Below are 232,833 nucleotides of genomic sequence, written 5' to 3' on the forward strand. Positions count from 1 at the left end.
CATAAATGCCGCGGACACAGGCTGGCTCGAGATAGTGTAGAGATGGCAGACTAGCTAGACTTAAGAACAGTAACTGACTGAGCGATATGCCTCGATTAGATCTATTTCCAATCTGTATTACTTGCCATACACCCTAAAGCAGTGCGATTTAAACCCGCAACCGCCTGATGTCATTAGTCAACACAGTTTGTTTTCATGGTGATTCGTAAGCAAAAGGAAATCAGCGTGACTCACAGAGATACGCTGTTAAGTTCCCGTTGTAGGACAAATTCCAGAGAAAGGACTTCGTGAGTATTTAAAAAGTTTCAGGGGCCCTTGAACTTATATTGTCAATATCAAGCATATTTAAGAATTTCTAGGGGTTGTGTGAATCCTGTATTTAGCACGAGAGCAAACTGCTTGTTTTGAGCACCAGCACAGGCAAAAGAAAAAACATTCACATAACCATGTGTTCTTCGAAGAATGCCTCGTTGCGTAAGGCCGTCAGAGCAAGAATTGTCTTCGTTGTTTGCATAGACTGGACGTGAAATTTGCTTCCCTGTAAAAGAGTAATACCCGATACCATAGTGACATCAGTTGTATATGAAGTCGCTTCACACAAACAACTCTCTCACAAAATCGCTCGCTTACGTATAGCTGTATGCACACTAGATGCGCAAGTTAAGGTCAGTGCTGGCAACGCCTTATACATTGGGGGCCATAAGGGACAATCTCACATTTGAGCTCACTTAGTCACTGCAGCACTCAATAAGGTCCAAAGTATTTGCTGAGTAGCTTTTCGGATAGTCCTTGTCTTCGTACAGGCGTCCGGACCCATACTTTACACCAGTTTCATTGGTTGCAGGTCTATGACAAAAGTTCCAATGACCTGCGTCGTGCTGTTGATGTTGCTCTATTCGCACATGTGCGAGCTGCCTGGTTTCTTCTAAGTGTTGAGTAAACGCGTCGGCAGCCATTGCAATATTATCGCATTTGTGTGGCAGCATCGCATCCAATATCGCTCTGACTTCTCATCCATAAACAGGGTGAAATGGGGTCATATATATTGTTTCTTGTTTGGCAGTATTGTAAGCAAATGTTTTATATAAAGTAGAATAAGAGACCACCAGCCACTTTAGAAAACCAGAACTGTACCTTTGGGCTGTTGATCAAAATAAAGTAGCGGCAGCGTACTATTCTGCAACACCACGAGGTGAGATGGCGCTGCTAGTATTATCAGCATTATTAAACACACATTTTTTTGCTTCTGGTTGGGTGGCCCACTGCTCGTTCGAGCTGCTCACTCCCTGTGGGATTTTGTTTTTTTCTCATTGCTAAATTGCGGTACGCGGATCTAATTTTCTTCAGGTGACCAAACTGGCCTCGACTGCCAAAAACAATGTCAATCAAGTAAGGTTTGCATCGTTTATTGCGAGTGCCCAAGCCGGTAAAACCGATGTCAGGTCCAAACAAAACAAGTCACTCATACATATCCAAAGCTTTAAACCCATGTGTAAAAACTCTTGAAAGCTAACAAACATATGCATATAACTGAACGTCGCTCTCATTAAGTTGCGGTGTTCGAGTTTAAGGGGGCAGACTGGTCTTAGACATGTTTTCGATTATTTCTTCAGTGATCTTTATCAATCTGCACAGGATTATACAGTTTTTTCTTCCGATTTCAAATATTTGATTTTCCTGAAACTCATCGTATTCCTGAAATAACTTTACTTCACCTCGTATTGTTTAAGGCCGCCATACGACCGCCATACTTTTTACTGTGTTATGTTTTTTTTTATTTAAGGCCGCCATACTTATTTATTAGGTTTATGATAACCCCGTTCGCGTACAAAGTATTACACTTAGGTACACACTTTCCTTCAGATCGGCCTCCCGGTATTATAAGCACTTGAAGCTTACATAAAAGAAGCAGAGTAAGCGCGAAAGCATGCGGTTTAAACAATACGAGCTTTTCAAAAAACATTATTTATTTTCTTCCGCAACACTGACATGACAAAACTGAGTCGTCGCCGATACAAATGTTGTGACAACATTAGTTATACTCGCGTTTCTTATGAAACAGTCGAGCGCATGTGGGCTCATATGAGGAACAGTGCTCTGGATATCGTAGACATTGCCGACATAGCGAGCGTATGGTTTATTCGCATTATTGATACTCTCCTCTCTTTGTAGTTCCCCAGTAGCCACTAGTGATGTCGCGCAGCTCAAAGGGCTGCTTGAGTAAGAAGCTAGGCGGATCCGCCCAAATTACGACTTAACGTGTTCTTTTTTTTTTTTTTTTTTTGCTTGGTAGGTTTTTGTAGCAGTGAATGTTTTGACCCAATTTCGGCATCCCTGCGTATTTATTCGTTCACCATGGCGCGTAGCAGGTGTGCATACACTTGTGAAGGCTCAGAAACGCATTAGCGTCTAAACGAGCAATTACACGCTTTCGCGCACGCGCTCCCAATGCAGACGCTCCTGAGATCTTCAAAGCTATGAAACTACAGCGCCGCCGCTACTGTCACCTGCCGGAGAATCAGCCGAGATACGGCGCGGCCGCCTCGTTCACTCCACTGCCCCCTTCTAGTACACTGTAACAAAAGTGACGTCACTCAAAGAAATGTTACCTATAGGCTACAGCTATTTCAATGTAGAATTTGTTAATGTATATAGCGTTAAACCTAAAACAATTTTACTAAGCAGGTGTTTAACGCGTCAATGAGCCTACTTGTGTTAATTAAACACATACAACGAGTGTTTTAAATACAGGGGGCGCCATAGGCGCTGCGGCTGCGAAAGGTGCCGGCGTGTGTGTGTGTGGTGAAAATTCCACCAGACTCCACTGTGAAAACTCCGACAAAATCGTGGCCATGGCCTACGCCGCCCCCAAGGAGGACCGGAGACCCCGCGTCGTCACTGCTTCATGTGATTTCTGGATGCCCAGTTGACCCTGTAGGTTGGAGCCAGCACGGCCGTCCACCACGCCACAGCTTCATCCGTCACTGCTTCATGTGATTGCTGGATGCCTAGTTGAACCTGGAGGTTGGAGCCAGCACGGCCGTCCACCGCGCCACAGCTTCATCCGAGTGTGTGCGCCATAAGTTTCTCAGTATGAAGTGCGGATTATTGTTGGTGGACGTACTGCATTTTCGAGATTGCAATGCCAAGCGTGGTTGCCAAATGTGAAAGTGTACTTGCTGCCAAGTTTTGCTTGTCGCGAAGAACAAGGTCGACGATGAAATAAATGCTTTTGCACAGTTCACGTGTGACTGACCGGAAGCACATGCATGAAACCCCAGTGCGTCTGCGAAGTGTTCTTACGATGGATGGAAACAACTTTATTGTAGTGTTCTTACGAAGCCTGTGATCTCCGAAGGCCAAAGCTACAGCATGGTCCACTGTTTTGTCAAGTGCGAACACGTACCGCCGTTCTCATCCGTTGCTACTTAAATGCTCCCATGCTGTCACAGGCCATGCGTGTTATTGAGCAAAGCAGACAAGCTGTTTTGTAGTTAGATGGGCTAACGCCGTCGGCACTTGCCCTTGGACATCGTTTACAAGTGCTGATTGTTTAGATCATTGCGGTGGCACGTCATTATTTTGAAGCGCCCTGCCGGTTACCTCATCAGGTGAAGGTACACTGATTGATATGTGGGGTTTAACGTCCCAAAACCACCATATGATTATGAGAGACGCCGTAGTGGAGGGCTCCGGAAATTTAGACCACCTGGGGTTCTTTAACGTGCACCTAAATCGGAGCACACGGGCGTATACAACCTTTCCGCCTCCAACGGAAATGCAGCCGCCGCAGCCGGGATTCAATCCCGCGACCTGCGGATCAGCAGTCGAGAAAACAATACATGCACGAACAAAAAAAAAAGCAAACGCGACAAGGACTGCAATAGGGCTGGAACTACCGACCTCAGCAGTTCTTGATATGCCACTCTAACCGATTACACCAAAACTGACAATCGATTCGGAACGATTAACAAGCCGGTATTGTATTGTTGTCACGCTAGACCTAACTAACATTTCCTTTTCTAGTTTGACGTTTTGACGTAATATTTACGGCTTCTATCGTTACGTCTAGACGTGCCACTATACACTCCGACTATTCAAACGAAGCGCCTAACCGGAAAAGTGCATGACGTCACTTCTGTGCTGCGCAGCAGTCTCTGCAAAAAAAAAAAAAAAAAAAAAACACAGGGCGAGCGGGTGGAGGGGTACTTATCTCAAGCCGTGTGCTAGTTCTAGGTGGTGTTGGTACAGTACATTATTAGTTTCCGCGGACGCTTTGACCACCCAATTAGCGTTCGTCAAATAGCGATTACAGTGGCTGGGATCGATCACGCATCAGAACACCGTGCCACCGCTCTACGTATGTTGAATGTATGTTTATTGCTTCCACAAAAGTGCAGCCTTCTTTTTTTTTTTTTTTTGGTACTGTGTTTGAATATGTTTCACAAGATTCATGGCGGCAACGTGCTGGCATATCGTTTGAAAAAACGACGAACCCAGCCTTGAAGGACGCGCACACACAACAGAATATAACACGCAAGCTTGGATGTCAGTATTTTCAATGAAGCAACACGGTTCAAAAGGAAAACCAAAACGCGCATGTGCTACACGTGATGCAGCTAGTACAGACGAAAACACGTGACATCAGACAATCACATAATTAATAACCAACACGTGCTCATGTGCCGTAAAAACTATTAAGATTTAACGCAGAGCACGATACACTCTAAATTACATATCTATAAAACGATGATCAGCGTCTTTTTGTGATAACGCTATAAAGTACACAACGAGGACCATGTTTTTTTCTTTGCATTTTATATACTTGAGTCAGTTCCCTATCGCATATCTTGGCATTTGATATATGCTCCCATCGTTTCCCTCTCACATTTATTTCATTGCTTGGTATCGTTAAAAACTGAGCAACCGCACACTCTGCCGTAGAGCAGGCGAGTCTCCTCCGCTGACGTAACGGACATTTCAGGTTCTTTGAGCATCCTGCCTGACCTATGCACACTCTACCGCAATACAGGGAATGGCTAACATCTCTGTCCTTCCTTTCCTTTTTCCTCCTACAACAAGGAAACGGTATGCGATACGTACGACATCTAACAAAATAATCAGCCCATAAATGTACATTCATTTCCTCACATTTGCCAGTAATTCGGTTAATCTATTACATGGTATGTAGTGCCTGCACCTTGATTTCCGGTTTTTAATCATCTCAGAAAATCGCCAAAGCAACATATGGCGCTTATGATTCGGCAACTCTTTTGACGCTATGAGAAATCGTGTACTACCACTCACCTACTGTACCCACTTTCACGCGTACCTGAAGTTCCGTCTGTTTCTTTTTTAACATCGTTCTCGTTTCAACTAAACCCTGCGGCCTTACAACGGGTGACTTAAACACTGCAGCTTTTCAACGAAGGCTCTCCAAGTGCCGCCTAATTCCCTCCGTGATTGCAGGTATGCCTGACCCTCTAAAAATGCACATTCTTTCTACTAAAAGTCCTTCGGAGCGAAAAAAAAAAGGGGGGGGGGCAGGGGGTTACAAAACAGTACTTTACATTGTCAGTGTCAGAAGAGATTTTCCAGCTTTTTTTTTAAAGTGGAGTAACTATAGAATCACACTCATGTACTTGTCCACGGAACACGGTGTTTGGACAGTCCGGCCCCGAGTAACCGAGAAAACGGTGACCCCTTTCTTCCTCCTCCTAATACACAGAACAGGTGGCCGGAGGGCTGTGGGCTTGCTGATGGCCGTCCAAATATGTGCTCCCGACCCGGGAAGTGGGGCGCTATGCAGCCCGACGAGGCACGCCCGGTGTTCGACGAAAACTACTGCAATGGTTCTAGGCCACAACGGCTTGAGGAGAGCGGTGTCACAGTGGATGACAACAATCCCCGATAATTGAGCGTGGCGAGCGGAGGTCCTTTTCTTGATCCATTGCACGAGCGTAAGACCTTTGCCCCAGCCATTCTCACATGAAGAAAGGGACACGTTAAACTGTGGTGGCAATGCCTAGTAAAAAACGTCGACCTGCAGGCGGGCGAGGGCTCAGTGGAGACATCTTCGTCCGGTTTCACGATATGCCTATCACGTGGCAAAATGCTTGTCCTGTAATTATTATAAATAAACGTCAAATTTCCTTCAACAGAAGGAAATTTAGTATCTTCAAGCTGCCTCGACCCCGTCTTTGAGAATCTCCTGTGCGAGAAGGATCTGACACAACACTTCACGAACCTCTAGAACCGCCGATATATCTCTGCAGAGTTTAGTGCAATTTCGGAACCTGTCATATAGAGCGTTTTTTTATTCGGCAGTTTTGTTAATTATTTCGTTACTCGCATGGCGATAATCTATGGTAAAACACTATGCACAATTCAAATTATCTTTCTGAATATATCATACAACATGCTGAAAGGAGGTCGATCGACCCGTACAGTTTGTGGATGAATGGTGAAACATATCACGTCGTGTGTTGATCAAGTCAATTCATATATGCGCATGATGGAAAGTTATCAGGAGAAGAGGAAGTGTGTGAGGAGAATTGTTACGTCACTTACATGACGATAAAAGTGATATTCTTTAGCGAACTATACTCCATAACGAACCATCAAAACGCACGAAAACAGCGAAGGAACCAGAGAGGACAAGTGCTGGACTAACGACTAAATATTCATTAAAGAAAGCCCCCACACGCATGAGCCATCACCGCATGCGTAAACGGGCTATCTGAGCCTAGTATGTTGCACATTTAACAATACAAAGCCAAGAAATACGAATGTAAAGGTGTCGCAAACAGCGCATTTCCACAAAGCTAAATATTAACGTCACGTGCGCCCGTTGACTAAAAACTAAGGGTTCGTATCACATTTGTCACGTTGCCCTTCTTTATTATATTGACAGGCTTCGCAACTTTCAATGTAAAATTCTCAATTCCTTTTTCATGGCACCCTGATTTGAAATCAGGGACGCGCAGCTACAGCCTTTGCAGCGCAGACGTACGTGAGTTTCGAAATTCCTTGTGATGTGGCCGTGTCTACAAAGGTCAGAAGAACCGATCAGCTTCAATCATAGACGCTCCTGAGATCTTCAGCACCGTGCCACTACAGCGCCGCCGCTGCTGTCACCCGCCGGAGAATCAGCCGAGATGCGACGCGGCCAGAGAAGCATAAAGTTAATATGCAGAGAACACCTACCACTTTCATCTGCCGTTGCCTATCCTTGCAAAAGGGCATTTTTGACGGGCCGTAAATGGAAGCAAAGTCATATATTGCAACAAGTTTTTATTGATTGTGAATGCTGATGTGCAGTAAATTAAGTGGGGAAAGTATAAAACAAATATCAAAAATGATTTTTTAATCGTCGTCAGAAGTTTCCCTTGCATTCTATTCTCTTGAATATAGCACGATTATACCTTTTTATTTAAAAGTGATATTATTATAACCTTGGCAGTTTTATAAATAAGCGTGCTGGGAAAGTGATGCTGAATTTTCACACCTCTGCTATGCACCCTTTGTGAAATAAAGGCCTGCAAACTAGGCAGAAAAATATTTTATGTTAAATTTGAGATTTTTTATAACAAAATCTACATTTCGCAGACAATCGAAATAACATTGAGCGTAAGGACCAGTATGCGTATATGTACCCAAATAAATTTGAGGTACCTGGTAAATAATATATTTTGTGTAATTAATTCATCGGCAAATTCGGAAAACGCAGCAGAGCAGATAAACATGACACTCCACATCTCCGTCATTATTGATTTACTGTGCTTCGAAGAAAATTTTTACGGCAACACAAATTGCGGATCTCTTCTTTACACAGATCAGACAACAATATATAAAATTTTGAATGAAATTCAAGAGGTCGACCAGCCATGCTTTGTTCGATCTTTCGTGGAATCACCTAGCCGACGCCAGCTGCGTCGAGCCAACGAATGTATAGACGAAAGATGTTGGGGCCTGCAGGAATCCAATTAACCCCATCGTTCTGCGTTGCAACCAAGTATTCTGCCGCAGAGCCGCCGTCCACGCCGGCACAAGCGCTACATACCAGCTTCCCGCTTTTGGTGTTGTTAATATCTATGTCGCTGTTGGCATCGTTACGCAATAGTAAACGTTTGACTGCTTAACATGTCTGCGTGCATTTTGTACATATCTTTAGCGAGACAAAAAAAATACAACACTACTAGCTTTCATTAACACCGGTACTCAAGGCACGTGTGACTATCCTGTGCGCAAGTACGTTGCTCTAAGAGCGCCATATCACGTACAATATCCCACAACAGCCACGGATCGCATTACCTTGAGGATTACATAACGCCGTTCCAATTGTATCATTAATGCTTCATTCCTTGGGCCAGGGACATCACGCCAAAGAGATACAAACTCTATGGCAGGATGCGGCGAGCGCAAAGAGACTGTGTGTTTAGAAAAAGTGGTTAACGATTTATAGCACTAGGTGCTCTACTATGGGAGAGCTGTGTGCCATCCCTGCCTCTTACAAAATGCCAAGTTTTGATTTTTATTTAAACAACGACCAGTTTAAGAGAATTTTATTTCCGGATATATCTTACACAGCTTATGTGTAACTAACTGTGTGTTTGTGTTTCGAAAAAGTGGGTAACGATTTAGAGTACTACGTACTCTACTATGGGAGAGCTTAAAGCCGTCCCGTAGGCCTGTTTGTCAAGGCCCTACTTCCTAACTACCGCGCAAAGCTGCCGAATGCTGCTGAACCGTCACCAAATGCAGCTTGAATCAATTTGGTAACCATCCAAGTCTACAAATGTGGTGCGGGTTAATCTTGCAAAACTGACACATTCAGACAAATTTTGTCTGCTACTGTGACATCCATTCTTAAAGCGCAATAATGCCTTGGTTATAAAACGCAAACCTTCATTTACAAGTATACCTAATATTTATTATCAGCGTGAAACAAGTCATGTAACTGTCTGTGCTTTTAAACCCCTGATGAGCAACGCCCATTCTTTTCTCACAGAATCTATCAGGGTAGTTTGGGTCTGGGGAAGCTTTGAGGGTTGTGTGGTAAAAAAACAACTGATAAGCTAAAAGACATTAACGCTAAATGTATATATTTCTGTTCACTTTTTTTTATCGTAATAAATTTGGCAGCATCTCCTGCGCCGCGCGGCGCAGCAGCCAGACCCACACAGAAGTGGCTCCTGCGCCACACGAAACTGACGTCACTTTAAAAATTCTTATCTAAAGCTATTTAAATTTATAAATTATCAATGTGTAATGCGCTAAACCTACAAACATTTTACTAGGAAGGTTTTTGGCAAGTAAATCAATCTATATTTGTTAATTAAACCAACGCCTCCTCTATTTAGATGCCTGCCGCGTGAGAAGAAAAACAACTGCCACGCCCTTTCCCTCCTTTATTTTAGAATGTTGTTGGTCGCTAGCATCACTTGTGGCAGACGGTGCAACAACGCAACACTTTGCGTAGCCTCCGAAATAGTGGTGTACAATTGCAGGTCTTGACCAACTCTCGACTGACGCGCCTCTATGGGCCGCAGGTGAAAAACGCTTAGCTGGTACCGCCCGCCGCCGTGATGATAGTGTCGGTCGCTAGCGTCACCGTGCTACGCTTGCTCAAAATTGAAGGCAGGCCAACTCCGCTGGGAGCGTGTTACAGCTTGGGCTAGTTGGTATGGCATGACGATAGTTATAGCGTGAGAACAAAACGACAACACAGAGACAAGGAGGAGACGAAGGACATGAGCGCTAACTTCCAACTGAGTTTATTGCGCAGAGCGCGAAAATATAGAGAGGAGACAGTAACCATGTGACAAAACGCATATGGCACAAAGAGCAAAACATGAGTAAAGAAAAAAAAACAGAAAAGTACAGGTAATATAACTACTTGCACGCACCAAAACCTTCGAGGAACCTTAATTCCTTCTCGGACAGAGACATGGGATCGAGGGCATGCTAATGCAGGACACCTATTCGCATGCCATCTGCGCGGCCTCGATTATGACACGGGTGCGCTCATCCTTGCGCTTGTGCAGCGTTGCTGTGTCCTTGAAAAGGGGCACACAGTTTCACTCAGTGCAGTGCTGAGCGACAAAACCACCATTCCCGTTTCTAACATTGTTAGCGTGATCTCTCAGTCGATCGTTCAGACACCTTTCGGTCGTTCCGGCATCACAAGCACCGCATGAAAGGGGGGTACAATAGACAACTTCCAGGGAGCATGCCGCATACCTGTTTCTATGCTGAACTCTGCATTCCGTTGATGACTGCGTTTTCGGGGGATTTGTAGATTTAGTGAGGCTGATTAATTTTAACGGTGCAGAGAACAGGACACGAACTTTAACGCGTTTTCCGATTTTCCTGAGCCTGTGTGATATCGGGTGTTTGTAAGGAATCATGGTTATCCTTTCACGCTCTGTATCCATGTTGCTTGGATTCTGTCACTGCCTCTGCTCTGCCCTATTAGTCCGCAGGATAGTCTCATCAACAGAAGCGATAAACGCCTCCGGAAAACCTGAAGCCTTAAGCCGGGAAACTTGAGCTTTGAAGCTCGGAGAGATGTTGTGGACGCGCGACCTATTTAAAGCATTCTCAAGACAGGTTCATGCTATGCCTCGCTTAACTAGCTTGCTGTGAGTGGAAGAAAAAGGAAGTAAAGGTTTCTGCGCACGTGGTTCAAAACACCAACAGATGTGCTGTAAGCTAAAAAAACAGTCTTAAATCCAAAAAGCGTAATTTGTCATTCTCGGGCATTTCATGTGTCAACACAAGAGGCTTTAAACAATCTTCAAACACACCTATCATTTGAGCCGCAATTGAGTGAAGGGTTACAATTTAGAAGAACCAAGAAATCATCCATGTATCTGAATACTTTGACGACATGCGAGCCCTCTATCTTTTTCTGCATTTTATTGCCCATTTTTGCCAATAGAAGATCACTGAGTAGAGGTGCTATGCATGAGCCAATTGAAACACCTTTTTTCTGCAGATAAATGCAATCATTCCATTGAACAAAAGTAGAGGTAAGGTACAGCAAAACCAGGTCAAGAAAATCTCGCGCACTGATGCCAGTTTTTAACTGGAAGTTCAATTCCCCGAAGACTTCTATGTTATCCCTTATACATTCTAATACCTCATTGTGAGGCAGTGAGTAGTATAGGTCCTTTATGTCAATTGAAAAACCGAAAACATTAGGTTGATTTGGCTGTTTGAAAAATTCTATCACTGCCTGCTAGTTTTTGATGAGAAATGGGTCATCAATCTGTATACACTTTAGATGGGTCTGAATAAACAAGCAGAGTTGCTTTTCCCCCGTTCCACTTTCTGTCACAATGACACGGAAGTGCATGTCGACTTTATGTGTTTTGGCAGAAAAAAAAACATGCTGAGCCCATTATTGTCAATTTTGATAATATGCTGTGCTAACTGTTTCAACTCTAGTTTACGACACATTTCCTTGGCTTGCGTTTTTACTCTATCTAGACGAATGTCGGTACAACATTTGAAAACATAGTCAATAGCTGTGACCACCTTTTCTAGGTACAAGCAATTAGGAAGAACTGCGAAACCACCCTCCTTATCTGACAGCACGACACAAAGTTCATTGTCTCTCAGAAATTTGGTCGTCTTCCACAACGGAAGGCTGGTGCTGGTAGGCTTACCCGTAGGAGCACGTCAACGCCTTCTGAGATGCATTTGTCCCAATCCTCTGGTGAGGCGCGGCCAGCAACAGAGCGCACCATTGAAAGAAGCTCGGGTGAGGCGCTCTCTTGGTCAACGGCGAACTTTGGACCTAGGGCGAGGGATTTGTGGACGTAGTCTGGGAGGACAATATCACTGCAGGAGTGGACCACACCTGATTGCCGGGAATTCGTTGGGCACTGCGCACGAAGGCTAGTGAGCTCACGTGACCACAAGCTGTTTGCAGTGTGTTCGATTCGGTCGCACTATACTCTCGCCATCTTCTTTTCTTCACTCCCGGTGTAAAATCTGTTTGTTGAAGCTGGACATATTGGGCATCACGGTACGTGCGCTCTTGTCCGTGCCATTCAGACCAAAGAATTTTGCACACCCGTATGCCATGGCCAATAGAGGGATGGCAACCTCTAAACAAAGCTTTAACGTCCAAAGGCAGGTGCTTGGTGCGATAAGAAGGTAAAGGTGCGTGCACGACAAATGGAGACTACGATGAGGGTTATGAGGACTGAATGATGAAGAGAAACACACGAAAAAGACCCCGAATAACTAGAAATGTAACTTAGAAGTGTGGCAGCTTGGGCTAGTTGGTATGGCATGACGATAGTTATAGCGCGAGAACAAAACGACGACACAGAGACAATTAAGACGGAGACGAAGGACACTGCCTTTTTCTCGGGCAGCTCTGTCCCCCGTCCCCCCGCGGCGCACTTCCGGTTTGCGTTCGTTTTTCTCGGGTTGGACGGCGCTGGCGACCCGCGGGGAGCCTGAGGGTCGCCAGACGCTTCCAGGACAATCTTGTCGTGGAAGCTTTTTGGAAGGTTTTGGGCAGGTTTCGGGCTAGCAGACGCCGAAAAGGTACGATGCGCGCTCGGTGCCATCTTTGTGATGACTCGATGGATTGCAATGTGGGCGCTTGAAGACTCCTTCGCTTGTCAAGACGCGTGGCGTTATCTTCTAAAGCATGTTCCGCCTTGCTGGATGAGGCGATTACGAGTGGCGGCGAGTGTTTGAAGCTACTGTTCATCGCTTTTGTTATGTTTCTCGTGAAGCTTCCTCCTGTGAACAACGCGGTGAACTGTTGCCTGTTGACTGCGTCGTGCTCATTCATGTTATGTACGTACTACACGTACGTACGCACGCATGGATACAATTTTGGAGTTCTTGTTTTTTTCGTTGTAGTCGCTTGTGGAGCTGTGCCTGATTTATGTGCACTTAGCGAAGACGATTGGGATCGAACTAGCTCGCTTCGTCGTGTGTTTGCGTACGTGAACCTGTTAGAACCTCTGCCCTGACTACTCGATTGATCTTCGATGGTGATAGAAAGCCCTAGATCACGACTTTTGGTGATCCTCGCTGGTCGCGAACAGCATGCGAACCCATTTCTATCTAGGATCCAGCATATGAGGTATGATATTGTTACATGGGTGAGAGAAAATACGATACGGCGCGAGAAAAAAAACGGAGAATGGATTGAGAAACTTATACATCCTTTCATTGCTTATTTCACGTTGGCTTTCTCTTTTTTCACCTCTTCGTAATAATGCCGCGCTGTATGTACTATGACTTAGTAGGTCAAATCAAAGCTGATATACATGACATTCGTTATGCCACTTAGGACTGGAAAACAGGGCAAGGTAAGTTATAAAATGGGTCGAGAACGTGTTTTGATTGATTTGTGGGGTTTAACGTCCCAAAACCACCATATGATTATGAGAGACGCCGTAGTGGAGGGCTCCGGAAATTTCGACCACCTGGGGTTCTTTAACGTGCACCCAAATCTGAGCACACGGGCCTACAACATTTCCGCCTCCATCGGAAATGCAGCCGCCGCAGCCGGGAATCGAACCCGCGACCTGCGGGTCAGCAGCCGAGTACCTTAGCCACTAGACCACCGCGGCGGGGCTCGAGAACGTGTCATGCAAATGTTTATATTACATACGGCGCGCACTCGTGGTGTTGATACCTGCGCATATCATAAACTTTAGACAAAAACGTAAGTTGGTCAATGTGTGTTTGCGAGGTATTATACGCGATAGCTGAGCACAACGTTACTAGAGACCTGGTTCTAGTAACGTTGGCTGAGCAGGTATATATCCTCGAGCTCTTTTGGGGACACGATCACTTTCGCGTGACTTCGCGTCGTGTTGTGCAGTAACTGATACATGTACTAAAGAGACCTGAGCTTATTAAGCCGTCAGCGTCACGGCAGCTCACCTTGCATCGTTCTCGAGGCGGCGTGCGCCAGCTGGCTGTTTCGTTCGCGCACGCGGCGAGTGATCGTGCGAGCGTACGAATTCGTAACCCAAATGCGCACGCTCGAGGACACTATTTCAGCTTTTTAACGAGCTTACCTACGTATTTCCAAGCGAACAATGCAGAAAAAAAACAACATATACGCGCCGCATTGTTTCGTTTGCTGCTATGACGGTAGAGCATAGAGGAAGGAAAACTGAGGTAGGGTGGCTAGAGCCACCCTAACCACAGAACACCTAATCACTACCACTGCCCTAACTGAGGAGAGGCCCTCGCTATCCAAGCGGCAGAGAAAAAAGTGTGGCCGAAGTCACGTGCTCTTTTGCAATGGTTGCTATGGCAATATGGGCGCGCCGTTGATGCCCCGTCATGGCCCGTCGTCTCGCGTCGTCGGCAAATCACACATTTGATCGGCTTGTTTGTGAATCTGCATTTTTATGAGGTTGCTGTGTTCACGGATGACGTAAGGTTTTAAAAGTTCATCCTACAGTGAGTATGTCGTCATGGTTGCGTGCGCAGCATTCAGCGTGCCATTGCGACGGGTTTTCGAAGTCCGCGCCAGCTTCTCCGAGAAGTCTTCGCACCGCAACTTCGCTGTTTGCCTTCGACACCGTGATGCTTCACTCCTCCGCGATGAATGGATACATTTCCGAGAATAGAACAACACCTCCGGCGGCTCTTAATGTTGGAGACAGTGGTGACCCGTTTCCGTGCGCGACGGTGACGATTGGAAAGCATTGGACCGGTGCACTCACTGAAGGCTGCATTGTCAAGAGCAGAAAGACGTGCCTAACCCAATTATGTGACACAAGAAGGCGATTTGCGAAGCTGCTTGATGTCTTCAGATTCCATTGAGGTGTGTGCGAGGTAGTTTTACACGGGCCGAAGTTCTCTTCGAAGCGGTCGTACCCGAACGACCGCCCCGCCCTACTGTAGCTTGACTGAATTGCCGCCACGTTGGTGCGATTGTATGAAACTCTATGGTGCGAACGTTATGACACACAGATGCAAGGGATAATCTGAATGTGCAACATGCTTCTATGGAAGAAGGCCAATGCAGATGACACTGCTAAATTATGTTACGTACCCTTAACTTACCGGTTCACTTAAAAAAAAAAGTCCATGGCGATTACCCTGCCGAGTTGCACAGTTTCTTCCTTGCATTCTGTTCAATAGACTTGAAGCGCTTAACTGGAAGTTTATTCGAAAAACTCAATAGCAACGCTTGCAAACACTAAAATTTACTTCCATTTCCTGTACACTCGCCTGGGCAATATGCCCCGCCACGGTGGTCTAGTGGCTAAGGTACTCGGCTGCTGAGCCGCAGGTCGCGGGTTCGAATCCCGGCTGCGGCGGCTGCATTTCCGGTGGAGGCGGAAATGTTGTAGGCCCGTGTGCTCAGATTTGGGTGCACGTTAAAGAACCCCAAGTGGTCGAAATTTCCGAGCCCTCCACTACGGCGTCTGTCATAATGATATGGTGATTTTGGGACGTTAAACCCCACAAATCATTCAATCGCTTGGGCAATATACCGACGTATCAGCGTGAAGCAAATTTACATATCTCTCCAATAAAGGTTGGGCATTTAAATCTGCAGCGCGCGTCGTTGCGGTATCTCACGGCAGAAGGAACGGCATCCTCGCGAAGGCGAACTGCCACTGGCGCCACCCGGTTGAAATGCTTAAATGGGAAGTGTTTTGAGCACTGTCGTGCCACAGACATGTTCCTCGTTCGGGAGCACGTCCCACGAGATTGAGTGCTGTTCTGACAAACTGTCTCCCCCCCCCCCTCCCAGCGCCGCCTTCCGTGCAGAAGAACCGTGCAGTTCCGGGGATAACGTCGCTTGCTCCGCCGAACCACCTTGCAGTTCCGGGTATGGCTGCGTCTCCTCAGCCGAGCCACTGTGCCGTTCCGGGGAACTGGTCTCGCAGAAGAGTCCCAAAGCGCTATTTAAGGCCGTGCCGGCCCCATGTTAGAGGATTTTGCCCCAGCCGACGTTGTCGTGCTGGCCGGCTCTGTACAAACGACAACCTGCTACAGTAAACGCTACTTTTGTTGCTGTTTCCAAACGGATTGCCTCCCTGTTTCGCCTGCGGGCTAAGATTTCAGCGAAGTCCGCTCGACGGCTCGCCGCTCTTCGCCACCGCTACCATCGCGACAGAGCAAATTCATAACAGTGGTGGCAGCAGTGGGATACAATATCCTACATTTGGCACGCCGGATCAGACCCCTGGAAGCTCGAGCACGACCGACCTGATATCAGCGTTTGGATACGCTGGTATACGCTACCCTGTTCTCATCGTTCGGCAAGCTGGGATGAGCAACCCCGGATCTCAACACTGGCAAGTTGGACCGGATCCCTGAAGGCCTGATACTGTTCGACGGCAGCCACGAGTTGGACCATCGTCGGCTACTTTGGTTGGGTGAGTGCCCAACGTTTACTGTTCATTTCGCCAGACCTCTCTAGCACAGGCAGATGTTAGGAGAGCGTTTTGTGTTTTGTTGGTTGTAATTTATTATTCACGTGCTCTAGACCATGAGATTAGCTTTAGAGTACGGTGAATATCAATAGCAGTGCATCACGAGAAACGAGATCGCGATGGAGCAGTACCTTGTGGAGGACCTCCTCGAAATTTGTCGAGCCATGGGGATTTCCACCGGGTCCGCTAAAGCAAGGGAAGCGATTCTCGAGGTGATGCGGGCAGAGAATGTGACGGCCGAGGAAGCTGACGAGTTTTGGGAGCTCATCTGTGAGGAAAAGCAGAAGGCCGAAGAGCGAGAGGACAGAAGCCACGAACAATGGAAGGCCGAGAAAAGCCGCGAAGAGCTCGAAGCTCAAAGGCACGAACAGCAGAAGGCCGAAGAGCGAGCGGCTAGAAGTCACGAACAGTGGCAAGCCGAGGAGAGCAGAAGGACAGAGCATGCTCTCAAAATGAGAGCTTGATCTTAAAATTCAAGCCCTTAAGTGGGAGCGAGCGAAACACCAGCTCCACAACTTACAGACAAGCGAGAGCATCGCGCATTTTCTTGATGATTTTGAAGTTGTCTGCTGTAATGTTGGTGTTAGCCGCGACCTTTGGGGGGAGAAGCTCGCCACGCTGTTGCCGCGCAAGATAGCGCATGTTTTGAATTGCTTACCCTTCGAGGAAGCAGGAGACTTCAGTCATGTTAGATATGCCTTGATAAGATATTTTTTTCTTTCGAGTCATGCTGACGAGGAAAGTCGGAGCGATGAAGACAAGGCTGAAGCGCCACGAAGGGCGCTAAAGGATGACGCCCGGCGAAAAGAGCGTGAGGATGAGGCGCGCCGTAAAGTGATGGAGGCTGAGGTCCGTCGTGTAGCGCTTGATGATGACGCTCGCCGGAAAGTGTTAGATCATGAGGACAGAAGAAAAGCGCAAGAGGCGGAGGCCCATCGCAAAGCGCGGGACGCCGATGTGCGTCAATGAGAGCGAGATGAGGCGCGGCGTAAGGTGATCGAGGTGGAAGCGCGTGAAAATGAGGCTCACCGAAGAGCGCTAGAAGTAGAAGCGCGTCGAGAAGCGCGTAAAAGATAAGGCATGCCGAAAAGCTATGGAAGCTGAGGCCCATCGCGAAGCACAAGCCGCAGAAGTGTGCCAGAGGGAGCGGGGCGCTGAGGAAAGTCGAAAGGTATGTGATGTTGAGGCCCGTCACAAGGTGCAGGATGCCGAAGTGTGTCTGACAGAGCCAGACGTTGAGGTGCAGCGCGAGGAGTTAGGGGCCGAGGTCCATCGTATAGCTAAGGACGCCAAGGTGCATGATAAAGCGCTAGAGATGGAGCCGCTGCGCAGCGCACGCGATCAGGATGAATCGCGTCAAAGCGAGCATGAGGCCGACTACGAAGGCCTGGGAACAAGGGCTATCTTGAAAAGGGAGAGACCCTTACAAACTGAAAAGAAACCTTCGGGCGAGATAGTTAGCTTAAAAGGCATCGGGACTCCCGTTCTGTCACAGGAAGAGACAGCTTGCAACGGGCCCGAGGAAAACCTAGCTAACCAGTCTAGAGTTTCAGCAGTACTATTTAGAGGCAGCACACTTGTGAGTAAGTGTGTCGAGACTGCCAGTATTGCGAGAAGTTCGCACAGAAAGAGGCGTCGGCGTATGCGTAACGCGGTGAAGACGACTGATGACAAGCGCGCTAAAGCCACTGTTAAGTGCCGTGGCGTTATCAGTCGAGACGCCAGGCTTAAGGCTAGGCGTAGGATCGCGAAAGGGTCCTCAGCGAAATGTTCGCATCTCAGACCATCACTGAGATTGAGATCAGGCGGGAAGTCCGTCAAGAAAAACCGAGTTTCAGAGAAATTCGGATGCCGAGATCATCGCCTGGTCTCATCTTTTTCGATGCCGCGTAGAGTCAATCACTTGGAGGAGCATCGCGTACGCCTGAGCTGTAACAAAGGCTGTCATTCCCCACCGTGGCGAGAGGGTCACTGGTCGAACCGGAGGGGTAAACGACGCAGTGCAGATGCCCCTTTCTTTGAGTTAAGTGGGTGTACGTCAAAAGTCGGTGCTACTAAGTTCGGCGAACAAGTTGGTTCGTCGTCCCACTGTCCAGACAGCAACCCTCGAAAGCTGTGGAGTTCGCGACTCCCCAGAGTTCGTCTGGGAGAGTGCTGCCTTGCCAATACCAAGAGTGTACTTTGTGTTTAGTTTTGAGAATAACTTTTTCTAGTTTTGTCGTCTGCCGATGAGCAAGGAATGGTTCTAAATTTTTTGTAAGCTTTACTTGCCTTGTCATCGCAGAAGCTCACATTAATATGTTTGTTCGATTAAATTTGTTTTCATAATATTTCAAAGGTAACAGTTAGTGTGCTTTATTTTAACAGAGAAGGCATAGTAAAAGCCCCTGTTTAAGATACCTTCTGTGTTTAGCATTAAGTGTTATTTTGCACGTCGGTGTAGGTTAACTTTTAACTTTGTTCTGTCTAATGCGCGCAAGTTTGATTTTCATTATTTACTAACTTTTCAAGCGCGTTTTATCTTGTTGTGATGATCATTGGTGGCGCTTATTGAAGTGAGAGCTTGTAGGAGGACGAACATTGTCAAGTTTGACAATCTTATGCTTGCAAGCGACACCAATGTGCGTGATTCAGAATTGTTTGGAATTCTAAATTGTAGTTTCGGGGCCAAATTGAGTTAACCTCAGCAGCTTCGATCGTCCATAATCTGCCTAAATCACAATTGAGAATCGCTCAAAAAAAATTCTCTTTGGTTCAACAGTGTGATGCACTGACACTTGGCTAAAGGTGTGTCCACATTATGTATTGCTCCTCAGGTACGTTGCTCGTGATGCTATTTTTTTAGCTCAGCTTAATTTCGAGGAAATATTTTCGTTTCTGCTGGTCTGGCGATTTGATCAGCATTTGGAGGGTGCTTGCTTTGGCCAGAGTGCTTCGGCTTTGCGTTCGACTCCGTCGTTCCAGTGAACCTCCGCAGGCCTATGGAAGTCTTAACGGGCGGAGAGAGCGGAACGGCTACCGACGGTCAACCAACATCTTTCCTTCCGAGCCGCGCTGACCGCTCAAAACTCCGGATGCATTGTCTGGCGGCGGGGGTGCTGTTGTGCCACAGACATGTTCCTCGTTCGGGAGCACGTCCCACGAGATCGAGCGCTGTTCTGACGAACTGTCTCCCCCTCCCCCCGCCCTCCCAGCGCCGCCTTCCGTGCAGAAGAACCATGCAGTTCCGGGGATAACGTCACTTCCTCCGCCGAACCACCTTGCAGTTCCGGGTATGGCTGCGTCTCCTCAGCCGATCCACTGTGCCGTTCCGGGGAACTGGTCTCGCAGAAGAGTCCCAAAGCGCTATTCAAGGCCGTGCCGGCCCCATGTTAGGAGATTTTTTGCCCCAGCCGACGTTGTCGTGCTGGCCGGCTCTGTACAAACGACAACCTGCTACAGTAAACGCTACTTTTGCTGTTTTCAAAACGGATTGCCTCCCTGTTTCGCCTGCGGGCTAAGGCTTCAGCGAAGTCCGCTCGACGGCTCGCCGCTCTTCGCCACCGCTACCATCGCGACAGAGCAAATTCATAACAGCACACAAAAGACCAATTCGTTGGTTCCCAGTCACGTTGGTTGGATTCATAGCCTCTTTCGACGGGGACCTTTGGGAAACCTGCACGAAAGCAATTATAAATGTACGCGAATTCGCTAACACTGACTCACGGACAAATATTAAGAGTAAATTGAAACACAGTGACATCACGACGCGGACAAAGCGAACGAAAAAAAAAAAAAAACTCCGGCGCTAGCTGCCCCGTGTCGTCAGCGTTGTGGTTAATTGCACTGCATTTTATTGCGTTCAAGAACTGTCACCAAGAGCCGTAAATATACCTCAGGAACACTACGCAGACACATGAAGTATTGTGCATTATGTTCTGCGATGATACTCTCGATCATACCGAACGTAGAACATAAAGTTCAATACACTCACCTGTGGAAGCTGACACCTGGTTCCCATTTTATCGAGGGCATCGCAGCTCCTTAGTCGATGCAACAGATGTATCGCTTGCCGGCTCGGTCAGCTGGCGATGTCCCTGCGCTCTGGCCAGCGCAACGCAATATCGTCTCCTAGCAACCAGATCAGCGTGCCCACAAGTGCGAGGAGGAGCGCTCCTACTCTTCCCTACTTCCGGCTTCACAAAATGTGACGTCACGGCCTCTTCACATAGACTCCCCTGCTGACGGGTCCACTCTCCTGACTGGTGTGGGCTGCTACCACCCAGGTGCGGAGCGGTACAGCTGCAAATTAAGTCCACCAGAAATTACTGGGCAAGGGAGCGGCAAGTCCGTGCAGCCTCAATCGGGACCTCCGAAGTAGACGGCCGATTCCCAGGCCTATCACGCCGACACCCTTCAGAACCGGGCAGCTCCGCTGCTCCCGTCGCTGGTTTCCCACGTCTTCACAACTCGGAGCCCCAGCGCACAGTAGCTCATCCTCTGGGATTTTTCTTCACGGCTCGGGTCACCTCCGACCCATATTCTGTGTCGGTAAGGTTCCTTTTGGCGTCGCATAAGTGGTTGCTAGACTGGAAGGGTCAGTGTTGCCAAATTGCCGCTAAACTTGACTGCAAAAGTTTTTTCTGTACTTGTGGCTGCTTTGTGAGAATTTGGTGCCATCCGCGTTGCATTTCGTGAACGAGCGACGCTGGCTGTTTTAATTAACGGAATGAACCGCGCCGAGCAGTAGTCGAGCGTGGCGCTGCTGTGCAATTAAGAGGCCAATTTAATTAACGGAATGAACCGCGCCTAGCAGAAGTCGAGGCGCGTTGTCTTGCTATGTGCGCAGCTGTGCGAATAAGATATCGCGTCTCAGTATTGGGAATGACGGGAAAAACTGAATAGAGTCGCAGGAGGTGATGCGCTGCCCCCCTCCCCCCTTACTTTTTTTTTTCTCAGCTGATCGTGTCGCGTCGACCGCGCGCTACGACGGGGGACGCTACCGGATGGCACCAAACTCTTACGGAGAAGCCAACTCTACAGAAAAAAATTGCTTAGCCAAATTTAGCGGCAGTCTGGCAACAACCACCCCAAAGTCTGGCAACTGACTTATGCAACGCCAAAAGGAACCTTGCCTTCTCTGTCTACGTGACTGGAGAACGTGCTCTCGGGGAACTTTTTTTTTTTTTTTTCATCTCGTGCACCGTTGCCGCGTTTGCGTCTCCTTTACTCATTACAAGTTTTCCTCACGAGATAACGTCACTAGACCCTGCCTTTATCCCCTCGAGGTTTAGTCCCTTGTGTCAATACCCACTGGTCGTTCAAAGGTTTTTCACAGCTGCGTTCAGGTGTTTTCCAGCGCACAGGCGACCGTAAAGGACCATTCTGAACTGGTAGTAAAATAATTATCCTATGTTGTTAACTTCTGCTTATTTATTTCGTTGTATCCGAGAGCTGGAACTCTGAAGTGATCTTGAATGGCATGTGTGAAAATAAAGTTCAAGCAAGTCAAGATAGAAGCTGTCCGAATGCAACATCTCGGGGGAGGACCACTGCATAGGGGTCCCTCCCCTCAATCTAAAAACGCGGGATCAGGACCCCCTGTGATTTCTGGCCTGCAAACACCAGCTTATCAACATTTGCAAATTGCTGTCGCACGACACGATTTTCAGAATGGCGCAATTGCCAGCCCAACAAATCTTGCACAATAGCAGTCTCAGGAGACTAATGTTTTGCTTATTTATGGAGCATATGCATTCCTTCGGCGATTTATGTTACATAAGCGGTTTATGGAGTAATAGAAAGGTATTCCGGCCAGCACTGCACAAGCGTGCATGTTTTCCTCAATCTACACATTCTCACAGCCACGACAGCGTGGTGCATGCATGTCAGAACAGACACGTGCTAGGGCGTTTCAACCTCGAGAGGTTTCGAAATATGAAAAGACCACATTTGGTGCAGAATAGTATAAATGTTGCAGGATGTAGCAGTATTGGTCTTCAAGCACAGCTTCGTAGCTATCACATACCACTGAAACAGAGTAGTGATGTTGAGACCATAAAAATTAAAATGCTTGTCATTGTAGATGTAATAATAACATATTTATTTCCCTGGTCAGAACATGCCGTCGTGAATGCCAATGGGCACCAAGAGTAGGCCAAAGACGACCACGTTGCGCACCAGATACTTCCAGTCAGCTGGTACAGCTAGCGGCATGAGGCATCCTGTCAGCACGTGCACCTCGTGTGCCACACACACGAGCACCAGAGAAGTGACCATGACATTTAGCACAGGGTAGCCAGGCACCAGGACCAGTACGCCGTGTGTGTCGGCTGCCAGCCAGATGTGGTACTGCGCAATAAACAGCTGCACCCACCAATCATCATTATCATCCGGAAATGTGCTCATAATGTCAATGCAATTAGCATTGACAAAAGTATATTCAGGCATGTTCTTCACTTGCACACTTGGAGGATATAATAAAAACTCGTTAAAGCAGAAGCCACCCATACCTAACCATAGGGCATAGTGAAGCTAAAGATGGCCATCTTGTGGTGTGCAGGCAGGCGGCCGCGTAGCACATATGCGCTTCTACGGCCGTTTATTTCCCGCAAATGATGGCCACTAGAGAAATGTGCTCACATTCACAGCAATACACATGCAGCACTTAAAGACACTGCAGAACTGTTGTTTTTTCATATGTTAAAATTTTATTAATGCAAATTCCTCTGGCTTTAGCTAGGATGAACGCTGCGGCCAATTTGTTGGAATGACCCGAAAAATGATGCCTGGCGTAGTCAGCTGCTTGGCGGGCTGAGTTACGAGATCGAATCGGAACACGGGCAAACCAAAACGTTGGCGCAGCCTTAGGGAAGACAAGACTTGCATCTCCCCTTCTGCCCGGTCGCAGCTAAAATCGCATCCTGCACATACCAGTCACTGTCCACGCGAACAGAACGGAAATGAGTCTTCCATGCGAGAGCATAATAATAAAAGAAAAGACACGACGCATTGCTGATTTCGCCTGCGTGGTTCTCGCGAACTCGCTTCGATGCGTTGCAGCGCCGCCTACACATGCATAAATGCCGCGGACACAGGCTAGCTTGAGATAGTGTAGAGATGGCAGACTAGCTAGACTTAAGAACCGTAACTGACTGAGCGATATGCCTGGATTAGATCTATTTCCAATCTGTATTACTTGCCATACACCGTACAGCAGTGCGATTTAAACCCGACCAGCAGTCCGATTTAAACTGCCTGATGTCATTAGTCAACACAGCTTGTTTTCATAGTGATTCGTAAACGAAAGGAAATCAGCGTGACTCACAGAGATACGCTGTTAAGATCCCGTTGTGGGACAAATTCCACAGAAAGGACTTCATGAGTATTTAAAAAGTTTCAAGGGCCCTTGAACTTATATTGTCAATATCAAGCATATTTAAGGATTTCTAGGGGTTGTGTGAATCCTGTATTTAGCACAAGAGCAAACTGATTGTTTTGAGCACCAGCACAGGCAAGAGAAAAAACATTCACATAAACATGTCTTCTTCGAAGAATGCCTCGTTGCACAAGGCCGTCAGAGCACGAATTGTCTTCGTTGTTTGCATAGACTGGACGCGAAATTTGCTTCCCTGTAAAAAAGTAATGCCGGATACCATAGTGACATCAGTTGTATATGAAGTCGCTTTGCACAAACAACTCTCTCACAAAATCACTCGCTTACGTATAGCTTTATGCACACTAGATGCGCAAGTTAAGGTCAGTGCTGGCAACGCCTTATACAGTGGGGGCCATAAGGGACAATGTCACATTCGAGCTCACTTAGTCATGGCAGCACTCAATAAGGTCCAAAGTATTTGCTGAGTAGCTTTTCCGATAGTCCTTGTCTTCGTACAGGCATCCGGACCCATACTTTACACCAGTTAGATTGGTTGCAGGTCTATGACAAAAGTTCCAATGACCTGCGTCGTGCTGTTGATGTTGCTCTATTCGCACATGTGCGAGCTGCCTGGTTTCTTCTAAGTGTTGAGTAAACGCGTCGGCAGCCATTGCAACATTATCGCATTTGTGTGGCAGCATCGCATCCAACATCGCTCTGACTTCTCATCCATAAACAGGGTGAAATGGGGTCATATATATTGTTTCTTGTTTGGCAGTATTGTAAGCGAATGTTTTATATAAGGTAGAATAAGAGACCACCAGCCACTTTAGAAAACCAGAACTGTACCTTTGGGCTGTTGATCAAAATAAAGTAGCGGCAGCGTACTAACCTGCAATACCACAAGGGGAGATGGCGCTGCTAGAATTATCAGCATCATTAAACACACATTTTTTTGCTTCTGGTTGGGTGGCCCACTGCTCGTTCGAGCTGCTCACTCCCTGTGGGATTTTGTTTTTTTCTCATTGCTAAATTGCAGTACGTGGATCTAATTTTCTCCAGGTGACCAAACTGGCCTCGACTGGCAAAACATTGTCAATCAAGTAAGGTTTGCATCGTTTATTACAAGTGCCCAAGCTGGTACAACCGATGTCAGGTCCAAACAAAACAAGTCACTCATACATATCCAAAGCTTTAAACCCATGTGTAAAAACTCTTGAAAGCTAACAAACATATGCATATAACTGAACGTCACTCTCGTTAAGTTGCGGTGTTCGAGTTTAAGGGGGCAGACTGGTCTTAGACATGTTTTCGTTTATTTCTTCAGTGATCTTTATCAATCTGCACAGGATTATACAGTTTTTTCTTGCGATTTCAAATATTTGGTTTTCCTGTAACTCATCTTACTCCTGAGATAGTAACTTTAGTTCACCTCGTATTGTTTAAGGTCACCATAGGAAAAAAAGTGCTGAATTAAAAGTGATATTTAAGCATGCCAACATAGACTAATGAATATAGATTGAAAGTAGACAAGAGTTTTTTTTTTTGTTTTTAGGCCTTTCTTGGTGACTTTACAGCAAAATAAACTATCTATTTTCAAAATCAGTTGGACTTGTGTTACAATTTTGATGAGTAATTAATTAAAAAGGCTTGTGCTCTAAATTCTGCTCCCATACTTGCATACTACACACATACAGGTTTCCATTGCAAAAAGAATTACTGTTGTACCTGTCCTAGCTGCAGAGATACTGAGGCCTCAAAATTGAACAGCCGTCAATTTACTTTTTTGAGAAAAATAGAAAAACTGAAAACACACATCTCCTTCAAAAAGCAACAATCAAGATGCGAATGTTTTTTAATCCTCATAAAGGTGCTCATAAATTCGTAGCAGAGCTTCTAACAAAGGTGCTGGCCAATCATAAAGAAGCCTCGAGGCCGGTTTCCCGTTATTTTACAGGTTTTGCATGTTAATAGCACCAAGAATCTGGGCAGTTAGAATGACATTAAAAAAAATTACTGCTTCCTGGTGTGTGAAAATTTCCAGAGATAGAAAAATACTTGCAGAAACCAAATATGTCCATTTTAAAAAATGAATTTTTTTGTCACTTTCTGGTTCCAAAGACCAGTCTGCCCCCTTAATAGCGTGGCTTCAGGACAAGGGTCTGATTCTGCTGTCAACTAAGCACGTAGTATTGCCAAGTAGTGGTAATCTTGAAGTGAAGTGAATGCATGCCTTGGAATCTTGAATGAAACTTCACATGCCGACAGATATTTCGCGCAGTGAGATGTATCTTTGCTAAATTTTATATAGACAATCGTGAATGCGTTCAGTTCTGAATCTTTCTCACTGTGCGATGTTATCTTGAGTACTTTACAATTGGGTAATGTTGCCATGTGTCAACAGGATAGGCACAAGTTTTTAATTCTTGGCCGTGAGCCAATACATCCTGCCTAGGTTTAGTTGTTCCTCCCCTACCAGTCTAGCTGTTATGGCTTTAGAGTAACTAAACGATCTTACGGTTCACTACACCGAGTCTGTGTTGTGTCAACATTTCGTGTTCATTGTTGACGTCCTCAACAAGCTCCTATATCGTCATGGGCTACTTCCGCCCAACGAGCCGCTTGTCTTCATTGCCCATACCCCAGTCATCTTCGGCCTGGACAGTAGACCTCACCCATAATCGGTCTGTGCTGCCTTACCAAACTGAAACTGATGACAGGGCACCCCAAAGACTGTGGTGTGGACCACTGCCATCCTGAAGAGATGAGAAACAGCTGTGATGAGGTTCAAGACGTCCAGGGAGCCTCACTTGGTGTTTCCTGAGGTCCACGGCTACTTCCCGGACCTCTCGTGCTGCAGCCTCCAGAGCCAGGCGGAGAACCTGCTGCTTTCACCGAGAGCACGACGCTGACTTCCTTGATTTTCTCAGTCTAGTTCTCCACAGAACAGTGCTCTCTTCCGTTCCGAGGCCTTCACCTCCAGGCTTGAGACACGTGGCACAAGCCTTTCAATGTCCAATCACGCGTGCGTATGTGTCAGGGGCGCACACCATCGGGTAACTTTCAATATTTCACACACCGTCGCCCCTCTCCAGCATTCACCGTCAGGGGCAGTACCAGGACTTCTTTACTGGGGGGGGGGCACCCATGACAAGAGAGTTAAGGGAGGCTAGTAACTGATGCCTTGTGTCGTTTTCACTGTGCTTGTGTGCTTGCTTTCGAGGGGAGGGGGCAAGAGGGAGGCAAGCAGAAACTTTGGGGGGCTAAAGCCTTTCATACCCCCTCACTGGTGCTGCCCCTGCAGCACGTGGCTTGCATGTCTTTCACTCACCACAATCTACTGGTTTGTGGAAGGTATAACCAGCGCCTCCTCTATTTTTTCAGTGCCCGGGCAAAGGAGTGGATTTCAATGGGAAGCGGCCGTCGGTGCTAGTAGGGTGTTTCGCCGCCAGGCGCTGGTACTAGAGTAGAGATGCCGCCGCATTGTCTCTCGCACAAACTAATGCTGCGGATGCATTCGAAGTTGCCATACGGCTCAGTTATTGGCTATTATTGCATTGTTTAAAGTGTAATGAAAACTTGTTAATGACAATCGTGAAGCACTTGTTATTTTGGACACCTAGCTCATTTCAAAGGCATGTGTCATTCGCGACTTCTTGGTCGAAGCGCTCGCGCGTCATCTGCAGCCCGATACAAGATAGCTGATGCCAGTAATCCGCAGAAGATTGTTTTGTCACCGTGGCGTTCGCTTGACTTGACTGGGAGTTGCTTTTTTGACTAACTGAAAGTCGATTTTTGAGAGAAGCCTTTGCCAGGAGCTAACATTAAAAGTTTGGGTGCCTAATGTTCCGCAATGCTTGCTACTCTCTATAGTGGCGTAGCACATTATGCGCAAGCTTCGAGTTCATGCACTGAGAAGCGCAAAATCTCACTAGACTGCTTCCGGGGATAAAGGTCATCATCCGTTTCCTTCACAAAACATAACATGTGTTGCCACCGAGAAAAACTAAGTGTCAGAAAATGAGGAACTATGGCAGGTGATTTCACCATCTGAGAGCTTAAACAATGAAATAATCATGAAATAAACAAGAACAGCTCCATATGCGGTGGATTTCGGCGATCATTGCCTATGTTTTAAACAGGCGCTGTGAAAAGTCTGAAGTCTAATGCCGACTCTCAACTTGAGCCAAGATGACAGGCATGAAAAATACGGCCTGTGGTCTGTTGCTTGGCCTTGTTTATGTATTCGTGGATGGATTCTTGTAGCCTTAATATCCGGCTGCTCAGCTCTGTTTCTTTCTTTTTCCCTCTGACCTCTTCATTCGGTAGTGAGCAAAGTATAGGTTAAATGACTGTGTGATGCCCATGGGCTCCCATTCAACTTCGGGGCGTAATGTTAGGATTGCACACGGCAGTGATCGCGAGGCAGCGTTGCTACTAATAGACTCATTTGTTGAATGTTAGGATGCAGCGCATTCCCGTTTAGTGATACCAATTGCCATGTTGCCAACGTGATGGGTAGACTTCAGCCATTACTATTCATAATCTATAAAATACTCGGGTTGTAAATGATGGTTACATATTATAGTGTAGTACGAAAATTTATTAGGAGGCCAATTGGTCTGCCTGATTACTGCAAGCATGCTCTCCCTGAACACCAGTGGAGTGAGTGAGTAAAAACATTATTGAACATGTCCGGCGTCATTGAGCGGGTTGGGGCTACAAGCACCCCGGTTTAGGTGACGGCCTCGAGTCCTTGGACCCGGGCGGCATTCTGGGCTTGCCGGACGGCCCACAGTTGATCGGCAAGGTCGTGGCTGAGCAGAGCCGCCTCCCATCGCGCCTCGCGGTTCGAGACTGCCATGTCTACCGGGTTCGTAGGGGACTGCTGCGCGTTACCAGTACACTTCCACAGCATGTGCTGCAGCGTCGCTCTGGCTCCGCACGCCTTACACGCGCCGGACGTATAAATGCCTGGGTAGCAGAGGCGAAGGATCACCGGATTCGGGTACGTGTGTGTCTGTAGTTGTCTCCAGGCAACCTGCTGTTTCTTGTTTAGTTTGGCGTGGGGTGGTGAATATTTGCATCTGTTCAGTCTGTAGTGTTGCGTGATGTCTCTGAAAGTGGTCATGCGATCCCCCCACGTCCATTTCCGCATCGCTGTCGAAGTGTGCGAGACATCGGGACTGTCAGCAGGCGTCGCAGCTTGGCGTGTAAGTCCTCGAGCCGCGGCGTGGGCAGTCGCGTTGCCCGCAAGCGGAGGGTCCGTGTGGGCGGGGGTCCATACGAGGAAACTGTCGTTTTTGCGGCAGATGTTGCGTTCGTGAATTTGGAGAATGCGGGCCGCTTCGCGGGAGATCCGGCCGCTGGCGTAGTTGCGTATCGCCACCTGCGAGTCGCCTATTATCACCTCGGCGTCCGTGGTGGCTATCGCGAGGGCTATGGCAGCTTCTTCGGCCGCCTCCGTCTCTTCCGTGCCTATCGTCGCACTCGTGACGCAGGTTCCTACATGATCCGTGATCGCGACCGCGAAGCGGCGGTGGCAGTCGTAACGGGCCGCGTCCACGTAAACTGTGTCTTTGCTATTGCCGAATTTCTTTTCAAGGTCTTGGGCGCGCCTGTTGCGCCGACCGATGTGATGTGTCGGGTGCATGTTCCTAGGCAATGGCAGAACGACGATGTGCTCGCGAATACGTCTGGGTATCCCGACCTTTTCGCCACGCTGCGTATGGTAGTTGATACCCAGTGTCTCGAGGATGTGTCGACCAGTTCTGGTCTTCGCCAGACGTTCGTACTGGGCGATGTTGTGTGCTTCGATTATCTCATCTAGAGTATTGTGCAACCCCAGCTCGAGAAATTTTTCCGTGCTGGTATTGGCCGGTAATCCCATTGCGCGTTTGTACGCCTTGCGGATGAGACAATCTAGTTTGGTGCGTTCAGTCGCCTGCCACCAGTGGAAGCTGCAATTTCATGGAGCTACAGCCATACAGTGCAATTAAGGTGATAGCTTTAAATGCCTCATAAAAAGTGAAAATTGATCGCCGGCGGCGTCCGGCGTTCTCTCGCGTCAGAACTGTCGTAGCTCCCTGGGAAGGCCAACGAAAGTCGCAGTGACGTCGCATCACATCTGTAATGAGCGTAGGCGTGCGCAGGTTTCTCCTCCAGGGGGAACAAAGGTTCATTGCACGACACTGCCTTGCCTATCATGTCAATGTATGCACCTGACTTTGCACACCCTCTCTAAGTCGCAACGCCCCCTTTCTATTATGTCAATGTGTAAGGCTGTGTTTGTACAACCCCCTCGTACGTTGCTATAGGAGTGGCCTCCCACTTACCCCCATCCCGTCTGCCCGCCTATTGTAGTGAGGGGAGTGACCTCAGGAGACCTCTGCCACATACGTACCGGCAAAGCATCGCAGCTGCTACACATTTGTTTTGCAGGTGCTTGTGCTAAACGTGTGTTCGAGAAAGCCAGTGAGAACAGACAATCCGCCGAACGAGTGCCGCAGCCTTGTGCCACGCGTGACCGAGCTACGCTGCAACATCCCAGCCCAATTCTGCACCCAGAAACCAAAACTTAAAATGGTCCACATCAAAAAGGGGATATTAATTTATTTAGTGAGAATAAATAAATCTTGGTGTGTGTACCATGCTTCCATGAGCTATAAAAACGCTTGCAGAAAAGAAGAGGCAAGCGACAAAAATGTTGGCGCCACCTCATTAAGTCTTCCGCAAAAATAAATTTCACCTGATATTCAGCGTTTTGTCTTGTGTGTAATTTGTTCTTTGATGACATCACTGTTTTTACCATGCTGTTTCAAGATTCAAGATGTGCAACCAACTTGCCAATTGAATAGCTGTCTTTGACATAGATCATCACGCATACTGGATTCGCCTTTTGACTGGGCATGTGCACTTAAGTTTTTGTTTCTACTTTCTTTTTCGTCACTGTTTTTCTTTCTTGGTTGTCGGTTGGCATTTGTGGTGTCTTGGCTTCTCTCTTATGTCTGTGCTTGCGTGCTTGGTATCTAAAATGAATACCTACCAACTAACTCATTCTAAGCTTTCATTCTGAAGCCAATATCGGAAGGATATGCAATGTATAAATACAAAACAGCTGCATTACTTGCCACATAAATATTTTAAGAAACAAACTTATCTGCCCAGTGTGAACAGGGTCCGGTGACATAAAAACCATCAGGCACCACTCAACCAATGTAGCTGACTCCAGTCAAGCTTATGGCTGCTGACGAGTGTGTGCTTTTTCTTTTCTTTGGCACCTTTGAAATACATACAACAAAAACTTCGCAAACACTTGTTCAGTCTCATAGCCTTACTGGCTAGTAGCAGGAGCAATGGTGTGACATGCCTACAAAACTGCACAAGTGGTTACAACAATGAAAAAGGACAGCAAATTTAATACAAATATTTAAAGAAACACATTATTCAATTATACAGAGAATAACTGCATACAAAATAACCACTTCTGTAATTGTAATACTTAAAAACAGCTCATGAAGCGATTCATTGCCGTAGAAAAATTATTCGCCTGTTTTGTGTTCGAGTTCCACAACTTGTCAACCGCTAGCGTGAAGTGTAACCTGACCATCGAATTCAATGAGCTAGCATGCAAACTTTGCAGACGTTGAACTTAGCCACTGTACAGTAAGACAGATGGATTTTTAAGAGTTTTTGAGAATAATGAAGTTTTTGAAATAATATAGCTGCATACAGCCAACTAGCTGGAGTTGACAAGATCCTAAGAATTGGCTGGCACAGCCTTAACCCTTTCACTATACTAAAAAAAAATCACGGCAAAATTAATCAAAAATTTTTTCGCTCAATTTGTCATACTTTTTTTTTTTTACTAAAACAGTACCATCATTTCAATCCCATGAAATTCCTTTCAATCATAAATAACGTAAATAAACTTGAAGGTGATTGCATTGCATGACAATGCAATGAAAAATGGCAATTAAATGAAAGCTGGAGCCAGAAAAAAAAACATCCATGAAAAGAAAGAGCAAACATTTGCACAGGTTTGTGGATATGTATCTTTCGCCTGTTCCCAATGCAGGTGACAGGTGAATTACAACAGTTCCAATTTTATTGAAATAAAGATTTTTTTGGTACCTTTAGGAATGTAATCCTTGGATATCTCGTGCAGACTGTCAACATTTTTTTAAGCTAGATGATGAGCAAAATGTCAAAATTAAAGTTTTTACAAGCAACTCATATTGCCGCCCTACTACCTCACCACAGGCCACACTGCTATGAATAATTTCCCCTGACATAGTGCAACCCTTTTGGAATATATGAATGCAGCCTACCTCAAGAGAAATCTTTCCAAACCAGGCAAAGAAAGTGCTGTAACGGGTGCGCAGCAGGCCACTGATATTTCGCAGGATAATGTAGCTCAAGATCTGCAACAGATCAGCGTCAGATACAGCACAAACAGAGCGCACTCAAGCTTGCTTGCTTACCGGAACAAAGGAGACATACGCATGCACCTCGTTGCAGTCAGGCTTGGAGCGACACACGAATGCGAATGTAGTGTAGAACTGCAAAGACACCATGCAGCAGGCATTGTCAAAAACATCCAAGAACATCACCACTCATACAAATTGTTGGCATGAAAGCCATGCACCAAACACAAACGCTGAGCAAGTTAAAGCAACAAAAACCCCAACTGACAACTGAAAATAGGCTAGACTCATCTTCTCAATCTAGTACGCAATGCTGGTCTACATCAGTGATAGCTGTTCAGGCACTTGATTTTTCCTTTACACAAGTTAATCCATGATTGACTCATGCATGTGCTACCACCATATGCGACGTTTTGTCAAGCCACTGCTGCACACGTTTTTCAGTTCATAGTCAGTTTTGACTTCTCTCCAGCCCCACCCTGCCTCTTTAACATCAAACACAAGGTCCTTTGCTTGGTTCTGCATGGCATCGAAACCTTGATACAAGAATGGGCAGGAGAATGCCAAAGTTGCACTCTGCTGGTCAGCAGCCAACCAGACAGCTTGTCCATCAAGTAGGTGCACTTAGGCTCACTTCAGGAGTCTCAGACCTATCCTTCCCTTTTTCCTCTTCCATGAACTTTTCCTGTAGAACTTTCATTTTGTTTACCATAGGATGACGATGCAATGATATGCCATGGTGCAAGGTCTATGTGTGGCCCAAGAGTTTCACGTCTTCTAATGCAGTGTTAGGGGTGCCATGGTTTGAGAATGCTTGTCAAACTTCTTCAACTCTTATCTTTCCAGTCATTTTACTCTCATGGTTCGGCTCAATGGTTACTACCTATCCTAAGTAGACATTATTGCAAAGCGCTCTTCTCTGCCCAGACTTTAGAAGAGTAGAGGTCTGGGCCAGTTGGTGATGCATAATTGGTGAAATTAAGTGTAACAAATGGGACAACAAAGGGAGAGACTCAGAAGACTAAGACAGTTGTACATTACTTTCAGTTTTATGCACCATAATTTTGAGACCTAGTATTCAGTAATCACGAGTTTCAATTCCTCCCATAAGTTACTCATCAGTGAATTGCAGTGACAGCCTACCACTATCTTTATCTCTGCTTATGTCTGCTTATGACAGGTAGTAACCACTGAGCCAAACCACGCACGAGATTGAAGTAACTAGAAGAATAAGAATGGGGTGGAGCACATTCGGCAAGCACTCTCAAATTATGACAGGTATATTGCCACTATCCCTCAAGAGGAAGGTATATAACAGCTGTATCTTGCCGGTACTTAGCTACGGAGCAGAAACCTGGAGACTTACAAAGAGGGTTCAGCTTAAATTGAGGACGACAAAGCGAACGATGGAAAGGAAAATGATAGGTGTATCCTTAAGAGACAGGAAGAGAGCAGAGTGGGTAAGGGAACATACAGGGGTTAACGATGTCATAGCTGAAATCAAGAAAAAGAAATGTACATGCACCAGGCACGTAGCACATAGGCAGGATAACCGCTGGTCATTAATGGTAACTGAGTGGCTCGCAAGAAAAGACAAATATCTGAGGGAAAGTCAGAAAATTAGGGGGACAGATGAGATTTAAAGGTCCGCAGGTATATAACGTGGCAGCACAAAGCACAGTAGTACCAGGTTGATAGGTGGAACATAGGAGGACTTTGCCCTGCAGTGGTTCTAGTCAGGCTGATGATGATGATAAGCGATAGCCAACAATTTACAATTAAATGGTGTCACATGAATGTAAAGTAACCTAAAATTGCTGGCTAATAATAAATATATTAATAATTGGTAGGGTTTAGCACCTAAAATCAAGGTATTGTCATGGGGTCGTGATGCTGTCGAAGGCAGAGACGGCTTGTACAAAATTAAACCGTTTATTTGGTTGAACTTGCAACTGGTGAACGGGAAGTCACTATACAACGATAGACACTGGCACTGTTAGAGGTGAACAGAAAGTCTGCCGTTGATCAACTGATAAGCGGTGACACCAGTTGGCTTTTATACATGTGCCGTTGAAAATTCCAGTGTTTTTATTAGCAGCCATGTAAGCTCCATGAAAATCTGTAATGTTCGCGTTAGGTGCATAATCTTGACAAAACAATCTACTACAATGGTGAAGCTTCTAGAACAACGAGTCTCGGTTTGTGCTGACAGTTGCTGACAGTCTCTGTGGGTGTAAACCAAATACAGCAAGAGCGAAAATAAACGCTCGTGGCAATGCCCCGCTTGTGAAAAAGCATTGTCCCAATGATTAAAGCAAAATAAGGAGAAAAATGCATGCAAAACTAAATAATATTAAAGCAAGAAAGTACAATAAACTATAAGTGTGAGCAATAAAATACAATAACAAAAAATACAGTCCTTCTAGTCACTAATGCGCATGATAAGTCTTGAAATGTATGACATGAATGACTTCAGGTCGTGCACGGCGTCGTTGAGAGTTCGTTATGCTATCAGCGACAACCTTATAGTCAATTGATTTAAGATGTCAAGCTAACTCTGTACAGTCCAAAATACGGTCGCAGAAGTTTTTTCACTGAGTCTGCGTCGGCGTATCAGTGTCCATACCCAAACACAGTCACTGAGCTGGACGAAGCTTTGTCGAAGATTGCAACGGCGGTTGTCGATCGTCTGCTGATTCTTGATGCTCAAGCGGGTGAGTTGACAAGCTTCTTTAGCGCACTGAAAGTAGACGGTGACATTGAGGTTTTCTTTATCAGCGACATTTGGAAACATAGCGTCAAGCGTCATTGCCAGGCTCCTACCATAGACCTAATTGTATGGCATCATTCGCATCGTTTCATCATCTGGTCGTGTTGTACGCGAAGGTCATGCACGGAAGGGCTGCATCCCATGTCTTGTGCTCAGCGTCGATATATATGGCCAGCATATCGACAATGGTCTTAAGATGGTAGGTGGTGTTCCGATGGTGATTTGTTTGACTGTACCTCAGGATTGCCAGAGTTAGGTTCGTCGTAAAGGCTGTACCTCTGTCGATAATAAGGGCCTCTCGAGCTCTGTGACGCAAGACGACGTTCTCGATGAAGAACTTTGCTACCTTGGTGGCACTGCCTATGAACAGAGCCCTTGTCTCAGCGGAGCAGGTGAGGTAGCCGGTAGCTATGAATATTCATTTGTTTCTGGAATTGGATGTCAGAAACGGCCCCAGTAAGTACATGCCGATTTCCTGGAATGGCCAGCGAGGTGGCTCGATAGACTGGAGAAGTCCGGCTGGCCTAGCCGACAGTGTCGTTCGTCGCTGACAGTCTCAGCATGTCCTGACATAACGAGTAACGTTGACGGCGAGTCGTGGCCAGCAATACTTTTCTTGTATTCTTGCGAACGTACAGAAAACACCAATGTGTCCAACCATAGGGTCGTGGTGTAGAGCATTTAAAACTTCTGGATATAAGGCTGACCATACTATGAGGAGGTAGTCGGCCCAAAGTAACGAAAAGTTTTCTTTAGAAGAATGCCGTCCCGCAAGAAAAACGACTTGACTCCTTGTTTGAATACTTTTGGAACAACAGTGGCCTTGCCCTTGAGGTATTCTACAGAGCCCTTGAGTTACGGATCAGCTCACTGTCATTCGGGGAAGTCATTGACGCTTAAGGTTCCCAAGAAATAGTCACTGTCCTCGTCGTCCTGAGGCAGTGCTTTAGCGGAGGCACGGAACAGGCAGTCCGCATTGGAGTGTTTTCGCCCGGACTTGTACACGACAGAAACATCAAATGCTTGAAGTCTTAGACTCCCTTATGCGAGACGACATAAAGGGTCCTTCAAGTTAGCTAGCCAGCACAAGGCGTGGTGGTCACTCATAACTTTGAAGGGACTTGAAGAGAGATAGGGTTGAAACTTTGACATAGCTCACGACGATGGCAAGGCACTCTTTTTTGATTGTGGTATAGCTGCCTTCTGCCTCCGATAGGGACTGACTAGTATAACTGATAACCCTTTCTTCTCCCTCAGTCTTTTGCGCTATAATGGCATCAGGTCCTACGAGACTTGCGTCAGTGTCGATTTCCATATCGACGTATTCATCGAAGTGTGCAAGTATCGGTCTGCAGTCGTCGTTTCAGTTTCTCAAATGCTTGAACTTGCGCTGTTTACTCTCTGAATTCGACGTCAGCCATCGTGAGCTGGGTTAGTGGCTCGGCGATTTATGAAAAGTACTTGACGAAGCGTCTGTAATAGGTGCACAAGCCGAGGAATCAGCTCACCAATAATAATAATAATAATAATAATATCTGAGGTTCAATGTCCCAAAACCACCATATGATTATGAGAGATGCTGTAGTGGAGGGCTCCAGAAATTTCGACCACCTGGCGTTCTTTAACGTGCACCTAAATCTATGTACACAGGCCTTAGACATTTTCGCCTTTATTGAAAATGCAGCCACCACAGCCGAGATTCGACCCCGCGAACTGCTGGTAAGCAGCCGAGTGCCTCAGCCACTAGACCACCATGGCGGGGTAAGGAATCAGCTCATGCTTCGTGCTGGTGGGTGGCGAGAAGGTGGCGATGGCAGCTGTTCACTCCGGACTTGCTAATCATGTGACCCATAAAGAGGAGCTCCTTGTACGCGAAAGGCCACTTTTCTGGCTTCAGGGTGAGCCCAAAACTCTTAATGGCTTAAATTACGAATTCAAAGCACTGCAGGTGTTCCTCGAAGTTCGAGTAAAACATGACGACATTATCCAAGCAAGCGAGGTAAGTCTGGGGAGGCTACACTTGATGGGCAACTTCTTTATTTATGTATAGATCTGAATGAAAGTTTCACAATATGTGTATTAAGATGTGCAGATTCTAAAAATATAATTACTTTTTTTATAGGTCAAGTAGTTTCCAAGGTACTCCACAACAAATGTATAGCCTCGGCGCTTTGTTTGGGGTCTAATTAGCATTTAAGCAGGAAGCACCAAAACAGTGGCGACAGTGTAGAAACAATGCTGGATGTTTAAGAAGGTCAATATGCTAGAAATCATATTTTTAGGCCAATTTAAACAAGAGTTTGAGGACATCAACGTTCACATAAAAAAAAACGCCTTCACCTGTCATGCATATGACCCAATTTAGAAAATTTTTTTTTAGTATGTTGCCTTCAAAATAGGCATATTGCATACTGCATGCATTGATCTTTCTGTCAAAAAAAGAATTATGCTGATCGCTCGAATGGAACAGAAGTTATTTTCTCTCCAATTTGGCAAATGTGCCAAGATTGCTGTTTTGAGAAAATGAGGAAACCGTTTCAAAGCACATTTACTAAAAAAATAGCAATAAAATCCTAAGAAATGCACCAGGGACATAATCTGAATGCATTCCATCCTTATGCGTCTTTTTAAACAGCTTATTCAGACTCTGTAATGCTTCTCTATTTTTATTTGAGCTTGCACTCTGACGACAGTCCTTCTCCCTAGCCCTTGGGATGTGCTGCTGGATATGGTGATGTCCAGCTGCACTAGAATTGCAGCAGATACATTGAGATTACCTGTGTTTAAGCGCAGCACAGCTTTTGAATCAGCAGCTTGCACAACAAAAAGAGAAGCATGCTGCTGCTTTGATACCAAACTGCCAATCATAAATTGGAGGCTTTCGTTTGAATTGTAAGTCTTGCCTTGCTGGCACCTTGCCTCGCTGTCGCACCACTTGACTCCGAAAAGCACTCAATCTTTGGCGCTGTTGCCAACACCGATGAAAAACTCTCAAGCATCGTAGCTGTCTCGCGGGCACGCACGTCGTGAACTTCACTGGCACCAATCACATTAGCATTTACCCTCAAGCACATGGCCGGAATCGACATCGCGCGCGCCGTCAGGGATGCACATGTCTATCTACACACACTTCACCGTTGCCGATAGCATCGGCGCGGTCATAATCCACAGAGCATTTGCTATCTGGGGAAGCCGTCTCGCACACTCCTCCATTGATAACATCTTCAGTACACGTGCGGTCGGCGTCCACGCCGCGCACGCACGAGGAATTGTCTTTCGTTACGACGGTGTTATCAAGCAACCTTGGCGCTGGCTCCCGCGACACAGTAGCAGCACCACTTGGCTTTCTGCCTCTGCCTTTTTTTTCATGAACAGCCAAAATGATGCTGGGACCGGAACTTTTTCGCACTGCCCGGCATAGCAAGACGCACAAGCACATTAGGGTTGCGACATCTTCACAAGAGCGATACCCTTTCAAAATGGTGGTGGACACTTCCAGCGAGTTTTCCTGGCCAAACGGGAAGTGCTATTTTGGTCACGTGCACCCAGCAACCAATGGAATCACGCACTGCGGGTAATTTTGTCTTCCCTTCTTTTGCTTTTGCGAGGGGCACATAGCTGTCTACTGGAAAAGAAAAAAAAAACTAGAAACGCGACCTTTCAAACAAGACCAAAATGGCACTGGTGGAGTGCGTAATTCGCGGGCCGTCAGCGGTTGAAGTACGGCTAGTTTACACTTCAATTTGAAGGTCTGCTTGTGCAAAGTTGGTCACTTTGTGGGTTATAACTTAAGAAATACGTGGAATTTCAAAGCCAAAATTTGCTGATAGGTACAGAAGGGCATCGGGAACGTGAAAATGATGAGAGAGAAAATGAGATTTTTGGGTCGATTTTCGACTTCGAAGTGCCGCATCTCCCCTTAAGCCAGCGAATACTGTATTCACGACTCGCTGATAAGTCGCCGGTGCTGAGCAAAGACTAAAGGGCATGACCTTGAACTCGAACAGGCCATCCGGTGTTTTGAAGGGAGTCTTTTCTGAGTCTCTTTCGTCGACTTTGATTTGCCATTAGCCGTTCTTGAGGTCTATCGAAGAAAAGTACCTCGCATTGTGAAGTCTATCCAGAGTGTCATCTATCCAGGGGAGAGGGTGCATGTCTTCTTTCATGATCTTGTTCAGGCAGCGATAGTTAATGCAGAAGCGTAGGGTTCCGTACTTTTGCTTTACTAACACAATAGGTGAAGCCCATGAAATCTCCAGCTGTTCATGCCGTCGACTCCACAGAACGAAAAGTCAGATTACAGTAACAGACGCTAGCACTGTTAGTGGCGAACAAAGTGTCAGCCATCGATCAACTGACAAGAGGTGATGCGCGTTGGCTTTTACACATGTGCTGTTGAATATTCCAGCGTTATCACTAGCGGCCACGTATATTCCAGAAGAATCTGTAATGTTTGCCTTGGGCATTATATTGACAAAACCATCTACTACAATGAGGAAGCTTCTAGAACACTGAGTCGCGGTTTGCGCTGACAATCACTGACAGTCTTTGTGGGCGAAAAAGAATAAAGCAAGAGCAAAAGTATGAACACTTGTGGCAATATAATTGTGAGAGATGCCGTACATAATGCAGCCGCCGTGGCTAGAATTCTATACCGCAACTTTCGGGTCAACAATCAAGCACCTTAACCACTCGACCACCGTGGTGGGTCTAAAATGACTTGCTTTATAGTAGAGTAAAAAATTATATAACATAACAATATGGTAGTGACACGTCAAGTGATGCATGACTGTTCAAATGTATGTCAAGCGATTGAGATTTCAACATCTGAGAAAATGTAATTAGCACGAATGCCTCCTCAAGGCCTCTGAGTTGTGAAGCAGCTGGTGCTTTTTTTAGTACCACTGGAGCAGCAACCTTTGACAGGCTGCATTATCGTTCATGTCAGTATACAGCATGAACATCGACAGGGGGCATGCAAAAGGGGTACTTTCCCCCTCCCGTTCCGCAGTCGTGAAGCTACACAGCAGCGAAGCTACACCTAACTTCTACGCCTCCCCAAGACAATATCTTGCAGATGCCCATGGAATACAGCACTAAAACTATTTACATCTTTCAAAAACTCAGAATGACTCACTAAAGAGGTTCCCTGCTTAGGAACTGTAAATGAAGGAGTAGCATTTATTACAGGTAATATTTTATTTTAATAAAAACTGCTCTTCTCTGTTAGTGTCTATTTATGTGCATTAAAGCAGGACATGAAGCGCAGTAAGAGGCTAGTCACATTTACCTTACAAGGGTAAATCACCACTAGCAAAAAAAAGGTATCAGTGTGTGCCATGTGTGTGTCCTGTGGTGATAGTGCTTATGCGCGTTAAGTTTCCACGATATCAGGCGCTATCGCCCAGAATTGTAAAGTGTTGCTCGTACGTGATGTCAAGAGCACATGAGTATCTGCTATATATTGTCACGACACAGACACAGCAGAAGTCCGATATAGAAGAGCTCACTTCAATTAAAATGAAAGGCACTCGTAAAGAGGACCGGGCAAGGACTTTGTCTTTCTTTCTTGCTGCGCGAGCTCTTCTCTGCAGGTTGAATGCTGCATTTGCCTCCCTCCAGGAAGAGCATCATCCCGATGCTCTGCTACAAAATACGCAGTGTATGTAGTTGACATATTATGCAACTGGCTCACTGAAATATGGCTTCATCCGCACAACGTGTTGGATTTCTGATTTTTGCTGGCAAGTTCGCGAGGAACTGTCAGGGATGACCTCATGATTCTTGTCACTTAGGCGCCGTGCAATATTGTAGGGGCCAAAGTACTTCTTCGGTAACTTTTCAGAAAGGCCGCGTCGACGAATAGGGCTCCAGACCCACACTTTCTCACCTGGTTGATAAGTGACGTATCGGTGTGACAGGTTATAACATTGTGCTTCGTAACTCTGCTGCCGGGCAATTTGCGGCTGCCACGCCTCTTCACCTCGTTTGGTAAAGGCTTGAACATCCGTGTTTGTATCGTCGCAGTCGTGCAGCAGCATGGCATCAAGCATTGTCGTCACTTCATGGCCATAAAGAAGACTAAATGGCGTGCTTCGGGTAGTTTCCTGCTGCGCCGTATTATAGGCAAACTTCACGTATGGTAGAACGTCGTCCCAATTTTTATGATCCACGTCGATGTACATACTCAGCATATCGGCAATTGTCTTGTTGAGACGTTCTGTTAAGCCGTTGGTTTGTGGGTGGTAAGAGGTAGTTTTTTTCGATGCGCTGTTCCACTCAGCTCAAGCACTGACTTTAGGAGCATGGCCGTGAAAGCGGTACCTCTGTCCGTTATTATAATTCTAGGAGCACCATGCCTCAGAATGATATTTTGAATTAAAAATCGTGCCGCTTTTACTGCGGTTCCGGTTCATAAAGCCTTTCTTTCTACGTAGCGAGTAAGATAGTCGGTAGCGACAATCACCCACTTGTTTAGAGTGTGCGAAGTTGGAAATGGTACAAAGAGGTCTATTTCGATTTGTGCAAAAGGCATGGTGGGAACTTGAACTGGCTGCAACAATCCGGCTGGTTTTAAAGGTGGTGATTTTCATCGCTGATAACCGAGGCACGTGCGGACGTAATGCTTTACAGTGCCTGGAAGCTTCGGCCAGTAGTACTTCTGTTGAATTCTGGCCAATGTGCGCGTGCATCCGAGGTGGCCGGAGGTAGGCTCATCGTGGCAAGCGCTCAAGATGTCATTGCGAATGGATGTGGGGACGACAAGTAAGTGGGCATTTCCGCTGGAGGAAAAGTTCTTCTTAAATAGGACGCCACTGCGCAAGCAGAATGATGGCAGGGTCCTTAATAATATTTTGGGAATGCTTGTAGACTGGCCGTTAAGAAAATTAATAAGAGGAGGCAACTCGCTGTCTTCTTTCTGCTTCGACGAAATGGTGGCCGTGTCGACCACTCCACTACAACAATTCCGCCTCCATCGGAAATGCAGCCGCCACAGCCGGGATTCGATACCGCGACCTGCGGGTCAGCAGCCGAGTACCTTATCCACTAGACCACCGCGGCGGGGCACCTAAATGAGTGAAGTGAAGAAGCGCAAGTCCAAACTTTGCTCTACACAATGGGCAGGCAAGCGAGAGAGATCTTTCTGACCTTCGCAACATCTGAAGAACAGCAGAAGCAGTATGAAGTCATCAGAAAAAAGTTCGGCGATCATTTGTGGCTGCACGGAACCTTGTTTACGAGAACACGTTTTCACCGACACATACAACAACCTGGAGAGTAAGTCGACCAATTCATCACCGCGTTGCACACACTAACGGACTGGTGTGACTACAAAGAAAAGGAACGCATGATCTGCGTCCGGTTTGTAGTCGGCCTTAGTGATGCCAAGCTCTCGGAGTCTCTGCAAATGGATGCAAATTTGACACTTGCCAGCACTTTGGCAAAAGCTCGCTTGAAGGAGACCGTCCAACAACAGCAGCAACAGCTGCAAAAAACTAGCAACGAACCTTCGGCAGCGCCAGCCAGCAACCTGGACGCGGTCAACAAACAACGGCATGGTGGCCAGGGTCGAGTTGTCAGCTGAAAGGTTTGGTTACCGATTGCCGCGTATGTGCTGAGCACAGACACCAACAGTCAGAAACAATGATCCCGACAACCATTCCACAGCGTCCTTGGCAAAAACTAGGTGCTAATCTTTGCCATATTCAAGGAAGATGGTATTTGGTAGTCATGGATTATTTTTATAGGTACCCAGAGATTGCTTTGTTATCACCTACAACGTGTGCCACTGTCATTGCGCACCTTAAAAGTTTATTTGCAAGACATGGCATACCAGAAGTTGTGATGTCTGATAACAGAGCGCAATTTATGACGCAGGAATACAAGTTGTTTGCTCGCAACTATGGTTTTCGCGCTGTGACGTCTAGCCCCAGATACCCCCAGGCAAATGGTGAAGTAGAGAGTATGGTCCAGATAACTAAAGGTCTCATTAAAAAAGCGAGAGACCCATATCTTTCACTCTTAGCGTACAGGGACACTCCTGGGCTACTTGGGAAAAGCCCTGCAGAACTTCTAATGGGCAGGAGACTACGCACATTGGTGCCTGTCCATCCCACGAGCCTTCTGCCTCAAGACGGTGAACCTGAGGAAGTTCAGAAGCCATGATACGACCGCCCAACAGCGGCAGCGTAGGAACTTCAACCGTCGTCATAAGGCTACTTTGTTGCGAGCACTTGAACCAGGCACGGAAGTTTGGGTGACGGACTGCAAAGCAAAAGCGCGAGTCTTGCGACTTGCTGAGTAGCCGAGGTCGTACGTGGTTAGAACTTTCACTGGTGTAGTTCTAGTAAGAAACAGAAAATCCTTGGTTCGCTTTGTTTCACAGGCAAAGGAAGGTGAGGATGACGGAGGTAGCTATGATTTTCCTCAGGCAAATGATAGTCGGGTAGAAACGCAACAGAAATCTAATCGCATTACAGACAGCATGGCACCGTACGATCTATCTAGCACTTGCTTGCTGGGAACTGACCTTCCTGAATACTGAACGGGATCTGGTCGTCTTGTTCGACAGCCGGACCGCTACGGGTTCAGCAATATACTGTATTGTTTTTTGCGCATTGTTGTTTCTGTAAAGAGTTCTTTCGCTGGCAGTGCTGCTAAGTTGGTTGCAACTGTCAGCATATTAATAAAGAAGGGGATATGTGGTGATAGGGCTTATGCGCGTCAAGTGTCCGCGATATCAGGCGCTATGGCCCACAATTGTGAAGTTTTGCTTGTACGTGACGTCAAGGGTCACATAAGTGTCTGCTATATATGTATGCTGGTTGCATGGAATAAAGGTTGGTTGATGTTATCTCGCCCACATCGGAAGCGGCTCTGCCCCTTTCCTCTGCTTCTGCCGCTGGCCGGGATGGGCATGGCCTTTCGCTAGGCCGCAACGCGACATGTCCAATCCGAAGTTTTCAAAGTGTCATTAGAGGAAACCAGAAAAAAGCAAACGACAAAAACAAAACACACTCACAAGGACTGGTTTCGTTTTCATTGTTTGTGCTTCCCCTGATGATGAACTAACTTGCCTAAACTCAGGTATTGTCAAAGCATTGGTTATGAACAGCATGTCTTTGATATTTTCGGCTCATTATCGAGATGCAGCTTGGTAACGCGTAGTTTATTTTGTGCTTTCCTATCTCATATGGGCTGCCAATAAACCCCGAACTTCTTTCTTGTCTTTAGCTCAGTTACAGAAACAACCGTAGATGAGAGGCAGCAACTAAGTAGACATAACAACAATAGTTGGAGTTTCACATCCCAAAACCACCATATGATTATGAGAGACGCCGTAATGAAGGGCTCTGAAAATTTCAACCACCTGGGGTTCTTTAACGTGAACCCAAATCTGAGCACACTGGCCAGCATTTCGGCCTTCATCGAAAATGCGGCCGCCGCGGCCAGGACTTGATCCTGCGACTTCCAGGTCAGCATCCGAGTGCCTTAGCCACTAGACCAAACTGAGTAGACGAATCTGGCTACATAGTCCTGCAAGCACATTCCCTTGAATCTCCCCGTACTTGGCACTCAGCAGGTCACAACATCCTGCTCAGATGCATAAGTTCTGCACAAGATTCAATACAGCAATATTATTACATCACCATGTGCGATGCTGATGGCAGTGCTACAAACGGCACCTTGGCACAATATGGGGGATTTGGCTTTTGTTTCCTGCTGGGCTTTGGCTAGAACAGCTGCATTTTCATTATATAGTTCACTAGCATAGCACGGCACTCCTCGATTGCTACCTGTATTTTCGTTAGTGTTGGCTCTACAGATAAGCTACCCCCATTGCTGAAAGTCAAAAAACTTTACGAGAAATTCTCCGGAAGCCAGTGAAGGTGTACTCGCACATTTATCAGCTTCTATACTGATGCAGTATGCCGCACAGATTTCACAAGCTTGATGAACAGCAAAAATGTGAAGACTTGAGCGAATATTTGAATGCTTTGAATATTCGAAAGAATAATGCAGCATTTGAATCCACTTTGAGTCGAATTTGAAATATTGAAAATTTTGAATTATTCGAAACAAACAAAAAAAGCACAATAATACGTATGTGTTACCTTGTAAAGATGGTTTCACTGCAGTGTAGCAGTGAGAAACCGTGAAAACACGCATCCAGTTAAAACCCGCATTGCCGCGAAGCCCCACTTCAAGTTTAAATGAGGATATTGCCCTCACATTGATTCATCTTTTAAGTTTAAAAGCTTGGTATACCTACTTATAAGCTCTAAATAGAGGAAACTTTAAAAAGTAACATATTTTACAGGCTCATGCTTGCATTCTAACGAAAGTCAAAATATGCTACTAATCAAAGTTGTCGTTTTCTTTGATGCAAAGAAATAGTATTTTCACAGGCCTTGTCTCAATTTTAAAAAAATAATGTGCAGGTTTGTTAGGTCATGACAAATGTGCCATTTTTTATAATATGTGGTATATATGGTATTCGTATTTGATTCGTAATTATTTGATTAAAATCACTATTCGCTTTGAACCTGAAATTCACTATTCGCACAAGCCTAAAAATTTGCAATATATGGGTGCCCTTAAAGCCGCGCTTGTCCTGTTTGCGTCTGTTTTCTTTGTGTTTGTTTCATTGCGAAGATGCATAAGTTCAACACACACAAGCCAAAATTTATTTGTTGAATAAAAATTAAAAACTGAAAATGCGAAAGTTCCACTTTATGGACAATGGCAGCATAACATTCAGTTTCCATCTGTTCCTGAGACAACTGCTGTTACTCCCTTGCTCACCCGTGGTCCTTGGGGAGCACGTATGAAATAATTATTGAGCAGGCTCTGCCTATTAGCCCAGCACCATGGGTTTCAACAGCATTTTGTCTTGGGGGGTGCTAACCCATGTTGCATTGTGGGTGGGGGAGGGGAACATCACTGGTGTAGCTTGGTTGAGGGGGAAAGTGCTAGTAGCGAAAAGACTGGTTGCTCAGATGTGACAGAAAAATGTCACATCTAGAGGCGAACTGCTGCACCGCCCACTCTTCTTCGACAAAGTGTGGCACGCCCCAAGTTATTTCGTTATTGCTTCACAACACCCTCCCAGGGGGGCCAAGATAAATCCCACGCATCATGGGTGAAGCTTGACCTATAGTAATGTGGTCGTAAGAGTCTTATAATGTAGTGGGTTCGCTGGCATTGTTCCCGCTGTTCAGTTGCAAGGTTTTCGCTATGACAAACCTAGTGTAGCAATACAAGCGGGTTCAGGAGCCTCAAGGCGGAAGCAGGGTGTGGTATACTAGCAATGTGTGCTGACTTCCCTGTAAAAAAATGGGACACAGGATCAAATGCTTGAGCTCGTCGGGACCGCTCTTGTGACGTCTTCGTAGCGTAATGTCCAGAGCTGTGGTAGAGGGACAATTCAGGCGGTTCGCAAGTGATCTGAGTGCGGAGCCAAGCTTAGAGGCCTCTAGCGGAACCATAGATGTGTGCTCTCCACCGGATGGCGTACGATCAACGTGAGGCAAGTAGTCCAGATAATTGCCCTCCACCAAGTTGTTGTCCTTTTCGTAGACGTCCTCATCAAATTATCTGCTATGTCCTCGCATTCCTTCTGTGTTCTACGGTCGAAATGCTCTTGAATGAGTTTTCACACTTGGCAAACAGCTTGTGACTTCTTGCACGCGGCTGCACTTGCTTCTGGCTGCGCCTGTGCACCGTCGTCTTGGATTTGCAACCTTCCTGTCCTTGGAGCCAACGCTTATGAGGCGCACCTTGTTCTTGGTGTACTTGAGGGCGACATGCTCAGTGTGAATCTTGAGGACGCGATCCTGGTAGTGGAAGTCATGCAAAAAGACGCCGGTCTGAGACAAATACTGCAAGCCCAGTGTGATTACCATGCCGTCGCTGATGACGACGACATGCACAGCCATGACAAGCGTTGACTCGCTCGACCAGCATCTCAACCCCTTCCAAATTGCTGCCACCGGCGAAAGCTTCATCAACTTGATGATGCTTACCGTAATTATTCGAATCTAGGCCAACAGCTTTTTTCCAATTTCAATTTTAAAACGCGCCATTTTTCATGAAGAAAAGTGGTGCACAACTAGCACCACCTCAACGGTATTATAGGCATTAGTAGTCAAGTCAACACATGGCCGCCAGTTTCATCTTTGTGGCGAGTGTTTAGGCAAGCTGTTTGTCATTTCGAGCCGAGCTTCGAGTAATCTATGTGGTGTAGTTCAATGGTGCCTAACAGGCAGTGCCGCTTATAGAAAGAAAGTTGTCCTAGCCACGTAGTGATCGTACAATGTTCAAACTGGATGGGACTTTGGAGCAGATGAAAAAAATGTGTGCCACTGGAGGGGCTGCAGCGTGGTACAACCCTAAAATTTTGATTGTGCACTCTTTTGAAAAGTGTGGCATATCCAATCCGCTGGATGGCAGCGATGATTGCACACTGTTTGAAGACAGCGACAAAGCAGTCAGCTATGAGGGAAGCAGCGATGATAACTCAGAATGAGTGCAGCATCAGACTAGAATAAGTGCGAAAAAAGCGACATCAAAGAAACAAACGCAACAGGACTAGAGGCTGTATGTTTCTCGAGTTATTTGCATCAGGAACTGACTGCTTTGTTTTATCTTCCCGTTTATTAAATGCTTTCTCTTTGTGAACGCTGTCTTCGCTGTTTTATTTGGCATACATTTGAGGTAAGTTTTCTTTTTTTTTTCTGGTCATCGGATTTTAGGGGGTCGGCCTAGATCAGAGTAAATATAGCACTTCCCTTAGAGATGCCTAGCTCCAATACAGATGGATGATGCTTAACCAACGTTCCTGAATGCGTTCCATCGATCCAGATGGCATCAAGACACAACGTTGAACTTACCCGATGTCCGTAGCGGACCCATGACTTGAGGCAAACAGCGCGCTAGATGGGGAGCACATGTCGAACTTATTATGGCCTAGCACCATCCATCCAAAAGTAGTTTCGATCGCTGTTATACTTCTGCTGATGTAATCGATTTTCCCAGTGGCAACTTTCCAATAGGTGTCTGATCCGATGAGGACAATGATCTCTTCTGGTCATCATGTATTCGGATAAAAGCGACCAGCTACGTTGTACTCCCATTCATCGAGCAGGTGCAAAATGTAGGGGTCGGGTGGGGAGCTTGTGACAGTGCATATTTCAGAAATTGTAAGTGCTTTCAAAGTTATTGCTGCGTTGCCGAACTGGCAGCGGAGTCGGACATCGACACGCTCGGTGCAGATCAGTCTTCGCGTGACTTACTGTATTTGCTTGCATAATAGGTGCACTTTTTCTCTAGAAAATTCGGCTCTAAGTTCTCGGTGCATCTATTACGCGAGGTGAAATTTCCGAAAATTTTATTTCCAGCCATAGCATAGACCGCTGATGACATATTGATTGATTGATATGTGGGGTTTAACGTCCCAAAACCACCCTATGATTATGAGAGACGCCGTAGTGGAGGGCTCCGGAAATTTCGACCACCTGAGGTTCTTTAACGTGCACCCAAATGTGAGCATACGGGCCTAAAACATTTCTGCCTCCATCGGAAATGCAGCCGCTGCAGCCGGCACTCAATCCCGCGACCTGCGGGTCAGCAGCCGAGTACCTTAGCCACTAGACCACCACGGCGGGGCTCGCTGATGACATAGTACGTCGCTGAAGTCACGAACATCAGTACTACAGCCAAAAGAGCCTTGTTCATAAGCTACACTAGTGAAAAACGTGCTGATAAAATTTCCGAAAATTTTATTTCCAGCCATACCATAGACCACTGATGACATCGCCGAAGTCACGAACATCAGTACTACAGCCAAAAAAGCCTTTTTCATAGGCTATACTAGTGCAAAACGTGCTGATAAAATTTCCACAAATTTTATTTCCAGCCATAGCATAGACCGCTGATGACATATCTGTCGCTGAAGTCACGAACATCAGTACTACAGCCAAAAGAGCCTTGTTCATAGACTACACTAGTGCAAAACGTGCTGAGCATGCAGTCTTGCATCCGAGAATCGAGGCATGTGATGCGGTGTGCATTAAATTTCAAAAAAGCTAACACCGAAAGACCCTCATCGACAACGAAATGAACAAGACAAAAAAAACTTTGAAAGGAAAACGCCAGCGTGGAAATTCGCCGATTAGGTTTCAGGCCACCTAGATTATGCGCATTATCACTCAGCAGCACCAATAGTTCGATTTCACAAGCTCGTACCTCATATCTAAGACATTGCAATTGAATCGCAAACCACCATTCATTCGAGTGTTACAAGCGCCACTCAAGGGGAGACGCGGGTCGAAAAGTCGCGTTTTTTTTCCAAATTTCACCTTTTCTGTTTTTTGTTGCTTTATCATCTTTATACATTATATTTTGACATCTGAAAATATCACAGCGAAATAAGCATCAGAAGTCAGTGAAAAACGCGTCTGAGTGAGCGGCAGTGACGCGCGGCATCACGAAATTTACACAAAACGGGCTGCTGTTCGCGTGCTCGCGGGGCCGCGAAGAGAGCTGTCCGCCATATTGCGGCCGCTGGCTCGTGTAGAGTTGTCCTTACTCTCCACGATCCCGGTTCTTGAAGTCTCGTACGTTCACGAAAAATCTAAAAAAAAAGCAACAAAAACAGTCTTTTCCCGCCGTTTCAAACCGCGCGCCACTAACGCAGGGCCGCCATTGGCTGACAGCACCCGTGTTTTCTTGCCGTAGTTCGCTTCACTGTTTTCCGGAGTTATTTTTCGCTGTTTTCGTGCGATGGCAAGCCCGAAAAAGGCCGTTGCCGACCATCGGAAATACAGAAGTAAGAACAAGTTCAGAGGGAAGCGGCGGAGGACGTTCAAGAAAGCCACCGCCAACGAAAATGTCCGCGACGGGTCAGCGGCCGGTAGGCCTAACATCGACCACGGCAACGTCGACCATGGCAACTGCGACGACGAGATCAACGCTGCAGTGAATTTTGTGAGTGCATCGCAGAAAAAGATCGCGTTATTCGAAAACGACGTCAGGCCGAATGCCGATCGTGCCGAAAGCGTAGTGCTGTGCGAGTTGGGTGCATTGACGGCCGTCGTCGCAGGCGCGGCATGCCCCGTTTGTCACGAGAGTAAACTCGCAGTTCGGGCACCGAATAAAAAGCGGAAAGGCCTTTCGGCGTTTCTGGAGCTACACTGCGAGAATGCGGAGTGCTCGGAGAGCATCCTTTCGTCCGCGTACTCGTCGAAGCGGGTCGCGTCAGATGGCGGCCGCGGTGCAAGCAGAAGCTACGACAGCGGGAGTTCGCGTGACGCCTTTGCCGTGAACCTGAAAGTGGTGCTTGCAGCGCGTGCCGTCGGTATCGGGCATGAGCAACTTTCACGATTTTGTGCAGTAGTTGGATTGCCAAACCCTATGCACCATAAGACCTTCCATGCTATCGGCAAAAAGATTCACAGTGCGGCAGTGAAGGCTGTCTGTGAAAACATGCAAAGGGCACGCAGCGTCACCAAAGAGGTGGCTGGTAACAGTGACGTGCCAGTCATGTTTGACGGCACATGGCAAAAAAGAGGCCACAAAAGCCACAATGGTGTGGGAACTGTAGTGTCCTTGGACACTGGTTTGTGCCTGGACTATGAAGTGCTTTCCAACTTCTGCCTGGCGTGCAGTTTGCATAACGACATGGGAGGCGATGAAGAAACATGGCAGGCGTTTCATCATCCCGTTTGTGAGAAGAATTGCGACTGTTCTTCGCATGCCATGGAGGCCGAAGCTGCAGTGCGCATTTGGCAGAGGACTGTGGACTATGAGACACCCCTGCGGTTCACCATCTTCCTAAGCGATGGAGACAGCAAGGCCTACAACGGGGTCTGTGATGCCAACGTGTACCCTGACACTCCAATTGAAAAAGAGGAGTGCACCAACCACGTGGCGAAACGTCTGGGCACCGGCCTGCGGAAGCTGCCAACGCCACTTCCACGAGGGGAGAAGCTGAAGGAGACCACCATCCAGAAGCTTCAAACTTACTTTCAGGTGGCCATTGTGAACAATCGGGGAAATGTCCACAAGATGTACACTGCCATATGGGCCTCATGTTTGCACTCGTGCTCAACAGACGGTGCTGGAAGTCACAAGTTCTGTCCTGCAGGCCCAGACTCGTGGTGCAAGCACCGACGTGCTGAGGCGCAGGGCCAGCCTGCACCGTGCCACACCCCCCTCCTGACCAAGGCCCAGGGTTTGGCAGTCCTCCCAATCTACAAGCGTCTCACAGATGCGAAGCTGCTTGCCCGGTGCCTCCACGGCAAGACACAGAACGCGGCCGAGTCCCTGAACAGCAAAATATGGCTGCTGTGTCCAAAGACCCGGTTTGCTTCCCGGACTGCTGTGGAAACAGCCACAGCCATTGCAGTCCTGTGGTTCAACCGGGGCCACGCGAGCTTTGAAAAGGTGCTGGAAGAGCTTGGGGTGCTTCCTTCGGAGGCCCTGGTTACCCTCAGCGACCGCCGAGACAGCATGCGCATGCACAAGATGAATGTGCGTCAAACCGCTGAGGCGAGGGCACACCGTCGCAGTGCAGCCAAGAGGGCCCGGGTGGAGGAGTCCTGCCGCACCAGCCGGGAAGGGAAAACCTACGGTGCTGGAGAGTTTTAGACAACTGATATTCCCTCTGGACATGTGTGTATGTGTTCAGCACAAGTTTCGTGCTACTGCGTTTTTCATTTTTGTAAATACAGACTTTCAAACTTTCAAACGCGTTTTTCTCATTTCGCAATTTTGGCCAATTTGCATTTTTTGCGGGAAGTGTTTCGGGCACTTAGAATGGTCATACGACGACGAAATTTGGCACACACATTGAGGAGAGTGCGTAGGGTGCCGATATCTACTTGAATCAGCACAACCTATCAGCTGTAAATATCTATTAATAAATTTAATGGTGGTCGAGTGGAAAAAAAAGGGTAGTTTGCTACACAGATGTTTTTTTCATAGTTTCAAAGTTGGAGCACAATTTCTAGCTAGATATCGGCACTCTATGGCTAATAGGGAGCAAAAGGAGCCATTGAACAACTCTCTGCATGAACATTTAGTATGCGCGAAAGTTCCCGGAAAACTTATCAAGTTTCACCATTACTTGAAACACAACTCCCAAACTATTGCACTTATGTAAAAACTGATTACAGATTTGGAATCAGGAGGAAAAACTGCATCAGTGGTCCAATTTCTGAAGCTCTAAGTTGAATAACAAAAAAAAAGTGCTTTCGAGGAGCGTCTCCCCTCAAATCCCCTTTGCTTCAAGTAGAGCCACCGCAAGGAATTACGTTGATTCTGTACAAAACCACAACTTTTATCATCCGCGAACGCCACCGATAAGCAACCAACACTAAGCCTAGCGAATAGTTCAGCATGTCGTAGTGGGAAGTTTATGCAAGATAACATAAAGATTGAGCGTTGAAAAGATCGCACTCAAGCCCTGATCCAAGATGAGATGAGATGTTTAGGTTCGCGTCCTGGAAATCAAAGGCGACAGAAATCCGCCGAGCTTGTGCAAGTTCGCGTAATGGCAGCAAAGGCGAAATCGGAAAGCCAAATAGCTTTTAAATTTGCCAACGAGGTGGCAAACGCAATTACGACGACTCTTTTCCTGACAGTAAACTAAAAGCACAGTTGATGAAGATGCGATCGAATGTTCCATGCAGAGCGCGCATGGCTGGCTAGCGGCCGGAGCCACGCCGGCACTGTTGCAATGGTTACACAACTGTTACTCTGACACCCAGGCAACTGCCCTTCTTTCTCACTCAATGAGCCTGCACAGTGCTGTCGGGTTATTTCTTTTTTTTCCTCGCTTCAGTCAACATAAACTATGACAATAAATACGGTACAGTTACTGATGGTAAACAAATACGGTACAATTACTTATCACGGCCAAGTTGGGGGTGTGCCTATTATGCGTGGAAATAAAAGAATCTGACTTCTAGTGAACTGGGGGTGTGCCTATTACACGAGTAAATGCAGTCTTCGAATGTGAAGAGGGAGCACTCTACTTTTTCCCACAATTCAGCACTGTTTGCCACGTCTGCACGGATGTATGGTGCGCTGACTTGCGCTGTCCAACAGTATCCGCATGAGGAGTCGTTAACCTCCGGACTCCGCCCACGTACAGCCTGTCTGCAATAATACAGGAGTTGCTTTAACATGACTATTCTCGGCGGCGTGATGGTTTGCATGATAAGTGGCACAATCTCATGAGACACGGGAGACACAGCAGCTGGCTGTGGATTTTCGGCTGGCCTGGATAATTCGCAGCAAATTGTCAAGTGGCGCCATTGGCAGCTACCACACTTGAGGTCAATAGATTTTCTGCACAATTTTGCGATGTGATTGAGTGTAATACAGCAAAAACAGCAATTGGCGTACTGCGGCATTGCCCGCTTCTCCTCAGCCGATAGGTTGCCATTGCATGATGATGTGTGGCGCTTTGTGGCGCAAGGGCCAATTGATGGCCAAAGAGCACCATTTCGATGAGTAGAGATGCGGACAATGATATGTTGCGTGGCTGTATAGGGGCCTTGAAATTCCTCACGATAATGCAGGTAAAAACATAAGTATTAAGATCATGACAGTGGCGTGATATTCATAGTAAAAAAGGGTGACAAAGGTTTTGATAATAAAAACATGTAAAAATATTTGGCACTAGCACAAGTGCCTCATCAGCGCCCTTGTGTCCAAGGGCTGCGAGGCAAGTGCTTTTAAATGTAGTCACTGCAGCAGCAACCTTTCTTAAGAGGTCGCGCTACGCATTGCCTGGGTATATGACATGATAAAAGCGAACATCTCTTAAAAAAGCTAGCACCAATTTATGAGTGAACAGTGGTTCCCTACCGACGAACATTGCAGGGTGTAAAGGTATATGTTGTCGGTAAGGTAATGAAAAGTGTTGTTTTCTTAGAGTGTCTAGTTGTTTGCACTGGAATAAAATGTGAAGAACTGTTAGTGCTTCACCACATCTGTCACACAATGGTAGATCACCACCGGACAAAAGATGTGAGTGTGTCGTGTATGTGTGTCCTATCCTGAGCCTCGTTAGTGTTACCTCTGTGTGACGTGATTTTGATAGTGGCGGCCAATGGCCAAGGTGTGGCTTAATAACGTGTAGTTTGTTTTGTGTGTGTCTATCCCAGTTGCTCTACCAGTAGTCCCTGAGCTTTCGTTTGAGAAACGGCTTAAGATCAAGGGCTGGGATTGATATGGGTGTAGTGGCAGTGCTTTCGTGGACGGATGCAGCAAGCTGATCCCCCTTCACGTTGCCTTGGATCTCACGGTGCCCTGGCACCCAGCACACTACAACATGTTGTTTGAGTGTGTAGAGTGTGCATAAAGTGGAGTAAAGTGAGACGAGGACAGGGTTTTTTTTGTTTTTTAAGATTGTGCAGAGCCATTACCACACTGAGGGAGTCCATATAAATTACTGCTTTTTGTATTTGTAGTTGTTTGATGTGTTTAGCAGCCACAAGTATCGCGTAAGCTTCCGCTGTGAAGATACTTGTGCTTGGATGTAGAGGGCCAGCATCCGAAAAGGATGGGCCGACAGCAGCGTAGGACACAGAGGAGTTAGACTTAGAAGCATCTGTAAAGAACTCAGGACGTGTCTATTTGTGTTGAAGTTCCAGGAAGTACGTTCGGATATGGGTAATAGGCGCATGTTTTGTAACTTCTAGGAAAGACACATCGCAGTCTATAGTCTGCCACTGCCACGGTGGCGGGTATGCTACTGGAGCCATTAAACTGTGTTCAAGTGACACTCCAGTTTCTTCAGCTAGACCCTTCAGGCGTACTGAAAAGGGCTGCCTCATCGAAGGACTGTTTTGAAACAGAATGGAGCTCGACAAATCATTAATAGTAGAGCATGAGGGGTGCTTCTTGTCTGCTTTCACCTTAAGAAAATATACAAAGGACATGCAAGTTCTTTGTAGATGAAGCGACCATTCATTCGACTCAACGTAAAGGCTTTCTACAGGGCCGGTGCGAAAAGCACCCGTAGAAAGGCGGATGCCCAAATGGTGCACGGGATCCAGCATCTTCAAAGCACTTTGAGTCGCAGACTGATAAACAACGGTCCCATAATCTAAGCGGATGTGAATGAGGCTTCTATACATGTTCATGAGACATTGCCTGTCACTACCCCACGTAGTACGTGACAACACTTTTATAACATTCATAGTTTTTAAACATTTTGTTTTTAAGTACTTCATGTGTGGTACGAAGGTCAACATGTTGTCCAAGATTAAGCTCCAGAATTTATGGTCGGCTTTGACCGACAGACGTTGCCCGTTCAGTCGAATGTCAGGTTCCGAGTGCATGCCTCTCTTTCGAGAGAACAAGACACACGTGCTTTTTTGTGGGTTAAGTCGAAATCTGTTTTCATCTGCCCATTTGTAGACCTTGTTTAAACCCAGCTGAACCTGCCGCTCACATATTGCCAAGTTGCATGACTTGAAGCCAAGCTGAACGTCATCGACATATGTACAATAGAATATATTGCGGGGGATGGACAGGTGCAAGGAATTCATTTTGATAATAAAAAGTGTACAACTAAGTACACCACCTTGCGGTACTCCCGTGTCCTGGACAAATGTTTGGGAGAGAACACTGCCTACACGGACAAGAAATGTTCGATTGGACAAGTAACTCTGGATTATGGAAAACATTCTACCTCGCACACCCAGGTGAGACAAGTCTCTTAATATGCCAAAACGCCATGTTGTGTCGTAAGCCTTCTCGATATCGAGGAACACAGAGAGGAAGTATTGTTTGTAGGCGAAAGCGTCTCAGATCTGTGTCTCGATACGCACCAGATGGTCGGTGGTGGATCTACCCTCTCGAAATCCACACTGGAATCGGTCGAGCAGACTGTGCGTTTCAAGGAGATGTAAAAGTCGGCGGTTTATGATCTTTTCAAAAAGTTTACAAAGGCAGCTTGTAAGAGCAATGGGCCTATAACTTGAAACTGAGGAAGCGTCCTTGCCCTCTTTTAAAATGGGAATAATTATAGCCTCTTTCCAGGAAGCGGGAATGACACCAGAAAACCAGATAGCGTTGTATAGGGAGAGTAATGTTTTTCGCGTTTTGAGCGGCAGGTTTTTCAACAATTCATACACAACACGATCGTGGCCTGAGGCAGAATTACTGCAGGAGTTTAGTCACGTTTGTAGCTCAGCTAAGTTGAAAGGCTGGTTGTATGCCTCGTAGTTTGTACACTTGTGTTCTAGTTTCTGCTTTTCTATCCTTGCTTTATATCTTTGAAAAGCTTGAGTATAGTGTGATGACCTAGACACCTGCTCGTAGTGGGCACCAAGGAAATTTGCCTGATCTTCCAGGCTGTCACCCTGTGTGTTAAGGAGTGGGAGTGTATGTACTTGTCTTCCTGCTACCCTACGAACCATGTTCCAGACTTAAGCCTCTTGTGTATATGAATTGATCCATGATAAGAACTTGTGCCAGCTTTCTCTTCTGGCCTACCTGCGCGTTCTCCTGCCTTGAGATTTTATTTTCTTAAAGCTGGCAAGATTTTCCGCTGTAGGCGAATTCCGAAACAACCTTCATGCCTTGTTCTGCTCCTTCCGCGCATTACGACACTCGGTGTTCCACCATGGGATGCGTCGCTTGCCAGGCAGTCCAGATGTTTGCAGGATTCACTTGGCTGCTGCGTCAATAAGGAAAGCTGTGAATCCACAGCTTCATCTATGCTTAACCCACATATGTCTGTCCAACATAAAAGAGTAGTGTTATAAAACTGTTCTTAGTCGGCCTTGTATGTCAGCTATTTGGGAACTTGTGAATAACATTGGTATGATGTTGGTGTACTCAGAATGACAGGAAAATGGTCACTTCCATAAGGATTATTTATAATTTTCCATTGGAGTAGGGGTAGAAGTGAAGGAGATGCAATACTGAGGTCTATGGAGGAGTAAGTATTGTTTGCAAGGTTATAATATGTTGCCTCTTTCCTATTCAACAGGCAAGCACCTGATGAAAAGAGAAACTGTTCGATGAGACGACCTCGTGCATCACATCGACAGTCACCCCATAAACCGCTGTGCGCATTCAGGTCCCCTAGAAACAGATAAAGTTCTGGTAACTCATCTATTAAATACTGGAAATCATGTTTTTCCAGGCGGTGTTGCGGCGGTATGTATAGAGAGCAGATGGTGACGAGCTTATTCAATAGAAGTGCTCGAACAGCCACTGCCTGTTATGTTAGTAGTGTCTCCATTATGGGAGTAAAAAAGTGCTGTGTGTACGAAATGAGTGTGGCTGGTGTCTAAAGAGAGAAGTGACTTATCTTACAGAGCCTTTAGAAGGCCCTGTAATTACCGTTTTGTCTTTTTTAGAGCGGTCGAGGGAACCTGCCGCTCCTTTGGCGCAGTCTGCGCCGGTGCAGTTGATGTGTCCATCGCCTCAGGAGAGGCGACAGACAATGTTGTTTTCGTTGTAGGCTTCGTCGTGACAGACGGAGCCTTCGATCCCACCGGGCTTGAGGTCGACGGGACCTCTTTAGTTTGTCTGGTGCCCTGGCTGCTGCAAGGGTTCACAGGGGCCTTCGGTGAGGCTGTATTCAAGGAGGGTGGGGCAGCCGAGGCTGCTCCCCCCATGAAGGCTTGAGGCGTTTGCCTCGGCACGCTGGGCATGGTCCAAGGCATTGCCGAAAACCGAAGTGGTGCTGACCCCCCTCGCAGCACTTCGGCATACGATGTGTTCTCAGCAAAATGCGGGGAAACGCGCTGCCGCGCTTCACTGAAGCTTATGTTCAATTTAAACTTTGTAATTATAATTTCTTTTTCCCTTTTCCAGGCCACGCATGACCTGGAATATGCAGGATGGTCACCCTCACAGTTTGCGCAGTGGACTTGTAGCTGACAGTCATCGTCAGCGGTATGACCTTTGGTGCCGCATTTCGCCCAGGTAAGCTGTCTTCGGCAGCTCTGGGAGCCGTGCCTGAACCTCTGACACTTAAAGCAGCGCCGCGGGTTGGGTGTGCATGGTCTGACTGGCAGTTTAAGATATCCTGTTGCTATTTCAGTGGGGAGAGTGCTAGATGCGAAATTGAGTATGATGTGTTTCGTTGGGATTTCTTTATTTTCTCTTCTTATTCTGATACGCTGCACCTGAATGACATTTTCTTCTTTCCAGCTTGTTAGAAGTTCATCATCAGAGAGGTCCATCAGGTCTCCATCTGATACAACACCCTTCACGGTGTTCATGATTCGATGCGGTGTGATTGTGATAGGCTGATCCCCAAATGATGTAAGTTTATGCAGTCTCTGGTACTGTGCGTGGTCTTTTATTTCGAGTAACAGGTCACCACTGGCGGTCTTTGTGGCTTTGTAGCCTGCGCCTAGCGTTTCTATAAGGCATCTGGACACAAGGAAAGGTGAAATGCTTCTAGCTTTCTTTTCTGTACTTTCACAGTGGATCATGTGGTATTTCGGGAAGTTATCTTTCTTGTTTGGAAGAAATTCGAAAATTGCATCGGTGCGCCACTTCTTGGAGGGGCGATTAGTTGTGAGAGGGCTAGGAGTTCCCATAAATTTGGTAGCTTATTCGGCGGCAATGCCAGCCACCCATCACCGAGCCCAACAAGGGGCGCTGCGAGATGCGAAGGAGACGCAGGCGCCAGCCGTACATGGCCGCTATAACCTAATATATCTATCCAAGGTTGGATATCTACACCAGGTTAACCCTTGCCGTCGGGAATTGTGGAAGTAAAAAGAAGTGAGGAGAGGACAGGAAAGATCAAAAGTAGTAGAAAAGACGAAGATAGAGAGCTAGAAGGAGACAGGAAAAGGCGATTGCCGATTTCCCTTGGGTGGGTCAGCCCAGGGGTGCCATCTACATGAAGCCGGGGCCAAAGGGGTGTGTTGCCTCTGCCGGGGGGCCTTAAAGGTCCAATCACCCAGCGTCAGCTCAACCCCAAGATTCCCTTTTCCCCAGACACGGCAAAGCCACGTACGGCTAGGCGTGGGAGGGAGTCAAAACTCCCCCGTTAGCTCAGGTCCGTGGTGTCGCTACACACCAAACGCCTACTTGCGCAGGCGCCCCTGCGGGGTAGGTTGCCATTGCAGACAGCTATAGAATTATCATTGGTTTGACATAGTGGGCATGGTGGTCTAATAGACACTGTAGATCCAGTTAGCGCTGACGCTGATGGCATGCATTCCACAGCATACATTTCTTCAGACATGTGGGTCCTTTGTTCATCTTGCAGTACATGACGCCACAACAGCCGGACCTCCTCCCGGATTTCTACTTGTACGCGGAGGAAGGTTAAAATTTCCTTGGCTAGCTGTGTTCTGTCGTCAGGAGTTTTGATGATGCTGGATATGCTAGATGTTCGTTTCATTAGTCCTCTGTTTGTACATGATGGTGAGATCCTCTGGCAGACATAACATCAGGACACTGTTTAACACCACGGTGTACTGGTCTGGTGAAACCCCAAAGCCTTCTAAGGCGCTGACGTGAAACTGGACGATGTCGTGCAACAGACGAAGCTTCGGGACCTCTGATGAGCTATTCACTAGGCTTAGTGCGAGAAGATAATTGACATGTTCGTTCACAAACAGATCCCAGTATCTGAAGTGGTCTGCGTAACAATTTCAAAGTGGTAGTTTTGATAGGCTAAGCAGATACCTACGATAACCCACTTCGCAGTGCGGATTAATTAGGCGAGCAGGTTCTTTTCAGCTTTTCGATGCGAAGCGTGATTGTGGCCTCGAAACGATCACAAAAAGACTGCCATTCATGGTGGTTACCATCGAAAGTTGGTACCTGTAGCTTCAGTAGTTGAACTGAACGCTGACGGCGCTCTGCCACCTGGCTTGCTGCGTCACTGAAGTTCAGAGATCCGAGGTAGCTAAGCCTAGGTTCAGTTGCTCAAGCCGGCGTTCTGGCAGCCCTCTCAAATTCTTGAAGCCAGAACTTGGCGTGGTACACAACCTAGGCAATCTTCTCACTGCATCCCTGCTTCGTTCCTACTTCCTGGTCGAGGTATTCTTCATCTGTGGTCACAAGGATGATGTCATCGAGCTTCAACAGCGCTGCCTCCTTGTCTTTGGGGTAATCCATGTGGTCGTTAATTTGAGAGACATCAGGATCCCATTGCTGCAGCAGGTCCATTAGAAACCTAAGTGCTCTCGTGATGCCAGCCCTGACTGAGCCGCACTTCATCCGAAGGTGGTCAGAGTTCACGTACAAGAAAATCTCTGGAGGGGCACTTTCCAGTTTCACGGCACCAACAACGTAGCGAAAGGACTGGTTGCCCACACGTAAAGGAAAGACATCCGTTTATTGAATCATATGGGCAAACTGCTGCACAGCCCACGTGCGCGTGCCCTCGACGCCACCTTAGTTTCTTCTTCAACGCACTCTCCAAGTAACTTCGTTCTTATTTTGCAACAGTGCGTGGCTTGAGGAGGGCAAGTGCCCTTTTTGCATCTCATTATTGACGCTCAGCCAGTGGTGTAAGCAGCCAAGAGAACAAAGGCTGTGATTGAGTGACAGTCAAGATGGGTGTGCATGCACCCCAAAAATTTCTCGCATGAACAATATATGCCAACCGGCTGAATGTCCGGGGGAGTCCAATCAGCAACTGAGACGCACCACACTGACAGTGTCACAAAGTGCTGCCAATGCAGTTAAGCATAAGCATTTATATTAATATTATAGTATTAAAAAATACACTCAAGGCTACATTTACCACAAATCCTAGCCTCATAGGTTATGTGGGGCTTCACCGCCCTGTCTGTGGAGGCTTCACAAGATACCTTTAGGGAGGCTTCATAAAAAAAAATTGAACCAAATGCGAGACAAAAACGCCACACCTAGTGGCAGAAATGTCATTTTGCACATGTTTTTCGGTGCTGCTCGAATGGTTTAACCATTAGTTACTGCTAACACAAATGGTGTCATGAATGTGCGTGGCAACATGAAAAGTTCAAATGATTCCAGTAGCCAATAAAGTCTTCTGAAAGCATGAAGCAGAAGGTGAACCTGACCCCAAGACCCAGCAGGGCTCCAAAGGCAACTGTGAGGGATAGGCCCCTGGAGAACAGGTTCCCATGGTGGTTGTCCCCAATGACTCGGTACTGCCGCAGCAGGTAGTGGGCAAAGCCAAACAGCATGCCGCTCGCCACACTCTGAAATCAACAAGTGCATCGGTATTAATAAGTGGCAGAACGGCACAATCTTTGGAAGACTATGTGCCCGAGTAATCAGTCAACATATCAACTTCACTACATCAAAACTTTAAAAAATAGAAATTGAACCTTTCATATAAAGCGCAGCAGCCAGATATTTTTTTCTTTACATGACAAGTGCCGGAATGATGTTTACATATAACGGCAGTATGAGCAGCTTCTTCAATAACGAGAAAAAAAATTTGTGAACTCGAGATCAGGCAACTGCAACTAGATGCTGCACTCGCCAAGTGCTTTTTACAACAGCAAAATGTCAAGCATAAACCCAAAAGAAATGCTGGTCGAATGCACAGTGGGATAAGCGAAGCTACTGCTGTTGCAGTTTGTCATCAAAACCTCAGGTGTTGCATAAAGAGATGCAAAGTTGACGCTATCATGTTCAGTGAACTAAAGCACTCGCAGCATGCAAATCAAGAACCATCACACAATCCAAGAAGCAAGGTGCCAACCTGAATTCGGGCACTCCCATTTTTAATAATAATAATTTTATTTCCGCCAATCAAATTTGATGGAGCAGGGGATGAAAATAAAAGTGACCATCCGCTTGACTAGATTCTCACTCCTCAGTATACGTGAGGGAGACGTGGCGGTGGCAACAGACCACAATATCTGGTGAAGACACGCAACATTAACCACAACAGGAGCTGCACAAGTTTCATACACATTGCCACTGCAGTGTTGGCAAAAAAATGCCACCACATATGTTAAAGGAGCTTGCTCAGATGATTGGGTAACCCACTAATCCTCTATACACATCTACAGTCACATATAAACATGACAATATTGTTATATATCCCAGGCTGTCACCAAAAGGTCTTGGCGATGAGCCCGAGCTGCTTCTGCGTTTCGAGCCTGCTGCACGAAGAGAAAGAAAGCGCACATACCGAGAGTGGTATGCACTGCCTTGAGGAGCGGCGCGTCATCTAGTGAGCATTCTTGAAATCACAGAAAAGCCGACGCCTTGAACGCCGGCACGTCACCTAATGAGCATTTATTTATTTATTTATTTATTGCACCCTCAGGGTCCGAAGGCATTACTGAGGGGAGTGGGGATACATAAGAATACAGAAAAAACATCAAAGCATAAAGGAAAAAAAAACTACAAAGTGGATGGTAAAAACTCACATCAAGACAAATAAAAAGAAGTGGCTGCAGCGGGAGTACAAGAGAACAACTTTGATAATGAGGAAAAAAATTATACAAACAGTAACAAATATTAATATATTCACAAAATAGCAATTGTTTTATGGAATAAATTAATATCAGTTATGTCAGCGATGTTGAGGGGAAGGCCATTCCAATTGACACAAGTTCTGGGTAAGAATGAGTCATAAAAGCATTTAGTATGATATAATAGAATTCCAACTTTATTATAGTGATCAATGCGAGCTGATATATACGAGGGTTTTGTGAGTAACTTGTTTTTCAGATAATTATTTTAGTAAATTTTGTGAAAAAGACATAATAAAGATACAGACCTGCGATGAGAGAGAGAGAAGGGAGGGATAAACTTCATTTCATAGCAGTTACACTACTTGTTTGGTGATAGTTAGATAGTATTAAACGACAGGCACGGTTTTGCACAGCTTTCAGATCATAAATGAGTGAATGAATGCCAGGGCTCCAGACATACGCAGAACATTCTAAATGCAGGATATTCTAATTTTGAGCGAACCAGTGTTTTATAAAGCAGTAATTTTATTGAACTGGGTGAATGAGAAAAGTTTCTGCGAAGATACTCAAGCATGCGTTTGGCGCTATTTATAATATGATCAATATGAGTTTTCTAGGACAGGTTAGAAGAAATGTGAATGTCGAGGTACTTATAAGAGAACACAGTTTCAAAAGCAACATTGTTAATGTGGTAATTAGGAGGTTCGTTGGAATTTCGAGAAATGTACATGTGCTTGCACTTATTAGTGTTTAGGTTCATACTCCAAGTGTTACACCAATCCAAAACTCTGCTAATGTCTGATTGAAAGTAAGAGACGTTGTTATTGTCATTAATTTTGTAGTAAATAACACAATCATCAGCATAGGGATTTATTGAAGAAGAAATGTTAGTCGGCAAGTCATTTATGTATATGAGAAAAGGAGGCACCCGAGAACGGACCCCTAAGGCACGCCAGAACGAACAGGTAAGGGATGTGAATCAAAATAATTGGATGCTACAAATTGGGAACGATTTGAAAGAAAGCAAATCAATCATGCTAGTACATTATAGTCAATGTTAAGATGACATAATTTAAGAAACAGCAGCCCATGCGAGACTTTGTCCAACACTTTTGAAAAATCTAACTATATGCATTCTGCCTGAAATCCGCGATCGAGGATGCAGTGAAGGTCATGTGTGAAACATATGAGCTGAGTTTCGCATGAGAATGACTTACGGAATCTGTGCTGGCCTGTGCTGAAAAACGAATTAGATTCTAAAAAAGAGACGAGATGAGAGTACATGACGTGCTCCATGATTTTACACGGTATACTGGGAAATGAGGCGAATGTTGTCAGGGCAATGTTTATTTTCAGACTTGTGCAGAAGAATCACCCTCCCAACTTTCCAATCACTTGGAATACAACCTTTTTTAGTAAGAATTATGGAACGATATGACTTGGTGTTGATCAAAAATTTGGAGTTAATGTAGTCAATGCCACAGGAAGAGGAAAGTTTAAGATTTCGTATAATGCTCTGAATGCCTGGTGCCTCAAAAACAACTGGGTCCGTGAGAGGAGCATCAAAAACAGGGTAGTCGCAATTATCACGAAACATCGTTGGAAAAAGCCGCTGTAAAGACATTGTTTAGAACAGAAGCACATTCGTCTGATGGAAATGAAACGTCATCAGGCGATGTAAGTAGCAATGCGGTGGTGTCCTTCTTATTAATTACGTTCCAGAATTGTTTTGGATTGTTAATCAGCATAACAGGCAAAGTGTGGTTAAGGAATGTATTTTTCGCGTTTTTCAATGGAGCTTTGTACTCAGCAACCGCAAAAAAGTAGGAATCCCAGTGCACCTTAGAATTTAATTTCTTTGCAGAGCGAAACAAACATTTTTTCTTATTAGACAGTCTTTTCAAAAATTTATTGAACCAAGGCGATTCACTGTCACACCTCAAAGACTTAAGCGGCACAAAAGCATTACTAAGTTCAACAGTGTTCTTAAACAATTCCCAATTAGTGTCGAGAGAACGTAGTGAAAACTCCGGCAAATATTAATCCAGAAAAATACCTAGTTGACGGTAAATGGCATTGAAGTCTGCCCGATTGTAGTCCCTAATGTACTTTACCTGATTGGTGAGCTTGTATACAGGAACCTCAACATCAAAATAAAGCAAGGAAAGGAATGATCACTGAGGCCAGGTGAATGCAAGACTGAAGAAATAAGATGTGGTACGTTTGTTAGAATGAGATCTAAAATACTGGATGTGGTTGAAGTAGTTCAAGTAGGTTTAGTGACAAGCTGTGCCAGGTTGAAATCCAAGCAAGTTATTAACAACTTGCTACATTCAGTTGAGAAAGGGCTAGATAAGGCGTCGTACTATTCCACACAATTGTGGGGTAGTTCAAGTCCCCCAGAAAAAAGAATAGGAATGTTGAGAAAGCGTACAGTGATCAGGTTAAGCATGTCATGCGATTTGTCAGCAAAAGTTGAACCCGAAGGTGGAGAGCAGTAACATATGCCCAAAATAAACTTCGTGAAACATACACAGAGTTCAACAAAGAATACTTCCAGGTTACTTAGGAAATTAATGGGCGATGCAACAAAATTATCCAAAACAGCTATTAAAACACCACCACCACATCTTTGGCCTCTATACAAGCGAAGTACGTTACACCTCTTTCTGCAGTTAAACAGTTCCGTATTCATTACCTTCAAAGAAAGCCATGCTTCAGTTAGTAAAACATCGGCATCACAAGAATCAATTGCAGCATCAAGTTAATATCGCTAAGTTAATATACTTCTTATATTGGTAAAAAGAAAAGAAACAGAGTTTGCTCTAACAGGCACTCAACCACTGCCCCTCGCACATCCCTATGACGTAGGAGCGGTAGAGCGTTGATATCCCGGGCTAACTGCTGATTGTGAACCAGCGCGCAAGCGGAGCGATCAGCGTGCACAGTATGTGACGAGTCACAGATATTAGGGTCAACGTTATCATCAAGTGGTGCCTGTTGCAAAGAACTATTATCCACAAAACGCGGTCATGAGCAGCGCTGTAGCTGTAACACTGACTGTTATTGCACAGTTTGTTGACATCAGCTTGCGCTGCGAGCCCTAATTCTTGGCAAATTGAAGCAGCTTTTTCCTGGCTTGTTTTTCTTGATTATTGGAATCAACAGAGAACCGAGGCCTAGTAGATTAGGGAGCAGAATTGTGGCTCAAATAAAACTCGCCTCTCGGGCCCCCATTCGCCAAGCGCGCTCACGTGCACAAAAAGTGTCCTTGAGGGAAAGCCAACTGAACGGCTGCACAGATGCTGGCGATCGTGCCACTGGCGCCACCACCACGCTGCACAAGCCGTCCGTTGAGGCCGAATGTCCTTTGTTGATGTTGTGGTTTTGTTTATGTCTTGCGTTCATTTTTTGCAGTGAACATCACTGTTAGTGGTGCCTGTGGGGTGCAGCATCATGACTCAGTGCTGCGAAGTCGACACATACGACTGCAGGCCGAATGTGTTGGTACTTCTACATAACTCACTAATTATTCCAGCATTACAGTACATTCCAGAATGCCCATCATCATAGACGTCACACCTGACTGACATATTATAATAGAGTGTAGTTATAAATCTCATGGTAATATTCTTGCGACTAGAGTACATAATAACAAACACGGTATGTATTGTTTTGCGTGCACTCATTGAAATACATCGAATGGGATGGAATGATAGAATCATGCATGAGTGAATATTTAAATATACACCTTACAGGTCTACCAAAACAGTATAATTCAGCCCAGGCACTGTGCGGCACTGCATCCGAAGCCTCACTGGATGTTTACTTTATGCCACACCTACGTAGAAATACCCAACATTCTCATTTGCTTGCGTTATTTGTGAAACACTGAGTGATAGTTCAAGCAATTGTTTTATTTAGCCCCTGCTTAATTGTTTAAAGTACTGCACCAAAAGGTATATGAAATTTGTCAGAAATCATTTACATGGTTCTCACCAACTTAAGTCAATTTAAAGCAAAAATATTACTACCTGTGGTGACTACTATCAAACAAGCTATAGCTGTAGTATTATGTAAAGCCATTATTTGTTCGTTTTTTTTTTTCTTCGAAGCGAAAGTCATTGTACCAGCGATGGGTTATGAACGAGCGAGAAAGCGCGTGGGGCCACTTGGACACTTTGGCTCCTACATTCGGAAGGAGTGGCTTTCCTGCACGACGTGAACACCACAGCGAGCAAGACGGCGGATCTATGCACAACTCTGCTACATAAAGATAGCATATACAGTAACTTAAAGATCGACTCTCTGTGAGCACCATCTATCGCATTAAAAGGAAACAGCCGAGGCAGCGAACACAATCTGGACACTGCACTGGGTGCAGTGTCATCATCAAACTTATTCTTACACCATGATCACAAACCATCCTATGTCCCGTAGCACCTTTTGCCATTGTCGTAATATACCTGGTCAGACCACTTCCCGTAAAGCCGGCAGGCCATCGCTAGATCGTCACAGCCATCTGCCATTTCACACGATATGCGGAGGATGCTCCTCTACGCACTACTTTTGCGTCACACGTTGTCGCCTTCTTTTTGAAAGCCATTGTGTTGTGTCATGGTGCCTGTAGTGTGTTGTTGAGTGACCAGGGCAAGGCTTTTTTGTCAACGATACTTGAAAAAGTACTTGTGGCACCGTTCATAAGACATCAGACTACCACCCACAATAATGACCTAAAGATTCCATCGAACTCTAAGTGGCATAATATTGATATACATAGGACCAACCCACGATAACTGGGACAAAATCTTGCCGTTCGTGACATTCGAGCACAAGGCCACTGTTCAACAATTTACTGGATATTCACCTTTCACCCTCATCATTGGCCATGAGCCAACATTAACCATCGATACCTCTTTTTTCAATGTAATGACAAAAACCTCGACAACTACGCCAGAACATTTCATATCCAGGCTTGATGACTATCGATGATGTGCTCAGCTCAACACGGAGGCTGGTCAACAAGACCGCAAGCAATATTACGACAGCGTCTGTTGACACATCACCTTCCATCTTGAAGATGAAGTACTCCCAAAATGAGTGAGAAGTTTCTATCAAACTTTTTTAGATATTACATTGTTTGTGAACGAGCATACCCAGTGAACTACCTTGTCACTCCTGTGGAGGGTTCCTTGGATGGTCATTACTGTGCTTCTACAATGTTTCACGTCTGAAACTATTTGTTCCCCTTACCTTTCCCACCTAAGTCTCGGCCGAGCTGCCTGCACCAGTGTGAGGGGAAAGTTAGTGAGAGCATTAGTTATTCACTTGATCTTCTCATCTGTACATACTCATAATCACCGCTTCAGTTTGGGTTGTGAGATATATACTCAAGACAATAAAGAAGTCCTGGGTGTCGTCTTACAATATATATATACATCACCGGCATTAATCTACATTCTCATAAAAGAAGATTGTGAAATGTGCACTTTTGTCTCACCAAACACAGATGCTCTACCCACATGGCATGGGCAATGAAGCAGTACCTCGATTCAGATTTCTTTTGTCTATGTTATTAAAAACAATGTGTAGAACATAGAACATTTATTATTGTTCATGCGGTTCTTTGGTCATTTGTGAATATTTTGTTTTGAACTTGCAGTAATGTTACCGATTAGAGCAATTTCAGGTCCCGTGGTTGTGATAGTGAGAAGGCTGCAGTAAGACTGAGGAAATTCGTAACTTCTTATTTAAGGCGAAAATTTGCCCAGAAAATGAACAGTCAAGGTAAAAGCAATTTGCACTGTCGGCCATCAGGTAATCTCATCATTGGTGGAACATTTTATACATCAGTCATTAAGCATTTCAGCTGGTGCTCAAGTTCAATAAGCTTGACTATTCAGATCCTTTTTGTAACCTTGTAATCTCAAACAATCATTGAAGCTCCATGAAGCTTTCCAGACAATGCAGAGAAACCTGCGCCAAATACTTTTTAAACAGGCGAGCACAACAAAAAAAGAGTAAACACGCATGGCAATATTTTCATTCTGGAGCTTTTTAGAGCAGAAAAATTTATAATTTTGGACCACCCTGGAGCAGCTAACTTTCATATTCTACAGTACACTTGAGACGTAAATTGCATTTATATTGTTGCATTCATGTTCAGACACCTGAATAATTATTATGGGGTTCTTATGAAGAGCTATATAAATATCTTGATTTGCTGCAAATCACGAGGAGAAAATGTTTTTTAAAGCATTCATTATTTTTTCACTCGATTATGAAAAAATAAGGGCACCATACAGGTGGATGTCATAGAATAACCACTTCAGTTATTTTTTTACTCATGCAAGTAAACAGCGTACTTGATCAACAACAACAATAACAAGAACAACAATTATTATTATTATTATTATTATTATTATTATTATTATTATTATTATTATTATTATTATTATTATTATTATTATTATTATTATTGTGGTTCAACATCCCAAAACCATGATATGATTATGAAACACCATAGCGGAGGGCTCCAAAAACTTCAACCACCTAGCATGCACCCAAATCTAAGCACACGGGCCTCAAGCATTTTCACCTCCATCAAAAGTATGGCAGCCACGGCCTCATATCATGACCTGCTGGTCCACAGTTGCACATACATAATATTATTGTCACACATGCTCCTTTCTTTATTTTCATATTACCACCCCATTGCAATGCAAATGTAGCCTGGCACAAAGCACAAGAAAATGACTGGGAACTGTTCAGATAATGTTAGAACCTTTCGAAAAAGTTACGAGCACAATGCGAACATCTGAGTTATATATATTTCTGGAACTTACGTGACCACTAGCAATAACACTGGGATCTTCGATTATACATGCATAAAAGCCGACGCATTGGCTTCTTGTCAGTTTTTCAATGGCCGATGCTCTGTTTGCTGATGTCAGTGTACAGTGCGCATTGCTTGCGGTACACTCTAAGAAAAAAGCAGAGTATTTGCGAAGTAGTTCTGCTACACAACAATATTCGTCATCTGACTTGCCGGCATCTCCTTTTTTAAAAACCCGGCGCTGGCCACTATCTTGTCGCGAATGCCACATCACACTGATAATGTGCTCGCCGTTCACGACCACGAACTACCGAAACCGTTGTGATAACGCAAGGAAAGTACTCGAAGTAGATGACAATTATTGTTGTGTAGCAGAAACACTAACCAAATACTCTTTTTTTTTTTAGAGTGTAGTTTGATTTTTCATTTTCCTGGCCGAATCTTGGAAAGTCTCGGAAGGTCCTTGTGTAATGAGTGACATAAGCAGTGAGGCATGGCCAATAGGAATTATCTTTCTTCCTTGAAAGTGTGCCGATAAATCCAAGGTGTCCAGCCGTTGGGTCGTCATGCAAAGTTTCCAAAATTTCTGCATTTAATGCGGAATGTATAATGAGTGGCAAGAAGTTCTTATTTAGGAGAACTTTGTTTTGCAAGAATAACGATGTCAGTACTCACTTTTACCTTTGGGATAATAGTGGTTTTTGACCTTTGAGGTATATTCCACAAGGCTCCTGAGTTCTGGGTTGGCTCACTGTCATTCAGCAAAGTCATAGGAACCTATTGTTCCTACGCTTTCTTCAGATCAGTGCTTTCTTCAGATCATTGCAGCTGTTGGAGATGACATACAGCACCTAGACAATGAGGTACGAGATGTGCAGCTCAAAGCCATTGGAATCTTTTCAAGGCTACCAACACAACCAGTGGAGAATCTAAACGTAGCAATTCAAGAAGTTCGGAAAGACCAAACAATAACCAATCTTCCAGCTGACAAAGGTGCGTCAACCATGGTACTCGAAAATCCTATAGAGACAAGGTAAAAAGCCTTCTGGACAGCCCCGAATAAATGAAGCTCACAAAAGACCCCATCCATAACCAGAATACAATGAGAGCTAAACGAGCTATTATGAGATGTTTTGAAAGGCACCCAGAGTCATGACCCCTCTACTTATGCCTCATATGCAGCAATAGTTCTGCACCGAAACTCGATGGCCTTCCAAATACCCACAAGCTAGGGACACCACTATGCCCTACAGTCGACTTCAGAGCATCCCCAGTTCTCATGGTGCCAGAACATCTGTAGAGGATTCTATCACTACAAGTGGGAAAGACAATCACCTATGCGAGAAACGCCACCCAGTTTTTTGAGTGAAGTAACAAGAGCAATTTACAAGAGCCTTGTGTCCTTCGATGCCATTTTGCTGTTCACAAGTGTACCCATGCCCCTAGTGGTCTTAGCTGCTCTAGACACCCTGGAGAAAAATAAGAAACTCAGTGCAATGACCAACTTGCCTACGGAAGAGCTGTGCCGACTGAAGGAGCTTTAACACGATAACGTTAAAGAGTTCATTTCCCGGAAATTCTGGCCTCGTGGGTTGTGAGCGAAAAATTGTCATCTTGTGTGTGACCGAAAAATCGAGAAAGACGCAAATAAAATAAATCACAAACATTTCAGGTCCGAGCGAGGATTGATGGATAATTGCAATGACTTTTACGACCCCCGGGTGATTGAAAAGTAGGGTAACCACACCAGATGATAATACTTGTAACTTGGCATATACATACGACACCTGGAAACATGAAACGCTTGAGCATGTATGTATGCCGCCTCCGAAACTAATGATGAAGACAATGCATTGATAAGAGCAGTGGGGAGAACGATGATGGAAAGGGAGACAGCCACTTAAAAGATACTCACCTCCTGAAGAAGAGGGTGAATGGGTCTCAAAAAGAAAGGCCATAGTTAAATATTAAGGGTTAGTCCCACCTCAGCAAATTCCTATGAGTGGGAAGATAGAATAACCACACATTTAATAAAATTACAGCACACCATAGATTGCAGAGGCTTTAATTCCCACCACCTCACCCAAAATTAAGAAAAGCAAGAATAGCCTGTCAAGTGGCAGCAGTTCCAAACCCATTCCTACCAGAGTCTAGCCATCATACATGTAATACAGCCAAATTTATACACGACAAACATTGGGATTACAAAGCCACATTAGAACACATGCTATGGAAATGCCCAGGCATAACAAACAATAGCCATGATGCATCTTTGAACAGCGACAGCCTCTGCATGCCCGGGGTGTGTGCGTAGCTGAGCTCAAACCTGGAGCACCAACTCAGGGACGTCCAGTGGGTCAAGGAAGCTACCAGCAACCCTTGGCCAAAGCCTAGGTGGGATCCAGACTCATCCCACCAGGTTTATCAGATCTGATCTGAAACCAAAATTTGCTAGAGAGCCTTCCCAACATTGTGCATGGTGATGTTTATATCTATAATCTGCTTTATCTTCGAAGCAATGATCTGTTTGTGGCGGTAACATTGTGACCCTCAAGTAATCTGCTTCATCTTCGAAGCAATGATCTGTTTGTGGCGGTAACATTGTGACCCTCAAGACAGTGCTGCACGTGTCTTGTCGTGCTGGCAGTGCAATTGCCAATGACATACACCATCAAACTTGAAACTCTAGACCAGTTTGTTACAATTTATTTGGATTTTATCAAGATGATACAGTAAATCTAATTCGGCCCAATTTCACACAGCAGTGAAATCACTGGGAAATAGGTGCATGGTAATAACGTGACGAAGATGAGGGGAGAGGGTGAAGCATAGCCTCATATTTAAGAAATTTACTTTTCTGAAATCGCCAGTACTTCAAAATTTCCAGTTTAATTTTACATTATTCTTGGTACTACAACATTTCAGACGATGATATTTCAAGTTTATATCTTGACATGAAAACATTAGAATCTACAAAGGGTATTTTAGTTGACCGGAAGGTTCAAAACATTAAAACATAAAGACACAAGCAGAAACACGAATACAAAACACGTCCATTTATGAGTGTTATAGGAATAAAGATTGTTGTAATAGATACAAGCAAACTATATGAGCTCTGTACACTTGATGCATGGCCTACAAAACTGTACGCCAGCAGAGAAGCTTGCTGGAGCACTATCTCAGAGGCGATGCTTAATGTCTATTATGACCAAGTGCTAACAGGGCATTTAAGTCCTTTGTTAAGTGCACAATGGCTGGGTTCTCCGAGACACTGCAGACGTGAGGTAAAATTGGCCAAATTGCCCAATATATCAAGGACTGCTTAAAACATGCTCCGAAAAACACCAAGAATTACATGGGCTCAAAACAAACACAATACTTTCAAGCGAAAATTTCCACAAGTGATAAGATAAAAAACAGGTGTCACTCACATAGCGATCAATCTTCCAGCGAAACCACCACTCCTTGATAGAGTCATCAGTGGTTACAAACAGAGCCTTCCAAGGTCGTGTGACGAATATCTTTTCAAAGAACACCTGCACAAAAGCCAAGCCAAGTATAAAATTGAAAAAACAATTTTCTTCTGATGCAGTATGCAGGATTGAAAAAAGCCAGATTACTTTAGGAGCACTTTAGAACCAAAAGATTTAAAGCAGAGAAGTTTCGCACTGCTGTTTTCAAGATTGCATTTTGAAGCATCCAGTAAAAGAAAACAAGAGAGCCCTTTTAGTCATGGAATAGCACAGTAATAAAGCACTGTTAGGGAACTACTTTTGGAGATAGATAAAGCAAATAATATTCCAGAGGGTCCTTCCCGTGGTAAGGTTGCAAGCTGAAAGAAAAAACTGAATGAGAAGTGGAATTATGGGGAAAATTTTTTTTAAAAATAAATTTTTATGGATATTTCATCGTGACATGACTGCCATCACTGTTTCTGCCCTTTATTAAAGAGCAGAAAAGTAGAATATTCTTTTTTTTTTTTATTATGCGGATCACAAGTCCAATATATGAGAGACGCTGTAGTGGGGCTCTGAAAATTTTTGAGCATCTGGTGTTCTTAAACTTGCACAGACATCGCACAGTGCATGGGCCTCTACCATTTCACCTACACCAAAATGTGGCTGCCGGGATGCGACCTTTGGGTCACCAGCCGAGCGGACAGCAGAAAAATAGAGGTCGGACTGCCAACAGTGCCTTCTATATTCAATATATGAAACTACAAGGAAAGAAAACTGGTGACTGCAGCTGGACAAAATACTATCTGCACTTGGCAGACCAACTTGAACAGTTTTCTTTTAAAGGGCCACTCACCAGGTTTGGCAATTTTGAGCTGACAAGCGCAATGCGTAGACGATGCGTTCATGATCACGTCTGCCAAACTTTGCAACGCTACGTGCCGCGGAAATGGGTCAAATTTCAAGATGAAAGCTGCTCCCCCTCCCCTCTGCCGGCGCACGCGTAGAGAATGAGGGCATGACGTAGGCGTAGGAATGGCCCTACGTACATGGCAATGCAGTGACGTTGGTCCTCTATGTAGACCAGCCTGCTCTGACGTTGTCAACAGTATACCACGTGACACAGCAAAAATTATTTAATACAACATGCGTAGTTTATGTATTTGTTGCTTTAAGAGATGAATAAAACTTGAAATAGATAATGAGACGCAATAAAAAATTGTGCGCATTTTTCTTATATTTTTTTCCCGTGAAATGCTACGAGATGCGGGGCTAATGTGCCAGCGTTGCGCATGAGTTCGTGTCCCCGCGATCAGCGCATTGAGCAGACCGCCGTGGAACGCTCCTACGCGTTCACGCACTCAGTGTGCTCATGTAGTCTACCGCATCTACGGACCAATGCCATCAATACTATGTTGAGTGCATATTGTATTTATCATTGAAGCCTTAACCTAACGTTTCTGGCATAGTGCTGTTTGGCACGGAGATCTTTTTTTGTGCTCTTCACTTCGCGTGCTGTTTTCGTGGATTGCTTCAAACGAAAGAAAACTGTCAGGAATGCATCGCAGGACGTTTGCGAGAAAATTCTTTCTTGGCTCCAGAAATTAAGTGACTGCTCCCGTTGTTAGGTTTTAGTTGAGCCGCTACATGTATTAAAATTCACTGCATGAGTGAGACTTTGTGAAAAGTGCAGCTATGCTCAGTATCATTGTCTGTGCCATTCGCAAATTGCTTGAATCTCGAATGAGTGCAATAAGAGAAGTGGTGAATCTAGAAAAATTTTTGCTAGCTAAAGCTAGGACGTAATCTTTGAGTGAACACTTTTGCCTTGGCAACGGCTTGCATGACACCTAAAATTGCTTTGTTTTTGCTGCGGCAACTGCTTGTGGCTGTTTTTGCCGGAAGAGCGATGTAAAGCGTGCAAGAGAAAATTAGTGCGAAGGTGGGAAAGAAAACGTAGCCAACATTTTTTTTTTCTCTTTCAGTTTATGTGGAGTCAAGTGCTGAGGCAACTACTGCCGTGTCGCGTTGTGCACTGTATGTGCCGTTGTGTGCGTTATTTAGTTTCATTCTGCTACAGTTCTTGTTATATTGTTGCTTATATGTTTATTTTTTGTGTGTAATTTATAATCATGATATGGCAGCTGTATTTTTGCGTCTCACAGTGCAATGAACCCTTCTTTGTGCCTGCATTTATCAAACATTAACAAAGTGGACATGTGCTTACCAAGAATATCACTTGAAAATAAAAGTTTTTGCTTCTCCAATAATTCTCATGTATTAATTAAATTTTGTACATCGACACACATTTGCATCGTGTGCTTGCCGCTCTAGCGGTGCAGCTTACACGAAGCTCATCAATGTATGCAAACGACGTGCTAAAAAAAATTAAAGTATGGCCTCAGAGATGAGCACGCACAAAGGGGTCTCAGAGGCTGTACAATGATCTTAGTCCCTACAAAATGGCCTTCGAGACAGTCTTTTCTGCGGTCTGCCATCTCTGAGGCTGCAAAGTTTCACCACACTCGTTTGGTGCGCTGCGAAACCAAATCAGCCGCAGGGGCCTATGGAAGTGTCCTCTCTTGGCCTTTTATATTACACTATAAGTCAACTGCTTGCCAGTTTAACTTCGTGCCTATGCAGATGACTGCGTTCTATATTCTGCAATTTCCATGTGTGCTGACCAGTTCCTATTTACCTGGAGTGGTTCCTGGCAACTATCTACCAACCTAACGAAGACAGTCGCCATTACCTTCTCCAAAAAGGTTAAGCCGCTATGCTTTTATTTTGGTTACAGTGTAACTAACATTACACATGAAGATGAGTTTAAATATCTTGGGTTGACTTTCACACATAATTTGAAATGGCAGAAACACATACACTGCATTCACTCGAAAGCCCTTCGTAAATTATTCTACCTAAATTGTACATTGCGGGATTCTACTTAAGGCTGCATATCGATTGCGTATAAAACCCTAATCAGGCCAATCTTGGAGTACGCGTCGGTTGTCTGGTCCCCATTTTTCTCTTGTGACGTGGCCAAGTTCGAATTTTTGCAAAGAAAAGCCATAAGATTCATATACAGCAGATACGATTGCCACTTCTCTCCTTAATCGCACACACATAATTTATCGCTTGAAACACTAGCACATCCACGTACATGCAAATGGCTTATCACTCTACATAAGATTGTACATGAATCATCCGTAATCGCGGCGCCAGTCTCATTTGTGAAACGTCCTACTCGTGCTACTCGTAGCTATCACCCCCTTAATCCTGTCTCATTCTGTCCACGTTTAGGTAGTTTTAAATACTCATTTTTTCCATCCACAGTCAAAATCTGGAATGATTTAGACGGCTCACTTTGCCAGTTACCTCTTGCATAATTTACAGAAAGCATTCATCAGCATGTGCCTCTCGATTTCTAAATGAGTACTGTGCTTTATGTATATTAAACCCTTTTCTACTATCTAACAAGTGTTCATGATTCAATATTTATTTATTATATGTGTATTCGTATAACTTTCCCTTATATGCTTATTAATTCATGCACTTTGGCATTCATTTTGGATGCTAATTTGTGTCATGTTATGCCTGATTTCAAAACAAATTTTGTATCCACCCTTGTAATGTCTCTGTGCGCAGCATGTGTGCACAGTATATGTAAATAAAAAAAAAAGTTTTTTTTCCTTTCCTATTATTTTAATTCACTGTTTTTATTGATGCTCATTTGTGGCATTTCTCTTGATGGGAAATAACAACAAAAGCCTCTAACCGAGGTTTTTGTTGTTACTTCCATAAATACCCCATATGTAAGCATTTTTTGTGTTCACTTGCACCCACTTCTGCCTAAGGGGTGAAGATCAGACCAGCAGTATTGTATTGAATAAATGAATAAAATAAATGAGAAGGAAAATGGCAAAGTATATTGTCACGTGCTTGCTCAAGAAAGACGATGGCAGTTGTGCATGTGCCACGAAGGACTACGAAATGGACGAAGAAGAAGAACTCACTTGCGCGTTCTAATTAAAAAGATCGAGCTGCTTCTGGTGTCTCAATCTCTGCGGCAAGACCTCTGTTATGACGTCGTGACACTGGTGGAGGTGCTGGAGCCTACAACCGGATGCAGGACAGTCTTGCTCGGACCCGTTCACCTAGTCCAGAGACCCAGCCCCTCGTCACGACTCCGGTGCACCGATTTAGTCGGCGCCTACTAGGTCTAAGTCCGCAGTCCGCACCTGTTCCGCCTCTAACCACCATGGCAGCTCTTACCACATCCATGGCTACCCTTCCATCGCAGACCACTCTTCCCTCGCAGGTGACTCTTGAACATCCTCGCGTTCCTGAAGTTTTCCATAGGGAAGAGTAAGAGGATGTCGAGGACTGGCTCGAACAGTTCGCACGGGTCGCTGTATCTAACCACTGGAACGAACAGCACAAACTTGGCCGTGCATATTTCGCCCTGGAAGATAGCGCTTGCACGTGGTACGAGAACCACGAGGCTACTTTCCAATCTTGGGAAGATTTCCGTTGAAAGCTCCTCGCCACATTTTTGAACACGGACCGACGGGATCGTGCACAGCAACTGATTGAGGCTCGTGTGCAAAAACCCAACAAAACAGCCGCCATGTACACAGAGAGTACAATCCGTCTATTTCTACGAGCTGATCCTAAGATGCCCGAGATGAAAAAGATGTGTCACCTAATGCAGGGTGTTAAGGAACCAGTGTTTGTGAGTCTCGTATGAAATACACCTACAGCAGTAGATGAATTTATAAGAGAGGTGACTGTCATCGAGCGCGCACTGCAAAAACGATGCAGACGCTTTGACCGCCTGCCGAACCACACGGCAGTAAGTGCTGCAGCTCAGAACACTGCCGTGTGTGAAAGTTCCCTGCGACAAATGATTAGGGAAAAACTGCGTGAGGAACTTCGGGCCCTCTGCGTCCCTCCTACCCAACCGCCCGTCGCATCTGTTGCCGAAATCGTCCGCCAGGAGTTGAGGCAAGCCGTTACACCACCCACGCCAAGTCCTGAGCCACATCCAGCGAGCTACGCTGATGCGGTCCGTCGTCCTCCTCCGTCATTTGAGGCGACACCCTTCCAGCCACGACCCGCAGCCGTACCTTGGTGGCAACGGGATTCCATGAGACAACCACCAGTCTACCGAACTGACTTGTGGCGCATGGCTGACCGTCGACCTATTTGCTTCCGCTGCAGAGAACCAGGTCACATTGCCCGCTACTGCCGTCATAGCGATTCTGGCTTCGGGAACTTTTCTCATCCCGCTTCTTTCCGCTCTGAAGATCGTCATGCCCACGATGCCGATCAACTGTCGACTGGCCAAGCAACTACACCGCGTTGCTGGCGATCTCCATCTCCTGCGCGTCACCGTGACTTCCCTCAGAGCTACGCGGACGTCACCAGAGGCCGTTCGCCTAGCCCGCGCCGGGGAAACTAACTGCTGCGACCTCCAGGGTCAAGGTTGCCAATCGTCGAGACACCGAAAAGTTCCCCCTATCATCGCTAGAAGATATGACGACAACCACGACGAATACGACGACGAATACGACGACGAATACGACGACGAATACGACGACGAATACGACGACGAATACGATGACGAATACTAATGCCGGTGAAGTTGTACGTGCTGATCTTGGCGTTTTCAATGACGAACATCACGTTACAGCACTAGTCGACACTGGCACCGACTTCTCAATCATGCGACAAGAACTCGCCGACCACCTTAGAAAGGTCAAGACACCGTGGACAGGGCCGCACATAAGGAGTGCTGGTGGTCAGCTGATAACTCCCACGGGTAAATGCACCACTCAACTTCGCATTGGTGATTCTAGCTTCGTGGCCACTTTCGTCCTGTTGCCAGACTGCTGTAAAGAGCTAATTTCGGGCATGGATTTTCTTCGAGATCAAGGCACTGTTATCAACATCCCTCAACGTATGGTGACTTTTTGCGCACATCCGTATGTCAATGACAGTACCGACGAACTACGCGGCCGTTTGCGACTAGCCGACGATGTGACGCTCCCACCGATTGATTGATATGTAGAGTTTAACGTCCCAAAACCACTATATGATTATGAGAGACGCCGTAGTGGAGGGCTCCGGAAATTTAGACCACCTGGGGTTCTTTAACGTGCACCCAAATCTGAGCACACGGGCCTACAACATTTCCGCCTCCATCGGAAATGCAGCCGCCGCAGCCGGGATTCGAACCCGCGCCCTGCGGGTCAGCAGCCGAGTACCTTAGCCACGACGCTCCCACCGAGATCCTGCTGCCTTGTGTCTGTGTCCAGTGGGTGGCCTTCCTATAACTTCCTATCTTGGAGCCTAGCCTTCCTATCTTGGAGCCACACAGTTGGCAGAACCGCTACCGTGTGGCTCCAATAGAACGCGACCAGATTCAAAAGCAAGTACAGAAGATGCTTGTGGATGACGTCATACAACCTTCGAAAAGTCCTTGGGCGTCCCCCGTGGTTTTGGTGAAGAAAAAAGACGGCAGCTTGCGTTTCTGTATTGATTATCGCAAGTTGAACCAAGTCACGAAGAATAACGTCTATCCACTGCCTCGCATAGACGATTCACTCAATCGGATGCGTCATGCACGCTATTTCTCTTCAATGAACCTCCGAAGTGGCTACTGGCAGATAGAAGTCGACGAGAGAGATCATGAAAAAACGGCTTTTGTGACGCCTGATGGCCTTTACGAATTTAAGGTGCTTCCTTTTGGGTTGTGCTCGGCGCCAGCCACTTTTCAGCGTCTCAAGGACACCGTACTATCGGTCCTGAAGTGGCAAGCATGCTTGGTCTATCTGGACGATGTTGTTGTATTCTCAGCATCATTCGAGGAACATATCAGCCATCTATTCACCGTACTCCAAGCCATACGCTCAGCCGGCCTGACTTTAAAACCAGAAAAATGTGATTTTGGTTTCAACGAACTCAGCTTCCTAGGCCACGTCGTCAGTCACGAGGGTGTTTAACCTGACCCGGCCAAAATAGACGCCGTAGCGCAATTTCCTGCACCTTGTGACAAAAAGGCTGTGAGACGCCTCTTAGGGTTGTGCGCCTATTATCGACAATTCATCGAGGACTTTTCGTCTATTGCAGCGCCATTGACACGACTCACACGTGAGGACGTCCCCTTCTTTTGGGGTGAACAGGAGCAAATGGCATTCAATGAACTACGACAACGCCTGCAAACACCTCCAGTCCTTGCGCACTTCGACCAGGACGCCCCTACAGTACTTTACACTGACACCAGCAATGTAGGTCTAGGTGCCGTTCTGGTGCAGTGGCAAGACGGCTGTGAAAGAGTAATAGCCTACGCCAGCAGAACTCTCTCTCGCACAGAGAACTACTCGACCACCGAGAAGTAGTGTCTCGCTGTGGTGTGGGCAGTCATCAAATTTTGTCCGTATTTATACGGCCGCTCCCTCAAGGTTGTTAGCGACCATCACTCTTTGTGCTGGCTCACCAACCTTAAAAATCCATCTGGTCGTTTGGTGCGCAGGTGCCTAAGACTTCAAGAGTATGACATGACCGTCGTCTACAAATCTGCGAAGAGGCACACCGACGCCGACTGTCTCTCACGGTCGCCAGTGGAAACTGTCGCTCCTGATGACGAAAACATCGACGCGGCATTCTTGGGAGTTGTCAACACAGCCACTATTGCACGAGAGCAGCGCAGTGACCCTGAGCTGTTACCACTCATTGAATATTTAGAAGGACGACATAAAGACGTGCCGCGATTATTTGCTAGAGGACTGCCATCTTTTTGCTTGCGAAACGATGTTCTCTATAAGAAAAACTTCTCACCAACCGGTAACTCGCACTTGCTCGTCCTGCCTGCCTCTCTTCGAAAAGAAATTATAGAAGCGTGCCATGATGAAGCAACTTCTGGTAATCTAGGCTACACCCGAACATTGTGTCGACTACGATGCAAGTACTACTGGCCAAAGTTACCTGCTGCTGTTAACCATCACGTGCAAACTTGCACCGACTGCCAAAGACGCAAAGCGGCTCCCAGCAAACCAGCCTGTCTTTTACATCCAGTCGAAGCACCAGAAAAGCCGTTCACCCACATTGGAATGGAGTTCCTGGGTCCCTTTCCAACTTCCACAACAGGGAACAGATGGATTATTGTGGTCACTGATTACCTGTCCCGTTATGCGGAGACTAAAGCTATGCAGCGCAGCACAGCAGCAGAAGCCGCTCTGTTCTTTATCGAAAACATCGTCCTTCGGCATGGCGCTCCGACAACAGTGATCACAGACAGAGGACCTGCCTTCACCGCAGAGCTTTTGGAGTCGGTTGTCAGACTCAGTGGTACAGCTCACCGGAGAACAACTGCATACCATCCGCAGAGAAACGGACTGACGGAGCGCCTCAATAGGACCCTCACAGACATGATCAGCTTGTACGTTGACACAGAACATAAAAACTGGGATCAGATATTGCCGTACGTGACCTTTGCTTATAACACTGCTTGACAAGAAACCACTGGAATGACACCGTTCAGTCTGATCTATGATCGCGAAGTTACAACAACATTGGACGCATGTTGCCGCATGAGTGTGACGACATCCATGTAGACGCCGAAGAATTCACTCAGAGTGCCGAAGAAGCCAGACAGCTCGCGCGTGTGCGCATCTGTCATCAGCAGCATCAAGATGCACAACGCTACGACACCCGACACAAGTTTATTAGCTACTCACCAGGCCACAAAGTGTGGGTCTGGATTCCGATACGTCGACGTGGACTGTCTGAGAAACTGCTAAGACGGTACTTTGGTCCGTACAGCGTCACGCGATGCTTGAACGATGTGAACTCCGAAGTCGTTCCCGACACTGATTGTAGTTCTAAGCGCCAAAAGCATTTGCCCGAAGTCGTGCACGTCGTGCGTATGAAACCGTATTTATCGAGTTAATTAACTCCCGGTTACCGTTTTCGTACGACCACTTCATACGCCTGGTAGAGCACCTAAGTTGCGCATCGGGACGATGGTTCTTTCGGAGGGAGGCAAATGTCACGTGCTTGCTCAAGAAAGACGATGGCAGTTGTGCATGTGCGACAAAGGACTACGAAATGGACGAAGAAGAAGAACTCGCTTGCGCGTTCTAATTAAGAAGATCGACCTGCTTCTGGTGTCTCAATGTCTGCGGCAAGACCTCTGTTTTGATCACGTGACAATATGTGCAACAAATGAATCCCGGTGGTTTCCAGTACATGGTTCGCCGGTGAAAACCATTGTGCTAAGTCTCCATTTTTTGCATGTTTTTGAATGGCCTCTTAGCTAGAAAAAAACATTAGAAAATTTTGTGCTACCCTAAAAATACTCGGGTCCTTGTAAACATCTGAGGGGGTCACAGTTGTAGTTATAAGCCAATTAGTCACGTTCGATGAACCGTGATTCTAGCCGTTTTCTTTTTTTTATTTTCCCCACGTTTGCTGCCGAGTAAGCATCGTCACATAGTTCAAATCAAACGTGCGTCCTGTCATTCGTCAGTGTTCGACGAGCTCCATTTTAGAATGCATGGCATGGGTGGCTTTTGAGACGCTTCCTGTGTGTTCTTTGAGCATTGTTGATCTTTTCCTGCCTATTTTGCATATTTTGCTATAAGTAGCAACGCCACACCGTATTGTACTTTGTACACCACTCCGTAGTGATCATTCGCAGGTGTGCGATCTTTGAGCTTAGCGAACATGTGTGCTGTGGACCACTTATCACAAAAAATTAGCTTGCAACAAAAAACACATACTGGTATTCACAAGAACATATGTGACTAGTAGTGAAATGGGTGACCTTCACTCATTTGGTGTCAGCGTGTACTGAAAACATCACACGTGTAGGTATCAAAACGTCTATGTACTTTTGTTAATATACTATTATGTTAAGTCAGAGTAAATCTTTTTAGAATAATGAACTTGACCGGCTTTTGGAACATTTTTGCATTTATTAGAGTTCTGCACAGAAGTATTCAACTAGGCACAGTGAGGGGGTACATGAACCAGACTAAAAAACTCATGCAGCTGGAATGTCATATGCGTTTCAACAACTAGTGCCTGAACAACAATGCGGTACCCAGAAGCCTTTACTGCAAGACCCTTATGGATTCCCCGTAAGTCGCAAGCTCCCACATGACTTCAGCCACAACTGCCTGAAAACCTGAATCCAGAACATTAAGTAACAATTATCGCAAGTAATATGTTTCACGCACACAGTATAAAGCTGTCAGCACTGAAAGCTTTGTCCCAATGACTTCCATGACATTATGAAAATGCACAAACAAGCTCAATATTGAAGATTTGGACAGGGCCAAATGCACCGAAGTCCATGTCCATAAACTTGCCCGATTTGCACCATCAGCAGCAAAAACGTGACAGTTTCAAAACAGTGCATGACCTCCTCCTCAAGACATCATTCGGGACAACCATATCAGTCAAAAAGGCCTGACTTTCACGATAGCTCCACAAAGCATGCTCAAGGGGTATATCATCGCGGAGATCGAGTAGAAGTTGGAGCACATTCATGACACAACTGGAGGGAACTTATACTGTAGCCAAACTGTGAGTGTCCTGGTGAATGCTAAAAGATCGTACGAATATTCCTGTTGGCAAATGCGCTGTTAAGGACTTCAAGCCGGATGGTTCCATCATCATCCTTTCTGCTAACAAAGGCAAAGGCACAATGATGCTAGACCAAAAAAACATTTTGAGGTGAAAACATACATAATGAACAATCCAATGCATTTTGCGAAGCTCACCCATGATACGTCAGCCAAGTCAGAACACCAGCTGATTGAATAATTGAGTGTACTGCGTAACTAAGGAAGCATCGACCAGATGTTGTACCCCCGACTCTTTTCTTTGGACACGGCCACTCCAACGACCTATGGGCTGCCAAAGGTGCAAAAAGGGGGTTGTCCTTTTCGTGCTACCATGTGATTCATTGGGTTACCAGCTTAGAACTTGTCGAAGTTTTTGGTTGGATTGCTGAGGCCTTTAACCAAAGGATAATAGTAGGTACGTTAAAAACGTTCAAGAATTTGCCATAGACATGTAAATGCAACACTTTGACGACAATGATGTGATGGAGTCCTTTGATGTTATTTCCTTATTCACCAATGTTGCTGGCCATTGAGGTGGCCATTTGAAAGAGCGAAGTTTAGAAAATCACATTTCCATATTAGTGGAGAAAATAGTAATTTTGTTACAGTTTTCCTTGAACCCAACTTAGTTTAGTTTTGCCAAAATGGTTTACATTGTTTTAAGTCGGAGTAAATCTTCTACAATCATGAAATCACCCAGCTTTGGGAACTTTTTGCACGGGTGTTTATAGCTTTCGTTCCACAATATCCATAGACTGTCTCATTCGATACAAAGGGCCACGAAGAGGATTGGCAGACAATAGGGTGGAATGGCCAAACTTTTATGTGGTCAGTGAGGCCCCTTCTGACAATTGCCGTGCAGGCAGAAGGGCTCTTGCTTTTCTTCCCGCGCTCACGATGGTCTAGAGTCATCATATCTAGCATATGTGCCCAGGATCTCAGAGCCCTAGCAAAGCTGTCAGCAAAAAAAGACGCCACCTTTTACAGCACAATTGTTGACCTCTAGGTCTGCTGGGTATCATAGATACCTAGATAAACTATCAGCACCATTAACCGACACACACTCAATGACCAACCAAGTGTTCCGTACACATGGTTAACTATAAAAGGTGAAACAGTAGTGGGATTTCCCCAATGTCTGTGGCACAAGCATGCCAGAAAAGGTTTTCAGCAAGCCTGTTATGCTCAAGGTTTGCCATGTATTTTAGATGAAAAATTATTATAATCATGCCCCTGCGGGTGCTAAATGACCCTCCAAGCATTTTGTCACACGGCTAGATGACATGTGCAACATGTCACCTAGCCGTGTGACAAAATGCAATCTTTTTTTTTTAGTTGAATATAGCAACAATGCTTACAATCCGAGGTGAATACATGTTATAGGCAAGCCCATCGCAGTCTATCCGGAACGTGCCCATACTAATACATTCCAACAATCATTTTTCATACGCACATCCCGAGACTGGAATCAACTACCTGCTGAAGTTGCTACCATCATGGAACAATCTCGTTTCAAGCACGCCATTGTAGTGCCCCCATAATTAATGTACCCATTCTGTTGCTGTCGCTACGATATTGTAACCCTCCTTTCTAGTATTGTGCCGCACCCCTTATATAGAAGTGCCGCCATAACTTCTGTACATAGTCTGTTGCCGTTACCATGTTGTTACCCTTCTTTCAAGTGCCGTGTCATGCCCACCCCTCATGTAATGTCCCTATGGGACCTTTGAGGAATCAATAAATAAATAAAATTGTGGCGACAAACTCTGCACAAATTCCTGTGCAGCCCCTGGCTCACTAGGAACAACCCTTTCTAAATCAAATCATGTTAGTGTTATGCTTTGTTTGTTATAATAATTAGTTTGTGTTCACTTTTACCTGCGTTATAGATAGTTTTGTTACTCATTCCTAATAAGAAGTCCTGTGTACAGCCTGTTGACTTTGGGACCTTTTTTATTATCTCTGTAATCCCCAATTGTAACTACCATTTTTATGCAAAAGAAATTATTGATTGATAACGACTACCTTTCAGCTCAGCATGAGATCGGTGGCAAGGCTACACGCTGCATTGCTTTTCAATAAACTACAGCGCCATTGCAGCATCACCAGAAATGGGTGCTAAAAACAGGCTGACAAGATTGCAAAAGTCTTCCTTCGCTATCCAGTTGGGTGTAGCGTGGGCATGCCGGCCCACTGCTGCTACTAAGCAAATAAACAGCCGTTATGTTTTCATGTTGGGATTAGTCTATTCATCAGACAATGAATAGTAACGCCCCGCCATGGACGAGCAGCAAGAGGCTCTACAACAACAGCTGGAACTATTACAGAGGCAGCTCTGCACCGAGCAGGAGCTCTTTCAGAAAGAAGGGCAACAGCTTTAGGAATAGCCGTGCCAACGCATAAATTTCATGAGGCAACATCCTGACGATGAATCCTAAACCCTGATCGTGCCTGCCGGTTTCGCTGATGACGTCCGAACCCCCCCAAGAGGCATGTTGCACGTTGCTCCACACAGCATCTGGCATGTCGCTGTCAAGCTTCCTACATTGAGCAGACTCACCTGAAGTATGGTTCACCCAAATCAAGCCTAAATTCTTCCTGGCACACATGACACAGGACTGAACCCGGTCCAACTATGCCGTCGCCTACCTGGACACCCGCTAGGCCAACGAGGTCCTGGATATCCTCACCAACCCACCAATGACCAACCCTTATGGACACTTCAAGACCGAACTTATTCGTAACTTGTCACTCCCACATGACCTGAGGGTGCGACAACTTCAGTCAGCAGAACTTGCCGAGCGCAAGCCTTTGCAGTTCCTTTGTAACATGCGTGCTCTCGCAGGGAAACATGTCCAGGATTCTTTCCTACAAGCTCTGGCGATTCTGCAGGCACGGATTACGCTACCTTTAGATCAACCTGCTGAGATCACTGATCGCATTATTGAAGTATCTTTGCCACAGCCGTTGCCCACTGTCCAGGCTGTTGCCACTGCACTGAAAACTCGATGACCATGGTCTACTCATCAACGTACAAAAGAGCATCCTGGACACTTTTGTCATCCACTTCCTTGGCCATCCCCTTGCCTGAACGCCATCTCAGACCTGCAAAATCACCCTCAACCCACCACCGTTTGCTGAACATGCTGAACTTTTACAGGCATTTCTTACCGCACCCCACCGAGTATCAGGCTCCCCTCCGTGATGAGTTGGCTGGCGTACGAGGAAACCAACCCATCACGTGAACACAAACATTAGTGCAAATTTTCGAAGAATGCAAAGCTGCTCTCTGCACCAACACCCTGCTCAGCCACCCCGTGCCAAATGCTTTCTGGAACTCTTCACAGAAGCAATGCATGGACAACACCTGGCATTCCTAGACGTTCTCCAAGAAACCCGCCGCTCAGAAAATGAACCTTTCAACTGCCAGTTCCACTGATGGAACCACGATTATTGCCCCGACAAGTTCACCAGCCTACTACAGAGAGCTTGTGGCAATATACGGAGTAATACAATGATTCCACCCCATTCTCGAAGCACAGACAACACTGCACTATCTACACTGCCCACAAGCCTCTCACCTATGCCCACTTTGAACTTCACGACAAACTCCCCCCTGTACAGCTAAACCAGCTCTCGTTCATAGCACAATTACAACACGTCATTGGAAAGACAACATGGTCGCCGACGCAATTTCACATCTCCGCAGGTAACAGCTGACGTCCTGGATGCTGAAGCTCACACTACGGACACGGAAATGCGGGAACTTCTCAAGGCCGGTGTTGGAGAAAGGACGAGCTGCTGTCCCCCATAGCGAAGCCTACCGGTTACCTCTTCTTTATTACAACACAGATCCCCTCATGATAATGATGATGATGATCACGTTTGGTGCTTTGGCCATCAAACGGCGCAACAGCCGTTAGATGGCCAAAGAGCCCCAGTTCATGGGACAGGAGATGTAGATAATGATTGTGATTAGCAGGTGTATAAGGGCCCTAAAATTCCTCGCGCTAAGGTGGGTAAAAACATAGAAGTAATAAAATCATGACCACGTCGTGAAATGTGTGTATACTGTCAATGAATGATGAAAGTGTATGATAATAAAAACCATGATGGACATGTATAGCATTACAACAAGTGCCTCGATCATTCACACCCTTGCGACCAAGGGTCGTGAGACGAGTGCTTTGTTCAGTTTAGCCACCGCAGCGGCGAGCTCTCTGGAGAGGTCGTGCTATGGAATGCCCGGGTATATCACATGAAAGGTACGGACTTCTCTCAAAAAAGCCAACAATGATTTATGGGTGAAAAGTGGTTGCCTACCAACGAACATTGCAGGATGAAGTGGTATCTGTTGTCGGTAGGGTAATGAAAAGTGTTGTCTTCTCAGTGTGTCTAATTGTTTACACTGAACTAAAATGTGAAGTTCGATGAGTGCTTCTCCACATCTATCACACAAAGGTGGATCACCATCAGACAAAAGAAATGAATGTGTAAGTGCATGTTCAGTTCTTAACCTTGTAAGTATTACTTCTGTGTGGCATGATATTGATACTGGCAGCCAATGACCAAGTTGCTGCTTGAAAACATGCACCTGTGAGTGTCAACGTGCTCTGCCAATAACCCCCGAGTTTTCGTTTTAGAAAAGGTTTCAAGACGAGTGCAAGAATTGGTATCGATGTATTGGTAGCCGTTTTGTTGGCGGATCCAGCTAGCTGGTCGACCACAACGTTGCCTTGCATTTCGCGGTGTCCTGGCACCCAGCAGACTACATGCTGCTTGGATGAGTAGACTGTGCATAAGAGTGAATAAAGCAAGACAAAGACAGGGTTTTTGTGCTTTTTAAGAGTTTTCAGAGCTTTTACTATGCTTAGGGAATCTGTATATATTATTGCCTTCTGTAGTTTACCCCGCCACGGTGGTCTAGTGGCTAAGATACTCGGCTGCTGACCCGCAGGTCGCGGGATCAAATCTCGGCTGTGGCGGCTGCATTTCCGATGGAGGCGGAAATGTTGTAGGCCCGTGTACGCAGATTTGGGTGCACGTTAAAGAACCCCAGGTGGTCGAAATTTCCGGAGCCCTCCACTACGGCGTCTCTCATAATCATATGGTGGTTTTGGGACATTAAACCCCACAAATCAATCAATCAATCAATCAGGTAGTTTTATTCGTTTAATGCGTTTAACAGCCGCAAGTATTGTATAAGCTTTGCCGGTGAAAATGCTTGAATCAGAGAGCAGAACGCTGGCTTTAGAAAAAAGGATGGATCGACGGCTGTGTACGAGACAGAAGTGTTGGACTGTGAAGCATCCGTAAAAAACTCGGGACATGTGTGTTTCAGTTGTAGTTCTAGGAAGTATGTCTGAATATGTGCAATGGTGCATGCTTCGTAACCTCCAAGAAAGACACGTTGCAATCTATCGCCTGCCACTGCCACGGTGGCAGGCATACTGCGGGAGCCATCAAACCGTGTTCAAGTGGCACACCGGTTTGCTTCGCTAGGCCCCTCACACGGAGTGAGTAGGGCTGTCTCATAGAAGGCAGTTTCTCAAACGCAGCAAAGCTTGACATGTCATTAATTATAGAATGTGAAGAATGTTGCTTGTCTGAGTTAACTTTAAGATATTCAAAAGACGTGTAACATCTCTGTAAGTGGAGCGACCATTCGTTCGATTTCAGGTACAGGCTTTCCACGGGGCTAGTGCGAAAAGCACCCGTAGAGAGACGGATGCCTAGATGATGAATAGGGTCAAGCATTTTAAGGGCAGTAGGTGTCGCAGGCTGATATGCTATTGCGTCATAGTCTAGGTGGGTACGTATGAGGCTTTTATACAAATTCATTAAACACTTCTTGTCATTTCCCCACGTAGTGCGTGACAACAGGTTTAGAATAGTCATGGCTTTTATGCACTTGTTTTTTAGATACTTGATGTGTGGTATGAAGGTTAGCTTGGTGTCCAAGATTAAGCCTAAGAATTTTTGTTTAGTATTAACAGAAAGACGTTGCCCATGCAGTCGAATACTGGGTTTGCAATGGAAGTCTATTTTCCTGGACAACAAAACACACTTGCTTTTCCGTGCATTCAGTCGAAACCATTCTGATCAGAGACTTTGTTCAAACCAAGCTGAACCTGCCACTCACACATGGCCAAATTACACGACTTAAAACCAAGCTGGACGTCGTCCATATATGTGCAGTAAAGCATATTTCGAGGGAAGGACAAGCGCAAAGAATTCATTTTGATAATAAAAAACGTGCAGCTAAGTACACCACCTTGCAGCACTTCTGTTTATTGGACAAACATTCGGGAAAGAACGCTGCCCACTCGGACACAATGTCCGATTTTACAAGTAAGTTTCAATGTAACTTTCGGTAAACATTCTGTCACACACGCCAAGGTGGGACAGGTCTCTTAATATTCCAAACCACCATGTTGTATCGTAAGGCTTTGCGATATCGAGGAATACAGAGAGAAAATATTGTTTGTGGACGAAAGCGTCTCTGATCTGTGCCTTGATACGAACAAGGTGGTCAGTGGTGCATCTACCCTCTCGAAACCCGCACTAAAATGGGTCGAGCCACTTTTGTAAATTGAAAACACAGCACAAAGGAGATGTAACACAAGCGAATGAACACATGGGATGAGTGCTCACTAGCAACCAAAGAGACAACGCCTGCATAAGCAAACCATTCTTATGTAACACTAAGCAAAGAAGAGTTTAATTATCTCGTATGTGTCAAATGCATTCACACATCATAATCACCCAGTTGTGATCTTTCAATTGACTGCTTCAGCCCATTGCGTCGGGATGAAGACTTGAAATTTCGTGTGCCATTATATTAGATGCGGAGCATCTCTTGGTCGAGTCTATGTCCCGCGGCGTCGGCATCGGCACTCACACTACACATGCGCACTTCCTTCCCTCTCTCCAACAGCTGCATGTTACTCTCTCACCTCACAACACTACCGCAGGGAGCTTCTGCTAACCTACGCTCGCTCCCCTTCTCTCCTCTAGGCATTCCTCCCTGCAGTGTTTACACCCCATTGCACATACACAGTCTCTCCCCTTTCCTCTCCTACGCTCCCCCTCTCTCACCTCGGAACGTCGATACAGGCAGCATCTGCTAGCGAGTTTCTTGTTTGAAAAAACCGACTGCCCACACCGCACAACTGGCCCCCTTGTATATATAGGCACTGGATCTCGACCTTCAACGTAGTACCGGTCGGAGATTTCTCCTGTGCGTTGTTGAACAATAAAAATTCGCAGCGTGCGAGTTAACTAAAAGTGTATTGTGGGTCTTCGTGTCCAGTCGAAGTCTTCTGTCTCCCATTGTCCATTAGTAGCAATTGGCACGTTCCAGTAGGAAACACCGATCCATCACTGCGAGCTCTGCAACTCCCCAGGTTTCTCTCCTGCGCAATGTCGCGATAAGCGCCAGCATCAACATTACCGCCAGTGTAAGCGATAGCGCCTGCTGCTTCACATCTACACATGGTTCCCTTTAACAAAAGATGGTGTAATTTTCTTCCACCAACTTTCCTTCACATAGTGTTTAAGCAATAAAGCTTTCAATTGATAGTCAGTGCTAAGCCTGCATGTTACTTCGCTTGTCTTATGTCTTCTTCACACAGTTTTTCCCATTTATAAACTACATATGCCATGTCATTTGTTTAAAGGGTGCCTAAAAAATTTTCTTACATTTCATTTTTTATTAGACCACTACTAGAGCAAATTATTGGCGCCATAATTCAATCAAAGCACCCATTATTAACAGAGCTACGAGTACTAAATAGGTACCCTCCTCCTCCGCTCCACCTTTCACCCTCAAACAGCTCAACTCTTCCTTCGAGCTTTCGGGGCTAAGCTCCGCCTTCACGGGGCCTATGCAGCGTAATCCACAGCCAATCAGAACAGCATGCCATGTCAAGTGTGCAGAGCATGCCGCTTCGTGAATAGGCGGTTGAAAACGTGTCTGGCCCAATCACGGTGATTTGCAGCTTTAAAGCATTGTAATAAGTTACACAGTTTACGCAGAGAACTCAAATTGGTTTGTAAATGACCCTTGGGACTTGGTATACTGGCCCAATGTGTTTGTACAAAATTGACAAAACCATTTCAGGGTCCTTTTAAGTGCGTGAGAATTGGCAACCACAGACTGGGCAAGACTCTCACCTCGGACATGTACAGCACAGTGAGGATCGAGAAGAGTCCCACAAACTTGAGCACCACATAGAGGTGGTGAAGTGGATTGGCCTCGGCCGTGGCAGCTGATATGCGTGGCAGACTGCCCAGGGTGGCGGCCACAACGAGAAACCAGAAGGAGACAAGAGGCACAAAGTAGTAGAACTGGTACGGTCGGTTCATGCACAGGCACAGCAGCACTACCAGGAGGTTGGTGCGGAAGAGCACCCGCGCCAGCCGTAGCAGCCCAAAGTCCGCCTGGTGCCAGAAGTACGAGAAGTGGCCGTAGCCTGCCAGAAAGAGGTAGGCCGACACGAGCGCCCGCACATGCACATACACAGGCAGCACCTGGCTGGCGCCGGTCATGTGGTACACCAGCAACACCAGCTGCATCCAGCCCTTCCACTCGTCCGTTTGGTCCCGGTGCAACACCTGCGTCTGCTGCGTCTCCTCAGTGAAGAACAGTCCCAGGGCAAACACGTACGCCACTGGTAGGAAAAAGTTCAGGTGCGTGTAGTACTTGTTCTCGCGCATAAAGAAGTTGGTCCGGTCACACACAAAGAAGTAGGCCATAATGAGGCCTAGCCGTGACAACTGCTGCAGTGCACTCTGCAATGGTGACTCACTCATGGGCCACAGCCGTTTACGCACTGCCAGGCCCAGGCTTAGTAGCAGGCTGCAAATACACACACACATCTTTGCATGACTTCACTTGAGCCTGACTGGAGATTCAAAACACTCATGCTGACTACCGACAAAAGCAGGGAGAACAGGAGTCATTTCGTGAGTGCCTACAGTAAAATTCTAAAGGATGGCTGGATAAGCTAGTTGTTATCGCATCCTGAAAGGTTACAGCACACACAGATGGGTATGAAGAAAGAACACACAAGTCATAGCACTGAACAGCAACTGACACTTAATTTCTGAAGGAGCAAACTGATCTGGGCTCAACAAGACAATAATAACACTCTTAAAAACTAAGCAACAACAAAAATGAGATAAGAATACCACACTCGTCATTTTGCAATCCGCATTAAAAAATTCTATCTCTTTTTTTTTAATAGCTTGATAGTGTCACAGGAGTGCTTACATAATTTTCATTGTCATGATCAATTTTTTGTCAGCTTCAGTTACTTCTCGGGTCATGTAGGTCATGACTTTCATGACCTGCTAAACAAGATCTAGATTTCTAGAAACTGACATTTTTCTGAAATGCACACACTTGAAATACCAGTAACCAAGATTTGTGTTACACATGTGAGAATTATTGGTGTCGCCCCCTAGCATGCAAATGATAAAAAATAAAGCACACTAGGGCAGTGGCAGGCCCTGGGCAGTTCACCACCAGCAAGCACAGGTGTGCGTTTAATTTCTTGACACATGTGCACCAAGAACATAACATTGGCAGAAAGATAAAAATTCTACCAATTGTAACATGCCAAAGTACAGCTCACATGAACCGTTCAATATAGTGGTCCATAGCAAGAATACCTTGAACAAATGCAGGAATTCTTCGTAGCAAATGACATGCTGGATGACAAGCTACACGCAATGTTCCTCGGCAGCTGCGAGTTGTGCACTTAATTCTGTCCAGCCTTCTTGCAACCAACGAGCTGACTGAAACTACTCTTGACAACTGCTTAAAGATGCTGAGCAACCAATTTTTATCACACCCATCGATAGTGATGAGCCATTTCAAGTTTAATAGTCGTGTTCAAGAAGAAAGTGGATTGATCAGCAACTTCTCTGCCACCCTCAAGAAACTCTCGGAAGATTGCAAGTTCGGCACCTTCTTGAAGGACCTGCTATGAGACCTTATTTTATGTGACATAAGGGACCCCCAAATGCAAACTTGGCTGCTTGAAGAGCCTAAGCTCAAACTTAGAACTGTGGTATCGACTGCTCTTGCCATGAAGTCCGCCAAGCGTGATGCGTCTGAACTCTGTATCATGAAAGGGGCCATTTCTGCAAACATAAATGCACTCATGGCGTACGATACAAAGCACCTGAGTTGCTACGAATGCAGCGATGCCCACTACAGCACGGAGTGTCGGCACGCTAGCAAAGCCTGCAAGAAGTTGGGTCAGCTAGCAAAGGTGTGCCAGTCTAGAGGTGCCGACAGCAGCAACCACTGCACTTCCACGCACCAGTTGACAACGAAGTAAATTCCTGTTTTGTCTGTTTATTCCTGTCCATGCTGTTGAGTTCCCCATGTCACAATCAGTACAGCAAAGTGCATCTTCCTGATCCAACAACAACAAAAACATGTGGAAGTTGGTCCTAAGGTATAGTGTGTCTGCACCAAAGCCTGTTGCAGTACAGCTTGAAGTACAGGGCACCCATTTTGAATGGAACTTGACACTAGAGTGAGTTTTCCCATAATTAAAAAAGTAATTGAGTGCCGTCAGTTTTCATCACTAGCTCGTGAGCAATGCAACGTCCAGCTCAGAAGCTACTGTAGTGAAGTCAAGCCCTTGATTCGTAAAGTGACTATCTGCAAGTACACCACATTCAGGTACATCCCTTCTTATTGCTGAAGGGAATACTCCATCATCACTGGGAAGAAACTGAGTTTAGCTACTAGACACACCTGTTTACAACACAGGCGATGTCTGCTCATTGAGCCACATCCAACAAACAACAGACCGTCCCAACATGTTGTTTTCCAAAGACCCAGAAAAATTTTGTGTATCTGTTAAGCTGGCAATTCAAGAAAGAGCAAAGCCTTGCTCCTTCGAGGTCCATACAGTTCCTTCTGCATTTGTGGACAAGGTATGTGAAGAACAAGGTGTCTACACAGGCTAGTTGGCATTTCATTGCAATATTGGGTGTAGCACCGCACACATAATTGTAAGAGAGTGAGTGAGTGAGAACTTTATTTTGGTCCAAAGGCGGCAGAGACTGGACGGGACAGGAGGCCCCGAAGAAGCAGTTAACAGAAAAGAGGCGCCTCTTTTCTTCCAACTACTTTTTACAATTTTGTACATGGCACTACACAAAATATTGCTATGTAAAGACCTTTTGAGGCTCCAGCGAGAAGACATTAAAGAGCCAGTCACACCATCCAAATTGGGAGCACCAATTTTCGTGGTGTTATAAAAAATTACACTATCTCCTACTAAAAGGAACCATATGTCAATGCGAAGCAGCGGGCACTAACGATTACACTGGCGATGCCGTTGACACTGGTGCTTATTGCGGCGTTGCAAAATAGTGTTTCCTACTGTAACATGCCAATCACTGCTAATGGGCAATGAGAGACAGAAGACTCCGACTGGACACAGACCCCCCGTCTGCATATAGTTAACACACAGGCTACGAACTTTCACAGGAGAACCCTCCCACTGGAACTACCTTGAAGGCCAAGATTCAGTGCCTATATACACGGGGTGGCCAGTGAACGGTTGGGCAGCAGGAGCTGCCATTTAGTATTTACTTATTTTTTTTTCAATCAAGAAACTCTCTAGCAGACACTGCCTGCATTGGCGTTACGAGGCAAGAGTGGGGTCAGCAAAGGACAGGAGAGTGAGGAGGCGCGCATGCGCAATGAAGGTGTTAATACCGCAGGGAGAGATGCCTAGAGGAGAGCAGAGCGAGCGTGGACTAGCAGATGCTGCCCGAGTCGGCATTGCGAGGTGAGAAAAGGGGGAGCGTAGGAGAGGAGGGAGAGGGGGAATGCATGCCCAATGGGGGTCAAATGACGCGAGGAGGGATGCCTAGTGGAGAGCGAGCGGGGAGCGAGGGCAGACTAGCAGACGCTGTCTGCGTCGGCGTTGCGAGGCGAGAAGGGGAAGAGATGTGCATGCGCAGTAAGGGTGGTCACGCCGCACATTGGATTGAGCTCAACCCTAAGACGCTTCGCATATAAAAAACATGGTAGCCTGCTCATTCGTGGAAACTCAAGGTTACAGGCAGTCAACGAGTACTGAAGAGCTGTGGGCCAGGCTTTCGCGTGGAGTCAAGTTCACCAAACTTGACCTCAAAGATGCTTACAAGCAATTAGTCTTGGAGACCTCCTTAAAAAAGCTAACTACAATCAGCAGACTGAAAGGCTTACTCCAGTGAAACAGGCTACCTTTTGGGATTTCGACAAGATCTTCAAGTTTTCAGTGAGAGGTTGAGACTCTTCTGCAGGGCCTATGTCACGTAGTGGTGAACTAGTTCGATGAAATCCTGGTGACTGGAACGGATTACAAGAATCACCTCAGCAACCTTGACAACTTTTTCCAGCAATATGGAAGAAAGAAGACTCAAGCTGAAGCACAGCAAATATAGACTTAAGATGAATAGGGTGAAGTACCTTGGTCACATCATTGATGACGCTGATTACATCCAGCATAACACAAAGTCGAAGCAGTCATTAATGCTCTTCTGCCTAGCATAGTCAAATAGTGGCAAAGATTGCTAGGGTTGATTAAATACTACAGGAGGTTTGTGGTGCCATGCCAGATTTGGCCTACTGGCCGTGTCGAAAAAGAAGTGAGTCGCGTGGCTCGTGAAGCGCAAGCCACGAGGTATTGCAGAACAGCCTAGCTTCAGAACCTGGCTTAACGCTGCGGCGGTGACTTCGCCTACGCCTGCGTCCCGAATAAAGCCTTGAACTCGGCACGGGCTCGTCGCGAACGTCTCGCCTCTCCTTCCTTGACATATGGTGACCCGGAGAATGCGCCCTTCGACGAGCCATCGGCTGTCATGTTCCGGCGACTCCGTCGGCCAATGCCGCCGTTCCAATCGACGTACCCCAAGGTATAGTTTATGTAGCTCGATGCCGTTCTTGCGGTGAATGGCGTCACGGACCAGCCGCTGATGCACGCCATTCTTCACGACGCCCTTCCGGTAGAGTTGCGTCATCTCTCTGCCACCTCAACCTCCAGCCAGCAGCCTGACGATGACCTCTGTTCTGCGGTGCTGGCCTCCTATGGCCTCATCTACCACCCGCTTCCGTTCACCCGTGACTTCCCGCTTTCCCGTGAGTCACAGCAAGCGGTGCCAACCGGCCATCATCCCAGCCTTGACCAAGCCTTCGATTGTCCGGCTACGTCTCCCTCAACCTCTCGTCCGGCCACTACCGACTCAATTCCCGCACCCGACTGACCACCCGAAGAGGTTCAGGACGTTCGTGCAGCACTGGACAAGTCAGCCACGAGGACCGTCTTTGGTCCGGCCACTAGCGCAGCAATTCTCACGCCTGGTCAAATAACCGACGAGGTTCTTCCAGACGTTCCTGCTGCCGACGACCAGTCCGCCACGAGGTGTGTTTTTTCAAAGTCCTCGGCCGATGGTCCTTCAGGCACGCTCGCCACCTGCACGTTCTGCCCCACTCTCATGACCCACAACCCCTGTGACAATCTAGTCCCCATGACCACTGCATCGCCGCACGCCCTGCAGTTTGCCACGACCACGGACCTCGTCACGCCCGCTATGCGGCCCCAGATCGCGAAGGCTTCACTGTCGACGATGTCTGAAAGTGACTCCCTAGCCACATCAGTGCTCTGTGTGTCCTGCCAGCAGCCACTAGGATCTCCGTCAATGTACCCTGAGGTGGAAGCTCGTGACCCCCGCCAGACACGACCGAACAAGCGGGATGTTGCCACCATGACCAACGTGCCAATGTACGACGTGCCCGCTCCGCTTATGGCAAAGCACATCACTCACTTTGTGCCTGCCACAGAGGCAGTCATCTGCCACGTTGACCTGTGCACGAGCCCTCGTGCACCGACTACCGAAGGGGCTTTTACGACTCCTGGGACGCCGACAGACTCTTCTCCAGAATTCGCGTTTTTTCTGTCACATGACACTCGTCCTGTCATGATATTGACAAGGGACGCGAACCAGCAAGCGTGTAACTGGAATGCAAGCATTCCCATTGACACGACTCAAGCCTCGTTCACCTCGGCCCGATGTGCTGACCGATCACGTGCCCTCCTTCACATGGTCTTTTGAGCACGGTGTTTTCGCGTCAGTCAACATGAGCCCCACCGACCAGCTGCCAATGTTAGCGGCCAAACTGTCACTTCTACGGGCACCTTTCACAGCCACGCCCGCTCGCGCTACCTGGACAACTCACGAACGCATTCACCAAGCCATCGTGGGCCCCGCTTGTCTATAAACACGCCCCAGTGGCTTCTTTCTCGTCCACTACGTTTCTCCCAGTGCCAACCACCCGAAAAATCATCACGACCCTGTGTCCTTTCACGTTGACAACCTGGACTTCCCAAGCAGACATCTTACGGATTGTCTTTCATGTACCTAGTACATGTACATAGTATCTGTTCCTCTATTTCTTTTGGACATATGTTTTCGATGGCGCAAAGCGCTAGTGGGGGAGCCTATGTAGCGCCCCGCTAGATTTGGCCTACTGACCACGCCGAAAAAGAAATGAGCCGCGTGGCTCGTGAAGCGCGAGCCACGACAAATTCCAGAACGGCCTAGCTTCAGAACCTGGCTTGATGCTACAGCGGTGACTCCGCCTACGCCTGCGTCCCGAATAAAGCCTTGACCTCGGCACGAGCTTGTCGCGACCGTCTTGCATCTCCTTCCTCCACAGGTTCATACCCAACCTTCCTGCTGTTCTCCGAAAATTGCATAAATTGCTATCAGCTGGCATATCATGGAGTTGGCAAAAAGAAGAGGATGATGCAGTTGCTGAAGCCAAGGGACATCTCGCTTCAGCACCAGCCCTAAGCAGCCGTCTCACTTTAGCATTACAATCCTAAGCAGAGAACTTGTACCTGCTTGCAATGCCTCCCCTTTAGGGCTTGGAACTATATTGTCCCAGCATGATGCTCGTGGCAGAGATCGTTCCATTGCATTTGTATCCAGGAGCCTACAGCCCGCCAAAAAAAGACTATTGTCAACTGGACTGCAAGACACTCGCACTGATTTTCGGGGTCACAAGACATTTTGAAGCTGTCACTGGCCACAAGCCTTTGCTCGCACTCTTTAGCCTTGACACAGACATACCAGACTGCATCCCCATGAGACATACGATGGGCTCTTCTGTTGCCTGCTTTCGAATACACCCAGGTCTCACTCCCAGGACAGATCATTAACCATGCAGATGGACTGAGCTGGTTGCCGCTAAACACATAAAAACCAACTGCAATGAAATGAAGCACGGCTAAAAAATCCCACTTATAGGCGGTCTAGCTAGAGATAATGCTACCTGACAAATTTCCCCATCGAAATGCAAGTGGTTACCTAAAAAAAATGACCAACACTGCATTTTTGATACTGAGACTAGAAAAAACGATGTCATTAGAGCTGACCAGAAGTGACGTAAACAGCAGCTCGGCAGAACGACCGACGTAGGGAAAACGTCTGCTCTGCACCTGGAAGTATATGCTTCATGGCTGCACTGCAGAATTTTCTATTTAAGTGGCAACAAAAAACTATGTAAACATGCATCAGGAAGGAAATATGGATACACGGTCATAAGAGTTTGTTGAAGCGTTTGTCTAAATAGCTACTGCCCACTTTGCGCCTACTTTCTCGTCCTGCCACCTTGGAGAACTCGCTGGTTTGGTGCTGCTCTACGATTCGGGTATTCTTGCTTCCTCGATAGAGTACGGATTGTAAGACTGCATTGTTTTCGATACTGCTGCTTAGTTTGGCACACTCCCATGTGTACCAAAACGTCCCTGCATTCGTGTAAACTGCGTTTATGCAGTGATGCTACTGGCTTAGGCTGCTTTGGAGCAGCTTTTGGAGGACACAAAAATGCATTTTGGAGCAAAAAAAAAACTGGCTTTCGGAGCAGATATTGCTAGAGTCAATTTTAAGATGCCTATTGTGTTTACGAAAAAATCCATAAACAGGTGTTGTGCTTTAGCCTACGTTTCGACAAGCGGTCTTGTTTTCCTCAGAACAAAACTGTTCAGTTCTAGCCTTGAGAAAGGCAAGTCCGCTTGTCGAAACGTCGGCCCAACACAACCCCTGTTTACAGATTTTTCCATTCACCGCTTGCTGCCGTTTTTTGAATACTGTATTCATGAGCCACGAATAATAAAATTACAATGCGCTGCACGCTGTTCAAGCATAAGTGGGTAAAAAAGAAAATTACATCACCGACAAATAACCTGACCATATTTAATAGGCAAAGCCAATGATAAAATTTAAAACTATAGCACTTCATTATAACGTGACGAAAGATCAGTTGAGAGCAGATTTTTCAGACATGCTTGCGAATTCGGACGATTTCACGACAGCATCATAAGCCCTATCGACGCCTATGGATAAGAACATGTAAAATTTTCGGTGCTAAAACTCTTTGGCGCCCGATTTTTTGGGCTTTGTGCAGACATTCCAGGTAAGAAACAGCATTACTTAAAGTCCCTAGCTTTGCTAAGTATATGACCTTGTAGGCTTAAAGGAGCACTTTTAAGCATCGTTCACCGTCACAGTAATGTTATGGGGTGAAGCAGATAAAGAAGTCACACTTTCGCCGCAAGGGCTAAGCAATAAATGCGATAGCAACAACTTGGGATGTAACGCTGAGAATGGCAAGCAGATCGAAACGTGCAATGCGCTCCTCACGCACAAATGACGCATGAAAACAACATACACAGGATGAGAGCGAACTAACGATGTTTACCGCTCATTGAGAAACTGTTTTATTACGTTCTGAAAAGTGGACTTCTTTGGGCTGTTTGTGAACAAATCGAGCAGTGTGCGGAAACAAAGTTTATCAATTTTAGCTGTTTAATCGTTGACTTTTTTGTTGAACTTTTATCATGTTGCATACCAAATACGGTGATTTCCTTCGATGGTTTGTTTTCTGGGCAAAGGGAAGGGATATGTATAAGCTCTAATGTGGCTCCAGTTCTTTGTCAGATCTTTTTATCAAGCTTTGACAATGCAGTTAGCAGCAATTTACAGGATGACAAGACAGTGAAAATTTTTCGTTATGTCGATCTTTTTTTAGTATTCTTATAATACTAATGAAGGCAACAACATAGAATCTCTTGCTAGAAAAGTTTCAACAACCTTTGCCACGTGTTCTCAAGACTTATTCAAAATTTGCAAAGATGACACAATTCACTTTTTTTGACTTAGTGGTAGACTTTAAAGAGGATGATCATGCCTGTTGGTGTTACGCAGTGAGGACAAAAAAAGCCTTACTCCTGTTCAAATCATACCACTCAAAGCTTGTAAAGAGAGGTATTGCCTCTTTGTGCCTTTTGAACTCTTTAAAAAGGAGTTGTGTGCATTCTATGCACCTAGGTCTCCAGAAGCATGACCGACGTAGGCAGGCGTCGCTGGTGGTGCCACACTGTGAAAAAAAGCAGTTTAGAAGCGCATATACCTCACTTTTTCACCACAGTGTGCCACTACAAGCGCTATTGGGCTGGCATGGCCTCATGGGCCGCCTAAAGGCCCAAAGAGTGGGGCAACGTTCTAGTGAAGCAAGCCAGGGGATGTAGTACACAGTGTGATAAAATACCAGCAACCTTTTACCTGGCAGTCAGCCAGCCTGGCACTGGAAAAAAGACTAGGAAGCATTCGCTTGTTTCGGCAACGCCGACCATGTGATGCAGTAAAGCAAGCCTCCGCAAAGAGCAGAGCGAAAGGGCAAATGATGCTGGGATATGCTGCCGGAAGCCAATAATTAGCAGTTTTTAGATTGTTTTGATTCGCGCAAAAGCACAAACGAATATTTGATAGCATTTTTTTTCTTGAAAAAATGCTTCGATATATCCGCTGAGCAGGATTTATATACTTTGCTAAAACTATACTTAAAAGGCCCTAAAAATGCACGAATTAGAACAAGAAATTAATATCACTTCATTTTAACCCCTATTTCGCTGTAAGTGGGTTCGCTCTAAATGGGCTACACTGTACTTTAGTTTTATTCATATTAATTTTAAGACCTACTCTTCTTCTTTCAGTGTCCAGTTCAGTAACTATGAGCGGTAATTCATCCCCTAAGTTACTCATCAAGGCAATGTCATCAGCTCTTATCTCTAACTCTTCCTCATTTAGGACCTTGAAAACCTCCTGTAAACAAGCGGTGAATAGCATTGGACAGATCGTGTTTCCTTACCTTACAACCTTGTTTATTAGATTTCATCCACTTTCTTTATGGAGAACTATGGTGGCTGTAGATCTGCTGCAGATTTGTTCCAGTATGTTTATATAGGGTTCGTCGATGCCCTGATTCTATAGTGCCTGTAGCACTGCTGATGTCTTGACTGAGTCAAATGCCTTCTCGTAATCTATGAAGGCTATGTAAAGGGGTTGGTTATATTCCGCGCATTTCTCTATTACCTGATTGATAGTATGACTATGGTCTATAGTGGAGTAGCCTGTACAAAATCATACTTGGTTCTTGGGTTAATTGAACTCTAATGTCGCCTGAATTCTATGAGCTATTATTTTTGCAAATAGTTTGTAGAGAACGGACAGTAAGCTGATCAACCTGTAATTTTTCAAGTCCTTGACGTCTCCTTTATTATGGATTAAGATGATGTTAGTGTTCTTCCAAGATTCTGGTATCCTTCCTATCAAGAGACTCTTCGTGTATAAGGTGACCAATTCTTCAAACATAATTTCTCTGCCATCTTTCAGCAGGTCTGTTGTTACCTTAACCTCACCAGCGGCTTTCCCTCTTTGCATTCCTTCTAGGGCTTTCATTACTTCCCCTGTCGTTACTGGTAGGATGTCAAATTCCTCTGCGCTTGCGATATCATTCTGGTTGTTTCAGCTTCTGTACAGCTCTCTGTAGAACTCCTCTACCACCTCAGCTATCCTATGCATATTGGTTGTGACATTGGCTTCCTTGCCCTTAATGCATACATCAGATTTTTGCATATGCACAAGTTTGCCGTCACCGCTTTTAGGCTTCTTCCACTTTTTACAACATGCTTGATTATCTGCAGGTTATGCCTTCATATGTTGGCTACCTTACGTTTATTGATTAACTTTGTCGGTTGCATTTGAGGCTTTCATGGTCTTCCATCTCTTAACGAGATTTTTCGTCTCCTGGGATAGTGTTGTAATGTGATTTTAGTTTCAGTTTCGTTCTGTTCTTTGTACCCGAGAGGGGGCATTGTGTATGTGTCTCTGTCCTGTATATATGTAGGTGTCCTGAGTAATAAAGTTTCTTCGAGTCCATGTTTTGGACTGTTCATGGTCGCTCTGTGGACATTACAATGGCGACGAGGTAAACTGCAAGTAATGCTGCTTCGCAACCGTTTCCGGGCTCCGCTTCGCAGATCTATTTTTTCGCCAGTGTGTGTGACCAGGGTCCATCTACCATGAGCTGTTCTGGGTTGACCCCGCCACTGTCATTCCTGCTCAGCCCCGGCCGTCCAGCAGTGCCATGGGAGCAGTGGCACCGCATGTTCGAGACGTACCTGCTTGCTTCTGGAGCTACTGAATTTTCGCCAGAGTGACGCAGGGCCACCCTCATTCACTGTCTTGGAACGGAGGGACAGCGCATTTTCAACACGCTACCAGCCGACGCAGCTACAACGCCAACCGCGCCTGCCGACAAGCCCGACGCAGCTGAAAAGCCTCAAAACTTGCCAAAGTTCCTCAGAGTAGTCAGTTTCATCTTCCTGAGTGTTCCAGTGAGCTGCTGCCACTTCCTTGCGAGTGTGCTGTGCCGTGCTATCATTCTGTGCCTACTTCTCCTACAACGGTGCAACCACATCAGTCTCCCGTTCTGCCAGCTTCTCCTGCCGGGTTGCCCACACCGCAGCCTTCTGCTGCGCAAGCTGTTGCGGTGCCAGTGACACGACCTACTAGTGTGCAACCAACCTCATCTGGTCCTGTGCAGTCTCAGCCTGTACCGGCGCAGACTGCTGCCACCCAAGCAACAGGGCGGCCGCAGCGAGAACGACAACCTCCTGCATGGGTGAAGGGCTATGTGTTGAAGTAGTGCGGGTGTACATTGTGTATACTATAAGTGTTCTCTATTTGTTCTAACCCCTACTAACACCATTAACCTCTTTAAATAAGGAAGGAAATATGTTGCAATGTGATTTTAGTTTCAGTTTCGTTCTGTTCTTTGTACCCGAGGGGGGGCGTTGTGTTTGTGTCTCTGTCCCTTGTATATGTAGGTGTCCTGAGTAATAAAGTTTCTTCGAGTCCATGTTTCGGACTGTTCATGGTCGCTCTGCAGACATTACAGATAGTTTGCCAGTGTGTTGTCTAGTGACTGTACCTCAGACTTCCATTACACACTCTTTCATGATACTAAAGTAGCACTATCATTCATTGTGTTAACGCTAACACTGGTTACCTCGTTTCGAGCCACGAATCTATTCTGAAGCGAAACTCTGAATTTCTCTATTTTGCCTCTCACCGCTAGCTCTTCCACATCAGTTTATTGCTTCGCTTTTTTAAATCTAGGTGAATACGAGCTCTTACCATTCTATGGTCACTGCATCAAATCAAGCCAACTATTTTTACATCCTGTACAACGCCTGGGTGTGCCCACAGAACGAAGTATATATCCTATTTAGTTTCACCAATAGGACTCGGTCACACTCACTTACGGTTAGCCCGTTTTCAGAAGAAGGTATTCAAGATCCGTAAATTATTACCTTCTGCGAACTTTGCTAATAACTCCCCTCTTGTATTTCTAGAACTGATGCCCTATTCCCTCCCACCCCTGCATGATCTCCGGCTTGTTTCCTGCCTACATTGGCAGTGAAGTTACCCATCAGTATAGTATACTGTGTTTTTACTTTATTAAATGTTCACTCTACATTTTCGTAAAAGTGTTCAACGTAATAATCACCATGGCTCGATGTCGGTGCGTAGGCCTGTACCAACTTCACCTTGTTCCTTTTGTTAAACTCAAACACAATGCTTGTCACCCTCTCAATGATGCTATAGTATTCCTCTATGTTGTCAGCGATATTCTTGTGTATAAGAAACCGCACCCCCAGTTCTCTTCTGTCAACTAATCCACGGTAGCATAGGATGTGTCCATTCTTCAGCACTGTATAAGCCAATCGTGTTCTCCCAACTTAGCCGAGCTTTATTACATACCATTTCACACCCTCTATCTAATTCATAAAATAGCACAGCTAGACTAGCCTCACTAGATAGCGTTCTAGCCTTAAATGTAGCCAAGTTCAGATTCTAATGGCGGCCTGTCAGGGCCCAGAGATTTTTAGCACCCTTCGCTTCAGATTTTGCAGTCTGCCATGCGTAGGAGGAATCATGAACAATTGGTACATAAAATAGGACATCGCCATCATGAAGCTCTAGCACGAGGGCATGATATTATATATCAATGGCTGCCTGGACATATCGGTATTACCGGAAATCAATTAGCCGATGATGCAGCCCGCTCAGCCCATGAAGAAACTCGTGTAGTCCCGATTCCTCTATCAAGGAATGATGCAGCAAGACAACTTTACCTGCTGGCTCGAGATCTCACACGCACGTTCTGGTCATCTACCAGCTTCCAAAGGTGTCAATTTTATGAACTGGATCCTTCGCTCAAGCTAAAGCTACCATCACAACCTTCCCGCTCCGATGCGACACTGTTATGCCGCCTTTGGTTGGGTGTTGCATTCACAAAAGTGTACTCCTTTCGCATTGGTATGGCAGACACCTCTACATGCGACTACTGTGGAGCTGAAAAGACCACTGAACACGTCCTGTGCAGCTGCGCTTGCTACGACCCACATCGATGCCAGCTCCGGATGGTTTTGAATCAACTCGACTCCAGACCATTTTGTGTGCAGAAGATTCTAGGACCTTGGGCATCTGCCTCCGTTGCGCAGAAAGCAACTAAAGCACTCCTACTTTACTTAAAGTCAACAAACCTGAGTGACCGCCTGTAGACTGAGTGTGCTCGTGATTGTGTGTACCTTCTTATCTCTCTGCAACCTTTTTTCTCCCCTTCATCCCTTCCTTAGTGCAGGGTAGCAATCCGGATGTGCGTCTGGTTAACCTCCCTGCCTTTCCTTGAATCTTTATCTCTCTCTCTCTCCTCTGCATCTAAGGTCTGACCACCGCCTTAAACAGTTGTTTCGCAGCTGCTGAAAACTGAAGGTCGAAGGTCAACTTTTGAGTTCATAAGTTACCATCAGCTAAACAAGACCACTCGTAAAGACGTCTACCCGCTGCCTCACATAGATGGCGCACTCGACTGCTTGCAAGGTGCGGAATACTTATCTTTAGATCTTTGCTCTGGCTGTTGGCAAGTGCCAATGGCTGAAAAGGACTGTGAGAAGAGAGCTTTTGTAATGTCTGGTGGCTTAGATGAATTTACAGTCATGCCTTTAGGGCTCTGCAACGCACCTGCTACTCTCGAGGGCATGATGGACACCATCCTTAGTATCGTATTTACTCGCATAATGAACCCACCTTTCTTTCAAAAAAGTTGATGCCAATATGGGGGGAGGGCTCATTATGTGGGAGAAAAAGGTCATTGAAAAATTCTAACAGCAAAAATTTAGCATGACAGGTTTGCTTGTCCTGGCCCGCGAAATGCGCGACGAATCGTTCTGTAGCCCGAAGCTCTCGTTTTTTCCCATAACGAAGGCCCACGTATCAATGCCGAAGTGTCGTCCAGCCGCTCGGTTTCCATGCTCCAGGGCATGCTCGACCAACTTTAAGTTTAAAATCAGCCGTGTAGCTAGCATAGCAGCTGAACGCGCTTTGCGAAGCAGGCGTCCTCAACTAAGTTCCTTATGACAACCCCTCGACAACGAAAACACAACATCAAATGGCGGCGCACAAACGTCGTGGGCGATGCCCTGCCGGTGCGGAGGGCACTTTGCACGACCTCGAAGAAGACGGGTGCGTGCGTTTGTTTTTTGCTTTGTTCTCACGCTGCTGTGCTTGCTTGGCGCTGTAAGCAAAAAGGTTTCTCCTGTATTCGACAGATGGCGCATTGCCGCGAAAGGTGCAACTTTTAAATTCGATTGACATTGTCTGCGTTCATGCTGCTTCGCAACTGTTTAGCATGATTGCGAAAGTATGCTTTGACTTTTATTGCATTGTTCTTTTGTGGTATAATGGCTTAATTTATTATTCTTTCGATTGTCAGCGGCCCTGGATAGCACAACGAATAAAATTATTAGATACATTAAAGAAACTTTTTTTTTCTTGTTCCAAAGACTAAGGTGAGGGAGGGGGGGTTCATTATGCAAGTGAATACGGTAACTACAAGTGCAAAACACATCTTATACTATCATGATCCCAACGTTGTGTTTTCATGAGATTTTCTAACACAACTCACTTGCTTATGTGAGATCCTGACTTCACTCACCTGTGCCAGCCTCCAGCTCAACATCAAAAAATGCCGTTTTGCTGCAGCAAGATAACAAAATATTGGGTTATTTTGAATCGAAGGATGGTGTGCTTTTTAACCCAGCCAAGCTTCGTGCTGTCACCAAGCTTTTCAAGCTCACTACCCTTAAAGTGGGACAATGATCTTAAAAAAAAAACTTTATTATTCTACTGCCATGAAAATTACCATGCATGTGTACTATTCAATGACAAATTCCCACATTATAATTAAATAATTGCTTATGGGTCTTCATGGTAACTCGTAATAAAAATGTTAGTTTTCAAAACTACATGTTTCCTCTAAAAGGTTCATTCCACAGGCTAAAGCAAACTAGATGTCAAAACGGTTATTTCTTTGATCAGAAACAATTTTTAAACTTGGAAGGTAAAAATGAGCTTCCAGTAATTAGCTGAGATTTATCATATAATTACAATTTTATCAAGGTTGAGAGAAAAATAAAAGCTCTAGCCTGTAGTTCAGGTGCTGCAGAAAAAAATGGTACCAAGTTTGTTTAGATATCTTCACAGACACTTGCTCAAACTTCTGTAAGACACATTGACTTCATAAAAATAACAATGCCAAGAAAATTATGTTTTAAGTTTTAAAAACATTTGTATTTCACGTATTAAGCTTTTAACAAAAATAAATGGTATTTTGCCACAATATAAAATTTTTCCAAAACATGGTTTTGACTATAAGTACCTCAAATTGCAATTTTTGAAAGTCAGCACTTTTTACAATTTTGTGCTATTTTAAGACCCTCATCCCCCTTAAGGCACTCTGCAGCTAACTTTGGAAGCCTCTGCTCATACTTCCGTCACTTTGTGTGCTATTTTACAGCCATCATAGCACCATGGACAAATTTGCTTAAAGCTAGCAATGGAATCCTCGCTTTGTCAATCTTGAGCAAAGAAGCCATCAAGCAACTACATCATCTGCTTACTTCATCACCTATCCTGCAACATTATGATCCCACGGCACCTACCGAGTTCCATACGGAGACTAGTGGCATTAGATCTCGGTGCAGTCCTAGCTCAACAAAAGGACGGCTACAACTAGTATGCTAGTATGCCATTGCGTATGCCAGTCGCACTTTGAAGGAGGCAGAACCCAACTGTTCCGTGACAGAACAGGAGTGTTTGGCCATAGTTTTGGCTCTCTGCCAATTTCATCCCTACCTACTGTACTTACTCGCGTAATCCTTGCATTTGCATAATTCTCGGATCACCTTAATTGCCATACAAATTTTTTTTTCCATGAGTAATAATTGCACTAAAAAAATTGCATTAGTAATGTCTTCTGCTTCTTCCAACCACTGATGATGACAATGCACGACAGCCTAGCGCCATCTCAAGCATCATGCATACTATCAACGCACAGAGCTCCAATTCAAGCCATCTCAAAGTTGCAATTACTATTGGCATCAAATGAAACGCGAACAGCGGAGCGCGTGGCACAAGCCTTATCAGTGGCATAGTGCGTGTCGTCGAGCAGTCATTGGCACAGACAGGCCCACACATCCGGTGTGGCAGCACTGCGCGATCCCCCTGTAGTGCACTATTTCTGCTTGTGTTCCAGGTATGGTATTTGAAGGAACAAAAAACAGACGTTAAACTACTGCAGCCGAAGGCGAGTATTGTAGCACGGTTTGTCAACACGGAGTCCATTATCATGAAATTCCAGGCTAATTCTATTTATAGTGGACAAAAGACAGTTGATAATGGTGGCAATTTCACGCTGTTTCACTTCGTGCCGGTAAAGCAAAACAATTTGCGCTCTTTCTTCCGAAGAAACGCTCAGAATTTCCAGTTAAAGTGACGCGTTTTCGGGTCGGTCTCTGAAAGAAGGGTGCAGGTGAAGCAGCGCTGACAAATGAGATGCGACGATCATTTGAAGATCAACCACAAATAGATTATATTTTTCTTTTCGTTTAATTGCACCGAGTCACCGATTGTACTGCGACGCTGAAGTAAAAGCAAGAAATTGCGAGTGATACGATCAAAAGCGTTTGGCACGCCCACGATGGCCGCCATTCCCACCGTATGAAAACTGATTGATTGATATGTGGGGTTTAACGTCCCAAAACCACTGTATGATTATGAGAGACACCGTAGTGGAGGGCTCCGGAAATTTAGACCACCTGGGGTTCTTTAACGTGCACCCAAATCTGAGCACACAGGCCTACAACATTTCCGCCTCCATCGGAAATGCAGCCGCCGCAGCCGGGATTCGAACCCGCGCCCTGCGAGTCAGCAGCCGAGTACCTTAGCCACTAGACCACCGCGGCGGGGCCACCGTATGAAACATAGAGCAGAAACGGAGATAACGCACTGTAGGGAGATTGCGCAGTGCTGCCAAACCGGATGTGCACGCCTGTCAATGATGATGACTGGACGGCCAACACTATACTGTTTCTAATGCTTGGAACACGTGCTCCATTGTTCGGGTTTCATTTGACGCTGATAGTACACATTGCGGCATGTTAGTGTTAGTCCATGCAGCGTACGTTATTGTGTTTATTCTGTGATTACCCAATGAGTCGATAAGGAAGCTACACAGCAGCTCTCAAGTTGAAAGAGATTAAACATGCACAAAACAACAGCAACAAGTCTGGCAGCAGGCACTTTGGAGTCAACGAGTTTTGTGTTCGCTACTGGGGACGGCAGCACGAGAAGCTCAAATCTACCAACAAGACGCGTTGGGTCCTTCGTAAGCCTAAGAATGGGAAAAAAACCACAGGTTCTGGCGGTACTTCTTTATTATGTCAAGGGTCTCCACGCAAGGATCTTGAAACAGTGGCTTTAGTTTCTGCAAATAAATATAGCTTTGTGTTGAGTTTGTGGTTTTATTGTTAAGGTAAGTATCGATCAGTACATCTCAAAGCTTGTAGTTAGTTGCTGACATGAGAATCCCGTTGCGGCCACTTCGTTCTTTTTTTTGCACTTTTTGCAGTAAATTTTCCTCCCACAATTCACGTACCTCGTTACTTTTCATCAGTTTTCCATGAAAGAAAGTGCAAGAATTATGTAAGTAAAGACGGTATATCTCTGTACCTTCAATGCTGTTACCGACCATCACCCTCTTTGCTGGCTTTCTGTGTTGAAAGATCCATCAGTTCAACTCAGCAGACATGCACTTCGCTTGGAAAAATATGACACACATGTTGTCTAATAATCAGGTAGGCAGCACGAAGACGCTGACGCACTTTCTTGATCACCAATACCTTCCAACGTAGCCACCACATCAACACTCTTCGCATCTATGTCACCCATCGATGTCACTAACATGCCATTCGAACAATGCAAGGACCCCCTGCTTTCAAATATGCTGAAGTTCTTGCAGGATCCATCTGCCACACCTTCTTCTAGGGCACTTTGTCGCCAAACCATCCAATTTACTGAGCACAACAACATTCTTTACTGTATGAATCACAGAATAATCTCGAAGACACGATTACAGTTTATGCGAATTTTGCAATGATACGAATTGTAAGGTTGTTTATATGAACTACATTTTATAAAATATGCCGTTATTCGGTGCTATACGAATGGTTTGTCCCGTCACCGCAGATGAAACGAATTTGCGATTGACCGCTGCACGCAAGCGGCGTAATGAGGCTTGTTTGTCGGAGGAAGGCCCGTTCACTCTTGGCCTCTAAGAGAGTGAATGCGGACAAACTACGTGGAATTTTTCTCGCTTTAGTGGCTGGAAAAAAATGCTGCGAGGCATACGCGAAAAGAATCAGTGTGAGGCCGATTTTCTCGCGATAGCAGATCGCTTTTAGCTTTGGCTACACCAGCTGATCTAGCTCTCAAACTATGTGATATAAACAGCCAGCCGCAAATTCAACATGGCGGCAAAGGTGTCGGCGGCGAATCGCGTAAGCGCTATCGCAAACTACCCGTGCCGCACATCAAAGCTGACGGCTTTGATGAGGACACTTTCATAGAGAGCCTGCTATGGATTACGGTCACTAAGAACACTGTAAGTAGAAGGTGCACAGGCAGCGAATTGGCATGTACTAACATGTCTCACTTTTGCACTGCCAGCTGAATTCGTCGCCGGCGCTGCATCCACTCGTGTTGTTTCTGCTGGCATATCTTTGAGACAACGTTTGTAAATGTGTAAACTGTTTGTTTTCTGTGCTTTGCATGCATAACTAGACTCGGTACGAACTTTAATGCTCAGCAAATGGGCAAAATGGAATGAATTTTCAAGCGTAAACATCAGTGGCAGTGGTGGCATGTAAGAGGGACAAAACGAATATGAATGTTTTTAACGGGCGTGGACGTGTTTTCCGGCCGCTCTGGTGTTTTCGCTTGAATTTCCAAGTCTGATTTTTTTTGTGTCAAGTTCTCAGCGCAGTTCTACGGCCACTTAAGCGCAGCAAAGTGAGTGAATTTTCAATAAGTTTGGCTGCTTTTGCTCCCTTAATGTTAAGTGTGAACGCACCGCGCCAGCAGCATGCGTAAGTGAGAAAACCGCGACAGTTTATAGAGAAGAAGGCGAAGGCAGGAAAGTTAGAAGAAACATCATTGACTTCTTCAGCAAGAAGTAGTAGCCAGTAATGTTCTTATTAATCTTCAAAATCAGTTTTAACTTGTTTTTGATTCAGACGAACTTGGGATGATACGAATATTTTGCATGCTCCTTTTGAATTCGTATTTATGTATTTATTTGAGCATACTGTTAACCCATATTTATGGGTCGTTACAAGGACGGAGTACATAGAAGTAATAATTGGTATATAAAAACACTCAAGTAATGTCAACTATCAACAATAATAACAAAAAAGAAAAGAAAATCATCAGAATCAGCATGAAAGAAAGAAAGCAATACCTCACACACCCTCTAACGATTTTTAGATAACATAGTTGTCAAGCAAATGTTCAAAAGCCTCTGCTTCCGTGCACTCAGCAATATGTGCAGGTAGTGTATTCCAGTTTTCAATGGCATTGGGAAAAAACGAATACCAAAAGATGTTTGTGCTGGTGGCATATGTTCTAATGACTGCACTGTGGTTTATTCTTCTGTTAATTCTACCAGGTTCTCGGATATAGATATTTTTATCAATATTTATTCGACCCTGAAGAATCTAAAATAATAATTTTCTTCTGTTTTTCTTTCGCCTAATCTCAAGCAGTTCCAAAGTACAATAGTTTAGCATCTCGGTAACCGTGTCTGTTTTTTTGTATCTTGAACATATGAACGTGGCTGCAAGTTTTGGATTCTTTCCAGCTCATTTATAGGCCTTTTTGGTGGGGACTCCAAACTACGGCAGCACACTCCAGAACAGGCCAAATAAAAGTTTTATAGGCCATCAGTTTGACGCCCTTAATTGATCGAGATTCTACTTTATATGCTCGATGGTCCTGCTCATGATACCATGGCATATGGGTTCCGACACCTGAACTTACTTCCATGCTGCTCCTCACCATTGTCATGCTGGCGTTCTGAAAACATATACTTGTCTATGGCAACATTTCTACTGGCATGAAATGTACCACTGTCTGCCAGTATACTCGCACTAGCACAATGTGCCAGTGATATAAGGTTAACCAGGTTCTGGCGAGTTACAGCCACATCCCTTTGATTGCATCAGTATAGACCTATACATTGCACTTCCGTGCAGTTCCTTGAGGCACCAATGAACAATTGTCAGCATGACTCATTTGATGGGCTACGCCAAGACTGCAGCACTCTCAGCTGCCACCTCTCATGAGGCTGCATCATTCATTCTGCATCTTCGACATACGGCACCCCGCGAACAACTAAGCGACAAAGGGCATGTGTTCCTGTCCGACATAATACAAGCCCTTCTCACTGCATGCAGCATCGATCTACCACATAATGCTCGCAAACAAACAGCTCGACAGAGAGGTTCAACTGCACACTCAGTGACATAACTATGTACATTGCATTGGATCACAGTAACTAGTACACTGTTTTACCATTTCTATCCTACACTTACGATACTACTACACAAGCCACCACTGGCCTTTCACCATTTTTCTTGTTGTATGAACGAGAGCTTTCTCATACAATGAACACAATGCTTTCATAGCAACCCTACCGGCCATACGACCAATACGATCAGGCAGCTCATGCACAAACTTACCACAGCCGCACAAAGCCACAAAAAATAGTGGCAGGACGACGCGCCAACGCTGCATTTCCTGACTGGTTCTCTTGTTTGGCTCCGGATCCCGCCTCACAACTCTAGACCTACGAACAAGTTTCCGCATGCTACGATGGCCCCTACCACATCAAAGGCCATATGTCTCCTGTCAACTACATTGTCAAACCCATGACGCCATCCCATGACCTCAGACATCGCAGTCGACTTAAGCCCCTTCATACTGCCTATTCTTTAAGGCACTAGGATGGCTCATCTTCTCTTTTGGAGGCAACCGTAATAAAGAGGCATGCAATGCTCAGGCGTCTGTTTTTGTGCCCTTGAACAGCCTTCATGTGGGACTAGCGCTACATCAACTGCACATGTTGCCAGGGATTCACAATAAACCGTCATACGACAATAGAAAAAAAGTTGGGTAAAACACGATCTGTTTACAAGCTGGCCAGCTTATACTAAGATCACTTTCTACGCAATACCAGCTGGCAGTAAAAGAGTCCTCCACACTCGCCACTTTGGCTGTGATAAGCCTTGACTAATGATCCACTCACACTAGCGGCAAGACTGCTGCAAGAGCAGTGCCATAGAATGTCGGACGCTGCTGCCCATGCAAGAGCAGACGAAAGTGCACGGCGAGCTTTTCCAGTGAGGTATTCGCGCCCCTGAAAAACAGAGCTGCACTACCAAAAGCAGTTGTCATCCACTTCGAATCTATCAAGCGGCTGCTGTACACTCTGTAGTTTGTCAGCTCCCAACTGATTCTTCCATTCGCTTTAGATTCCTGTCATTAAGCTTCGACAACACAGCATTCGAATCAACTCGGCACTGCTTTCAAGGCCCAACTGCATACACACGATATTTTAGAGACTGCAACGAGCAACAGGATTCGCTATCACGGAAGCCCATCCATCACCGCGGCTTATCGCGTGGCGCGTTTCTGGAAAACTAAAAAAGATCGCTTCTCGCCCGGAAGCCAGTGTGGCAATTTCCAGCAACATGGCTGCACCACTGGTCGTCCTTTCAGTCACAATTCACTCTTGATGCTTGTTATCCGCGCGTACTTCAAAGAATGCAAGGTATCGACCACCTTTTTTACATTCGCATCTCGCGCGTAAAGTGAGACAGTGGCCATATTTTGCTGTAAATCTCGTTGTCAAAGGTTTGGTTTGATGTTTCGACAGTAGGTCGTGACAATTATGGTCGCTCGCTGTAACGTGAAATCGTCATGCGAAGTACATCGTAGCCATTGTAGCGTATGCTTCTGGGCACCCTGTCGCAGTGATACCAAAGATTGCGAAAAAACAAGGTTGTGAAATGCTTTTGTGGCTTCCTTATGCCACACAAGACAGTAGTAAATTTGGCATGTTGACATCGACCAACTTTTAAACTTCTGTTTGCAATTTATGGGTATGCACATTATAGGAGTAGTAAACAACATTATTAGGGCAGCTGACGGTTTTCTAAGTGGCGAGAGCTGTTAGGCCATACCTGGTCGCGACCTCATCAGCGCGTTTGATGGCCCGGAGTTTGGCGTCCAGGCTTGTGGTGGTGACGATTCTCTCCCAGGCCTCACTTGAATAGTTTTCATTCAAGCAACAATGAAACTTTGTCACCGACATGCGGTTGCAGCCGTCTCAACGCGACAGTGTGACGGAGCAAGTTGTTGCCGCTTATCGCTGTCACTAAAAAATCAGGTGCATGCGGTTAAGTCTTTTCTTTTTTTGCTGATAGCATTTTTTTTCCAATATGCGAATACTTTTATTCAGTACAATACCGTGCAAATAAAAAGTTGATATAATACAGAAGGAGGTCCCAAAGTAAAAACTGTCAGGGGGACCTCCTGTGAATTCATTTATAAAAATATAGAACAAAAATTGGCAACTAAGGAAAAAACAGCAAGCGAATAAAACAAAACGAACGTAATGAAAATTATTATTGAAACTTATGGTAGTTCAAAATATTTACATGTAAGTGATAAAACAGGAGATAACTAATTGGATTAAATGACTATAACATAACACATACATATCACTAACTAATACAGTGTCACTTCAGAACCTATACACGTACACATAAATGCATATAACCGTATTTAAACACCTATATACATACACATACATATATAATCAAGTGTCGCATGTTGTTAGTAACAACTGTTTTAGATGCCGCCGGAAACAATGTAATGAGGGGCTTGATTTTAATAATTGATGATAGTGAGTTCCAGAAAGAAATTGCAGAAAACAAGGCTGTCATTTTGCCGTAGTTAGTGCTTACTTTTGGAAGCAGAAGGTTACTATTTTTAGGAAACTACGTGTTATTTAAATGTGAAGATGTGTGAGGGGAAGTATGTCAGTGGGAATGTCACCGACTCTACTTCTGAATAATAAAATTCCATGTTTGAGTTGAAAGGTGGAAATGAACGGTAGAATTTCGAGAGTGCTAAAGAGGGGTGCTGCTGATGCTGTGTAGGAACTATGTGCGATAATTCAGACTGCTCTTTTCTAAAGGTGAATGAGAGATGTTAGGTGTGTGGCGTAGGTATTGGCCCAGGATGAAATGCAGTAGGTTAGGCGACTGTTAATGAAAGCATAGTAAAGTGATTTTAATATGTGTTGCTGAAAACAATTCCTTGTGCAAATGAGTATGCGGATGCCAAAAGCAGTCTTCTTGATGACAGAATTCACGTGAATGTTATATTTGAGTTGAGGGTCTAATGTGACACCTAGAAAAATAGTGAACATTGATGGGGTGATGACGCAGTTATCAATGTATATTTCGGGTGAAATCGTAATGCTTTTTTGGGACGAGTGAAATAACATAAAAGTTGTTTTAACAGGGTTGATTTTCAATAAGTTATTTTTGCACCATGAAACAAGTTTCGCAACATCAGTGTTTAATTTTGCTAGTAGATTGTTAAGATCTTTGTCACTAGAAAATATTGCAATATTGTATGCAGTCAGATGAGTTAAGTGATGATGGTAAGTCGTTAATGTAGATAAGAAACATGAGAGGTCCCAGAATTGAGCCTTGTGGGACTCCCTGGTTAGTTATTATTGGTGAGGATAAAACACTGCCATAATTGACAACCTGGGTTCTGTTAGCGAGGTAGCTTTGTAAAAGGGCTAAAGTAGGCACACAGATTCCCAAGGAATTAAGTTTAGCAGACAAAATAGAGTGCTTTATAGTGTCGAAGGCTTTAGTTAAATCTATAAATAACGCCCCTGCCCAGAGCCCCTTATCGATGGACTGTTTTATGCTATCTGTTCGTTTAATCAGTGCTAATTCGGTAGAAAACTTAGCACGAAAACCAAACTGCTTATGTGACAAAAGGTTAAATGTTGTTAGGTAGTCCAATAGGCGATTCACAATGAGCTTCTCAATTACCTTACTAAAGAATGAGAGGATCGTTATAGGGTAATAATTAGAAAAAACTTTTCGGTCTCCCTTTTTGAATACAGGTATTACTTTTCCTTGTTTGCGGATTGTAGGAAAAATGCCTGAACAAAATGTGGTATTAATAAGCTCTGAGAGCACAGAAGATAACTCACGAGCAACAAGTTTGATTTTAGCTGGATAAATTGAATCGAGGCCACATCCTGTCGTCTTCAAACTTGTTATAGTGCAAAGAACGTCAGCAGGTGACGTGGGTTTTAAGAAAAAAGAGTGAGGCAAGCGAGACAATGAAGGCAAGTTAGTGACAATCGATACTGAGTTGCTAAAGAATGATTCATTAAAAGAATTAGTGATAGTGACAGGGCAAGTTAGAACGCTTGTGCCATCCGAAAATTCGGTCTCAAGCGCATCTGGTTGATCAAGATGCAAAAATTCCTTAATTACGTTCCAATTTTTTCTACAGTCATTCCCATTTTCGAGCACTTTATTTTGATAGTAGGTTCGTTTGGCTTTTCTGAGTAGGACAGTAAGAGTTTGTGAATAGAGTTTAAAACGGGTCCTGAGGGACAAGTTGGACAAGTTGAAGTGAAGTTTTACTTTTTTGTAAAGGTTATCTTTTTTATTTATGCTACGCAGCAGTCCTCTAGTAATCCACGGGTTTCTAGGGGCTGAGTACCAACGCGATATGGTGGATACAGATGTACACGAGTTTATGATACCTGTTAGTTTCTCAGTCAAGGTACTAAACGCTTTATTAACACAAAGTTCTTGCGCTAGTTTCCCCCAGTCAAAGCGGGATACCAAATCAACGAATTTCACAGAATCGAAACGACACCCATTGACCAATTTATTTTTACAATTAGTTTGTGTTTTTAATAACAGAAAAATTGGATAATGATCTGTTAGATAAAAATTGACCACACCGGCCTCCTGAACTGGCATAATGTTACTGAGTATATGGTCAATAAGCGTGTTCCGGCCAGAAATGCCATACTCAAATAATCAATGTTGCAAGCCTTGCGAGTGGTGATGGGTGCTTCCCAAACCTCAGAGGGCATGAATTACGTGTTTGTTAGCTGTTTCTGATCCTGAATAGCTGGCACCACTTGTCCTGGTGCAAGCTTGGGGCATGTTCTTTGGCTTTACCCCGTGCTTTTTTTTCATACCAGCCAGACTACAATGTTCTGTTAACTTCTGTACCCAAGCCTGAGAATGGCATAGATGACATCCACACTCCTAGCGCAAGAACCACAGAGCATGAAGCAAGCAGCCCAAAGCATCCCACAGCAGACACAGACTACGCAAAAGTCCGAAAGAAGACGACGCGGCTCAACCATGTAGCTCCTCTGTCGGTGATTGGCCAGCTCCTCTGTCGGTGATTGGCCATTTGACTCTCCAGCAGCCAATGAACAGTGCGAAAGTGGGTCTCAGCTCTATTCTCTAAATGGCAATAAATGGCAGGGGTGCATGAATGAAAACACCCGCACATGGCATTGTTCGCACATGGCAGCCTAAGAATGGCAAACATCAAGCCAATGTGCCGCTTGTGTGCAGAGGCCCTAACACTCTCAAGTTAAAACACGCAGATATAACCAATGAAGTGGATGCTGTAGATGAACTGGTAGATCATCAGACTTGATCCAAAAGTTGCACAGTCAGTCACCGCTGGCAGCAAGTTGCCTCTTCGTCTGCTATAATTTCTTCACACTTATACACTAATTACTATAACTGTCATTTCCAACCTTTTCTTTGGCATTACTGTCTGTCGTTCATCATTGTGTATAATAAAAAAAAGCAGCTCTTAAAATTTTCTGTTCTTGTATTACATGTGCTAGCGAGGATAGTGTTGCACAAAAGAAGAGGACACTCACACTATGAAGAACGACGCAAAGGTGATCGTCTGCAGCCAGGTAACTGGCTCCGGGCTGCTACAGCAGGTGCCATCGTTATAATTCATGTGGTCATTGCAGTACATGTTGGTCAAGATCTGGATAGCCTGCATCATGCAAGAACCACCATTTTCATCCTCAGAAATCCATCCAGAAATCAGCACGGCACTCTAACACAGACTAAGGCACAACACTGCTTAAATCGGGCAGCTGAGAATCATAAGCACTGCAATTCACTGCATATTGAGAAGCCATTCAAGTTAGGTGCAGCAAGGAATGACAAAAAACAAACTTAGCAAGAACAGATGTTTGGTTGTGCTGGTGTGACATATCCATAGTTCCCAATGCAGCATACGTGCTAACTTACAACAAATTTGTTGAGTGTAAGTGCTTGTGTCTGCATTGAGAACTAGGAATAAGAGGAAAAGTGCCTTAGTACTCCAAGTTATTACCAAACAAACTTGAAATGAAAGGGGGCCTGCAACATTTTTCAAGCACCCATTTCTCAATTGTACATTGTGGGCACTTAAGAATGGACAGACACAAAAAAATATGGCAGCAATAGTCCTACACAGTCTCAACTTATTGAGCATAAAAGACTACTAATACCGGCCCTCAATTTTATTTTTGCGGGATCACATAGGCCCCATTTCTTTTATAATGTGACCCCAAACCACGAGAAAAAGAATTCCACAGAAATGCCCCAAAGTCAGAAACTTCTGACAACACTCAAGTGTACAGCACATATAATTAATACCAGTGTCACACGGTGCACTGCCACTCGCGATAAAGCTTGATTAGAATTAGATTTCTCAGCAGTGATAGGCTCACTTTCGCCACTTGTGTAAGGAGCCGAGTAATCATGATCAAATAATTCGATCCAGTTCAGCCCTGATCATGATCAAAAGTGTCTGTGTGACAGTCGTATAAGTTGGAGAATGCTTGAGCTTCACCTTAAAGGGCTAGTAAACAGGCTCAGACTTTTTTGTACACTCCCCCAAACAAGTTCACCAATTCGTACAGTAGGCCACATTTTTTTAATATTACAGTGCTTCATGCCATGCAGACCCTCCATTTTGAAAAACAATTCCTGTGCCTCTCTTTTTTTGACTGATCCCCCTTGTACGCGCAATGACGCAAGCTTGTCCATAGGCAACTTGACTTGCCCTACACGATGGCGTCTTGGTGATGCAGTTTCGGCCGCGCAGTCCGCATTTTCATTTTCCTGTGCTGCCTTCTGCCATTTTGTAGAGCCCAAGAGTACCGAGAAAACTGCCAAAACGAAAGCCTCCGAGAGGCGTCTCGCCACTTTCAGGATCCTCGCATCACGCTTCCTCCCTGTGCCACTATCACACGTGCTCATGTGTTGGTCGCTGATGACGTTATGTCACTGACATCATGTCACATTGATGACATGGGCAGAGTCACAACTGCGGGCTACGCCTTCCCCCTCTCTAAGGGTGGCGTACCAGCAGAAACGGGTGGTCTAACCACTTTAACTTTCGTATTATAGCACGTATTCGCGCAAAATTTTTGTAGCAGTATGTTCACATAACAAAAGAGTACATATTTCTTTTCACAACTATTTTTGGACCTCAGGGCAGGTCACTAGCCCTTTAAAGAGCAGAACGCAAAAGTGCGATTGGCCGTGTTCACATAGCCTTTTCATTCAATAACCAGGCGTCCCTTCTCAGTAAGTGCTCGAACTAAGCCATGAGCACTGTGTACTTAATATTTGTCATTTTTAAATGTCCCAGATTTCCCACTGCTGTTAAGCTGCTCGGTACGCCATCATTAAACAAATTAGCCAAGCACCCATTTACGTGTCCCTAAGGCAATAATGGCTGCAGATTTTTTTAATGCTTTTGACAATGATAATTATTAATTATGCCTCGACAGGATCTAATGAAAAAAACTTAAAATCGTGCACTTCTTACACAATTCCCATTGTGTGATGCTTGTTGCAATTCTACGCTTCTGTCACGCAGCATTTTGTGCGTTAAGAAAAATGCTTATACTAAATAAGGTCTGTATATCATCAGAACATTAAAGATCGCTAAATGGAGGCTCACCTTCTAATCTATCTTTACATAGTCAAGGGTGTAAGTGCATGACAAAAATTGATGAATGCAGTTTTGTAAAGGAATGAAGTGCATCATATGACTCAGGGCTGGCATATTGATGATGATAGCAGCAGTGCATGCCTCAGTCAAGCATCGATAAAATAACATAAAGAAAAAATTCTTAACAGTCAACTTTCACTTCGACCACCACACATGTCAGGCCGATAGTTATAGCTTAATGCATGTACATGTGCAGATACATTTTTGCACCTTCCTTCTTTTCTGCAATTGTGTGCCTTACAGCTTTTAGCATTTGTGGTGTCTCGACTTTCTTCTTGTGTCTGAATTTGCACGGCCTATCTTTCCGCATGAACACTTAACGACTAGCTCAGCTCAGAGTCATTCTAAGCTGGCTAGTGTCTTTATCTGATAGTCACAAGCACTGGCGTGGCTCTGTGGTCATACACTTGCTTGCAACGTACAAAACTTGGGTTAGATTCTAACTTGTAACCATATGTCATCATCATCATAATCAGCCTGACTATGCTACGCTGCAACAGAAAGGCCTCCTGCATGTTTCGGCAGTCAACTCGGCCCTGTGCTTGCTGCTGCCACTTATACCTGCAAGCTTCCTAATCTCAGTTGCCCACCTAACTTTCTCTCTCTCCTTCACCCACTTTGCCTTCTCTTAGAATCCAGTCTGTGATCCTTCGTGACCAGCCGTTATCCTGCCTTTCATGCTATGCGCCCTGCCCATGACCATTTCTTCTTCTTGATTTGGAGTATGATGTCCTTAACACCTGTTTGTTCCCTCATATACTCTGCTTTCTTCTTGCCCCTTACGGTTACACCAATCATTTTCCTTTTCATTGCTCGCTGCGTCGTCCTCAACTTCAGGTGAACCCTCTTTATAATCCTTTAGGTTTCTGCTCCGTAGGTAAGTACTGGTAAGATGCAGCTGTTATATACCTTCCTCTTGAGGGATAGTGGCAATCTACTATTCATGATTTGAGAATGCCTGCCGAATGTGCTCAACACCATTCTTATTCTTCTAGTTACAATAATCTCATGGTTCGGCTCCGCAGTTACTACTCGTCCTAAGCAGATGTACTCTTTTAAAACTTCAAGTGCACTGCTGCTTATCTAACTGTTCTCTTTCGTATTATTGTACATTACTTTTGTTTTCTGCAGATTAATTTTAAGACCTACCTTTTTGCTCTCCTTTTCTAATTCAGAAATCATGAATTCCAAGTGGTTCCCTGAGTTACTCAGCAATGCAATGTCATTGGCAAAGCACATTAGTATGGACTGCTTATAATGTAGTCTCGAGTCGCGAATATTTGCACTATACATAGTACCACGGTACAAACAAAATTTTTTTTCAAGGGCCGCAATTGTGCAAAACGTGTTGAGCAAGCAGCCTCACGTGTTCTATAATCGAAGGATGCCATGCGTGGTGCTGACAACCTTTTAAATTTCCAAATGTTTAAAAAATTAACGTTCAAAGACACACGTTGCCAACAAAATGAACACGAAAAGGTGGGGGGAGGGCTACTATCACAGAAATTTGCCGACTGCTTCTCAGACCACCAAGATTACACGCCTAACACAGAAATTACGTCGAACCACGTCTGAAATTTTGTGCGATGAAAGAAGCAAATCGTTCAAATTTATTACAGGTGCACAACGGATTTGAAGACGTCACAATCAAATCGCGAACCACTAATCGAGCGCTACACATGCCACCCTTGTTTTCGTTAACGATATGTATCCCTTCCCTTCAAGGAGTGCAGCCACCGCAAAGAGTTTCGTTGATTCCATACAAAACCCCAACTTAGATTGCATGCGACCGCTACTGAAACGCAACTATTAGGCCTAGCTTGCCGTTCAGTATGTTGTCGCAAAAAGTTTTTCTAAGACATGGAGATCCAGTGTCGAAAAGACCGCACTCAAGCACTGAACCAAGAACAGCTAGTGTGATACAAAGTTCGCGTTCGCGGACGGGAGATCAACAACGACAAAAATCCGACAAGCTTACGCAAGACTGCGCACTGACAGCATAGGCAAAAGTTCGCATCATAAAGCCGTTAAAGGTTTTAAATTAACGGACGAGGTACCAAACGCGATATCTGTAGTGTAGAGAGTGCCATGCACCATGCGCTCTATATATGATGTGGTTGAATAAAGCTAGAGGCATTCGTTCGGTCAACCTGCCTCAAACTCACTGATGTAGACGCGCCCAGCGTCGGTCTGCATGCTGCAGCGTACATGGTGTCGCATCGTACAGGGTGTCAAAATATGCAACTACGGCTCTGCGTACATTGAGAATAGACTCGTTCGAGAACGATTCATCGTAGGCTTGTTGGACAGCAGATTATCGAACAACTCTGCCGCACTTCTGAATTGACGCTGGAAAAAGCGCTCCTGCATGCACGGCTACACGAGGACGCCGAAAGAGAAAAACAGGAACGCGAAAACCAGTCATATGGGCCTGTCACTGTGGATGCAGTGAAGCAGACGCCAGCGCAATGAAAGTCACGTAAACGAGCATCAGCATCAAAAGAGACCTTCTTCGTCAACGCGACACATGGATCGTGTCGATTCTGCAGAGGAGAGGCACCATCAACGAGAATTCTTTCCTGCCAAGAAAATGCTTTGCAGTTTATGCAAAAAGAAAGGACATTTCAAAGCAGTTTGCTTAGCCAAACAACATTCATTCAGCCGACAGTCACATGCCATCGAGATGCATGCTGTCAGGACCAGTCGTGAAGCAAGCGCCAAGTTAGTAAGGGTTAACATGAATGGCACCCTGCTCAAGTTCGAGGTCGACTCAGGAGCGGAAGTTATCGTCGTTCCGAGCACTTTCTCGGGTGTACCATCTCGACTCGACAAACGGAGGGTCATCTCACACGTCCAGGAAGTTATCCTTTGAATGTGTCAGGCCGATTCAAAGCTACGTTGCAGTGGAAGAGCCGCACCTGCATACAACCAGTGTATGTCATCTGCGACATACAATCAGTGTGCCATACAAGACTACGACATACAATCGGTGTATGTCGCAGTCTATACCTTTACTAGGCTACCCTGCTATCCTCGCATTGGGAGTCATAAAATTTGTCGACGCCGCACAGCAACCTGACCAGCCAGCTGACTCTGCAAGCGACGCCACCCTTGGCCAGGATATCTCCGATGGACTCAGCACCGTAGGCGAGGAGTACACTATTTGTCTCAAGCCAAACGCCAAGCCATTTTCTCTCAGTGAACCTCGAAGAATTCCAATTCCTCTGTACGACTAAGTGAAGCAAAAGCTGGACGAGATGGAAAAACAAGGGGTCATTAGGCGCATTATGAAACCGACGTTGTGGTGCGCCGGTCTCGTCACTACCGAAAGCATCAGACGGCATCCGAATACGTGTGGACTTAACAAAGCTCAACAAAGAAGTTCTCTGTGAAATACACGTCCTTCCAACAGTTGAATGGTTTCTTGGGCAACTTGGCTACACAAAGGTGTTCTCAAAACTGGACACGACAGCAGGATTTCACCAAATGCGATTATCCCAAAACCGCCAGGCATACAACACATTCATTACGCCATTTGGACGCTACTGCTACTGTCATCTACGTTTCGTCCTAACCTCGGCTTCTTGTTCGCTTCTTACCCAATGTTCGCTTCTTACCCGATTGTTCGCTTCTTACCCAGTCTTTCGCAGACAACCGCCCCTATCCGTGCCTTGCTAGGCGAGCAGAATACATGAGAATGGGGACCGCTTCAAGAGATCGTTTTTAATCAGATCAAGGTGATGCTCACATCAGATCGTTGCGAAGTATCACCCCGGTCGCAATACCATTGTATCATGTGACGCAAGCTCATGTGGGTTGGAAACTGTTTTTCAGCAGGAACAACCATCAGGGGAGCGACGCACAGTAGCATTTGCATGATGGTCACTAACTGATGCAGAGGAACACTACAACCAAACAGAGAAGGAAGCGTTGGCAGTAACATGGGCAGTGCACTGTTTTTACCAGTGCGTGCGGGGCCTCAAATTCACGGTGGAAACAGATCACTAGCCGCTGGTGACATTACTTGGAAACGCTGACCTGGACACAATGCCTCCACGAATTCAAAGGTTCCACATCAAACTCGTGTGCTACCAAATCAATGTGGTCTACATTCCACGCAAAGAGCTGGCCACCGCTAATATTCTTTCAAGCGCTCTGGATGAGAAGCCATCGATTAGTCCGGTTGATGTGGTAGAGGTGTTCGTGGAATTGCAAGTTGCAGCGGTCACTGACGCGAAGCTGGTTAGTGGAGAGAATACCCGCAGGCAACTAAGGACTGGACGAGGAATGCATCCAGCTCATCAAGTATTGTACACAGGGCTGGCCTCATCAAGACAAGCTTCCTGATCACATTAAGAAGTTCTGGAACCATCGAGGAGATTTCTCTTTGTGTAATGGCATCCAGCTCAAGGGTAACTGCTTTGTAATCCAGGTTTCACTGCAAACAGATACGCTCGAACTTATCCATGAAGGCCACCAAGGTATCAACCGATGCTGGTTGAGAGCAGAAGACTCCGCGTGGTGGTACGGTCTTTCACAGCAAATGCGAGACAAAGTCAGTCGCTGTAGGCTGTGCGCAGCCACAGGAGCACAACGAAGTGAGCCATTGATTGTGACGGAAACTCCAACGCAACCATGGCAAGAAGTCGGAATGAACTTAATCACTCAAAGGGGACACAACTACCTTCTAGCGGTAGATTATCGTTCTCGCTATCCTGAAGTCATCTACATGCGAAGCACAAACTCTGAGGCGGTCATCAATGCTGTCAAGAGCATTTTTGTGCGTTTTTGCATTCCCGAAGTTGTACGAAGCAATAATGGACCGCAGTTCACTTCACGTGCATTTGCTACTTTTGCGAAGCCCTATGGCTTCCAACACATCACCTCAAGTCCAAACTACCCGCAGTCAAACGGGGAAGTTGAGAGGATGGTGCACACGGTCAAGGAGTTGTTTGAGAAAGCAGATTCTTTTCTGGCACTTCTGTCTTGCAGAGACACTGCGGGCATTACAGGGTTTAGCCCAGTGCAGCTCCTCATGGGCCGCAAGCCTGCAAACTAGACTTCCTAAGCCGGCAGATCAACTCGAACCGCACTGGCCTGAGCCTGAAGTTGTAGGGTGCCAAGACGAGCAATAAGAAGACAACAGAAGAAAGACTTCGAGTGTCGTCGTGCAGAAACTGTCTTTCCTCCGCTAGAGCTGGGAGACACAATGTGAATTCGAGACGGCAAAAAAACGGCGTGCGTTCAGAGCCCAGGCTCCAAGCCTCGCTCGCACGTCGTGGAAACACCTACCGCAGTGCTCGTGCATAATAGAATGCATCTAGTGCCCTATTCAAACCCAACAACGAGCTAAGTCAACGAGTCAGGTTCCGGAGAGAACAATGAAAGACACGAAGAGCAAGCCCCTGTTACAGATGCTACAGGAACAGGGACATCACAAGTCTCCAATGAAGGCGGAGTTGAGTTATCAGCTTCGGTCGCCGAATTAATACTACGTAAGGACTTGACTTGTGATGTGATGTGTTTTTGTTGCGTGCTTATTTCGGGGAAGGGTGTAGAAGGTGCCATGTGCCATGGGCTCTATATATGGTGTGGTTGAACAAGGCTAGGGAGATTCGTTCGGTCAACCTACCTCGGAGTCATTGATATAGACACACCTAGCATCGGTCTGCATGTTGCATCGTACATGGTGTCGCATCGTATATGTAAGAAACCGGATAAAGCCGACGCTCTTACCGACAGGAAACTGTTAAGCACAGCTGATAAGGATGGGATCCCATGTGCCATGTTGCAGTGTGCGCGGCCGGAGCAACGTTAGCAACGCTAGTCCGTCGGCACCGATGCAAAGTTATCCCTTTCCAAAGCAGAACCTACAAGTAGTTACTTCGTAACTACGGAAGCGAAAAAACAAGGACAGAAAAGAGCGCTGACTTTCAACAAAGGTTTAATACCGGAGGGAAGTACATATATAGGCGAAAAATGAGAAAAATGGGCATGCGTAGAAGGGTGCAGGAACAACAACTGCGATACACTGTCAGCAAAACTGTTGTCTCTTGTTGAAAGGGCTGAGAAAACAACTGCATATGCAACTTAAAAAAGATCGAGATACGCAATCTCCTTTTTCAACAATGCAACCGATGGGCAGCTTACTCATTTACCGTCAAACTTGTTTATTTGGTAAGCTTCAATTATCTCACGCGTGGCCTGCGAGTTGTGCTTGCTTAATACGCGTGAGATAATTGAAGCTTACCAAATAAACAAGTTTGACGGTAAATGTGTAAGCTGCCCATCGGTTGCATTGTTGAAAAAGGAGATTGCGTATCTCGATCTTTTTTAAGTTGCATACGCAGTTGTTTTCTCAGCCCTTTCAACAAGAGACAACAGTTTTGCTGACAGTGTATCGCAGTTGTTGTTCCTGCACCCTTCTACGCATGCCCATTTTTCTCATTTTTCGCCTATATATGTACATCCCTCCGGTATTAAACCTTTGTTGAAAGTCAGCGCTCTTTTCTGTCCTTGTTTTTTCGCTTCCGTAGTTACGAAGTAACTACTTGCAGGTTGCGCTGTTCCTGAATTCAGTTATGTCCTACCAACTTGCCCAAGCTTCCACGCTTCATAACTTCATTTCCAAAGCAACTGCCCTCCTACTCAGCGAGCCCGCACAGCATGCCGCGGTCTTTTTTTCCTTTCTTTTTCTTCCCTCCGCCCTACACTCGTTCACTTCGCATCCCTTCCACCTTCATAATAACCTTGTCACTGGCTCCCCAGCGGGTCACCCAGCACACCTCTTTTTACATGCGCACTCGCTAATGCAATTGTCACAACGATTTTTTGGCCACCACATTATAACCGGTCTCTCATCTTGGGGGACTGCACAATAAGCGGTATGCATAAACATGGTGTTCTATGGGAGGGTGAACGGGAGTCGAAAAAGACCGCGTTGTAACCGGTTCTGCACTACAGGCACTTACGTTATAAGTGGTCTACACTGTACTAAGGTACTCTCCATTCACTCATATCCCTAACTCTTCCCATTCTAGGCCTCTGAAAACCTCCTGTAAGCCTGCGGTAAATAGCATTCTGGAGATCATATCCCCTTCTCTTAAACCCTTCTTTATTGGTATTCTGTCGCTTTCGTTATGGAGAACTATGGCGGTAGTTGATCCGCTGTAGATTTCTTCTAGGATGTTTATATATGCTTCGTCAACGCCCCGATTCCGCAGTGTCTGCGTGACTGCTGATATTTCTACTGAATTAAATGCCTTCTCGTAATATATGATGCCTGTGTATAATGGGTTGGCTATATTCTGGACATTTTCTATCACTTGATTGATAGTATGAATGTGGTTGATTGTTGAGTAGCCTGTATGAAACCATGCTTGATCATTTGGTTGATTAAATTCCAATGTTGTCTAAATTCTGTTAGCAATAACCTTTGTAAATAGCTTGTATACGATGGAGAGCAAGCTGATCGGCCAGTAATTCTTTAAGTCCTTGTTGTCCCTTTTCTTATGAATTTAAATGATGTTAGCATTCCTTCAAGATTCTGGTACCCTCCCCGTCAGAACACACTTCGTAAACATGGTGGCCAGTTTTTATAACACAATTTGTCCTCCGTCTTTCAGGAGATCTGATGTTACCCAAATCTCACCAGCAGCTCTGCCTCTTTGCATCCTCTTTAGTCTATCCTCACATCTTCTGTCATTACTGGTAGGATGTCATCTGGGTACCGCTAGTTCTTACATTATAGCTGTGGTTGTTGCGGCTACTGTACAGTTCTCTGTGAAACTCCTCCACTATGTCAACTATCCTATCCACATTAGTAGTTACTTTGCCTTCATGTCTATTAGTGTATACATCTGGTTTTTGCCTATCCCAAGTTTTTTTTTATGGCTTTGACGCTTCCTTTGTTCTTTAGAGCATGTTAAATTCTCTCCATCTTATACCTTCTTACATCGGATACCTTACGCTTATTCATCAACTTTGAAAGCTCTGCCAGTTTAGTTTTGTCTGTTGTGTTTAAGGCTTTCATGCTTTGGCGTTTCTTAATGAGGTTCTTCATCTCCTGAGACAGCTTGCTAGTGTCCTGTCTGACTACCGCACCTCCAACTTCCACTGCACACTCCGTAGTCATACTCGTCAGATTATCATTCATTGTGTCAACGCAAAGGCCAGTTTCCTCGATAAGAGCCAAGTATCTGTTTTGAAGCGAGATTCTGAATTCCTGTACTTTCTCTCGCAGTGCTAGCTCATCGATTGGCTTGTTGCATATACGCTTTTGTCGTTCCTTCTTCAAGACTAGGCAAAATCGAGACCTTACCATTCTATGGTCACTGCATCATACCTTGCCAAGCACTTCCACATCTTGCACGATGCCTGAGTGTGTACTCGGCATAAAGTTTATTTCGTTTTTACTTTCGCTATTAGGGCTCCTCTATGTCCACTTGCAGTACCCTCGTTTTCGGTAGAAGGTATTCAAGTTCTGTAAATTATTGCACTCTGCAAATTCTGCTAATAACTCCGCTCTGGCAATTCTTGTACCAATGCCATAATCTCCTACTGCCTGGTCTCTAGCCTGCTTCTTCCCTACCTTGGCATTAAAGTCGCTCATCAGTATAGTATACTCTGTTTTTACCTTACTCATTGCCGATTCCACATCTTCATAGAATCTTTCAACTAACTTCTCATCATGGCTGGATGTAGGCGTGTAAGCCTGCACCACCTTCATCTTGTATCTCTTATTGAGTTTAATTACGATACCTATCACCTTTTCATTAATACTATAGTATTCCTCTATGTTACCAGCTAAACTTCTGTGGATAAAGAACCCCACGCCCAGTACTATTCTGTCAGCCAGGCCACGATAGCGAAGGACGTGCCAATTTTGTAGCACTGTATAGGCCTCATCTGTCCTCCTAACCTCAGCCCTCTAACATTCCATTTAACACTTTCTAGCTCCTCGAATAGTACAGCTAGACTTGCCTCCAACGTTCAACGTTGCCAAGTTCAGGTTTCAATGGCCGCCTGTCCGGACTCGGAGATTTTTAGCACTTTGCTGCATTGCAAATCTGACTGCCACCAGGGTCAGTTGCTTTGCAGCCGCTGGGGACCGAGGGCTGAGGGTTAATTGGCGTATTCATGTGAGAGATAGTGGCCAGATACTCCACCAGGGTGGCCAATCCTTGTCTGGTGAGGGAGTGCATTACCGTCAGTGGCCACCCGTGAGGCCGCACCCCAGGCCTCTTTTAATGCAATTCCATGATCACGCGGCTAACCCTTTTTTCTAATTTCCGGCGGAGGACTGCGTGGCACTGGGATGCAAACCACGGATCTTCTGCATGTGAGACTGCTATTCTAACCACTATGCCATCGCTGCTATCTCAATCATGTGTATTTCCATCAATAGTGATTTTTCACTCAAGGAAAACACCAATTTTTCACTCAGAACTAACAAGACCACCACTAAAGTCAACAAGAAAATTTCTGTGAAACGAGCTCTTCAACGCACTGACATGAGGCTGCTCACAAAAGTGCAGGAAGAGGAGCTTTTGCAGGGCTCGAAAGCATCCACAGCCCGACCATGCTGCGTGCCACGTTCCGACACCACATTTGTCTGGGTTAGCATAAATAACAGTGACAGAGAGCTGAGCTAGCCGTCTCATTAACATAACATGGAGCCATGCCTGTGATTTCCATGAGCTCGGTTTAAACCCACCAAAACAGTCAGTAATGCTGTGCGCAGATCATACCTCAATGTTCAAGAAGCTTCATGACTGTAGTAGATCCTTTTGGTTTGCACGCAAGACACGAACACTCAAGCTTACTCCAGAGCTTGTGCGACCACCAGTGATAAAGCTGGAAAATTCGGCACATTATGTGTGAAAGACGGTGCGACTCAGTTGTGATCAGATGATCGACAGGAGACGCTCTGTTCACCTTTATCAGTGCCAGTGTTGCCATTTACTGGCCACACATTTGGCCATATAAGTAGTTTCATCTTGGACATCTCAACTTTTGTCTTTTCAGCGTCACAACCACGTGACATCTAGTGGAGATGCTTCCAGGTCCACATGCCCAATACCCCCTCCAGCCATGAGGCAAGCCCCCAACTGTGAAGAAGACATTGATGCCAACTTCAACCAGCGAGCTAGCCGCAAACAACGAGGGCTACTTCCAGAGTCGGGGCCTCTACTCTATCAGACTCTGAAGACCAAAGACATGGCCACCACTGCAGAGACAATGACCTCCCCTGTGCAGCCTACAACGATCATTCTACAGTAACCTAAACAGCTCTCAACTTTTCGCGGATCATTATTTGAGGACCTGGAGAACTCGCTCGAATCATACAACTGCGACAAGCTACGGCACGTCTGTTTCATTTAGGAAAATGCCGCTCGAACCTGGTTCGAGAACCAAGAGCAAAGCCTGACAACGTGGAACACTTTTCACACCAAATTTCTGGCCACATTCATAAGTGTCCTCCACAAGGAGAGGGCCTCCACAAGGAGAAGCTCTGCCGGATACACATGTGCAGCTGCCAAATAAAAATATGGTGCTCTTCACGGAAGAGATGACAAGACTGTTCCAGCATGCAGACTCCATCATGGCAGAGGAGAAGCAGCTCTGGTTCCTGATGTGGATCATGCATATGGGTATAGCGCACCACGACAACGACACAAAAGAGAGACACACACAGCGCTAACTTGCAAATAATGTTTTATTTGCGATCACACATGCTATTTCTACATCAACAGTATATCGATAAAATTTAGAAAACATCATGTAAAGGTACAGCACAGCTCATGCGCGTGTCATCACCGATTGCGACAATCAGCACTCTCCGATGTTAAAGCAAAGATTGCAGATACCTTTTTTTTTTTTTAGCTGACAAAGCTAAGGAAGCCACACTCACACATTTTTCTTTCATTCTGTCAGTTTCATAGGCTTCAATGATTTCACGAATAGTTGACTGTCATGGGCCCTATAGAGAACACGGGTGTTTTGAAACACAGGGACGCAACCACACCTCTGACAGTGAATGCCCAAATGACCAGATAGAGCTTTCTCTACGTTGTACTGCTGTTCCCCAAGTCTTTGGTTCACACACCTTCCAGTTTGGCCTATGTACACACAATCACAAGTCAAAGCAGTGCAATAGACAACACCTCGACTAAAATTCACAAATTTTTCCCGGTTCTTGATTATACAATCCAGTTTCCCGCTACTGTCTGCATTTACTGTCTGCATTAAAAGAGGGTTCAGCCTAAACTGAGAATGATGCAGCAAGCGATAGAAAGGAAAATGATAGGTGTAACCTTAGGAGACAAGAGAGAAGAGTGGGTCAGGGAACAAACTGGGGTTAAGGATATCATAGTTGAAATTAAGAAAAAGAAATGGACATGGGCTGAACACGTAGCACATAGGCAGGATAACCGGTAGTCATTAAGGGTAACTGACCAGATTCCCAGAGAAGGCAAACGCACGAAGGGTAGACAGCAAGTTAGGTGGGCCGACAAGATTAAAACGCTTGCGGGTATAACGTGGCAGTCAAAAGAACAAGACCGGGTTGATTGGCATTGGCGAATCATAGGAGAGGCCTTTGCCCTTTAGTGGGCATAGTCAGGCTGCTGCTGATGATGATGTAATTGTGTACGTAGGCCAAACTGGAAGGTGTGTCGTCAGAGGCGTGGTTGCATCTATGTGTCTCAAAACACCCATGTTCTCTATAGAGTCCATGACAGAACTATGCGTGAAATCATTGAAACCTATGAAACTGAAAAAAATGAAAGAAAAATGTGCGAGTGTGGCTTCCTTAGCTTTATCAGCTAAAGAAAAAAGGTATCTACAATCTTTGCTTTGATGTTGGAGAATGCAGATTGTCCCAATCGGTTTGCTGTATCTTTACATGTTTTCTAGGTTTTATCGATCTACTGTTATTGTACAAATAGCAGCTATGATTGCAAATAAAGCATTAGTTGCAAGTTAGCGCCGTGCATGTTTCTCTTTTGTGTCTTTGTTGTGGTGCGCTACGCCCATATGAATAATGAACCCCAGCCAACTAGCCCGGCAACATGTCTTAGCAAATTGCTGATGTCAAATGTCAAGCTAGAGCTGTCTGGAATACTTGTCCGCAACCAGCTCAAGACTGTCAATGAATTTCCTAAAGAGGCCACAACAATCGAGAAGGCACTTCAGATGTGAACAAGGAAGTACAACTGCTGCTCTTCAACAGCCAACTACACTGGAGCTCATGCCCTCAGCTCTGACGACCTGCACAAAATCATCCAAGTGATCGTTTGGAAGGAGCTGCACAAGCTGTTACCTTCACCGAAGCTTCAAGTGGATTCGATCGGCAACATTGTTCGTGAGAAAGTTTAGCAATCGCTCTGAAATCCCAAGGCACCTCCGCCTCAGCTGAAAGCTATGAGCTATGTCGCTGTAGTCTGTCGCAACGCCTCTCCAAACCCGCATCAGGACGCTGCACCTCAGCTTTCCATTGCCAGACACCGCCGCAATCAATGCTGTATGACTCCCTGTTGGCCAGGGCTACACAGCAATGAACATTGACATTTGGCACACCCATGACAACCGCCTGCTCTGCTACCACTGCAGGGAGGCCAGCCAAACCTACTGCCACTGCCAGTACTGACAGATGGTGCTGCATGGTTTTGTCGTCAATGCGCCACATCTGCAGCCAGGTGAGTGAACTTGTGACATCGACAACTACATTACCGGAGCACAGTCACAATGGTGACGACCATATTATTCGCTATAGTCCAACTACCACATCTTGCCGCACCGTCAACCATACATGGGCTCAACCCAGGGCCGGTCACCTAGCCCTTACCTATAAAACTAAGGACAGCAATCGATAGAGATGTGTTTGCTGTGCGGCGAAATGCCAAAGATCCTTCGATGACGACAACGCCGCTGCAACGAAACCTGCAGAACAAAGCAAACAGAGCCCGGACGACGAAACCTCAGAGACCGAGGAAGACCTGATGACACAACATGAAAGCAGTGACACAAACCGACACAGTCGAGACCTGATGACCTGAGCCAACTGCAACACGAGACAACAAACTAGCGACCTCGACATTCTTATTGACATAGCATGACAGTTCGCATTGACACCAGAGCAGACTATTTTGTCATCAGTGGATCGTTCGCCACAAAGTTGAAAAAAAGTGAAGCATGCCTTGGAAAGCCGTAAAATCAGAACACCTAAAGGCCACTTTGTAACACCGGAGGGAACCTGGATAGCGAGAGCATGGCCTCCGAGATTGCCTGCCAGCAGGTTTCTTTCCAACTGTCCCAACAGCACAGAGAGTTTGCAGAGGACAATGGTAACCACAGTGCTGCAGCAGAATTCAGCATGAACCAAGCCTGCATCATTAGGCAGAGGAAGCAGCGGGACCAGAGTCTCAAGGATGCTGCGGCTCACAAGAAATTCACGGGACCGTGCAAGGGCTGACACCCTGAACTCAAAGAGAAAGTTTGCGAGTTTGTTTACAGTGAAAGGAACAGGGGCTTCGCTGTCACTGCCGATGCTATCCAGATGAAGACAATGGAGACCGCTAGGAAAATGAAGATTCCCCATGCGGTGTTCTGGGCTAGCTGTGGCTGGGTGGAGCGCATAATGTGAAGGAATGAAATTTCTTTCGAGACGCCGGACCACAATATGCCACAAGCTGCCAAGCGATTTTGATGACAAACTCGTTGCTCCTCAGCCACATGTGCTGGATCTCCTCAGACTAAACAGCTATGATTTCGGCCAGATTGGCAACGTCGATGAGACGCCAATTTTTTTTCGACATGAGAGCAAGCACCGTTAACGAGGTAGGAAGCTGAGAAGTGAGGGTGAAGACGACAGGGTACGAGAGGCAACGTGTCACAGTGATGCCGTGCATGACACAGGGGTGGGACGGCGGAGACTGAATTAGGAGCAGTTTTTGAAGCAGCAAAATTTCAATTTAGGAGCAGACACACTTTGCTTTGTAGCAGTCAGTGGCATTTAATATGTCATCCTGGGAGCTTGAAAAAGCAAATTTTTAGCAACGTCGGGGCACAAGTGCCTATTTTAATTTACTAATAATACACATTACACTGAAACAGATTTTGAAGAAAGTTTTAAACTGATTACCGACAGGTATGAACTGCACTACCTTTTTACATACCGCGCGGCCTATCCAGCTCTTGTAACAAACGTGAAATAATAATTTCAAAAAGGTTTTAAAAACTAGGTTCACCGGAAAGACTTGATTGAAAAGAGAAACGCATCACATACATAAAGAATTTTAAAAATTGCGATTGCACAAGAATCATAGTTAGGTAAAGGTGGGCCAAGTGTACTGCAAACTTTTAACCGACAACAAAAGCACGATGCACCACCGTTAACAGCCAACTCGTGAAGGACCACTTTCAAGAGTGCGGCGCGAATGCCAAGAAACCTCGCAGCATCAACTATCTCATAAAGCGCGTGCCTATGGCATTAGGTCATAAGTGGATGGTACTAGGTGATAACGCCTCTCGACGCACACGACCATACGTTATTAGTACTGCCCATGTTAACCTGTTCTATTTTCTTTTATCGATAGCCATCAATTTGCAATTGACACCCGCACCACCTCGCGGTCCACACAAACAAACCGCCGAACGAACAGAGGCCAGATTTAGTGAGAAAAAAATAAATAAATATGCCAGTCACACTGCGAAACGGCCGCCAACCAAAACACCGGTCGAACGTAAAGCTATGCCTAAAACTCATGTAGCCCTGAGCCGGAACGCAGCCATGCCTCCTAAGTGTTCGTTGCAAGTTTCGATTACAATACGAAGCGGTATTGCAAATCACCGTTCATGAAAACTGTGCTACATGATCGCCGATGCGTCATGAGTCACGAAAAAAGCACTGAGGTGTCCGTTTGAGCTGGTTTGAACACCATGGGTTCTATGCACCACGGGTTCTGTGCACCACGGGTTCACAAATCGTGCAAGTTCCATACCGTGCACTGTAGACGAGTATTTAGTGCTGCTACTAAGTGGGTCTTTCGCTACCTGTAGACACCAATGTGGAGAACGCGTGCGTGTAGATGACCGCACGCAGCAGTGTCCACATAAAAACCGCAATAACCCGAGGAACGTGTTACGCACAACAAAGAGCCTGAGAGTCAGAATCCCACTACACATGCCACTCAGTTAGGATGACTAACTCGGTGGTTTTCGTGAAGTGACTGTGGTGCCAGAACACACAGTCAAGCTACAGAAGCAGCACGCTCGATGCACGGCCACACATTTTTGCGGGGTCATGCATATTTACAACAGCCACCGGCGGTTATGGTGGCACCATGTGAGCCTTCATGACAAGAAGGTGTCAAGTAAAGAACATGCTAGGGCACGTTCTTATCTTGGTATTCCTGGCGCTGCTTGGAAAATCATGTAGTCAACTCAGCCTTTTTTCCCCACTAAAGCTAAGGTTGGCATCAAAATTCTTGCTTGTTTCAGAGCCCTTCGGCGCAGTTCTTCGCAATTTTTGTCTTTTTGGAGCAGCTTGCCGCAAGAAAACGGAAACGTATAAAAATTCGCAATAGGCACAGCTGTCTCACCCCTAATTACAGCAATCTTCCGCCCTACACAATTCTGAAAAAGAAAAGCATGCCCAACAATAAGTGTTCTTCAAAGAACACCATCGACTGAGTCCGGGAGGAAGGATTGATGACAGCCGAGCTAATGGAATATTGGATCAAGGATGAGCAGCAGCAGTGCCTGGGGGCACTGAGTGGAGGAGTTTAAGGTACGTGGTCCATGCTTGCCTTAGATGCTTTTAGTGGCCATCTCACTCCAGATGTGAAGACGAAGCTTCTAAAACGCAGCTGCGTCCATGTCATAATTCCAGGAGACATAACACCAGTGCTCCAACCCCTGGACATTTCTGTGAACAAGCCGTTCAAGGCCCACTTTCGACAGGAGTACAAAGAGTGGATCCGGTACCTTGACCGCAAAAAAAAAAAAAAAAGGCGACGGGGAAGTCACAGAAAATGTCCCCGTCTGCTACGGCAACATGGATTTTGGACGCGTGGAAACGAATGAAAGTCCCCATTGTCGCGAAGTCGTTCAAAAAGTCTTGCATCACGAACAACTTGAATGGCACCGAGGACGAGCTGCTATGGGACACCAAGAGTGATGACTCAAATGATGCGACAGACTCGAGCGACAGTGATAGTGACGGACCTGATACAGAAGTGGTGGGTTCAGAGTGTGCACCTGTTTTTTTCTTTTCATTGTTTTCTAATCAAAATACACTTTATTGTATCAACCTCGTTAATATGTTATCACAAAATGGGGTTGGGCTGTGCAATTTTTAGATTTTTCTAATCTAAGCACCCCCCTTAACTTTTAATATTGTAATTGTGAAACAAATGGGGTGCTTAAAATCTAATAAATACAGTATTATCCTTCCACACATTGGATACACATGTGCTGCCACTGCAGCAAGATTTTAAAGGCCATGGCCTAAGAAAGAGACATAACAAGGTTCATTCGTCTTGTTGCCTGCACTGCTCTAACGAAAAATAGAATGTAAACATTGATGAAAAAAGCGGACCCTGTGACGACTGTTGGACCTTCCTGCTAATCCAGCTGATGTCGATGCTTACACAGGTCAGTACGACATACTACTTCAAGTTAAAAAAAAAAAACAAAGCTTGTTTCAAGCATTTGCCCAAATTTCCATGATAAGTTGTGGTCGTAGTGATGGGCACTTTTCTCAGAATGTTTTTTTCTTTGGATTATCAGGCCCTCAAAAGCCAATAGCATGTTTTAACACCAAGTGCTTACGTAGTTCACAGCCAGCGGACCCGTGTGCAAGCCGTCGGGCGAGTCACCTGGGTAGCCCTCTGAGATGAGCCGAATGGAGCTCCAGACCTCCACGCTGCTGTGCCGCCTGCAGTGAGGGTACCAGCATAGAAACCAACAATATACTACCACCGAATAAGCACCCTCTCCCATTTTATTCCCCCATTTTTCTCCACTACAGAATCCTGCAGCAATGTTTCCCAGGAACCCAAGTTCTGAGAAACTTTCGATATGTCGATAGTGTCTTGGTACTTTTACAGTGCAGCGCCTCAGGGTTGCGTTCTGCGTAATCACAAGTGGTCCAAACATTTGAAAAATGGATTTCTCCCCTAGTCATAAAGCATGAAATTTTGCATGAGGATTCCCCCTGATTTAGTAAAATCTCTATATGTGTTCGTATTCAGTACAGGATCTCATTAAAAGTACAGGTGTGCATTTTTTATTCTTAGCGGGTCTTCTGCCACAATCTTGAAGCTTGGTCCATGACTAAGCAAAGCCCCAACACATCTTATCTGACAATATTTAACCATAGGGGAGGCACTTGTTGAGATATGATGGTAATGCACACTTCCATTACAATCCGCAGTGCTACGTTTAGCTAGCCGCGACCCAGCAGGGCTGCCAAAGGATAGAACTTGAACCTCGCCCTAGTGACCACATAGATTGGCTAGATATGGGGTTAGCCACAAAATGACACACTTTCAGCCATGGTGAAATGAGAAAAAAAATGCGCACAAACCTCTTGCAAGTAAGAAACACCTCCCCTAGCACAGAGCTTTACTACAACTGTGCACCAGTAATGCATGATAGCAGCTACTGTGTCAGACCATTCGATCGCTGACAACACTATCATGACTCAGTGAACTGCTCGGTAGTGCATGTGGCATGGCATGCCTTAGTACACCTTTCTTTTCAGAGTGCCACCACCGAGTGCTCATGGGAAAAGTGTGTACATGGCATCAGCCTCATGTTGCTGTCTGCGCCTCTTCTCAGATCACGAGGTGCGACATATCACTGCACTATCGAATCATGAACTATGCAACAGCCTCTCGTATGACTTCCATCTGTCGACCGGTTACGCATGCCACTGTTGGACCAGCTGACCAGTTCCGAAGGGCTAGTATGCCCAATGGAATAATTTAAATAAAAGAATTTAAGGTCAAGTCCAAGAACCATCAATGCATTTAGTGTAACCGCACCAAATCAATGTGCACAAGAACTGTCGATGAGCACAAGGTGAGATTCCGAGACTTAAATATTACGCACAGGCAGCATTTAGTAAAATTAGATACATAGATTAGACCAGGGGTTTCGAACTCCCAGGTGCATGGAGCCTGTGAGTCCGCACATAACTGTCTCTTTTTATATTTTCTTAGTAAGTATGTGTTTGGGCTATGTGACTGGCCTCGAGCACTTTTTTCCATTATTAAAACATGCCAATGGAACACAATCTCTTTCATTGGTTTGTATGAATAGTGAATTTCAAGTTCGAAGTGAATTCGTAGCGAATATTGCTTTTGGTAGAATTATTTCAAGTTGAATTCAAATAGTATATATCACACATTATAAATAAAATGGGCTTCTTTGTCATGCACTAACTAATCTATATTGACCTAAGCAACCATACAAGCTAATAAACATTATTTTTTGAACGAAACAAGGCCTGAGCGAATGCCATATTTGGTTGAAGGAAAGTGGAAACAACTTTAAATAGTAGCAGGATTTAAATTTTAGTAAAATGCTAGCAATAAACCTGTAAAATATGTTACGTTTTAAAAGTTGCTATACTTAGAGTATATAAGCCAGTATAACAAGCTTTTTAACTAGTAGTGTACACGTATCCCGAAGGAGCACGGCCACTAGCGTGGGTCCGGTCTTAGCGAGCCGCAGGGCACGCATTAACCGTCGCCGTGGCGAGAACACAATACTGCTTAGGGTCGCAACACTTTATTGTCTGTGGCAACACCAAATACAGTACAGCCCGTTGCAAAGGCGCAGCAGGAAAGCAAATGGGCTTATCCACGCCACAAGCATAAAAGTACTACACAGGGTGCCACGAGCACGTCTCCGTGGTAAAGATGATTCACGGAGACACCGGGACCAAGGCCCGGTTGCTCGAGTGAGGGCAATGGCACCCGCGTTGGCTTCGGAGGGAGACGGGTCGGCGTAGCTTGGCCACGCACTAGGACACCGTACCACCTTTCGGCCGAGCGTACGCAGAGGGGCAACAAAAAGTGAGCATTCACTTCGAGCGCGAGGCGCCGTCAGCGAAGTCCGACGAGTTCCGAGTGACGGGAGTCGGCGGACAGAAAAGACTGCGTGGCTCACCGTCAGCTGTCCTGGAGAGTATCTGATCCGCTCCAGACGCACGCGCGCGAAACCTATCAGGAGACTCCATGCGCAGCGCCACAGTCGACATCCGCTACCGGGTGAGAGGGGTAAAACGTCATTCCTCGCTTTCTCAGCGCAGCAGACAGCGGAAGAGGGGAGTCATGTCGGGACGTGAGAACGGCAGAAAAGGCGGCAAAGCCCGCGCGATGGCAGCGGGCTAGCCTGAATTCCCACAAACTTAAAAAATGGTGAATCGACGCAAGGGTAATATGTTCACTTACCCTGAAGTGGGGCTCTGCAAGTGTGAATTTCCCATGGATAGGTGTTTTGAGAGCTTAGCGCCCCTTCACTTCAATGAAACCACCTTTACGAAAGGCGACATATGCGGCCTAACAGTATGGTGACACAATGTTACTGGAATAAACTCAGTTTCAATGTTCCGCATTTCAACCAGCGGAGGAGGGTGGGACAAACGGCGGACGCGAGATCTAGCAGCGCTGCAGTCAGATCTTGCACTACTCTCGGCGCATCATTTGCTGCGACGACGAACTACGCCAGTCCACCGTGCTGTTTCTCGCGGCGACTTTCTTGTTATACTGTTATCAAACTTAAACATTCACCCTAATTCCAGTCGACATTCTCATGTTGCATTCGTGGGCTGCTTATGTGGATACGCACAAGGTCGCCTGTATACAGTGGCCCGGATGCACTGATCATTGAAAATTGGCTAATAATCAATTCCCTGCCTATATTTGAGCTGTCTGTATTACGTTTAACCTCTAAGCACAGGAGGTGCTAAGTGAATGAGCATTTTCAGTGTAGTTTCTATGATGACTGCTACCATTTTAACCACAGGCGTCTTACCTAGACGAAAAACGACCCAAAACATCTGTAAAAGCCTCAAACAAGTTGACTTACTGGAATACAAAAACGCTCTAGAAAAACAGTACTTGTGTGTTTTCAACTCGTAGCAAAAAAGACATTCTCTAGAAAACAGTACCCATGCTTTACACTGTCCACCAGACAAGTCTTTGCCACTGCCATCCATTGAAAGGAGGGTGCAAAATGTTACAGCAACTTCACCTTTTTTCTACCATTTTCCACCTTTTTCAGAAAGCTCCTGATTGGTTTTCTTGGAAAGAAAGGACATTCCCATCACAATGTGAAACATCACTACTCTAGCCATCACGTTCTGATCATGGGTGATATGTAGTGGCAACCACTCCAAATTTTCAAGCACAATCCAAAAGAGGTCACGAACTATGGGGTTTTCATTTAATGCCTCTAGCCAGCTTTCTCGATTGCTATTAATATAGAAAGAAAGCCTCGTAAGGAATCATGTAAGCAGCCTTCTTGAAAACGCCTCATCGAAGTAAGTGCATTTTTATGTGGTTTTGGCACGGCTGCCCCATTGGTACTTGCAAGAGATGCTAGAGGGCATCTTTGCGTGCTGTCACTTATTAAGATTTTCTGCAAACATTCCCACAGATGTAGTAGTACACTCAAGGTGTGTTACTTCCTGGTGCACTAAGGGGCACAGGGAAGAAGTGACACTGACATGAGCCACACCCCGTTACATGTTCTAACGTTCAGAAATGAGAACACCGAGATCGAGAAAAATATTTACTGCTGTAATATGGAGGAAATCTAACAAAACCTGGTCAGTCGTAAAACATGACCACTTATTACAGTTGTGCTGGTTCATAAGGAAAATGCATCCACTGCAAAGAAATCCACTGCTTTGAAGGCAGCATGACAGTGGACAATTAATAGAATGTCAATGTGGTGCAACAATGTGATGCAACTGTCAATGTGTATCGACAGAGTTGTTCATCGCGTGCCTTTCATCTTTCTGTTCTCTTTCTCATGGCTCTTTCAAACTGGGCCCTGGACATTCGAAGGACGCCATGAGTTTTGGGGAGGATTGGCACCTTGGTTATGAATATTTTGGCTTCGATATATGGGGTGGAATTGGTGGGAACAAGTAAAGGAGGGTACTGGGCACGAGCTCCCACTCTTCACGTGAAATCAAAACTATTTGTTCAGCAAAATATGACGGTAGTGTGTTACCATGTCGTCATTCTCAAAGTGAACGTCATACTTGGCTGAGAGCTTTCAATCTTTGGGATGCAAAGCCTGCTCCCACCTTTTGAATTGCGTCGGATTTCTTTAGAGGCCTGTCACAGTGAACATCTATTGGTTTAATCCTCAATCAAGGACAAATTATGGGATGCAAATGATTCAGTTCAGAATGGCAGATTTTAAACCTCAACTACAGTAATATGGTCTCAACTCGTTTTGCTCGTCCGATCACTCTCCTGGGCTATTTTTGTTGGAGATTACAATTACCTTTCAGTGGGTGGCTTGATCATGATCTCCATTTATGTTGTCATAAAAATGAATGTCTCTTCACCTATACTTATATTTATGCACTGTATATTATTTGAACGCGATAGCATTAAAAAGCTTGTTCGGCAAAAATTCTGATGTTGGCGCCAATGCCGGCGTCTCGGGTTGTGAACGAAAAAACATCATTTCATCGGTGACCGCAAAATCAGGAAAGCTGCCAATGAAATAAATAAAAAACTTCAGTACCAGTGAAAACCGAACCCAGGCTGTCTGCGTGGCAATCAAATGTTCTACGACAGAGACACGCCAATGGCAAAAACTGATTTGAAAAAAAAAAAAAAAAATGAATGTCATGTAGTAGAAGTTCTCATTTAAAACGAAGTGTTATGTTTACACTTCTTTCCTTCATTTAGTAGAATGAATCTCATTAACGCACGCTAGAAGCATAGAATCGTGCCAGACATTAAAACATGTGACATATGCTACGAGTGGGTGTTTGAAAGGCCCACCTATTACAGAGCGCTCAAAAATATCATAAAATAATTAGTGCAACCTTGACTCTGGCAAACACTCACTCATCCACCCGAGTAACACACACGACACTCAGCGCTCTGTGTTTGTGGGAGTCAAGGTTGCGCTAATTATCTTACAATATGACAAATAACCAACTAGTCCAACAACAATTTTTATTAAGCTCAAACCCATGTTCGCATGTTGCCTTACGCACGCATAGTGGGACCCCTCGCCGATTCGCAAAAGGAACAATTATGGCGTAGTTGGCACTCAAAAATTGAACTTGCAGTAGACATTCAACAATAGCGCCACGTTTCTTCCTCAAGTTTTCTTATCACCCCATTACACTGTATGCAATTCTCAGCGCGAATCGCGTCTGCACTGTTCCGAGATGCTTCTGGCCTGTAGCACATCATCTCAATAAGATTACGCCCACTTCAAGAACATTATCAATTATTATGAAACCTATGTGGCCGGTAGCGATAACGCTAGAATATTCGACGATACGTGTATAAATGCCGACCTGCATCACCACTTGTCAGTTGTTCGATTGACGGCCGACACTTTGCCCGCCGCTATCAGTGCCTTGCTGTAATCTGACTTTCTTTTTACGAGGCCACAGTTTCGGCCAAATAAAAGTTTATTCTGAATGTTCAGTGTGCTCTCTTCGTCCACATCACGACCCCGTGACAATAGTTTGAAACAGCCAGTGCTGCACGGTTCTCTCACGTCACGGTTGAGGCATGCACTGAGATGTCAAACAGAGCTCGAGATTCACACAGAGCCCACCTATGCTATTACGTTTCACTCTTGAAAGCGAAGCTCAAGCACCCTCCAAATTCTGTCATTGTGTTTGCTACTCTTGTGTAATTGTCACACAATATATATATATATATATATATATATATATATATATATATATATATATATATATATATATGTGTGTGCGTGTACTCAGTGGTGCCACCTACGCAATATCCACCAAATGCTGCGCATGTTATAATAATAATAATGAAATGGAATGATAATATTTATTTGCACGATAATAAGACCTCTCGGGTAATGTGCAAGGCTTGACAGGAAATTCACGATCGTCTGTCTACTAGCCAGTCACCACAAAGCAAACGACACCGGGGGCTGTAAATATGAGCTGCTCAAGCTGCTTATGGTAGCTTTTACCTTGGCCTCTGCAACTGTGTAACCATGTTTACAAAGTAAATAAATTAACAAACAAACAGGTAGCATGAAGCAGAGCCGTCACTGCGGTCGCCATTGCTGGAGCTCCTCCTGGTGATTTCTACCTTTTTAAAAGTCTATCTACTTCACCTTCACTGTCCCCAAACCCCAATGCTTTGAAAAAATCCGCGCCATTATCTTGGACTGTAGGGTGGAGCCCTTTACCAGAACATTATCAAATGTCCAGCCGTTTTCTCCTCCTCTCCACACGAACTACATAACATGTCTGTGCCTTCGTATTTCACTCGGTAAGTCTTGGTCCGCAACACTTCCGTTCCGACTTAAACAGCAGAAAACTAGCCTGAGAATTATCGCAGGTGTTCTTTTTTTTTTTTTTGTAATTTCCGGCTTGAAAGTTCAGTAGGTGTCCAGTGATGATTTTGTAAGCATTCCAATTTTCCACATGTACCTCTCCGTTTCCTTCACTTTCTTCGTAATTGATGTTTCGTTTTGGCTTGGTATTCTGCTGTTGTCCAAATACTTGCCTGACGATTTTCGAGTTCGCTTCCTCCATTAAGTATCAACATTCTTCATGTACAAGTAGCTGAAAACATTTCTAGCCCCAATGCTCCTTTCCCATTATTCTCAATAGCTCCTCACATTCTATCTTGCTGCTAGTTTCCCTGCACTCAAACGATGTCCATCCCATGTCTCCCTGTACCCCCTGATTTGGGGTATTCCCGTGTGCTCCCAAAGCAAGTCTACCTATGCCACGTTGTTTAATTTCCAATCTTGCTTGAACTTCTGATTTTATGCACAAGACCGCATTGCCGAACGTCGAACCCGGGACCATGACACCGAATCCCTCTCTCAACGTCATACCTATTTTAGTTTCACAGTGCCCTATTTTTCATTACAGCTGCATTCCTGTTATCCTTAGTCATTGCGTATCTTTTGTGCTCCCTTAGGTACTCAGCCTTGTTTTTTATCCATACGGCCAAATATTTGTATTTATCCACTACTTCTAGCATGACTTCTTGTATCTTATGCTAACTGCCTTCGTTATCATTAAAAATCATGATTGCCAATTTTTCCCTACTGAACTTTGGATTTAGATCTTTCTCTCTCATTACTCTAAATGTCTATTATTACCTGCAGATCTTCCTTATTATCAGCTATTAATACTATATCATCTGCATACATAAATGCTGGTAATGACTGTTCAATGTGTTTTCGTTGCTTGGCAAAAGAGAGGCTGAATCCGACTCGACTCCTCTATAATTTGGCTTCTAGTCTCTGTAGATACGGCATAAATAACAAAGGTAACAAGGGACAGAAGCCCGTGTTGTATATCTACAGGTTCGGACACCTGTAATTACTTGTTACTTTTATAGATATCCTTTAGAAGATTAGTTGTTCCATCTTCCACATCTAGTGTGTCCAGTATTCCCCACAAGTCTTCTTGAATTGCACAATCTTAAGCCCCCTCAATATCTAGAAATGCCAGCCACAGGTGCCCGTGTTCTTTTTCTGCTGTTTCAATACACTGCATCAACGAGAACACATTGTCCTCCAACATTTTACGTTTACACGACGTGGCGTAAGGACGCCACCTGGCAGTGTGTTAAGGCATTGACCAAATTGCGCTTCTTTTAATGGAAACGTGCCATGTGAGATGTACACTTAGAAACGCCACGTTGAAGCAACTAATCGTGGATGCCACACCCATGATGCAAACTGCACATTAACAAAAACACTGAGAGAACAGTAGTAGATATAAAAGCCCTATTTTTTAAAGCATACGGCATTTTAAAGAAGTATGTGGCCATGGCACAGTGGATAGCGTCTCAGCATCTGTTGTCGCAGACCCAGAGGTCATGGGTTAGACTCCCGTAGACAAACTATTTCTGTGTCTTCTGATCATGCATATTTTTTCAATGTCAACTCCATGACCGCAATATGCCACTGCAGTTTTGCTAGACCCCGGCATAAAACACTTTCATGTTAATATACAAGATGGAACACTGACGTTATGTTCTAACCACAGTAGTGGCTAAATGCAGCTGCTAAATGTAAGTGTTCAGGACACAAAGGCCTATAATCACAAAGAAGCTTTATCCTCATTCCTGATAGAAAGCTTTGAAAGGACACTAAACCAAATATTAAGTTTATGTGAATTGCTGAAATAGCGGTTCAGAAACCTCATAGTGCTAATTTTGTGCCAAGGAAGTGCTTATTTTTTAAATAAAATCTCACTTTAGTGATCCTCATCTCGTTAGCACACTTTAAATTACCCGCCTCACGGTAGAAACTTTCACGTCACTGTTGCTGTGCACAACGCTGCCTAGCTTACTGCGTGGCCGCCGACTCTAGTAGCAGCAGAGCGAAAGCAGCGGGAGCCAACAACAGCAACAATGGCCATTGAACAATTTCTTTCCATGACCGCCGAGATGGCAGGTGTTCTTGGTTCAACTGGACCCCGCTAGATGACATGGCCTGTCTTGTTTAGCAAGGCAAAAATTGAACTTCTGAACAATTAGTGTCATTCTACTAATATCTGGCGGTTATTTTTCCGACGAATCAAACAGAAATGAACAAGCAGCATTTTATTACATCTCTTGATGGAAATCTGTTAGATGAAACTACTGCTTAAACGAATTGATTGATTGATTGATTGATATGTGGTGTTTAACATCCCAAAACCATAATATGATTATGACAGACACCGTAGTGGAGGGCTCTGAAAATTTCGACCACCTGCGGTTCTTTACCGTGCACCCAAATCTGAGCAGACGGGCCTACAGCAGTTTCGCCTCCATCGCATATGCAGCCGCCACAGCCGGGATTCCATTCCGCGACCTCCGGGTCAGTAGCCGAGTACCTTAGCCGCTAGACCACCAGAAAAACGGAACAAATGCCTCTGCTATGTTTTGTTTTGGGCTTGTATTTTGCACCCTTGCTCATCTCTCAGTAAACAGAATTCTTGTTGAATAGAACGTGTTTTCCCAGTTCCTTCAGGTTATTGAGAGTCTACTGTATTGTCATTTTAGACGTCATTTTTTCAGAGCTTTCACTTCGACATAAATTCTGATTTGCCTTTAGTGTCCCTTTAATGCAGGTACATGCTGTGCTTCATAAAAATAGCATCAATACAGGACACAGAAAGAAGCAACATGACTAAGCACTGACAAACAACAAGGAGGTTCATTTTGTTGATTGATCGATATGTGGGGTTTAACGTCCCAAAACAACCATATGATTATGAGAGACGCCGTAGCGGAGGGCTCTGGAAATTTCGACCACCTGGGGTTCTTTAACGTGTACAGAAATCTGAGCACATGGGCCTACAACATTTCCGCCTCCATCGGAAGTGCAGCAACCGCAGCCGGGATTCGATCCCGCGACCTGCGGGTCAGCAGCCGAGTACCTTAGCCACTAGACCACCGCGGTGGGGCAGTTTCATTTTGCTGCAGCGGAAGATGTACTCTCGTAAAAAAAAAAGAATAAAAGCTCTATGAAGATAAGAACTCTGAAGAGCACACATGCGCATTGAAGAAATTTACATTAGATAACTAAAAAGCCTATCAATGACCACCTCAGATTCCTTGACCTGGAGTGGACCCTGAGCACACCGCTGCTGGAAGTTACTCGCAATACTCAAAAATAAATTTATTGCCATTTTAGTCTACCCATTCAAAGGTCATCAAAAGGGGCATTGCAATGTCAGTGCTCAGAAATTCCCTCAGCTGATCCTGCTGTTATGAAATAGGGGCTCATTTTTCTGTGCAGGTGGGATTTCCCAGAGCCATGCCGTTCAGTATGTGTGAAGCGCTCCTGGAAGGAATTTGTGCGTGAAAACCTGCGGACAAATATGATGCCATTCAATGAAAGAATGGCAGTCATCCTATGCATTCATTGTAAAACGCTCCTTCCATCATTTTTCTTGTGATGCAAGGCTTATCGCATTTAAAACATTCGTCCTACCTATTCTAGAGTACACTAATATTGATTGGGACCCCTTTACCCAATCTAACATCAATAAGCTAGAAAGGGTTCGAAACGAATCCGCAAGATTTATTTTTAATCGTTACGACAGGGTCTCGGTCTGAGACTTAGTGGCTAAGGCTAATCAAAAACACACTTCGGCAAGGAATAAAATCGCTCGATTACGTTATATGCTTAATACAGTTAAAAGTCACCTCAATCGCAGTATATCCAATTATGTACATTTTTCAGCTGGTTACAGCACTAGAATGTGACAATGTTTTTCAATCACTCCATATCAAAACGGCTAATAGTGTTTTTTAGTATTCTTCTTTTCCACGAATGGTCGCTGAGCGGAATGCCCTAGATGCACCTACCGTTTAAACCAACAGTATATAATTGTTCCACTCATTACTTACCAGCTGATTATGTGAACTTCCTTTCTTATGCATTAAATGCATTTCACTTTATATTTCAGCTTGAACGGGTTGTCTGTTGAACGGGTGGTCATTATACATTGTGCTCCTCTTTTGCTTTACAAATTGTGTTGGTTCCTTCGTTTATATTGTCTCCATTTCTGCTCTCTACTGTTCTCTCTAAAAAGCTCTATGCGTCATTCTAGATTGTAAACCCACTCTGCAACAACTCGGGAGTTAGCAGAATTGTCAAATAAATAAGTCCCATCGACTCAAAAAAGCTCCAGGTTGAGCCAGGGTCTCAATCATTTTCAGTGTGCCAAACAAAACGAGTGGATTGTTAGGCGAAGTGTATGTGCAAGAAGCTGCTGCAAATTCCTGTTCCAAATAGCACGCATGACACTTTGTTGAATGCTAATCAGGAGTAGTGTATGACATACCACTATCTTGTCAGACTGGACGAACAGATCGCTGTCTAAATGATCGACTGCGAGAACATGCATGCGCCATGAAGCATGGGACGGCCACAAAATACAAGAACGAATCCTTGAGAGATTTTCCAAGTTATTCAAAAGCACCCTGCTTAAGAAGGAGCCTGAGAATCTTGATCATAGAATAATTTTTTGGAGGGCCCTCACCAGCTTTGACAATTTAGAGTTGACGAACGCAATGCATACATTGGGTGTTCACTATCACGTCTGCTAAAATTTGTAATGCAACGCACCGCGAAAATGGTTCAAATTTTAAGCTGAACACTGCTTGCACTTCCTCTCGTGAGCTCGCGCCCAGCGAATGCGGGGGCAACGTACACGATGGAATGGTCCTGCGTAGACAGTAGTGCTGTGACGCCTATGTAGATGATGTCACCAACAGTAGCATGTGACACTGCAATAATTATTTGACAAGATGTGTCATTTGTCTAGCTTGTTACTTGGATAAATGAATAAAACTCGAGAGCAACAATAAAACACACAAATGAAATGTATTAGTGTTCTTTTTCTGCAAATCACAGTGAAATGAAAGACTAATCTACCTCAGCTTCGCATGTATTCGTGTTCTCGTGCTTTGCGTAATGTGCAGACATCCCTCACCACGAAACTAATTTTCTGCTGCGTTCCAGCATTCATTTATCCTCCTGCGTCTAACAATTTTCACGCAGCACAATTCCTAGTCTCGCGTCCGTACAAATATTGCAGCTTTCATGATCAGCAATAGGTTGAAAGCCAAATGATTGGCGAGGGCACATTCGGCACAGCTTGCAAGCTTGCAGAGACTGAGTGCAGAGAACGCCACCAGAACACCACTCGCGTCTCGGGGGCTCAGGCTGGTCTGGGCACGTCATGCACTCATGGCATTGTGTGTGCATTACGAGTTCATGCATACGCATCATGTGATCCTCTCGCATGCTGCCGAGGGCCGGGAATGGATTTGGCTGGCAAAGGGGGCAAACAGTGAGGGTCTCAAGTTTGCCTTCCAGCGTCACAGTTTTACGCCACCCCAAAACACAAGTTTTCTTAACTTCGAATGGACCACACAGCAGTAAAATGGCAACTTGGGCAAGTTGGCATCAATTCATATTTAAATGTAAGAGTGCACAATCAAACAAGTGGACTGAAAGGTGTGCATCATTTCTTCTTTCAGTCCACTTGTTTTATTGTGTGCTGTGACAGTGAAATATGAATAGATAAAAAAAACTCTTTTGACATAATGTTCTTTATTGCGCACACAAAAAGTCCCAGTGTCTAACTCAAATTCATTGTGCCACCACGTAAGGGCCCCTTTAAAGGTGCTTGTCTTCATATCAATTACAGTCTGATGCCGCTATAACGAAGTCCGCTATCACAAAATTTCCGCCAGAACGAATAATTTTCTATTCCTAGTGAGCCACCTATAGAAAACAATGTGAATAGTGTCTCATCACAACGAATACTTTACCTGGATATTGCCGTTTCAACCATGTTTTCGCGAGTACTACCTGATAAGGAAAAAGAACTCGCTGAGGATTGCCACAAAATTCCGTTATCAACTCGGCCATTTCTCCACGACTCGTGGTATGTAGAGCGCACTGCCGCATTGCAACCACCATGTCTTCATTGGAGGCACGGTTTCTACCACCACACGCACATTTATCGCCATTGAGGTGCTCGGCGACAGCTCGCCCATCCACCATGATGCTGGCGGTTGGTTTGATGCACGTGCGGGCCGCGGCAGAATCGCGATCTTCAAGAACTTCCAACATATATATACTACGTGTTTTTGATGCTGCGCTCAAAACAAAACTACAGCTCGTCGTCACTAGGCCTAGGATCGTGAATGACAACCACGGCACGGCGTCATGAAGGCGCACACGCGAGTAGCGCGCACCTAGGTCCAGCGTAACTGCATTTTGCCGAAATCGCTGCGAACGCAAATGCAGTCGTGTCGAACGCGGTAATGGGCATGCGCAGTCAATGCACACTGACTCAACCCAATATTTCTTGCCGTAACGACGCAAACAAAGGTAGGAACGACGCAGTTCTTGAGTCATGCGCACAGCCAGGGCAGCACCCACAGAGTGAAGATGTAACTACTGTTTCCCGCAACTACTGCGCAGGAAACCGCGGTTGCTATCACCGCATTCATCGATAGCAAATAAGATCCGAAAGTGTGCAGCTAACATAGCCATGAATTAAAGGTAATAAAGCCATAAAACGACATGAAGCATTACTGCTTTACAGTCGTTCACTCTTGGCCACGGTAGTGCGAAGCTTCGGCACTTTCAGTTGTAGGTTTCAGTTGGCTTCAAGCGAAGCTTTGGCATGCTCGTTCACAACGCTGAGCACTCACCACGCCCCAAGGTCGTCTGAATATCGTATTTTTTTTCTGTATAAACTACCTCTGCATATAACAGGCACCCCCAACTGCAAACCGCGGTAGGAAGGAAAAAAGGTACCCAAGTATCACGCAAGACCGCCTTTTTGCATTGCCCTAAAGCCGCGCCGTGAAACCAACTTGCACACCAAAATTCACGTATAACTTGCACTCCAACTTCAGCTCCAAATTTTCTGTATATTTTGATTGCATTATATGCGAGAAAATACGTTCACTCAGTGTGCGGCCAGGTACATTAGAGTTTGCGATAGTTCAATGCATGCGCTTGCTGGAATTGATGGACGAGTCATAATAATCAGATCTTACCCAATTTTGTGGTCTATAGATGAAATTTGCTACAACGAAATTCCATAACGAATTTTTTCACCCGTCCCGTCAATTTCGTTGTTGCGGGATTCGCCTGCATGTTCTTTATATCCCAAGAGAATATACTCTGCTGCAGCGAAATAAAACTCGTTGTTAGCCAGTGCCTGATCTTGTCACTTCTTTCTACAGCTGTTTTTCCAAATTCCTCATCCCCCATTTTTTAAATCATTTTTGCGTCCTTAACATCATTAACAAATACAAAACCAGTATTCACAAATGAACTTTAGTTGACCTGGTTACTGTTCCTATGCACTTAGCACACATTTACACTTTTGTCACCATGCCTATTCCCATCAATAGTATGCTATTGATGACTTAAACATGTCGTGGTATTATCATGTTGATTACGCCTCAAATACAGTCAGCAAAGTAACTGGTGCAGTAGGCCATTTATGCAACCTTCTTTCCACATATATTAAACACTTACTATATATTTCACTTTTTCAATGACATCTAAATTATTGTCAAGGGGTAACACAACACACACCAATCTAGAATGTATTTTTCTGTTACAAAATATCTCCACGACGCATACAACGCTTCTTACACTGCATCAACAATAATTTGCTTTCAGAATTCTGGCGTGATCCCCGCACATAATCTGTACAGATTTCATTCAAGTCATATATACAAACAAAATAAATCAAAACGTTAACAACCTACGCAATCTTGCAAAAATTGAAAGAAAAGCTCCAAATTACGGACAGTACCAGACACTTCGAAATTGATTTAGTAACAATACAACATTTAAATTACGGAAAACAAATGCTTCACTACATAATAGCTACACAGGGTGTCTACCAATTTGATATTTCTGAATTCCCCGACTTTTCCAGGTTTTCCATGATGATTAAAAGCAATTTCCGTGACCGCCACATCTGCTTGAAAAACTCTGAGCATTGGAAACAAACCCTGGAGTGGTGAACAAAAATCAGGCGCTCCATATTAGTAAACATATTTACCAGACACACTCAGAATGTTCAGAGCGAGTGTGGTAAATGTAAAAATATATGTATAGTTGGCTAAAATAAAACCCCTGAGCCAGGCAGTGAGCCAGTCAGCTGTTTGATGTTGGGAGAACCAGCAAGCAAACACACAATTTAAAAGTAACCGAAAATGAAAATTCGAAACAGCCTGCGATAATCCAACATCGCTGTCAAAGTTGCTATGAAACCTAGAAGTGGTACCATCTCACGGCATCCTTGTAAAATGAGGACAGGGGAGGCTGGCCAGTTCTGCCACTGGAGTATATTCTAGTTTAGTATAGTGGCTGTAGTTCACGTTGCTTAGGATGCGGATTGGATTGAATTAGATCGACCTGAACTTCTGCATTTACTGACTGAACTATTTAGGATGCGAATTGGATTAGATCTGGTTTGACCTGGATTGCAGTATTTACTACTGAATTGCATCCCCGCCTAATTTGCGCACCTATAAAATATACTTTCAACAAAACAAAATGAATAACTATTACTCGTGTATACTGCGTACCTTGCTTTGACAACGAGTAACGACAACATTGCAAGAACAGATGCGTACTGAAAGACAGCTGAACACGGATATATCGAACTCGAAGAAGATCGCGAATAAGTTCGATATATAAAAAAATCGACATAAATAACAGAGGCTGAGAGCTTACCTATAATGGATCATCACCTACAATAGGTACATTCAAGAATGACAACTAATTCCGCACACGCGCCGCAACAGAACGATTTATTTGCGTGAAAAAAAATCGCTAACCCTGGCCTGCTTTTTCGTTTTTGAAATGTTGAAGACACTTGTCTCGATCTTATCATAGCTCGCAAAACGCACCATCTATGCGCTCGTCGTCGTCTTCACCGATTTCTGCAAGTTCCACTGTCTTGAAACCTGCCTTACGAAAACAGTTGACCACTGTGTCCGTCTTCACGTCTTGCCAGGCATTGAAGATCTCCGCAGGAAAAAACTTCATGGAGATTTCCGACCCCTCCTTTGTCATCCACTGCTGGGTATCCTGGCTACTGACAGCTTTGCTTTTGCCAGAAATGGTATTGCAAACGATGTTGTAGTGCTGCTTAAATCAGTGAAGCCACCCGCTGTTGTCAGCAAAGCTGTTTTACAGAGTACAGCGGCAAACCATTTGGCCTTGGCGATCAGTATCGAGCCACCCACTGGAATGTTCTTTGCACGCACTTCTAAAATTTTCTAAATTCCCGTGGGCAGAAGCGCACACATGACAGGCTCCCGAGATTTGCTGCTCTGCTGCCTTTGCCTTGATATCTGCCTTGTTCTTGAACAAGGTACTCAGACTGCTCTGTGGTATCCCGAAGTCGTCCGCCACGGTCAAACATTTCTTGCCCGTCTCAGCACGCTGAATAGCCTTCAATTTCGTCGCAAAGCCAAGGGTCTTGCGCTCCTTGACACCGGCTACCCCACTCCGCTCCTTGACTTGTTGGCCACCCCACTCCCTCATTGCAGCAAATAAATAATCATATATTTCTTAGGTTCAGGCGCGGCCCTTCTTTATCACTAAGCAGTATTCATTCGGCCCTCATCTAGCTGCTTTAGCTGAAATCCGCCTATTTGGAAACGAATTTCTGGCTGTTTAGCATGCCGAGGTAGCTGATGACGCTCCTTCACTAATCCCAAAGCAACAGCAGCGCCGCCGCCGCGGGATTCTGAAGGGTGCCGCTCCTCGCCGCTGCGACCGCGCGCGCTTACCCAACTAACTGACAGTATCTAGAAACATTGGCTTCGCCCCTAAAATGTGAAGACAGCACCTGCAAATTAGACGGTTAGATTAGATATAGGGGTAATAAACTATAATGGAATATATTGGAGCACTACATTTCCGTCCCATTCCTAGTTGCAGGCATGCTTAGGCAGGTTTTCATTTTAACCTGCTAACTCCGCTATTAGCTAACAGGTGCACATGCACCAATAACATTCAAACCTGTTTTAAGTCAGCTTAGATATAACTATGTATATGCAAATTAGGTTTTGTATAGCTGTAGGCAGGCAATCATGTGGTCTTATTGGCACAATAGATCATTTTCAAGCAATCTCAGAGCCCTACGCGGGTGCGTGAAACACGATGGAGAAGTCTGTACGTTGAGTGAGCTGGCTGTTTTGTCGCCCTCTCCTGGTTGGTGCCGTGGAATCCAATGAAAAAAAAAACATAAAATAAAAAAATGGCACCGCTTTTAGATACAATTAAATCCTAAATACTACAAACGTCAGAACGCACTTGCATCTATCTCTATGCATGAAATGCCAAAGAAATCACTGTATATTAGAGCATATTACTGAGTGTGTATATATATTACTGAGGGAAAGTATACGGCATGTAACAGTTAAGTGGCATGCAAGTTATTGCGGGCCGGTAAATGCAGTTAAAATGTACTATCAGGAGCAATGTGAGCATGAAAACTGAATTTTCCAGTGATAGAGACATCTCGGAGTGAATTTTTGCACGAGTGTTGAAGATTGGGCGAGTTGGTTCGTCGTACTTGAACTGGTATAGCGCATTACGGGGAAGAAGAAACGGCCGAGCAGACCGACACAAAAGGACAGAGCGCTAACTTCCAACTGAGCTTTATTGTCAAATTGCATCAAATAAGTAGACCGGCGCAAGCATACAAAACCACCCTAACGCAACGACAAGATAACACTTGATGCAATTTGACAATAAAGCTCAGTTGGAAGTTAGCGCTCTGTCCTCTTGTGTCGGTCTGCTCGGCCGTTTCTTCTTCCCCGTAATGCGCTATACCAGTTCAAGAATTGTTGCAGTTACTTATAGACGCACTTTCATGGATTAAACAAAACAAAAGGACATGTTCACGACAGCGAAAGAACTAATACCAAGCACACCCGAAACGAACACCGAATTTATGAGAACGGTCCAAGTGCCATGAAACCACTTAAGGTTACAGTTCGCTCAATGTTCGGTTATGTTAAGGTGCAACAAGTGTGCGCACAAATGCAAAATCAAAACCATGCGCATAACTTGTAATGGTCTAATCTGTGACTGTGCTACTAGTAATATACACAACATTTGGGAAATTGTGCCTCAGGTATCCGACGTAGCAAAGGAAAGGTGATAGAAAAACAGCAACAAAGCTTGCGATATTAACGCTGCATACATGAAAGGCATTCGTTGGCTGCCACTTATCACTTTTCATTGTCACTGTAAATAAAAGCTTTCTTTTAGGATCACTTGGGAAATAAAACATCTTCCATCCATTTCTAGAATGGTTCATGCCCTGTGTGGCATGCAGCATGCAGTCATCTTGCAGGATTTGTGACAAATCAGATGGCCGACAAGGCAGCAGGCGCCGCGTACATGTTTAAACAAGCACAGCGTGGACCAAACATGGCAGATGCGGATGTCGAGATGGCGTCGACCCTTTCAAAGAATGACCGTACTCTGAACTAGAGCGCGCGCATCGAGGCACTTTCAAGCGAATCTCAAGCGAATGCCCTTGCTACTCCCGAGCATGACAAGGTAAGTCGCTGTAGTTGCTGTAGGTGACGCAAATCTCAGCAGCTGTGACAAGCAATCGATAATGCGCAGAAAAGGTAGCGAAATGTTGCACACCGAGATTCTACTTATGCTGGGGAAGCCCTGCATGCTTACCTCAAACACCGACTTCGCCGACACTTTGGTAAATGGAGCAGAGGGAGCTCCACAAATGGCTGCGTGCCTGTACTACACACTTCCGTTGGTTTCACAGCAAAAAAAGCTGTCATTTTTAGTTTATTGTGAGTGAGCACAGTTGAAAAACGTGACCTGAAGAGTTCGGCGCAGCTCAGCTGGACGACATCGGCTTGAAAAGTTCTGCCTTCGAACTCTTTCATGTTACCAAAGGGCACTTCGATGACTCTCAAACTCCAATACACCCCAAACTTATGGCATTGCCTGTACACAACACATTATGCAGGGTGGATGTGCCACCACACCAGGCACAGAGAGCTCTTGACAACCTCATTGCCCTTGGTTATGAAAAAGAGATAAATGATTTTTCTGATACTAGTAAATTACTTTTTCACAATACCAAAATCTCGACACCTACTACACACATGGTAAACGAGAAGACATGTTAAAGGAAATCTGGGTGCCAATACCAGGTTCCTGCAACCAAACACCGGCTATAAAATTCAAGGAGTCCGCAGTGGCTTTGTACACCACATATGCAAAAGAGAAATGCTGCACATGCAGTGTTACGTAGGAGACGTGACAGCTCAAGAGCAATAAAGTGTGGAGCAACAAAGCGCTTGCTACCTGCGAGGGCAATAGCAAAAGGTGCGAGCTGTGGTTGGGTGATCAAGCCTCGCAAAACAGAAATAATAAATAAAAGAAAACGCAAAAGGAGGAGGACATCGGCTCCTTCGTTCCTGCTCTTCAAGCAGACGCGTACGCGGAGAAAGCATAAAAGAGAGAAAGAGAAACGAAAAAAAAAAAAAACCGTTCCACAAGTTGGAGATTGCGCAGTCCGAGCCCAGTCTGAGCCCTCTCGCCTTTGCCTTTTTTTGAGCCTTTCGGGTTTTGGCGAAGGCGTGGTGCTGCGCGGGCAAAGGTCACTGGGCACTGCTGCCAGTGCCAAAAGCGCGCCTTCCAACTCACGCGCGGAGCCAAGCTGCCGCATTGATCGGGGGGGGGGGCAAGTGTCGAAGCGCACTTTTTAGCTCGCACGACGTTTGATATATCTGAAGGCGGGTAAAAATACCATTCAATATAAACATGCGAACTTCTATATTTTTACAAAGGAATTCCAAGGGGATAACTTGAGAGTCTGATAAACCCAAAAATTTTATATATGTGGATTCGATATAACCGTGTTCAACTATATTTCATTTATTTCTTTCTTTTTTTTTCCAACGAGCACATGCATGTTTGTATTTCATGTCTCTGGGCTCCGACACTTGAAGTGCAACAAATATTCTCGGACGGCTGCAACGAAAGCTGGGGACAGCGTTTAAAATGCTGACGTTTGAATGTGGTGGCAAGAAGAAATCTGTCAAGGTGCAACAGCTACCTTGATTCCACAGATGAATCACAAATGTCGGCCCTTCACCTTGATTTACGTACTCTTCTGTGGACGAGACGCTAAAAAATTGTCGCAGATATATTTACACAATCTGACGAAACTGAAATGAGAAATTTAGCTGAAGTTACTCAAGTGCTACCCTTGGAACATGAGCTACCAGGAATAAGTATGTAGCTGAGGATGTTTGCTGTTGCATCACCTATAATAATAATAATAATAATAATAATAATAATAATAATAATAATAATAATAATAATAATAATAATAATAATAATAATAGTAAAAGACATAAGTAGCCCAGCAAGCTCCTGCTGACGACACTTCTAGTCTAGACAAACAACCTATACAAACCAGACGGTCTTCAAGCCGAGCCGTAATCAAGTTGCGCAAAGCAGTGCCCATACGCTTTTGGACATGATTAATGCAGTCCTCTTTTTCCACTGGAATATACCGATAAACCTTATCTTCTTGTAGCACAAGGTAACTGCGGCTGTCCCTGTCGCAAAGCACCGTGGTGTAGCGCAGGTTGTGCCGCTCAAGTGACCTCCTGAAGAGAATGAGGGCAGCCTCAACCTCCATTTCCTCAGCCTTCTTGTCACTGTTTTTCTGACACTGGCAATGTTCCTTCTACGCTGCATATGAAGGGTAACCTTCCTTTGGGCCCGACTCACATCCAGAACAAAAGTTGCTCAAAACAACGAAGTCAAGCACCAGCCCGCTGAAAAATTCTATGATGGTGCCGAGACCGATATGCGAGGAATGACCGCGAGTCATCCATGACCCATCAAACTACACTGCAATGTTTCCCATGTGGCCTATATTAAGTTCAGCGTAAAGTTTACGAACCGACCGCGCGCAGTCGCTCATCAAATTGCATGCAGCGCGATCGGCCCAGGTGCCAACTTCGTCTTTACGTAGTGTTGCCACGTTTTTGTGTGAAGACCCCGACAGCTGATGCCCATCAACGAGAACACATCATTCAGTGCGGTCTGTCTGTTCCCCGTTGCCTGCATGGCATGCGCGGCCAAAACGTTCACAGCAAAAGGTTTCTTGCGTTCATCGCTACGTACGCCGGCGAGCTCCACAACGACGCAGTCTCCCCACAGGTCGAATACACAAAACGCAACTTCACGGCAAGTCCGAATTCTCGGTCGTCGCGGACATTCTGCAGTTTTCTGTTGCATGCCTTGCACTTTGCAAATGCCAATAAAGCGCTGTTCACTGTGTCCAAATCTATAATTGTGAACGTGGTTCCATTAGGCGGCCTAGCTGCTTCGTCGGCACAGTCAACCACGAATGCGCGTGTCCGCTCCGTCGCTGCAGCGGACGACAGCTCCGATAACTTATCTTTGGCTTTAACTAGCTACTCTTCCAAGTCATATTCCTGCCAATAGATAGTGCACGCAACCACTGCTCGAAGGCTCCGCGGCTGACGGACTTTGCACAGGCTCCGTGATAACTGATGAGGTAGCTAGGCCTTCCATAGTAGCGTCGGCAACTTTGTCATGGGACGCGGAGAGTGTAGCGTCTCGGGGGTTTTGCTGTATCACGGAGCACTTCTTGAAATTCCCTACTAGCGTCCCTCGCACCTTTTTCGCACCAAACTTGTGCCCCGTGCGAAATTTGCGCTCAGGATTTGACATCGTGAAACTTCTCCGCTGACACTGAGACAAAATGGCGCGCATGGACGCGCGCTCAGTACCCGAAGCAGACGAAGCCAGGAGCCTCTACCAATAGGGAGGCAAGCTCAAGTCACGTGCGCGAAGTAGCCAATAGGGAGGCGCTCTGATACTTCTTTTTGCCGCTCATTTTACAAGCTGCCAATGGTTGAATTGGATCTATTCTGGCGGGGATTTGAAGGGAAAGACAGCTCTCTGAAATGAGACCAAGCGGGCCGCGCTGGGACACCGCGCTGGGCAGGGGCGCGTCACAGAAAATGTGCGATTTCAACGTCAATCTCGACTCAGATTAGCTAGAAAGCGCCGTATAAAGGGTCTTAGCGACTAAAACAATGATATTATAGGCATGAAATTCACGATATAAGTGCACTAGTAGCTGTAGATTTCAAAAATGCTATAAAAAAACGAAAAACGAGCTTTTTTGCAATTTTTCGGTATCCACAACCCATGTCCCCCCTTAAAAAAAGCTTGCATCATGCCTGCACCTGGAATCTAGATATAGACGACTATATACTCTGAACAGAAGTGATGGGACGCTTCGGACAATGTACTCTCGCTGCTTACATGACGTACTTAGGCATACTTAAGTACGCCGTGCCTTTATTATGGCTTTTATTGTGAACAAGGCTCCTTCCCATATGTTCACGTCAGTAAACATTGTGCTCCAAGAGTGTGTGTGTCCTTTCGCGTATACACTAAAGAACAACAGTTATGCACCATATTTTTTTTTTTCATGCCTCTTTTAGCAGCTCACTGTAGTTGCAGTAGTTAAAAGGGCAACTTTTTAAGCTTTGTTCAATGGTAATGCTTATTTTATTGACGGTCGCACAGAAGTGCTGTCCATGACCTGAACAGGTTTTTCGGAAGTTTCGAATTTTCCATGACCTTTCCAGAAGGGTACAAATTCCCTGACTTTTCCAGGTTTTCCAGGTTGATAGACGCCCTGCTACACTATTAAATAACTAGAAATTGGTACAACTTGACCTTTTTATGGCCACAAATGGTCTGGGGGAGTACACTCGCTCCATTCTTTCACAGCCTGAACAGCCGCCGCGAGTACAATGGAGCCGTTTTTATAGCGACTATCCGGGTGAGGACGCTGTGAGCTAACTCTTCAAAGTGCGTTTCACCATATTGTATGTATTGTAAAGCAGCTGTTTACAGCCACTTTCTCTATAATTACTTCTGCCGCATGTAGAAAGGGGTGAGAGTAGCGCGTGGCAGGGCTCCAGAAATTTTGACCACCTGGGGTTCTTTAACATGTATCTAAATCTAAGCCCAAGGGCCTCAAGAATTTTTGCCTCTATCGAAAATACGGCCGTTTCTGATAGTTTTGCATCCCTGAGACGGACACTGCAGGGCAAAACTCATGTTTTTCCAATCAACCTTACCCTTTCAATTTTCATGCAATTCTTTTCCTGCATAGAATTAACCAAGGAGCGCCTGAAGACGTCCTGGATCATTCGCGTTGCAATGGCGCCCTTACAGTGCATGCACGGCTGCCTGGTTGTAGGCGTCAATGAGCTCGTTGGAGATGGCACGGCGGCTGGGGCTGAGCCGATCAGCCTGGACGGGGTCCTGTAGCATCCAGAGGACACGCGAGCCATTGGCCAGCCGATCGAGCAGCGGGACCAACCGGCTCACGTTGGCTGCATACTCGGCCAGCATGTCCTGGCTTCCATTGCTCTGCTTTATAGCCCAGGTGCCACTACCCAGCACTACGAGGGCCGGCCGCTGCCGCAGCCAGTGAGCTCCCGCTGAACGCAGGGAGGCATCGACCAGAGGATGCCAGAGGAACTCCTGCAATGCATTTGCAAGTTATGTCCGGCCCAAGAAAGAATAAAAAACAACTGAATTGAATTTATTAACATGCCACAATTTACACATGAACAACAAAATGCATCTGAATGTCTTACCTAAAACTAGTTGAGATTCATTAAAGAATAATAATGAAAAATAGCATGTCATATCAAAACAAGTATACGAACAAAAATATTTTATTATATTGTAATACTTGGAAAGTTAATTTAAGTACTATAGTAGAAAACCACACAATACAATGGAGACAAGAAAGACCAAAGAAGACTAGTGCTGACTACCAAAAGGTGAATTTATTTCAGCAGACAAAAGTCAGACAAATATTTTACTGCATTGTAGTCAATGCTGGTATTGCTGGGTCTTCATTGTCTCCATTGCACAGTGCTGTTCCCCACTATGATTATATATTATATAGCTCAAGTTCATACACATTCAATTTCAACATAATGTACGCACCAAGCTTAGCAATTGATCACACATATGGGCAACAAAAATGAGGAAATTTGTCACAGGACTATATCTAAACAATGAGTGCACATACAAAAATAATTCACTCACATTAGGCCACTTTGAATCATCAGGCTCTGTTCACATTGACTCATCATTCACTGCTCATGCCGCAAGGACAGAAACAATTGAAACTCTCCTACAGTGTACGCCTAGCGCAAAAGCAGCAGTAAAGTACCTACTACACCATATTTCATCATACTGTGAATCATTCAAGTACCTGAGCTTGTTGATGCTGCTAGGCCATCAAACCAGCCACTTGTTGCACAATTCACACGATTTGGCGCCTTCTGCGATTCTGCCACACAATATTAGATGCCCTAACGGAACTCTTTGCAAAGTTAACCAGCACAGCCAGAACCAGTGCTGCACTGGTCTTGTGCATGAGTACTGGTTAACATTGCAGATGCAGCCCCAACTTGCCAAAACACTCCTCAACAGGTCTCCTCTCGCACGTCTTGGTTGGTGTGGGACTACTTTGCCTTCAGAGCTCTTACAACTCTGCTTACTAGACAGCAGAGTTGATAACATTATTGAACCATAGCTCCAAGAGCTGTTCAAGAGAATACTAAACAAGAAGAGAAGCCTACGCAGTGGGCTTGGGGTCGCTTCGACCAGAGTTTCTTCCTACAATATGTTCTAGAGGGAAGTCTGGCACTACAATCGTTCAGCCACTATGGGAATGATGGGCAGTGCACAGATTTGTCTTTGTGCTGGCGGCCTTATTTATTGTCGAGTTTTGGCTCCTGTTTTGAATAAAAGAATGAATTATTGTGAATTTCATGAGCCAATTTGGATTGGTGAACCTAAAAGAGTCAGGTGGAAATGGAACTGCTGAGAATTTTCGGCACTTCATCTTGTGAGACAGTGACTATAGGACACACAGATCCAAATAGAGCTGAAAGAATGAAGCTTAGACAAATCAGTCTCATCATTTTCATGCTGGTTGAAGGCCCATGCATTACTGCTTTCATAGACACCAGCACCCGATTTCCAAACCCTAGTGCATTGTCAGGACACACATACCGGGTGGCGCATACCGGCGGTTGAAGGAAGTGTCGTCCAATCTTTTTATCCCAACTGGAGAGCATATGCACCTTGTGTACTTGTAAGTGCGGAGCATTTCAAACATCTGGCGTGTCATCCATCCATCTCATGTCGCGTGATCAGGCTCATCATAAAGCGCCCACTACCGGCGATGACAGGGTTAGAAGCACTCTAAACTGGCTTGAAATGAACGAACATGGTCTGATGTGATATTATTAGGAAAATGAGTAATACTCGCAATAGTCAATTTAAAATCTCTAAAAACACTTTCGTACACATGGGGGCTCACTCCGACAGGGTGCAACAGAGGGCGACACCGCCTCCCTCAAGCTAGAGTGCCTCAATGCGCTCTTTCACCTCCGCTCTGTTCAGAGTGAAGATAAGTGCGCCGTTTGCTACAGTGGTCGGCATTATTTGGCCCACTCCTCAATGCGTGCACTGCAAGCGCGCGGCTTCGTGGCCTTTTTCTCTCGAGGAAAGACACTTTGTGCTGAAATTGCTGTCACAAACGCAAAATCGTTCACAAATATTGCTAGTTATAAGTTTGTAAGCACGCATCTCAACAGGTAAACAAATATTTGGCACCTGAAAGTGTTGCAGAACGTATCGATCCTGACTGGCACCGTGGCCCCTCGGCTGCTGGCTGCGGCTGAGTGGGGCACAGCTGCCGACATCACTATTCACTTTTATAGCTTGCAGGTGAATATGTTTGTGTGTGTGTGTTTTTGTTTTTAGACACAACAGGTTAGCTTTATTAGGGCAAGTTGGAGGTGCGAAACACTGTGTATTAGAAAAGAATAATGGAAAAGTATGATTTCCTGTACTGTCCAAAGAAAAGCGGTGCAATAATGCACCTACCATTAAGGCACAGAATATATGCTTTTATGTAGGTCTGACGTTATTTCACCTCGAATTCTCCAAGTTCGACAAACAGTATTAAGATGCGCACTATAAATGTACCCGTCTTTCTTTATACGAGCGCGCAACTTACTAGTGAAGGATATGAATTAGCGAAACATAAAAAATCACAGCATATCCTCGGAGTGAATGCTGATGAGGGGGGCGAATCGTCCGTCCATCTATCAGTTCGTCCATCCATGCATGTCCGTCTCTTTGTCCGTTCAAGCGTCCGCACGTCCGTCCATGCATCTGTCTGTGCGTCTTGTCTGTCTATATGCTGTGCTGGCTACACTGGAGGGATGCTGGACTGCCCTAGACCATAAAGAGCTTCGCCCAACATTTTTAGTTACTGTCAGTCAAAAAAACGCGCTCCAGAGGCGGCACCAACTCGTATCCCCTCCGAGGGGCAACGATGGCGTAGCGTTAAAATTGAGCTGCCGCCGCCGGCTTCCGCGGCAGCGTTGATTTTTTTTTTTTTTTTTTTTTAGTTTTCTTGCTCAGACCACAGCGGTGGGAGCTTGAAGCTTCGATTTCGGTCATCGCAAACAGTATTTAACATGTTACACGACAATGAAGTATGTTTGAGTGAATTAGCAGTTTAACATAGTGAACATGCCGACCTGCCGCACACCGGGCTGTTGAAGTGACTATGCCTCTGAGGAAAACGCGATGAACGGCACTTCTTCAAATCCCCAAATTATCCTGCAGTTCTCAAGGCCTGAACAGCTGCTATTCCACGAAAAGCCTTTCAGGTGACAGTCAAGACATACATTTCTGACTTAAAATTTCGAATCCGAGGACCTAACGACTCGCTATGAGCACATCGTAAGGGGAACATGAAAATTTCATGTCGTAAGGGGAACGTGAAAATTCCATGTCACAAGTGGACACCTAATCCCAGTGCTGTTCCTCCAATTTTCCCGAATGTCCCTGCATACTTATCCAGACCAGCAGCATCAAAGCGGAGAAGGACGTCACTGAAACTTAGAGAACCCGCGAATTTCGAGGGCCATGTGTCGGCAAGCGGCGGCGTTGTGTCGAAGGTAAACATGAAGAACGGCGTTGTTGACGAAGCTACTGGCGTCCCCTCCGATCCTGAGTTGTGTCCAGAGGCAGAAAACTGGTTCCCTGCATTAAAAGACCAAACAATGTTCTAATCCTGGAATGCGGAGCTTATCCAGAAAGACGCTTTTTTTGTTGTTGTTTTTCAATTCGCTCTTTGTGCTGCGCTGAAAGCTTCAAAGCGAAGTCCGCAAGAGGGTAGTGCTATGAAACTGAATGGCTGACTACTTGCCTGCTCCTTAAAATATCGATGCCCTTCTGCTGCTTATAGGATGTCAAAGGTTAACATACTGCCTCTGCCGAAATCATCACGCTTTAAATAAATTATCAAGAGAATGCCTTGTGAATTTGGGTTTAAAAAGGTTTCGCTCAGCAGCATCGGTTTTTGTGCTGGAGGAAGAGCGGTCGTTAGATAGTTCACTTGACTGGTAGAACCTTTTGAAAGCTGTGTTTTCATTTTCCGAATGTCGTTCTTCACTTTTTCTAAAAAAACTGTGACCCTAATAACGGTTTTTCTTCGTTTTTTAGTAATTGAGCGAATTTTTTGGTGAACCTTTGTTAGTTTGGTAGATTTTTTTTTTTCCTCTACTGAGCTCGCCGATTCTTTTTTGTGCTCTTGCACGATGGGCACGAGTCTTTCTGTAACAGCCCGAAAGTGCTCCTCCATACATCCCGAATCTTCAGGGCCGATGTTGCGGTAGAAATTGAAGGTAATGAGCTGCTATGACAGCCTACACATATCTTCAGGTGATCAACATAACTGAGAAAGGTTGATACCATCTGCAAGCTCGTGAGTTTCAGCTGGCTTTGCGAACCTTGTTTGCTGTATGCGCACGAGGAAAAAAGCTTCCCTCTACAACTGAAGACAAAGGTGAAGTCTTTTGTTACCACTCCTGCCTGGCTGATTTCAACAATACCTTTGTTTTGAACAACTTTGAAAAAAAAAAAAAAAACTTTTTCCTGGACAAGCTCGACATTCCTGGAATGGAACTTTATTCGGTCTTCTACTGCAGGCAACCAAATTGCTACCTCTGGACATAACTCTGGATGGAAGGGAACACTGGTAGTGTCGTCAACATCGCTGTACTCCATGTTAACGTGAGGCACATTGCCACCACCGATTGCCAACACATGACCCTGAAAATTCGCGGTGTCTTCTAGTTTCAGGGGTTTCCTCTCCCGCTTTAATGCCACTGATTTAGACAAGTGTGCAGGAATATTCGGAAAAATTTGAGGAACAGCACGGGGCTTAAGTGCCAACGTACCGTTTGAGTTTTGACAACGTTTGCACCTACCATCTGCTCGCAGCAAGGCATTAGGTCCTCGGATTCGAAATGTAGGTCTTGACTGTCACCTGGAAGGCTCCTCGTGAAAAAGCAGCTGTCCAGGCCTTGAGAACCGCAAGATTATTTAGAGTTTGAAGAAGTGCCGCTGATCGCAAGTGTTTTCCTGGGAGGCATAGCTACTTCGACAGCCCGGTGCACTACAGGTCAGCATGTTTACTATCTTACTGCTAATTCACTAAAGCGTGCTTGATCGTCATGTCACGTGTGAAATACAAATTGAGAAAGAGCTTTTCCAAATAAAAGTTATTTAAATAGTGGCTGTATGTCATCTACTGCACTGCATTCTATTTGTCTTAAATTATTCTTCCATCACTTTGGAAGCCCTTCTCCTAACTTCTCAGATAATTTCAGCTACATTCCAAGAAATTTGTGTATGAAATGCATCTTCACATAAATATCATACCATTTATGTCAGCTGTGCCAGCTGTGAGGCTTGCAAGCTCATCGTTATAAAGCACAGCAAGATTGAGGCGCTAATTTGCGCAAGACTGCCTTGTGTGACCTGTCTATTTTTCTTTAGCTGTTCATAAAGAAGCACATCCATTTATAAATATATTCTTACATGAAATTTATATGATGTGTAACTGTAATACAAGACGATCGCTCGTTTAGAATAGTCCACAACATGAAGGCGCAGATGAACCCTATTCACTGCAGAGGCACAAGAAGAATTTTTTTCAGGGGGTAAGGGCACCACCTTGATCTTAAGAGGGTGCTGGACAGGCAAGTTTGGTCGAGTGTCACTTTTTGCTCTGAAAACAATAGCGGAAATATTTCTTTTGGGGGGGGGGGGGGGGGGGAGAGAACGGCACAGGGCCAGTGTGCCACTCGCTGCACTTGTTGGCCACCCCACTCCCTCATTGCAGCAAATAAATAATCATATATTTCTTAGGTTCAGGCGCGGCCCTTATTTATCACTAAGCAGTATTCATTCGGCCCTCATCTAGCTGCTTTAGCTGAAATCCGCCTATTTGGAAATGAATTTCTGGCTGTTTAGCATGCCGAGGTAGCTGATGACGCTCCTTCACTAATCCCAAAGCAACAGCAGCGCCGCCGCCGCGGGATTCTGAAGGGTGCCGCTCCTCGCCGCTGCGACCGCGCGCGCTTACCCAACTAACTGACAGTATCTAGAAACATTGGCTTCGCCCCTAAAATGTGAAGACAGCGCCTGCAAATTAGACGGTTAGATTAGATATAGGGGTAATAAACTATAATGGAATATATTGGAGCACGACATTTCCGTCCCATTCCTAGTTGCAGGCATGCTTAGGCAGGTTTTCATTTTAACCTGCTAACTCCGCTATTAGCTAACAGGTGCACATGCACCAATAACATTCAAACCTGTTTTAAGTCAGCTTAGATATAACTATGTATATGCAAATTAGGTTTTGTATAGCTGTAGGCAGGCAATCATGTGGTCTTATTGGCACAATAGATCATTTTCAAGCAATCTCAGAGCCCTACGCGGGTGCGTGAAACACGATGGAGAAGTCTGTACGTTGAGTGAGCTGGCTGTTTTGTCGCCCTCTCCTGGTTGGTGCCGTGGAATCCAATGAAAAAAAAAACATAAAATAAAAAAATGGCACCGCTTTTAGATACAATTAAATCCTAAATACTACAAACGTCAGAACGCACTTGCATCTATCTCTATGCATGAAATGCCAAAGAAATCACTGTATATTAGAGCATATTACTGAGTGTGTATATATATTACTGAGGGAAAGTATACGGCATGTAACAGTTAAGTGGCATGCAAGTTATTGCGGGCCGGTAAATGCAGTTAAAATGTACTATCAGGAGCAATGTGAGCATGAAAACTGAATTTTCCAGTGATAGAGACATCTCGGAGTGAATTTTTGCACGAGTGTTGAAGATTGGGCGAGTTGGTTCGTCGTACTTGAACTGGTATAGCGCATTACGGGGAAGAAGAAACGGCCGAGCAGACCGACACAAGAGGACAGAGCGCTAACTTCCAACTGAGCTTTATTGTCAAATTGCATCAAATAAGTAGACCGGCGCAAGCATACAAAACCACCCTAACGCAACGACAAGATAACACTTGATGCAATTTGACAATAAAGCTCAGTTGGAAGTTAGCGCTCTGTCCTCTTGTGTCGGTCTGCTCGGCCGTTTCTTCTTCCCCGTAATGCGCTATACCAGTTCAAGAATTGTTGCAGTTACTTATAGACGCACTTTCATGGATTAAACAAAACAAAAGGACATGTTCACGACAGCGAAAGAACTAATACCAAGCACACCCGAAACGAACACCGAATTTATGAGAACGGTCCAAGTGCCATGAAACCACTTAAGGTTACAGTTCGCTCAATGTTCGGTTATGTTAAGGTGCAACAAGTGTGCGCACAAATTCAAAATCAAAACCATGCGCATAACTTGTAATGGTCTAATCTGTGACTGTGCTACTAGTAATATACACAACATTTGGGAAATTGTGCCTCAGGTATCCGACGTAGCAAAGGAAAGGTGATAGGAAACAGCAACAAAGCTTGCGATATTAACGCTGCATACATGAAAGGCATTCGTTGGCTGCCACTTATCACTTTTCATTGTCACTGTAAATAAAAGCTTTCTTTTAGGATCACTTGGGAAATAAAACATCTTCCATCCATTTCTAGAATGGTTCATGCCCTGTGTGGCATGCAGCATGCAGTCATCTTGCAGGATTTGTGACAAATCAGATGGCCGACAAGGCAGCAGGCGCCGCGTACATGTTTAAACAAGCACAGCGTGGACCAAACATGGCAGATGCGGATGTCGAGATGGCGTCGACCCTTTCAAAGAATGACCGTACTCTGAACTAGAGCACGCGCATCGAGGCACTTTCAAGCGAATCTCAAGCGAATGCCCTTGCTACTCCCGAGCATGACAAGGTAAGTCGCTGTAGTTGCTGTAGGTGACGCAAATCTCAGCAGCTGTGACAAGCAATCGATAATGCGCAGAAAAGGTAGCGAAATGTTGCACACCGAGATTCTACTTATGCTGGGGAAGCCCTGCATGCTTACCTCAAACACCGACTTCGCCGACACTTTGGTAAATGGAGCAGAGGGAGCTCCACAAATGGCTGCGTGCCCGTACTACACACTTCCGTTGGTTTCACAGCAAAAAAAGCTGTCATTTTTAGTTTATTGTGAGTGAGCACAGTTGAAAAACGTGACCTGAAGAGTTCGGCGCAGCTCAGCCGGACGACATCGGCTTGAAAAGTTCTGCCTTCGAACTCTTTCATGTTACCAAAGGGCACTTCGATGACTCTCAAACTCCAATACACCCCAAACTTATGGCATTGCCTGTACACAACACATTATGCAGGGTGGATGTGCCACCACACCAGGCACAGAGAGCTCTTGACAACCTCATTGCCCTTGGTTATGAAAAAGAGATAAACGATTTTTCTGATACTAGTAAATTACTTTTTCACAATACCAAAATCTCGACACCTACTACACACATGGTAAACGAGAAGACATGTTAAAGGAAATCTGGGTGCCAATACCAGGTTCCTGCAACCAAACAGCATGACATCATTACCTTTGACATCTACTGTACTCCGTTTCTAATTCTAAGCACACAAACAGACCAGGACAAAAAAAAACACGTAATGTACACAAGCACCGACTTTCAACACTTGATGGAAGCCAAGGGCACATAATATACAAGAGAACCGTTGACTATTGCCACTAGAAATAACTCATGAAATGCCATCAAATGAGAATATAACATTTCTTAATATCATACTTTTATTTAGTGATAAACAGGTGTACTGGAAATTACGAGCCTAATGCTAACAAACCAATGTTTACTTATGACTCGACTCATTCAAAACTAGTTAAGAGGGGCATCGTCAAGTCTTTTATAAAGCGTGAAATAAATGATGTTCGGAACTAATAGACGTCAGTTTTCATGAACAAACCCGCTGGCTATCTGATTCCGATTACCCCACTGAGTAACTAGCGAGTGTCGCTGAAGGCATGCTGCAAAAGAGTTGGTCAAAACAGGCTGATGTGTTGCAGGGTGCTAATCACCTGCAGAAGTTTGCTGTCATTCTGTATATTCATAACGTTGTTTAAAATGATAGGGAGAAGGCCAATATACAAGTGGTTTTTTTCTGCTCCTAAGAAACTTGAGAAATTGTGCCAAATGACAAATCCCCTGTTCCCCTCACAATCTAGGTTGCAAGAAGAGAAGCTCATCGAATGTGCATGCATCGAATGTACAGTTTGCCTATTTCATGTAGCAAAACCTACGTAGGACACAGCGAGAGGTGTGTCTAAAACATTCACCTCGAGAAACATTGTCAAAATGTTACGGAGAAATGCGGAGGGTAAGTTCACTGCAGAAAGTGTGATGGTTGTGACGGTCATGGTGTTTCCAGTACTGACCGCAATGTAGACCACTGTGTGGAAAAGAAGTAGTTACCCATGTTTTTAATAAATGCACCATTTAACAAGAAGCAAAAGTAAATTCACAGGGAAATAATAGAGGCGAAAAAGATAGTTTAAGACATAAATGTGTTGCCAGGACATCAATCGCTCTACCTTTCACAGAATCATGTTACCTGCGACGTCATTGATCATGTCTTATTTCATGCCTCCTGCACAGGGGTCATGTAAAGTCACGTGCGCCCTTGGTCCCCCAGCTTCGATGGAGTGTTGAAAGTTAGCACATGTGCATCATGCGCATTTTGTTGTCCTCGCCTGTTAGTGCTCCTAAAATTTATTTTATAACTTCACGCGTCTCGTGGTCAGTTTTCGTTGTCATAATGCTCACACGAACCGAGCAAGAATCTGCGAGACACACCTCACGACAGGCTTCAAGTGAAGTCGAAAGCGAACAAAAACTCCCAAGCATTTCCCCGAGGGTGAACATGGTTAAGTGTGAATACACGGGGTGATGCTATGAGGGGTATTTATTAATTCGCACTATTATATTTATTAATCACACTATGGTGCCTTTATGGTGTAATGGTTCCTGGGAATCGCAATTTGATCACACGGGGGAGTTTACGATAACTCACTGGCGAATGCCGACGGATTTTAACTTTACTCCCCCTCACGACTTGCTCTCGACGGGAGACTGAGAGAGAAGGCGGGCGCGCGAGAGAGAAGGGTGCGTGCGCAGCTGCAGCGAGCGAGGAGAGCGGAGGAGCGAGCGAAAGGGGAGGGGGTATAAGGCGCGTTACTGACACCGATATCAGCGTCGCGTCCGTGGCTTATTCGGTAGAGCGTCGCGCTGCGGCCCGCCAAGTCCTCTTTCTTTTAAAGATAGAGAGAAGACTGCGGATGCCGCCGACGGCGGTGGATGGTTTGGGGTCGCTTATAAAGTGTATTCACTCTTAAACACAAAGTGTTTCAGCAACGTAATATCTTACTCATAATGGCATTTGTTTCTTCATAAGGCACGGAACACCTTCAATTACTACTTACCATAAAAATTAAAGTAAGAATGTTGTACTATTTCTTAATGTGAACGCATTTGCTGTAAGAAGTGCCCTCAAAGCGTTGCAGCTGATATGTGAAACGAAGTATAGGTCATACACAGTTCATAGTCAGTAATAATGAAGTACATTGTTGCCTGAAGGAGCCATAGACTTAGCATACCAAGTTTCAAGAAATTTCATTGAAGCTGTGGTGGTCATCTTACCGACCACTGCCGAAGGTGTACAGCCCAGTTTCACTGCACACGTGTGCATAGGCAGTTGTGTGGGCAAGAAAATTTTCAGAGCTTTGCATAAGAAAAGTAGTGCTCCGCCGATGGTTCTAAGCAGTAAAGAATGCACATACCTCGAAAGAAATCGTCACACTAAAACATTTGGTTCAACTGTACAGGTATGTGAAGTATAATGTTTATGGGGGTATTTTTTGTGCTATCTTGCGTGTTGCACAGCATGTGAATTTATGTTTATTCTGTGAATAAATGCTCAGTATTAGTTTAACGCTCCATCCAGTCTGTGGTCTTCAGCTTGTCCTTTGGCTTTTTCGGGCTAACTACACACCAACTTGCCCAAGTCTCTTTTCTAACAATGTTGCCAAAGTACAAAAAAGACTCTTGGAAAAGTGTCACACTTGAAAGTGACCTTCGTTTTCTCCTCCATTATTGAGAGACACTACACTTCTCAGAGTGCAATCTCATTGTGTCTAAAGCAAGGGAAGTGAGAGTTGCCATACAAGCTGCACATTTGGAATGCTATTGCCCATGAATGCCACTAAAGGGCAAGCTGTTTTGCATTTCTAACAGCTTCCACGCTAGGTACAACTGTTCTTCTCCCGATACCAGTGATGTTCAAATTAGTATAATATACATTGTCTGATGCGAATTTTAAACTGCTAGATTTATTTCACCTTAGTATTAACCAAAACACCCATTTGATTTAAAGAATCATATACATCATTAAAAGGGTCCTGTAACACTTGTTCAGCATGCTCAGAAGACGCTGCTGATTGGTAGCCTAGGCTACTAGAGAGAATTTGCAAGCCAAACATTATGGCACAGCACACAATCTGCAATGTCTCTGCGGAGTACCTTAGTACAGCATTCTCTTCGAAACCCCCTGTGGCAGTGGACGGGCTGTTATGATCGGCCTCCCTCGCTCGGCACTACTTATATGCGGGAGACGATTGTGGCCGTTTGTTCCAGCACCCAGAAGCTTCCATTGAGAGCTTCCCTGATGCTACTACCATCATGTAGTATCCCGCCACCCTCAGTATTTAAATACTGTAAATAAACACTCCCATCATCAGCTCCGGCTACTCTGCTCGACTTCTCCCCGAGACTTGGCTGGCTTCGGTCCTATGGGCTCCAGACACCCGACTACATCACCCTGCAGTGGGTGTAGTGAGGCTGATGATGATGGCAGCAGTGGTGCTACCTGGCAGCATGCAAACTGTTTCCATGTGTAGCAATGGTGAGAAGCGCCTCTGTTTAACCAAACATGCACTCGATCTCATGCTACTCGTTGTCCGGCCGCCTCAGATCAATGGTTCTCAAATAGGGTTCTGCAGAACCCAAAGAGACCCACAGAGAGCCATTTAAATAAAAGTGACGCACTTCACGCTGTGTTGGCTTTATTCGACTCACTGCAAGGGGTCCCTCATCTATTGCACCCTTCCTCAAAAATTGATGGCTGCGAAACACTGCCTTGAATAGTGGCAGCCATGCAGCACATGCCCAGCTGCTCTGGTGCATCTTTTTAAATACGCCATTAATTCCATTCCTTTTTCACTGCCATTATTTTCAAGTCTTTTAAAGAGTCGCAAAGCACTATAGATATGAAACTTTTTCAAAAGAAGGCTCGAACTATGACAGCTACTAGGTGAAGCTGCATGGTACCTTTTATCAACTACATGCTACAATAACTGAAAGAATTTTTTCTGTTACGACAAGTTGGACTTGTTCTAAATTTACATGCATGTTTGCAATGCATTTTATGACACTACCATTAGACTTGGAGCACACTAAGCTAAATATAGGTGGTTACCAACAATTCACACAAGTGGGTGAGACGTCTGTCAGGCAATCCCCGCACTACCCATCTACTGGGATGTAAATAGTTTACATTGTCCTCAGCATCTGTGCTGTGTAAAACTACACTGTCGTCCTTTATCAAAGGGAACAGGCAAGCGCGAACCTGCCGTGGTGGTCTAGTGGCTAAGGCACTCAGCTGCTGGCCTGCAGGTCGCGGGATCGAATCCCGGCTGTAGCGGCTGCATTTTCGATGAAGGCGAAAATGTGTGAGGCCCTTGTGCTTAGATTTAAGTGCACGTTAAAGAAACCCAAGAGTTCAAAATATCTGGAGCCCTCTACTACGGCATCTATCAATCATATGGTAGTTTTGGGATGTTAAACCCCAGCAATTATTACTAACACGAGAGCGCGTAACCTACACTTTGCACCAGCGGCCTACAGCACCATCAACTGCAGTGGGAGTGTTATCTAGCAGCAGGCAACAGCATGGCTTATTTTGTTTGCCAACAGATGACGCCAAATACCAAGGTGCTTTCTTTGGCTGTCAGCTGAGCATGCTGTAGGCAGTCGCTGCAGAGTGCAGGCCACACGCACGCGCGTTACCTTACATACAACAACCATGAAGACGTGTCACGCACTGTGTGTCTCATAAGAAACACAGTGTGCACATTTGTACAGAGTTCCCGAGCTCACTTAGCTTCATTGCTCTGTGTATTGCTGTAAAGGATCACTTTGCTGCAAACATATTCGACGATCGTTTGATGCACGAATACAACAAAAGGAAACAAATCGGCATGCATTTCGGGCACAATGTTTGATAACTTCAATGCAAGAAGTCAATTGACACACAACAACGCGTTCTCTCTTTCATGCTGCGAACTGGGCTACGCAAATGTGCGAAAGAGGAGTACCACTGTGAGGTGCAGGTCCTTCTCCTCGTAGAGCAAATCTCGGTGGCCCTGCTGGGGTGCTGGCGAGGGCGACGGCTGCACCTGCTGCACGAAAGCCCCGTACAGTTGACGGATGCGGGAGTCCCCAGCGAACACAATGTGGTTCTTGCCCCCCCAGTAGGCGATGTAGCGCAGGCACATGCGAGACTCCCTGAAACACACACACGCGCGGCTGCAGACATTCTCTGCACTATCACTTGAACACTCGAGAGTCTTACGCATTGGTGTAGGTGTGCAGCATACAGCCGTACGGTTGCCACACATGATAGCCTTGAAATCGCCCATCACTCAGCAGCCACTTGCACGTGTCGATTCCTGAAATGAAAACGGAGCTGAACTCAAGCGCACGTGAGCGCGCCAGCACGACCACGCACCGTACGTTAAGTGAATGACGCCGTGGTAGACAACGAAACCGACGACCACAAAGCAGGCAACTAGTTTGCAATTTTTCGCATTAATGCGGTGAATGAATTCAGAACTGGCGGTGATGTGCCGGCCCTCCTCGACCATATCGAGCACAAAACACTGCAAATTTTCAGGCTGCCAGAGCAGCGCAACACGAAAGCATGGCTGCACCACAAAGCACCCAGAAAACATCCATCGGCCGCCAAACTTGTCAGCAACGCCCGCCCACTTGATAGGTAGAGGTGTGCGCCGAGGCGGTTTCGACCACCGGCGGCGTGGGGCTAGTTTTGAGTCGTCGGTGGCGGCGTCGTCGGCGCACGCCGGGTAAAACCATCGGCAGCGGCGCATGGCCACTTTCCGTCGGCGGTGGCGGCGTGGAAACCGAAACGATAAGCTCAAAAACGTTCTTTACTGCGTCTTTTCTTTTTGCTTGATTAGTTCAAATTCGGAGCTTTTAGCACTAACTGCAGAAAATGACATATAAGATTACTAAAACATTATTGGCAAAGGTTTTGTAAATGCTTTGTGTTTAAGAATGCATACTGAAAATGTGAAAAACAAAATGGCGCAAGGGGGGGGGGGGGGTACTTATCTCAAGTCATGTACCGTACATTAGTCATTTCGGGCAAGTTTTGACCTAACGTTTAGCTCTCGTCAAATAGCGATTACCGCGGATGGGATCAAACAGGCATCAGAACACTGTGCCCCCGCAGTACGTATGTTGTATATATGTTTCTTGCTTCCACAAATCTGCATAATTCTTTTTTTTTTATACCATGTTTGCATATGTTTCACAAGATTTATGGTGGTAACCTGCTGGCATATCATTTGAAAGAACGACGAACGCAGCCTTGAAGGACGCGCGCACACAACAGGATTGAACACGCGAGACATGACGCTAAATATAGCGCGAGAACAGAACGACGACAAAAAGACAACAAGGAGACGGTGACGCAGCGATCGGCCCAGAGCACGGTGTAAGAATAGTTTGCCCAGAGTTACTGTAAATGCTACCTTTAGGTATACCTAAAGGTATCATATACAGTAACTCTAGATCGGCCCAGCCGTCAGCGCTACGGTGTCGATTCCGTGAAGCGTCGAGGCGGCCAACGAGCCATTTCTACCGTTCATGGCATGAATTTGTTGCGGGATGGATGGATAAATGGATTAATGTGGCTGTACGGTAGGTGTTCTGTGGCTGTACTTTAGATCAGGCGGCGGCTATTGCCACCTAGCCGTAATACTTAACAAGCTACCAACTAGATTTATCTTTTTTTTTCTTTAAATAGTGAAGTATAGGACTGGTACTTTGCAGTAGTTTAATTTTCACTCGTGCCTTGACTTTAGCCACCAATCAGATAACCTCCTTCTAGTTAATTCTACCCGCTTAAAGTATATTTTGCCCTCCCTGTCTCTGAACTCCAGTGCTTTGAAAAACTACGCGCCATCATCCTGAACTATAGGGTGAAGCCCTTTACAGAACATTATTAGGTGTTCGGCAGTTTCCTCCTCCTCTCCACCCGCACTGCATACCGTGTGTACCCCTTCGAATTTGGCCCGATATGTCTTGATTTGCAATACTCCCATCCTGGCCTCAAACAGTAGAGAACTACCCCGAGTATTATCATAGATCTTTTCCTTGGCGATTTCCCGCTTAAAAGTTCGATAGATCTATAGTGCAGACTTTTAATTCATGCCAATTCCCATATGCCAGTCTCCGTTTCTTTGACCTTCTTCTTAACTGATAGTTCTTTTTGGTTTGGCCCTCTGCTGTTTTGTAAGTATTTACCCGTCAATTTTCTGGTTCGCTTCCTCCATTTTGTATCGACATTCTTCATGTGCAAGTAGCTGGAAACCCTCCTAGCCCAACGCTCCTCCCCCATTTCTCTCAATCACTTCTCAAATTTTATCTTCCTGCTAGCTTCTCTGCCCTCAAATGATGTCCATCCCATATCACCTTGTACTCCCTGATTTGGTGTACTCCCGTGAGCTCCTAAAGCAAGCTTACCTATTCCCCGTTGCTTTATTTCTAATCTTGCTTGAACTTCTGATCTCACGCACAAGACCGCATTGCCGAACGTCAGACCAGGAAGCATGACCCCTTTCCATATTCCTTTCACAACATCATACCTATTGTAATTACACAGTGCGATGGCATTTGCGATGGCAAATGCGATGGCATTTTATCTTTAGGCGAGCTTGTTGCTGTCTATGTTTACGGGGTTAGCGCGCGAGGTTTGTTGATGTTTCTGGCGGACGGTGCGGTGCGTACATGATCTGCCGACGAGATGTGTAGCCCTGCATGCCGTTCCGTCACTTCAGTTGCACAGTGGGCTGTTGGGGGTCGAATGCCGCGTACATTATGCATTCCCACCACTGACAAACATACGTCCTCAACATGAACGAAAGCAGCCTTGCTACTAAAAACAATATTTCTTCTCCGTGAAGATGTATTTTTTGTCACTGTATTCTTGTAACCAGCACGTGCCACCACTAATTCCGCAGCGTGTTCACCTGTAAACACACATCCCGGAGTCCAGAACGGAAGCTTGCATCGTTCGGATCCGTTACTTATTTCAAGTGCATACCCACATGCAAAGAGTTCGCCTACGCGATTGCGAGGCCCTTCAAATAAAGCAAGGAAGCAACTAGCAATTGGTGGTCGTAAAAGCCGGAACAGACGGAGAGCGACAGCGTGACAGGAGTACACGATTATTCACACCTCGCCATCATACTTCACGGACAACACACTTTCCTGGGATAAACAACTTAACACGTGTTCCTAAATAGTAATCATTACAGAGCAAGCGAGGCGAAAACTTCCCCAGATCTAAATCACCCGAATAGATTCTATGAGAAAACAAACGCTCGTCTTGTGTTACAGAGGTAAAAAAAAGGAGTACTGCTCTGCACAATATTTTTACTTGTCACCGCTAAAATAAAGGTTAGAATGGAAACGTAATTTCATTTTTTAAACTGCTTCAAAGGCACAGATCACTAATTAGTCAGTTTGGCTGGATATGTAAATTCTTAAACATGTCTTGGGGAAACCACGGAGGCTTATGAAGAAGAGATACGTCTGTTTTCGCTTGTGGACACCAAGTCAATCTAGTCAATCTGCTGCCATCTAGTGGTAGTCGCTTTTGTACGGGACGGTTATAACCGTCCCATAGTAGAGTATCTAGTACTCTAAATTGTTACCCACTTTATCTAAACACACATAGAGCTGCCGTACCTGCAGGTTGCCCAAGGGACATCTCTATGCTCTCCCATAGTAGAGTACCTCGTACTCTAAATCGTTAACAACTTTTTCTAAACACACCAAGCCTTCCTCGGGACGGCTCTTGTATAGTTTAGTACCTGGTGCTCCCAATCGCTGCACACTCTTACTAAACACACAAATAAGAGGTCAAGACCTGTGTATGGACACTCGCCCTCCTCGACGGAGGCCCACGTCGTGCAGGTCTGCACTCGCAGTGTACTTGCCTTTCGAGGACCTGCTGGACACCCTTACTAAACACTCCAATTAGAGGTCAAGACCTGTGGATGGGCGCTCGCCCGCCTCGACGGGAGCCCACGTTGTCGTGCAGCGGCCGTATAACGTACTTCTATTCCCTATTCTGCTTTCCATGTGATGTCACGCTTCGAATCGCTTTGCATAGGCTTTCTAAAGACACCAGCATAGGTAGATTTCCCCTTCCGCCAGGTTCCCCCCGGTGGCAATGTTTGCCTATGCAGATGACCTCTCTATTGTCGTACCGGACGAGGAAACTGTTTGCACCGTCTTGGACGGTATGGAGGGGTACTGCTCGGCGAGCGGTGCCAGAATAAATAAGTCGAAGAGCGCAGTCATGTATCTGAACTGCGCTCCCTCCAGTCCGCGTCCTGTACATGGCCTCCCCATACAGAAGCACCTACGTATATTAGGTTTCCATTTCGAGCCAGATGGCCTGACTACCGAAAACTGATGGTTAGCAAGGCAAAAGCTGACAGACAGGATTAAGGAACTCGGTGCCTTGTCTTGTCCGCTTACAGCTAGGGCCACGATAATTCGATCACTGTTGTTTAGTTTCCTTACGTACATAGGTTCGGTTATGCAAGTTAAAGCCCACACCAAAGTTATCTTGGAAAAGAAAGTTTTCGATTTCTTTTGGGGTCGCGCCTCCCATTTTGTGTCGCGCCCCGTGTTGAAGTTGCGTAGGGACGAAGGAGGACTAGGTATTCCGGACCTTAGCGTTGTGACCACGGCATTACATGTTAAATGGACACGGGTAGCTCTTGATTCAGGTATGCTCCTTACTAGAAGCTTCGCGTCGTATTTACTGAGCACCAGGCTGAGGTTGTTCTCGCCTAGGGCGTTTTCGAATTCCGTGCCTCAGGCGGGAACGCCTTCTGCCTTCTATGCAGGGGCCGCTTCTACTTTGGCCCGTCTCCAAGAGGTCGACCCCGAGATAGATTTAGTTTCGATCGAACTCCGCGAGTTAGTCGATAGACTCGCTCCGGAGTTACCTGAACGCTGTAGAGAACATGACCTGTCCCAACACAGTCCTAACTGGCGGTTAATTACTGCCAGTTTCCTGGACGCCAAGCGCGCTACATTCATGTATCGCTTGGCCAGAGGGTGCCTACCTCTAAAGTTCAGGCCCTTCACGAGAATTCCTCAACGAGGAGCGTGCCCGTTTTGTGGCACTATGGAGGACCTGGTTCATATGTTCTCACAGTGCGCACTACCAGCTGCCCTCCATCGAAGGATAGCTAGCTTGTTTGGCCACCCAGGTGTTCCTTTCAACACCGTTCGTTTTCTTCATCCCCTGTCGGGACAAGCGGCTAAGCAATACGTGCTTCTGCTTGTTGAGTGCTCCTACCAAGTGTGGGTGACACGGTGCTGTGCCGTCTTTGACGGCAAGCGACCCGGGCTTCACGAAGTGCTTGCAAAAGTACGGAAAGAGGTCTGGTTCGTTCTCCACCGAGAGTGGCAGCGCCTAGGTGCCAAGAAGTTTTATGAGATGTGGCACCGTCCGGCAGTGATTTTCAGTGAGACAGGAGGGCAGATAACCATCAACTTTTAATGATGGCTTTCTCTAAGGCTCCACGACTAGGCCTAGTGAGCCAGTCGCCCCCGAGTTTGGTCCGTATGGTCTTTCACCCGAGCTTTGCATGTGCTAAGGTGATCCTGTCGCCTTGTCGGGCTTTCCCCGCAAGGTCTGTGTTGGCCCCTTCTGCAGGCTCGGTGACTCTACTCGTCGAGGCGGAAGGTGGCTCCCTTCCTCGAGAAGAACTAAGCCGGCTTTCGGTCGTGCCGGTTTCCGTGGGTACGTTTGGTTTGCGTGCAGCGGCACTGGCCTCTGCACCAAATAGTAGTCCCGTAGACCCCACAGGACGGATTGTGTCGCACTGCGCCCTTGTGGTGAGGGGACGGGCCGTGACCGCATAGCGCCTCGCGCCGAGCGATAGCCCATCCGTCCTGAGGGGGTGTCGTCGCAGGCGCTCAGCCGCGCGACAGTGTGAGGGCACGGGCACTTTGGTTGTGGTGACTGAAGTTACCGCGACCGAGGGCAGTCCCGCTGCCACCCTTTTGGGTACGTCCGCTTTGCGTGCGGTGTCGAGAGCCACCGTGCGGAAGTGTAGCCCCTGTGTCAAGTCTCGCTGGGCCCTAGCAGTCAGAAGACGGGCCATGACCGCAGCGCACCCCACGCGCTGCGATAGCCCACCTTGCCAGGGTACGTTTACTTTGTGCGTTGCGACCGAAGTTGCTTCGCCGAAGGGTAGTCCCTTTGTCGGGCCTCCCTGGCTTTACGCCGGGAGGCAGGCCGCGTCTGTTTGGCGCCGAACGGTGGCCCCCTTGCCAGGGCATGGCCGTCTGCCCGAAAGAAAACATCCTCCCCCCCACACGACCCTGGGGGGGGGGGAGGCAGTGCCGGGACAGACGTAGGATGATGATGGGTTGATGAGTTAAGTGGGACTCTGGGACAAAGCGCTTCGGCGCTGCGTCTCCTTCCTATCTGACAACGGCACCATGCCTGGCTGCTACGCCTTCGGGTGCAGCAACCGAACGGAGTCTGGAAAGGCATTTGTTTGCATTCCGACCGAAAAAAAAAAGACCAGCAACGACGTTCGGCATGGCTGCACAGAATCGGCCGCAAGAACTTCGTGTCTTCGAAGAACACCCGCTTGTGCGAGGTAAGTTGGTGAAGTCTCCAAGTGCAATAAAAGTAGCGTTACAAGTTGGACGAGTTGGTGATAATTAATTTTGCTCTCCTGATTAGAATAGCAGATAGGTGAGATAAATGGACCAACAGCTCATGTGTGTTCGCTTGTTCAATTGCGTCTTAGCAGTGTTGTATGAGAGATGCGGTGGTTTGCTGGGCACGCTCTAATGCGGTTGAAATATTTACCCGTTCTGTTTGCGCGGCTTGTTCGAGCAATTGCGTGCTACGCTCATACGAACAGATTTATTGTGTGAAGTGTTTAACCAGTCGGCATTGACGGCACGACAAGCCTCCGATTAACGGGACAGAAACACAACTGAGAGTGCGCATGAAAAAGGATTGATTTGCGATTTACGCGATCGTATTGCGGGTATTTATTCCATAACTTTGTGACGATGGTTAGCCGGCCGAGAATGGCGAAAAAGTGCCACTAATATTAGTGTGTCTGCAGAATGCGTTTCGGGAAAGTTGGTTTAGTTGTACATACAAAGTTTGAACGAAAAGGTGCCAGTGGTTTCTTCCTTTTTCATCAACACGTTTTCCCCTTTATATTCCAACTTATAAAGCTGAATAAGTGTGGACAGCCGTTTGCATAAATTTATTTTAAATGAAGTTGCCTAGTCCTTTTTTATAGTGTTGCTTCAACTGTGCTCTTGTTTCTTTCACTGTTGTACTACACAACTCGGGGCCCCCCTTTTCCATGCCTGCCTTTTCATCTGATATAGCACCCTCTTATACTGTTTTCGATTCGAAACTAGGAAATAGTGAGCAAAAACCATACATGAAAACGCCTCTGATAATTAAGGAACGTGGTTGTGGCCCCAGCAACGAAAAGTGATATTTTCAAGATGTTGGCCGCAAATATAATCTCTATTCAATGATTTCTCACGACTTTTTTTGAAACAATAGGCCAAAGTAACGTCAATGACATTTTTTTTTTCTGACGAATAATCAACAGGACCACTTCCTTCCGGATGATTTTTAGAAACCAAGAGTGGATGACAAAAAGAAGTTGAAGTGGATCACAGTGTCAATCATTTTCCAGCATAGACCACAGAAAAAAAACCAGAAAGCCTCCATTTTCTCGTCCGGTCTCACAACCAGGATGCCAGCAGCCAATGCCACATAACCCAAGCAACCCGCCACTTGAAGCGCCAAAATTTCAAATAAATGAAAATTTCTGTGAGTTTACGCATCAAAATTATGATGTCCTTATGAGGCAGGGCTCGGTGGGAGACTTCAGAATATTTGAGGATATCTTGGTGTTCTTTAAAGTTAACCTAATGTAGGTACACGGGTGTTCCCGGTTTTCGCCTTCATCGAATAGTGGCCGTCATAACCGAGAGTCGAACTTATACGCCCTGGAGGGCGGAAGTGTGACCCTCTAATTCGTAGTGAAAGACACTGCAGCGGGTATTCATAATTTCTGTCTTTTAAAATTTGAACAAACAAATATTAGAATTACATGCATCTCCTCTTGCTCTATGAGTAACTAACTGCGAAGTCAATTAGGCAAAATTATCAACAGAAGATGGTAAACTCTGAGGAGAGCGGTTTTCTTGAGGCCATATTTTGTTGCGGCTTGCACACTACAACAGCCAACATGTAGATTGCACGTAAGATCAGGTTAAATGAACTTTATTTGGTCCTGAATGACCCCGATCAGACATCCCAAAAAATGAGGAGTGGGGGGTTCACTGCAGTTGCTGGCTGCGCCCACGCCGGTACTGAAAGACCATGACCTTCCGCCAGTTCGCAGGCCTCTGGACTTCGGAGAGCTGAACTGAGAGATCGTAGTTTCTAAGGGCCTTCTCCAAGTCCTCTGTTTTGTGCTGAACTTGGCGCTACGAAACACCGGACACTATCAGAGCATTTGAGGGAGTGTGCCATTATCCGCGAAACATGATCTTAGAATTATTTATGCCTTCAGTATTGCCATTGCGGGTTCAAATCCCGGCTGCGGCGGCTGCACTTCCGATGGAGGCGGAAATGTTGTAGGCCCGTGTACTCAGATTTGGGTGCACGTTAAAGAACCCCAGGTGGTCGAAATTTCCGGAGCCCTCCACTACGGCGTCTCTCATAATGAAATAGTGGTTTTGGGACGTTAAACCGCACATATCTATCTATCAGTATTTTCATTAAACGTGCTTAATACAGGAATGAAACTGCTCAGGGAATGGAAAGTGTGAAAAAATACTTGCTTTACCTTACTTTTCACAAAACTGATACCTAGTCATTTATATATCTATCGTCACACACTATCACTATACATTGCTGTTTTAATATATTGAGGCATTAGAGCATATATACTTTCATATTATAATTATTTACAAAATTAGAAAAAAGGAGAAAGAATTTCTCTACGTGATGGCTAAGGCTGCGCGAGGCAAAGACGACGAAGGTCGACTAATCACGTGGGGCACGAGGCTCGAGGCCACGTTGCGCCTGTCAGAAGGTGTCTGGGGAGCCAATCAAAAAACGAGTCGTCAGCTCTGACTGCCGCGACGAAGCCAGGCTGCTCCAGGAGCTCACAGTTGTCATCCATCACTTCGAAGAAGACGGCAGCGAGAGTACTTCAGGCAAGATGGAGTGCTGGATGACGAGTACGCGATGGCGGAGCAGACCTAATAAGACGCCGCGAGAGGGCGAGAGGGCGAACGGGTGCAGCAAGGCTTGGCAGGCTATGGCCACGCCGGTTCCGACACGGCGGCCCCCGAACAGACAAACATCTGCGACAACATCCAGGACAACATCGCAGGAGCCAATGCGATGTCGACGTCTCGCGCAAGATGCCCCTGTGAAGCAGGTTAGCCCCGTTATCGATCTTATTAACGTGAATCACTCACATATGACGCGCTTTTGCCAACTTTAGAATCAGTGAGCCTTAAGAAAGCAGACATGCTTCGATTCGATGCTTGAGCCATGCATAAGTAACGTTCATTCAAGCTTCGCTGCTGCTTTGGACCGCAGCACTCAGTACTGCATGTCACATCTTTTTTTCCCCAAAACTTCGTCGCCGTCGCTTTTGCATATATTCTGGTGGCGTTGACGATGTATAAATATACCTTCCTAACACAATGCAGGAAGTCGTGAAAAGAGTGACTACATCTTGTTCAGCAAGCGCTGTGCTCCAGTGTCCTACCAAGTGTTCGCCTGCGCGTACATCGAGCCAAAACAATCCACAGCATGCAGCAGCCGCAACCGCCGAAGGAAGACTTGGTAGGAGGGAGTAGTTCCAGTGAACTCACTTTCACCGCCTCAGCAGAGATGTCGTCAACACAAGAAATCTGCGCCTGATAGGGAATCCTATGCGTCGCCGAACGGTCTACCAAGTACGCGTTTTATAGCCTGTTCGCCAGTGATCTTGTGTGTTGAACGATTTGTATCACCACTGAATAGAAACTACCAGCCTCTAATGTTTTTGAATATTGTTAATAAAGGTTTATTGAAGCGTCAGTTTTGTTCACGATATTGAAGCTTCAATAAAACTTCGTTTGGGCTTTGTTCGGGTGTAACTTTCAAGGGGAAGAGCAGTGCGATTCAGGGTGGACAACAAAGAGATGACACCGTGCCAGTGCTTGTCTGATCTGTTTGCACTCCGTTCTTATTTTGTGCCAAAGTCTACACATAAGCAGTGTTGACGCGAAGTTTCCTGTTCACATCTTAATGATAGGTCGCTTGAGCACGGTGTATTTGGTGGTTGTGGTAGTGACTTATTCTCACATTGTGCTGTGTTCGAATAAGGCCAGACAATTTTCTCTGTTACTGAGCTGCAACTAAAACAGCACCAGAAATACAAGAAACGTGAAAAATGTAGGGGACCCTCTATATGCAGGTTCACATTTAGGAGTTGAACGCGATATCGGTCTTCTGTCCCTATACCCCGCGACAACTTTCTGTGGTAGCACAGCCAATTAAGGCTACGGAGCCGAAGCACGCTTGTCTTACTGCGCCACAGCATGTAGTCCCTCAACGAAAACGTTTGTATACTGTTCTGGGTAACTAAGATTTTACCATTCGTCACTTACATTTTTCGCGGATTTATTTTTTAATCAGTGAATAAAAACGTTGCGCAGTAGAAAAAATTTCGTTTCACGCTCTCTCAGGTTTTTTGGGGGTTTTTTGGCTTCCGTCGCCTTTTTACCTCACCGCATTCCTCACTTTCAAAGATGGCGTCCGCCGGTTACAGCTCGTCAACGTCGCTTACGGAGGAAACACCGCCGCGTGCCGCGAGTCCACCAGCTGCGCAGCCGTACCAGGCGTTGTCAAATCAAAAGCTGTCCGTACAGGCCAAGAAGGTGGCGTACAACGTTTACGCGCAAGTAAGGAAAAGTGACCCGCAGCTGTCTGTGAGAGCCGCATGTCGGAAAGTCAGCGAACTCACTGGTGTTAGCGAGCGCAGTGTCTTCCGGATTAAGCTCGACGTTAACAGTGGAACCCTAAAGTCACCGAAGCGCAAGCGCCTGCGCCTCCCCGCCATGGATGACCGTGCGAAAACCGGGAAGACAAGACTGGAGTTTCACGACAGCTTCTCTCTCGCAGCTCTACGAAGAAAAGTGCATCAATACTTTCTGAGGAATGAACTCCCAACAGCTGCAAAACTGGCTCAAGATGTAACCAGGGACAGTGACATGAACATGCCTAAAATGAGCGTGCGAACGATGCAAAGGCTGCTTAACGATATCGGCTTTTCCTTTCGCAAACGGAAGAGAAACTGTGAGCTTTTGGAAAGAGACGACATCATCACGTGGCGACGGCGGTACCTGCGTACCATCTGACAACTTCGCGCTCAAAAACGGTACGTGCATGATGAGTTCTGTAACCATTACATGAATAATTGAATGTATCATTCACCCAGCAACCTGGGTCCACGCGTCAGTAAATCTCGTCACAATAGTATTAAAAATTGCTCTCGAGTTCCCAAAGATGCGACTCGCGTTTCCTGCAGCGAAACGCGAGCAAACGCGAGCAATGTTTAATAATGGTGACACGAGCCGAGTTTCACTGCATTCGCCGCGCTTCGCTGCAGATGACATGCTTCATTTTTGTTGCTTATTCTTCCAGACCCATATACTACCTTGACGAAACCTGGGTCAACGCCGGACACACAAAGGATAAAGTATGGGAAGACGCAAACATCACGACACGGGAGGAGGCCTTTCGGCAAGGCCTGACCACAGGGCGTCGCGCACCAAGCGGCAAAGGTGGCAGGCTCATCCTTTTGCACGCCGGCAGTGAGGACGGGTTTCTGAATTCTGCATGCCTTCTCTTCCGAGCTGCAAAACGATCTGGGGACTACCACACCGAAATGGACGGGCCGCGCTTTGAGAAGTGGTTCGGTGAACAACTTTTGCCCAATATCAAGCCGTGCAGTGTCATTGTAATGGACAACGCACCGTACCACAGCGTCCGCCTCGAGAGAGTTCCAACATCGTCATCTCGAAAGGCTGACATTCAGTCGTGGCTGACAGAAAAGAACATCGCGTTTTCACAAGACCAATTGAAAGCTGAGCTGTTGGATTTGGTGAACGACCACAAGAAGATGTTTTCCGCCTATCGCGTGGATGTTTTGGCGAAGGCTGCCGGTCACGACGTCGTGAGGCTTCCTCCGTATCATTGCGAATTTAACCCGATCGAACTGATATGGAGCCAGGTGAAAGGTTACGTCGCTGCTAACAACACAACATTCACCCTTGCCGGCGTTGAAAAACTGGTGCGTGAAAGCATCGATCGCGTAACGCCAGACAGCTGGCTCCAGGCATGTGCTCATGTGAAAAAAATCGAAGAGGACTTGTGGCAACGTGACGGCCTCATCGGCTCAAAGCTCGACCAGCTTATAATTCCACTCGGGTCAGAGTCCAGCACCGAGAGTGACGGTAGTGACAGTAATATGAGCGAACTGGAATACCTCACATGAATGCAACCACAGTCGTGAATGTAAACACAGTGAATGTAAACCATAATATTGTGTTCTGTACCTGTGCACATGTCGTTTTAAAGGGACCGACAACTGGCCAGAATATACCGAATACCAACCGAATACCTGCTTTTAACCTCATAAAAAATTCTCATAAAAAATGTTCCACGGCGTTTTCCCCGTTTCCATTGCATGATTGGGCACTGTCACAGATATTTCCGTTGAAATAAAGAAAACGGGCACCTTAAAAATTGTTTCATCATCATCATCAGCCTGTTTAAGTCCACTGCAGGACGAAGGCCTCTCCCAACGATTTGCAATCCACCCTATCCTGAGCTTATCGGTCCCTTTAATGTTTTTCCCACAATAAAAGTGCGCCGACATTCGTTACAAATAGAGTCTGTTCTCGTAGAGGGCTTTACGCTTTGCTATATTCTTTCGCAGTAAAAGATCGCATTACAAGTCGTCGCGCTGCGTTTAGACACAGCCTGTGTCTTTTGCGGACGAGATGAACATCAAATTGAGTACTTATTGCCGAATCCATAAATTTTTTTCAAATACTGCTGCAAATAAAATAAATTTTATGAACAGTTATATCACTGTTGCAAATTAGATAGATATACATGTGTATATGCCTTCGATGAACGCCATTCACGCGTGATTAAGCTCGATGGTGCTTGCGCGCAGATCGTAATTCACCGCATTTTCACATGGCACCGTTGTGGGAATGCGCTGACGCGGACTGCGCTGGTGAAATCGAAACCGAAACACCCGTCGAAGCGGTCGGACTACTTGGCGCAGTAGCACATGTGCATAGGCTCCGCCCACGTAGCCTTGGCCGTGCTGCCACAGAAAGTTGTCGCCGGGTATAGAAGATGTAGATGTAGATCCTAAACTCCAGGTTCACACCCACTCTGGGGATCGGCGAAGAATCTGGTAGCTTACCAAAAAAAAATGAATGTATATAAATAATACTAGCGAAATCAAAGTTAACAGAAATATTGTTTTTTGTAAATTATTTTTGAGAAAAATTTTTTATAAATTAGTTCCTACTGACTGAGCAATAATTGATGGATGTCGATGACAACTTTTCAATAGCCTACATGAGTTAACTGAGAACCTATTGGTATTGAGGTCATTAAATAAGTCTCTTAGACTGTACAATGAAATCTTGCACGGCCGTGCACACTTTCGCGTTGCTGTGCCCTAGGGCGTGTGCACCTAAGGATAGTAAATTTGACGTTGTCAAAGCTAAACCAAGGATTCGTTATGGTATTTCTAGTGACACCTTTCTTAATGTTGAAATCTTTCTACAAGAGATGAAAAAGTGCTCCACAGTTTCCTCTTCTCCAAAAAAAGAACAAAGAGGAGAGTCAAGCCTGCTCTAAACAAATAAAAATTTAATGGAGGAATACGACAGTGAAATTGAGTGATTAAAACTTCCAGCCATCGGTTATGACATGAGGAAGTTTTCCGGGGTGTCATTAGGTGGTTGAAATCCAGAGAATTTTTAAAAGATGGTGTAGAGAATTCTCGCATTATCATTTGCCTCCGAAATCTAGAAGCTACTATAAAGACTGTCATAGGGGTCATATTGATAGCTGGTCCGTCTAACGCCACTTTCGCTAGTGCATCAGCTGTTTCATTTAAAGTTATGCCGCTATGCCCCGGCACCCATACTAATCGCACCTGGGTTAAGTGATTCTGTACTAGGGAGTTGAATTCGCCTAATGCTTTCGAGGTTGCCATGAGCGCAATGCAGACCGACGAGGAGTATCTTACTATTACGGCGGATTTCATTGATGTTGGCAGTTTTCGAAGGGCCAATTCTACGGCTAAAAATTCTGCAATAAAGATAGGTGTACTTCAAAAACTTATAGGGCATGACACCTTTTTGAATTTGTTGTGCACCCACTACGTCGCCTTAAAGGGACAGGCGCAGTAGCCCGTGTGTGCCATTTGTAGTGGGTAACTGGCTTTAAAACACGAACTCATTATGATAATCACATGTCCTCTGGCATGACTGCAGTGAATGCTTGTACCATAGAGTTTCCTAAAATTAACTAGAATGGACTCTGGCGCTGTGATCTTTGAGCGAACAAGGCGATGATGGGTACTACAAGGATTCGCCTCGTACTTGTGGGTGGCGAACCGCGCTTGTGGCTTCGTTGAAACCGGGCATCTATTTTCCTTCAGCAATGACCCATGTATGAGCTATGAGAGCTGTGTTCTATCGAGCGGCTATACATTTTTCACATCCTGTTCAATTTCAACCTTCAACCATCTTCGGTTTGGCAGCCTTTGTGGGACTGAATTTCGTAACTACGGATTGTACTACACTCTTTCACGTCCAAGCATTTGAACGAAAAGGGTAGCGCTTGTGAACACGGACAGCCAGAAGACTCTCGGACACGCAGGCGGAAGTGTTGCAATTGCTTTAGGTCGCTTCACCAGAACCCCCGCTAAGCTGTCTGGTGAAATTCACGGAACATTCTTTCATAGATCAGAACGGACTCCTAAACAGCCTCTGAATATACGAAAAACGAGCACGTCACTCTCCTGGCGTTTCGGCGCTCTTTATGAGAAGAGAAGTGGTATTCACTTGACGTATATGCGGTAAAAACTGTCAATTAGTCCATATAGGATGAATGGCAGATGCAGATTATCTCCTCGTTTCTTTACCGCCCAATCACCGAGACGTTCTTCCTTGTCTCGCATCAACGTCGCAGTAGAAATTCACACACGACAGGCGATGCAGTAGAAACACAACAACCTGATTCCATACACTGCTGGTTGCAACTGCCACGGGTTATCGGTGTCGCTCGAAGAAGCACCTCCGCGAATAAAGCACTTAAGGAGAACGCTTGCGTAACAGACGACATGGCGATGCGTGTCGTTCGATGCCAAGTGCGATATGCGCGCGGCGGTCTCGCATTGAGTAACCTTAAAACGATTTTCAATCCTGGTTCGATCCAGCCAGTAATACTAAATACTGAAGCTCTACGCACACTGGGCGTCGATTACGCTGCATTTTGGGAGTTTCACATTAACCATTTATTTATACACGCCAAGTAAATGACATTTTTGCAAAAAAAACTACAAAGTAAGTTTTAGTATTTTATATGTTCTGTTAATAAAATTCACTGATGCTTTTGTTTGCTTCTTCTTGTACCTACAGAACAGGGCTGGTTAAAACGAGTTAAGGTAGCAGCATAGCTGTACAGTCATAAATGGTCGTTGTCTTCAGGTTTTAAAGCTCCTTGGTAGCCTACCGAAAGTGTTGATAGGAGCAATGGAGGTGTGTAGGAAATAAGGTGCGCCGCTTTAGATTTCAAGGACGAGCTTTGAAGAATGTCTTTGGAATTATTTATTGGGCCTATTGTTCACATTTCAAATCAAACCCAAGATTGAGCACAGACTGTGCGACACAGATTACAAACTATGCCATGTCTGGCTGTTAACTGAAGGGCTATTGACCTTCCAGTCCGAGTGAATTAGCTACTCTATGTTGCAACTGAACTTAAGGAAAGTGATGCTGGGAGGAACACGACGCGAAGTTGTCGAGCCGACGTGTGTTTAACACGCAAAAAAAAACGAATTATTTCAATATGTAGTTAAATTTGATATCAAACTTTTAAAGAACTAACCACATTTTTGGACGCGAATTTCCTTGAGCATGTTGGCTTCACAGCAGTGCTTAGCCTATTATTACCCCGGGTATTTTTCTTTATTTTTGAAATTTTACCGTAGCTAACGTTTGGGGGTGCGGTTTATACGCTGGAGTGTGTTATACACTTGAATATACGGTATCGATGTAAACAGGCCTCAGCTTCCTAATGCGTAGCTCCGCGTACTCCTCCAGCACCGGATCTTCTATAGCAGGTCGCAGCCTAAGTATGGATACAAGATACACCCACAAAGTTGTATATTATAGCCGCTGCTGCCACTGTTGTTCGTAACCACAATGTCACAAAATGAAAAAAAAAATGCCCAGGATGGAATGGCGCTTGAACCTGGGGCGTCTCGATTGCATCCCAGTACTCTACCACAGATCCATGATGGTGTTCGAAACTTCTTTGCAAAAAGACCCTAGAAAAGCTTCATGTCGGCGAATATCTACTTTAACATGTAATTTAGCGTGGTAAAGGAGTACAGATAAAAGCCTAAGGTCGCACAATGCGAATGGCGTAACAAGTGGGTCAATGAATTGTTTCAAGTTCACACGCAACAAAAGAGGCCATGCCGTAAGTTTTCATTGTCATCAATCTTACTATGAACAACGTAAAATGCACGTAATGGCTTGCAAACGGGTACCTCCCTTCTCCGCAGAAAAAGCGAATAAAGGCTTACTGGGTGCTTCGCTTCTAGACAAAATTTTATTCTGTCCTAATGAGAACTTTTCAAGTGTATTTCGTACTTCCAAAAGAGTTTACAACGGATTCTAGATTATTTCGCTATTCAAACTTTCGCTGCGACTGCGCTGCGCTCCTTGTCGGCTTGCGTTTTTTTTTTCTTCGTGCCATGTTTCTTTCTGCGAAAACTATTCATCTCCTACTTTTGATTGCGCGCGCCTACACGTCGCTCTCACCAGTCTTCATTCGACGCAGTTGAAGCCTGTGTTTGGGCCGCTTTTGGAGCATAGCGAAATGACAGGTGCTCGAAGTGTTCAGTGCGCACCATAATTTCGTCAACGACAAGTTGCGACTCGTCATGTTTACCTTGTATGGCTTGGATGCGTAAAAAATATATCTTGAGGTGGTCACCACACTCACAGATTTGTGTGTGTGTGCGTGTGTGCGTGTGTGTATGCGTTCGTGCGTGCGTGTGTGTGTGTGTGTGAGTGTGTGTGTGTGTGTCAAGTACTTGCTTTAAAAGACGGAAGCGCACAAATAATAACGCTGTACGTAAATAAAGAAGGAACGAGAAATTGTGAAGAAATGGTCGAGCGGAACACAAAGAAAAAGAATGAACGAGTGTCATAATCATCAAGCAAACGTGCTATAGACAAAATAAAGGAAAACAAACAAATGAACAAAGCAGTACGAATGAAAGAACGAACCGTATAGTCTTTCAGAAAATACGCAGCATATGGTGGGACCTCAAGGTCAGGCTCTAAAAACATTAACATATATGTTTACTTTTACCGAACAAATGTTTGTGAAGTTTTCTGAAACGATTACGCTTCTTAAAGGCGAACGCTGCGTGGAGGAAAAACGACGAAGACCGCGCGACACGAGCGCGGGGCCACGCTGGGAGCAGGATATGACATCGCGCCTCGTTCGAACGTGCCGGGAGGGCCAATCAGGAGACGCGTCGTCATCCCCGGCTGCAATGCTGGAGCTGGGCCACTGGCTACACTGAGAGTGTACGACTTTTCCTGAAGAAGCAGTGCTCGTAGCGGAATTGCTTCCAGACAAGGTGCTCTACTGCACGGCGACTCGTGTGGCGGAGGAAGCCGATCCCACAGCGAGACATCAGCCTGCACTGGCGGAGCGAAGCTTGATTGACCGAGGCTACGCGATTTCCTGCACGGCGGCCGCCACACTGCGGAAGATCGACGGCAACATCAGAGGAGCGAATGCGATGTGGATGCTTCATGCAAGAAACCTCTGTGAAAAGGGTGAGTTCCTTTATGAATGTAATCAACGAAATGCAGCAACCAGTGGAGCAACAATTTGAACTCTTGAAATGATGTATTTGAAGAACTGAGCTAGAGAAGCATTGTCAGCTGATACATTGTTCTGAATTAGGCGCCAGATGAATAGCATGTCTTTTCCACACACGGCTGTTCACGCCTGCATGGCAAGCGCACTTACTTTGCAAGCGCGTCTTTTTCAAGTGTCCACCTCCATCTCTTGCGCACTGTATTGATGTCACTAGTGACGAAAAGAAGTTTTCAATACCTCGCATCATTTTGTCCAGGTAGTCCACAACCTTTGGTCAAGCAAGTCTCTTGCTCCTGTGCCCAACCACGCTCTTTCTTCCGTCTGCATCGAGCCTACCAAACAGGATGCAACATGATGTACCATCATGTCTGTTCCAGGAAAGCTGCTGATAGTTTGTTTGAAGAGTTGCGCGGCATGCAATCAAGCGATTTTCACTAATTACTGCACGCGTGCCACTACAATGTCTCTCACGTCTATGCCTGGAAATCGCGATCTAATTTTCCATGCTTCGCGTCCGCAGAAGAACACGTAAATGGTGGGAACACGTTGACACTTTTCCTCTAATATGCCTTATCCATGGTTCATCATAAAGAAGAGCTATTTCGCAATGCCTTCCACTAGCACATCCACGTTGAGGACACGGTAGAGGGTTTTTGGAGTTTCGACAGAACGCCCTGGCCACATAAAAAAGATTTCTGAAAAAAAATGAAGTTTGTTAAATTGTATAGTTCCAGCACAGAGATGAGTGCCGGAGGAGGTTGGCTTTCTGAGACTAGCTGAATGACGTCATATTACGTCCAGCAGTCTAATCAGTCGTGAAGAGACCCTTTTTGTATTTTTGAAGTCATCTTAAGGAAATGTACTATGAGAGTTTCTTGTGTTTCACTACCGTATCTGCTGATATCCACCTAAATGCATTAATGATTCTATATTGTTATTTCATAAAGTACAGTTTTATTCAAGCAGCATTTTGTTTATTTGCTACGGAAACAATCACTGAACAAGTTTTTCCAGAAGGCTGAACCAAAATAGAGTGCTTTCAAGATGATTGCAATTGAATGAATCTTATTATTTCTAGCTCTTCACAAGAGCCTGAGAATTATTTTTCATGTCCTTGAATGTAAATGCAACTTACTTTTCCTGCAGAATCTGAAGTTTGATGCTCCAGATTGCTCCAAAATATAAAATTTTGCAGCTCCAAAATTTGCTTTCGGGATCGGAAGAAGTCGATGGCGTCAATGCCCAACCTTTCCAGCTGTTTTTTTTTTTTGCCTGAAGCAAAAGTTCGGAATAAGGCAGTGCGATATCGAGGGGGAATTTATATATCTACAGCTATAGTTCATGTCTGTGGTCAATAGATTCCTGGTCTCATATGTGCGGTTAAATTTTTGTGAAGAGCTAGCATGACATTCAAACTGTAGCTTTGAAAACCCTTGTGATGATCCTACAGCCCACCAACTAGTTTGATTGTAAGGAAACCTTTCAGAGATAAGGAAACCTTTTAGAGCACATTTATGGACATTCTTGGGGGCATTTTAGTTGTTGTTCCCTATTTACAACACGTCGCTCCTTATTCATGTGTACTTGAGCGTTGTACATTTTATAGTGCTCAATGAAAAGTTGCCATCATGGGTCAGCAAATTTGCTCACTCTGGGATTGGGCTACGAGTCAGTCCGAGTGAGCCCTAAGAGCTATGTTTGAGTGAGCTAAACTTTTTGCCTACCTATAATTGTCATTACTGTTGGGAATTTCTTTATGCTACTTCAAATGTTGCTTGTTCTGTGCCTGAGCTGCCACTAAGTGGGGATCTTCTTTTGGCTTTAGGGGGTAAATATGTACCTCGTGCAATCCTCGTGGACTTAGAGCTGGGCACAATAGACTCTGTGTGGTCTAGTCCTTTTGGACAGCTCTACCGACCTGACAACTTTGTGTTCGGTGAGTACATACCTATCAATTGGGTCTACAAGACTGGAGCCTTAGCACCTCATAATGTGGAATGGGCTTCAGATGACTTTGTGATTAGTACTACAAAATTGAAAGCCTGGAACGCAATTCTCGTAGTGTCTGTGTTTCTTCATGGGGAAACCCATTAATACAGCCCTATTTCTGCAAGTTTCATCCCTGCCTATTATCTGTGTATGTTCGTTGCTCGTGTATTGGGCACCCTGGTTCTATTTGCAGTTCAGAGAGCTTCTTAACAACGTGCGTCGGCTAATGCCTTGTGAAGGCAATTGCATTGCCTGTCGTGGAAGTCTCATTCCTTTTGTTCACCTACATTTTTCAGGCCAAAGTGGCGCTGGTAACAACTGGGTAAAAGGCCACTATACTGAAGGAGCTGAACTAGTGGACTCTGTTCTTGATGTTGTTCGCAAGGAAGCAGAAGGCTGCGATTGCTTGCAAGGATTCTGGCTAACTCACTCTCTGGTGGTGGCACAGGCTCCTGCATGGGGACACTTCTGATCTCAAAATTAGGGAAGAGTATCCCGATCGCATCATGAACACGTTCAGTGTTGTTCCCTCTCGAAAGGTTTGTGATTTTTAACTTGCCCCACCAAAAAAAAACTCTCCATGCCCTTCAGTTATTTCAATCCCCAGTTTTAATTTCTGAATGTTAAGCTCGTGGTGCATTACCCATTCTTCCTGCAGGTTTTGAACACAGTTGTTGAGCCCTATAATGCCACCCTTTCAGTGCATCAGCTGGTAGAGAACACTGATGAAACTTACTACATGGACAATGAGGCTCTCGACGACATTTGCTTCAGAACTCTCAAGCTAACTACTTCTACCTATGGTGATCTGAACCACCTAGTTTCAGTAACTATGTCTGGTGTTACAACTTGTCTGAGGTATGCTTGCTACTTCTGCATTTCCATACAGCTTTTTGCCACATATAGCTGCTTTTACTGCTGCTGTAGTAAAATGCTCAAACATCTGCATTGTATTGTAATGCTGTTCTTAATTCTTGTTCCCAGGTTCCTTGGCCAGCTCAATGCAGACTTGCGCAAGCTAGCTGTCAGCACGGCGCCCTTCCCACGTCTTTACTTCCTCATGCCAGGCTTCGCACCACTGACATCCCGAGGCAGCCTGCAGTGCTGACTGTATCAGAACTGGCCAAGCAAATGTTAGATGCGGAGAACATGATGGTTGCCTGTGATCCGCACCAGGGCCGTTACCTCACAGTTGCTGCGGTATTCCGGGGTCACATGAGCGGACGGGACGTCGACGAGCAGATGCTCAATGTGCAGAACAAGAATTCCAGCCACTTTGTTCAGTGGATCCCCAACAACGTGAAAACTGCAGTCTGCGACATTTCACCCAGATGCCTCAAGATGTCTGCAACATTCATCAGTAACAGCCCCGCCATCCAGCAGCTCTTCAAGCGTATCTTTGAGCAATTCACTGGTAAGTCTCCCTTTCCTTTCAACTAAAAATATTTGCCACCCAGTCAGCCTTACAACGCCAATGATTATGGTCTCAAATGTGTACTACATGACAATTCCTGGCAGCCATCGCTCCAGTTACTCAATGCAGTCCAAAGAGCAGCAATTTGATGTACTGACTTTAAGATGTTAGGATTTTCCGATGAAGGCGGAGATGCTATAGACCCATGTACTCAGATTTGGGCGCACGTTAAAACAACCCGAGGTGGTCGAAATTTCCGGAGCTTTCCACTGCGACGTCTCTCACAATCATATGGTGATTTTGGCACGTTAAATTCCACATATCAATCAATCAAGAAGTTAGGATTAACCACATCAGCTTCGACCTCCAGTCATCACTTTGCTGCTCTGTGTGCTAACTCCTTTTGCATAATGCACTTTTTTTCGTTTTTCAGCCATGTTCAGGCGCAAGGCCTTTCTTCACGGGTACACTGAAGAAGGCATGGATGAAATGGAGTCCACAGAGGCGGAGTCAAACATGAATGATCTGGTTTCAAAGTATCAGCAGTACCGAGAATCTACAGCTGATTAAGAAGGAGAATTCGAAGACGAAAAGGAGGCCCAAGCAGAAGCCTAGGGATCCATATTTTTTTCAGAATCGCAGTTTTTTTTATAGAACAATAAAATTTTCTTTATTTAACATTGTTATTTACACCTTGTGCAGCTGTGTGAACGCTGCTTGAAATAGCTGCATTGAATCCACCTCTTGCAGAGAGCAAATTATGATTGGCATTGTCTATAACATCACGACATCATTATTAGTACTGCATTGGGCGTACCACTAATCCTTATTGAGTAAACTTTGGCCGCATAAAGATGGAGCGCACATTGCTTTAATGTCCTGCATACTGCTAAGAAAGAAATGTTTTGGTAATGCATATTTATTCAACATATTATGTCCAGCCTAACTGGTTTGCTTAATAATTTTCAACATAAAAAAGCATAAGCTCACTAGACATCCCAGTTTTAAATATTGGCATTGAGTTCATTTCATATTTTTTTATGCATTTCCCCCCTCTCCCCCTTCTTCTGTAATCTTCTAATTTAAGTCCTATATGAAGTACTATGCTGGGAAAAAATCTTGTGCTCCCAATAAAAAGCGTCTCCTAGTGTTTCGATGTTCCGACATGCCCTGTAGTAGTCAGTGAGTACTGAACGTTTTACCACCTACCACGCCAACTTCAGTTTCTCCTATTGGTCTCTAACATGACCTGGCCTGTAAGAGACTATTTCAATTAGTCTGCAAAGTTCAAAATTTCTTCGCTCCAATCCATCCAACTGCAGCATTTTCTTGGGCTGCAGCATGTTACAGGTGTTTGTGGCGAAGCACTTTGAACAAATTGGGAATTAGAAAAATTAACTGACACTATCCCGAGGTAGACTACTCAACATGAAGTGAGCATTGTTAAGGGCTTTAACACGTTGGAGAGCTCCCTTATGTAGCGTGGTCAGTGCACATTGCAGTTTTTTTTCTCCAAGCATCTATGTAACTATCTTGACTGCTATGTGGTAATTGTTATAGAATATGAAAGTACAACATATTCTGCATGAGACCTGTGGTGTAGTGCTTGACAAAAAAGAAATCTGCCCTGTTATACCTGGGTGTGCTGGTCAGGATGAGAGTGCAAAGGTAATGCATGTGTCATGTATTTTTCAGTTATTGCAGCAAAACACACTCAACTGCAAGGAATGTAGCATAAGTGTGCAGAAACCCCTAAGTACCACTTGACCTAACGGCTACATATTGGTGATACTTTACTTTGAAAATGAGTACGCGTAGTCACTTCCTTGAATATTAAAGTTTGTTGAAATATTGGCATCTTCAAAGATACGTTTCGCCATGACCGAATGTTCAGGAAAATCTTAATCTTCATTTTTCGTCGTGAGGGTTCTTTGAAAAAAGAAAAATAAAAGTTTAATTTTTATTCTAAACCCAATATATGCACACAATTACTTTTCATCATTGCTTTAAAACAGCAGTTCCTTTGTAAATAGTTGCAGTTTGCAATATATTCTGTTGCTATAGACCTGGAGCATAAGCTTAAGGAATACTATGCCTATGTGAACTTGCAATCCTTCTGTATTGCCGCATTATGGTGTGTGTGCTGTCCATATGGCATTCTTGCTTGAGACCATGCTTGTGAGTGAAATTTATCAACAGGTACCCTTCTCTTTCTGCTTATTCTACTTCTCATACCAGCAGTGTAGCGTAGCTAACCTAACTTTTCTCTGGTTAACCTAGAGGGTAGAATTACAATAGGTATGATGTTGTAAGAGGAATATGGAAAGGGGCCATGGTTCCTGGGCTGACGTTCGGCAATGCGGTCTTGTGCATGAGATCAGAAGTTCAAGCAAGATTAGAAATTAAGCAACGTGGAATAGTTAGGCTTGCTTCAGGAGCTCACGGGAATACGACAAATCGGGGAGTACGAAGTGCCATGGAATGGACATCATTTGAGGGCAGGGAAGCTAGCAGCAAGGTAAAATTTGAGAAGCGATTGAGAAAAATGGGGGAGGAACGTTGGGCTAGGAAGGTATTCAGTTACTTGTACATGAAGAATGTCGATACAAAATGGAGGAAGCGAACCAGAAAATTGACGCGGAAATACTTAGAAAACAGCAGGGGGGCAAACCAAAAAGAACTATCGGTTAAGGAGAAGGTGAAGGAAACGGAGACCGATATGTAAGAATTGGCATGATTAAGAAGTCCGCACTAGGGATCTATCGAACTTTTAAGCAGGAAATTGCCAAGGAAAGGATCTATGATAATACTCGGGGTAGTTCTCTACTGTTTGAGGCCAGGACAAGAGTATTGCGAACGAAGACATATCGGGCCAAATACGAAGGGGTAGACATGGTATGCAGTGCATGCGAAGAGGAGGAGGAAACTGACTAACACTTGATAATGTTCTGTAAAGGGCTTCATCCTATAGTTCAGGATGAGACGCAGAGTTTTTCAAAACACTGGGGTTTAGGGACAGGGAGGGCAAAATGGATTTTAAGCGGGTATAATTAACAGTAGAAGGAGGTTTTCTGATTGGTGGCTGAAGTCAAGGCACGAGTGAAAATTCAATCCTTCACTGCAAAGTACCAGTCCTCAACTTCATTATTAAAAAAAAAAAGCTAAATCTAGTTTTTGGTTCACTAAGCATTACGGCTAGGTGGCACTAGCCGCCGCCCGACTTAAAGGGTACAGCTATATATATCAATCTATCTATCCTAAAGGTTTTATTTATGTATTTATATGGCACCACTACGTGAAGCAGCGTTCGCATCGGGGTGCGCTGAAGAAAATAGTTCTCATTTAATCGCGTTCATATCCTGAAGTTTCACACTTATACTTACGCACAAAAAAGTATTCATGTTGAAAGCTTGTTTCGCAGATAAAACGATAATCTCACAGCACCTTTTTTTTTTCGCAAGAAAGGTGCCACACTTACGCGTGAGAATACGTACGACTGGAACTGACTCTGCTGCAATCAGTGCCAGCATAAATACCCTTTCCCCGACGTTGCACTGCCAGGCATGTCGTTGTTTTGCATTGCGGTTTTACGAGGAATAAAAACATCGATGCCTATTTTCGAACACCGACGCTTGAAAAGGGACACGCACTGCACGACAACGACCATGTATATAGTGTTAATGAAGTGGACACCGACATCGCAGCGAAGTGCTTGTCACAGCAAAGCAAGCATGCTTACGACGTTGAATTCCACTTAAGCGCACAAATACGACCGTATACGTTTCTCGATCAGCTGTCACTTGTAGTTTTATTACTCGAAAACCTCGAAAGCTGTTGAGCAGGAGCTGTCGACCACCTCTCCGGAAGGTAACCAGGATGATTCTGGATGGTGCTTTTTCGCTGTTCTCGAAATACCTCTAGCATATCCCGGTATTCTCGTTAGGCTTCCAAGATGATAGGTCACCGGCGCTGAAACATTGAATTGAGAGCAATCAGCTGACACTCAATAACGCGAAAAGAAAACGTGTGCAAGTGTGCGCGAGCGAAACACAAATATCCGAATACGCGACGAGTGATGAAGCAATCAGCTGACAATAACAGAAAAACAAAACGTGTGCGCGAGAGAAGCGGTAATTTGGCGAATACTCCACGAGTTACTTCAGCCTTATTTCGGTCGTACTAAGCGCGAGAAAGCTTTGGCATTAATGAGACCGTTCCAGCAGTATAGTCATCGTCCTGGTGCACGAAGGAGTGGCAAGGAACGTTGACAAATCAATGCGCGGGAAAATGCGCCATGCGTCCAAGCTCTTACGATGTTAGGTTTCACGAGTGACAGATACTGTGCGTGTTTTACCAGAAGCTTGTGAGCAGTTATAACGTTACCGTGCGTTGCACGAACGCTTCCCGATATTGTTCTTGCTCTGATGTCGGTTTAAAAAATTCCCAAGGGCGACACTTACTTGACGCGCCGAACAGCGATGATCCACTTCTGCCGCCGAGTTGCTTCCCACGATCTCGATGGGAAGTGATACATGAAGCCGACGTCCCCTTTGTTGTGGTATCTGCGTTTGTTCTCTTTTTCACCTCTGACAACGTAGTTGTGAACAGGCTGCGGTAAATCCATGAAAAACGAAGTGCTGCTGTGCTGTTCCACCTGTTCGCAATGCGCGCAACGGTGAAATGCCGCGAAGGGCCACCCCGTGGGTTTTAATCGCCACTGCTAGGCTGTGCGACGTGTACAATCGAACTGCATTTCCATGTAGAGGAGACAGTAAACCATCTGACGAAAACCATGTGACACGTACGAAGGGCAATGCATGAATAAGGTAAAAACACATAAGCAATGAAAAAGGCAAAAAGAAGGCTATAAAGAAACGAGTCAGAAAAGTAAAAGTATTATAACTAGTTGCACGCACCTTCGAGAAACCTTAGTTCCTTGTCGGACAGAGACACGGAGGACTTGCTAATGCATGACACCTGTTCGCGTGCCATCTGCGCGGCCTCGACGATAACTCAGGTGCGCTCCTCTCTGTGGTTATACAGCGTCACTGTGTCCTTGAAAAGGGGTACACAGTTGCACTCAGTGCAGTGCTGAGAAAGAAAACCATCTTTCCCGTTTCTAACATTGTTAGTGTGTTCCCTCAGTCGATCGTTGAGACACCTTCCGGTCGTTCCGACATAACAGGTGCCACAGGAAAGGGGGGTCCTATAAACAACTCCCAGAGAACATGCCACATACTTGTTTCTATGCTTAACTTTACATTTCATTGATGACTGCTTTTTCAAGGGATTTTTAGGTTTGGTGAGACTGATTAATTCGGACGGTGCAGATAAGAGCAGATAAACGCCCGCACGTTTCCCATTTTTTTAAGCCTGCGCGACTTCGCGGTTCCCGTCTAAAGCTTTGCGGCCAGACTCATCTTCCAGCGATACTATTGCCGACTTTTTGAAATATTTGACCGCCTTGGAGCAGCATGCAGGTGGAGCCGGAGGTTTTATCAGCAAGTCAACAGCCACAGGTTTGCTGGTGACGCTGTCGAGCATGTAGTAGCCAACGTATGACGCGCCGTACTGACGTCACAGGCTACGTTATGTACCTGTACTTATATTGGCATGCGAGCCGCTTGCTTATCACATTAAACCTTCGCCACCAACTGAGTCCAGCGTCGCCTTGCTCGCCGGCTACAACAGATGGCGACGAGGATGGGATAGACTGCACCGAACGATGGGGGCGGATCCTGTGAGCAACGACAGCTGGAAGGCGAAAGGCAAGGTATGGCGAAGATGTGGGAATTTGACGCCTTCATAGAAGAAGGAGACGAAGATTTCGCATCGTATGTAGAACGGTTTGGGCACTATTGCAAAGTAGCCGGCGTACAAGACGAAGAAGTTGAAAAGTCAGCCTTCATCTCTGCCATAGGGAAGAAAGCGTACAAGACGCTCAAGGACCTTCTTCTACCTGATTGATTGATTTGTGGGGTTTAACGTCCCAAAACCACCATTTGATTATGAGAGACGCCGTAGTGGAGGGCTCCGGAAATTTTGACCACCTGGGGTTCTTTAACGTGCACCCAAATCTGAGTACACGGGCCTACAACATTTCCGCCTCCATCGGAAATGCAGCCGCCGCAGCCGGGAATCGAACCCGCGACCTGCGGGTCAGCAGCCGAGTACCTTAGCCACTAGACCACCGCGGCGGGGCGACCTTCTTCTACCTGCAAAACCTGAAGAGAAGACGTTCGAGGACTTGGTGAAAGTGCTGAGTGGCCACTACGAGCCTTCAAGTCAAGTCATTGCGGAGCGTTTCAAATTCAACAGGAGGTACCAAGGAGAAGGGGAGTCCGTCGCGGCATTTGCAGTCACGCTGAAGCACATGGCAGCCAAGTGCAACTACGGTACGTTTCTCGACGACGCTTTACGGGACCGGTTCGTCGCTGGGTTACGGAATTCCACCATTCAGACGGGTTTACTGAAGAGGAAGGAACTGACGTTCGAATCGGCCTGCGTTTTTGCTAAGAGCGTTGAGCTAGCGGAGCGGGAGTCGAGGGGATTCCGACCAACTGCGAATACGGAGGCCGACATTCACGCTCTAAAGAAGACTGGGAATGAACCGGAGTTTGCCAGCAAGCCGAAGAACAGTTCAATGCAAAGCTGCTATCGATGCGGTCAAGAGCATGACGCCCGTTGCTGCCGTTATCGTAAATTCAAATGCCATCTTTGCAAGTGCGTGGGACATTTGGCGCGCATGTGCAGATGCAAAGCAACCGGCGCCTGGCACCGTCCACAACGTGAGTGACGAAGCCAGCGGAAGCACAGGGCTGCTGCTGCACGGTGTGTATCTGGTGGGCACGGAACAACCATATGAAGTTGAAGTACAGATAGCCGGCCAGCTTGTGAAGATGCAAGTAGATACGGGCGCAGCCGTATCACTCGTTCCGGAATGCGTTTACCGGCAGCTAAAGCAGCCGCCGCAGCTTGCGAAGTGCGAGATGAAGCTCAAGACTTCCGGCGGAGCGACGCTACAAGTGAAAGGCCAAGCGGAGGTTTTGGTCGATTATAAGAGACAGCGGAAACTCCTGCCAATCATCGCGGTACCAGGAGAGAAGCCAGCACTCCTAGGCCGCGACTGGATTGCGAACCTCGGAATGGACCTAAACAGCATTCACGAGGTGCACGCACAACCGTCTGTCGACAGCATCCTGTCAAGGTATGCCAGCATTTTTTCACCTGGTTTAGGGTTGATAAAGGGTTACCAAGCAAAACTGGTGCTTTAGGAAGGAAGCATGCCAGTCTTTTGCAAGGCGCGGTCTGTGCCGTATGCCATTCGTGAACCTGTCGAGCATGAACTAGGCAACTTGCAAAAAGAGAGCGTACTGGTGCCCGTAACCCGCAGCGACTGGGCCACGCCGCTGGTAGCTGTTCACAAGCCAGACGGCACAGTACGATTGTGTGGAGACTATAAATTGACGGTGAATCCATGTGTGAAGACCGACCATTACCCACTGCCCGCGGTGGAGGATTTGTTCACGACGCTGGCTGGGGGCAAGGTTTTCACCGTTCTGGACCTTTCGACGGCATATCAGCAAATCGAGGTGCACCCTGACTCGCGACCCTTGCTGACTATAAACTCTCGCATGGGGTTGTTCCAGTATGTTCGAATGCCGTACGGAATCTCAAGTGCACCTGCAGTTTTCCAGGCAATCATGAATGAGCTGTTGAAAGGACTACCGGGAGTGGTATGCTACCTCGACGACGTCCTCATCACGGGAGCATCGCATACCGAATGCCTGGCCCGGGTTGAAGCAGTCCTGCAGGTTTTCAGGGACCACGGCGTAAAAGTGAGAAAGGAAGAATGCAAGTTTTTCTTGAATTCTGTCAAATATCTTGGGCATATCATTGACGAAAATGGTGTGCACCCGTGCGTCGAGAAGGTTGAAGCCATAAGGGAAGCACCCACACCTAAGAACATCAGTGAGCTTAAAGCGTACCTCGGCATGATAACTTTTTACTCCAAGTTCATGCCAAACATGTATTCGAGGCTAAAGCCTTTGTATGCACTGCTTCAGAAGGATAAGAAGTGGGTCTGGTCCGCAAAAGAAGAAAAAGCCTTCGCGGAGAGTCAGAGCCTCCTTACGCAAGCGAGCGTGCTAACATTCTATGACCCAAAGAAGCCTCTTGGATTAGTCTGCGACGCCTCTCCTTACGGGGTTGGCGCAGTGTTGTTTCATGCCGTGAACGGGGAAGAAAGGCCGATAGCTTATGCGTCACGCACTTTGAGCAAGGCCGAAAGTGGCTACGCACACATAGAAAAGGAAGCGTTGGCTGTGATTTTCGGAATCAAACGGTTTCACAAGTATCTTTACGGCCGTGAATTCACCATTTATTCCGATCACCTTCCCCTGGAGGGACTGCTGGGGCAAACAAAGCCAATTCAGCAAATGGCAGCAGCACGCATGCAGCGCTGGATGCTAGTGCTAGCTGCATATCGCTACAAATGGGTGTACAGAAAGGGAGCCCAAGTAGCAAACGCGGACGCGTTATCGCGATTACCGCTTCCGAACAACACCGACGAAAGCGACTACGTTCACTTCTTGCCCCGCCGCGGTGGTCTAGTGGCTAAGGTACTCGGCTGCTGACCCGCACGTCGCGGGTTCGAATCCCGGCTGCGGCGGCTGCATTTCCGATGGAGGCGGAAATGTTGTAGGCCCGTGTGCTCAGATTTGGGTGCACGTTAAAGAACCCCAGGTGGTCGAAATTTCCGGAGCCCTCCAATACGGCGTCTCTCATAATCATATAGTGGTTTTGGGACGTTAAACCCCACATATCAACGTTCACTTCTTTTCAGCAGTAGAAGCCGTACCACTATCTGCGAAAAGGATCAGTGACGAAACCCAAAAAGACCCAGTTTTGTCTAAGGTGCTGATGTATGTTTTGAATGGATGGCCATCGTACCAGGGGCGGCGCCAGGGGAGGGGCAAGGGGGGGGGGGGGGCAAGGGTGGGCTGGAGCCCCCCCAAAATTCTCGCCTGCCCCCCTATGCCCACCCAAGTGCCCGGAAGCATATATTGAAAACCTAGTAGGAGCAGAGCTAGCAACCGACGGTGAGAGCTGATTGGCTACTTGCGCCGAGGGACGCTCTGACGTCACACCATAGCAACGGTGACGGTGCCACTCTGGACCTTGGCCGCGCGGGCTTTTCCGTCGAGAAGCTGGGCTGCACGACCATATAGAATCAAGCCATACGCAATTCGATGTGGCAATTCGATATGGAGGCTGCTTGCTCGCTCGTTTCAGCGATCGCTTGACTACAGTAGGCAGTGGAACCCAGAGCGCACCAGCGGCACGGCCTTGTTTAAGCTTCAACCGCGTAGGCCGCTGCACAAAAGCACGCAGAAATGTGGTTTGGTGTGAAAAGGAGAAAGATTCGTTCTGCCAGCCTCAAGGACCCCACAACCCGCGAAAGACTTAAAAAATGCTGGCCGTGGACTGCGGGAAGGAAAAGCGCACGTGGCCGTTCGGAGCAAAAAAAGTTAACCTCTGAAACAAAATTGTCATGCAAAACAAGAAAACGAACAAACCTATCAACTACATTTTAGAGAAACAATACTTCCAATTGTTCATCTCCTCTTGCTCAAGTTCGCGGATATTTATTTGTAAGATAGAAATGTGGTGTTTGAAGGGTCACAGCTTATGTACAACGCTGTATACCAGTTTCCTTTATTTCACGAGTTACACGTGGCATGATTGGGTCGCAAATCGGCCAAAGTGCGTGTATGTAGGCTCTGCGCAGTTCCGATTAAAGTTGATATAGGTGACATAAAGGCACGTGCTGGCTCCGGAGACTGCGCCGTGCGCATTATTGCAAAACTGTGCGCGATGGGAAACGCCTGCAATGCATTGTAAGCTTTCATTAATACGCATTATTTTATTATTATTTGCTGTTTCGATAAAATAACTTAACGGGCGCTTTAGAGCATGTGGACCAAACTAGGTGATATAATAAAGGCACATGCTGGCTCCAGATACTGCGCGTACTTAACAAAGCAGCTCTCCGCGCGATGGGAGGCACCTTCAATGCACTATGAGCTACATCGGCCAGACAAGGCGCTGCCTCAATGACCGACTCGGGGAACACGAAAGAAATCTTAACAATAACGAGAGAAGTCATCTTGTTGACCACTGCGCGGCGTGCTCGAATTGTGAACCACGGTTCCGCTGCGCAAAAATTCTTGGCAGAAGTAGGCAAAAAACGGCCCGTGAAACCTTAGAAGCGTTTTTCATTATAAAAGCAGGTGAGGATTGTGTCAGCGACACTTCTATTGCGCTGTACAAAGCCGAAATTCAATTTCTGACGCGCCTTGTTTGAACGTTTTTTTCTGTTTCCTGTTTCCGGTATATATACTTGTTGATCTTTCCGGTATATATACTTGTTGATCTGCGTTCAATAAATCAGTTGTTAGTTTGCGCCTGTGCTCGTCTCCTCTTCCCTTGTGTTGTGTGGTAGCGCTTTTACGATGTATTCCATGGCTTTAATTACAGCCCGTTATTTCGGTACCGAATGTTGCTGATAGGTTTTTTTTAATACAATTCAAAGAAGTTTGTGAACGGCGCAGCAATTTTTCGGCGCAAAATTGCGTAATGCTCTGGGAAAAGCTAGGAATACATTCCCAATTAAGGCAACTTTATTCACTAAACAACGCGCGTCGGACGCGATAGGAGATAGCTTCAACGCGCTATGAGCTTTAAGTACAGCCAGTGTATTCCGATGCGTAATTTTGGCGATTACATAAAGTTTCTTAATAGAGTTCAAATAACTCCATGAACGGCGCAGCATTTTATTGTTTTTTGCAATGCCCTGGAGAAGTGTAGGAATGCATTCCTAATTAAGGCAACTTTATTCACTAAATAACGGAGCGCGTAGCGCTCATGGTTTGGCAAGGTTCTCCAGTAGTCATCGGCGGCCCAGCGCAAAACCAGAAGCGCCGCGAGAGAGAGAGCGGTTCGGGCGGCCAAACGCGCGCAGCGTGAAAGCCAAAACCGCGTACGAAGCAGCGGTAACGGTGGCGCGGCCAAAGCGGCCAAGATCCGAAGCGGCGCCGTCGCCGTTGCTATGGCGTGACATCACAGCATCCCTCGGCTCAAGTAGCCAATCAGCTCTCGCCGCCAGTTGCTAGCTCTGCTCCTACTAGGTTTTCAATATATGCTGCCCGGAAAGCTTACCCAAGGGATGCGGTATCAAAATAAAGTATTAAATTATTGGAAATTTCTGATCACAGGCTATTACCCTCTCGCCTGTGATAAAAAGGCACTTGAAATACAGTGCGAACAGGCACGATAAGAAAAGAAATGGCTCTGACTGATAGTAGATTGAAACAAGAAAGTCCACAGTTTGTAGTTTGCTCTGCTTGTGTGAAGCAAGAAGCTCGTGCGAGATCCTCTTTTCGAGGCGCGCCTTCCCCTCACACACCACCACCGCAGAGAATAAGCTTCGCCCTGCTGGGGCAACGAGCGCTGGGGAACCTTAGACAGGGTGCACGTGCAGTGGCGTAGCCAGGGGGTGGCACATTAGGCCTGTGACCCCCCTCCCTCCAAAAATGCCATCGCATACAGGGCACAAAACAAAACGACGCTTGACCACGTCTGCCTGGCCGGCCCCAACTTCGGATCCAGGTAGTATCCCCCCCCCCCTCACCTTAAACAAATTTCTGCCTGCGTGCCTGTGCACGTGTTGCCATAAGCAGGCTAGAACACAGGAGCAGCAAGCAGCGTGGGCTCAAAACCGTAGACGTTCATATACGGAGCCGGTTTCGATACCTTTTCATGTGAAGTTTAACCTTGGACATAGGGAGATCCCAGCCGCCCACGTACGTTTCTTTGCATATTCTGCAGGTGCAGTTGGGAGTACAATGGAACGCCAGAGCGTGCGTACGCCGGCGGCTGAGGGTCCATGGCACTAAATCTAGAACACACAACACGCGGATATGCGTGTCGTCTTTAGGCGATGCCAAAGCGGCACGTAAAAAAAAAAAAGTGGACAAACTGCCGTGGTATTCCATTCGTTTGCTAGCTCTCGCGGTGTAAGACACACACTTTTTTCTTATTTTCTTACACTGTCCTCGCTCCCAAGCAGTGTTCGTGTCACGCATAGGCGTACGCAGGGTTCCCCTTCAGGAGGGGCGAAGGTTCGTCGCAGTGCCACCCCTCCCTCTTATGTCAATGCATGGGGCTGACTTGGCGCTCCCCCCCCAGTCGCAGCCTCTATTATATCGATGTGCAGACCTGACTGCGCCCCCCCCCCCCTGCTCCCCGTCGTGAGAGAGAAGACCCGAGAAGTTTGTCCGCCGACGTCAACGCTTCCCTGCCGGAAAAAGCGTACAGCCTCCGCTCCCTTTGGTTCCCGCGTATACTTGTGAAGCGCGCGCTGCACGTGAAACAGCCCTCGTTCCGCCATGTCAACGCGACAAAGAGGGGGGAATCATAGCTGTGTCGTCAACTGTGACAATGGCCATGTAAACACGAAGGGGTCGACTTCAACATTCCCAAACAGAAAAAGCAGGCGACAAGCATGGATCGCAACAGTGCGCCGAGACAAGTAAATTTTTTTATAAAAATGAGCACGTGCACGATGCATTTAACCTGACAGGAGTTTATTCCTGCGTCACCACTCCTCTAAGCTTTCGAATTACATGGAGATACATATCTGCATCTTAAAAGCGCAAATTGCCATATTACTTTCAACTTCCGTCTTTTCAGCACTGTCAAAAAATTGCGAAGACATGTTTATGCTGCTACTGTTATTCGATATTGTAGTAGTTGAAGTTGTGTACACATGTGGTATTTGTGATGTGTGATTATATATCTTTTATATCTAAGCAGCGCCGATAGAAGAATGTGGTTGCCAAAAGCTTCGACAATGATTTGTAGCAGCCATTTTGCGGAAAACTGCAAAGTGACTCAAGCGAGCACACTTCTCATGTACTGACGATAGTTCCAGCCGCTTACAGGAAACGGGCATCTCACGCAGGAACGGCGCAGAGGTATGATAAGCAGCGAAGCGCATAACTGACTATGCATTTTAAAGCATTCTCTTTAGACAGTTGATTCCAAAATTTACGCTCAGCGAAAATTTGTTCCGTGCATGTGCAATTATCAAGTAAAGCTAGAATAAAAGGGTATATATATTTATCATAAACGTGACCCCTTCATACCGCCACGTTTTAAGGGTAAGATTGGAACGCGGTTAGTAACAAGGACATTTGTCTATGCAACAAGCGCGCCCGCCCTGTCTATGTGTTTTCTTCATTTGCAGTATGGTCGTGATTTTGGCGCGAAATTGACTGTTTAACTGAGACATCTACCAACTAGCCTAACAACGAGTACAACAAGCGCATTGCTCTTTGGATACCTTTCATTAAATGTAATAATGATTCAAGCAACGGACTACGCACAATGTTTGATAAATAAATTTCCATACATAGCTATCTCCGTGCAGTTCTCGTATGCCATATTTCTGTGCACACCAGATGGTCGCAATCGCTAGTTTTTTTTTTAATTAGGCATTTTGCCATCGCACATGTTTTTATAGAGTTTGATTATGGCGTTGTCAGCTACCACTTGCTCCGCATCTGCTACATGGCTGAGGAGATCGCTGACCTTTCACCAAATTGCTGCCACGAAAAAAATCTTAAATTGCGGCGATCTTAAACGCGACAAAAGCGTGTACATCCTAACCGCGCGCGAGGCGAAACTCTCAAAAACACGTGCAGAACGCGTGTAGCGTGGGAGCAAAGGAACAGGTTTTTTTAAAGACAGGTTGAAGGGAACATCGGAGAGGTCAACATTCTTGTAACGAGTTTTGCCCCCCCCCCCCATTCAACGATGATGATGATGATCTGATGATGATCTCTGTGGTCTTCCCCTTCATACCGGGGGGGGGGGGGGCACCTTTTAGTGTCCTGACCGGAACGAGAAAAAAAAAGGAAAAAAAAGCACACCAGGTCCATGAACATCACAATTGTTCACTGTCTCCTTGACCACCACTGTAGAAGCCTTGCTTTGGTTATTGCTGTCGCTGCCAGGGGGTGCACGTTGGTATCGCGGCTAGGGTGCCTGAATGGTTTCCCTCGCCCGCCGCTCCTTGCAGGGTGGGGACATTGTTTGACGGGGTGCTCGCCGCCGCGACCGGTTTTTCCTGACGGCCGCCGCCATTGCAGATCTCACTTCGCATAGCGACGGGAGCAAAGAAGGAGCTGTGGCCGCTCTGTCATATACTTTTTTAGGGAAATGACTGGGTGCTGCGTGCCCATGTGCACGAACAACTCCAGAAATGGTTGGAAACTCTACCATTTTCCGACAGAGCCCAAAAGAAGGCTGCTATGGATGGTGAAGATTAAGCGAGACAAGTGGCAGCCTACGAAGTCCTCGTGTGTATGCAGTGTGAGTATCCCGACATGTGTTCTTTTCTCGTCGAGAACTTTGAAACTTGTTTTTTTAAATGTGTATACGTGTCTGTGGGTCACTTTGTCGGTGCTGTAAACGCTTCACGTCTAAGTTGCAGTTTTTCTCTCTTTTTTTGCGATCTCTAAAAGTGCAGCTATGGAAACGTGTGGCGCAGCCGCAGTATTTGAAGTTTGTACCAGTTTTTAGTCACTATATGTATAAACAAAATAGGCTGCTTGTTATTAAATTGCGTATTTACAGAAAAGTGTTTTTCATTCGTTTATTGCAAATCACGAAATTCAATAAAAGTTGTGTGGTATACTGTGTCTTTCTAGTAATTCTGTCTAGGCTAAGCTAAGCTAAAATTCATGGTTCATAACGGACTTACAGGCACATTTTGAAGCAAGCCATTTCGAGCAGCACCGAGCTGACCAGTGGATAAAACTGAAGCCGAACGCTGTGCCAACGGTGTTCCCTTTCAGGGGTAAGTTACTGTTTCACTGTGCGTCAAAGATTCTGTATGAACCTAACAGGTGGCAACAGTACAAGGCTAAAATGATTTAGTTTCAAAAATTAGGATGATCCGTGGAATTCCTCGTTTGAGGATATTAAGAAAGTCGGGGTACGTGCCTGCGACCTGAGAAAAGGCATATGTCTGCAACCTATAATACTGCTAAAATCCAGTACAGGCCTGTGATTAGAGCTGGCTACCTTGTAATACTTGCAGCTTGTGACTGTCCTTTTTTGCACTGCAGGCTTGCCTCCACAAAGGAAGGCGCCAAAGGACAGGGCAGGACCTGCTGTGTTGCCTGATGCATGCCAAGAAACACGCGGTGACAACTCTACGGCCATTAATTGTACGCCACTCACAAGTGCACAGGCGAATTTAAATTCACGCACAGACAGTCTTGGCGCACAGCAACCGCAAAGCTGCAATTCTCAGACGCCTGATTCAGTACCGCACATTATGGAAAGGGAAGAAGTTGTGATCTCGGCCGATGCACCTGACGGGGCACGTGAAAACAAGCAGTTAAATAAGCAGCTCTCTGATATGGGCAGAAAATACACTCAGCTACATCAAGTCCATCGGAAAGCCACCTCAACCATTCAAGCACTAAAAAAACAGGTGAAAAAATTGGAAACCAAAATGGAATTATTCGGACAGCGTTTGAAATTCCTCAATGATGACCAGCTGCAGGCTCTTGGGCGCCAGAGTAATAAGGGAAGCACTTGGTCTGCAGAAACAATCAAGCAGGCGCTTCAGATTAAGTTTTCCTGTGGAAAAACTGGTTACCAGACACTAAGAAATCTGGGCTACCCCTTGCCATCCGGAAAAACCCTTGCACGTCGCCTTCAGGGCCTCAAGTTTCTTCCCGGAATTTTGACGGAAGTCATCGATGTTCTCAAAATCAAAGCAGAGAACATGCAAGACATTGAAAAAGACTGTGCTTTGTTCTTGGATGAAATGGAGATTGCTCGCGGGTACGAGCTCGATCGCGCTGAGGATGTGGTGTTGGGGGGGCAAACTATGCCAGAAAATCCAGACGAACCTGCACATCACGCACTAGTGTTCATGGTAGGAGGCCTGAATACGAGATGGAAGCAAGTGATTGCCTACCACTTCACCGGAAGTCATGTAGAGGGTAGTATCCTCAAGGACTACGTCATGAAGATAGTGCAGCTCTGCGCGGAAATCTCTTTAAGAATCCGTGTCGTCACTTGCGACATGGGGGCTTCTAATCGGGCTATGTGGCGCGAGCTCGGATTCTCCAGCCACAGGAATTCCATTACTGTATGTTCAGTGCCTCACCCCTGTCTGGAAGACAAAGAATTGTTTTTCACAGCAGATGCTGCACACGTGCTGAAGAATGTCAAGTCACAGTTGCTTTCATCGGAAGTATTCTTTCTGAGTGATGCAACAGTATGCCAGCACAATCTGCCATCAAAAGAAGTGAACGTGGACCATGTGCGCAGTGTAATTAAGTATGATGCTGAACGAGAGCTGAAAGTCGCCCCGAGGCTCTCAGAGTTACACATTTCGCGAGGCCATTTCACAAAAATGAAAGTGGGAGTTGCTGTCCGCTTCTTCAGGGAAGCTCCTGCAGCGATTCGGTACCTAATTAAAGAGGACGCGATAGAGCCGGAGGCAGAGACAACAGCTTGGTTTCTAGAATTAGTATTCAACTGGTACACGCTAATGTCTTCCCGCCACCCATCAGTTGCTCTCAGCCTTCGAGACATGCGGAGGTACCACGAATCAATTGAGCTACTGAACTCGGCCCTCGAAGTTTTTCAAGGAATGAAGATGGGAAGCAAGGCACAGTGGAAGCCTTCGCAAGCAGGTTTACTAATAACAACAAAAGTCGTTCTTCGTCTCCAAGACATTCTCTTGCGCAGTGAAGGATACGAATTCTTCCTCACGAGCAGAATCTTGCAAGACTGCCTCGAAAATTTGTTTTCGGTGGTGCGCATCAGGAAGCCTGTTCCTAACGCATATGACTTAAAGTGTGCCCTGAAGCTTGTGTGCGTGAGTCAGTTCCTTCATGCACCCGGAACGTCAAGCTACGAAGTCGACGATGCTAAGTACCTCGCCGACATGCTTGCAAAAGGCAAACAAGAGCACGGGGAGGTGGAAGCTGATGTCATTGATGACTCGGAAATTTTGTTCATTGAAGAACTTCAAGAAAACGAATGCAACATCCTTTTCTACATCGGCGGCTTCCTTTTAAAAGGTATGCTGAGTGTTGTAGCGGGATGCGGGCATTGTAATTCTGCCTTGTTAGGCTCAACTGAAAGCGAGCACGCAACTCTGACTATTCTGAAGGAGTACAGGAGTGAAGGTGGCAACCTCACATATCCCAGCAAGGATGTTTTGCTGACACTCAAGTCGTGTGAAGAGCATTTCAGGGGCATCATAAGTTGGAGTGAGGGCTTGCTGCGCTTAAGGTCCCCGTTGAAGGCCGTGACCGATTATTTGAACGAGATGGTGCGCCCTTGCGTAAAGACTTGCTCCGAGCACAGTGACGCCGTAGCAAAACTCCTTATTGCGAATTATGCAAGACTGAGGCTTCGCGTGCATTTGCGCCACGTTAGTTCAAACGGCGTCAATGAACACGGAAGCAAGACGTGCGCTGGGGTAAGCCTTCCGTGACCAGCCGAACTGGACCAGTCACTTATAAATTTTATTATTTTTTCTTTCAGAACACTTATTGTTTGATTAAAATATTTTGAGTTCATTGTGAACTGGCTAACCTCCCTGTCCTTTCTTCATCCTCCTCCTTAAGTTCATAGACATTTTTCTTATTTGTTATACAATATCACATTCTTAGATAAAAACAGCGTTGTGATCTTTAAGCTGACTAAGGTTGTGATCTTTGGAGAATGTTTATGGTAAGTTAATATTATTGCGGTCGAAGCAATACCGACACAGCGTCACAGAGGCAGAATACGAGAGTGATACTTCTCGGATAATTAGATTGCTCGCTTACATATATCTATGGAAAGTAGAAAAACTGAACAGGTATAGGGCATCAAAATCGTTATTACTGCATTTCATCTTGTATTTTCCAATAACTTAGTAAGATTTTTTTCTCAGTGGTCACATAAAAACGAGAGATTCAATTGATGTTTACGCTGTTTCACTATCTCAACCAGCTATAACAGAAAAATAGCTGTGTAACAAATCTGAATCTCATTCCCGCAAGATTATTCAGAGCTGCGAGGGCACGCAAGGCGGGGGAAAAAGCAGGATGAAGTAAGTTCAACGCGTACAATGCGAGCACTACTGAGTGGCTGGCACGCTGCACAGCCACTGAGGAGTGCGGTGAGTTTAGGTAACAGGAAAAGGCGTGCGCTTCATGAATTAATGTAGATTTATCCTGCAAACAGTCTCCAATGACAGACGCACATATTCAGACTGCTTTTTTATAGCGCGAAATACCATTTCTCGCACTAAACTCTTCTCAAACTCTCCTCATACGCGCGCGCAGGCAGTGTGTTTCGTTGGGGTGAGATATGTAATGGCGGACGCTCTAGCAGACGACGCGGTTGTCCCCACCCTGTACGGAGCGGCGGGCGAGGGAAACCATTCAGGCACCCTAATCGCGGCTGTCGCCTCCCGGTGCGCCGCAGTCTTTCACAAAGCCGAGTGCCTCCGGTAGTGTGGCGCCATCTGTCTGACGGGGACACAGGCATTCACAGTGAAGCACCAGGTGTTCAATGTTCTCCTCGTCTTTCCCGCATGTCCTGCACTGCACAGTGCCGTCGGCCAACGACGGGTCGAAGTGACGGCGATACACCTGAGTACGGAGCGCTCCAGCACGGGCCTCAAACAGAAGCGCACTGCCGACATTATTGTCGTATAATCGTTCGGCGGAGATGGTGGTCTTGTGAGCTCTATATAGGGCCAGGCTGGGTTTCTTCTCCATAGCCGCCTGCCACATCGACGTCTCAGCTTCCTGCACTCTATTCCGTACTCCTACTGCCCATTTCTTCTCACTGTCCTCCTGGACAGGGTCAGTAAAAAGGGAGTACTTGCGGCACACATTGTGGAGACGCCTGCGCCATGGTGTGTTCATGCCCTTGATAGCTGTGTATCTAAATACACGACGGGCCCACCGCTGGTCGTTCATGAGGCGAAGACGTCCTTCGTAGGCCACCTTGCTCCTTGCCTCGCGTGCCTCGTAACTTGACCATCCGAGGTCGCCCTGTATAGCTTCGACAGCCACACGTCAATGACACGCCAGCGCCAGTCGCCCGACCTCACGTTGACCTCTTTCCAACCACTGGCGTGTTGCTGCAGACAGGCAGATGACGGCGTTGGCGAATGTCAGCACTGGCACATGTACTGCCTTCCACAGTTCGCGCACCAGTACAAACCGGTTGCACCCCCACAGACTCCACCGTCGCAGCACGTTGGCGGCCCTCACAGAAGCCTGTCGAACGTGCTCCTCTTGCTTGTCATAGATATCTACGGAGGTGCAAAGGTTGACACCGAGATACCGGTACTGGTTTGATACCGGAATGCTTCCTCCGTCGGGAAGCTGCACATCAATGGTCTCCACGCCTGAAAACTGCAATATGGCCGATTTTTTGGCATTGAAGTGAAGGCCCAGACTCTTCAGGTGGTCGGCCGCCAGTGTTACCAACCTCTAAAGGTCACTGCTGTGCTCAGCCAGTAATACTAGATCATCCGCGAACACCAAGCCGGGCAGCGTCCATGTCTGCGCCACCCCACCAATCATGAGGCGGAACGCGAAGCCAACTCCCGATTCCACGAGTGCCTGATCGAGTCCCGCCACATATAGCATGTATAGCAGCGGAGACAAAGGGCAGCCCTGCCTGAGTCCTCTTGTCACTCCACAGGCTGTGTTCTGGTGCCTCTGAAGCATGCTACCACCGAGCTATCTGCATAGAGCCGCCGGAGAAAGTCTGTCCACACGCTCGGCATTTGTCGTTGGTCTAACTGGTGGAAAAACTCCTCGTGTGGCACACTATCATAAGCCTTGGTGACATCCAGAAAGCATCCAAGCAGACCTCTGGTTTCTCTCCGTGCCACCTCGATGGTCTGGGTGAGTACGAAAAGATTGTCTTCCAAGCATCGGTTCCGTCAGAAGCCATTCTGGAGTTTCGACAGTATGCCCCTCTTCTCCGCCCAGCCGCTCATCCACACCTTCAAGACTTGAGCGAAGAGTCTATATAGGACGCTCGTCACCGTAATTGGTCTATAGTCGCCCAGCAGTCCAGCGTCGCCTCCTCTCTTGCACACGAGGCTTACTCGGCCGCATTGCCAGTCCGATGGGATTGGGCCGTTCTTGAGGATGGTATTGAAAATTCCCGCGAGGTGTTCTCGAGCAGACTTCCCCAAGCATTTCACAAGGCCCGCCGGTATGCCGTCCAGTCCGGTAGCAGTGCTTGCACTGATACATGGGAGTGCACGCTCAAGAGCGATCCTCGTTATCTGCCAATGGTTCTGTTCACTTGGCTGGTGAGGCTCATCCGGGTCGCCGTTTACTGCTGAGGTCGATTCGTCATGTGTGGGATTGAAGAGCTCTTGCATGTGGGTCGTGAGGTGTGCTGCGAGGTCGGTGACCGGTAGGTTGCTAGAGTGGTGTCGAATTTCAGGTGCCGGAGTTTGGCGATCTAACGAAGACACATATTTCCAAAATTTGCACCGTTACGCCCTGCTTCTGTGATAGCTCGCAATTGTTTGCTATTGTACTGAGCTATTTTGCTTTGTACGAGGATCCGCATCTCTCTTTTGAGGCGGAGGTATTCCTCCCAGGTACTCATGCACTCCTCTCCGGGTGATGTCTTAACAGCCGCTCTATGTAGGCGATTCGCCGTTCGTCTTGCAATAAGGACCCGTTGTACTTCTTCGTCCCACCAGCCTTTGCGCCTTAGGCCACCGCGGGAATTTACGTGAATTTCGTGCTTCTTCATGATGCGTCTCAGTTCGAGCACAAATTGATCATATGTTGGTGGTTCCGTCGGTTGAAAGTTCTGCTCCAATGCTTCGCGACTGCCGCATACTCCAACTGCGGAAGGTGCCTCTCAGCTGCGTTGCGATGTTCCTTCGCAATGGTTCGCCAGAAGGATCGAGAAAAGCTCAACTTGATTCGGTTGTGGTCACTTCCTATGCTGAATTCACCCTTTTCATCGATGTTCATGTGGGTGAGACGTCGTGCTAAAGCAGGTGTCGCAAGCACGTAATCAATACAGCTGCGACTGTTCTGGCGCTCCAGGTGTACTGTCCTTCACATTCTGGACGAAGATTTCGCACATCTAAGGCGAGTGTACGTGCCAGTGCCAGTATTAGTTCCCCATTGGTATCTTGGAAGCCATCCAGAGCTTGGAGGTGCCCATTGAAATCGCCCATAATGAGAACCTCTCGCTGGTTTGCTCATCTTGCCACGTCTTCCCTGATGCACTGCGCCATTCTTGAGTTTCCGGCATCAGCTCCAGCAGATACGGCAAAGTAGGCCACCCCTACCAGGACTGCCAGCCCTTGCAGGTAGCCCTCAACCCACATATGCTCAACACACGGGCTGTCCAGTTTCTTCCAAGCTGACCTAGTTTTCCACAGGAAACCTATTCCTCCCCCTTTCCTCGATTCACCTGAACGGTTCAAGCCAGCCCACTGCCAACTTTTATGTACTGGTGGCTCTTCCATGACTCGAAGGTGTGTTTCAGCCACGGCATATATATCTATATCTTCGTCACCCATCATCTGATATAGTTCTTCCCATTTGCTCGCCGTTCGAGCACCATGTAGGTTAAGGAAGCCTACATGTATGTCCTCGTTCTTCTTGCGGCTGCGGCGACGGCGGGTCGACTTTTTCTTTACGTCCTGTGCCAGGAGCGCTTCTGCCTCCTCTGTGGATTGGCCATTTGTAGGATTGTCTGTCCCAGGGCAGTCATCATGGAGATAGTTGGTTTCACCCTCCATGCCCTGTGCTTGTAGTTGCCTGACGGGCGAAGCCCTAAAAAAGCACATAGTCTGCGTCCCAATCGTTGTCCTAGTTGCTCGGCGACGTATTCACTGTAGGAAGTTCCATTCATCTTATCCTGGAGAGCCTTTGTGACACTGACGAACTCCACGCGCGTTCCAATGTCTGAGCAAATTTGACGTAGGTTTTGATTCTACAACTCGCACTTTATCCGCATGGTATCGTCTTTGTGTCCTACTTCTGGGACGCCGTACACCACGAAAAAGTGGCCTTTGGCTCTTGCCTTCCAGAAAGTTATTTGGGACTTGATCTTCTCAGTTGAATCGTGTGGAGATGTGTCGTCTTGGATGTCGCTGAGACCGGCGTGCAGAACCACGATGGCCTCTGTTGAATCCCAGACGTCCGTCGCAGTCTCAATGGCTTCCATTGTTTCCACAAGCGTGGCATCTTTTTTCGTACGGCAGTGTACACCTCTGTGCCAAGCACTGGCTTGGAGGACTGCACGTTTGAGTCTACGTGCATTGCCATCCCCGTAGACGAATGCGCCCGGGAGTCCTGCTGGCCGTTCTGGGGGGCCGTTGGCTGTTTTCTTGCGCGAAGATGGTATGGAGGCCTGGCTATCCTCTGCCCTCTCCTTGCGCAGTCGCTTCTGAGCCCGCTTGCTGCGTTTGACCTGCCATCCTACGGCCTCCGCGGGAGAGCCACCCACTAGCTCTTGATCGCTGTTGGGCTTGTTCTGGGATTGGTCTATCACTCTGCCAGCATAGACGGCCGCGGCTTTGACCGCATTCCTGTCATCGCCACCCAGTAGCTCTTGATCACTGTTGGGCTTGTTCTGGGATTGAACCATCCCTTTAACGTTCAGTCTACATTGGGTTGCCTCAGTATGTCACAGAAAAAGTCTATTGCCGACTTTTTTTCGCCTTCGAGCAAGCGCACCATGCAAAAAGCCGTCTCTCCCTAGCTTTTTGCTTCCCAGCAGAAGATTCGGAGACGCTTCAGGAACAAGAAAATGCTCAGTGCTTTGTTTCAATTCCGCTTGAAGAGACTGTGCGTAGCACCGCGTCTGACGATGCTTGCCCGTCCTCGTCAGGGCACATGGACCGCGAATGTGATGACCTTTCCGCATCATGTGCAGCAAGACATCAACCTGATTCTGCGACAGAATTCACCGCCTCTGATGTGGATGTCGACCACGCAGGCCAGTTGGACATTTCGAAATTCAAGACAGAGCAACCCACACAGCCAATACTGAACCCATTTCCATCTAAGAAGTACGGCAAATTGAGCAGGAGCTTCAACTCAAACTGGTACCGCCTATCTCCTTGGTTGGAGTACAGCGCGCAGGCTGACGCAGCCTTCTGTTACCCTTGCAGAATGTTTTCAACTGGTGACAATGAGAAATCTGCATTTGTCAATGCTGGATACAGTAATTGGAAAAATGCCCTAGAAAGAGACGGTGGCTTCAGGAAGCACGAAAACTCACTCGTGCATAAGACTTGCCAGGCATCGTGGGTTTCCTTCACGTAGATGAAGGCGGGAGGACAAAGCAGGTCGGTTGCAACACATCTCAGCGACGCGCACTCCAGGGAGGTGCAGGAAAATCGCCTCTATATAGCAAGAGTTGCCGATATATTGCGATTTACTGCCGTTCAGGGAATCTCTCAGAGGGGCCACGATGAAAGTGCCAGAAGTGAAAACAAAGGAAACTTCGTTGAGCTCTTGCACTTGTTTGCTAAATATGACGACATTATAGGAAAGAAACTGAATGGTGGATGCGAAGTACGTTCATCACTCGATACAAGACCAGAACCTCGAAATTCTCAGCCACATCACATTAACAAGTATAAAGGAATATATGAAAAGCTCCCAGTGCTTTGCACTTATCGTCGATGAAACCAAGGATCTAAGTAAGACGGAACAGTTGTCAGTGGTAGTAAGGTACTACCTCAATGGGGCTGTTTTTGAGAGGTTCCTTCGATTCCGCAACGCTGAGCAATTGGATGCTAAGTCGCTCCTGAGCTACGTCAAGGAAACGCTGAATCGCTGCGGCATTGATTCTCAACTGTGCATTGCTCAAACGTACGATGGTGCAAGTGTCATGAGTGGTACGTCACGAGGCGTCCAGGCACTATGCAGGAAGTGCCGCAGGCAGTGTACGTACACTGCATGAACCACCGTCTCAATCTTGTCATCGTGGATGTCTGCAAGGCGATACAACCGGTGAGGGATTTTTTCTCTCTTTTGGAAAGCCTTTCTGTATTCCTAAGTGGATCTGCAGTTCACTCACTGTATGTAGATGTTCAAAAAAGGTTGTCTTTGCCTGTGACAGAGCTGCAGCGTCTCAGCGATACACGATGGGCCTGCCAGATAACGCTTGCACAGCTGCCATGAAAAGCTTTCCTACCATTCTTGTATGCCTCAGCGAAGTCATCGCTACAAACAGCAGGCGGGCAACGGAAGCCGGGGGTCTGCTGGAGCAAATGAACTTCTCTTTTCTTTTCTGTTTAAGGCTATTCACCAAGCTACTCAGCCGCCTTAAGGTTTTTTCGGACATATTACAAAGTAAAGACTGCAACCTTAGTCAGGCATGCCTCATGGTGCACACTGTCATTGACGAGTTATCCGAAATCAGAAATTCGCAGAGCGCGTTTGACACTGTGTGGGAGCAAACCTGCACTATTTCTGAGGAGAACGGGGTCCCCCAAAGGGAAAAGCAGAGAACGAAGCGCCTTCCGCTCCATTTAGAGCAGTTTGTATTAAGTGAAGGACGGCCCGTTGAAGAAGAGTCTCCAGATTCAAAAGAAACTTTCAGAGTCAAAGTTTTTCTGCCCGTTTTGGACCACCTCATTGTGGAACTGACTAGGCGATTTGCGGAAAATAATGACGTACTCTGCGGAGTCAGCGCCCTCCACCCTCAAAGTGAGAATTTTATGGACGTCTCCTTGCTTAAGCCTTTCGCTGAGCACTATGCATGCGACATCAACAGCGTTGAAGTTGAATGCAAGTTGGTAATTAAACTTCTTCAGCGCATCGAAGCCGAAAGGAAGTGCAAGATAGAAACATTGCTGCAATTGGTCACCGTCTTGGAAGAGTATAAGTTAGCCTTTCACGAACTGCACAAGCTAAGTGTTATCGCCGTGACGATACCGGCATCATCATCTTCTTGCGAGCGCACATTTTTGTGCCTTCGAAGACTGAAGACTTATCTTCGCAGCAAAATGACTAACAACCATCTGAGCGACCTAGCTGTGCTTGCGGTAGAACGGTCTCTAGCCAATAAGATAGACCTTCAGCGTGTTGACATGTTCGATGCTGCACACAATAATCGGCGTATACGTCTGCACTAGTATAATGCTGGTAAATGAAACTCTATAGTACCTTTGCGGCGCTTTCATGGGAAAAATGTTCGGGCACGGAAACCCGCTTCGCCATCGAATAATTCCGGCCGTTTTTCCTCGCTTTCAAACAAACTGCAAAAGGTGCCCCGCTTGTCTGAGGCCACGTCGGTGCCCCGCTTGTGTGGTGAACAGTGCCTAGTAGGAGAGCTGACACGTTTGTGAAAACTGGTGTACTGTTTAGTCAGATGTGAAATGACTTACCTGCCTATGCGTGATCCAGTTTTACAAACCTATGCCCTTCATTTGTTTATTCTTTTGCTACATTGCTTCTTTTTTTCTTTTCCCATTTCCAACGTTTAGCAACACCAGCAGGCGCAAGAACAGCCTTTTAACATTTTGTAATCTGGCGCATCATTACGAAACTTGGAATTGATATGAACATTACTTAGTGGTGTTAGTTATCTCTGATGCTCTGAAATGACTCTTTCGAAGCTATATTGTGACTAGTTAACACGTGTTATTTTGTTGCTGCTGGTTACCAAGCTTAATTTCTTTTATTTGGTACTGCATTTTGTATATCGGTTGTTTGACAAACTGTATCAATTTTCATTTTACTAGCAATACAACTGCTGTGTAAACATGCTAAATATTAAGTTGTATCCTACTGCGTTGCTCGAATATCTTACTTACACTGGTGTGTTTAGAACCTGGGCCTTTAGCCCAGCCAAACGGTTTCAGCCACCGACTAATTGGTGTACTCTTGTGTTTTCGGAAGATTGTGGTGAGAGATTGTGGTATTTCGTGACTAAGCAGCACTTGCGTGCAGCAAATGAAGCAGTTGCAGGTGAGCTAATAGATAGCTATCCTTGGCGAGATTGCAGGGAACTGCGCATAGTTGTAGCTACAGCTACAGTGTACTAGACAGCAAAGACAGCGAAGCAGCATAGCGGCGTCAAACCGGTCGACGCTGATGACGTAGCTGACGTCGTGACACGCAGGCTTGACAAGTTCTAGGAGGCGTTGCTTCGGCTCGACTTCTCCCAGAGGCTTGGCTGGCTACCTCCGACTACATCACAGCTGCGCCCAACTTCTCAAGTTGCTATCGTTCTGGTCATATTATCAAGGAAGCTATAGATCAGCTGTCTTTCGCCCAGCTAATCCCATTCTAACCCGTATAAAGCTAGCGCCTAGGTTATTTCCTTTGTAAGAGTGTAAGAGTTGATTTAGATCAAGAGAAAATCTTTCAGATAATATATTGCGTTGAACTCAGCTAAGCAGAACAATACGCATGTTTATTGACGTGTTGAGCTACTGAACGAAGCGTAGGTGACATGTAACAGGACATATCGTAGACTTCCATCGAAGAAGTTGGGCGTTTATAAAAGAAGAAAAGGAGAAGAGAGTAAGACAGTGAAAATACAACGCATAAGCTCCCCACTTGCTTGCCCCCCCGGAGGAACTCACTTTTCGTGGTTGCCCCCCCAGTAAAAACATCCTGGCGCCGCCCCTGCATCGTACGTGTCAGATGACAATGTAGCCCCATTCTTCTCGCGGAAAGACGAACTGTCGGTAGACTGTGGTTGCATAACATGGGGAACTCGGGTTGTTATACCTGAAGCGGTACAATCTGAAGTCTTATCGCTTTTGCATGAAGGACATCCAGGCATCACTCACATGAAAATGCTATCAAGAAGCCATGTGTGGTGGCCAAAGTTGTGCGACCGCATTGAAGAAACAGTAAGAGGTTGTTCAACTTGCCAACTAACACAGAACTCTGCGCCCCACGTGCCGATGTTATCGTGGGGATGGCCAACCCGCAGGTGGCAGAGAGTTCACCTGGATTTTGCCTACTACAAGAACGACTGGTTTTTAGTGCTTGTCGATGCGCACTCCAAATGGGTGGATGTTCTGCACATGAAGTCCACTACAGCACAGGTGACAGTTGAAAAACTCCGCACTGTTTTCGCTGCATTTGGGCTTCCCGAGAGAATTGTGACTGACAATGGGCCGCAATTTGTGTCTGCTGAATTCGCAAATTTTCTCAACTCCAATGCAGTGCAGCACGCCAAGACACCACCTTACCACCCAGCTTCAAATGGCACAGCGGAGAGGCTTGTCCAGACCGTCAAGCGAAGCTTCATCAAACAGCTACGGGACGAGCAGAACACGGGAGTGACTCGGACGATGCAACATCGGGTAGACCAGTTCCTGTTCACCTACCGAAACACACCGTGTTCGACGACCGGTTAGACGCCAGCCGAACTGTTTCTCTCATGGAGGCCACGCACGAGGCTGAGCATCTTGCATCCGGAGCTAGCGAAACGTGCCGAAGCAAATATAGCTCGAAGACAGGGTCAGGAAACCCATACTTCATGGAGGGAGTTCAAGGTAGGCGACAACGTTCGTGTGCGAGGAAACCGACCGAGTGATCCACGTTGGTTGGAAGGAACAGTTGTGCGACGAGTTAGCAAAGGAACATACATAGTACGAATCGAAGACTACGACGCTTTCTGCATGCGGACGATATTGTTCCTAACACATGCCTTGCTCCTCTTCCCAGAAGCGTGTGGATTCCTGAGCAAACCCGCATGGCACAGTCGGGTTCCACTCCGTCACAAAGCGACAGCGACACCGCATCGCCGCCGGACGGGCCTGCACCAGAGCAACGACTTCCGCCACCTGACCGAGCCAGCGTGACGGAACTGCCATCACAGCAGGCGCCTGACGCCAGCTCCCAAGAAAACGTCGCGCCACCTGAATTGCGACGAAGCACAAGAATTCGAAAGCCTCCCGAACGTTTTGGCTATGCTGCTAAATAAAGGGGGAAGAGATGTACTAGCCAACGTATGACGCGCCGTACTGACGTCACAGGCTACGTCATGTGCCTGTACTTATATTGGCATGCGAGCCGCTTGCTTATCACATTAAACCTTCGCCACCAACTGAGTCCAGCGTCGCCTTGCTCGCCGGCTACAACAGAGCACGCTTCTACTTTTGTCATACCTGACCAAGATAGGATATAAATATATCATGACGTCGCGACTTAGTCAAGGCCCTCTCGAGAACTTGTTCAGCATAGTACGCCAATCTTCTGGGTGCAACGACAACCCTACGCCAACTCAGTTTCTTATAACCATGAATTGTATGTCATTTTACAGCTTAGTGAAGACTGTAAGGCATGCGAATGCAGACATATGTGCCTTAAGTGCACTACTGGAAACTGAAGAACGTTGCGTTTCTCAGGATACAGTGAGCACCCTTTGGGATAGAGTTGACAGCTTCATTGATGCAGGAGATTTGCCTGCAGCAGAGACAGCCTTGTCATCATCTCGCGATCACAACCAGCATGTGGAAAGGAGTGATTCATGACTTATATACTATGTATCTGGCTATGCCGCTCGTAAGTGCCTAAAGAAGACAAATTGTAACCTTTGCATGCAAGCCTTGACATTGTCGTCCACTGCAGAAAGTTCTGACGTTGCCTCGTATACACGACAGAAAGACAAGGGAGGGCTTCTTTACCCTACCAGTACATTCTTCAATTTTGTGAAAATGCTTGAAAACTTGTTCATGGAGTGTTTCAGCATGCAAGAACAGCATTCTGACTACTATAGTATAACGTGTATACTTGCCCTACTGAGATCAAGGTGCACTAGCACCATTAGTTGTCCTGAGCATGCCGCTGAACTTACAAGGAAGGTTGTCGGCTTCTATATTACTACACGGCTACACAAAATGACGACAAGAAGGACACAAAAGACACGAGCGCTACGAGGACACGAGCGCTCGTGTCTTTCGTGTCCTTCTTGTCGTCGTTTTGTTCTCGCGCTATAACTGTCGTCATGCCATACCAACTAGCCCAAGCTGCCACACTTCCAATGCACAACACGTAACCATAGCAACGCCGCCATTGTGCCCAGTGAATATGGCTGTCATGATGTCATTTCATCCACACTTTTCACGCCACGCGCTGGCGGGGCATGCCCTCTCCTACCTTTCCTTCCTCCGTGGGTGCTAGCATTGTCCCGGCTGCGCCTTCAAAGGAGGCGTGCTGGTGTTTCATTTCGCCGCAGAGCGGCGCGCAAGTCGCCCCCATGATCGGACGAGACAGCGCCTCCTCACAGAACAACTAGCCTCCTCTATTTGTCGAGAGTGCTCGCCAGCCGCTAGCGCGGCACTTTTATCGCTTGCTCGTGTGCTCGCAAGTCGCAACGTCTGCGCTTTGCCTATTTGGACTTGTTCGGGATCAATACGGGCCAATGTGACCATGCCACGGTGATGGGTAAACAGCAAACACACTGCTTTGTACCTGTATGCAATGCGGGATATGTTTCGGCTCGCAAACAAGGGAAGAAAGCGTCTCTCTTCTCGGCTCCTGCCGACGATGAACGGCTCAAGGCCTGGGAGCGTGCGATTTCTCGCGCTGACAAACCACGGGAAAACAACTGCGTTGTGTGCGAAGCTAATTTCGACGAAAGATTCATCGTCCGTTGCTACAAGCATGTTATCAACGGGTTCTTAGAAACTTTGTAAAAAGCTGTACCTAAGTAGGGTGGGTTCCTGAGTGAATCAACTGCCGAAGGACTCTGCGTCACTCTAACCAGCACCCTTTCTATCCTGCATTGTGCATTTCACGAAAACCTTGGTCTATAAATACTTGATGACATCTCTGCTCTGCCAAGACGCGCTTAAAATCTTTTCGGAATTCTGAAGCAAATGTCTGGCTCTAATGATCACCCTCGCCGGCACAATTTTTTATCTCTGTGAATTGCCTCAGTTTTTACAGTTAGGCACAGTCACCCTTCAGTGGAAACATACCCTGGAGTTCTGCAACAGAATTGAAAGTCGGAGTTCTGAGCAGCCTGCTAGGTCCGAGCGTTCCACAATATTCCAATAAAATTGCCGAATAAGCTGGATGAGCTGCTAGATCTGGGGAACCTCAATGAGGTTCATGAAATGATTGTTGCTTCTGAAGCCCCCCCCCCCCCCCCCTGACGACACTGATCTCATTGGACGTAAAAGGCACTCCCGGATCACTTATCACGTCCGTGGCTATGTGGCCAGGAAGATTGTGAAAAAGACGGAGTGCAACGAATGTAGCAGGTTGTTGCTTGACTCTGAGAATTTGAGCTTGCTTGCGGCAGAATCATGCCTTTTTTACCCGTCCGAGTCCTTAAGAGGCCTGGTCAAAGCTACGGAAGATGCATTCACCTATTGCTTCAGTTTCAACAAGTTGAAACGTGACAGCATTACAGACGTTATCTTTTGCCTGTCTGTGAAGAGGTTAAATATGGTCGGCTGTGAACACCGCAAACTGGAAGTGACAAATCAGACAATTAGTATCTTTACACTGACTAGAATGCATTTTCTCGTTGCTGGAGAAAATGCGTCCAATAAAAAAAAAGAGAGAAAGAGAAAAAATGAAGTTCTTGAAGTTGAGACGTGTGACTCAGTTAACTATGATAGCGTTAACTCAGTGAACAGTGTTTTATTTTATGCTATTGTGCATTACTCACACTGTGCTGTTTCTTGTGATTTCACTATTATCTTGTTGACATTGTTACAAATCTCCCATAATGACTGTGATGTCACTGTCTGGCTGTGTTTCACATATGCAGAAATCAATTTTTTCGTGAACTGGTTTGTGACTGTATCTATGTTTGCCAATGAAATCTCAATGTCATGTGTATATGTATGCTCATTGTATCATCGTACATATACTGTTCTTTTTAGTAGCCTTATTCATTTGCTATATAGCTGCAGAGTTTCGTATAACTTGCAGTTCTCTTCAACCTTAATGCATATGTTGTGTTTATTTTGCATGTTGTTTTTGCTTTCGTGAAAATAAATGTCTTGCTTGTAAAACTAAACCTTGATTGCGCAAGTCATAAAAATAATGGTTGCCGATACCTTTAAGCGCACGGAGCACACTGCTGCATCAAAGTGAAAACTGCACGGACTTTGTTTTGGTGTCAAGCCTAGAGCAAGTCACTTGATACTCTATCTTCTAAGCTTCGCAGCTTATATACTACGAAGTGAATTGAAAACACTAATTTTCAGTGCCAATATTTTGCAGCGCGCCGCCAGAACTGTGACGGGTAGACTTTGTTACAATCCGCAGGGTAACGTGAAATATTTTCAAAAAAAAAAAAAAAAAAACTGATACGCGGGCGCGAGGAGGGGCATCTCGAAAGCGACCGCAGCGCCGCCGCATCCGGATGAATTCTCGCTCGCTCTCCGGCGCGCCAATGCTGACACCTCTCCTTAGTTGCGGTATAGGGTACTAGAATACATTCAAGTACACTATAATTGCGGTGGTGTTTTCGCGGTGTGTTTCAGTTTGCTGCTCTGTTATTTCTGGCGCATTCCTTAGGATGTATTTGCAGCAACGTCTAGCGGCAACATGAAGGGGCTCACTGCTCGCGTAATCGATGGGCGCCGCGCAAAATATCCGTCGTTGCGTTGCGATGAGCACGGCTCCCTGCTCCGTGTTAACTCTGATAGTGATCGCACCTATACAAACAGAAAATGCAAAACTGCAGGAGAAATTTGTCAGCAAACTTAATTGGGCCAGTTGGTTCAGCACGGCAACGATGTGAATGCGCTTTGAACAAAGACTTGAAGACGCGGACCGGGCACACCTGTCTTTTCCCTGTCCGCGTCTCCAAAGCGCATTCACATCGTCGACATGCAAAGAAGAGCCGCTCGATTCATTGTGAAGCTGTTCAATTCAGCTTTTCGACTAGAGCTGGAGACCTTCGATCTATGTTTTCGTCTAAGCATACAACCTCAGGATAAGACGCTTACTTCTGCGCCTGTGTCACAACGGGCACTTTTTAAAGAGATCAGCGGCGATAGGAATCGCTCACGATCCGAAGTGTTCATGTGACTGAGAAATTATAAAATGTGCTAATGTGATGATGTCAACTGCAGCTGCAGAGTCACGCGAACTATTATGGTTTACTCACGAGTAAGCTATTCATGAATAGAACTTTCAAGTTGAGCTTACCTAAATTTAGTGTCCATGTTCACATCCAAAAGATACATTAGCAAGAATGCGGCGATGTTCATTAGCGGCAGAAAGACAGGCGATGAGTCCTTTGCTCGCACACATGAGAGCCCACTCGCTGGCGCCGCTTTCAAAAAAAAAATCAAATGCAACGACAATGAAACGTGCACACCATGACGTACACTGTGCGGCGATTCATATGTTAGGCACGGGTACCTTGCGTCCCGTGTTGTTTCGAACAGTGCACATAATTAGTATTGCTCAAACTACAAAATAAACACCTTTGCGATGGATTTTCAGAGTTAGCTTTCACGTTTTGCTGTCCATTTCAGGCGTCAGTACACCTATGTGTCATGGGTGGAACACGAGAGTGACTGCATGATGTGTTCCCAGTAACCAGGCGCCTAGCTTCGATTAGTCTAACGTCTGAGTATCCCCTCTGTGCCATCAGTCTGCGCTGAGCTTTGCATTGCCTTTGATGAAGTGCAGAACAAACCTACGCACTCTTATTGTGAATCCAGTTTTCTCGCATGATCGCTACAATGCAGGCGTTCTTTCTATCGTCATCGGTCAGAAAACAGAACGTTTTGACTAGTATATAAAATTAATTCAGGCATGTAGGCTGCATCGTGGCTTGACACAGCTGTGCTTGAGTTGCCAGCGCTTCATTGGAATAATTTTATCCTCATAAAACATCGGAACACGAGCAGCCGCGGCCAGCAACAAAATGCTAAAACCACGCAAAAACAAGCGAAACCAAAAGTTTCAAGGGGTGGTTTCCGGCGACCGCACATTGTTGCTAGAGATCGGCAGGCTCTGGCGAAACCGTCCATGCACCTATGTCACTCGACGTCACTGCTCCGAGCAAGTGGACCATTTTTATGAACCGCGGTCAGGCCTTGTTCAGACGCGTCTCGTTGGACCTACGAGTTTCTTCCTGCGCAATGGTTATATACGCGTTTGTAGGCTGCTCTAATCGTAGTTGCGAAAGAAAGAAGCAGCCCACTAGTACGAGCTTCCTTCGAATACCGACGAAGCTAATTGAAGACCAGTGTGAGCGTACGAAAATGTTCAGCGTGAACCGTCGGGAGACCTAGCTGGCACGCGCAAAGCGTGCGCATTCGGACGAAAACGACAACGTTCGGGGATGTGGAGCTTACTTCGTAAAGGGAAGCCACTGAGAGAGGAAACATAAAGACAATAAATAACGTGGATGCTCTTGTGCTCGTAAGAAAGCCGTCCGCGTTGTTCGACGAGACGTACCCAGATTGGGTGCGCCGTCTCTGCAAGTCGGCTACGGCTGCAAGTATACAGGCGCTGCGTGGCATGAGAGCGAGGAAAGGTGGCATCACGGTAAGTGGCAAGCAAAGTTCGAACGGCGGCGACGACATGCCGGCGCGGCGATCGTGGACGCAGCAGCTAAGCAGGCGTTGCAGACGTGTGCTGCCGCCGATGCCCGCTCACCTCTCAGCGAAAACACTGCTGCATTACGTATCCTTCTGCCCCGAGTAAATCCTCCGTGACCTACGCGAATGAGTACATTGCACTTTCATCCTTAATCCCTCTATACCACTTTGAAATTTCATCGCGCATGTCTGCTGCTGAACAAGATCAAGGCATCCGTTCGTCTAGATGAATCCAAATGCGGCTCCCTCTAGATGGCAGCCACATGCAGTGACAAAATTTTCCACGCACAAGTACATGCGGCTATGTTTATGACAAATGAAATAACAACACGCAAACGGAGAGGCGCAATCGAAAAACGCGCCGCTGCGTGAGCACTTCGCTGTGCTTGCGTGAGAACTGAGCGCAAATATCAGAATTTGTTGATTGGGCAGTGCTCATTCATCACTATTTGATAACTCGGGGCTGGTGTATGTATAGATGTAATTAACCATTGAACTTACTTCTGCAACGACTATCACTCTACGGTCGCAAAGCTCTTTAGCAGACAGCCTTTTTTCTGTTTTTTTTCAGCCGCTGGTGAAATATAGTTGTGCGCCTCCACTGATTTGAAAGCCTTCAATTCGCCCAAGTTAAAAAAAAAACACTTGCCGCCATGGCTACTGAGGGCGCTGACTGACACTCCCACGTTTAAATGCACATATAAACCCAATAAAGTGGCTGGGGGAATGGCCGCTGTGGTAGCTCAGTGGTAGAGTGGTACGAGGGTCTCGTACTGGCAGACTTGGTTCCGTTAGGTTTTATACGAGGTCAGCTGCCAGCTCGTAATAAGTTCCCGTGCTAATTGACACCAAAACAGGCTCATAAAGAGTGTGCCACACTCGCCGCCATGGCTACAGGTGGCGCTGACTGACACTCCCACGTTTAAATTCGCATATAAACCCAATAAAGTGGCTGGGGGGGATAGCCGCCGTGGTAGCTCAGTAGTAGAGCATCGAACGACGTGTTATTCGAAGGTCGCAGATTCGGTTCCTGCTTACGGCAAGTTATCTTTTCACCCACTCTTTTTACTTTACATTACCATTGGGTTTAATAACTTCCCCAATACATTCGTTGGCATTATTGTCTGTTGGATCTCATTATTTATGAGTCAAAACACGGAAAAACGAGCCCTTAAGTATACACTTCTCTTTGTTCACGAGAACAGGAACCTAGATATGGAAGCAAACGCAATGATTGACAACTTGTCAAGAGGAAACTTGAAGTTTCCCCAGCCATGTACTGTGCACATGGTGCTGGTGACAATGCTTGTTGTCGAAAAACTCACCAAGGGAGAAAACGTAAAGGAATTCTTTGCGCCGAACAACCAATGTGGCATTGTCAGCATCATTACCATCTCACTGCTTGGAGATGTTAAGTTTGAGACTTGCGAAAATGGCCATACATCTGAGACTATCATGTGGCATTTAGTGCATGTAGCAAAAAACGTTGCTTTTAAAATAAGGCGTTTCGGCGCAGCACATCTTTAATAAACCGTATGGTTCGTCGCAGAAGGTCGGGGGGGGGGGGGGGGGGCAACAGAGGTACAAGCGTCCTGATGCACCAACAACGATCATAGTGGTCTTTGCGCCCGAGAGTGCTCCCCTCTACCTTTGAGAACAGTGCTGATCTTCTTCATTACACTTTGAACAACTTTTGTAGACTCCAAATGACATTATCCAAAGCACTGCACAAAAAAGGCTGCTGACAGAAATGTTGAAACCTTGAGCAAAAAATGAGGTGGAATGGCTTTAGCCTTTCGTCCTAATAAAACCATTTCTACAAGTGCATTTCTGACTGTCTTACAATTTGATGCCTGTAAAGTGTAAATGCAGACTTAAGTATTTTAGAACCTAACTTGAAACTACAGAAAACTACATTATCAGTATTATACACACATTCGCTTATTCAGGTGTAAGATGCAGACCACACAGGACAAAACAAAAAAAACATGCTGGCTTTTAATAAGTGCCTATCGCAGCAGATATAATGAGAACTTGAGGAGACGCCGGCCAGGGTGCAAGTGGGCTACTAGCATGACGTCACGCTCTCCCTGGAGGTGCGTTGTCAAAAGTATAAGTGGTGTTGGCCGGGCCCGGGTTTTCGGGTAGGCCCATGTGCTGCAGCACTGACACAAAATTTTTCCACATTGTTTTTTTTTTTCGTGTTGTTGCAACAGGGAGTTTATGACCCACTTATTACGGTTGGGGACCTCGTTTGCCCGAGAACACAAGGGTTATTTATTTGGAAACGTTTTTAGAGGGCCCAGCCGCAGTTACGATTTCAAAGAGCACCGAGCTAGACAGGAGCAGTTCCAGCAGGGAGGTAAACACAGCTGCCCATGTGAGCATGCAAATTTGTGACATAAAAGAAGAGTGCGAGAGCGCATGCCGCACTGACAGCCAGCACACGCAAAGCCGCAGGTACAAAGGAACAAATTACAGCTAGTGCAAGAGCAAGGCGCGTGCCAAGCAAGCAGCCAACACGAACTCTTGACACAGGTTTGTTTACACCCGTGATGTTGATGTCGACGTCGTGAGGGGCTCTGCATCTCGCTCAGTTGTGCGCCGTGCACTTTAGAATTAAATTAAAATATGTTCTAGGGTACATTTGTGCTTAATATTTTGTACATGTGTGTCTCCACTAAATCTATATCACTTATTATTTTGACTTCAAAATTTTGTGTCAGTGCTCCTTTTTTTTTTACATCTTTTGCATCTTTGTAGACTTTTCTGAAGCATTTAAGATTTTTCTGAAGCATGTAGCACACTGCTGACTAATATCTAAACTTTTTGCGCTCAACCTAGATTAGCTAACCTTTTCATGGGTCTGTAACATTGTTTCTAACCCCTGCAGTTCACCTTTGATAATAAAAGCTTCTCACCTCGCTTGCATCAGGGATGCCGCAGGGTAGCTTCCTTTGCTATTCTCAATTTACAATAATGACATCCTGAACTGTTTATCGATCAAGTGTATTTTACTATTTTTATTTTACATTATTAGCCTGCTAAAAAAGTGTTGATGATGACCTATGCCAACAAAGTGACCTAGATAGCATTACCTGTTAATATAAAACATGGCTAAAAACTCCTGACATTTCAAAATGTAAAATAATCTAATTTACTTGTGAATCAAGTTTGTTCACGCTTTCCTTACAACATCAATAAGCCCACACTGGCTAGAATCGTGCAGTTTATAAGTACCTAGGCATTCATCTCCCACAATATCTTTCCTGGGTTGGTCATATCCTGACCATTACCAGATCATTCAGGATTCTTCGTTACAGCCTACAAACTGCTACTCTGCACATGTGGAAAAATTCTTACAAAGCGTTTGTCCAACCCCAATTAGAGTATGGGTCATCCATCTGGTCACCTCATCAAAACTATTCAATAGACAAGCTTGAATCTGATGTCTAATACACTGTTGAATTTCCCTTTTATGTTGCAAGCACGCAAGTTCATAATGTATAATACTAATCCCACCAGACATCAGGAGCATCATACTTGCACAGATTTGCTGTACTTGCCGTTGTTCTTGATGCAACCTTTGCATTTTTCTTATTT

The 232,833-nt window shown here is 45.8% G+C and overlaps 3 protein-coding genes, 1 long non-coding RNA gene and 2 pseudogenes across 4 annotated transcripts; 4 read left to right on the plus strand and 2 right to left on the minus strand.

Moving 5' to 3' along the window:
- Positions 1–22,500: 22,500 nt before the first annotated feature.
- Positions 22,501–174,930, minus strand: LOC119175626 (N-acetylneuraminate (7)9-O-acetyltransferase). Its single transcript, XM_037426531.2, has 12 exons — positions 174,362–174,930; positions 174,206–174,302; positions 173,949–174,138; positions 160,365–160,678; positions 137,147–137,252; positions 118,173–118,297; positions 91,511–92,195; positions 72,681–72,785; positions 61,041–61,181; positions 32,283–32,360; positions 32,130–32,222; positions 22,501–22,787 (listed from the first exon to the last, which is right to left on the minus strand). Exons 1-12 carry the CDS (start codon positions 174,738–174,740, stop codon positions 22,536–22,538), a joined length of 2,565 nt encoding a protein of 854 aa, XP_037282428.2. The 5' UTR covers positions 174,741–174,930; the 3' UTR covers positions 22,501–22,535.
- Positions 174,931–182,968: 8,038 nt separating this feature from the next.
- Positions 182,969–186,518, plus strand: LOC119175544 (uncharacterized). Its single transcript, XM_037426457.2, has 2 exons — positions 182,969–183,048; positions 185,666–186,518. Exons 1-2 carry the CDS (start codon positions 182,969–182,971, stop codon positions 186,516–186,518), a joined length of 933 nt encoding a protein of 310 aa, XP_037282354.2.
- Positions 186,519–194,489: 7,971 nt separating this feature from the next.
- Positions 194,490–196,255, plus strand: LOC119175627 (tubulin beta chain-like; annotated as a pseudogene).
- A 3,109-nt stretch (positions 196,256–199,364) lies between these two features.
- Positions 199,365–200,565, minus strand: LOC119175628 (uncharacterized). Its single transcript, XR_005110327.2, has 2 exons — positions 200,048–200,565; positions 199,365–199,556 (listed from the first exon to the last, which is right to left on the minus strand). It is a non-coding gene; the product is annotated as an uncharacterized LOC119175628 (long non-coding RNA).
- Positions 200,566–209,728: 9,163 nt separating this feature from the next.
- LOC142777376 (uncharacterized) lies at positions 209,729–213,269 on the plus strand. Its single transcript, XM_075881716.1, has 3 exons — positions 209,729–210,023; positions 210,417–210,510; positions 210,782–213,269. Exons 1-3 carry the CDS (start codon positions 209,871–209,873, stop codon positions 213,175–213,177), a joined length of 2,643 nt encoding a protein of 880 aa, XP_075737831.1. The 5' UTR covers positions 209,729–209,870; the 3' UTR covers positions 213,178–213,269.
- A 6,338-nt stretch (positions 213,270–219,607) lies between these two features.
- On the plus strand, positions 219,608–220,824 carry LOC142777169 (zinc finger MYM-type protein 1-like; annotated as a pseudogene).
- Positions 220,825–232,833: the final 12,009 nt, after the last annotated feature.

The sequence above is a fragment of the Rhipicephalus microplus genome, chromosome X, assembly GCF_043290135.1.
Source record: "Rhipicephalus microplus isolate Deutch F79 chromosome X, USDA_Rmic, whole genome shotgun sequence".
Taxonomy (NCBI): Eukaryota; Metazoa; Arthropoda; class Arachnida; order Ixodida; family Ixodidae; genus Rhipicephalus; species Rhipicephalus microplus.

What these genes read in the sequence shown, in the direction of transcription:
- LOC119175626 (XM_037426531.2), bottom strand. Translation starts at nt 174,740, where the DNA reads ATGCGCCGCTGCCGATGGTTTTACCCGGCGTGCGCCGACGACGCCGCC. An exon ending in CTGCACACCTACACCAATGC is followed by an intron (nt 174,139 to 174,205) that starts GTAAGACTCTCG and finishes TGTGTGTTTCAG; the next exon opens with GGAGTCTCGCATGTGCCTGC. An exon ending in CAGGCAGCCGTGCATGCACT is followed by an intron (nt 137,253 to 160,364) that starts GTAAGGGCGCCA and finishes CCCTCACTGCAG; the next exon opens with GCGGCACAGCAGCGTGGAGG.
- LOC119175544 (XM_037426457.2), top strand. Translation starts at nt 182,969, where the DNA reads ATGGCTAAGGCTGCGCGAGGCAAAGACGACGAAGGTCGACTAATCACG. An exon ending in CTCGAGGCCACGTTGCGCCT is followed by an intron (nt 183,049 to 185,665) that starts GTCAGAAGGTGT and finishes TTATTCTTCCAG; the next exon opens with ACCCATATACTACCTTGACG.
- LOC142777376 (XM_075881716.1), top strand. Translation starts at nt 209,871, where the DNA reads ATGACTGGGTGCTGCGTGCCCATGTGCACGAACAACTCCAGAAATGGT. An exon ending in AGTCCTCGTGTGTATGCAGT is followed by an intron (nt 210,024 to 210,416) that starts GTGAGTATCCCG and finishes ACGGACTTACAG; the next exon opens with GCACATTTTGAAGCAAGCCA. An exon ending in AACGGTGTTCCCTTTCAGGG is followed by an intron (nt 210,511 to 210,781) that starts GTAAGTTACTGT and finishes TTTGCACTGCAG; the next exon opens with GCTTGCCTCCACAAAGGAAG.